The 225,617-nt window shown below is 40.4% G+C and overlaps 1 protein-coding gene across 1 annotated transcript; it reads left to right on the forward strand.

Annotated features, from left to right (window-relative positions):
- The first annotated feature begins 70,513 nt into the window (after positions 1–70,513).
- LOC100344458 (cytosolic beta-glucosidase) lies at positions 70,514–194,028 on the forward strand. Its single transcript, XM_002709257.6, has 5 exons — positions 70,514–70,657; positions 112,706–112,933; positions 125,110–125,906; positions 126,937–127,060; positions 192,354–194,028. The coding sequence occupies exons 1-5, from the start codon at positions 70,600–70,602 to the stop codon at positions 192,554–192,556; spliced, it is 1,410 nt and encodes a 469-aa protein (XP_002709303.2). The 5' UTR covers positions 70,514–70,599; the 3' UTR covers positions 192,557–194,028.
- Positions 194,029–225,617: the final 31,589 nt, after the last annotated feature.

Here is a 225,617-nt window from a genome sequence, read left to right on the forward strand (position 1 = left end):
TAAAGCTCAGTAGACTGTAGCCCAGTTTCTGTAAATAGAAATGTTAAACTGGCATAGACTCAGAAAATCACCATTGTAGATGCTGATGGGAAATCCAGAAGAGGAGACAAAATTTGGTACCTAGAAAATAAGCCAGCAGTTAACAGGTAGTAGATCAACACAGAAGTTGGTCTGCATTTACTTTTTTTTTTTTTTTTTTGACAGGCAGAGTTGGTGAGAGAGAGAGAGAGAGAGAGAGAGACAGAGACAGAGAGAAAGGTCTTTATTTTCCATTGGTTCACCCCGCAAATGGCCTCTATGGCCGGTGCGCTGCGCCGATCTGAAGCCAGGAGCCAGGTGCTTCCTCCTGGTCTCCCATGCGGGTGCAGGGCCCAAGCACTTGGGCCATCCTCCACTGCCTTCCTGGGCCACAGCATAGAGCTGGACTGGAAGAGGAGCAACCGGGACAGAATGTGGCACCCCGACCGGGACTAGAACCCAGGTGCTGGCGTCACATGTGTCGCATGTGGAGGATTAGCCAAGTGAGCCGTGGTGCCAGCCTGCATTTTTTTCATAATAAGTGAGTGACCAAATAAGAAAATAAAATATTTTATTTTTTAGTGTTACTGAAATTAAATTAATGATTTAATGATTAACAATTAAATGAGGGGCCGACGCTGTAGCATAGCAGGTAAAGCCTCTGCGTGCTGTGTCAGCATCCCATATGGTCGACGGTTCAAGTCCCAGCTGTTCTACTTCTGATTCAGCTCTTTGCTATCTCCTGGAAATGCAGTGGAAGATGGTCCAAGTCCTTGGGCCCCTGCACCCACGTGCGAGACCCGGAAGAAGCTCCTGGCTCCTGGCTTTGGATCAGCACAGCTCCTGCCATTGCAGCCATCTGGGGAGTGCATGTGCGGATGGAGAACCTCTCTCTCTCTCTCTCTCTCTCTTTCTGCCTCTGCCTCTCTGTAACTCTACCTTTCAAATAAATAATCTTTAAAAAAAAAAACAATTAAATGAATAGGCATTTGAGTGCCACTATGTACCAGGGACTGACACCAGTATGAACAGGGTGAACACAGTGCAGTTCCTGGCCTTGAAAACCTCAGGAATTAGACCAGCTGACAGTAAACAACTGCAAAGCCTACGAACAAGTGAAAAGGTCCCAGCTACTTGCTAGTTATCAAGAGTAGGCAGAACTCCAGTCCTGGAAGTACTGGAGTATTGGGATATTTTCCATGTGAGGACTTGGGTGCAAAGACTGAACCTGATCTACATAGTGAATATAGCAGATGGGCATAAAGATGAGGGTGCCGAGTTCTGTAGTTAGGAACTAAAGGTCCTTCGACCTTTCAGTATTTGTTCAGACTCACCTGAGTAGAAAAAAGATTAAGAACTTGAGAGCTAATTTGTTATTGAAGGATGAATCATGACTAGAGAAATGACATATATATACTGATGAGTAGAAGTAAGTAATAAAAGGGTATCACATTGGTAGTCAAATTGATTAAATCAATAAATTGAATCAAATAAGCCTGTGGTTCTCAAATTTAATATGCACGGTAATGTTAAGGTAAAGTTGGCCTCTATATCTCAGAGGTTATATGATTAGAAACCCACAGAGACTAGGGCTAGGCAACTAATACAAATTAGGATACCGACTAATGGGGAATGAATTGTGTCTCCACCAAAGTCATATTTGGAAGCCCTGACTGTTTAAATCTGGGGTCATAAGGAGGTAATCAAGGTTAGAAGAAATCAAAGAATGGGATGGTGGATCTTATAAGAAGAGAAAGCTCTCTCCCTCTCTCTCCCTTCCTGCCCCATCTCCATGAGCAAACACTGATGTAAGACCAGTGAGGACTCAGTGAGAAATTTAACGTCTACACATTAGGAAGAGAGCCCCCTCGATAAACCAAATTTGCCAGAACATTAATTACAGATTTTTACCTCCCAAAATGTAAAGTGATGCAAATGGCCCACATCAAAATTGGAATTACTATGTGATTCAGCAATTCCATTTCTGTGTATGTAGCCAAAAGAATTGAAAGCAGGATCTCAAAGATACATGTGCACACCCATGTTCAGAGCAACATTATTCCTGGCAATCAAAATGTGGAAACTGCCCCGGTTTCCTTCAGCAACTGAATAGGTAAAGAAAATAGGGAATATTCATTCATACAGTGGAATATTATTTGACCTGAAGCAGATGGGAAATTCTGACACATGCTATCACATGGAAAATTCTTGAGGACATCGTGCTAAGTGATATAAGCCAGCCACAGAAAGACAAATGCTGTATGATTCCACTTATGTGATCAATCTACAGTAGACAAAATTCATAGAGAAAAAAAGTAGAAAGGTGGCTGTCAGTAGCTGAAGAATAGGAATAGGGAGTTGTTTAATGGGTTCTAGTTCCTGAGATGATAAGAGTCTAAAATGGATGTGGTGATGGTTGTCCAACCATGGGAATACACAGTAACAGTGATCTGTATACTTGAAATGGTTAAGATGGTAGGGGCAGGCATTGTGGGTAAGCAGATAAAGCCACTGCTTGGAATGTCTGCACCCAGTATCAGAGTGCCTAGCATGGAGTCCCACCTCTGCTTGGGATGCAGCTTGCCTGCTAAAGCACCTGGAAGGCAGCAGGTGATGGCACAAATATTTGGGTTCCTGCCACCTTTGTTGGAGACCTGGATGGTGTTGCTGGCTCCTAGCTTGAGCAAGGCCCAGTACTGGCTATTGCAGGCATTGGGAAATGAACCAGGAGATTCTCTCTCTTTCTCTGTCTCTCTCTGTCTCTCTTTCTCTCTCTGTGTGTCTCTCTTCCCTTCTCTCTCTCTGTCACTCTTTCAATCAACTGAATAAATAATTTTTATGAAAACTCAGAAAAACTGTTAAGATGATACATTTTATGTTTTTATAACAAAAGTATAAATATTATATGAGATAACACCGTATGAATTGAACACTTTGGTAAGCTAGAATAGCCTAAGAGTTTTCAATTTACAGTTTTAGGCATTTAGAACTATCTGAAATAACCAGCGTGGGGCCAATAGTAATAGATAGTAATGGTCTTATGGTCTTAGCAGTAATGAATAAATTCAGCACTATAATATTTAAAAAGATTTTTGACTATTACTCAGGCAGCAAGATAGTGAAAATTACTTCCCATAAAGGATCAATTTTGTGATTTTACATAGGCTTAGATTTTTCTAAACTTTGATATGGCAATTGATAGCATGATTGATTAAATTGGCAAGGGAAAGTAGTATGCCATCAAAGAAAGATCTTACTTATTTACCAAAGTGAGAAAAAAAATTCATTTTTAAAACTTTGCCCAAATTGGAGATTTGTAGATTTCACAAAACTGAATTGACTATGTAAAAACACAGAGGTTTTTATTACCAAAAGATAAATAGGAGAAGTAATTATTTGATTGAGCTAATCATTTTTATTGTATATATTATTGTATTTACATGGATGATATACAGAGCTTCTCATACTAAGTATGAAAGGATAACTTGGTGGTGAAATAAAACTCTTGTACAGGGGCTGGTGCTGTGGCGCAGTGGGTTAATGCCCTGGCCTGAAGTGCTAGCATCCCATATGGGCGCCCATCCTAGCCCCAGCTGCTCCTCTTCTGATCCAGCTCTCTGCTACGACCTGGGATAGCAGTAGAAGATGGCCTAAGTCCTTGAGCCCCTACACCCATGTGGGAGACCTGGAAGAAGCTCCTGGCTCCTGGCTTTGGATCGGTGCAGCTCTGGCCATTGCGGTCAATTGGGGAGTGAACCAGTGGATGGAAGACCTCTCTTTCTGCCTCTCCTCTCTCTATGTAACTCTGACTTTCAAATAAATAAATAAAAAAAACCTCTTGTACATAAGAATTTTGAGGCCGAGCTGAGTTTCTTCACTACTAGGAGAGACTAGTAGCCTAATAATATGGTAGGGGACACTTTTCTCTTTATTGGCAATCTCCAAGAAAAGGAGAATAGATAAAAGTCTCTACTTTTACAGTTTTCCAGTACAGCTGTTCAAATGCCAATGCACTCAAAGTAAAAGTGCTAGGACTTAAACCAAACTGTCCATTCAGTAAGTACATACAGAGTCAGGTGAACTGAGGGAATTTGAGAGAATCTAGAACACATTAATTTGCTCGCAAATGCTTACTGGAATATAGTCTAAAGTCAAAAGCAACTACCTAAACATTTGAACTTTGGTAGCCTTTTTTTGGATTATATTTTAAGCTGTTATTTCAGAACTGCTTTTCCTATGTTGTTGGTAAATAAATACTTAACTTATTTCATTGTAAGTCAATATTTTTAGTGTAAGAAAAAGGAAATGTAATTACGAATCAGGAGTTTAACTGGGGATGCTGCACCATTAGGAGGGAATTGGAAAGAAAGGGGTGGACATTTGGTGCAGCGGTCAAGATGCTGCTTGGGACTATTCCCTCTCATATCGAATGGAGTGCTGGGTTCAAGGCCAGGCTCTGCTCCAGATTATGGTGTTATGCTAATGTGCACTGTGGGAGGCAGCAGGGCTGAAGGGCTTGCATCCTTGTCATCAATGTGGGAGACTGAAACTGGTTTCTAGCCTTGGCCTGGCCCAGTCCCAGTTGTGGGCATTTGGGGAGTGAACCAAGGGACAGGAGACATCTGTCTGTCTCTCTCCTACTGTTTCTCTGCTTTTCAACTGAAGAAAATAAATATATCATTTTACAAGAAGAGAATTGGAAAGCTTAACATGAATTCGTGCCATTCCACAGGTTAAGGTGTATGTGGTATTTTTGGCCCTGTTCACTGACATGGCACAGGCCCAAGAGCAAGGTTGTTCTGTCATGCACTTGAGTATTCAGGACTACCGAGCCAACCTCTTGGAAAGTGACTGATTCCATACAGAGGCTTAAGGCAGGAAGTGAGCCTGGAGCATCTGGTTGTGCTAGGACTCAAGGAAGCTTTTGAAGATTAATGGTACTATGTCAAAAGACCACAGGAAACAATTTAGGGTGTACCTGAGATAATTTGAGTGCCAAAAGGAGGATAATGGCTCTGGTCAATTGACACACTGTAAAACTGGAAAGCGATTAGTTTATAATGATATACACAAAAGAATAGCTAACCTAAGTGTCCAGTCTTGTTATTCAATCATGTTAGTGTTATTGACTAATTTCATTATTAAGAGCACGGAAATAAATATTGTAAATGCTTCAGCTCAATGCATTTTCTCACTCAGAGGGATGAGAAGATTATGCCATAAGTTGTAACTGCCAATTACACATGAAATATTCAAATCAAATCATGTATCTATTTATGCCTGTCAGTATGTATTAATGTTATTTATAGTATATGATATTTCATATAATAGTATCTAACATTAGTTACATATTCACATATTAGTTGTATTTTACATTATTTAAGTAATATATGGGTGTTAGTATTTTAAAGAGTTTTATAATTTTAAGAATGGAAAAAATTCGAATGATCAGACTAAAAGTATTTAAATGTATATTTCTTAGAAACTATTAAGTGTGAAGGTCTCTAGGCATTTATACAACTTTAAGCTTATCAACTTGAGTGAAATAACTCTTACTAGGTGGAATCATCATTTCATATTGGCCAGTAACCTGAATCCATAGGCATTAGCTAACCAGTCCTCTTGGAGTTGTGAAATCATTGACATACCCAACAAAAACTGGGTTTTTCAGGCCGTATCAGAGCAACTCACAGCCTCCTCTGGGTGTAACTCTCAAGAATGTCTATGAGCAGATAGTCATTGGTTGCCCTACGTGAATTAGCTTTAGAATTAAGTCTAGAAATGTTTAATAAAATCAGAACCATAGAATGAGTATTTGTCTGTTGCGATGGAAGCTGTACATCCCTGACGTTTTATTTGCTAATGACACATGGAGTATGTGGCCTAATGGAGTGACTGTTATGCTTACAGACTGCACCTATCGAACTCTCACCATGAAACTCTTCCTCCGTCTCTTGCCTGCATCACTGTTTTTGTCTTTACCATGCACATTTTCCTCTTAGCTGCTGGTTACATAGATCACCATGAAGTCCTTTCCCTTATCTGCCACCATTCAAGCCCCTTCTGCCCATTCTCTGTCCACATTTAAATAAAATTCCCTGCTTGAAATGTTTTAGACTGCCAACTTTCTTTCTTACTTTTTTTTTTTTTTTTTTTTTTTGACAGGCAGAGTAGACAGTGAGAGAGACAGAGAAAGGTCTTCCTTTGCCGTTGGTTCACCCCCCAATGGCTGCTGCGGCCAGCGCACTGCAGCCGGCGCATCGCACTGATCCAATGGCAGGAGCCAGGTACTTATCCTGGTCTCCCATGGGGTGCAGGGCCCAAGCACCTGGGCCATCCTCCACTGCACTCCCGGGCCACAGCAGAGAGTTGGACTGAAAGAGGAGCAACTGGGACAGAATCCGGCACCCCAACTGGGACTAGAACCCGGTGTGCCTGCGCCGCAGGCAGAGGATTAGCCTAGTGAGCCGCAGCGCTGGCCTAGACTGCCAAGTTTCAACCTCTCAGGCCACAGATCACCATGAAGCTGGGTGGTGGCTCAAACTGCTTAGAGGCAGGGTGATTGGCCTAGTGATTAAACCTTTAGTTAGGAGGCCCACATCAAGCACCTTTGAATAATTCTTTTTTTTTTTTAAGATTTATTTATTTATTTGAAAAACTGAGTTACCAAGGCCTAGGCAGAGAAAGAGAAAGAGAGAGAGAGAGAGAGAGAGAGGTTTTTCCTTCTGCTGATTCACTCCCAAAATGGAAGCAGTGGCTGGAGCTGGGCCAATCTGAAGCCAGGGACCAGGAACTTTTTCTGGGTCCCCCACGCAGGTGCAAGGGTCCAAGGACTTGGACTATTTTGTACTGCTTTCCCAGGCCATAGCAGAGAGCTGGATCAGAAGTGGAGTGGCCAGGACATGAACTGGCTCTCGTATGGGATGCTGGCACTGCAGGTGGAGGTTTTACCTGGTATGCCACAGTGCTGGCCCCTGAATAATTGTTTCAGTATCAAGGACTTTGGGGTCTCTGTTTTGGAGCAAAGTATTCCTGACTGCTTTCTTCACCGTGGGTAGCCCTGGGCATTGCATCATGCACCTGTAGGGCTGTGACAAGTCAAGGATGAGTTTTCCAGGCTCTAGTGAATTCTCTCACTTTGCAGGCTGCTTCAGGCTTCCCGCTGCCTGGGTGCCCACCTCCCTTCCATCTCTGGTCAGAACAGTACAACTCCCCAGTCAGCCTTGGCTGCTCATGGCATGACTTTTAAAAGTCTGTTATTTTGAATTTTCTGTTGTTAGTGGAAAGATCGGTGTTATGAGATTCTCTGAAGTTGAACCAGACTCCTCTCCTGTAAGAAGCCCAATTCAGTTAGAATGTACTTTTAAGTTTTTAAATTCATTGCTGTATTTGGTTTGCCCTCATTTTTGGTTGGGGCTTCTGCACCAGCATTCCTCTGTGGCATTTGTCTATAGCTTTCCTTTCTTATATTATCATTTTCCCATATTTGTGTCCAAGTTACATTAACCCCAAAATGGGACTAGGGAGTTGGTCCCACTTTCTGTATTCTTTCATAGAATTTGGGTAGCCTTGAAATTAAACCATGATCCATTATGACTGCAAATTGAGAGTGCTTCTTTGTGGAGACATGTAGCTATTTATGGGTTCATGATCATTTAGGTTTCTCTTTTGTTTTGAGCCTGCTCTGGTAATTCAGTATTTTCTGAGTTTGTCCTCCAACTTAAGTGTTAGAATTTATTGGCCAAGAGCCTGTAAAACATTGTGATTTTTCACATCGTGTTCCATTTCAAATTTCTAGTGTTGCTTAGTTTTTCTTTCTCTTTTATCTTTAAAAGAGATCACTCTTTGCACTGGTTTGTTATTTTTATGAATATTTTCATATAACTTATCATTGGCTGTGTTAAATGTACCATTATATGTTTATTTTCTGTTTTAATAATTTCTTTTCCTATTGTTATTATTTTCTTCTTTTTATCCTTTTGGATTTAGTATAGTTATTTTTTAACTTTCTTATTTTGAATGGTTAAAACTTAGTTTTTAAGTTCTCTATTGTATTAAATATACATACATTTCAGGCTGTAAGTTGCCTCTCTAGACCCTTCTTGTAGCCATATACCAGAATATTCGTATTTTTATTTTTATTTTATATTTATAAAAAATATTTATATTTATATTATAGTATTTTTATTTTATTCAGTTTTAAGTGTTTATTATTTTCAATTATAATTTATGTTTGTTTTTATAGGCCTCATACATTTTTTTTGGTTACTGATGTGTATTTTTGTCAAAGAATATAGTCCGTAAAATACTGATGATTAAAAAATGTGTGGCTATTTGCTTTATAGTCCAGTACATGGTGTATTAAAAAAAAAAAAAACGTATTTCCATCTAGTTGATGGAGAATGAGAAAGGGGGGGAGAGAGAGAGAGAGAGAGAGGTCTTTCATCTACTGCCTCACTCTACAAATGCCCACAACAACCAAGGCCAAAGCCAGAAGCTCAGAAGCCTATCCCGGTCTCCCACATGGATGCAGGGGCCCCAGTACTTGAGCCATCATCTGTTATCTCCCAGGATGTATTAGCAGGAGGCTGGAATTAGCAGCAGAGCTGGGAATCAAACCAGGTACTCTGGTAGGGAATGGGGGCATCTCTACTGGGCTAAATACCCTCCCCTACTGTAGTACTGTTTATGTATCACATAGATTAAGCCTGCGAATTGTGCTGCTTAAATATCTTCTATCTCTAAAGGTTTCTTTTGCCCGCTTTAGCTGTCAGATGTTGAGGGGAGGGTGTTACAATTCCTCATCATCAGTTAGTCATGCAGTTGTAAATCTTTTTCTTAAAGGTTTTAGAAATCTTTACATTTTGAAAAATATAATAGTAATACATAATAATTATAAAAAGTACAGTTATATTTATAAATATTTAAGCATATACAATAGTTGAGAGTACATAGACCCTATATTTCCACATAATCATGCTAGCAATTTGATGAATAATTTGTGTAGAATGTGTTTTCAGGTGTATTGGATGTGCATTCTTCATATTTTTATTGTTGTTTTAAACTGGGAAACTGGTTGGAACTACATTTTAAAAGGAACAGCTATTCCTACCACTTCATAGAGGAAATATCATCCGAAGGTCCTCTGGAATGAGGTGTTATGTAGATGTCAGGCAAATTCTCCCAACACTTTGACGATTAGACAGATTTAACCTTAACTTACCTACATGTATTTGTGGAAAACCCCACTCTCTTATTCTACACCTGCTTCCCTGTCCACGTAACTTATGTTCTCCTGGCTGCTCCTTCCTTTGAATCTGTGCCGTCTCTGATTCACAGTCAGTGCTGACATCAGCTTCCTCCAAAACAGTAACACAATAATAACCATCCCCTCATACCATTCATGAATGCAGGAGGCGAAACAGAGGCTTGGGAGCGGTGTAGGCAGCAGAGCAGTGAAGGACAGAGGGAAGAAGTTTTCTTGGTTGGGAAGTGAAGGTGTGAAATGGAACATTAGATTGCATGACTAGGGCAGTCCCTCAGCCTCCCTATCCCAGTCCTCAACCTCTTGCTTAGAATACCTTATCATGCTAGCCCGCTGTTCACCCCTTAGTTCTCTGCCCCCATGTTATTCTCCATTGCCTTTCTCACTCAAATGATCAAATCTTTCCTCTCATTGCATGCACAATAGGGTAACATTCATCTCATGTAAAGCTTGGACTTGGTCTAATATTCATCCCTTTGGTTTTTACCATTACAAGATTTTTTTCCCCCAAAGATAGTTTATTCAAAGAGGAGTCCCGTGACTCATACTTAGCAAGTGCATCGGTTTCCACTTCAATATGGAACGGTATACCCAGGAGCAGAATTGCTAGATCATGTGGTAATTTTGTTTTTAATTTTTTCAGGGACCTCAGTCCTGTTTTCAGTGGTTGCTGCATCACCCCACCGACAGTATGCAGGTCTCTGATTGCTCTGAGTCCTCGCCAACACTTGCTGCTTTCAGTTCTTTTGCCAGTGGCCTTCCTCGTGGGTTTGAGGTGCTGTTTCATTGTGGTTTTGATTTGCCCCCAAGACACATTTTGCATTTGGGTTGGAAGGTATAAAAAAAAGCAGAAGTCATAATATTTTTATATTCTGAATACTGGGTGCAGGTAGGATTGCCAATAAAACACAAAATGAAATAATTCTTCAATTTAAGTATGTGCCAATCATGTATCAGACACATTTATATTATAAAGATATGTTAGCAATATTTGGGACACGCATAAAAAATCTACCATTTGTTATTTATGTGAAATCAAATATTCATGGGCCACTGTGTATTGTTATTCGCTAAGTCTGGCAGAACTAAGTGCACAGTGCCGGGTACTGCTGTGGCTGTGCACCCTGCAGTAGATATGCTGATTCAGCCTGGTGCCCAAGGTGCAGGCAGATTTGTAGCGCCTCCAGTAACTGTTGCATCTTTCAGCTTCAAAAGTCCTTCAGCTTCTCCATCGCTTGGGCCTAGTGTGTGTTTTAGTCTATGATTGAAGGAATGAATTTAGGCAGTAGGGCACCCCTGTCATTCCTGCTGGAAGCCTGGAGATAGTGAGAGACCAACGTGGATTTGAGAGTTCTCAGCCTTGCAGGTTCCAGTTTATTCTTCGTGTTCATTTCTTCCAGTGTGTTGGCTCTGCTGGTTTCCAGCTACAGCAGAACAACAACCTCACCTCAGTGATCCAACCAGCTTGCCCAACTGTCCAAGACTAAATCCCTATGATAAGTAGTATATAATGTCTTCATTCATGATCACATGATATGTAATGTATGCTATAACATATAATATATACAATTGACACATTAAGATATGTCTACATATAATATCCTCATGTGTTTTATTTTATTTTGTAAAGATTTATTTATTTGAGAGACAGTGACCGAGAGACAGGGATTTACATATATAGATATATAGAGAGAAATCTTCTACCTACTGGTTTACTCCCCAGATGGCCACAATAGCTATGTCTGGGCCAGGCTGAATTCAGCAACCATGAATTTTATCTGGATCCTCCACATGGATGGCAGGTGCACAAGCACTTTGACCATCTTCTGCTGACTTCCCAGATGCATTAGCAGGAAGCTGGATCAGAAGTGGAGCAGCTGGGACTTCAACTGGCAGTGTGGTGTGGAGTGCCACTATTGCAACTGATGGCTTAACCTGCTGTGCCACAATGCCAGCCCCAATCATATATTTTTAACAAGTATATATATACATAGTCTCTTGCCCCACTAATTCTTTTTCTCTGAACAAATCCTGGAAGATACTGGCTGAAGTGTTTGTATTCTTTTTAGAAGAGGGCACTGGGTCTTACAGATGTTAAGTCACTTCTCCAAGGTTACCTAATAGCAAGCAGCAGAAGAAGCAATATTTGATCCTGATCTATCTACCTCCAAAAGCCATGGTCAGATTAATCTGTCTCGGGGAATACAACAGGGGACTCACACATATGTGGAATCTTAATTGATAGATGAGTGTCACATTCAAAACAAGCAAGGTAATTAATCTAATTCAGCACTAGTGATTAGGTCTCATTAATACTATATTTAGTAAGTGAGCATCTAATTTCTTTTAAGAGACATAGATGAATTAGAGGAATTTTTAGAAAACCAACCAACCTGAGAGGGTTCTAGGAAGAGAAAATGTTAATGAAATAATGCAGGCAATGAAGTATATAGCCAAGAATAGGAGTTCCAGTTGGAGTGTCAGGAATAAAGTACAGTTTGCAGAGCTGGGCAGAGGAAGATTTAAAAGCTTCGGGCACCCCCAAAAGATATTTAAGAGGAACAAATCGGTTACACATTGTCTGCTATTCTAGCAAACTGTAAAATGTGCATACAGTTTCCCAAGTACCAGTTAAATATTAAGTTTCTGAAATTATTTCAAGTACGTGAAATTCTCTAGTCCAAAGACCTGGCCCCTACTGCTTCCTCCCACACTTCAATTCTAGAATGCACTTCGTCTATTTCTCATTTTGACATCTTTGAAATGAAGATGTATCTTTTAAACATTTTTCATTCTTTTTCTTAGTAGTCTCTAAAATAATGGTACCTATTATAATGTACCATTGGGAAAATATGATTTTGTATTTTTGAGTAAATTAGCTAATCTCTCTGTCCCTTAGTTTCCTTTTCTCTAAAATGGGATGATTATAATGGTGCTCAAGTAAGACCTTTGTGAGGAGTGAATGAAATAACTATATGATGTGCTTAGAGCAGGGAAACAGCTAACTATTGACTCAAGGATGTGGCATCACAGGACACACTGTAAATGAGAGGAACCATGGATTATTTTAATGTGGTGGCTCTGCTGGACTGAGCTGGGCACTTATTTCTCTGTGATCTGCTAAAGGTCGGTTGGGAGGCTCTGCTCATCATAGCTGAACTCTGCCAAACTGGAGCTGTGACTAGGATAACTCTGCTTTAAACGTTCTTTCACCTTGGACAAGTTAGCCTAGGCTTGTGCTCATGGTGGCAGCAGAGTGTCAAGAGCAAGGCTGGAGACTAGGCTCAGAGCTGGCAAACACTCTACCTATAGCACCCCACTGGGCACAGCATGCCACACAGATTCATAGGGTTTTGTTGTAAAGCAGGGAGAGTTGTAAAGGGCATGGATACAGGGTTAGGGGTTGGAATATTAGTCATTCTTATAACCAATGTGTTAGAAACAGGGCCTGGCCTCTAGTAAGTCTCAATAAATCTTTCCTGTCATTGTCATCATCACTATTAATGAAACCCTTGGAATCATAAAGTGAGTCTAACTGGTTAGTCCAACTTGGTTGGAGGAGAGAGAGCCTGGGTTTACTGTGAGCCTTGGGTGTGCTGAATATAGCCTGAACCAGATATGCGCATCAGAGTCTTAGAAGCATCACAACTTGAATGCATAAGACAGGAAGATATCTGAGCCCAACTACGCTCATCGTCTTACCTTATTGGGGGAGAAAAATGAGGTCCAAGGAGGAATGACTTGTTCAAAGTTGTATAGCAGAAGGATATGGATGCCCAATTCCCACACCAGTTGTCTATCCACCATAAAATGCTTCATCCTTTCTGAGTATGGCTGTGAGGGGAAACAAGGTCCTCTTTCCTTTTTTTTTTTTAAAGATTTTATTTATTTATTTGAGAGGTAGAGTTACAGACAGTGAGAGGGAAAGACATAGAGAGGTCTTCCACCTGCTAGTTCACTCCCCAGATAGCCACAACAGTCAGAGCTATGCCGATCCGAAGCCAGGAGCCAGGTGCTTTCTCCTGGTTTCCCATGCGGGTACAGGGGCCCAAGGTCTTGGGTCTTCTTCTACTGCTTTCCCAGGCCAGTAGAGAGCTGGATTGGAAGAGGGGCAGCCAGGACTAGAACTGGTGCCCATATGGGATGGTGGTGCCACAGATGGAGGATTAACTTACTAAGCCACGGTGCCAGCCCGGTCCTCTTTCCTTTTAAGTCTATGGCTAAATAAAATCTCAGATAAACATAAAATTTAATCAAACAGGCTCTGAAATATATAATCATACATATATGTTTATGCCATTTATTTTTTTATTCCATTTAAAAAATTTGGAGAAGAGAGAAAGAGATAGAGATCTTCCAACCACTGGTTCACTCCCCAAATGACTGCAAAAGCCAGAGCTGGACCAAGCACATCTTAACTGCTATGCCAAATGCCAGTCCCCATTGTGCCACTTTGAACAAAGCTTTTGGTCAGCTGGAACTTATTAGCTTTTTTAAAAATTATGTCTGAGTATTGTATAATGTCAAAATAATTCTTGATTCATGATAGCCATTTTTTGTATTATTTCATATGTGCATGTAATAAATACATATTTAATGGACTTCTGTAAGAATGGGCAACACATGAAATCCAGATGCCCTCTATAAGGATCAGGCAAGGATAATCTTCTGTTGGTTTAGAGTTACAGATAATGAAAATGAATTACTAGGTATTGCAATATGTACTAAACTTGATTTATTAATTTAAAGAACAAAGTATATAAGTAAACCAGTAGAAATATTGGACATCAGTGTCAATCTGAAAATAATTTCAATTAAAAATAAATTCACCTGAAATTCACAAATCAAGGATAGTATTAAAATATTCATCAAAATACATTGATTGTTTTGTCTACAAAACACAAATCTCACATACCATATTTTGTACTTACGTTTGTATGACCTTGCATGAGCTAAGTGCTCATGTATATTCAAGTATACATTTATTACAATACAATGGAGAGCATTCTGGATATAGTCTCCAGGGAGTTGCACATGAATTTGGCCATTAAGTAACCCTAGGTCTCATATAACTTACTTGAATACAGGAGTGTTATATTTTAAGAATTCCTGTGTAGGAAATATGTAGTTAAGAGATAAATAGAAGTTTCTTGCCTTTACAAAAGGATTTTTTACCTTAATTCTTTTTAAAACTGTGATAGAACTTGTGTAAAATAAAATTTACCATCTTAACCAATTTTAAGTGCACTGTCCAATGCTGTTAGGTTCACTCCCATTACTGTGCTACTGGCACATTTAGCCATGTTTAGCCACAAAACTCTTCTCATTTTGCAAACCTGAAACTACATCCCTTAAACACTAAATAACTCCCACTCTCTATCCTTAAATGTTAACTAACTCTCCACTGCCCCTCTCCACTTCTGCCCTGGCAACCACCATGCTACTTTCTGTCTCTATGAATTTGACTACTCTAGGCATTTTATACAGGTGAATCATAAAGTAGTTCTCCCCCCTTTTTTTTAAAATTTTTTGACAGGCAGAGTGGACAGTGAGAGAGAGAGAGAGAAAGGTCTTCCTTTTGCCGTTGGTTCACCCTCCAATGGCCATCGCGGCCACCGCGCTGCGGCCGGCGCACCGCGCTGATCCGATGGCAGGAGCCAGGTACTTATCCTGGTCTCCCATGGGGTGCAGGGCCCAAGCACTTGGGCCATCCTCCACTGCACTCCCTGGCCACAGCACAGAGCTGGCCTGGAAGAGGGTCAACTGGGACAGAATCCGGCGCCCCGACTGGGACTAGAACCTGGTGTGCCGGTGCCGCAAGGCGGAGGATTAGCCAAGTAGCTGCGGCGCCGGCCTAGTTCTCTTTTTTTTTTAAACTTTTATTTAGTAAATATAAATTTCCAAAGTACAGTTTATGGATTACAATGGCTTTCCCCACCATAACTTCTCTCTCACCCGCACCCCTCCCATCTCCCGCTCCCTCTCCCTCTCCCATTCCATTCACATCAAGATTCATTTTCAATTATCTTTATATACAGAAGATCAATTTAGAATATATTAAGTAAAGATTTCATCAGTTTGCACCCACACAGAACATAAAGTGTAAAGTACTGTTTAAGTACTAGTTACAACATTACTTCACATTGGACAACACATTAAGGACAGAAATCCCACATGAGGAGTAAGTACACAGTGACTCCTGTTGTTGACTTGACAATTTGACACTCTTGTTTATGGCGTCAGTAATCTCCCTAGGCTCTTGTTATGAGTTGCCAAGGCTATGGAAGCCTTTTGAGTTCACCGACTCTGATCATAGTTAGACAAGTTCAAGTCAAAGTGGAGTTCTCTCCTCCCTTCAGAGAAAGGTCCCACCTTCTCTGATGGCCCATTCTTTCTACTGGGATCTCACTCGCAGAGATCTTTCATTTAGGTCCTCTTATTTATTTATTTATTTTTTTGCCAGAGTGTCTTGGCTTTCCATGCCTGAAATGTTCTCATGGGCTGATTAGCTGGATCCAAATGCCTTAAGGGCTGATTCTGAGCCAGAGTGCTGTTTAGGATATCTGCCATTCTATGAGTCTGCTGTGTATCCTGCTTCCCATGTTGGATTGTTCTCTCCCTTTTTGATTCTATCAGTTGATGTTAGCAGACACCAGTCTTGTTTGTGTGATCCCTTTGACTCTTAGACCTATCAGTGTGATCAATTGTGAACTGAAATTGATCATTTTGACTAGTGAGATGGCATTAGTACATGCAACCTTGATGGGATTGTATTGGAATCCCCTGGCACATTTCTAACTCCATCATTTGGGGCAAGTCCGAGTGAGCATGTCCCAAATTGTACATCTCCTCCCTCTCTTATTCCCACTCTTATATTTAACAGGGATCACTTTTCAGTTAAATTTAATCACCTAAGAATAATTGTGTGTTAATTACAGAGTTAAACCAATAGTATTAACTAGAATAAAAAAAAGTAATAAAATGGATAAAGTATTACATTGTACATCAACAGTCAGGACAAGGGCTGATCAAGTCATTGTTTCTCATAGTGTCCCTTTCACTTCAACAGGTTTCCTTTTTTGTGCTTGGTTAGTTATCACCAATCAGGGAGAACATATGATATTTGTCCCTTTGGGACTGGCTTAATTCACTCAGCATAATGTTTTCCAGATTCCTCCATCCTGTTGCAAATGACCAGGTTTCATTGTTTTTGACTGCTGTATAGTATTCTATAGAGTACATGTCCCATAATTTCTTTATCCAGTCTACTGATGGGCATTTGGGTTGGTTCCAGGTCTTAGCTATTGTGACTTGAGCTGCAATAAACATTAGGGTGCAGACAGCTTGTTTTTTTTTTTGCCAATTTAATTTCCGTTGGGTAAATTCCAAGGAGTGGGATGGCTGGGTTGTATGGTAGGGTTATATTCAGGTTTCTGAGGAATCTCCAGACTGACTTCCATAGTGGCTTCACCAGTTTGCAGTCCCACCAACAGTGGGTTAGTGTCCCTTTTTCCCCACATCCTTGCCAGCATCTATTGTTGGTAGATTTCTGAATGTGAGCCATTCTAACCGGGGTGAGGTGAAACCTCATTGTGGTTTTGATTTGCATTTCCCTGATTGCTAGTGATTTTGAATATTTTTTCATGTGCCTGTTGACCATTTGGATTTCCTCTTTTGAAAAATGTCTATTGAGGTCCTTGGTCCATCTCTTAAGTGGGTTGTTTGTTTTGATGTTGTGGAGTTTCTTGATCTCTTTGTAGATTTTGGCTATTAACCCTTTACCTGTAACATAGTTTGCGAATATTGTTTTCCCATTCTGTCAGTTGCCTCTTCACTCTCCTGACTGTTTCTTTTGCAGTACAGAAACTTCTCAATCTGATGCAATCCCAAATGTTAATTTTGGCTTTGACTGCCTGTGCTTCTGGGGTGTTTTCCAAGAAGTCATTGCCGGTACCTATATCTTGTAGGGTTTCTCCAATGTACTCTAATAATTTGATGGTGTCAGGTCATAGATTTAAGTCTTTAATCCATGTTGAGTGAATTTTTGTGTAAGGTGAAAGGCAGGGGTCTTGCTTCATGCTTCTGCACGTGGAAATCCAGTTTTCCCAGCACCATTTATTGAATAGACTGTCCTTACTCCAGGGATTGGTTTTGGTTCCTTGATCAAATATAAGTTGGCTGTAGATGTTTGGATTGATTTCTGGTGTTTCAATTCTGTTCCATTGGTCTATCCATCTGTTTCTGTACCAGTACCATGCTGTTTTGATTACAACTGCCCTGTAGTATGTCCTGAAATCTGGTATTGTGATGCCTCCGGCTTTGATTTTGTTGTACAAGATTGCTTTAGCTATTCGAGGTATCCTGTGTCTCCATATTAATTTCAGCATCATTTTTTCCAGGTCTGAGAAGAATGTCTTTGGTATTTTGATTGGTATTGCATTGAATCTGTAAATTGCTTTTGGGAGAATGGACATTTTGATATATTGATTCTTCCAATACATGAGCATGGAAGATTTTTCCATTTCTTGGTATCCTCTTCTATTTCTTTCTTTAAGGTTTTGTAATTTTCATCGTAGAGATCCTTAACGTCCTTGGTTAAGTTTATTCCAAGGTATTTGATTATTTTTGTAGCTATTGTGAATGGGATTGATCTTAGAAGTTCTTCCTCAGCTGTGGCATTGCTTGTGTATACAAAGGCTGTTGATTTTTGTGCATTGATTTTATATCCTGCCACTTTGCCAAACTCTTCTATGAGTTCCAATAGTCTCTTAGTCGAGTTCTTTGGGTTCCCTAAGTAAAGAATCATATCATCTGCAAAGAGGGATAGTTTGAGTTCTTCTTTCCCAATTCGTCTCCCTTTAAATTCTTTTTCTTGCCTAAAAGCTCTGGCTAGAACTTCCAGAACTATATTGAATAGCAGTGGTGAGAGGGGTCATCCTTATCTGGTACCAGATCTCAGTGGAAATGCTTCCAGCTTTTCCCCATTCAATAGGATGCTGGCTGTGGGTTTTTCATAAATTGCTTTGATTGTATTGAGGAATGTTCCTTCCAAACCCAGTTTTCTTAGAGTTTTCATCATGAAAGGGTGTTGTATTTTATCAAATGCTTTCTCTGAATCTACTGAGATAATCATATGATTTTTCTTCTGCAGTCTGTTAATGTGGTGTATCACATTGATTGTTTTGCGAACATTGAACCATCCCTGCATATCAGGGACTCTGAGTCTGCTGTGTATCCCACTTCCCATGTTGGATTGTTCTCTCCCTTTTTCATTCTATCAGTTATTATTAGCAGACACTAGTCTTGTTTGTGTGATCCCTTTGACTCTTAGACCTATCAATAGTTCTCTTTTTTAAAAATTTTATTTATTTGAAATTCAGAATTACATTGAGAGAGAAGGAGAGGCAGAGACAGAGAGACAGAGAGACAGAGAGACAGAGAGAGAGAGAGAGAGAGAGAGAAAGAAAAAAGGTCTTCCATTTGCTGGTTTACTTCCCAATTGGTCGCATTGGCTGGAGCCAGGAGCTTCTTACAGGTGCAGGGGCCCAAGGACTTGGACTATCTTCTACTACCTTACCAGACCATAGCAGAGAGCTGGATCAGGAGTGGACCAGCCAGGATTCAAACTAGCACCCACATGGGATGCCTACTGGGGCTATCTTCTACTGATTCATCAGGCCATAGCAGAGAGTAGATGATGACTTCAGGAGATGGGTTCCTGCCACCCACTTAGAACCATGAGAGACCTGGATTGAATTCTCAGGTATTGGCTTTGACTTGATGCAACCCTGGCCAATATGGGTATTTTGGGGAATTTTTTGGGGGGAGTGATATGGGAGTTCTCTGTCTCCAATAACTAGAAGATATAATTTTAAGAACTTTCAAAAATCAAATATAACCATCTATTTAGTGGTAGAACTTCAGTATGTCCATAATTGTGCTCAAAGATCATGTGTTCTGCTATAAATCCTGTTAGTTTCTAAGAGAGTGTATTCTGGCCTATTAGTCCTGGAACAAATGACTTTATCAGAATTTCTTTATCAGGAAACTACAGACAAAATAATATCTTACCCAGAGGACTGTGGTGAGATTAGTTAAGAAAACCTATATAAAGTGCTAAAGCATGCACAGTTTGAAAGAGAAGAATGTGGAAGTTATGGCCATGGCCCCAGTAGCCATATTGTTCAGATTGAAATTCCAGACAAAGGATTTACCACTTAATCTCTCTTAGGAATTTGTGAGGATTAAATGAGTTAATCTGTGTAAAATGCAAAACAATGACTCAGAAAAAGTGTCCAGTAACAAAGCTACTAGTATTCAGCATGGCTGGCCCTGTAATCCACTCTCAGGATGTTTTTGGACTTTCTTTATTAGAACCTAAAATTCCATTGTCATCTACATACCACTTATTAGGTTCCAGAAAGTGTTATAACCTGCCCAGCCCAGTGAAAATATAGAATTAAGGAATAAAATAAAAGAACGTTTAGCTTCCTCACATATTCATTTCTCTTTGTTTAGTCCATTATCTGCAATTGAAAGTGTTTTCCTCACAAGTCTCTCGATCTCAAACTTGCGCTTTTGCATTTGGTAAATGTCTGTAATTTCTGATCTTTGCATCATTTCATTATACTTTTTCCTATTTAATTTATTTGTTGTCTTTATGACATTAGTTCATTTCATAAAGCCCTCCCCAGAGTTTTATTAGTTGATGATTTCTTTGTTTTTGATAGTTGCTTTTTCATCCTTGGAAAAAGTTTCCTACACTATTAATGGGAGTCTCAATTGATCTGCTAACCTTCCTAGATGCCTAGAAACACGTTTTTTTTGTGGAAGGATAGTGATTATAGAACCTTTCTCAATTTTGTCAGTCAGACACCTTGAAGAAATCAATTAGTAGGCAAATTATTAACTAATTGAGCATTTAGAGTGTTCTTACTTTTGAAAAATCAATTAGGCCTTTGCCCTTAGTTTTCAAGCATTGCTTCGTTATTAATTGTCTTAAACAGCAGTTCATCAGCAATAGATTCGGACCAGCTGACAGTTGTTTTTTGTTTATATTCTGCATTTAATTGATTAATACAATGAGCTGAAAACCTTTAACAGCATTGATCATGTCATGGAATGCTGAGTAATTGGCTGGCAAAATGCGATTTTTTAAAATTAATGATTCAATGGTTCAAAGGTTCAATTTAGCAGCAGATTGCAGTCAGCAAAAAAAGAGGATTTTTAGTATTTCTTCAACATGGGTGATCTGAATGATAGTTTTACCTCACTCTTGAAACCAATATTATTTTTTTGTCTTCATTAGTGATAATTTCTTGTTCTTTATAAAGCACAAGAGGTCACATTAATTATTTTAATGACAGCATTTTATTGCCACTGGGTAAATGTGGTTTTCGATTGAAATTTCAGACATTTTTGTTGTCAAATTCTCAGAGCTACAAAAGAAAGATAAACTTACAGGATATAATTCTGTACTTTATATGATCTCCAAGTGGGGGTAGAGGTTGATGGTGAAATGTGGTTGAAAAAGGGCTCAAGAGTCTTCCAAGAAGTCTTTCCTGACCTGAGTCTTTGCTAGCTCTTGGTCCATTTTTCTGTCTCCAAGACTCTCAAGATACAGCTTTGTTCCTGCAGTTGTCATAAGATTGAGTCTATTTGCATGACTGCCTCAACAGTGGACCGAGGCTCTCAGAAACCATGGACTCACTTAAGTCCTTTAGTATCTTTAGGAAGACACCTGTTTTTGGAATAGACTTGATGCAAAATAAACATTGGTTTGGACAAATAAAATGAACACACACACACGCAGACATACTATATTCTTTCAGGGAAGTATATTTTGGTTATATATATATAATTAATTATCATAATTATAACATCATCTATATAAATTTGTCTATATCTGTGTCTTTCTTTCTCTCTTTCAACCTTCCTATCTAATCTATCATTCCTTGACATTTAAAAACACTTTCTTGTGGCCAGCCTTGTGGCTTAGCAGGTAAAGCTGCTGCCTGTAACTCTGGCATCCCATATTTGTGTTGGTTTGAGTCCCCACTGCTCCACTTCTGACCCAGCTCCTTGCTAATGCGCCTGGGAAACCAGCAGAAGATGGAGATCCAGAAAAGCTCCTAGCTCTTGGCTTCTGTCCAATCCAGGCCTGGTCATTGTGGCCATTTGGGGAGTGAACAAGCAAATGGAAGATGCTCTCTCTCTCTCTCTGTCTCTTTCCTTCATTCCTTGCAAATCTGCTTTTCAAATAAATAAAATAAATCTTTGAAAGAAAAAAAAGAACAAGTGAAAAGTTTCTTGATTTCCAAGATGTCTGACAATTCTTATGCAACTTCTCTATATTTATTTCTCTGATCTCAGAACTTACCCAGATCTTAGCTCATCTGCTGATAGCTTTTCACCTGAGTCATTTGCTTTTTTTTTTTTTAAGATTTTATTTATTTATTTGAGAGGTAGAGTTACAGACAGTGAGAGGGAGAGACAGAGAGAAAGGTCTTCCTTCCGTTGGTTCACTCTCCAGATGGCCACAATGGCTGGAGCTACGCTGATCTGAAGCCAGGAGCCAGGTGCTTCCTACTGGTGTCCCATGCAGGTGCAGGGTCCCAAGGACTTGGGCCATCATCCACTGCTTCCCCAGGCCATAGCAGAGAGCTGGATTGGAAGTGGAGCAGCCAGGACTAGAACTGGTGCCCAATCTGTATGTCTTTGAACATTTTCTGAGCTAAAATTTTAAGTCAATGTTCGCCAAAGTGCATTTGATAGGGAAAATCCATTAAGATATTATTCACAAAGAGATGGTCAATTGTCAAATAAATTTGATGAAACTCAGCAAATTCTTCCTATTTTGGAATGCACAATGACATTGAATCCCAACCTTGTAGATCCCAAATATTTTGACCTTGAAACTCTTTTTTTGTGGACTATTTTCACCAGCATTTCTAGAAGCTAATGGTCTATAGAATATACTTTGAGAAACACTACTCTAAACCATTAGTTGGTCAGAGATGTGATCTTGGTTGTGTCTCACAGATGGGAAAATGTTAGGATAATCAAGTCCTCACTGACTGCTAACAGGCATTCTACTCCATTTGTGTGGCAACTGCAATTGTGTACTTTTTGTTAGTAATAGTTGTCCCTTGTAAAAATAGGTATGTACAAAAAGGCAAAGGTCTTTATGGTTGTTTTGTTTAAAGAATTCTAGGCTCAATAAAGTGTAAGGTTAACCAAAATCAAGCAGACTTTTTCCTAACTTCTCAGGGCCTTCTAATGACCAATAGTGCATAACTTGACTTTCCAGTGGGTTACAGAATGTTGCATGCACTCTGGATCTTTATCCTGTCTGGGCATTTTGGGAATTAGTTTTTGTTTTTTGGAGTTCACTATGGATACTGAAGAGACATCTGAAGGCCAAATGATTGCCAAGTGAGTGCTGCCCAGTGTCCCTCACGGGTTAGCTTGGATCTGCCCCCAGGAGGTCAAAGTCACTGAGGGTTTCACCATCTGAGACATTTCATACCCACTTCTCAGCATTGCACAACTTGTCAAAGCTGTCTTCATCTAAGAACTGAGCTGTGGCTCAGGGTACAAGGATGCAGATGGATCAGAATGGAAAATAATAAAAAAGAAAGTTAATATGCATTTGGAAAACAATTGCTCAGGCAAACCAACACACACAGATAATGGATTCTGTCCGAAGCTTCATTTTCCAAACTAGAGAACAATAATACGTGTATTAACCCAGGTTAATGTCTAAGCAGATTCCTGGCAGCCTGTGATTAGATAAAGGAGCTCATGCATCCTGAATGCAATTTGGGTTGTTGAAATTAAACACTATAACAAAGGGACAAAAGCACATTTAAGTTCAAGGAATTAATACCTTCAAATTTTCTTCTTAGTTTTTAAATTCTAAGTAACTGAGGAGTTTAAACATAATTTAGTTTTCTTTTCAAAATGCTTAAGCCTGAGTTTTAACTTAATCATTGAGTGTTCAGGAGGCTATGGTAAAGATGTTTATTTTTACAAACAGAATTGAAGAATCTTGAAAGAAATTTCAATTACATAACTTTCGTATACTCATTAATTCATGGTTAAGAGGAAATGTTGGTTAAAAACTATTATTTTAGATACAGTGGCTGCTGATAAAAAACAAGGAGTTTCTTTAAAAAAACAATTTGAAAAGAGATAATGATATTTCATCTTTAAAGTAAAGGAACTTGATTTCAAAATGTAAGGATACTTCAAAATATTCATAGAAACATGGGATTAAAAGATAGTGTGCATTTTCTACAAATGTTTTGAAGTACTCTCAAACATTTAATGTATAAACATCTGAGTAAATTATTTTGGAATAGAAAAAAAGCGTTTTCTTTAATTAGAAATTTAAAAGCAAATGAACAGTAAAATTTAAGGGAGTTATGGGAAAATGATTAATATATTATTAAGATAACATTTCATATTATAGACATGGGAGTATTGTATGAGATTTTAAATTAATATTGTTTTTGGTTGACAGATCATAATTGTATACATTTATGGAGCCCAATGTGATGCTTTAAAACATACATTTACACACACACATATACACACATAATATGGAATAATCATATCTATCTATTTAGCATATCAGCTTATGTATTTTTTTTTGGTACTAAGACATTTGGAACTTACTCTGTTAGTTATTTTGAAATACACATTATTATTGACTATAGTCATCTTTCCATACATAGAGCTCAAATATCCTTCTTCTGTCTAGTTGAAGCTTTGTACTCTTTTGATCAACAATTCCCCATCCTTTCCCATGCTCTCTACAGCCTCTGCTAACCATCATTATATTTTCTACTTCTGTGAGTAGAAGGTTTTTTAGATTCTACATATAAGTGAAGTCAATTCCTTTGGATTTGTATCCAGAGTGGGATTGCTGGATCTGATGATTGTTCTACTTTTAGTTTTTTGAGGACTCTTCTATCTGGCCCTTCTGGTTGATAGTTCTACCAACAGTTTCCTCTTCTCCACAATCTCACCAACACTTGTTATCCTTCAGCTTTTTGACAAAAGCTATACTAAAAAGTGTGAAGTGATGTTTTGCTGTGGTTTTAATTTGCTCTTCCCTAGACATTAGAGATGCTGAGTGTTTTTTCATGTACATACCTATTGGCCATTTGTTTCCTTTCTTCTATTTAGAATAATTTTTGATTATTCATTTTATTTAGTTGAGAGATAGCTGGGGCTGGGCAAGATGAAGCTAGGAGTTGGGAACTCACTATGAGTCTCCCAAAGTGTGCCAGGGGCCCGCTTCTAACCTGCTGTTTTCCACAAAGATGGGAAACAAATACAGGCACTCCAGTAGGGAATGTAGGTGTCCTAGTTGGCATATTAACCCCTTTCCCAGATGTGTGCCCCTGTATGTCTTCTTTTGTGAAATATCTGTCTAGGTCCTTTGCCCATTTTCTAATCAAGTTATTTGTTTTCTTGCTATTGAGTTGTTATATATGAGTTCATTATATATTTTGGGTAGTGAGTCCCTTACAAAGTGTATGGTTTGCAAATATTTTCTCCCATTTTGTGTTTATTAATTGTTAAGGTGTAAGTTTGAAAAGAGAAAGGTATCTATAGTATGAAATGGTAAACAAAATGTTTTTGAGATCTTACTTAGGAATATGAAGTGTCATTTGCTGAACACCCAGTGTGCATCAGGCATTAAGTAAATATTTTATAAGAATTATGATATTTAGATTTATCATTGCCTAGAAAGTAGTAAATTATCCTCATTTTTTCATAGCACAGGAAATAGATTTAGAGTTTATCACTGTTAATGACTGGTTCTCATCCACTTTGCAATAAAATGATTGTAGTATCATTATATCATATCTTATGTTTCTTTTTACCATCAAAGAGTGAATCCAACTGCCGCATTTAATTCTTTTCATGGGAGAGTTTTCCTTGACGTTGATGTCTTTCAAGAGCTTTGGTTTTTCATTTCTTAAAAGAAATACTTTTCACTTTGAATTCCTTTCTGTACATCATCAAACACAGCTGGATAAATTAAGACTTTTCAAAAATCTTGTGGAATTTTAATAATGATCATCATAACAATGCTTTCTGTCTTTTACTTAATACAGACTGAGTAAATGAAAAAGTTAGATAGTGTTTTGTGTGTAAGAGTGCTGTTAAGAACATTGCCTTCCAGCAACAGAAGTTGCTACCCAAAGGGTAAAGGGACCAGAAATATTTGCTTCTGGCTGTGATGGTAATAGGCACATGGGGCAGAGTAAGTATATCTTGCTTTCTTATGATTTATTTATTTATTTGAAAGGGAAAGTTACAGACAGAGAGAGGGAGAAGCAGAGAGAGCAGACTTGCATCTATTGACTCACTCCCTAGATGGCCACAACAGCTGGAGCTGGGTATATCATAAGCCAGGAGCCTGGAGCTTCTTCCGGTTCTTCCATGTGGGTGCAGGGGCCCAAGCACCTAGGCCATCTTATACTGCTTTCCCAGACCATTAGCAGAGAGCTGGATTGGTAGGGGAGCAGCTGGGACATGAACTGGTGCCCATGTGGAATGCCAGCGCCATAGTTGGAGACTTAACCACAGCACCAACCCCCGTATATCTTGCTTTCTCTTTCACATTCTTAAATAAGTAAGCAAACAAGCAAAAAATAAGAAGAAAGAAAAGTAAAAGAGAAACGAAGTCAAGGATAAAAAGCAGAAAATCTTTACAAAATTGTGTTTAACGTATTATGTTCTAATATGACTGATTTTTGGAGTTATGTTTTCCCATGGAAGAAATCTTGTGTATGTGTGTTTGTGTGCACATAAGTATGGAACTAAGTTTGTAAGGGATCTGGAAACAATTCTAGATGTCCTCTTTAAAACTCATGTCTTATTTTTGTGTTTATGCAAGTGAGGTTTAAAAATACAAAAGCCACTCAATTAAGATCTATGGTTTTCACAGAAACTGGAGCATAATTCTATCTCACATTTACTCATATTTTTATAAAACATATGGCCATTTCTAAAACCTCTGGGTGTAATAACGTGTTTTAAAATACCAGCACAATTATCAGGCTAAAAAAGAACACTAACTAGGCATTTTCCCCTAAGAAAACCATTTTATACACCTACTCAGAATCACATATTAAGCCAGGAATTCAATATTCCAAATATATAAAGAAATGAGTTATCATTTCTTTGGGAGTCATAACTTTGGATTTTAGGCTTCTATCTATTTAATATTTCAAACATGGCACTGCATTTATATAATTTTTGGGTAGGTATTGAATATATAAGCTTTGATGATAAATAGGCTTCCTTTCATTTTGTTGAAATCAACACAGAATTGCATATTTATTTTAATATGTGTTAGGTTTTTTGCATACAAATGAAGCATTACTAAACAATTCCAACTGTGTTTTTTAAAAAATCAGCACACTTCAGTGTTTCCCCAATTCTCTGAGTCTGAGGACATAAATAATCATTTTAATTCTCTGGTAGACACTGGATTACCTAGTAAATTATATCAAGGCTGAGAAAGCTCATTTTTTTAAACTCACATATTCCTTTTATATGAAGAATCTAGGACATGAATTACCTCAAAATGGTATTTAAATTTTTGACTAAAATTAACTGTAGCACTTAAAATAATTCTTACTATTTTAAGGAAAAAACTCTGGAGGCCTTTTGAAAAAATAGATTATATTGAAGAAGAGAGAGGCAAGGAGAAGGAGAGAGATAATTAATAGGATATACTAGAGATGAATAACTAAATGAAAACACACAGATCTGCCAGAGCCCAAAGCAGTCAGAATAATATTAATCAAATCTTACTGACTCTTAATTGGAATAATGAGAAAACATTCTTAGCCTGCTTGATCATGTTGGCATTTTAATTAAACTTTCTTGGATCCCAAAGAAAACAATAGTTTTTTTTGTTAGAACTCTTCTTCTTCAAATGTTACCAAAAATACTTTTGAAGGCAGTAACCAAGTAGTATAATTGGGGTCTTTATGTGTGGTAACAAGGCAGAACAGGTTGCCATAGATGCAAAACTTTGGATTTTCAAGAAGGTCTATAACTCTGCAGTTACGAGAAGCCCAAACAATGAAATGTGGATTTAATTAGAACAAACTCCCTACATTTTCAGAGATAATGCTATGGTTATTCTTCTATAGCATGTACCTAATAGAACAGTTCTGGTCTAGTGGAATAAAGATTTTCAATAAATAAATAGCTTTTAATATATACTTATATAGCTTTCTATGTGCCAAAGGCAATGCCCTCAGTGCTTGAGAAAGATGAACTCATTTCATCTTCATAACCACCTTCTAAAATAGGTACCATTGTTATTGCTGCTTTAATGATGATGACATGGAAGTGTGAAGAAGTTAAATAATTTGTCCCAGACTCTATAGTGGACTAGCTGCAGAGTGAGGGTTTGAACTGGGTGAACTGGCTTCAGAGTCTGGGCATTCAACTCCTGTACCGGCACTCCTAACACTTTTCTGCTTTTTGCATGCTCAGCAATCTGATTTGGTGATGTATGTGTATATCATTTCATTTCATCCTCATAATAGCTCTTCAAAGTATTGTTGTTGTAATTCTACAGACTAGGAAAACGTGGCACAAGGGAAATTGAATAACTTGACCATGTTTCAACTATAGGAGGAAGGAGGCAAACCTCTTTCTGCCCTAAAGTGTATGCTCTTCCCAACTTCTCAGTATACCAGAGTAGTTTGTAAGGAATTAAGCATTTTACTTACTGTCATACTTTTTTTTTAATAAAATTAAATTATTGTATCAGACAGATTGAGATTATTCTCATTGTGAAAGCTCATTCAGTCCTGTATCAAACATTTATTGAATAACTAGTAGCTACATATCTGTGTTTCATGGGGGAACCTTATGTAACCTGGGAGACACAGCACAGATGTATACAGGTAAAGTTAGATATTTAAGTAATTACTCATTATGAATGAGGAGAACATAACTAATCATGATGTTGTCATGCCATGATATACCCTAAGGTCCTAACCTCGTATTCTCTTGCTAGTTATGCTAGCACAGTGGACAAAATTCTTTCTTTGGCAAGTTAGCAATAGCTTCATCATAGAAGAAAGTGGTGCATGACCAGAGGAACACCTTGCTAGGGCCTTCCCAGGCTTTAGAACAGGCCTGGGCAAGTGACGGGTGGTGAAGGAAGCTTCATTAGCTTCATTAGCCGAGGTTGAAATAAACCTGGCAGACACGTATGCTGTTCTAGGTAATGGATATCCCTCAAGAAATGGTGCATTTGCCAACCTAAATCAACATTCAGCCAGCAGAATGGATATTTGGGTACAGTGGAGTAGGAACGTAAGTAGGAAGGAGAAAAATCTCTGGTCTTCGTTTTCAGCCAGATTATACCAATCTGGAAAAATTGGGGAAATCCATTATGATTCACATTTAAAATTAGGGAATAAATATATTAAATATAAGTATTTAAATATAAATACATAAATCAGTGTTACATTATTTGCTTCCCACCCAACCTTGACACCCTCTTACAAAGAACATTGGTAGGCACAAATCCTATCTAAGAATCTGTTGTAGACCAAGATACAAGGAAAAGCAGATTTCCAAGCTTATCCTGAGGCTTTATAGAGTTAAAAATGTTGAGCAAGGGAAGATGGAAATCATTTCAAAGCTCCCAATTTCTTGTGCTTGGAAGAACCCTGAGTTTGGGTTGCACATAGATAGTTGCACAGACTCCCTGGGCAGGGATTCTTGCAGGAGAGAAGCAGGTCTCTCCGTTAATTTTTCTCCCCTTATGTGTTCAGAGCCTGAGGCACATGAACAAGTGCAGACCCAAAGACAATTTATCTCATTATTTGAAAGTTATAAATAAAATTATGAGTTATTAATTAAGATATATAACTATTTCCTACCATCAAAAAACATGCCTTCTTAATGATAAAATGGGAAAATATGTGTAAAGCTATGAATTGCAGGTGACTGAAAGTTGGAAAAATCTATCAGTGATGACTGATTTTATAATTTGCACAAGTGGCTGGATGTTCTGGTAATGGATCAAATATTTATATTTTATAAAAATCACCATAAATAACAAAATCACTATATTGTTGTTACCAAAATTTCACTGAATTTATGTTCTCTTGGCAGTATTGAGGTATAGGAGACCACAAACCTACCTCAGAGAAGTTAAATATTTCAGGTTTTTCCAGCTACATGATCTCTGCCACAGCTCCTCAATTCTGCCATTTTAGTGCTAAAATAGTCACAGAAAATATGTTAACAAATGGGTGTGAATGTGTTCTAGTAAACCGTTATTGACACATGCTATACTTTGTCAACCCTAATCTAAAGGATTTAAGAATTAATATTTCATCAAAAATGCAAAGTAAAACAAAAACTAAAAGAAAAAATGGTAGTTTTTCGATGTATACATAGTTATCCTATTAAAATATTAAATCATCCATTAAAATTTTAAGAAGCCAATTTATATTCATTACATTGGAATAACTAGAGCTTTAACTTAATTTTTGAAATTTTAATTAAATTTCATCAAATACATATGTTTGTTTTCAATTCTGGCATTCAATGTCCATCTAGTTGTTAATCTGAAGAATTGGTAATTCCCTTCATGCATACTACATCTTAACCTTGTACCTATGCAAAGTTAAGTGTATCGTAATTGTTTAGTATTTCAGAATGACCTCTAACCACCATTTATAATTCAAGGGTTTATCTCCAAAATAAGACATGAATGACAAAGAGAAGTAAGGAAATAGATACATGGCATAAATTATATTTCATGAGATAAGAATCTATTGATTCATGCCATGGGTTAATTAACTTGTATTTTCATATTTTCTCCTGCTGAATTCCTTTTACTCAAATGATCTGCTTACTCTGAATCCCTATCTGTTTCCAACATTGGCAGCAGCACAACTCACGTGTCTATGACATTGAATACAACTGCTTTTTATTGAGGTGGTATATGCCAAGGAAGCACATAAGTGTTTCTCTGAGGGCTGAGACGGGTTAGTGACGAAGGTCATGTTTAATGATATAGAAGAATGAAGGTGATCTGAAGTTTTGGGGAAGACAGTTTGGGAAAAGGAAGCAACTTGTCTCACTTCTGTTGTGTCTGCTGCTTTCAGCCTTAGCTCTCTTTTTTAGTTCTTCCAGACAACATTTCAGAAATTAATAAGCAGGAAGAATTCTGACATTGATCATTTTGCTCCTCTTCCTGAGACCTCTGGTCCATTTCTCTGCCAATCTGCACACACCCCATGCACCTTGCCCTATGCATATTCAGCTACGGTAGTGCTGAGGGTTCCAATGTATTGGATTGGAACCATTAAACCCTGGTAAGATAGCTGTGAATGCTGTCTCGGATGGCAACATCTCCCAAACAATGATCTTCACTCTTTTTTTTGCTCTTCATGCGTCTTAGGCCAGCTCTCAGCATGTGCATGTTGGAAATAGGCCTGCCACTCCTCTGCATCCTAATTTGTCGTTGTTAATGCATAAGCAGCATGGCAGGCATTCTTTACCACTGAGCAGAATTATAAAACTTTGTCAAGGGGAAAAAGGGGGGAGGGAGGATCTCCCATCACAGAGCAGAAGAGGCGAAGGCAAAACTTGCCTGGCAAAGCTAATAGCATGTTATTGCTTAGCTAAACATCTTAAATATTCAGGAAAAATGAACACGTGCATGCAGGCTCCCACATGAACAAGAGGAAATTCCTTTCTTCATTAACTATGTTTCCCTACTTTTATCTTTCATTTCACTCCAGATTTCTTTATCTGTATAGCTGTACTTTCCAGCAACCAATTAATATTTCCTCTGATAAATGTTCCTTTTAAGGGTAATCTATCTTTGATGTGAAACCCAACATTTTTCTTGTAACTTCTAACAGAATTGGAGATGCATACAACTAAAGTGCTGAAGAGAGAAATATGTTACCTTCCCAGATCCTGAAACATCAGATCCAAGCAGTTGAATTGAAGTAGTTGTAAATTTTCCTGTCTTATTCACTGTAGTACTCTCCTGAAGCTAATTAGGATTTTAATGTAGGTCCATGCTGGGTACAATAAAAGGGCCGAGGTTTGAAATTCACACTCATGCATGATTTTACCTACAAGTAAAATTGAAGCAGGTTGTGGGGGTAAGTATGGGATATTTTACACCTAGAATTCAAAATAACCTGTGGGTGTTTTTTGTTAATTTTTTGACAGGCAGAGTTAGATAGTGAGAGAGAGAGACAGAGAGAAAGGTCTTCCTTCCATTGGTTCACTCCCCTAATGGCCGCTAGGGCCAGCACTGCACCCATCTGAAGCCAGGAGCCAGGTGCTTCCTCCCGGTCACCCATGCTGGTGCAAAGACCCAAGGACTTGGGCCATCCTCCACTGCCCTCCCAGGCCACAGCAGAGATGGGGACTAGAACCTGGGGTGACAGTGCTGCAGGCGGAGGATTAGCCTAGTGAGCCATGGTGCCAGCCAATAACCTGTGGTTTTAAAGTTTGAGAAGTGAGCTTGGTGTTACCATATTTCAGATTCCCATTCGGAAAAGAATCGTTAAAATAATTTCCAAACTAATTGTGAGAGATTTTATGTTCTTTTCTTTTTGAAAGTGTATCTATTATTTTGCCTTTTTTTTTTTTTTAACAAAGCATATACTGACAGCTAGTACACTTGGCTGTAGGCTGAAGATGTAGACTGCAGTGCATACCTTAGTTCTATGTGGCTAATTCTGAGAACCATATTGGGTTTCATCATCAGAGATAGTGATTCTAGCTAGTCTGTTACTTTATAGATTACAGAGCATAGTGGTGCTCAGTATTTCATAAAGGTATATCTTCACTATGTTGTAAAAGCATATGGTCAGGGCCAGCCCTGTGGCGTAGCGGATAAAGCCTCTGCCTGCAGTGCCAGCATCCCATATGGGCAATGGTTCAAGACCCGGCTGCTCTACTTCCAATCCAGCTCTCTGCTATGGCCTGGGAAAGCAGTAGAAGATGACCCCATGTGGGAGACCCAGAAGCTCCTGGTTCCTGGCTTTGGATCGAAACAGCTCCAGCCGTTGCAGCTAACCAGGGAGTGAACCAATGGGTGGAAGACCTCTCATTCTCTCTGCCTCTCCTTCTCTCTCTGTGTAACTCTGACTTTCAAATAAATAAATAAATCTTTTTTAAAAAGCCTATGGTCTTACTTGCTTTAGCTTTCCAATTTTCACCTACACCTCTGAAACTTTGAAAACTGTGACGATCAACACATTTGCCTTCCTCTGGGGCAATCTGAACATGTTCTAGTGATCTGGGCATATGTGTTCAGTTCTTCCAGGACACATGTGATCATTAGCATTTCAATAGCAACTTCTGACATTCATGTACAAATATTTCCAAAGGATTCAAGGACATAGTTTCTACAATACTGACTTGAATAAGTGAGTCTTGTGTTTGACTTGGCAGCTGTGAGGCTGTTCACATCAGTTTTTTTTTTTTTTTAAAGATTTACTTATTTATCTGAAAGGTAGAGTTACAGAGAGGCAGAGACAGAGAGAGAGACAGAAGAAAGACAGAGAGACAGAGAGACAGAGAGAGAGAGAGAGAGAGATCTTCCAGAGAGAGAGAGAGGTTCACTCCCCAAATGGCTGCAATGGCAAACTGAGCCAATCCAAAGCCAGGAGCCAGGAGCTTCTTCCGGGTCTCCCACTTGGATGCAAGGGCCCAAGGACTTGGACCATCTTCTACTGCTTTCGCAGGCCATAGCAGAGAGCTGGATTAGAAGTGTAACAGCCAGGACTCGAACCGGCATCCTTATGGGTTTCTTCTCCCTCTGCGCCACAACACTGGCCTCTGTTAATACCCTTTTAAAGCTTGGTTCAGGTGTTTGCATCTTTGCAGGCAAAACAGAAAAAGCCTAAGCCTTCTTGTCACCTCTTTTACTCCTTTGACTTTCCCTTCAATGGGCCCAAATTAAATTCTGTTTTTACAACTTTAATGATACAGGCATTCGGGGCACAATGAAAAATAAAGGCCTTATTACTTCATAATATGTTTGGAATTGTGCATAATTATATTTAGTTGATTAGTCAGCTATAGTCATCACAGGACCACAGAGTGACTGAAATTAGAAATGGAAAAGTCCCATTGGGAATCATTGTCTTCCTTCTGTCAAGGCAAGATTGTTCTCTAAAATGCAGTGTGTGTGTGTTTGTATGTGTGTGTGTGTGCTTGTTACAAATCTCTCTTAGTTACAAAAACACACAATTTTATATTCTTACTTAGATAGAAATAATAGAATGTTGAGGAAAAATAGACACCAATCATCACAACAGTGCCGGTGGCAAGGACATAAGTACTAGCATTCAAAACACAGCAGTTGTGTGCCCAACACTACACTTACCTTTTCTCCAATATAAGCATCACTCCAATTCTATCCAATCAGATATTAGGGTCCCCCTTTTATCCATGAGGAACTGTCATTTAAACAAAGGTAAATGGTTTGCCCAGTGTACTACAGCTGCAGGTAGTAGAGCCCAGAGTCGAACTGTGGTCTTCCTCCCACAGTGGACATGATGGACATGAAGTGCCCTTGGCTAGAATAGCTGCTGGACAGTTCCACAGTCTAATGCAGGACAGAGAGTGAGATGGGAGAGTGAGCCAAGACTTGCTCCTTGACCAAACTTGAGTCAGGCTCCTCCGGGTCCACTTCCTGAGTAGGTCCAGACCTTGGGTTCTACGTTTGGCTTGATGAGTCCAGTTTTTGCTGAGTTGGTTTCTTTTAGGAACGTTTACACCACTGCCTCATCAGCAGGCTCCTTGGCTGTGAATCTCTGTTTGTTTTTATTGTATTCGGAGTTTCTCATGCTGCAAACCTCACTATAGCCATCTATTTTGCCTAAAGTTTGCCTTATCATCTTTAAAAGTGTTGGCATAATTTTTTATTTAACACACCTATGGCTCTTCAGGGCTTGGATCCCAAGACAGAAACTGCACTCAATTGGGCCCAATGTTGTGGTTTCACAAGGGAGGTATTGGTAAGTTCAATTTTTAGGAGCAGTGTCCGTAAGTGGATCTTGACGTCATGAAAATGAGACTTGAAACCATCAATGTAATTCTTGCCACAGAGTCAAAACTGGAGGACTGAGGTGTCATGACTGTCCCAGGTGTGTGGAGAGGAAAGCCCTGGCAGATGGCGTGAAGTGCCCTCACCCTACTCATAGATGCGGGTGGACCCAGGTCACCCAGGCTGCAGAGGGCTTCAGCCCAGCCTTAGGAGCAGCCATTCTGGGGAGTGGGAAAGCTCCAGGTGGGCTCTGATTAGAGACTGTTGGATTGGGGGAGTATCAGGTGGGCTAACCAAAAGCATGGAATCCTGTAAGATTGGTTGGTGGTATGCACTTGGCTTTTTTCTGCTTGGTAATAAGTTGGAGGTAGGGACAAAAATTAGGGAAACTGTCAATTATTAATCAACTCAGGACATTTGGGGCTGATTGTTGAAGTTTTGTTTAGATTTCTGAATTTTCACTGAAGACGGTGATCTGGCTTCCTGTAAACCTGGCTTACCACTGGCTGACTTCCTTGACTAATTATTGTAGATGGGATTTGGTTTCTGGGCAGATTGCTGGGGGTGATGGGACAGAGTTCTACTGCTATAGCTAGTGCAGTCTTGTATGTGTAATTGTCTGTGGGGAAGACAAGGCTGGCTGCTTGCAGGCGTGTAGATGGATATTGAATATGTGGGCTCGGGTATCTACACATATTAGCATGAAGCCCTTTTATATGAGAAGAAACAAGAAGTGGAAAGAAAATGGAGAATGTCATAGCTGAGAGTTGGGAACGGGGGGAGGGAGCAATCCCATAGGAATACATCCTACACAGAATTCTAAGAAGTCTTAAACTTCTAAATTTGCATCTGACTTTTCAGCTGTTGCAAAGGAATATATTTTTAAAGTGAAAGGGCAGAACATGCCTTATCTTATTTAAGAATTTGCGAAGCTCACTTACATTTTCTGCTATCTAACCATATTATGGGTGACCCTGCATTTGCCAGTGTAGGGAGCTGGCCTGTGCATGAGTCCCAGGTCTTAATTAAAAATCAACACATTGGGATGGCCTCTACATTTATCAGCATCTGTTCTCAAGTATACCTGAGCACCATTGTCCCTAATCAAAATTGTCCTTTCACATCAGAGCCAGCTACACATTTGTGAGATCTTGCACAACATTGTAATGTACCTCCTCCTAACTGGTCTTGTTGAAAAAATTGGAAAAAAGTCTTAAAGATGCTTAAATATAAACTTCTTTCCTTCTACATGTTCTTTTGAAATTTTATGATGTACTTACCATTTCGTGTCAACCTAAGTAAAAAATTAAAATTTTAAATTACTAGCATACATTTTACCATTTGTCTTTATATTTGGTGATGCCAATTTAAAATGCAAATAAAAGAGCTTTTAATTCATAGGAAGAGTTGCCAAAATTACATAATTTGTAACAATGGGAGGAAGCACATAATTGATCCCATGAGATAATTCTGACTGAGAATTCAGTGTATGAGCCCCATAAGTCACTCACACAGACTTTTAAAATTAACTTTAGGAGACTTTGCAGGAAGCAGGAAATCCCACAGGAAAAGATAATACTAAAATTAGGAAAATTGGGCCATCTGCTAGTATACTTTTTTTACCCATGGGATGGTGAACACTAAGGTAATTTGAGATAACTATAAAATTAAACAATGGAATAATAATCACTTCCTGCGTTTCTTTGTAGATTCATGACCAAAGTGTGTGTGACAGACACCATAATTCAGTCTTGTTCACTTTTTAATTAGGCCTGGCAAGTTCTCTAATTTTAATTGCTTTATCAAGGTGCAATTTACATACAATAAAATTCACTGATCATGACTGTAAATTCAATGAATTTTAGTTAACTTACAGAGTTGAGCCACCAACATCACAACCTGGTTTTTAACCTTTTTCACCAGCTCACATAGTTCCCTTGCATTTAGTTGCAGGCAATCACCATCCCTGCTCTAGCCCCAGGTGGTCATTGATCTGCTTTCTGTCTCTGTGAATTTCCTTTTCTGGAAATTTTATGTAGATAGCACAATATGTTCAGTCCTTAATGCCTGACTTATTTCACTAAGCAGAGTATTTCTGAGGTTATCCCACGTTGCAATATGTAAAAGTAATTCATTCCTTTTCATTACTGACTTGTATTGAATTGTGTGGATAGCTCACATTTTGTTTTCTATTCAGCAGTTGATGTATGTTTGGGTTGTTTCCAGTTTGTGAATATTATGAATAATGCTGCTATTAGAGTCATTCACATCTCTGGATAGGCCTAAGTTTTCATTTCTCTCAAGTAAATACCTCAGAATAGAATTACTGGGTTGCATGATAAGTTTTGTTTTAAGGAGATTGCCATAATGTTTTCCAAAGTTTCAACCTGTACTCTCGTTAGCAAAGTTAAGAGTTCCATTTTCCCACGTCCTGGCCAATGTGTTTTATGGTCAATCTTTTGGATTCTAGCTGCTCTAGTGTCTGTGTGGTAATATCTGATTGTGGTTCTAATTTGCTTTCCCTGATAATTACTGATGCCAGATTTTTTTTCTTTTTTAAAAGATTTATTTATTTGAAAGGCAGAGTTACAGAGGGGGAGGAGAAATAGGATGAGAGAGAGAGAGAGAGAGAGAGAGAGAGAGATCTTCCATACGCTGGTTCACTCCCTAAATGGCTGCAATGGCCAGAGCTGAGTCAATCCAAAGCCAGGAGCTTTTTCTGGATCTGTACCCTACATGGGTGCAGTGGTCCAAGCACTTGGGCCATCTTCCACTGCTTTCCCAGGACATCAACAGAAACCTGGATCATAAGAGGAGTAGTCAGGGTACAAATTGGTGGCCATATGGGATGCTGGCAGTGCAGGCAGAGGCTAACGTACTATACCACAGTGTTAGCTCCTAATTTATTGACTTTCTATGTTAAAGATTTTGCTTTCAGTGTTATATCTAAAAAATATTCATTTAATCCAAGGTCACAAGCATTATCTTGTATGTTTTTTAACTACAAGCTTTATATTTTTAGAGTAGACATTTAGATTTGTGATATATTTTGAGTTAATTTTTATAGATGGTGTGAGATGTGACTGAAGCATTATGTTCTTGGCCTACAACAATCCAATTGGCACTTTCTTTTACCCTTTGATTGGCCTTGACAGCCAAAAATCAATTAACCGTGAATGTGAAGGTCTAACTCTTTCTATATTACATTTAGTCTCTTATGTTCTACATCAAGAATTCTGATCTCAAGTTCACAAGGAATGACAGAGCGTCAAGTAACTGCACATGCTGACCCTATGTTACACACAGGAGTTTCAGAGTAGCACAACCAATATTACCAACACCAATGTAATTTTCCATTGTAGGGGAGAAGAAGTATCTTTTCCTTAGTCATCACAAAGCTTATGGTTGACACCTGTAGAACAAAAGGCAGATTAACAAGAGAAAAGCATATGTACTTTACTTAACCTAAGTTTTATATGGCATGAGAAATAAATACAACCAAGGAAAAACAAAGTATTTTAACTGGTGGTTGTGCAGAAGTGACTGGAGGACAAAGAGCAAGCTCTAATGGGAGGATCTGAGCAAGACCTGTTCAGATTCTTCTTGGCCACCAGCTACAGGACGGGACTCTGTGAACCAAAGGGTCTTAAAATGTTCTTTGAGGGGAGATAGGTCAGAGAAAGGGCAGAAAGCGGAAAAAGGTGAGAGAAAGAGAAGTTCCGAAGACACAGTTTTGCTTATGCTGTTTTCTCAATTTCCTTTAGCTTACTATACCTAATATGCCAAGGTACTATACTTTGGCATAATATCTCCTGTATTCATTGGCATTTTTTAAGGTTTGTTAATTTATTTATTTGAGTGTGAGTGGGAGAGAGATCTTCCATTGGCTGGTTTACTCCTCAATGCTGGTGGTGCTGGACTAGACCAAAACCAGGAGCTAGGAATTCCATCTGGATCGCTCACATGGGTAGCAGGGACCAAAGAACTTGGGTCCTCATCTGAAGCCTTCTGATGTACATCAGCAGGACACTAAATCAGAAGCAGAGGGTTTGTGACTAAATGGTTTCCCAGGTATTGGCTTAGCCCACTGTGCCAGAATGCTTGCCTCACCATTTATTTTTAAATGCAGTACACTGAACAGGAGATTTGAAGCTCTGGGCATGAGTGGAGTGATGTGGCCGAACCATTTTGTTGAGGAACCCCGAAATGCTATTATCTATTGATCTGTTTTCAGTTTTCTCCTAAAGGAATTTTCCTGCCTTCAAACAGTGGACTGTTCTGGAAACCTAGGAGGGAAAGAGACTGAAATGTAAATACATTTCCATGTAACCTCCCTTCATGCTGCACCTCCTACTTAACTAACCCTCATATCCTTGAAGTCCTGCGTCTGTCTCTGAAATGTCTGTGTAGAAGGAGCAGCCAATCTTTGACTAATTCCTCTGTTTAAAGGGCCCAATAGAAGATATGATAGTGCCAGATTGAGCCACTTCTCTCGAATGCACATGCTCACATCTTGCCAATACTGTGTTTGGTAACATTGTATTGTTGGCTTGTTGATGGCCGTGGTAGGAGTGTTTATACCATGGAAATTGGAAAATGGGATTCTGTTTGGGGTGGGGTGGTGTGGGGTAGGAAGCTGGTTACTAGCACAGTATTGGATCGTACTTCTTGGAAGAAACATTTTCAACAAATCCTGCAGCTTTCAGCCCCACCTGCAAAATCATTTTTAGGTTTTGAAAGTCCAAAAACTAAATCATCTTGCGTCTGAGCTGACTCCCACTAGCAGCTTTGGTTTTGTTTTCCTTTCTTTTGCTGAATCTGTTACTACTTGGTTTTCATCTTCTCAAAATGTGTTGCTACTCTCTCGTTTCTCATTCTCTTTGACCTGTCATTTTATCCCTATCTTGTAAATTTTACAGCATATTAGAAAGGAGCATGAATTGAATACAGAGTAAACGAGTATTCACTATACTATATTTAATTTTAAGTATGCTTCAGTTTTGGAAAGTTTTCTTGGACTCTCCATATACATGAAAATACATATAAGTGCTATACCCTCAGCTCTAATTTGTAGATACTAAAACTGAGTTTAAAATAGTCTTTTTGTGTCTTCTGAAACAAACTATCAGAAATAATGCAGTGAAATGGGATTGTTTCATTTAAAAGTATGAAACATAACACGTTGACTTATAGGAGGTAATGTAAGATGCTAAATGTTTACCTTTGGGAGCGAGATTTCTATTTTTATTTTTGTTTCTCTAGTTTTTCTAATGTATCTGAAATACTTCTTCAAATCTAAGATAAGAAAATAATGAAAATAGGAAAAAATAGATTGAGTAAAACTCATGTATCCATATATATCTGCACACACATCCAAAAGAGATGACCGTTTAATGATAGAATTGTTTCACAATTCCTGAAAGCTTAGTAAACTGAGGAAACAGATGGAAGATTAGAGCATAACTTAGTACTCATGTCTAATCCTAAGGCACATTGTGCATTTACGCTGTATCCTTTATTCTTCAAGCTTACATAAGGTCTTCAAAAAGGACATAGAAAAGGCATATCATGAAAAAGCTATGCATGGATTTTAACAATTTTTTTACATCCTAATCAACTCAATGTTTGATTCCATTTTCCCATGAACTTTCTTGAAGTATACCTGGGGTTTCTAAAAGTAGCATATTATTATGGGAATCATGTTGGGAAGTGTCAAGTTGCAAACTGTTGTCACTTTCAGTTTGGAATTTCTCCATGTAAACTGAGGAAGACCCTGCCCCGTCTCAGCAAGTGAAGCGTCCAATGGATACTGAGTGTGCACATGTGTACAGCAACACCAATGTTTTCCTTTTGTCATTTGAACTCCTGGAGGGGCAATATCGCTTTCCTGTGTTCTGGGAAAAAATACGGACTTTTGAAATTTAGAGTCTTGCTTCTCACTTTGAAGGAAAATTAGAGAGAAAAATAAAAAGGACTCTGTCATTTGCTGCAGATTCCTGTTTCCTACCACTTGTCTCTCCTGGGGAATGCCATTTCCATTGTAGTAGGTTTGCCTCCCTGAGTATTGCCCACTGGCTACAGCTCAGCCAGTGTCCAACTCGGTGGCATTCTCTTTAGTTGTTACTATTAGCAGCACCAAATTTGAGTAGAGTTGGTCTGAACAGAGAGTGAGTGACCATACTCCTCACTGGCAGCTTTCGAATTCTGCCAAAGATACAAAACCCAGACATAAAAAACAGGTAGGATTTGCAGAGGTCAGAGAATGCAAGTTAGCTGCTCTCAGAGCATTCGTCTCTGAGATACTTCCAGAGGACCTGGTACCAACATCCTTTCTTGGCTACTCTTCAGGCCAAATGCTAGACCATAACCACTGCACAGCTAGAGAAGAAAGAGAAGGATGTTTAGAAGAATCTGGACACTCTGCCAATGACTGCTCAAACAAGGAGTCTGACATATGGAATATTGTTTATTACAAGTTCTAAATCTCTTCTTTAAGTAAGAAGAGGTTGGGATGTTTACTTTGGTTTCATTGAATCTCCAGGGAGGAAAAAAAATTAATTCATGAGATCTCAAACAACAGGACTAGGCTAAATTCCACGTGCTAAGATAAGCATCTAAGCCCTTAATGCCCAACAAGAGAATGCAGGGAGACTCTTGCGATTAAATGGAAGACCTCCAGGCTCTCAGCTGAAACATGAAGCTCATTAGGATCACAGCTAACATGCATGTGCTTGGCTTGACCAGACTGGCAAGGCACACTTGTGTTGTGATTGCTGTCATAAAAGGCATCAATATAAAGGCTTTGTGCTGTGCCAGTGAGCAGCTGTCTGCTGCCATTTTGATATCTGAGGAGCCCCTTTAACGGCTTCCAAATCTTAATCTTTCTTTTGCTTCCGAGCTTTTAATATTTTTCTCAAAAGCCAATCTTAATCGACCTTCTTAATCAGGCTAAATTCTCTTCTTTGAAATTACTTCCCTTTGACAATATCTTAACAGTAACTAAGGCATCCATGCAGAAAATTAGAATTGCGTGTCCTGCTCACCTCCCATCCTCATCCCCCCTCAGGAAGCTGGAATGCGGAGTGGATGCTGCTGGCCGGAGCCCAAAAGGTTTGAGAGAAGCGAGGGGATGTTTGTAGAAAGAAGAGCCTTATTACAGTTATTACAGCATTCTTGGAATCCGTCTCCTCCTCCCTTTCCTCCTTTTTTTCCTTCTCCTCCATATTGTTCTGAAATATTTAGTAAGAAGGTATGAGGCAAGAGGCTCTGTGAAAAGCATTAGAAAGAGATAGACTCAAACATATGAAGTCAATACACTGCTTCTGTTCTAAAAATTAACCTAAACAGATCTTAGACCTGCTAATACATAGAATTTAAAAATTCAGTACTCAGAGTCAGAAAAATTAAGGTTTTTTTTTTTTTAAAAGATTTATTGATTTATTTGAAAGAGTTACAGGGAGGGTCAGAGAGAGAGAGAGAGAGAGGTCTTCCATTCACTGGTTCACTCCCCAAATGGCTGCAATGGCTAGGACTGGGCCAGACGGAAGCCAGGAGCCAGGAGCTTTATCTAAGTCTTCCACGTGGGTGCAGGGGCCCAAGCACTTGGGCCATTCTCTGCCACTTTACCAGGTGCATTAGCAGGGAGTTGGATTGGAAGTGGAACAGCTAGAACTTGAACCAGTGCCCTTATGGGATGCTGGCACTGCAGGCAACAGCTTTACCTGCAATGTCACAGCGCTGGCTACAAAACTGAGTTCTAATCATGCTGTTTTACCTCCTGGCAAATTATATGCCTTTTCTACATCTCTATTTTCTCACCTATAAGATGGGTTATAGGTAATACTTTTCTTAATATGACTATCGTTGGAGGATTAAATGACATGGAACAATGTTTGTACATATTAAATACTTAAAAATGTTGGCTACTTTTAGAGAAGATAGAATGAAAAAACAAATCATTTGAGTAGAATGGAAATTAGCATTGTACCAGTGAAAATAATGAAAATGAAATGGCTACAAAGAATCAATTGTTTGAGAAAATTTTAACAAAGGCGCATAGTAGCACAAGTCTTATGAAATGGGTAACTCTCACAGTTCATGAAATTCAAAGCTAATTAAATGTCCTCAAAGCTTTTCCAGTGAGTGTCAAAAACAACAATACAATGCTTCATTTCCCTTTTGTTGACACCAAAACTCCCTGTCACCTTTCACGTTGCCTCCCTGAAGTGAGTGAACGGACGTCAGGATGAAGTGGATGATGGGGAAGATGTTAGAACCTGCAGAAAGGCAACCCTGTTAGGCTGTCAGAAGCATTCATGAGATAAGCAAGAAGCTGTCAGGGGGTTCCCCCACTGAAAATGATTTTTTGCAAGTCTGAGTGCTGTGATTGTATATACCACACAGCAATGCAGGAAACACTGCAGAATCCAAGATGTGGTGCAAAATGGAAAATAGACCAGGATAAGAGTATGCTGTGTTTTCACCCTTAAGCCAAGAACTGACCGCCTTGCATTCTACTCCATAACACCCCTTTCTTCCTTATTCAATGGAAAATATTTGCTCTGTATACTATATTCTCTCTGAAGCAAGAGAGCGGAACTCATATTTCATCATCTCTCCCTGGAGCCCAACTAGTGGCTTTACAGGACCTGGGACTCTCAGAGTGTAATTAATCGAAAGCTCTTGTTTTGTAAATGCTGAAGTCATACCCGTTAGTGGATTGCAGGGTCTGAGAAGGATATTTAGGAAAAAGAATTTCTGGAAGACCTTAAAACCCAGCATTCTCTGTTGTGATCCACAGGAAGCTGCTGATAGACTAGCTCACCGCACAAAAATAAACTGAATTATTGGTTCAGCTATATTTTCTAGCACATTTCAAAAAAAGATGGAGGGGTCAGGCTTATTTAAAAAATGGAGGGGGCAGCAGGTTTAGTTGCCTCTTGGCTGTGTTAGCATTCCATGTTGGAGTGCTGGATTGAGACCTGCTGCATAGCTTCTAGTCTAGTTTTCTGCTGACAGTGGATGGTGGCTCAATACTTGTGTCCCTGCCCCCCATGTGGGAGACCAGGATGGAGTAACTTTTGTTCCTAGCTTTGGCCTGGCCCAGACCTGGTTGTTGGGGCCATTTGTGGAATGAGCTAGCATATGAAAGATATCTTTTCCTCTTTCTCTCTGTCTCTCTCTCTCTCCCACCATCTCTCTCTTTTTTTCCTTTCAAATAAATACATGAAAAATCTGTTTTATTTCTTTTTAAAATATGGAATTTCTTTTAACTGGATCCTGTGGTTCAACTCACAAGGATTTGGAGTAGTGATGAATTCAAATTAAAAATGTATCTTTCTATCTATCTATCTATCTATCTATATATGATATATAATAATACATTATCACTTTAAATGTTCCCTGTGAAAAAAGTTGGTACCATCTCCATTTTATAAAGAAATCAATGCGTATCTTGTCCCCTAATACTTTTTCTAAAATTTTATTTAAGTTATACAAGTTTCATGTATTTTATATACACAGATTTAGGAACACAGTGACACTTCCTACCCAAGCTTCCCTCCCACCCATGCTCTCACACTTCTTCCTCCTCGCTCTCTTATTCCCACTCTTAATTCTTACAAAGATCTATTTTCAGTTTACTTTATACTCACAAGATTAATCCCACACTAAGTAAAGAGTACAACAAATAGTATGAAGAAAAGAACATTATTCCTCAACAATGGAGACAAGGGCTGTAAATAATCATCAAATCTCAAAATGTCAGTTTTACTCCAATGCATCACATTTTAGGTAGCACCCTAATACTTGCAGGTAATAAGTGACAGAGCCTGGAATTGAATTCACCAGAATTTACTGTCATTTTCAAGAGTAATAATTGTTGAGTTGTTGCAAGCAGTAGCTTAATCTGCTCCACCACAATGCAGGCACCTGAAAGAAAAACTTTAGGAAAAATAAATTTAACAGGGTTTGTTTGAGCATTAATGTTTCATGATTAGGGAGCACTCAAAGCTGGGAAAAGTTGAGAGCTCTTCTTTAGCAGTGAGCCTTTAGAGACTAAGATGGTTGCCAAGTAAAGAAATTACCTGGGTGTCTATCCTATTTGCATATGAGCTGATAGATCTCTAGTTAGATGTTGGTTAGCACTTTCTGATTGGTTAAGCTTTATTTTCTTTTTTATTTATTTATTTATTTTTTTGACAGGCAGAGTGGACAGTGAGAGAGAGAGACAGAGAGAAAGGTCTTCCTTTTGCCGTTGGTTCACCCTCCAATGGCCGCCACGGCTGGCGCGCTGCGGCCTGCACACCGCACTGATCCGAAAGCAGGAGCCAGGTACTTCTCCTGGTCTCCCATGCAGGTGCAGGGCCCAAGCACTTGGGCCATCCTCCACTGCACTCCCTGGCCACAGCAGAGAGCTGGCCTGGAAGAGGGGCAACCAGGACAGAATCTGGCACCCCGATTTGGACTAGAACCAGAGGTGCCGGCGCCGCAAGGCGGAGGATTAGCCTAGTGAGCCGCTGTGCCGGCATTGCTTTATTTTCATTTTCCTGTTTACCTTTAATTAGACTTTGATTTGTGTACCTAGAAATCTAAGGCTTTGCTGTTCTCAGTCTAATGACCTCCCATTACGTATTTTCCCAGTTAGTGTAAATGCATAATAAGTGGCATTTCCAAGGCAAAAGAATTCTTTCTGGACTTGACTTCATATTCATAACAGTACTGTATAATAGTTGTGACTATGCAAATCTATACAGTTATTTATTTGAAAGTAATAATTCAAATTTACAGGTTTCCCAGTGGCTGTCAAGATGATCTTTGTAATGTTCCAACCCTTCTATGAGCACCCTCCAGCCAGCCTAGAATGGTGCTTATTTACAGCAAGTAACATGCAATAAATTCTGGGACCAATTCGCACTGTTCTCAGAGACTGTTGGCGATTGTCTCCATTTCCTCATTTATAAAATCAGGCAGGAAGAAACATCTCCGAGAAACTTTATGATCTTAAATAAGAACAACCAGCGTCCTTCTTTGCTTTGCTTTTTCTTTGTGTCTTGTGTTCAGAACGCCTATCCTCCCACTGACGTGTTACTTGCCATGGCTGTCAGATCCAGCTTGTTGAGCCAGTTTCCTGGGGGTGATTTACAAATCGTTAACAGCTCCTAAGTTGTGAGGTCTTAAGGTGTGGGCTTGTCCACCAACAGAAAATTAACTTTCGCTCATGGAGTACAACTGAGCTCTTAGTGAATGATGGTCTACCTAATTTGGGGTTTTAAAGTGTTGAAGAAAAGCATTCAGAGGAGAAAGAGGAAGACCAAGATTCTTCAAAAATGAACATGAAAAGATTTTGCAGGGGTGCTGAAAGCTGGGGAAAGCATCATCACTCTCCCCTTCCCTCCCCTCTTGTCCCCTTCCCTCCCTTTCCCGTGCCTTCCCTCCCCTCCCCTGCCATCCCGTAATCACACTACATTTTCCGTTTTACATTTGCCATGATAGAAAGCACATCTTCCTTTGCTTATCACAGTCTAATTAACCAAAGCTAGTTGCTAATCTTGTGGCTGATCAAAATGATTGTTCACGCGGATGGGACCTAAGAATTTCAGAAGCATATGTTGGAAAAATAGATGGTCAGAAAGGCAGACGCGGATAAGAGAGGAATTCACCACCAGCAGGTGGCGAATCTGCCAAGTTTCCTATCAAAGACTGCACTTAAGTGACCACCACCAGCAGGTGGCGAATCTGCCAAGTTTCCTATCAAAGAAGACTGCACTTAAGTGACATTACACCTACCCCTGAAACCTGTTTGACAACCCCTCCAAATCCACTTTTCCCTTTAAAAATCCTCCTGCTGACTTACTAAATTAGGAAGAGCACATTTGGAACTAGAGTCTGCTCTTTCCCACTTGAATCAGCAGGTTTCTTTGTATCAACTCTAGTCAGTGGCATATTGAACACCTTGCACGTAAGTTTAACTGTTAATACTCCTTTCCTTCTTGCTTTTCTTCTGGCTAGAAATCCTAGCTGTATCCAGTTCTCTTTAATCCTTGCTCACCACCACTTTCCTAACTTATTCAGAGTCTTACATGGGAATACAAGCTCAGATTCTTTATAGATGTCAAGTTCCTTAAGACAGAGCCTAGGTACTAAAGAGCTTTAAATTCATGCCTGAAAAGAAACTGCAAGCCTGTGTTATACCAAGGAAGTGGTATCTTGGAGACAGTTTCTGTTAGCAGTCTAGGACATCAGAAGTCAAAGCCCCAAAGAAAGATGATTTCAGCAATGGTAGGAATCCCAAAGAAAGGGAGGGTGATATTCTCGAGTTTTTCTCTGCAGTGACTGTCACACAGGAAAACACGTGTCCCCACATTCCAAATGAATTTCCTTTTGTTACAGGGAAATTGCAATGACAAAGGCAACCTCAGTTCTTGTCTCATGTACAAGAAGAATTTCCACGCGGACAGGGCAGTGAGCAAAGCAAGATTTATTAAAGTCAGAAACCTCCTGCCACAGTCAGGAGGGGAGCTCCAAGGGAGGAAAACCCGAGGGAAACTTGTTATAGTGGAGTCTTTTAAGCACAATTCCAGGGAGGAGCCGAATAACAGCTAACAGTTGATCAGAAGCAGCACAAAACCCAGCAGAAGGCAGGAATTGTAATGCTGCCTAGCCTGCTCATGATAAAAACAAACAAACAAACAAACAAACAGCCATAAGAAGGGCGGGATACTAAAGATAGAGTTAGAAACGTGCCAGGGGATTCCAATTCAATCCCATCAAGGTTGCATGTACCAATGCCATCTCACTAGTCCAAGTGATCAATTTCAGTTCATAATTGATCACACTGATAGGATTAAGAGTCAAAGGGATCACACAAACAAGACTAGTGTCTGCTAATACTAATTGATAGAATTAAAAAGAAGAGAAGATCCAAGATGGGAAGCAGGATACACAGCAGACTCATAGAATGGCAGATGTCCTAAACAGCACTCTGGTCTCAGAATCAGCCCTTAAGGCATTCGGATATAGCTGAAGAGCCCATGAGAGTATTTCAGGCATGGAAAGCCAAGACACTCTGGCCAAAAAAAAAAAAAATGACCTAAATGAAAGATCTCTGTGAGATCCCAGTAGAAAGAACGGGCCATCAAAGAAGGAGGTACCTTTCTCTGAAGGGAGGAGAGAACTTCCACTTTGACTATGGCCTTGCCTAAATAAGATTAGAGTTGGTGAATTCAAGAGGCTTCCATACCCTTGGCAACTCATGACAAGAGCCTTGGGTGATTACTGATGCCATAAACAAGAGTGTCAAATTGTTCAGTCAACAACAAGAGTCACTGTGCACTTACTCCCCATGTAGGATCTCTGTCCTTAATGTGTTGTACTATGTGAATTAACGGTATAACTAGTACTCAAACAGTACTTTACACTTTGTGTTTCTGTGGGGTGCAAACTGTTGAAATCTTTACTTAGTATATACTAAATCGAGCTTCTGTATATAAAGATAATTGAAAATGAATCTTGATGTGAATCGGATGGGAGAGGGAGCGAGAGATGAGATGGTTGCACGTGGCAAGGAGGTTATGGGGGGAAAAAGCTGCTATAATCCAAAACTTGTACTTTGGAAATTTATATTTATTAGATAAAAGTTAAAAAAAGTAAAGAAGGGCGGGAAAGGTAACTTTCTATTCTCATGATAAAACTAGAAACTCAGAGGGGCAAGATAGGTATTTTATCTTGCTAAAAGTAGCTTCTGGGAGGAAGCAAGCATCTTGTCCCCCTTTTCTCATTCCAGCAGGGACCAACCTACCTGCCTATCAGCCCATTTAATGCCTCAGACTTTCACCCACTGATTTGATCTCTTTCCGTCTTTCTGTGTCTCCTCCTCTCTGTCTACAACTCTGTCTCACAAATAAATAAATATTTTTTAAAAATATTAGAAAAATAATCACGATTTGGGGCACAGCCAGTATATTTTGTTGTTAAATATATCCCCACTCCCCAGTAGCTTTGAATTCAGCAAGATACTTAGCCTTGACGACCCTTCATTTCTAAATCTTCGAAAAGAGTAAGACTTCCCGGCCTTCGAGTTGGCTGTGAAGAGGAACTAAGTCTGTGTGGCAAAGTGAATATGATAACCTGGGGTCCACACTAGTGTCCTTTCCCTCCCCATGCCCGCCATTGAATTGTGCACAGGGTGAGCAAACAGATTGATAATACACAATAGTCTATTTCAGAAAGCTAAAAGAAACGACTGTGAATGCTGTCAACACAGAGAACACTAAGTATTTGAGCAGCTAGAAATGCTTACCCCGATTTTGAAGTTACACAATGTGCACATGTATTGAAACATTACATGATACTCCATAAATATGTACAGCTTGACGTGTCAATTAGAAAATAAGTAAATAAGAAAAAACCTTGTCCTAGGCCTGCACATTGTGAATCCACATCTCATTCATACTGTCGACATTTACTGAGAGAATGAGAGAATGACACATCTGTAAGTCTGCTTGTTGTTCTGGTTGTTCATTCTATTTCTCAAATCATCCGTGCCTTCTCTGTGAATTAGGTGTTGGTGAAGAGAGAAAGGAGTGGGAAGGTAAATGGTCAGTACTCAGCTTAGCAAGGCCAGCTTTCTCTCTTATTATTAACTGGCCTTGCAGTACAGGTCTCTAGAATCAGGCTGTGTACTGAGTGTGAGGTCCAAATGTAGTGGTAAACCAAGTGCTGGCTCTGTTTGGTCTCCAAAGGAGAAGCTGGACATTCTCTCATTCTCTTGTTTGTTGTTGAGTGTCAGAGCATGACCCCCCCCCCCCCAAAAGGATGATATCTTGGCAAACTGAGTGCTTTAGGCTAAAAAAGATTAGAGGGGCTGGCGCTGAGGCATAGCGGGTAAAGCCGGCCTGCAGTGCTGGCATCCCATATGGGCACTGGTTCAGGTCCCAGATGCTCCACTTTTGATCCAGCTCTCTGCTATGGCCTGGGAAAGCAGTAGAAAATGGGCCAAGTCCTTGGGCCCCTGCACCCACATGGGAGACCTGAAAGAAGCTCCTGGCTCCTGGCTCCTGGCTTCAGATCAGCACAGCTCTGGCCATTGCAGCCATTTGGGGAGTGAACCATTGGTTGGAAGATCTCTCTCTCTCTCATTCTCTCTCTCTCTCTCTCTCTCTGCCTCTTCTTCTCTGTAGCTCTGCCTTTCAAATAAATAAGTAAATCTAAAAAAAAAAAAAGGAAACTGAACAGACAGGAGTTGCTGGGATCCCACACTTATGTGTTGCCATGCTGTCAAACACAAGCTATATTCAAAACATGTTACTATAATTACATAATTAGCCCAGGTAGAGTGTTTGTCTCCTTGTCATGGAGTCATTGTCATTATGGGGAGTAAATTTTTAGTATTTTGGGACCCGATGTTGTGGCTCAGCAGGCAAAGCTGCTACTTGGAAGGCCAGCACACCAAAGTGGAGTGTCCATTCAAGTCCCAGCTGCTCTGCTCCCCACCCAGCTTCCTGCTAATGTGCCTGGGGAGGCAGCAGAGGATGGCCTATGTGCTTGGGCCCCTGATGCCCATGTCAGAACTCCAAGATGGAGCTCTTATCTCCCGGCTTCAGCCTGGCCCAGTCCCAGATGTTGTAAGCATTTAGGGAATGAACCGGCAGATGGATGACCTCTCTCTCTCCCCACTTCTCTCTTCCACTCTGCCTTTCAAATAAATAAGTACATAAATAAATATTTTTAAAAACATATTTTGGCAGGGTTTTTTTAAAGTATACTGTTAATATGCCAGAATTCTGCTTTTATGTTGATCCTAGCAAGGAATATTTTCCCAAAGTAAGCTGATCACATGAAGTCTCCCCCTTGGTTTGGAGACCGAGCTTACTCTTTCTTTCTGCCTTTTTTTCAAGAACTATTTATTTATTTGAAATGTGGAGTTATAGAGAGAGAAGGAGAGACAGAAATCTTCCATCCACTGGTTTGTTCTCCAAATGGCTGCAGCAGCCAGGGCTGCAAGACCAGGGGCCAGAAGCTGGTCCAGGAACCCAGGGGCCCAAGTATTTAGGCCATCCTATACTACTTTCCCAGGTGCATTAGCAGGGAGCTGGATCAGACTGCCAGGACTCCAATCAGTGCTCCTATGGGATGCAGGCCTTGCAGGTGGCAGCTTAATGCACTGTACCACAACCTCGGCCTCTGGGTTAGTATTTCTAGTCAACGTGCTACCAGTTTTTCAGGATGTGCATGTTATCATGGGTTCCTTTATTCTGGTGGTTGCTAAACCCAGGGCCAAAAATGTATCAATGTGTATGTCCAGTTTTGTTTCTCCCTTAGCCATTTTTACTTCTGTACCAGAGACAGAGAGAGAAAGAGTAGATGGGGTGATTTTGCTTATGAAAGCCATGGGAAAAAAAGACTTGGCTAGGAATGGAATTCTGTGATGCTTTTGGTTACTGTTGGATATATTAGGGGTCTTCAAAAAACTCATGGAAATGCATATTATGAGAAAACTATGCATTGGTTTCACAATTCTTGGCACCAAAATAAACTTATTTTAATTCCATCTTTCTAAGAACTTTTTGAAGAACTGTTGAACCTATGGAAACTGGAACTCCCAGTGAAGATAAGTGTGTGGCTGATGGAAGGAATACAGAATTCTCTGATGTCCTAGCAAGGTACCATATCAGACAAGATGTGGGGGAAGCTCTTTTGGTGTGTGGGTTCTGAAGTAGAGATGTGTTCTGCCTTCTAGAATAATAATGAGTTGCATCTTCTCAGGGAATGAAAATGCTACGTAGGGGGAAACTTGGACTGGAGTTTTGGCTTTGCTGACTAGCCACAGAGCTTATCCCGTCAGTTCTCTGGCTCCAGGCTTCCTTTACGAATGTTGAGCCGCACTAAATGACTCTTACTATTGCTTCCATCTGTAAAGACTCTCTGGCCCCTGCTGAGGATGCCTCTCCAGAACCCATGAATAAGGCCTCTTCATTTCTATGTTTTATGATTCTGAGTGAAGGGCTGGCTTCCCCTTGACCACTGTAGAGAGGGGGGAGAGAGTTCCGGAAAGGGCTGTGAGTTGTTCACTGCTACAGCAAATGGCACAAAGAGCTGCTGTACTTCATGCAGTTCTGCTTCCAAAAAAAAAAAAAAAAATAGATGTGCTGAAGTGGACAAAGAAAGACAGGGCAGGAGAAGGGCAAGGGCCCTGGAATGCTAGCTTTATTTAGCTTCAAATGATTAGCAGCCAGCTGTGACATTATTGCTCAAGGCGTCTATGTTGCCATTCAAAGCAGTTGTTGCAAGTGCTCAGGAGAGAACAGTAGGCCTGTGTGGCTCTGTGTTTCCTCTCCCTGCTGGCTGGGTGGAGAGGAATGCACATAGAACTTGCTTTGAAGAACACTCATGGTTAGAATCAAGGGTCTGTGGGTGTTCTGTAAAGTTTATGTACCCCTCATGTAGCCTCATTTTCAAAAAAATACTTTGCCCCTTCTGGATAGATAATGTTACCCCATTGTAGAACACTGGGAAAAACAACACAAATGTCAATGAAGATAAATGTTGTCATGACCTCGACACCAGGATGGAAATGTGTCTTGTAAGAAATACGTCAGTGGGAAACCGACAGAGATTGGGTGGTAGGAAATACAGATACAGAGATGGAGACCTGGAAGAGCAACCTTTGCTGCACCAACAGAGCCTTGGTACCACACTACCCCTCCTTGGGGCTCAGCTAACCATTTCAAAAGAGTGAAAGCATTGTTGACATTCAAAATCTGAAGTATGGGCTTGGGATAAGGCAATTCTGTTCTGTGTGTATGAGAGAAGTAAAATCACAGTGCACACCAGGAAAATAATTTTGGAAACTCTGTTGATTGTGAAGCTGAGGCTGAGCCAGCTGTAGTTAAAGATACAAAGGAAATATTGTTCACTTCCCAAAAATGATTTCCCAAATGTAAAGCCAGGCCAACCACAGCAGGTGACTTCAGAGCTGTGGAAACACTTAACCACATAGGAATAAATCTTATGAACACATTTTTTAAAAATGCAAAGTGTAACCTTTAAAATAAAATCCATGGCTGTCACATTTAGAGTGAAAGCCTGAAAAGTAAGGTTTGTCTCTACCAACCCCAAAAGCCAGGGGCCTGCGGTTTTATTGGATTTCTCATCCCAAGAAAATATTTACACTTGGAGGAGATGATGCGTTTTTAACTATAAAAGCCACACATAGCATATTTGTGGGGAATATTGCAAATAAAAATGTTTTTCTCCTTAGACTAAATAAAAATGGACACTTCTAAATGCATCAAAAATGGGTAAAATAATAGTAGTTCTTTCCAATGTGTGAAACTTTTCTTCTTTTGGGCAATTGCCAAGATTGGAGAATGATCCTTGGAGTATCTGGCTTCTTACTGCCACAAAATCCCAGTCACTGGAGCTTTGGAAGCCTAGATCTATACACAGGAGAACAAGACAAAGGACACCCCAGAGAGAGCAAGAAACAAAATTAGCAGGGACATATTTGCAGAGGCCAGAGGTAAAATGAAATAAGTTAGTATAGCAGGGAAATAAAGATAATTTGGGAGAGTGAGGAGCATTATTTTACAGCAATTTAAGCTTCTGCCTGTAACACCTGGTCCAGCCCCAGCTATTGGGGCCATTTGGGGAGTGAACCAGCAGATGGAAAAATCTCTCTCTATCTCTTCCTCTCACTGTCTCTGTAACTCTCTGCTTTTCAAATAAATAAATAAACTTTTTAAAATTGTGCAAAATATAATTTGGGAGATTTATCAGTGTATGCCATTTAATGGTTGTCAATACAATTACTGAAAGAAAAAAAAAGATTGATTTTTGTATTCAGTTGATCTAGGGAAATAGAAAACAATCCAAACTAAATATGTGTTAGGCATCACATCATGGAATAGTCCTTATTGTTAGCTGAAGTATTGAGGCTTCTAAATAACAGAGGTAAAAATAAAACAAAATTTGCATTCAAGCTCAGGAAAGTGATCCAGAAATGGATATGAAAACATAGGCCAGTATTTTGTCCTTCCAAAATTAATGTCCAAATGCACCCAATAGAAGGGGCTTGGTTTCATCCCTAATGTGCTCTCTCTCAGAGAGGGTGCTTGGCCCAGTGGTTCAGATGCCACTTGGGATGCCTGGTTCCCATATGGAAAGCCTAGCTTCTACTCCAACTCTGCTCCTGATTCCAGCTCCCAACGAATGCACATCCTGGGAGGCAGCTGGTGATGGCTCAAGTGCCTGGACCTCTGCCACCCACCTGCAAGACCTGGACTGAGTTCCTGGTGTTAGGGGAGTGAACCAGCAAATGGAGCTCTCTCTCTCTCACTCTCTCTCTTTTGCTCTGCCTCTTAAATAAGTAAAAGTAGGAAAAAAGGTTAGTGGAACATGTAATTCAAAAGTAAATTTATCACATTTCCTCTTTCTTCTCTCATTTTTATGGTTTCTGCTCACCTCTCTAAAGAATATAAGGAGAACCTCATGACAGCTCCACATAAAGAACATGTCCACCGTACTGGAGGGCTGAACTTGAACCACATGAAGAGGCGTGGTTCCTTTATCTTTGGTGTCATGGTTTGAATGTGCTTCTCAAAGCTTCTGTGTTGAGCTGTGGGGCCCTGAAGTGGTGATCAGGCCATGAGGGTCACCCTCTTGGATGGATGAATGCTATCACGGTTATCTCTGGAGTGGGTTCTTTATACAAAGGCTGAGATCTGCCCCTGCCTCCTTCCTCTGTTGCATTTGCGTTTCCTCTCCCTCTGCCATAGGGATGACCCATCACCAAGGCCCTCAACTGATGCTCTCAGACTTTCCAGCGTCTAGAACTGGGAGCATAATAAATTCTGTTTATAAATTACCCACTCTCAGGTCTTGTGTTACAGTAGCAGAAATGGACTAAGACGTTCACCTCATAGAATTCTGTGTGGTCCTGAGAATTCCACTGACATAGGACAGATCAACAGGAGAAAAGCATATAAACGTTTATATGTGTGTGGGAACCCCAATAGGACAATGAAGACTCAAAGAAGTCACAAGACTCCAGTGTGTATACAGTAGATTCAACAAAGAGTGGCAGTTAGGGAAAAGTAATCAGAACACATGGGAAGGTGAAGGAAATTCAAATTAATGAGCTCTGATGGTACAGATTTTTCTCTACCTTGACTCTCAGTCTTTTGTGACAAGGATATTTCTTCTCTCCTTACACAGGAAAGGCATTTTGTCCAAGGAGTTTTCTCCTCTCTATGATGATAATGTCTCTTTTCACTGGGACAAGAGGGGCAAACTGTCCCTTCTCTTTCTACTGGCTTGTGTGTGTGTGTGTGTGTGTGTGTTTAAGATTTATGCATGTATTGGAAAAGCAGAGCAAGAAAGAGAAAGGGAGAGACAGAGTGAGAGATCTTGTATCTACCAGTACAATCCTCAAATGACCACAACAGCTGGTGTTGGACCAGGCCAAAGCCAGGAGCCAGGAACTCCATCCTGGTCTCCCACGTGAGTGTCGGGGACTCAATCACTTGGAACATCTTCCGCTGCATTGCCAGGTGCATTAGCAGGGAGCTGGATTGAAAACAGCAGCTAGTACTCAAACTGGTACTCTGATAAGTGATGCTGGCCCTCTCTGCACCACATTGTTGGCCCCATGTTTCTGCTGTTTTTAAAGTGCCTATTGCTAAAGTGGCATATTCTGTCATACTTTAGTGGAAAATATTGCTTAGAATATGGAAATAGGTTACAGATTTAGTATCCGTTGTTGTTGTTGCTTGGGTTGTGATAGGGTTCAGGATATCGCCCCTAAATATTGCACCTTGCTGTATTTAAGAGAACGGCTGAAACAGCAAGGCCACTCTCACCTTCCCCTCATTCTTCCCTGAATTAGGACATAAAACCTAGAAAGTATTTCCTTACCTTTTTCTGAAGCACATCCTGAGATTCTCACTCAGTTGTTCCTCCTGTACCCAGAGGAAAGGAACATCCTTGACTCTGGAGATACAGAGACAAGGAAGAACCTGAACATGTGGTCTGTGCTTCCTCCCCACTGGTTTACCATTAGATCATGCTCTGTTGCCAATTAGCTTATTTTATATATATTGTTAAAATATTTATTTGAAAGGCAGAGAAACACACACACACACACAGAAGGAGATATATAGAGAGAGCTTCTATCCACTGGTTCACTCGCCAACTGCACACAACAGCCAGGGCTGGGCCAGGCTGAAGCCAGGATCCCAGGACTCAATTCTGATCTCTCTTGTGGGTTGCAATGATTTCAGTCACTTGGGTTATCTCCTGATGCACTAGCAGGAAGCTGGACAAGAAGTGTGATATGAAATACAGGTGTCCCAATTGACACTGTAGCCGTTGGGGCAAATGTCCACCCCAATTAATTTATATCTTGAGTTCTGAGGAAAAATACCCCATTCCAACCCAGGTTACACTGTCTTGACAGCCTTCTGATAGTCAAGTTGCTACCTTGAATACATACATGGTAGTGTCTTTCTCATGATTGCTTTTGCTGATGTGGGAGTTGCCAGGTCTGGCATTGTTCTCAATTCTTCATGTGTGTTGTCTCATATAATCCTGACAGCCATCACGTGAAGTAGGAATGGGGAACGCTTTCACTTAGAGCAGTCAAGCAAAGCATTCAAGTGCACATGGTCTGTCGCTCCCCCTCTTCGCGGAGGAATGACACAGGACCCTGCGCTGTTCTTTTGTCTGCTCGGCCCTCCCCGGGTTTGCTGCTGGTTCTTCCTGGGTTGGCTGCCAACCCTTCCACCTCCGTGGAGGGGCGGCTCCCCCTGCCACTTTCCCCACTTCCGCAGGGGAGCGGCACACCGCCGGCCGGCTCTCTCTCGGGGGCTGCTCAGATGTTCCTTCAGATAGATGTTCCTGGTGCATGTTGTCTCTCTCCTCCTTTATAGTCCTCTTCCGCCAATCCCAACTCTGCTACCCAGATGCCGAGTACGCTGCTCTCCTCCAATCAGGAGCAGGATCAGCTCCTGCAGGTTATTGGTCGAACTGGAGGCAGCTGTGTAAAAGTTGTTTACTCCTCTCCCAGCGCCATATTGTGGGAGAGCAGATGCATAGAATAAGTCTTAATTCCAGTAACTTAGTCTAGTCTGAGTTGCTCCCCACAATGGTCCAGAAAGATTCAAGCTGTGCCTCCTGCCTGGCCTGTTGGTTGATCCCCAAGCCTATGCCTCTACTCTTTGCTATGTGAAAAAAAGAGGTGTCACTGTTCTTTGAAAATACTTCTCAATATTCTAATCACATCTCCAATAAAACAACCAAAGGCAAAGCTGGTCAACACTTTCAACACTTCTGTACTATTACAGTACATGCTAAAACAGAGGGAGAAATTATTATTTGGGTAAGGGTTTAGGAAAGGATAAAAATTGGAACTGATGTTGTTGTGCAGTGGGTTAAGCCCCTGCATAAGACACCAGCATCCCATGACAGAGTGCATGTTGAAGTCCCAGCCACTCTGCTTCTGAGTCAACTTCCTGCTAACATGCCTGGGAAATACTTGAGCCCTGCCACCCATGACTGAGACCTGAATGGAGTTCTAGATCCTGCCTTGGGCTTGGCTGAACCCTGGTCATTGGGGTCATTTGCTGAGAGATGTGCTGTATAGAAGATCTCTTTTTTTTTCTCTCTCTCCCCCTTTCTCTCCATCATTCTGCCTTTCAAATAAATAAAAGTAAATCTTAAAAATAGGGGCTGGCATTATGGACAATGGGTTAAGCCACTTCTTGTGATGCAGATGTCCCGTATTTGAGTGCAGATTTGAATCCTTGCTGCTCTACTTCTATTCCAGCTCCCTGCTAATTCACCTGGGAATATAGCAGACGATGGCTCAAGTACTCAGATCTCTGCCAATCATGTGGGAGACCGAGGTAAGAGTTTCCAGCTCCTGGCTTCAACCTGGTCCAGCCCTGTCTATATCGGCCATTTGGGAAGTGAATTAGCGGATGGAAAAGTCGCTCTCTTTCGCTTTCTGTCTCCCCCTGTCACTCTGCCTTTCAAAAAAAATACATAAATCTTTGTCATAAAAAGGGTGAAAATGAAGGCCTGAGACAGAGCTTCCCAGATTGAAAACCCCTCAAGACCACTTCTTTGATTTTGCCATAACTTTATAATGTTTGCAATACTGACTTTAGATTGACTCCCATTTTAAAATTTAATCATGTATTTATAAAGGAAAATATCATAGTGGTGAATGGAAAACTAGTAGATTTGTTGGAAGTTGCAAGAGGAACCATGCTGTGGATGTGGGCGGAGGGCATACAAATTCAGATCACTCAGGTTCTGTGGAAACCAAGGGGCTAGAACTTCTAGAACAAGGGACAAAGTCAAGGAACAATCAATCTTTTATTTTATTCCTTAATTATTTCCAGGTCAATTTTTAGAAGCTGGTGTTTGTTTTCTATCAGGGTTATTTTCATTTTGCTTAACAGCCTGTGGAATAGCAGCTTCAGGCCACTCAGTGGTGGTTCCTGCCCGCTGTAGGGCCTGCGCCGTGGGGGCTGCTGACAGGTCTCCAGGGCTAGACTGAGTACTCCCATCTTTAGTAAGTATCTGCGGAGTAGGCAAGGAGAGCACTTGCATCTTCAGTCCAGTCTGTGACCTTGGGCTGAATAGCAATGAGCCCAGAAGCTAGAGCTGTCCATTGACCCTGAACTTCCTCCTTGATCTCAGCCTTGTCAGCAGCATCCTTGTGCTCCTTTTCAATCTCTGCAGATGCAGATGCTCAAAGGAATTAGAGATGAGTCCTGACCTCCTATGGGAGTTCCTGGGAGACAGTGCTATCCATATGGAGAAATTTCTGGGCCAGCATCCATCCCCTCCCCTGTGCATGAACTCTCCTGCTGTTGTGTGGGATGGCGATGTCCACGTATCATGGAAGAGAGTCTGTGTCACACAGAACAATGGCAGGAAGGCGCAGATATGAGACAATGGCAGCTGGTGCAATAGGGGTCACCAACATTCCTTATAAGAGTGCCTGGTTTTGAGTCCTGCTTAAAAAAGATCCACAAAATTGTTGGGGGAATTGATATAGAACTCCAAAACTGAGCCTACTTGCCCAACATACAGAATGCCAATTACTGATACCAGGGTGGTGGGAGAAAGTACAGGTTTACTGCGAGGCTCAGAGCAAGGAATCCAGAAGGTATTCATTCATTCTTGTTCTGTCTAAAGGATTAGGATGAAAGATTCTTAGTTGAGGTTGAAAGGTGTTTATTTGGGGCTGGTGCCATGGCTCAATGGGTTAAGCCTCCATCTACAGTTCCTACATCCAATATGAGTGTTGGTTCAAGTCTCTACTCCTGCACTTATGATCTAGCTCCCTGCCAATGTGCCTGGGAAAGCAGAAGAAGATGGTCCAAGTACTTGAGACCCTGCCATCCATGTGGGCAGCCTGGAAGAAACTCGTGGCTCCTGGCTTCAGCCTAGCCTAGCCTTGGCATTGTGGCCATCCAGGGAGTGACCAGTGGATTGAAGATCTCTCTCTCCCTGTCTTCGTAACTCTGACTTCCAAATAGGTAAATCTTAAAAAGAAAGAATGAAAGATTTTTGTCCAATTTGTCTTCAACTCCATGGTTGGTCCTCCTTTAGTGGTTCCCGGAAGACAGTACCATGCATGTGCAGAACTTTGTGGGCCAGCATCCATCCATTCAGATCCAACACTTGGGCTCCATTGTTGGATGCTGGTTGGTTTGTAGTACTGTGACCCTCCTTTGATTGTTATTTTGGGAATTTTGATGCTGGCAAAATGGGCTCCTGTCAGTCAGGCACTCATTACTTCCTGCTCAGGGCCTGAGGTTCTCAGAAAGAAACCGCTCAAGGGAAGACTAGACATCAAGATGTTATTTATGTGAGATAAGGGATCTCACAAGTCTTGTGTTCAGGGATCCTATAGAATCAGTCACATCACTCCTTCAATTCATTGAGCTAATTTTAGTAAGAGGTTGATTTTCAATCCAAGCAGGACACAGAAATTTTGAGCTAAGGGAGGGAGGCTGGGAGCCATGGAAGTCCAAGACCTGATGGCATCTAGCATCTTGCCTCAGAGGAACTGTGTAGGGGACAGTTTCAATCCCGGCTCCACTTCCTGTTCCAGCTTCCTGTAAATGTACACCCTGAGAAGCAGCAGGTGATGCTGGATTCCAGCCACACATGTGGGAGACCTAGATAGAGTTCTTGGCTGCTGGCTTTGCTTGGTGCAATCTGGCTACTGAGAACATCTGTGGAGTGTCCAGTGCATGGGAGATCTTTCTATGTCTACTCCTATCTCTCTGCATTTGGATAATAGTAGTAGCAGTGGGGCCAGCACTGTGGCGCAGCAGGTTAACGCCCTGGCCTGAAGCACCAACATCCCATATGGGCACCTGTTTGAGACCCGGCTGCTCCACTTCTGATCTAGCTCTCTGTTATGGCTGGGAAAGCAGTAGAAGATGGCCCAAGTCTTTGGGCTCCTACACCTGCATGGGAGACACAGAAGACACTCCTGGCTCCTGGTTTCGGATTGGTGCAGCTACGGCCATTGTGGCCAACTGGGGAGTGAACCATCAGATGGAAGACCTGTCTCTCTCTCTCTCCCTCTCCCTCTCCCTCTCCCTCTCCTCTCTCTGTGTAACTCTGACTTTCAAATAAATGAACAGATAGATAGATAGATAGATAAATCTTTTTTAAAAAAATAGGGCCAGGGCTGTGGCTCACTTGGTTAATCCTCTGCCTGCGGTGCCGGCATCCCATATGGGTGCCGGGTTCTAGTCCTGGCTGCTCCTCTTCCAGTCCATCTCTCTGCTGTGGCCCAGGAAAGCAGTAGAAGATGCTGCACCCCCATGGGAGACCAGGAGGAAGTACCTGGCTCCTGGCTTCAGATCGGTGCAGCACTGACTGTGGCAGCCACTTTGGGAGTGAACCAACCGAAGGAAGACCTTTCTCTCTCTCTCTCTCACTGTCTATAACTCTACCTGTCAAATAAATAAAAAAAAAATTTAAAAAGTAATAAAAGAATAATAGTAGTAGCAGTAATAATAATACACGTCTGTGAGAGGCTGGTGGTACCGGTCAGCCCTAGAGTCACTAACCATCAGAAAACAGCTCTCTGAAGGCTGCCTGAATCTGGTGAACAAAGCTTTCAGGTTTGAAGGGCCAGTAAGGATGTGTTATGGCTAGAGAGCTTGTTTAGGTCTGTGTGAGCTAGAAGTCACTGACAGGTTCCCTATTTAATTCTTTGCTCCTGCTTGTCAATCAACATGCCCCCTTTCTTGGATGAACCTGCTTCAGCTAGAACTTAGGGGGGATACCATGAAAATAGGGATATGAAGCTTCACATGGAACTTAGGGTGGTGCATAAAATCCCCAGGTTGCTTCACACCTGTGAGGCACCACCTACTGTCTCACAAGAGGACAACAACTGGGGCGGAGGGGTCTCTCTCTTGTCAGTGAGTAGAGTTTCTGCACAGGTGTCCTTTCCTCCTCCCTTCCCCACCTCTCATCCCTTGGAGCAATGCTCTGGCCCATCACCCACTCATAATGGGTATTTCTTTGTGTGGGGCAACCCAAGCTCATACTTGCATGTATGTTCACTTTCTCACCTTTTGAATACATTTTCTTACCACTTTGTGAACCTTAAATATGTCTGCATTTAGAATACTTGTCTTTGTGCAAGACAGAGCCTAGAGGAAGAATAATACACCTGTGCCTACATCAATAGGAGTGAGTCTGTTACCAAAAGCTCAGTCCTTGTCAATGGTATCAAATTAAAATAATGAGGACAAGGTTGGAGGATAAAGAAAAGAGAATATTTACTTTATTGAAAGATGAGGAGGCAGCATAATAACGTTTCCAGAATTACTGTTCTGCTGAATGAGGGTGCTTTAAGGTTGGTAAAGAGGCTACAGGGAAGGGGGGATCAAGGATAAGGGAAACAAAGACTAGGGACAGCTGCTTTTTGTCACCTAGCCAGGAGAAAAAGGGCTGGTTGGAGTCACAGTGGTTATTTGGCCCGGATACATATTCAGCTTGTGTCCAAGTTCCTATTTGCACAGTAATGCTGTTCTCTTCCGGGAGCTTTTATGATGGCCAAGGGGGTTTCAGTCAGCCTAGGGGCTGCCAGTAGGTGATGGTTTCGTTATGCCCTGGGCCTAGAGTTCCCCTGCCCAGATCTAGAATTCCCTAAATGGAACCTCTCGAAACAAGATGAGACATCCAAGTGTTATCTGTTGGAGAAGCAAAGGACTTCATGAGACTGGTGATTAGAACCTTGTAGGGCTGGTTCTCCTACTTCCTCCATTCAGTGACTTAATTTTAGTACTATGAAAAGGCAAGGCACAGAGACTTTAAACTCAGGGAGGGAGCCTAGGAGACTGGACTTGATGGTGTATAGCATCTGCATTCAAGGCACTGTTTAGGGGCTCAGTTTCAGCTCCAGTGGGAGCAGCCAGTGTCAGCAGCACTTCTCTGCCAGTGTTCCCAGTGTTCCCAGAGGGTGTGACACTGACATTAGCAAGGGTTTCAGTGGGTCCTCCTCAGATTTGTGATGTAGACACCATCACTTCCTTCCATGGGGAAGTCAAGGCTGGTGTCTAAGTGGTTCTGGCTACAGGAAATTTGAAGACATCCTCCTCCTTCATTTGCAGGACATCAAGGGCTCTGAACATTGTGTAAGTTTCCCCTCAAGGCATGCCCGGCAGCAGGAACAACACTGTATGGACCTCTCCCCGGGTGCCCAGAAAGCAATGTGGTTTAGAAGCACACAGATATGGAACTGGGGTGTCCATTTTGAACTCTGCAGGCTTGAGAATATTTATGTTGACTTTGAATAGAGAAGAGGCCTAAGGCTGAAGGTGAACTGACAGCCTTGGGATACCTCCAGACCTTAGCATCCTCAGTGTTTGGAGGTGGTGGGAAGCAGGAGGAGGACAGGGGTATCCAGCCTTTGATTCAGGATCCCAAGGACGGGGCCAACTTTGTGGTATAGCAGGTTAAGCTGCTGCTTCCAACACCAGCATCCTCTATGAGCACTGGTTTGAGTCCCGGCTGATCTGTTTCCACTCCAGCTCCCTGCTGATGCACCTGGGAAAGCAGTGGAAGATGGCCCAAGAGCTTGAGGCCCTGTCACTCATGTGGGAGACCCTGATGGAATTTCTGGTTCCTTGCTTCTGCTTGGCACAGCCCAGCTGTTGCATTTGGGGAGTGAACCAGTGATTAGAAGTTCTCCCTGTCTGTCTCTTTCTCTTTCTCTTCCTTTCATACAAATAAAATAAGTGATAAAAAGAAAATAATCCCAAAGAAAAACTTGGCTACAGTCTCCTAGATCTTCATAGGCTCCAAGTTGTGCCTGTTTTCCAATCTAGTTGATCTCAAATAATTGTATTGTCATTGACATTGTTCTTTTTCTCTCTGATACTACATTGCATTGCGTGTCATTCTGCTCTTTGATGTTTCCTTTCCGCACTGTGAACCTCCAGTACACTGCTTTATTTGCCATGGGAAGAAAGCTCTTTGGAAGTTCCAAACTCAATCCCTGCAGCAAGATTAATAATCAAAGATACTCGCCGGTGTGCACACACGCGTGGGACTTAGGTGGATTAGCTGCAGCCCTCTCCTGAGGCATGTGGCACACCTGTGCATTGCCATGGCTTCGAAATAAAACCAGCTCAAAGTGTGCAGCAAGGGCTTTGAACTTGCCTGCGCTCTTCCTGGTATTTACCAGGGCTGGGACTCAGAGACAGCGCCTCCTTAAATTCTGCCCTCCTGGCACCTGAATTGCCTCAGTGTAATCCCAGCTCTGTTCAACACTTCTCCAAATACCCTGTAGGAGTACCAGTGGAGTTAGATCGCATTAGAGGATGGGCAGTTTAAAATCGAGGACCTGAGTTTCTAACTCCAAGTTTGTGGGAAGAGCCTGGCTGAGGAGTCTGAATCCTATTGTTGGGGTAGACAGAGGCCCTGGCAGCTGGGGTCTGAATAACATCCTGAAATGAGCTCTGCTGTGCTCCACACCACAGCTGTGCACATTTGTTGGAAAGCTCCCAAAAGGAATTGCAAGGGTTTTGCCTCTACTGACTGCCCTTTATTCTCAGAGCAATAAGCTCACAGTTGAGCTTCGAGTGGTATTGAGTGGTTTTTGTGATTACTTGTATGCCATTATTAGTATCAGCCTGTCAACACCTTGAAGGCAGAGCACATTTTTTGTTTGTTTTGAAAATTACTCAACAATAAATCCTTAATTCTATAGCAATATGGCTTTTTGAAATGGTGAGTGATACACGGCTGTTGTTTTCTGTTTCTTTCATGCTAAATCTTATGGGGTGTACAGCCTTCATTCAATAAATGCAAATAGTGTAATTGAATCCCACGTGAGCCTGCCATTAATTATCTCACATATATCTTCATTTCCAGGCTGGTGATCTGGGCCAGCATTCAAGACAGCAAAGAATAATACCCAGCGAAGGTTCTGAAATCCTTTTATTTGGTGGGGATTTATGATACAAAGGCACACAAGCAGGAACCATGCACAGATACACATGTTCAATTTCATGTATCATATCTACAGCTGCATGAAACCACATGGGTGGATAGGTGTAACTCATGCACTTATGAGTGGGTCTCACACACACACACACACAGAGTATTTCAGTTTTTTAGCTGCCAAGTCAATAGGAAACCCAACTCAAAAAGGCCTAGGCCACACAAGGAATTGGCTGGTTTGCAAGGGTTATTTCCTTCCACCTTGCTTCTGTATCACAGGGCTGATGCTTTTCACACCTCCGAAATGGCTGCTAAACACTTGCTCATCGAGGTGCAGCAGGAGGAGCCGACCCTTGGGACACCTGGGAAAGAGGGTAAAAGTTTCTTTTTTAGACACCCCAACAAACTTTTTCTCACTTATCATTGTTTGAGCTGATCAGGCCCATGTGTGATCCAATGTCTGTAGTCAATGAATGAGATATGAAGACATCCTTGCACTGACCCCTGGAGCTGATGAGTTGATTGGGTGGAGCCCAGTGTCAGATTTTCTCGAAGAGTTTAGGCTGCGTAGGGCAAGGCATATCTCCATAGGAAAATCAGATTCTGTTACCAGAGGTGGGCAGTCCGGATGAATAAATATCCTGGACCCCTAGTTCTCACACATGCACGCATGTGCACCACACAATACACACACACGCACCACACACACACATCATGTGTTGTCAGAATTTTCAAAGATTCCCTTTATTACTGATAGACTTTCTTCACCTCACACTTTGTCAGTTCCTATTGATTAAGCAACAGCGTTATTCAAACTAATTCATTTTTGCCTTTTCATGCATGAGAAGCTGGTATTATCACAGTGAGTTTACATAATTGCAGCATAAAGCAATAAAACTGATGTTGTAGATTGCCTGGAAGACCTCATAGGAAGTAAATATATGATTGCAATTAGAATTATTGAGATGTTCAGCTAACTGATGACTTGCTGGAGTGAGGGGCCCTGTTTGGGAAGGACTTTTGTAAAATGTGGGTTCCTAGGCCAGCATCTGACTTTGTTGGCCAAGGCAGAGACCAAGATGAACAACCCCATGTGCGTGTTGGTCTTCAGGATGCCTTGCCCATCTGAGCTTCCTCCCTTGGCTCTCCTGCTTCCTTTCTTCTCCAGTGCTGTGCTATCACTGAAGAGGAGCCCCTGTTGGAAGAGAGCACTTCGAAGCTGTTACAGGAAACGGTGAGGGCGAGGGCCATCTTGGATCTTGTCTCATGTAGAAGAATTTCCCCGTGGACTGGATGGTGAGCAAAGCTTAAGTCTGAAACCTGCTGCAACAGTCAGGAGAGGGGCTCCAAGGGAGGAAGACCAGAGAAGCCTGGCAGGGTGGGGTCTTTTATGCATAATTTGGGGGAGCGAAATAACAGCTAACAATTAGCGGGTGGGGAGAAAATCATGGGGGCCAGAACTGTAATCCTGTGTAGCCTGCTCAAGATAAAACAAAAAACACATCAGAAGGATGGGACTGGAAATTTCCTCTTGTTATGCTCATGATAGAAGCTCAGAAGGTTGGGGTCAGTAATTTTATCTTGCTAATGGCAGCTTCTTGGGAGAAGTAAGCATTTTGTCCACACTAAATAGACTCTGCCCCTTTTACCATTCCAACAAAGGCCAGGCCTCGCTTCATATTAGCCCATCTAGCTCCTCACAAAGTCATTATATTGCTTCTCAGGACCACTTCCCTTCTTTCCCCCCCAGACCCGCAACTGCCCTCTGCCCCAGTCTAGTTATTATTCCAAGAAGTTCCATTCTTATTCACTGCAGTCTTAAGTGGCTTCCTTGAGAGGCTGGTCGTGAGTGGGCAGTGCTCCATGGGAACCAAGTTCCTCCCATCTAGGAATTCCTAGGGCTTTGGAGCTTTGTGGTGCAGTCTATCTACCTAACCAGTGGATCAAAGAATTAAGAGAAACATTGTGATTGTGTAGGCAAATGTTAGTGACTCCACCTGGAAGGGGTGCACAGTCCCCTGCCCATAGTCCCTACTAGCCGAACAGAGTTCTGTGGCCACACCTATTTGCAAGGGACCTGACAAGTATATTTAACAGCAGACCCAGATGGAAAAGGAGATAGAACTGGCTATAACACCCAGACATCTTTGCTACAGACAGAAAATGCTCATTTAGAACTTTACTTTTCCCTGAATACAGGTCGTGGGCACATTCTGAATGCCAGAATTTTTGAATCTCAGCAGAGTCTGACTAATGAGGCTTAGTATTTTTTAAAGGTCTTGGCGTTAACAAAGAAGCAGGCTTCTGCAAGGTGTTTTGTTTTGTTTTGGTTTACTCCTAGAGGGCACTTAGCACTCCCAGGACTTCTGGAAACCGAATGCTTAGAGAAAAGGACCTCAATGCAAGTAACTAACGTTGGCCTCCAGCTTGGGAAGCACACAGTGCCTGCCTCTCATGAACAGCAGGGTTGGTCTTGCTTTTCTGCAGCAGTCCCTTGGGAAGGTGGCAGGACTCAAAGAGGTTATTGTGTGATGTGTTGAACGTAGCTGGATATCCTCAGATGTACACTCTTGCAGGAGGATCCCCCTATCTAAACAGCAGAATCAGTGGACTTGAAGGGACTTGACAGTTCACAGAGTGAATATTTGGCTTTAACCCATGTGGCCCCAAACTGAGGGGGTGGAGAACAGAGACATCAGGCAATTAAAACACTTTTGGTCTTACAGGACCTCAGTTTTCTTTCTTTTCTTCTGCAAGAATTCTAATGTTTTCACAGGCCCCTGAAAAACCTCCAAGCTTTAGTCATTGCCAATATTGTTGTTTAAAATTAATTTTTAAAAATTCAAAAATTGTATTTATTTTCACTTTATTTGAAAGGCAGAGAGACAGAGACAGAAAGATCTTCCATCTTCTGGTTTGCCCTTGAATACCCACAACAGCCAGGACTGAACCAGTCTGGAGCCAGGAGTTCAGAACTCAATCCACTGAGAATGATGTGGATCAGACATAGAGTAGGTGGGACTTGAGCTGGGAGTCACAGGTGGTAACTTAACTATTGTGCCAAACACCTGCTCCAGGACCTCGTTTTTCTTTTTTTCTTTTCTCTTTTTTAAAGGTTTTATTTGTTTACTTGAGAGGTAGAGTTACAGACAGTGAGAGGGAGAGACCGAGAGATAGGACTTTCTTCCATTGGTTCATTCCCCAAATGGCCACAATGGCCAGAGCTGTGCTGATCCAAGGCCAGGAGCCAGGAGCTTCCTTTCTGGTCTTCCGTGCAGGTGCAGGGACCCAGGGACTTGGGCCATCCTCTACTGCTTCTCCAGGCCACAACAGGAGCTGGATCGGAAGTGGAGCAGCTGGGACTAGAACCGGTGCCCATATGGGATTCTGGCGCCAGAAGCAGAGGATTAACCTGCTGTGCCACAGCGCCAGCCCCAAGGACATCTTTTTTTTAATGGCCCAAAACTGGGGTGGAGGGGACCCAAATAATGACAAATTAAATTCCCAGCCTGTCTTGATGGGACTGTGAACTTAGAATTTTGTTTGTATAAAGAAAATAAAGAAATGTAGTGATGAGTTCTCTGAAAGGTGAGAAGGACACAGAGGGGCTCTGGGTAGTGGGGGAAAGCAACAGGACAGGGTAGAGAGAACACCAAGAGAGCTGTCGTCTGCAGGTCCTGGTGACCCATCTGGGGTCCACGAGGCTTTGTAATAATACTCAGACACCATTTGCTGCTTTCACTCCCATCTTTCGCTCTTCTATGAGTGGACAGTGGGGTTTTCCAGAGGTAGCAAGCCCACTAGGAAGCAGATATGAGTATCCAGCTGTCTCCTATTACAGCAGGTGTGAAAGAGATTTGTGGACATGTAAAACAAGGGGCCAGCATTGTGGTTTGGCAGGTTAAAGCACCACCTGTGATGCCAGCATCCCACATCAGGGCAGTGATTTGAGTCCTGACTGTTCCACTTCCGATCCAGCTCCCTGCTAATGCAGCTGGCAATGTAGCAGAGAATGGCCCAAGTTCCTGGGACTGTGGCACCCATGAGGGAGACCCAGATGGAGTTCCTGGCTCCTGACTTCAGCCTGGCCCAGTCCAGGCCCATTACGGCCATTCAGGGCGTAAACCAGTGGGTGAAAGTTCTTCCCCTCACCCCATCACACTTTTAAATAAATAAATGAGTCTTTTATTTTTTTATTTTTCACAGGCAGAGTGGACAGTGAGAGAGAGAGACAGAGAGAAAGGTCTTCCTTTGCCGTTGGTTCACCCTCCAATGGCCACCACGGCCAGTGCGCTGTGGCCGGCACACCGCGCTGACCCAAAGCCAGGAGCCGGGTGCTTCCTCCTGGTCTCCCATGGGGTGCAGGACCCAAGCACTTGGGCCATCCTCCACTGCACTCCCGGGCCACAGCAGAGAGCTGGCCTGGAAGAGGGGCAACCGGGACAGAATCTGGCGCCCCGACCGGGACTAGAACCGCAAGGCGGAGGATTAGCCTAGTGAGCTGCGGCTCCAGCCATGAATGGGTCTTAAAAAGTAAAACAATACCACTCTTCTCAGTTGATATTTGTCTTTTATTCAGCGGTTAATAGGTTATAAAATAGATTATTAAATGTTTATAAAATAGGCTAGCATGCTGTTTATTGCAGTCTTAAATGAAGCCAAAAATATAGATTGTGTAAAAAAGTTCAGATTTATATTCTAAAGCATAAATGGTAATAGAGACCACCTAAGTTATAGAAAAACAAATCTACTTGGTAGCCTCACTTATGTTGCAGAATATAAAGAGGTCGTTGACGCCCCGAAACCTGAGAATGATCTATTAGCATCTGATCAGAGAACAATTAAATTCTGCTCTTTGGGAAAAAATGACTTCAGAAAACATGGATCCCTGAGAAGTTGGATTGTCCCTTCTGGAGAAGTCTTTGGAAGAGCACAGGTGTTAGCGAGCAGAAAATGATTGGTGGGATAACTCAATTTTAACATCAAGCCACACAGCTGCTTGTAAACCTAAAAAATTGCAATACTGCCATCTAGTGTTGCATAGTGAAAACATTTCCCTTTTTTACCCTTTACTATTTATGATTACTTCAAAATTGAATGACTGTCCATCTAAATTTAATAGTTTCACCTGCGTTTTTGATATTATTTCAGGAAGCAGGTACTTTTGATGTCTGAAATGTTTTCTCTTATTTCCTTCTATAGGTAGCCTCTTTTTTCAGGGTTAAGATAACAGGAGAGAGTAGGATTTCAATCTGTGTCTCCTAAACTGTGTGTTCCTGTTAGGACACAGTGTAGGAGGATATAGTGCAGTCTTGGGGAGCTCAATAAAGCATCTTCCTCACTTTGATTATGCCTAACTCCTTTCTCCATGGGCACTTTTAAAAAAAAATAAACTTTCTGTTTTGGGTACTATGAGATGCCTAGAATAGTTGCAGAGGCACAGAGCGTTCCCATAGACCCTTCACGCAGTTTTTCCAGTTGTCCACATTGTGCAGTACTGTTCTGCGTTGCCCCTCGGTGCCTGTGGGACCTGGCAGAATCGATGGGAAGTCTCAGGATAGGGTGTGTGACTGTGGAACTGCAGAACTCAAAGTGTGGGGAGCGGCCAGGGCAGGCTGGCCAAGAGAGCAGAATTTACATACAGAAGGCTAGTGCCTGGATCCTCACTAACTTCTCCAAGGCTTTGGAATTCCGAGAGAAGGTCATTTCCATCATAAAACGCTGGAGTAAACACACCTCATGTGAAGCATGAGGTTAGACTCAAGGCAATCCCAGAACTGCAGCATTTCAGGCCCCTTTAACAGAGAGGTGTTCAAGGATTTGCTTCCTGGGAAGAGTGGGGGGACAGAGGGAGCCAAGCAAGGTGAGAGTGAAGAGAGGCGAAGTCAGCTCTCAGAAGATTGTAGAAGACATGGCGGACCACAGCTCTGTGTGGCCTCATATTGCGCAGAGCAGAATGGAGCTGGGAAGAGAGCTGTCAGAACAGCTCAGAGACTCACGCTTCTGTTGGAGTGTTTTGTGGTGAATTAGTGTGGGTGTAGAGAAGATTAAGTAGCTATAAAGAGTGGATGGTTAATCGTAGAGAAAATAAAACACTGCATGTTAGCATGGTGTCCAACATGGCTCAACTTTGAACCACATAATCAAAGTAATGTAGAGATTGAGTTTATTTAAACAGAGAAGCCATGATGATGTTGGGTGGATTGAGGCAGGTAAGGAAAGGAGAAGAGAGAGAGAGCACAATTAGATTGTCCACCCCTATACTCAGAAGTCAAAAGTTACTGAAATTGAAAACTAATTTATGTAGCAAAATCAGCCCATTATTATAAAACATGGGGATAAATATCAGAATAAGCAATTGAAATGGTAATCTCTAAGGGTAGGCGTCAGATATTGGGAATAATTAACCAAGAGAACGTGCTAGTAGGATTATATAACCTTGTAAAAGTCCACGTGTTGCAGGAACAGGGAAAAGATCAACTTAGCACCCAAGCTGACTAAGCAACTCTGTTAATCAAAGTGCAGTGGGAAACAAAGTGCAATTGTTCACCTTGTACAAAGTGTGGATTCTTATCAAGGCTGTGGCCAGTCAAGTGGGATCCTTTAATCTGGCTCCTATCTCGTTTGCATATATATATCTGCCACCTGAGAGATCACTTATTGTCCGCACAATTGCCTGGCTCTTCTTGCTGAAGGGCACGGGGCTGTGTTAGCTGAGGGTTCCAACTTGGCAGCTTCTGAAACCATGGCTTTTCCTGCAGGCTTTGGATGGGGGGCTGCCACTGCAGCTTATCAAGTGGAAGGTAGGAGAAGTGCCCTCCCCTTCGCCAGGGCTGGACTGGGTCCCTTCTGGTGGGTGCTGGGTGCCTGGGGAAGACGGTAGTGGGAGGAGGCTGACCACAAGAAGGGAAGGGACTGGAGAGCTCAGGACACCATCCATGACATGGTCCACCTTTCAGACAGGACCAGCCCATGTTCCCATGTCTGTTTCCTTGAGCATGGGGGTAGTGGAGGGTGGAGGTGAGGCTCAGGCTATTGCTGAATTTTCCAGCAGTCTAACGCTACGGGAGACATCAGTTTACACTGGAGCAACTGCTTGTTTGTAATTGGTTTCTTGGGCACATTTTACCCAGCTCCCCTCAAAGGGAGAGCAGCTTCTCCTAGTGGCTGAAAAAAATATTGGGTGAAATGATTCAAGGAGCCCTTCATTACCAGAGGAAAGTGCCCTGTTCTTTTCCTAGCAGGCATGGAGACAAATCTCATAAAGGTCTCCCCACATGCAGGGGCAGCCGTGCAGTGAAGGGGAGCAGTATCTGATAGTAAAGAGCACCCAGGATGACGTGGAGGCTGGGCCCTGGGCCTTGGCCTCCCCCGGGGGGCCTCCATTGTTCTCCTCAGTCTCAGTTTTGTCATATGTAAAATGGGAAGATTGGATTTAGTTTTCTAAAAGTAAATTATTAAGGATTTAGGGATTGTTAGTAGGTTACCATGGAGGAAAATATTTGGTTAAATAAGTGGTGAAACCTGGGGTTAAACAAAGCTAAGTGAGATCCTTGTAGTAGATTCCTAGGGCTGCTGTAACCACTTATCACCAACTAAGAGGCTTAAACAATAGAAAGGTACCCTCTTACAGTTCTGGAGGCGGGAACTAGCCATTCAAAAATAGAATTAACTGAAATAAATTTATCCTGGGTTGGGGCAGGCCCTTAATCCTATGTGACTGGTGTCCTGATTAGAAGGGAATCTGAGCACGGATAGATACATAAAAGGAGAATGTCCCATGGCAGGCAGAGATTGGAGGGATGCACCTTAAGCCAATGAACTCCAAAGACTAATGGCCAGCATCAGAGGTGAGGAAGAGGCAAGGCAGGACTTCAACTAGAGTCTTGGTGGGATCAGGGCTCTGCTGACCCCTTGAGTTTGGATTTATGGCCTGTGATAGAACTTTATGTTGTTTAGGCCATCTATGGTATGGTACTTTCTTACTGCTCTACTGGAAATCTAATACACCAACCAAAACGAATTAACCAATCAATGAAATAATTCTTATAGTACGTGTTAGAATGACAGTAAAGGATCAGTGAAAGTGGCCACTCCAGGTTGGATGACCTAGGGGGATCCATGTGAATTAGTGTCTGTTCATCCAAGACTTAAGAGATGTGAAGGAGAGAGAGCCATTTGAAGATGGGCTCTTTTTCTAGAAAGGGAGACAGTACAGCTTAATCTTGGAGCAACCCATGCTGCTTAGTATTCCCAGCTTCTGTGAATATTTGCCGGGCCTGAATAAATGTGAATGAGGGGCTGCTGTTACAGCAATTGCAGTGACTGCCCTGTGGAAGATACCTCCTGGGGAGGACCCCGCAATATTGTTTTGTTCTACAAGGCTCTTTTAAAAGAATGTTTGAGAACATCTTGGTTAGCAAGGATTCCATGCTACTTTCTCCCTACAGGGTATCTTCTTTCACCTCCCAGACATTTTCATTAGGTTAGGGTGGGTGATTGAGTGGGCTGGCCATCTAGGAGGGAAAATAAAACAGCTGATCCTTATTCATTTTGTTCTCGAAGGGCAGGTAGGCAGCTCATACAGGTGGCAGAACATGGGCGTTGGGTGCACAGAACCACGCTCTGAAAGTGGCAGAGTGGTGATCATGAAGCTGGGCTCTGGAGCCAGGCTCTTTAGACTTGAACTTTGTTTCTGCTTTCACTCGCCTGGTGGCTTTGGGCAATGCACTCAACTTTTCTGTGTCTCCTGTTATAAGAAAAACTTTGGAACAATTGAGTTTAGCAGTGGAGCAAGGAAAGGATTCTTGAATTGAGCTTCTCTCTGAAGCAGGGAAGAGAGCTCTGTTCAGGCAGTATTTATAGACAGAAAAAGGACATGACACACAGAAATAGCCCAATTGGTTACAACTCGGAGTTTATCTTGTTGGGAAATGTCTTATCAGTGTGCAGCCTGTGATTGGCGAAAAGCTTTCCTACTTGAGCTGAGACTCAGTTACCTGCTAGAAAAATAGCCTCTCAATTTGCAGTGTGTTTAGATATTAGGTTATAATTTATTATATACAGAGTGCTTTAGGCAAAATTTAATATTTCTCAACCATAAGATGGGAATAATGATGGTATCTACTGTATCACATAGCTATGAGGCATAAATTAGATGACACTTAGTGTGGTATTCATATTTGAGAGATCACAAAATGATTACTGAGAATGACTCACTATAGAACTTTTCAGTTAACTTAGAATAAATATGCAGCCCGTTGTGCAAGACAGCACAGTGGGTGTCAGTTACCAACTTCCAGTCTCTGCTTTCCTAGGACCTGGAGCAACCAAACTGATCCAGGCTGATCTCCTCTCTTCAGGCAGTCTCAAAGTTGCTGCAGTTCTTCTGTTTGCCATTAGCCAGCTTGTCCCATGCTCTTCTGCACTGCGACAAATTTGGCTTTGCAGTGCTAAGACCTTTGTCTGTTCTTTAACCTGTGATTGTGCTATTAACTCTCCTAGCAGCTTCTAGGGTAGGGAACTCAATCCAACATGCTTTGCTAAGAGTCATCAGCCTGTTGTCTATCAGCTCAGAGTGGCTTTTCTATGTTTCTTTGTTGTCTAGCCTGGGAGCCCCTCCTAACCTTTTTTGTTGGGTTTGGATCCTACTCAATCACTTATGTTCAAAGTGACTTTGAGTATGTAACTTATTTATATCTCACTTTCCTTACTTGCAGAAAAGGGAAGTGGTCACACTCACTGTACATTTGTTCTAGGGACTAAAGAGCTTAGCATATGTAACTGGAGCACAAAGTGGTCTGGCACACAGTACTTCCTGAATACTACAATATCAATACTAGTACCAGCATGGTTTGAGTGTGTCCCTCACAACTTCGTGTGTTGGAAGCTGAGTCCCCAGTGTGGTAGTTAGAGAGGTGATAGAAGCTTTAGGAGGTGTGGCCTGGTCCAAGGGCATTGGGTCATTTTGGGGTGTTCCTCTTAAAGGAATTAATAGAGCTTTGAAAAGACCCTGGAGTTCCCATGGGAAGATTGTTCTGAAGGAGCCACACTGGTTCCTCCTTGCTCTCTGGTTTCCTGTCTTGCCATGTCACCTCTCCCTCTGACATGTACTCCTGCTCTGATGTGATCACCAGAACCAGCAGTGCCATGCTGTCAAACCTCCAACACTGAACTGATGGAAACTTCTTTCTTTATGAAGTAGCCAGCCTCAGGTATTGTGTTCCAGCCACTGTAAAGGGAGTGATTCAGACATCAATGCCATTGTTTTTCTTTCTCTTGGATGCATGCTGTCCTTGATAAGGAGAGTAACATCATCTGCTCCATTCAGTGGGAATTGTTCTTTGTTACTCTGATTGCAAATTAGAATCTACTCTTTCCTTGCTCAATTTTGACCAGTTCTACCACAGCAGCAGCTGGGAGAGTTAATGCTTAACCAACCTTTCGACTGTTGCCTCCATTATGGACACAGCAAATCAACATGTGTCTTTGTCAAACCAGTATGACCTGAGATTTAAAAGCTGAGGCCAAGCTGTCACATTTGATTTTTGAGACTCTTTGAACTTCTGTGCTTCCATGGCCTCTGAAAGTCTATAGAATTTTATAACTCATAGGTATTCTGATTTGTATTTGTAAATAAAATCTAACATTTCAGTGTTTTCTTGTAAAACACTGCTCTGTGTCTCTTGCTGCTGATTTTGAAAACACAGTTGTCTAAGTATGCTCTTCTTTGTTTTCAGATATTCACTTGAGAATTCTGAATAAAAACTAGCGTTCCCTCCCCTCTCTCCCACAGAAAAGTAGAGAGATTCTGGCTCTGTTATGTGAGATGGAGGGCATCGTCTGGGTCTTTGCAGGTCAGGTCAACTGAAAGCCACAGGGATCACACATTCTGGTCACTAAGCCTCTTGAAATATTGGATTAGTTCATTTTCTGTCGCTATAACAAAGTACCCAAGGATGGTGTGTGTGTGTGTGTGTGTGTATGTATAATGTATATATTATATATACATTATATGTGTGTATATATATATATATATATAAAGATGTATTCAGCTCACAATTTTGGAGTCAGTGTCAGTATCCAAGATCTGGTGGCCCCATTGGTCTGGTGCCTGTGAGAGCCTATTGACGGGAGTCATGGCAGGAGCACATGCAAGAGGGGTTAGGAGGAGAGACAAGAACCAGTGAGTATAGAGAGACAAGCTTGCTCCTTCATAATAACTCTTTTTTCACGGGAACTAACTGGGGTTCCAGGAGAACTATCTTAATCCCATCTGTGAGCAGTGCTTCCAGACACATAATCACCTTGCAGTAAGCCCCGCCTCCTAAAGATTCTACTACCTTAACACCATCACCACACAGGAGACAAAACTTTCAACACATGAAGTCTTAGAGGACTAACCACATTCAAACCAGAGCATCTTGATTATTTGGTTGTATATATTTTTAAGAAGATTCATTTTACTTATTTGAAAAACAGTGGCATAGACAGAAGGAGAGAGAGACAGAGATCTTCCATCTGCTGGTTCATTCTCCAAATGGCTGCAAGAGCCAGAGCTGGTCCAGTCCAAAGCCAAGAGCTAGGAATTCCATCAGGGTCTTGCACATGGGTGACAGGGGCTCAGGTACTTAAGCAATCTTCTGCTCTTTTCTCAGACACATTAGCAGGGAGCTAGTTTAAAAGTGGAACAGCTGAGATTTGAACCAGTACTCTACTAGGATGCCTGCAATGCAGAAGCCGACTTAACCTGCTGTGCTAAAATGCTGGTCCCTTGGTTACACGTTTGATCAAATGCCTACTTTTCTCTAGTTTTTAAAAAAAATCTGATTTGTATTTAACAAATTTTATTTTTATATATGTGATAGAATGATAGGAGGGGTGGATGAAGAGAGAGAGAGATCTATCTTTCATCTGCTATTTTACTTCCCAAATGCCTGCAGTAGTCAGGGCTGGGTCAGGAGCCTGGAACTCCATCCAGGTCTCCCATGTGGATGAAAGGAACTCAAGTTCTTGAGCTGTCGTTGGCTGCCTGCTGGGAAATGTAGAGAGGAAGCTGATCAGAAGCAGAAGAGCCAGGAATAAAACTGGCGCTCCTGTATGGAACGTGGGTGTCCCAAACGGCAGCCTCATTGTGCCTTACTGCCCTCCCCCTTCTTCCTCCTCTTATTTATGTCCTTTCTTCCTCTCCTCTGGATACTTCACTGTTTATGGTTTTAAAGAAGAGTTTAATGTTTATTATACAAGAGTAGGCTGTGTGGTGCCTTGAGCCTTTTAGAGGAAAGCACAGTATAAATCTAATAAATAAATAATAAATAAGTGGTATAAGCAGGAAGAAAATTATGTGTTTTAGGTGAGTTGTAAAGAACATTGTAAAACCTATAAAATATATTTGTTGGACTAAGAGGCAGGGAAGAAAATGCAATCATCATGCGTACAGAATATTTTTAAGTAGTGAAAAATTCTCATGATTTTTAACCCTTTGTGAGTCTGACTTTATCCTCTGTTTTCTTTCACAGGAGGAATTTCAGAGGCATTTTGTTTACTTTCTTGGTAGGCCATAGAGGAGCTACAAAAATGGCATTTAGGACCCAGGTCTACAGCTCTTACGGGCTTGTAACTCCCAATACTTTCAAGGCTGAATGTTTCCTGTAAAAATCCCACAAATCCTAAGCGAAGTCTACGCTACTCCCTTAATACTTCCTAGTGGGGTCTGTATTTGTGGACGTTAAGGAGACAAAGGGGAAGCTTTATGAGTGCCACTGTGAGCCCTTGATGTTGCACTAGATACCAATATAGTATGTGATTTTGATTTAACTTTGTCTTTATGTTGGCAGAAACTAAGGGTCATCTCTGACTTTGGCCATTTTTTTGTCGCCTTGGCATGTCAAAGGTGGAATCATATAGTTAGCAAATCTGTGGTTATTTTTGCCCTACAAACATGAGAGAATGAACAAGGCAGCTATAGTAGCTAGTTTTAGGTCAAGTTTATGGCAACTCTCTACAGGCTATTTCTTCTCTGGCTCTTTCTGAAAGCTCAGCTGTCAATATCAACCTGAGCTAGCAGGATGTTGCATGTATCTGCTATGGATGTCAGCACAGAGGCTGTATTTCTGCAGACCACTTCCTGTCTGCTTTCTCCACTCAGCCTATTTTAGCTGTGTATCTTGGTCCCTCTTTTCTGGTTTCCCTGCACCCTTGGATTAAACATCCTAGATTGGAACTTTCTCTCTTGAAAGCCCTTCATAGTTTTCTAGAACTGGGCTGTCTGCTCGTATCTAGAAAGAAGAAAGCGAAACAGGCTTAAAGCATGGTCATTTATCTCTTGGTGTGTAAGGAAAAAGGAAGAAGAAAAAAGAAGAAAAAATTTACCTGTGAGACCTATCATAGCTTAAACATTAGTATGACAGAAAGCACTCTAATATCTTTCCCTCCATTTCAAATTTGATACTCATAAAAATCTCAAATATGCATTTTTACCATGAAGTTAGTGAAGTAGGCATCATTGAAAAAATACAGGCTTAGGAGTGATATTCAAATTCTCATCAAGGAAAGCACTATCCACACTCACCAGTCAGATGTCAACTGTAAATAGTAGACATAGACTAGACCAGGACCTGCAATGGCCGATCAGAGTGGATGCCCTTAGCAACCACTGGGGCCATGTCTCCATTGCTGATCGACTTTCAGCCTTGAGCTTAGCAGTGGGAAACAACTAGACCATATAAACGTCTGGTTGTGGACTACTAGAGCAGTATTTTTAGAATTACTTCTCTAAGTCTTACATTTCTCACCTGCAAAATTTTCAGTGCTGTTCTCTTTCTCATGCTCTTTCTAAAAAAAATTTATTGGATGAATGTTAGAGACCTTACTTTTATTTATTTATTTTTTTTTACTTATTTGACAGGTAGAGTTACACAGTGAGAGAGAGAGAGAGAGACAGAAAGGGCTTCCTTCCGTTGGTTCACCCCCTAAATGGCTGCTATGGTCGGCGCTGCGCCGATCCAAAGCCAGGAGACAGGAGCTTCCTTCTGGTCTCCCACGCGGGTGCAGGCACCCAAGTACTTGGGCCATCCTCCACTGCCCTCCTGGGCCACAGCAAAGAGCTGGACTGGAAGAAGAGCAACCGGAACTAGAACTCAGTGCCCATATGGGATTCCGGCGCCACAGGCGGAGGATTAGCCAAGTGAGCCAGGGAGCCGGTCCTGGAGACCTTACTTTTATATTTTGTGCTTTTTTGGTTCTGGGTTGATTTCCTCAACCTTTTCTCCTGAATTGCTATACTTCATCTGTGTTGAAAACACAGGTTTATTTTATTTATTTTAAAGGCAGAGTTACAGAGAGAGAGAGAGACAGAGAGGGGCAGAAGCAGAGAGAGAGAGAGGGAAGGAGAGAGGGAGACAGAGGGAGAATCTTCCAGCCACTGGTTCACTTTCCAAATGGCCAAATAGCCAGGAGCCCAGAGCTTCTTCCAGATCTCATGTGGATGGCAGGGGCCCAAACACTTGGACCATCTTCCACTGCTTTCCTTGGCTCATAAGCAGGGAGTTGGAGTAGGAGCAGGGCAGCTGGGACTCCACCTGGTACCCAGAGGGATGCTGGCATTGCAGGTGGCAGCTTATCCACTGCACCTGATGCTAGCCCCATAGGCCTTTTAACAACAAGGAAATACTATCATTTGTGATGACACGGATGGTAGTAGAAAGCATTATGCTAAGTGAAACAAGTCAGGCACGGAAACAAATCATCCTGGTTCTCTTTTTTTTTTTTTTTTTTTTTTTTTTTTTTTTTGACAGGCAGAGTTAGACAGTGAGAGAGACAGAGAGAAAGGTTTTCCTTCCGTTGGTTCACTCCCCAAGTGGCCACTACAGCTGGCGCGTTGTGCCGATCTGAAGCCAGGAGCCAGGTGCTTCTCCTGGTCTCCCATGCAGGTGCAGTGCCCAAGGACCTGGGCCATCCTCCACTGCACTCCCGGGCCACAGCAGAGAGCTGGACTGGAAGAGGGGCAACCGGGACAGAATCTGGCACCCCGACCGGGACTAGAACCCGGGGTGCTGGCACCACAGGTGGAGGATTAGCCTAGTGAGCCGTGGCACTGGCCCTTGGTTCTCACTTGTAAGAGAGCCATGATCACTGCTATGGTCTCGTGATTCATGTCCTGGAGGCTCAGTCCCCAGTGTAATGGTGTTGGGAGCTGGTGAAGACTGCAAGAGGTGAACCCTCCTGGGAGGTGATTTGGTCACTGGGGGCTGGGACCAGCCTCAGGAGGAATTAGGGCTCACGTCTTGGGAGTAGATTGGGTGTCCAGGGACCAGATTGGTGAGCCCAAGAGAAGGTGTTACAAGGTGGGCTTGGCTTTGTCAGGCTGGCTCTTTTGCTTCCTCTCTTGTCCTGTGATCTGTCTTACATGTGCTTCCACCTTTTGACACCATCTGCCATGTTTTGAATTATCCAAAGGCCTTTACTGGAGACCAGCCAAATGGAACTGCTCAATATTAGACCTTAGGTCTCCAAAGCTGTGTGCTAAATAAAGTTTTCTTTGTGACTTACTTTCTTTTGCTATGTGAAGACACAGCAAGATGGTGGTTGCTGATAATCGAGGAAGGAGCCCTCACCAGAATCTGACCTTTTGACACCCTAATCCCAGATTTCCAGCCTCCAGAACTGTGAGAAATCAATGTCTGTTGTTTACAAGCCACCTGTTTTATGGTCTTTTGTTATAGCCACTGGAACAGGCTAGGAGAATGAGTAACTGTGGAATTAATGGAATTTCATATAGTGTAAAAAGACGAAGTACAGGATCCAGACTGTGTGAGAAAAGTCATAGTGGAGAGGTCTCTTGGGATCCAGAGACACCACATAGCTAGGCTTCTGCTTCTGGTGTCAGCAGCTCCAGGCCATTTGCATTTTTCACAATTTCTTTTCTCCATCTACTTAAAAATATTTTTCATTTTCTATATATTTCAGAGGGAAAGAGAGAATTCCTGCCTTTTGGTTCCCTCTCCAATTATCTACAATAGCTGTGGAAAATCTCTTTGTCTCTCCCTCTCTGTGTAGCTCTGCCTTTCAAATAAATAAATAGAATTTTTTTCCTGTCTTCTATCATTTATATAAAGTGAACAAATTCCATGTATTTCATATATTCAGTTTTCAGAACATAATGATACTTCCATCCCACCCTCCCTCCCTTCCTTATTCCCACCTCCCCCCCACCCAACTGTCTTATTTTTCTTTCAATTTTTGGAATGACATACTTTCAATTTACTTGATAATTATAAGCATGACCCTCCACTAAATAAAGAACTCATCAAGTAGTAAGTAGAAAAACACTGTTCCTCAGGAGTGTTCACAAGGGCTATAAACCATTACTAAATCAAAATGTCAATTTCGCTCATGTCCATTACATGTTTTTGGTACTCTGTATATTACCACAAATCAGGGAAAATATATGATATTTGTCTTTTTGGGACTGGCTGAAATCTTAAATAAAGACCATTTGCTTTTTTTGGATGACTGTGTGCCAACATCATACTGGGGAATTCAAAGCGGCAATGGTGCTGTTGCTTTCTGGGCCTTCCCATGTGGTGTGGGTTGCTTTGCAGCTGAAGTCACACTGGTGCACGAAGCTAAGTGATTCGTTACTCAATACTGGGAGCCAGACATTTGACCTGGTGGGAAGGAGCCAGTTGGGCCACCTGCATCCGCCATCAGACTACCTGGGTTTGAGTGCTGGCTCTGCTCCCACTTTCTTCTTCCTACCAGTTCAGACCCTCAGGTTCCTGCCACTCATGTGGGAGACCTGGATTGCATTCCTGGCTTCTGCTTTTAGCGCAGCCATGTTTATTATGGACTTATCTGGGGAGTGAACCAGTAGATAGGAACCCTCTGTCTCTCAAATTAAAAATTAAAAAAAAAAATCAGCTATCACAGAAAAGCCAAGCCAGAAACACAGAACTCGTGGCAGATGCTTCTTCTTTCTCCTTCCTTTATTTAAGCAATTAGCTTTTTCCTTCTCTCTCCTCCTACAGCTCTCGTCTCCACCACTTGTCATTGTCTCCTTTCCTTTTGTTCTGGAACTTCTCATCTATGTCTTTTCTTCTTTAAGCCTCCTTCCTTCTACTCATGCTCCTCCAGTCGCTCCTGCACCTTGCTGCTAGGTGGCCTTTTCCGCTCTGACCACAGTCTTCCTCTGCCTGAGAGAGAGAGTAAGAGCTGAGAAATAGACCTGGCTTTGAGCTCTGATGTCACCACTTTCCAGTCTGGTGATCTTGGCAGCAATCTCAGCACATTGTAGGCCTTGGTTCCTTCATTTGTAGGATGGGAACAGTAACAGTGCTCTTCTCAGGGTTGTTGTAAGTATTAAAAATGCTTACGCATAGCAAACGCTGGGAATAGTGCATAGCAAACCGTAAATGTTCAGTGAAGTCTCACAATTATTTAAAAGATTTTCATATCTTCTTACCACCTACAGGATGATTTCTGGACCTCTCATGCGACAGGAAAATTTGTAATTTCATGTCTAATTGCATTTCCAGTTCCATCTACTGCTTTTTTCTCAATTTGTGTCTTATTCCTTGACCAAAAGGAAGCACATGTACTTCTTTAATTCTATGGTTTTCAGGTCTGTCTCTGCACATGCTGTTCTCTTTGCTTAAATGCACACCTGACTATGGACACAAACAGAGAGCAGCAGAGGACAAAGATGCCGGCTTCCTAATGTCCAGGATGGGGCTGCTTCTACTCAAGCTCACTGCCTCTTTGATCTTTTTTTTTTTTTTTAATATTTATTTGTTTACCTGAAAGTCAGAGTTATAAAGAGAGAAGGAGAGGCAGAGAGAGAGAGTGATCTTCCATCCACTGATTCACTCCCTAGATGGCCGCAATGGCCGGAACGGTGCTGATCCGAAGCCAGGAGCCAGGAGCTTCTTCCAGGTCTTCCACGGGGGTGCAAGTGCCCAAGGACTTGGGACATCTTGTACTGCTTTCGCAGGCCATAGCAGAGAGCTGGATCGGAAGTGGAGCAGCTGAGACTCGAAGTGGTATCCATATGTGATGCCGGCACTGCAGGCGGCGGCTTCACCCGCTACACCACAGTGCCGGCCCCCGCTTTGATCTTTAATCTCTATGCTATTCTTCCAAGTGTGTTGCTGTGCATTTGGTAGTGGTAGTGAGGGGCTGAGTGTTCATGGTGCAAAGGGAATCCTCCCCCACCAAGAAAGTGTCCAGCACATGTGAACAATCGATTCTGGTAGTAAGTACTTGAAATGGCGTGGATCATATGCCTCTTTACCTGGGAAATGTTTGAAGTAACTCCCTTGTCTACAGATGACAAATTCCATGAGAAGTGTTGCTACAAAGTTGTTGCTTTCTGTCTGCATTTTTGAAGGTGTGAGTGGTTTCCATGGGCAGCAGCACATTGCTGTTGTTTTCCTGTTACTATACTGGGTGACCCTTTTTCTTGGGGTGCCCTAAACAAGCTGAACAGATCTATTTTGGTTTTAGATCTTTTTCAAGGTGTCTGCTCTTCCTTTCATTAGTGTGGATAATCAGAGTTTGATTGTAAAGTATGCCCAGGCCAAATACAAGGGCTTTTAAAATTGTCTGCTGTTTTAGATTATCCAGGCCACTGATCCCTCTTTCTTAGCATGGATAATTGAGAGTGGACTGGGCTGAAGAATGCTAAGCAGAACCAATTGACAAAATAAATGAGATTTAAAAAATCCTTTACATTTTAATAATAGAATAAAAGTTGATTTTATTTTAATCTGAAAGAACTTTTTAAAATTTTGAATCTGTAAATATATTTCATTTTAAATTGCAACAAGAAAATATTTCCTATGATGCACCCATTTAAAATGTATCTAATGTATATCAGTTACAATGTGCGCTTAAAAGAGTTAGGGGAAAATTGAAAATAGAGAGGAGGTCAGAGAGTTTCAGATTCAATGTCAAATCTTACAACCCCATTTATGTTCCAACTAGATGACAAAGAGGCGGTGGGAGCCACTTGGGATTCTGAGAATCTCTCTCGTACAAGTGGAGACTACAGTATTTTGTTCTTAATGAACACTAATCCTTGAGAGAAGGGTGTTTTTGAATGAATACTAACAGGATCCTGATTCCTGGGAATGTCTGACCTCATTCACTTCTCATTCTTGCCCTTTCATTTTCCCCGTGCCCCCTAGGCCGGCAGAAATGTACTTGCCTACCTCTCGATGGAGAATTTAGAGGACATTTTCCCAAAGGAACAATTGTGTAAATAGTGGGGTAGGGTAGGAGTCACTGCATAGCTTTCAGGTAGGCACTGAGATAAATAGATTTCAGGGTCAGCCTGGGAATTTGGAGTATCATGCAAGAGATGATGGTGGGTTTCTGGGCAGGTGACACACAAGCAATGTTTTTGAAACATTACCCAGTTTTACATTGGGAATTGTCAAGATAAGGCTTAATGTCTCCCACAACACTTAGGAATAATCATTTAAATATAGGCTTTGAGACTTGGGGAAAAAAGTGTATTATTTACTCTAAAGAAAATAATCTTCCTTGGAGTCATTGTAGTCCATCCTACAGATGCATACTTGGGGATCTTTGAAAAAGCAACCTTTTCTCTTGATGGTCCATTACTTTGTGCATCTTAGAAGCTATTACCCAGGATTAGATTGCAGGCACAGGGTAGAGAGGCCCATCAGCTGTTCAATAACAGAGTGTGGGGCACCAAGCTCTTTCACAGGATGAACTATTACCAAGAGGCTTTGTTCGTCACCTCTTATTGTTTGAGTGAAGAGCAGGATATGGTGATGGAACTGATTGGGATTACAGTGTGTTCTTTCATGGCCCATTGTGCCGAGAACTTGGCAAATGTGGGAAAATGATGAAGAGATAACGGAGGGGTTCTCAGGATGTTATACAGCTGAAGGCAGATATCTTTAGAGAATACTGTTTGTTCTCTCACCACAGCTCAAATAAAGACCACACACCATCCTACCAAATCTCTGATAAGGTTGGCTTTGTTGATGACTGATGACTGATTTTTAGAGAAATTTTTCAAGAAGATCCAGAAAAGTCCCTATCTTGTATTTAGAGACCTGGATTTTCTAGCAGAGCATGAATAATTAAATTAAATTGAATGAATATTTATTTGAATTACTGCTGAGTACCAATTTCTTTATTCCAATTAGCATTGATCAACCATGGGTTTTATAGCCTGGGGCTATGAAGGTGAATAAAATGATCACTTATAACCAGTAGTCTATGGGGGACAGAAGCATATACCTGAATATGATATGAGTTGACAAATCCAACAGCCAAGAAAACAAAATCTTGTAGGAGCAAAGGTGGGAGGAGAGGAGATGCAAGAATAAAGGCTATGTAGGAGATTAGTTGAGGAATCTAAGTTGGGTTTTTGGGAAAAATGCTTTTGTTTTGTTTTCAGGGAAAGACACAAGAAAGGGTATATAAGCCAACCACATATTTTGAGTGAAGGGACAAAAGTATGACAACTTATGTTATAATTGTAGAATGAGGTAGTCATGTCAAATTAAGGAGGCAAATGATATAGGATTCTAAGACAGTTATCCCTTCTTATTCATGGAAGACTGATTCCAAGACTTCCCAGGGGTATTCAAGACTTATATATAAAATTAATTTCCCACATTTGCATATAACCCCACACAGTCTCTTGTATATGTTATCTTTAGATTTACTTATATTACCTAACACTATTAAATACTTACTGTACTATATTGTTTAGGGAATAACATCCAGAAAGGAAAAAGTATGTAGATGTTTAGTATATATAAACATAATTTAAAAAATTTAATCTGTGGTTGGTTTAACCCTTAGATGCAGAGCTCATGGATACAGAAGGCCAACTATACTTTAGAATGTATTAGAATCACTTGGCATTTTTGTTAAAATGTAGATTTGAGATCTCATATGTGACTCTATGATGATAATATTTATAGGGGGGTGCAGAAGTTGAGTTCTTGCAAATACCCCAGCAGCTAGCTTATGCTTTGATAGAGCCTGCCTTAAGCTATTGCTTTGTGATGATAGGTTGGATGGCAGGTTCTGAATCTAGAAAGGTGAAATATGTCCATAAACATAGAGTACAAGGATAAGTATCTGGTCTTTGGATCATGTGCATTAGATATGCGGTAACTTTAAAATATTCTTAAATAAAGGGAATAATACAATCAGGTCTAGATGTTAGAGTTTGGACTGTGGTATGGAGAATGACTAGAAGGAAAGACATATGGAATCTAGGGACCAGTTGTGAGGTTATAGCAGTTGATGAAGCAGATGACGATGAAGAGCTTAATTGGGGTGGGAGAGACAGCCTGGGGAAAACAACTAGAGGGATATCATTGAGGGGATACCAAAAGGACATATTTATGAATGCAATGTATGACCTGAAGGAAACAAGAAGAAGAGTCAGGAGACTCTTGTGATTGTAGTTTAGGTGGCCAGCTGCCTGGCTAGCAATGCTAAGAACAGAAGTAAAGCATCCTAGTGAAGGAGAAGCCTTGGGGACTCTGGGGCAGAAGCATAACAGGTTCATTCTGGGTATGAGATTCGCATGGGATATTTACAGGAGATGTCTGGGAGGCAGCAGAAAATGCAGATCTGCATTTCAGGCCGGATTGGCTTAAAGTCACCAGTGTAGAGCTGATGACTAACATCAGAATGGAAAGAGGGTGCTAGTGTATGGTGCTGAGGGAAACAAGAAGAGTGAAGATTAGTGAGGTTGCATGTCTGGATTAAGTTCAGTTTTCTAGAAGAGTTCAAAAGAATCAGAAGGAGCCCATATGGAACTGACATTCTTACTGAACTTTGGGATGAGTAGTAAAATTTCAGAAAGCTGGGTTTTTCAGTGGTTTTTACATGTATTTTAATGCAGCAGAAATCAGGTTTTCAAGGAAATCTCATACTGGTTTCTAATAAATAAAAGCTACAGAGAGAGCTTTTCTGAATGGAAGAGAAGGCAGGGAGAATCTGTGCTTATCCACTCAGCATCCCATTCTTCATTGCTTCTTCTCCATTCTTTGTTCCTTTTCAGGAGACATAATTTTTGAAACACTTACATACTTTCATAATTGTATAGGGTCTGGAGAGATTGACATAATCAATACTGCACAGCTCATTAGTGACAGAGGGGAATGTGTGGATGTGACAAAGCTCCACAAGAAACACAGCACAAGCATGGAACTTACAGCATCGTGAATGGGGTAGATAATATGAAGTTTCAAAGGATGGAGGTGATACTTGGAAGAGTTATTATATTTGGGAAAGGAGTTCCCCATGTGGAAGATTTTGATGAGTTAAGAAAATGCTTAGAGGTTTAGTTTCTAAACCATTTAAAAAATTGGAGGTAAAGGTTTTTACTGAGTTGGGGAGAGAAAGTAGAGCATTCCAATGTTTACAAAGTTGAGACCTTTGTTAAATGTTTTGCCATACAATTACTGCTCAGAACCCATCTAAACTCCAATAGCAGGGGAAGGTTCATAGTGGAATTGCTGAGTCAGAGTGGAGCGCGAGTAGCTGTCTTTTGCAGGTACTAGGGGCTTGGATACATAGCATGTTTGAGGGGTGGTGTTTGGTATTGTGTCAAAGTATCATTGCATATGTTAGAACGCATATTTCTTTAGGAGGTCTCTTTTGAGGGTTGCTGATGAAACACCCCACTTTGTGCCGCCAATTGGCAGATGGTAGAAATCATTTGTAGCTACTCCAATAATGTTTAACATGAAGAGCCCAGAAAACTCAGCAATCCGGGAGTTGCCTTGAGACACTGGCAGAAATCTGCCAAGACTGAAGACTGACCCAGCAGTTCCTGGGGGACCTTAAAGAAAAAGAAAGTCAGTTCATTTCTGAATCAAAAGAACCTCAAATTATTCCAAATGGCATTGCTGCCATCAAAGTTCTATTCTTGAATCAGAAAACTGCTACAAGTTCCAAGCAAATGTTCTTAGAAAGATGCTTATCGGGCATAAATCTTTTTAAGTGCATTTCATTGTACCAGTTGTTTCACTTAGAAAAGCCTATCGGTTTGTTATTAAGTAGTCTATTTAATAGTGTCAATAAATCTTAAAATTGGAGCCTGGGTATTGTTATTTTAGGTGTTTTAATGGTTCTATTGTCTAGTTATTTGGCATTGACTCATTTGCTTGACCTTTGTTTGTTTTAATGGCCTGGAAAAATCCTTCCAAAAGTATACAGATTGGATGAAGTGCCCTTTCAAATATGTGACACAAATCTGGAAAGTACTTCATTAGAATATATTAACTAGCAGGATTTGAATGATTGGATCAAGTCCACACAACCAATGTGAATTGGATAACTGCAAGTTTTAGAGTAATTAAACAGTTCAATGAAAAATTCTATTTCCTGCAAAAAATGGCTTTTTACATTTATTAGATTGAATTAATTACTATATAATAGATATATAGAAAAAGACCTGGAAGACTATTATGTGAAATATAGAGAAGTAATAGTGGTTATTGTTGTCAGTGCTTCTATTTGCTACTTGGATAGGAAAATAAAAAATTCAAATCCAATAAGGATGTGTTTTGTTTTTGTTACTTAACCTCTTTAAGACATATCTCTAAGGTGAGTAACATCTACCTTTTGGAGTTTATTGGCAATATAATATGGAATAATTTAGGCAACCTCTTAGCACAGAGCCTCACATTTGAAAAACTCAATGATAATTCTCACTATCATAATTTCCTTCACAACCATCAATATCACCATCACTATCATCATTATCATCATTATCATCATCACTTTTATCATCATTGCCAACTGGAGGTGTGTTAGTTGGATCTTCTATTGAGCATGAAGAAAGCTTGTTGGAGGAAATCCCAAGATAGAAAATGGGGAGGGAGCCAGAGGGGCTGGACTGTATATCTGACAAATGAAGACAGAAGGAAAGAAAGCAACTTTGAATGAGCCATTCGGACTTCAGTTCAGAAAGAAGTTGAACAAGGTCTTCTGGGGGTCCTTGATCCAAGTCACCTGTCAGAAGTGTCCTGCATCTTCCAGGAAAAGGTCTGTCTTTGTAGCCCTGCCACACTCAGCTCTGGCTTGGAACAGCCCAGCGAAGTGTGGCCTTTGCGGAAACTCTGATGGACCTTCAGGGCTCCTGGCTGTGATCCTCCATCCAGTCTACTCCCTGAGGTTGGGGGTTTGTGCAACATGGGTTTACGATGGTCACAGACAGAACTGTGGGTGGCGTGATAAGTCTTCCCATTGCACTTGGTATTTTATTAATTATCTATATTCAATGTACATAATTTAACATTTGGGGAAAGAGGTAAAATAAAATAAGGTATTTCTTATTGCTTTTGTATCACGGACTGTGAAACTTGTCCAAATCTCACTGGAATTGCCCAATTTTTCCTTTTGCTTGGATATTGTCGTATGGTTTTGCTGTTACTTCAATTGGTCCTTTCCATGAAAAGTTTTCTTTTTGCTCCAACTTTAATTTCTATTTAGAGACCTGATTTGATTAGAGTGTGAAAGTTTAAGTGTTTGTAACAGAATTCAATTAAAATAGGTCATTCTTGGGGCTCAGAAAATGGTAACTGGCCTTGGGCAAATTGGAACAAAAGTTATAAAATTCAATTGGATGCATCACAACATTTAACATCTTTAAGGAAGACATTTTGCCTAATAGATTCAATTTAGAAATATTTAGTGTAGGTCATCCGCTTAAGCACCTAAAAATGTGTTTGTTTGTTTGTTTCTCCCTTTAGTTATAACTAGGATCAGGACACCTGGACTCTGATCTACAAAATAAACAATTTGTGTTGGGACCTTGAAGAAAGTCAATTAGTTTCTGTGACTTTACCAGTAGGTTAAAAAGGAGATTATAATATTGGTGAATAATGTGCTTAGCGATGTTTGCATAAAAGATGCTTTGTCATTGTAAAGTATTATTGAATATTTATGGTCTACCACACTGAGCCAAATGGCCCAGAGGAAAAAACAGTCAGATTTATGTAAACCTTGTTCAGTGTCCCAGATACTTCAGGATGGGTGCTCTCTATATGAATGAATAAATAAATGGTCTAAATGTTATTTTAAATTTTGAAGGTACATCAATATTATCTGGGGTGTTAGCCAATGTGCCTGACCTATGACATTGAAATGTAATATCTGCCTCTGGGTAACTATTTCAATCTCATAAATATTTTTTCAAGTCAGAGGCATTGATAGCAAGTAATGTTTTCTTAGAGTTTTGTGCCTGCAAACAAAGGTAAATTATATCTTTACCTAAAACCTACAGGAAATGATTGTCTCTCATTTACCGGGTGGCTTTGAGAATTTCCAGGCTAAACTGCATATCTTATACACCTTTTTCCCCTCTCTCTCTTTTTAAAAATATTTTTCATAGTTTTCTATCAGTTTATTTTGTAAACCTGAGCTTCAGAGAAATAGTAATAAATAAATTAGCCATGAACACTGTTCAAGGATTTAATGGATCTACCTGGGCCATGCAATGCAGATGTCTTGGAATGTAAACAGGTGATTGGGGATGAGGCACAGAAGCAATTTGTTTGGATTGGGTCACTGCTTAATCCAAATGGGTTCAGCAAAAGAATTCATGAAATGTGACAGTGGGCTGTGACATTTGAGATTCCCCCATCTCTTCTCATTAACTATTTCAAAGGTAACAAAAACAAACAGGATATGCAGATCGCAAGAGGCCCCTTCTGTCCACCACACACCTATCTGTGGGGAATGGATGGCTCTGGTCCCCTCGGACAATGGGATATGACAATTATATTTCAAGTTGGGCTATTAATTTCTCTCATGCATTGATTCTGGGCAGCAGGTTTCCAAAAGATGAAAAGTATGCCAGAGTTCCCTTATAAACATAGTCTGTCTGTAAATGCATTTGGATTTATGGCACAGATCTAAATAAATTACAAGTCAAATGAGATATTTGAACACATTGAAATCACCTGAAGAAAAGCTTGCCACCCTGACAAGGATAGAACAAACAACAATAACAATTGCCTGTTTTTTTCTTTTAACAGCTGCTATTTGCCAGTCACTATGCCAGACATTTTATATACATTCTTGCAAAAATTTTGCAAGGTGGATATAATTATTCCCTTTCTACAGAGAACACAGACTCAAAGAAGCTAAGTTGTCCCAGATGAATTAATGTGTGGGAGTGGTAGAATTTTTTCCTAATTATTGGAGAAAAAAAAAAAAATCACCTCACATTCTTGCTTCAGCAAGTCTGGAATTCTGGCCTCATTAGGTGGTGGGTTCAGAATTCTTCAGGATGCTAATATCTGGATGTGACCCGTCTCTCTTCAGTTCTTCTCACTTGTTGGGAAATGGGAATTAGGATTTTACCACCAGAGTTAGGCCTCCTATCCAGAGCATTGTAGTGCTCCATGAATAGTTGTTGAAATGATAAAAGAATGATCCAGCTGCCTTAGAAGCCTGTGAGTTTCCTTAGACATAAAAGTGGACCAAGAACACACTTTCATGAATTCTAAATTTATATAGGCATTCTAGAAAACATGCATCAAAATGGAATTATTTAAAATAAGACGCTCATATTTAACTGACAACTAGAATCAGTCTACCTACCCAATTCAAGAAATAGATTCTGGAAGTCAGTTTTTGGGTTTAATTTGTATTGTGCAAAGAAAATCTGTGTTTTTGACTGATAAGCAAGCAGTGGGAATTGAGCTAGTGCTTATAAAAGTCTATAGTTGATTGGCTTTTGGAATCATGCCAGGAAAATTCCCAGGAGTTGAGATTTCTCTGGGAGGGGGTATTTCATGTTTCATATGAGGCCACTAAGAAGTGATGGATCAATAGCACTTTGTAATTTCCATGTAGCCTAGAAATGCAAGGGTTAAAGGACTTAGGTACTTCTTTGGATGTAGGGCACATTTTGCATTTTAAATATTGCCGTTTGATCCCTTGTCCCATGGTTATGTAATAAGAGAATATTATTTAAGGGAAACAGAAAAAAGGGCCTCTGAGAAAAAATGTCGCTGCCCTTGTGGACAGCTTTTCTGGTGCATTTTGTCCAAGAGCCATTCCTCCTGCCTAGAGGCAGTGGGACAGGATGGACACATTTTTCAAGGTGCTGAGAGGTCAGTGGGATGACTGAAGAGAAGCAGCTGAGGAGACACAGGGATATGTGGGCCCAGTTCACTGGGCACAGCAGCAGGCCTGGTGGTCACAGGCCTGGAGAGCCCCTGCAGCCAGGGCATTGGCTGGTCCAGAGAGGGAGACCAGTACTGTGATCCTTGGAGAGTGCAGGTTCCTCAGATGATGTGTTTCTTTGGGATTTTTCCTAAGAGGAGGCAGCCATGAGAAGGCACAGCAGGTACAAAAGATGCTTATAATGACTGCAATTATACAGCTTTCCAAGGAGTTGGTTTTGAGTGCATCAACTCCATGTATTCAATGAATGTTCTCAACAACTCTGCTAAGTAGGAAGATGGCTATTATTCTCATTTTATTGATGATGAAATGGAGGCACACACAAGTTGGTGAAAAGTCGTGGTGATAGTAAGCCATAGAAACAAGTTAATTATAGAAAATATTAATGAACAGACTATAAAGTAATGATTAAAATAGGCCTTGGGGTGAGCATCTGACATAGCAGATAAGATGCCCACATCTGATTTCAGAGTCTCCAGGTTCAAGTCCTGGCTCTGTCACTCTAGCTTCCTGCTAATGCACACCCTGGGAGGCAGTAGGTGATGGCACCTCAAGGAATTGGGTGTCTGCCTCCCATGCTAGAGACCTGGATTGAGTTGTGGGCTCCTGATTTTGAGCCTGGTCAGCCCAGGCTGTTGCAGGCATTTGTTATTGAAACAGTGGATGCAAGATCTCTGTGTTTTCTCTCTCTTTCCTTCTCTCTCCCTGTCTGCCTTTCAAGTAAATAAGTTTAAAAAGACTTTTACAAAGATAAGGCTTTTCTGGTTACACAGAGCTTACAATTTTAGTTCCAGGAATTGCTAGCTCTTAAGGCCTTCTCCAAATTCTTGACTTAAGGAAACTTAAGATTCCTCATATCTAAATGGAAGGTGTTAAAAGCAGTAGTGTAGGCACATAAAGTGCCCAGCAGAGTGCCTACCCCATTATCAGGGCTCAGTACTTGATAGCTGCTGGTTTTACGATTTTTTTCAGCTGTACCATTCCTTTCTTCCAGTTGGGGCTCAGATGAGCACAGTGGGGATGGAAGCCAAGGCCAGAGCAGAGTAATGCCAAGCTTGCATGATGGCAAGAGCGGAGTTTTTTCTCATAAAGACAGAGGAAAGCATCTTTCACCAGATCCTATGATCCAATGCGTGCATGGCTGCACGTGGGGAGTTAACTAAGAGAGGAAAGAATAATTGCAGTAGAACAGCAGAAGCAAAAGCAGGTAAGACTGAAGCAAGAGAAGAGGGAGTGTGAGAAGACTTTGTGGCTGAAGAGATTAGGCTCTGTAGAAAATAATCATGGCAAGTGCAGGGTTGGATTCCAGTGGGTCAAGTCCCAGAAGCACGGTTGAAGTTTCTCCTCCCCCTGCTTCCTCCAATAAGGGTTTATTACCTCCCTGAATTGCCACATCAGAAGTTAAATTATAATCCCATTCTTTTATAGATAACACCTGTGCATACGACAAGTAGGGGTCTCAGGGAACTCTCATGGAGACAACTTTGATGTTGTTGCCCATGGTAGCTCCTTTCTCCCCATTTAGAAGAAAACAGCAGAGGGATCTATTTTACTGGCAGCCTCAAGTCCTGTTGTGCACTGAATATTTTCTATTTGCTTGCCCAGATGCATTCTCTCCTTTTACCTGTCCTGGGCCCTGGGAAGCCAACCTGTGGGAATGGCATCAATGGATTCTCTTGTCCTTTATCTTCTCTTGGCCTTGATCAAGGGGGAAAGCATTAGCAAGAGCTGCGAGGGTAGAGTGGGAGGAGGGAGACACCAGTTACTCTCCCAGTTTCCTTCCTGCTGTGTGGCCAGGGGATTGCCCACATCCCTCTGCTAAAGGCCTGCTCTCCTGCCAAGTGGTCCTCAGCGAACTGCTACTCCCTGTGGGTTTTGGAAACCAGTTCTGTCCCTGGGCCCTTCATGTGCAGTAATTGCTTCCCGCTGCTGCAAACCCTGAAGTACCACCATCCTTTGTTGCTTTACCCAAACCCTGCTCACACTGCTTTAAGTAGTCTTTTTATGAAACTCTCCTAAATTACCCGAGTTTGAGTGCCATCTGCTTCCTGCTGGGACCCTGGCTGATACATATGGGCACTTCAGGTTGCAAAACAGTCTCATTTTGGTATTTAGAAAATCAAACCATGAGATAGTTAAAATTTGAAATCGGCTTTAGGGTTAAATTTTCCTTGGCTCTACTGTAGGAGGCTGAGGCCATCTTTCTTTCCCTGCTTCTTTATTCTGGTGTTGATCATGGCTTCAGACCTGTTGACGTCAAAGTAACAGCAACAGCAAATTCTTTGAGGAGCTTCACACTCTGATTTTGGCAGGTTCTTTTTCTGCTGGCCATCTTTTGTGCCCCTTGGCTTGGGAGGATCCTAGTGTCTCAGCTGCAGGTGATGCTGTGTCCTGCAGCTCATCACTTCCACTGTCCCCAGGAATCCAGACATTTACCTTCAGTCTGGTAAAGTCTACAGGGGGCTGAACAATGGCTCTGAGTCCTAACCCCTAATACGTGTGAATGTGACCTTATTTGGAAATAGGATTTTTACAGATTAAAGTAAGTTAAGGATTTTGAAATGAAATCATCCTCGATTTAGGTTGGGCCCTAAATCCCACGATAAATGTCCTTGTAACAGACACAGAAGGTGAAGACACAAAGGGGAAGGACAGGTGACTATGGAGTCAGGGAACAGAGTGATGGATCTACAAGAGAAGGGACGTTAAGAATTGCTGGCAGCCAACAGCAGCTAGGAGAGAGGCCTGAAATGAATTCTTACAAAAGAACCAACCCTCCCAACACCTTGATTAAGGACCTTTGGATGGTAGGACCGTCTGAGAATAAATTTCTGTTTTAAGCTATGGAGTTTGTTGTAATTTGTTACAGCATCCCCAGAAAGCTAATACAAAATCCACCTGCCCTAAACATCCTTGGCCAGGTGCTATAACAGCACCACACCTGCTCCCGCACCTCTGCCCTCTTGTGTCCATGGGAAACACAAGTGTGTCATTTTTTCAGTGTCTGGTGGGGGGGTTGGGGGTGGGGGAATGGGGGGTTGGGGGGTTGGTTTTCTCACCCAGCTATAGCTTTGTTTGGCTTTTTTCCCCTTTCTTTTCCTTTGCTTCTTTCCTCTTCTTTTTCTCTTGGGTTCTAGATTCACTTAGTAGAAGACAAGACCCTGATTTCTCATATCCCTTTGGCTGCAGGGGACACATCATACCTCTGAGTTGCTCACATGAGTGCTGTGTTAGACTGCTGGGCTGCCGGGGGACGGGACCACAGACTGGCAACTGCAGCTTATTTTCTCACCTTCCTGGAGGCTGGAAGTCCAAGCTTGAGGTGTTGGCAGCTTTGTTTTCTCCTGAGGCCTCACTGTGTGGCTTGCCAACGGCTGCCTTCTCACTGTCCTTAGATACTCTTTTGTCTTTGCAGGCATCTCTGGTATCTCTTCCTCTACTTGTACGGACACCTATCTTATTCTTTTACAGCCTCATTCCAAAAGCCCCTGTTTAGCTTAATTACTTCTTCAGAAGTACCTTATGTGAATGTAGTCGCATTCCAAGAACTGGGGGGTAGGGCTGCAGTATGTGAATTTTGAAATCAGAGAATGCTGTCTGCAACAAGTGTCTTCCAGGTGGGTAATCATCTTCCAGCTTCTTCGAGGCATGGGGGACTCAAACCACACAGCCAGTTCTCTCCTTCAAGGAGAGTGTGTCTGGAAAATTCTCATTAATCCCCACTCCGCTGGCATACTGACACCCTTGATGGGGATGAGAGTGAGGGGTTGTGACCTTGGTCTTGGGATGATGATTTGAGTATGATTTGGTCTGCACCCAAAACTCTATTTTTATCTTGTTGCTGTTGTTGATGTTGCATTTTGTCATCTACTACATGTATCATATTAGTAGTATATATTAATATACTGTATATATTAGTATATGAGTAGTAAGTTATATATATATGTACTTCCACATTATTTAGTGTTTCTTAGAATTAGTCACTTTAGTGTTGTTTTTATTTAATTTCAATCCAATTTTCAAAATCTCAGTTTCATACCCCATTTAAAAACTGTTATGTAGAGGTTTACCAAGGAGTGAAGGAATGAAAATAAAAGAAAGAATGGGCAAAGTTATTCAGTCATTGGGTCTTTTTGACTCTTCCAGGCTACTAGTTACTTAAATAATCTCAGAATGCAATACATATTTATGTCAACTTGATCAATTTTGCTGACAGATTTTTTAAAAGAAGAAATTTCTCAACACATTTTGCATCTAACTCTGTGTATAGAAGAGGTGGGGTGTGTGTGTGTGTGTGTGTGTGTGTGTATGTGTGTGTCCTGGGCAGCTTGAAGGGAAAAGTCAGGTCTTAAATGAATAGATAATCCATCAAGGGATGGCTTCCCCAATGTGGGAGAAGAGTTTGGACGGCTGTGTTTCAGGAAGGAGCTATGTAGAATTGTCTAATTTCACAGATGTTCACCTGAACCTGGAAGAAATAAGCTTAGTGACAAAACGGAATTGAGCTCTGTGCATCTGTGAAGTTCCACAGTGACACAAAAGCAACCTTGACTGGGCTTGAGTCTTTCAGCCTGGAAACGTGATTTACCTCTCAAGACTGGAGGTGCAGGTCTCAGGAGAACTGGACAACTTTATTTCTTAGCCGAGAGGTCTTGAGAGAAAGTCGATTGTCTGGGGCCACTCCTGAAGTGAAGATCCTTGTGCTGCTGGGTTGATGGTTGCTGTTGCTGCACGGATGCAATGGTCCAGCGGAAACAACTATTTTCTGTGCAGAGATTTCTAAAGAATTTCACATTAGATGCTTCAATTTAGAAACATCTATTTTAAGGAATTCAGCTACATTGGAGATGCTTATGTTCAAGTGTTTGCTTTCCTTAATGTTACTGACACATTTTTCGTTAAATATAATTCTGCTTTTATTTTCTGTTTAGGATTTAGTTAGAATAAAAGCAATTCCAAGTGGATAGACTGGAGGAGATAATGGAGAGGCTTCTTTTTTCACTACTTCCCACGGTTTCTTCCCTCCTCCTCTGTTGCCTTCCTGACTTGTTTTGTCTTTTATGTTTAGTTGTCAGGCAATATATCTCACATGAATTCTTGTAGTTGTGACTATTTCAAGGATGCTTGAAAATAACTTTTTGAGGGCCAGTGCTGTGGTGCAGGTGGTTAAGTTGCCTCACTTCTGATCCAGCTCCCTGCTAATGCACCTGGGAAAGCAGAAGAAGCTCCTGGTTCCTGTCTTCTGCCTCACCAAGCTCTGCCCATTGTGGTCATCTTGGAGTGAACCAGTGGATGGAAGATCTCTTTCTCTCCCTTTCTCTGTGCATCTCAGACTTCCAAATAAATAGATAAATCTTTAAAAAATATTTTTTGGTTGTTATTGAGTAAAAATGTCTGCCTCTTGTTCTTTCTTATGTGATTGTGAATTGTGAATTGTATATTTGTCTACATATATAGACATATGTATATTTACCATAGAGAATATGCTTATAGTCTATGCTCATCAAATTTTCTTTTTCTTTGTTGCTGAGAGAATCTCTCACTGTGTTAGTAGAATTTTCAATATGTCCCTATACTTATATGAGTGTTTTATATTTAACCTCCATTGTTAGATGCATAAAATTTCATGATTGTAGCATAATTTTGGTGGACTATGAATTTGAGGAATATGGAAATATTACTATTTGTTCCATTTGATGCTTTTATTTTCTATTCATTTTGAAACACTATCAGTATTGCTAGGTCTGCTTTATTTTTGTTAGTACTTGTATGGTAAATATTTTTCCTCAACCTTCACTTTTGTTCAAACAGGATTATTTGATGATATATAACTTTTATTACTGATATGTCTCAACTTTCTCCACCCTATTATTCAATGTTATAATTCACTTCAGTTTTTTTCTCCCTCTGTTTTCTGCTTTTTCTTCCTTTGGCCCATCTAGTGCAGTGTTTCCCAGTGGAGGCATGGCACTCTCCTGTTTTCATTGGCTACTCTGCTCTTCGCAGCTCTTGCTGTTGGTACTGCTGCTCAACACCCACATCATCCCAGGAACTAGGACAACCAGGAACACACTTGCATGTTTCTCCGTGCCTCCTAGGGATCTCATCCTGATGGAACTGCAAATCAGTGCTCACTCACTTGGCATCTAAGTCTAAGATTTCTCTCCTTTGATGGTTATCTTTATTTTTCTAACTTAATTTTTAGTGCTATCTTTGTGGAGTATATTCATCATTTAACAACTGAAATAGTATACTGTAAGTTATTCTGCCCAGTAAAAAATGAAAGTCCTTTATATCACTTCTTTCAACTTACTCATGTTCCTCTAGGTCAAAACTTTTGAATCTTTTCACTCTCTTTTTCTTACAGTTATTTCTATGTTGCTAAGTGACATGCATTAATGGCTATTATTTGATTTTCTAGTTAAACATTTGACATACGGACTTCCTTTCTATTAGGTAAGATGAGTTTTTTGAACCCATTTATCCCATGATACTCACAAAGCAAACTTCCTCATCTCCAATTTCCTAGTTTTGTTATGGAACAAATTTTGTTTAAGTTGTTACTCAGTTTTTATATCATTTTAATGTAAATATTCTTCTAAATTGAGCCTCAAATGTGCTATGATTCCATTTTTTGGTGTAGTTTTTGTTTCTCTTGGGAATTAATAACTCTCTTTGCTGTTGTTGTTGGCTTTCTTTTTGGGGATCTTTCATGAATTCATTCCTACACTATCTGCCAGAAATGTAAATTGCCTCTCAATAAATTCAAATACATCAGACACTTCCTCATTTCTTTCTTCCTCTTCTTCTTTTGGAGACATCCTGTCTAGAATCTTCCATGTTACTGTGACATGATAGTGAGATGTGGTTCCACGTGTATGCTGAGTTTGCTTGTGACTCTGCAACCACAGTCATTGGTGGATTAGCATAGGGCACAGCATGCTGCTTTCAGCTCAAGGGATCTTAGCCCATTGCAATCTCAAACTTTTCCACAGAGCAGTTATGTCTAATATACTTAATGAGCTTCAGCTGTAAAAATAAACAAGCAATTTCTTCTGAAAGCACACAAGCTCATAAATTAGGTTGGCAGTTAGTTGGACTTTTAGCCACATTTTATCTTTCAGATAAAGACTTTGCAATAACTTTCAAGCTGGATGATAATTTCTGCCTGTCTCAACAAAGCAGTGAGGCAGTAAACATCAACATTTCTATTTTATGTCAAATACACCATGCAGAAAGCATTTTCCTGGGCATATACTATTTCTATGCATCATTCTGGCTATTGAAGAGACACAGATAAGTCAGGACAACATGGACCCTGCCTCAGCAGAACTCAAAGTGAAAAAGGTCAAAGATGTACTTTAAAAAATGACTAGTTGGCCGGCACCGCGGCTCAATAGGCTAATCCTCCGCCTAGCGGCGCCAGCACCCCGGGTTCTAGTCCTGGTCGGGGCGCCGGATTCTGTCCCGATTGCCCCTCTTCCAGGCCAGCTCTCTGCTGTGGCTAGGGAGTGCAGTGGAGGATGGCCCAAGTGCTTGGGCCCTGCACCCCATGGGAGACCAGGAGGAGCACCTGGCTCCTGCCATCGGATCAGCGCGATGCGCCGGTCGCGGTGGCCATTGGAGGGTGAACCAAAGGCAAAAGGAAGACCTTTCTCTCTGTCTCTCTCTCTCTCGCTGTCCACTCTGCCTGTCCAAAAAAAAAAAAAACAAAAAAACAAAAAAACAAAAAAACAAAAAAACAAAACAAAAATGTCTAGCACTCCAAAAGTTTTCAAGAAGTTCTTGGAAAATGAAAATAGGGAAATTTATTTTAGTGGAAAAATATTTGAAATTCATGACTACAGGGTTTTCAAAAATTTCATGAAAACGGATGCTAGAAAAATTATGTGTGAATTTAAAATTTTCTTGCATCAACATAAACGGACCTTTTAAACCATTTTCCATGAAGTTTTGAGGTACCTCCATAGGGGTAATCTATGCAGTGATTAGAGGTTGTTGTGAGTGTGGTGGAGTGAAGGTGATGTGGTTGTATCATCATTTGCCTTTTAATGGGAAAATAAGCAGGTAGGCGCATACATATACCTCCCCTGTATTTATTTATTTTTTACTTGAATGTGATTTCCTTTGTGCAGAGGAATGAGGACCTTCCAAAGGGCATTGCCATGATAATAGTGAAAGTGATGTGGTGTCATTTGCCATGATACCTGTAAAATTAGGAAACCAAGAGCCCCACAGACCAAGTCATACAAGACAGGCCACTGATGCTTAATTAGAGACACATATGGAATATTCTTATTTTTTAAAGTGTTGTCTGTATGTATACTGTAGAATCAACAGTAGGCAACTGAGAAGGAAAACAAGAAAGCAACAACTGGCCATGTTTTGTGTAGATTTTTTTTAAAACATTTAATAAATATAAATTTCCAAAGTACAGCTTTTGTATTACAGTGGCTTTTCCCCCCCATAACCTCCCTCCCACCCGCAACTCTCCCATCTCCTGCTCCCTCTCTCATTCCATTCACATCAAGGTTCATTTTCAATTATCTTTATATACAGAAGATCAATTTAATATAAAGTAAAGATTTCAACAGTTTGCACTCACACAAACACAAAATGTAAAGTACTGTTTGAGTACTAGTTATAGCGTTAATTCACATTGTACAACACATTAAGGACAGAGACCCTACATGGGGAGTAAGTGCACAGTGACTCCTGTTGTTGATTTAACAATTGACACTCTTGTTTATGGTGTCAGTAATCATCCTAGGCTCTTGTCATGAGTTGCCAAGGCTATGGAAGCCTTTTGAGTTCGCCAACTCTAATCTTATTTAGGCAAGGCCATAGTCAAATTGGAAGTTCTCTCCTCCCTTCAGAGAAAGGTACCTCTTTCCGCTGGGATCTCACTCGCAGAGATCTTTCATTTAGTTTTTTTTTTTTTTTGCCAGAGTGTCTTGACTTTCCCTGTCTGAAATACTCTCATGGGCTTCTTATTTTTTGAAGTGCTGTCTATATGTACACTGTAGAATCAGCAGTAAGCCATTGAGAAGGAAAACAACAACTGGCCATGTTTTGTGTAGATATTTTTAATACTCATTGCATTGAACCTTGAATGGTGTATCATGTTTTGATATTCAAAGTTATCAGCTATGTGATCTTGGAACAGTTACTCCATCTTCACATGCCTTACTTTTCTTTTATTCTTTTTTGGAATAACAGAAGTACATCTTCTAAGGGTTGTTATGAAAAAATATGGTTGTTGTAGCAAGCTGTTGGGATATGATTGACTGGCAGTTAATGCTCAATAAAGAGCCTTTACTATGAATAATAGGATGCATTTTAAAATCAGTTTTTGTTAGATTGTCTTCCTACTCCTCCGCCCAGGAGAATCCACTAAAATAAGTTTTTCACTCAACAATTCCTTGTTTTTCTTTGTGATTTTGCCACATGAGAAAATATGGCTGAATTATTTCTTAGTTTTATATATTTTAGAATTATATAAATGGACATATATCATGTATGTTTTTTGCAACTTGATTTACCTTCTCTGTAATATATTTGAGAGATTTAAGCATATTGATCTGTGTTGATGTGCTTTATTCATTCCTACTCCTGCATAGTCCGTACTTGTGTGAATATTCTGTAGTTTGTTTATGCTCTGAATAAAAGAGGTTTTGTTGTTTCCAGTGGTTTTCTTTTTCTTTCCTTTTCTTCCTTCTTCTTTTACACTCTTTCAGTTATGGCTACCTATGTCTCCTGATCCACATCTGTAGAAACAGGGCATATAGTGGTATGTGAACCACTGGTGTTCAGTATATTCTGTTTCTTCAGTATGACTGTGTTTCCACACTGCTCTCTAGCCAGTGCTATGTCTGTATTCCTGCTGAGCAACCATTTCTCCAATGCTTGATGTTGCCCAGCTTTTAAATTTGTGCCAAGTCTATGGGTGTAGAATGGCATCTCATGTGGATTTGCATTTCTCAAATTTTTAATGATCTCTTACTTTTAAAAAGCATTTACTACCCTTTTGTGATGGAATTGTTCATATCTTTGTATATTTTTCTAAATTCTAATTGGTCTTTTTAATGGAAAATCCAAATATAATTGTATATTTATGAATTTCATACAATTTATCAGTTTTGAATTTTGTATTTCAAAACGGTTATTAAGTACAGACATTTAAAATTGTTATATCCTCCTGATACATTGATACCTCTATATTAAAAAATGAATTTCTTTAGATGATATTCTTGCCCTGAAATATACATTGATATTAATATAGTTACTCCAGAGTTGATTAATGATTGATAACCTGGTAAATCTTTTCAAACTATAATTTCTAATCTTTTTGTGAATTTCTATTTATGGTGAGTTTCTTGCAGAGTCTTTCATTTTTATCCAGTCTGATGATCTCTTAACTGACTCATTTACATTTAATATTATCAGTATTGTTAGGTTTAAATCTACAACTTGCTATTTGTTTTCTACTTGTCCCATCTATATATTGTTCTTTTTCCTCTTTGCTGTTTCAGATAAACTTTTTAGTGATTAGATTGCCTATTATTTGGTGGCTTATTAGATATTACGTTTCATTTTTATTATTTCTGTGTTTCTTTTCCTTTCAAATTTTTAGTATATTTCTTCTAGCCTGTCACTGTCAAGTGATAGCATCTCACTTCATGTATAATCTAAGAGTCGTAAAACAGTAAGCTTGCATTTCACCCTCCCAGACTTTATGCTAGCGTTGTCTTACACTTTTTTTGTCATCCACTTTAAAGCTACATGTGGTATAACACCTACTCCACATTTCCATTATTTTATTTAAACAATAGGTCACCTATTAAAGGTATTTTAATAATAAGAAAAATCATATTTCTCCCATCAAGTTACCATTTCTGCTTCTCTTCATCCTTTTGTGCAGAGCTATATGAGGCATTGCATCTCGTATCCATTTCCTTCTGCATACAGAATGTGCTTTTAGTTCCTTGTAGTGAGGGCTTGCTGGTGATAAAGTCTTTCATCTTTTGTGTGTAAAAAGTATTTACTCTTAACTTTTAGATGATAATTTTACAGGGTATAGAATTACAGTTGATAGATTTTTCTTTTCTTTAGTTTAAGGATGTTACTGTATTGTCTTCTTAATTGCAGCATTTCTGTGTTCGTATTATTGTTTAACTATGCTTTATACGAGTATGTGTTTTTCCTCTGATAGCTTTCAAAATACTTCTCTTCATCACTGGCTTTAATTATGAGGTGCTTTCACAGTTTTCTTCAAGTATCTTGCATGTTTGGGATTCATTGATCTTGGATAGAAGAGTTTACAGTTTTAAAAAATAGTAACTCAAAAATTTAAATGTGATTAATTTTTTGGCCCTTTATTTCTCACTTTGGAATTCTGATTATATGTCTATTTGTCTGACTGAAGAAGTTGTCTCAGAGCTAATTTCTTTTACCCCATGTTTCATTTTGGTGAGTTTCTAGTGCTATCTCTTCAAGCACCCCAGTTTTTCCCTCTACAATATTTAACTTGCAATTAACCCCATTTAGTGTATTACTCATGTTAGGTATTCTAGTATTTATCTGTACATGTTCAAATTAGTTTTTGTAATATCTTCCATGTTTTCCTAAGATATTCGATCTTTCCTCCAGCTTATTGAACATAGAGAATACAGGTATAAAAAGTGCTTAAAAGTGGATTTCTAATGCTAATACCTAGGTCATTTTGGGGCTGATTTCAATTATTTGATATTTTTGAATTGTATTTTGCTACTTATTTGAACATCTGGAAAATTTTAATCAGATGTGAAATTGTTAATTTTACCTTTTTGGAATGGAATACTTTTGTATTCCTAAAAGTGTTCTTGAACTTTGTTCTGGAAAGTTGATGAGTTGCATAGAAAGAGTTTGATGCATTTAGTTTTCTTTTTAAATTTTGCTAGGCAGGACCAGAGCCTAGAGCTATTATTCCTCACTAGAGGCAAATCCATTCGATTTACTAAACTCAATTCCCCATTAATCATGAGATTTTTTTTGCATTTTCATCAAAATATATTCTAAATTTTATATTAGACTCTCCAAGGAAGACATAAAGTGGTTATCCTTATGCCTATACAGACTTGAAATTCATTTTTTAAATTTTTTATTTAGTAAATATAAATTTTCAAAGTACAGTTAATGGATTACAATGGCCCCCCATAATTTCCCTCCCACTCAAATCCCTCCCATCTCCCACTCCCTCTCCCATTCCATTCACATCAAGATTCATTTTCTTTTTTTTTAAGATTCATTTTCAATTATCTTTATATACAGAAGATCAATTCAGTATATATTAAGTAAAGATTTCATCAGTTTGCACCCACACAGAAACACAAAGTGTAAAATACTGTTCAATACTAGTTATAACATTACTTCACATTGGACAACACACTAAGGACAGATCCCAGTGAGAAGTAAGTACACAGTGATTCCTGTTGTTGACTTAACAATTTGACACTCTTGTTTATGGCGTCAGTTATATCCCTAGGCTCTAGTCATGAGTTGCCAAGGCTATGGAAGCCTTTTGAGTTCGCCAACTTCGATCTTATTCTGACAGGGTCATAGTCAAAGTGGAAGTTCTCTCCTCCCTTTAGAGAAAGGTACCTCCTTCTTTGATGGCCCCGTTCTTTCCATTGGGATCTCACTCGCAAAGATCTTCCATTTAGGTTGTCTTTTTTTTTTTTGATGAAGTGTCTTGGCTTTCCATGCCTAAAATACTGTCATGGGCTCTTCAGCCATATCCGAATGCCTTAAGGGCTGATTCTGAGGCCAGAGTGCTATTTAGGACATCTGCCATTCTATGAGTCTGCTGTATCCCGCTTCCCATGATGGATCATTCTCTCCCTTTTTGATTCTATCAGTTAGTATTAGCAAACACTAGACTTGTTTGTGTGCTCCCTTTGACTCTTAGACCTATCAGTGTGATCAATTGTGAACTGAAATTGATCACTTAGACTAGTGAGATGGCATTGGTACATGCCACCTTGATGGGATTGTATTGGAATCCCCTGGCATGATTCTAACTCCACCATTTGGGGCAAGTCTGATTGAGCATGTCCCACATTGTACATCTCCTCCCTATCTTATTCCCACTCTTATATTTAACAGGGATCACTTTTCAGTTAAATTTAAACACCTAAGAATAATTGTGTGTTAATCACAGAGTTCAACCAATAGTACCAGAACAAAACAAAGAGAAAATACTAAAGTGGATAAAGTATTACATTGTACATCAACAGTCAGCACAAGAGCTGATCAAGTCACTGTTTCTCATAGTGTCCATTTCACTTCAACAGGTTTCCCCTTTGGTGCTCAGTTAGTTGTCGCCGATCAGGGAGAACATATGATATTTGTCCCTTTAAGACTGGCTTATTTCACTCAGCATGATGTTTTCCAGATTCCTCCATCTTGTTGCAAATGACTGGATTTCATTGTTTTTGACTGCTGTATAGTATTCTATAGAGTACATGTCCCATAATTTCTTTATCCAGTCTAGTGTTGATGGGCATTTGGGTTGGTTCCAGGTCTTAGCTATTGTGAATTGAGCTGCAATAAACATTAATGTGCAGACAACTTGTTTGTTTGCCAACTTCATTTCCTTTGGGTAAATTCCAAGGAGTGGGATGGCTGGGTTGAATGGTAGGGTTATCTTCAGGTTTCTGAGGAATCTCCAGACTGACTTCCATAGTGGCTTAACCAATTTGCATACCCACCAACAGTGGGTTAGTGTCCCTTTTTCCCCACATCCTCACCAGCATCTGTTGTTGGTAGATTTCTGAATGTGAGCCATTCTAACCGGGGTGAGGTGAAACCTCATTGTGGTTTTGATTTGCATTTCCCTGATTGCTAGTGATCTTGAACATTTTTTCATGTTTCTGTTGGCCATTTGGATTTCCTCTTTTGAAAAATGTCTATTGAGGTCCTTGGCCCATCTCTTAAGTGGGTTGTTTGTGTTGATGTTGTGGAGTTTCTTGATTTCTTTGTACATTCTGGCTATTAACCCTTTATCTGTTGCATAGTTTGCAAATATTTTTTCCCATTCTGTTGGTTGCCTCTTCACTCTGCTGACTGTTTGTTTTGCAGTACAGAAACTTCTCAATCTGATGCAATCCCAAATGTTAATTTTGGCTTTGACTGCCTGTGCTTCTGGGGTCTTTTCCAGAAACTCTTTGCCTGTGCCAATATCTTGAAGGGTTTCTCCAATGTTCTCTAATAACGTGATTGTGTTGGGTCGTAGATTTAAGTCTTTAATCCATGTTGAGTGGATTTTTGTGTAAGATGAAAGGTAGGGGTCTTGCTTCATGCTTCTGCATGTGGAAATCCAGTTTTCCCAGCACCATTTATTGAATAGACTGTCCTTACTCCAGGGATTGGTTTTGGATCCTTGATCAAATATAAGTTGGCTGTAGATGTTTGAATTGATTTCTGGTGTTTCTATTCTGTTCCATTGGTCTATCCATCTGTTTCTGTACCAGTACCATGCTGTTTTGATAACAACTGCCCTGTAGTATGTCCTGAAATGTGGTATTGTGATGCCTCTGGCTTTGTTTTTGTTATACAAGATTGCTTTAGCTATTCAAGGTCTCCTGTGTCTCCATATGAATTTCAGCATCATGTTTACCAGGTCTGAGAAGAATGTCTTTGGTATTTTGAATCATGAGATTTTTTTAAAGAAAGCAGGGATGGATATATTTATATTCACCTAAGGTAGATTACAAAATGAGCAAAGAAGGGAATAGTATTATGTAAGACATAGTCAGTGAAGATAACATTAATAAATATCTATCTACTGCATAATATGACACCATTTTTAAAAATGTATTTATCAATTAAATTTTATATTTTCCTATAAAAGTTCATATATTTCATTATGTACTTTCAGGCATTTTTCTGTTGCTATAGTAATGTTGATTTTATAATTATTACTGTCTGGAGAATGCATGGTTTTTAATATTCACTTGTAACAAACAATTATTCAATTATATAAATTATACTTATTGACAGTTTTGTAATTTGTACTTAGGTAATGATGTTTTTAGCAATTTATTTATTTACGTAAGTTGGATAAATTTCATGTATTTCATACCTAAAGACGTAGGGGCATAGTGAAACTTTCCAACCTACTGTTCCTCCTGCTAATGCTCCCACCCTGCCTCTTCCTTCTTTTCTTATTTCTTTTAATTTTTACAATGACATACTTTCAGTTTATTTTATAATTGTAAGATTAATATTCCACTAAGTGAAGAATTCAGTAACAAGTAAGAAAAAAACCCATTCAACAACAGTAGATATAAGAACTGTAAATAATAGCAAATTCTTGAAAGTTCAATTTTGCAAATATACATTATGTTTCTTGCACTGTATTAATTACCATAGATCAAGGAAAACCTATGGTGTTTGTCTTTTTGGGACTAGCTTTTTTCACTGGGTATAATGGTTCCTAGTTATATCCTTTTTTTTTTTTTTTTTGCAAAAGACAGGATTCCATTCTTTTTAATGGGTGAGTAATATTCTGTAATATATATATATATATATATATAATATATATATATATATACCATAATTTTTTTTATTCAGTCATTGGTTGATGAGCATGTGCATTGATTCTATATATTAGCTATTGTGAATTGAGCTGCAATAAACATGGGGGTACAAATAACTGATATGATGATTTCATTTCCTTTGGGTAAATTCCCAGGAGTCCAATGGCCAAGTCATATGGTAGATCTATTTTTAGACTTCTAAGGAATCTCCATACTATCTTTCATCATGGCTGTACTAGTTTGTATTCCCACCAACAGTGGATTAAGGAACTTTTCTTCTCCACATCCTTGCCAGCATTTATTGTTTTTTGATTTCTGTATGAGAGCCATTCCAACTGGGGTAAGGTAAAATCTCACTCTGGTTTTGATTTGAATTTTCCTGTTGGCTATTGATCCTGAATATTTTTTCATGTATCTGTTGGTCATTTAGATTTCATCCTTTGAAAAATGCCTGTTCAAGTCCTTTGTCCATTTCTTAACTGGATTTTTTGTTTTATTTTTGTTGAGTTTCTTTACCTCTTTATAGATTCTGATATTGACCCTTTATCAGTTTCATAATTTGCACATATTTTCTCCCATTCTGTCAGTTGCCACTTCACTTGGTTGAGTATTTCCTTGGCAGTGCAGAAGCTTCTTGTCTTGATGTAATCTCTATATAGGCAATTGTACTTTGGTTAGTGATAGCTTTTTTCTCCTCTCTTAGGCCTTATACTGTTTGTTTATTTAGTTATTATTTCTATGCACCAGCAACTCTTATTTCCTTTTTTTCCAAATAAAAACCATAATAAGACATCACACAACTAACATGATGACTGCTATCAAAAACAAAAGAAAGAACCAGAAGATAAATGTTGACATGAATGTAAGAAAATAGCAACATTTGTACCCTCCTCATGAAAGAAAAAAAGTGGGGCAGCTGCTGTGGAAAACAGTAGGGGGTTCCTCAAAGAGTTAAAAGTAGAATTATCATATGATCCAGCAATTCCATTCTTGGGCATATACCCCAAATACTGAAAGCATGATCTTAAAGAGATATTTGTACATAAGGTAACTAGCAGCATTATTGAGAATAATCTAGGGGTAACCAAATGTCTGTGATGAATGAATATACAAACAAAATATGATATAGACTACAATGGCATACCATTCAGCTTTAGACAAAAAAGAAATTCTGAGACATGCTGCAGCATGGATGAAACTTGTTATGCTAAATGAATTAAATGAGTCCCTCAAAGACAAATGCTGTACAATTCTGCTTATATGAATTTCATGGAGTGCTCAGATTCATAAGGATAGAAGGTAGAATTGTGGCTGCCACGAGTTAGATGGAGGAAGGATGAGAAATCATTGCTTAATTCTTACAGTTCTGATTTTTGAGATGAAAATAATTCTGGCAATAGATGGTGGTGTTGGTTATATGACAGTGTGAAAGTACTTACCATCACAGAACTGAACACTCACAGGTGGTTAATATGGTAAGTTTTATGGTGTGCATATGTTACCACAATTATAAAGGTATTTTTATCAGTTAAACATGCACACTGGAATGTTCACAGATTGAATGAGGAAGCTTGAATAGATTCAACTGAAACAAGATTGGTAAATATTGAAAACTGCTCTGGCTGAGTGACAAGTGTATTGGCTTCATTGTACTATTCTACTTCTGTGTATGTTGAAAATCCCACAGCATATTTTAAAAAGCATATTTTAAAAAATATAAACATAAAAACATATTTTAAAAAATGAGAAGTGGTAGATAATGGTTCCACTGACGTGTCAGTTCAACTGGCCTTAAGGGTGCCCAGATCATTGGTAAGCCATTGTTTCTAGGTGTGTCTGGGAAGGTGTTGCTGGCAGAGTTTAGCATTTGAATTGGTGGTCTGAGGAAAGTAGACCACATTCACCAATGTGGTAGGCATCAGCCAACCCATTGAGAGCCTGAAGACATCAAGAGTGAGGAGAAGCAAACTTGCTGTATTTGAGCAGTGCCCTGCATCTTCTTTGCCCTTGGATATTGCTGCTCCTGGTTTCTCAGGCCTTCAGACTCGATCTGAGTTACACCACCAGCTTACTTGCTTTCTTACTTTTCCAGCTAATGGATGGCAGGTGGGACTCTCAGGCCTTTGCAATTGTATGAGCCGATTCCTATAATAAACATACAGAGTAGTGTGGACATCAGTTGACCATTTAGTCACTCAGAGTCATTGTTCCTAAGAACAGCACAGTTCAGTGAAAGCACTTAGACTCTATGATCTGCCAGATCTGGCTATGAGTCTTGGCACTGTTCCATGCTAACCGCATGGCCTTAGGCAAGTTACCATCAATGGTGTGGAGAAGCCAGCTTGTTCTGGTTCATGAGGGCCTACTGTTAAGTTTTTGGCAATTTTATGAGCTTACTCTTAAATTAGCTATTGTTAAAAACTAATAATACAAAGTTATAAGTAAATAGTTTATATTGAAAGCGAAGTCAAATACTCAAAATAATTACTTTCTTATTATTTTGCTACTCCTAACTATTATCTATGCCCCTGAAGTTATTTAGAGTTCTTGTGTCTGGTGGGAGAAGTACTATGGAGGGGTATTCTGCTGATCATCTTTCCCCAACTCTGCTCTCTGTGGTAGGAACTACATTATTGCCTAAATTAATGTGAAGGGGGTATTTACACCAAAGAAACTGGCATGTGCTACAAGTCATGATTCTTTTTTTTTTTTTTTTGACAGGCAAAGTGGACAGAGAGAGAGAGAGAGAGAAAGGTCTTTCTTTGCCGTTGGTTCACCCTCCAATGGCCGCCGCGGCCAGCATGCTGGGGCCAGCGCACCATGCTGATCCGATGGCAGAAGCCAGGTACTTATCCTGGTCTCCCATGGGATGCAGGGTCCAAGTACTTGGGCCATCCTCCACTGCACTCCCAGGCCACAGCAGAGAGCTGGCCTGGAAGAGGGGCAACCAGGACAGAATCCGGCGGCCTGACCGGGACTAGAACCCGGTGTGCTGGCACCGCAAGGCGGAGGATTAGCCTAGTGAGCCGTGGCGCCGGCTTGATTTTATTTTTTTATTTATTTTTTAATTTATTCTAAAAGCTAAGTGACAGAGAGGAGAGAAGAGAAAGGGGAGAGAGAAGAGAGATTTTCCATCTGCTGCTTCAACCCCAAAATGGCCACAACATCCAGGTGTGGGCCAGGCTGAAGGCAGGAGCAAGAACTCCATCCTAGTCTCCTACACAGGTGGCCGGGCCCAAGCATTTGGGTTATCACCTGTGCCTTCCCAGGTTCATTAGCAGGAAGTTGTACCAGAAATGGGGCTGCTAATACTTGACCCAGAGCTTCAATTGGAATACTGACATCACAGGCATCAGTTATAATTTAATTTATTGTTTTGTTGCTTGTCTAGAGCTAGGAAAGTGATAGAAGAAATGTTAGTACGACATAAAATTATGTCATATCTTTAGTTGCTACAGATGCACAAAGACTGCGGAAACATTTTTGTAATATTTAAAAGCTGTTTCCCAATTCAGCAAAGTAAAGTTTTGGTATATCTTTGTTTTCCTTTCATTTTGCCTGTTGATTTAAATAAGAATAACAGCTGACAGTCATATAAGAAATACACACATTTGTTAGATTGTAGTTGTAGGTCAGTTGCTGATAAAACAGTTTGGAAAACATCATGAAGACCATCTGTGAGAATCAGTTGGTTACATAGAATTGGCAGTGAAGAGTGTTGCATATTTTATTATTGATAACTTGTGCATTATATTCCTTTACATCATTAAAATTTATAATAAATACACATTTTTACACATGAGAGGACTTAAAGGCTTATGGAAAATGGAATTAAAATATAAGTTTATTTTGATTCAAAAACATTCTGATGCATAGTTTCTTTGTATTACACATTTTCCATAAACTTTTTGAAGATCCCTTCAAATAGCAAATTAAATATTTGCTGGCATATGACTGCTTAAACTCTCTGAGATTAAGCTTCTTCATTTATCAAATCAATTATTAAAAACTAGTATCATATTTGAAAAGTTATATTTTATTATTTATTTCTATTTCTTTTTTAAAAGTTTTATTTTATTTATCTGAAAGCCAGGGTTACACAGAGAGAGAAGGCACAGAGAGAGAGCGAGAGTTATCTTCCGTCTGCTGGCTCACTCCCCAAATGGCCTCAGTGCCCAGGGCTGGACCAAGAGCCCAGATATTCTTCTGGGTCTCCCATGTGGGTAGCAGAGGCCAAAGCAGTTGGGCCATCTTCCGCTGCTTTCCCAGGCCTTCAGCAGGGAGCTTGATAGGCAGTGGAACGGCTAGGACTCTAACTGGCACACATGTGGGATGCTGGTGTTGCAGGCGGCAGCTTAGCCTGTTATGCCACAATGCCAGCCTATATTTATATGTATTTCTAAGATTAAATATCCATATTCTTTTGCCCCTGTTCCTCTAAACCCCGTATGTAGACATTACTTGCTAGTCATTGGAGTGTGTAAGACAACTTGCCTCCATGCAGCCACGTGGTTCCAGGATACATTTCAATATGCATGGCTTGTTTGTATAGATGTTTGATACATGACCTTGATATCAATAGTTATTTTTTTTTTCTTGTCAGAGTTCCTCCTTGGGCAGCTTCTGTCTCCTAGGACGCCCTCCTATCTCTTCCTATGACCCATGCTGTTCTTTTGTTGGACCAGAGATTTACCTAATCTTCTGAGTACCAGGCAGGAAACTGGAATAGTAGTCACTCAAGGATGGCCTCAAAGAACTTCCTGTAATTGACTTTATCTATTCTGCTGTAGCATAACATTTGTTGAATTAATGAAGGTATGAATGAATGAATTTTGATACGAATGTCATTTCAACAATGGTGAAGGGGCCGGCACTGTGTAGCAGTGGGTTAACGCCCTGGCCTGAAGCTCCAGCATCCCATATGGGCTCTGGTTCTAGTCCTGGATGCTCCACTTCTGATTCAGCTCTCTGGTATGGCCTGAGAGAGGAGTAAGAAGATGGCCCAAGTCCTTGGGCCCTTGCACCCACGTGTGAGACCTGGAAGAAGCTCCTGGCTCCTGGCTTCAAATTGGTGCAGCTCTGGCTGTTGCGGCCAATTGGGTAGTGAGCCTTTGGATGGGGGACTGCCTCACCCCCCTGCTTCTCCTCTCTCTATGTAACTCTGACTTCCAAATAAGTAAATAAAAATTTTAAAAAATGGTGAATACCAGCCTCTCTCCACAATTAATTAACTGGACCACCAAAGTCTTTGTTGTGGAGTAACAGGAAAATAAGGTTTAGCTAAGGTTAAAATTGTTAGGAAAAGAGGTGCAGAATAGAGAGGAGGTAGTGTACAAATTTGCAGCCAGACAGAATTTATTCAAAGAAATAAATTTGCAGAGGTGGGCAATCAACTGCCAGCATGGACACGATGGAACAGGTGGCCCCTGGGGACCTGGCCTTTTTATATCTGAGGAGGGCTAGGAATGGGGGTGAAGGTAGGGGGCAGCAGGCTAAGGGGAGGGAATTCCTGGAACTGGTCTGTCAGATGTTCCAGCAACTGGTCTCTCAGGTGGCCATGGAGGGTGGGGTATGAAGACAATAGGGTGTAAGACCCAATTGAGATTCAAGGGCAAGGAATGCATTCCCGTGTTTATCCATCTTTTGGACAATGAGCTAGAATCACTGAGGCTTATGTCTTTGTTCCATTAAAAGTATCAAATCCCTGTCACACATAAGCACAAGGCTTGTTGTTAGTCATGGCCATGGGGACAGGGTGTACTAGACTCAGACTTACACAAGCTAGGGCCTGCCTCTGTTTACGTGCTGGGAGGTCTTCAGATACTGAACCATGAAAACCTACTATGCTGCTGCACTATGCCATAATTTTCATTTGCCACTAGTCAGCTTTAGGGATCAAGGACAGCTAAGCACACATAACCTGTACATGCATCTTATTTGAAAAGCACATTTTAAAGTTATAAATATGGCACATTGAGGTTCATGAGGTATGATCTTTTGGTGACAAATATTTACATTCCACATATGCCTCTTGATGTCAAGAGTGTAGCCATTTCCTTTTCTCTGTTTTCTCAGGGGGCTGGGATGCAGATGAAAAAGGCCCTTGTGCCTGGGACACATTCACCCATCAAGGAGGAGAGAGAGTTTTCAAGAACCAGACTGGCGATGTAGCTTGTAGCAGCTACACTCTGTGGGAGGAAGATTTGAAATGTATCAAACAGCTTGGACTGACTCATTACCGCTTCTCTCTTTCCTGGTCACGTCTGTTACCTGATGGGACGACAGGTTTCATCAACCAGAAAGGCAAGTATTTCTTAAAAATAGAAGGTTGCAGCTTTAATTCAAGGTTATTGCTGCAGTCTGGCATAATTAATCCAGGATGCTATTCTGCAGTGTAGCTTTGAAATTGCAAGTTTTTAGAGTGATTATAGGATGGATTTTTTTGAAATGGGCTTGCATTAGCTTTTTCAGTCATCGTTTGGTTTTCATGATGGTGATCTCTATTGGGTTGTGGGGGTAGCGGGACAATATGGAGATTGGCATAATTGTTTCTGGGTGCTAGCCTGAAGGTGATGTATTAAACTATTTTCAGTTGTGTAACCCTGTGATGAGTTCTGGAAATCCCTGAAGAACTTGAGATGAATCTGAGCATTTCAGTCAGAACTGAATTAGTGGAGCTAATTCTCTATCACAGGGGTTATCATCGAGTCCCCTGGAGTCCACTTACTTAAGATTAAGTACCAGTTCCATCGTTTTCCCTCTGTATCAACATCTCTTGGGCAGGAATGCTATGATAATATCTATTTCGAGAATTTTGGAAGATTAAATTAAGTATTTATAATATGCTTAACAGAATAACTGATAGATCATAAACATTCAGTAACTATTAGTTATAATATTTTTATTTCTTTTTTAAAGGATTTATTTATTTGTTTATTTGAAAGGCAGAGCAACTCAGAAGGAAAGATGGAGAGAGATTTTCCATCCACTGGTTCACTTCCCATATGGCCACAACAGCCAGGGCTGGGCCAGGCCAAAACCAGGAGCCAGGAACTCCATCCAGGCCGCCCATGTGGATGGCAGGAATCCAAATATTTGGGCTGTGATTTTCTGCCTTCTCAGTATATTAGCAGGAATCCAAATTGGAAATTTTGAGTACCTGGGACTTGAACCAGATACCCCTCGACAGGATATGAGTATCTCAAGGAGTGCCTTAACCTACTGTGCCATAATGCATGCCCCTGGCTATTATGCCTTGTAATGTAAAGGACCATCCACCAGCCTATTCAATGCCTGTTATTTATAGGGCACTTTAAACACACTTTCTCTAATCCTTACCATCAATAAGGAAGGTATAATGATCATATTTTCCTTAGGCGTATGTCCACATCCACATATTTGGTAAATGGTTGATCTGGAATTTAAACCTAAGGTCCATCTAGCGCATTCCACATAGCAAGGTTGGAAAACTATGACCTGGGGGCCAAATCTGGCCTGCCACCTGTTTTTGTAAATAAAGTTTTATTGGAGCACAGCCATGCCTGTTCATTACACAGCATCTATGGTTGCTTCCCCCACTATTATGGCAGAAGTGAGGAGCTGGGGTACAGACCATATGGCCTACAAAGCTTAAAATATTTGCTATTTGGCCCTTCACAGGAAGTTTGTCAATCTCTACACTACAACATATGGCTTCTTAAAAATAACCTTTATTACTACTTTGAGGAAAGGCTTTACATTACATACAGGATCAGGGCTGGGTGAGGCTAGTGGGGTGCCTAGGATGTAAAATTGAAGGAGTGTCTCTTTAAAATAGGATGGGCACTTATAAGACCTGAAGGTGAGGGCACCTGTTACCTCCCCTTCTCCTTGTTCCAAGAACCTTCATTGATACCAATGGGTTCTTTTGGAGAAAGTTACATGATTCCCCATATGTACCAACCCATGGAAATAATTCTTTGTGGCTTTTTGCACTTGCAATGATCATCTCTCTTCAGGTGGGATGATCTGTGCTTTGTGGAAGGGAGTTACAGTGGCATTACAAGTCATGGCCCTCCACCCATAGAGACAGGGCCACCTTAGCAGATCTATTGCTGAGGACATTAGCCCTGTATGGATTGCTCTTGGCTGCACGCCACTTCTTTCTTTCCATTTGTCATTTTATTTTTCACTTTAAATAGGAGGTAATTTGTTGTCCAGTTTAAAATAGAGCTCTTCTAACCTAACATCCAAATTCTCCCTTCTATCTGGCAATAGCATCCTCCAAAGCCTAAACACTGAAAAAAAATCTTTGAGTTCTTTTTTGATAGCAATACAAAATTGATTGTCAGTTATGATCCATTGAACAAATGTGTTTTAACTCCTTCCCTCCTAACCATCTCTCAGCTGCTGCCCTAGGTTAAGTGTTTACCATTCTTACCAAGGACTTTTTGATTTTTCCTTGATAGATCTACCTACTTCCCTCTCTTTCTCTGTCCTTCTGTTGTTCCTATAAATTGGCACCACACCAATTTTCTAAAGCTTGCCCCAAATTATATTGGTTTGGACTATCTCCTGCTAACACCAAAGAAAGATAAAAAAATAGTCATTCTAAGCCTCCGTGTAGTCACCATTTCTTCATATGCAATTCCTAATTCTATTTGACTTCATTTGAATTCACCTCCGAGGCTCTACAGGCTGCAGTTCTCCCATTCGTTTGACCCATGCATTTTCTCCATGCAATCTCCTAAGTATATAACCTACTGTTTATTAAACATGCTATATATATATATATATTTTCACTTGTGTGGGAATATGCTTAAGCCCTTCTTCCTGCCTGTAATGGTCTTTCCTAACACTCAGCTACGATTGGCGAGAGCCTAGCTTCTTATTCAGGCCCAGCATGAATGATGACCCATTTTTAATGCCTTTCTCTTTTCTAATCCAGAAACAATCTTTTTTCTTTCTTTTCATATTCTCATAACACTTTGCAAAGCTCTCTGGGCATTTTTCACCTTCCTTTTTGTTTCTCTTATGATAGTTCCTGTTATGTGGCGAGCACCTTGACTTTAATTCAATTCAAACAAAATGTTCTGTGCTAAGTAGTTGTAACACAGGCATAAGAGAATCTCCTAAAATGCTCTCAGCATAATGGTCAGATAATTCTGTCTAGTTCATCCCTAAAAACTAGTCGAATGCCTTCAGGATAAGATGCAGTAAATACTTGCTGAATTTAATTGAATTAAGTCCATAACAATTGTCAAAAATCACCTTAAAAATAGTAATGGTTGCCTTTTATAGAACATGTAGTATCTGCAGCTCACTGTGCCAAGAGTTGCTTTGCTTTTGTTGGCTTAGTACTCACAACAGCCCTACAAATAAGGGTCCCCTCTAAATAGGGGGAGTAATAATAACAGAGTATAAGCCTGAGATAAATTTGCTGATAACAAAGTTATAGCAGAGTTCAACTTAAATCTCTCTCACCTAACAAACCTAATAAATCATCTAGAACTCATTTGCAGTCTCACCAACCATCATGAATGCCCTGTGCTGCAATATCTTTGTTGGTAACATGAAGTGGAGCCCCCACATCACTGTAACTCTTTCCAAACGTTCTAGGAGTTTAAAGTTTTCCCTGAAATTCCATTTGGATGGGAAACAAAAACAAAATACCCACTTATAATATAGGTCCATAATCCCTTATCTGAAATTTTAAAACCAAAGGCCTTATTCTGACTTCTTACAACACTAAAGGGTTAGGAAAAATTGACCTGAATTGATGTCACTTTAAAAAACTATCTTTATTCTACTTGGTGAGAATAGTTATATATTTTACTGCAGAATTATTAAGAGATACTGGTACAGATCCATTGGAATTGATCCCTCAGGTATGGTCTATGTTCTGTGTTTAAATTTTTTTAAACCCCTAAACTAAACCCCTAAGCTCTGAACATGTTTTCCTCTCAGATTTTCATATAAAGGATTATGGACATGTACTGATGGGTCAATATACCGTGCTTCTAAAACCCAGCTTAAGATGTAAAAAAGAGTTCATGGGAGCAAACTGCAGATCAGCAATCCATGAGCAAGGAAGCAAGAAACCTGGAAGGTGGAGGTGGTGGCCCTGGGGTGATTGGAGCCACCTGAAAGACGTGGGGAAATCGCTCTTGCAAATCTCATGAGGTGACCCTGGGTCTGTTGCACTGAGCTGCCTGTGTTTTGTCCCTGCTTTTGTAAAGCCTTAGATGATTAATCTGACAGGCTTTTCCCTGGACACCGGGGCACTCCAGGTTCTTCCATTCGGTGGAATTTCAATAAGCAGTTGTTCACTCTTGTGCAGTGATCTGTTGAAGCAATTGGAACTGTTTTAACTCAGAAAGGCCATCATTTGTTTTTTTCCTTTTAAACATTTTCTCAAAGAGCATGTAAAGAATTAGAAAACTCTCATCACTGTCTTTTCCAAGGAACCCCTTTTGTGTGTGTTTGACTCCCATTTTAAAACCAGGTTGCAGGACATTTGAAAAACTGTAAGATTCTATGTCCCCACATGGGGAGAATATTTTGCAAAGTGGCATTGTTAGACAGCTTTTGTCTTTCAAATGGAAAATTTCTAAGCTTTAGCAAGAAGGGATTGAGCTGGAAATCAAAATCACCTATTGCTGCGTTTCTCAAATATTCAAATGCATTTTTTTATCTGTTATGAGAGTAAATTTCAGGTGATTACTAGGAAATTGAAGTATTGGAAATTAAAACAAGGAATATTTACACAGAATGGCTTCTTCAAATATGGGATGGGTGTTTGGTCCAGTGGTTAAGACCCTGCTCAGGATGCCCACCACTTATAGTCGAGTACCTGGGTTCAGGGCCCAGTTCTGCATCCAATTCCAGCCTCCTGCTACTGCATACACTTGGAAGTAGCACGTTATGGCCTACCTATTTGAACCCTTGTCACTCACATGGGAGACACAGATTGAATTCTAGGCTTCTGGTTTTGGTCTGGCTTAACCTTGGCTATTGTGGGCATTTGGGGTATGAATCAATCTGTGGAAGATCTTGGCAGTTTATCTCTGTCTCTGTGTCTCTTTGCATCTCAAATTAAAAAAAAGAGACAAGTACTAAAAACCCTATAAAAATAAATGAAAATTTGAGTGCAGTTAGCAAACAAGCATTAACCTTCTATTCTATTTTGGGAAACACAGTAAACTGAAAAATGGCTCCCCAAGCATGTCCCTGTTCTAATTCTTAGAAATTGTGATTCTATCAGCTTACAGGGTCAAAGGGATTTTACGTATGTGGTTAAATTAGGGGTTTTGAGATGAAGAGATTATCCTGCTTTGTCTTGGTGGTCCCTGTATCATCACATGGGTCCTTATATGAGGGAGGCTGGAGGATCAGAGTCAGAGAGAAAGGATGTAAGGGCCCAAGCAGAGGTCAGAGAGAAGGCAGGAGGATGTAGGTAAAGGAAGGGGCCATGAGCAAAGGAATGCAGGAGGCTTCCATCACCTGGCAAAAGCGAGGAAGTGGATTCTACTTGAGAACCTCCAGAAGGAAAGTAGGGCTGATAGCCTCTTGATTTTTAGTCCACTGAGAGTCCTTTGAACCTCTGACTCCCATGACTATAAGATAGTAAATTTCTGTTGGTTTCTGCCAATAGATTTGTGACAATTTGTTACAACCACAATAAGAAACTAATACAGGCATTTTGAAAGACAACCTATGGCCATGTGGCTCTAGAGAGGAATGAACCCAAGAGAGTGATCATGTCCATGACACTTAGCAAACACTTGATCAAAAGGAATTATATTCTTTGATGGAGGAGGATTCTTGTTTGCTTATTACTATTATTTACTGAATATTTCATACCTGTAAGTTTCAGCCATATCCTCTTCTGAGGGAATTTGTCTGTTTCTTTATTCTGTATCCTCTCCTCTCTTGGCCACAACTGACAGGACAAAGGAAAGTCTTCCTTCCCTGTGATATATAATTGGGGTGACCTCACTGCAAAAGATGAGCTTTCCCAGTTGTTTTCCTCCCACAAGGACCATTGCAACTGACATTCTGTGAGGCAGGGTTGCTTGGTGGTTGGCACTGGGGCATGGAGGTAGCTTTGGTAGATGGAAAGGATAGTATAAACCATGGAAAATTGGGTATATGAAGAAAACTGGTTCTTAAAGAAGGGGAAAGGCATGAAATAGAAGTGTTGAGAAGAGCTGGGAGAGGAGAGATCCATTTTTCCTAAGAAGCAAAGATTTTTCACAGCTCTCGCTTGATTTGCAGCTGCAGTTATTTTCTAGAATTAAGTATAGATATCACTCTGTTATTTCAGAAGATGCCAGTGTTCCCCACATCTATCACCCAACTGCCCCCAATGCCACCTTCCGATTTGTGTTAGCCTGGATTGGTTTCTTGTTCATTTGTTTTTCCCATATACAGAATGCCTTTAACTCAAACATACTTCATATTTTTAAAGGTCAAATAAGCAGAAATGGGCTTAATTAAAATAGAGAAGTGGGGCAGGCATTTGGCCTGGAGATTATGACTTGGGTTTGATCTCTGCCTCTGGCTCCTGATTCCAACTACTTGTTAATGGGGACTCTGGGAGATAGCAGGATGGCTCAAGTAGTTGGGTTCCTGCCACTCACATGGGAGACATGGGTTGTGTTCCCTGCTCCCAGCTCCCAGCTTCTGCCCCAGCCCTACCCCAGCCCAGCCTCAGGCATTTGCAGAGGAACCAGAAGATGTGAGCTCTCTGTCCTTTCAAATAAAAGAACGAAGACTATGAAGACTGCTATAGAAATGTCAGTCCTTAAAGGAAGCAATCCTGTCCTAAATACCCAGCAGGATAGAAGGATCCAAATGACCTTTTATGTTTCAAAATGTCTGCACTGGTAACAGATGACCATTTACAAATATACATGTATTTAAAGAATTAGTTTCCACTGAATTGTACTTGTCTGATAAACAAAGCTAAATAAAGCTTGGACGATTTGTTCTCATTTAGTGCTGACAGAACTCATAAAGCAGCACCACTGACCTTCCCCTTGAACAGACAAGGAAACTCAGGTGTAGAGAGGCCCTGTGATATATACAGGATCCTCGGAATGAGCTGCTGGAGAGTGGCAATCTGCTTTTAAATATCCACTCCATTCCACGTGGAAAAGTCTCATTACAGCATCTAATAAACTGTACAAACCAGAAGCAAAGTACTCAGTTCTGGGAAATTAAATATTAGTTATGCAATGCTCTGTTGCCGACCATGCTGATGAATGAGAAAAAAAATTACTTATCTTCAGTTCAACTGATGATTATCATGTTATTTGAACTACATTAGTGAGTCCTCCAAAGAATGTGTGAACAAGTTGAATGAATGAATGAATGACTATAAATAAATAAAGCTGATACTCTGATCAGGTCTGAGGAAGTTATTGCAAAGGACAGTATACACAGCTATGAGTTTCTGGTTTGATTTAGAAACATCAGCAAATGTGGGAAGTGGTCCAGCATGTCATGGTGGAAATAGCTCTTTATTTTTACTGAGACAGACTGGGATTAAATCTTGGTACCATTTGCCAATATTGAAGCTTTCTGATTCTCAGTTTTCTCTAATGTTTATTGGGAATAAAATGCCCATTTCTTGTGCGTAGTGCTAGGATTAAGCAAAACGTGTGGTATCTGGTAATACGGTACCAGATTTCAATAAATTAAGCTAGTATTTTTGTGTTTAAATTCAATGCAAATGTTGGCTATGAAAACCTTCACACATTATCAATGTTAAAATTATTCCATCACAGTAGGTGTTTGGTACAGCAGTTTAAACCACTGACTATGATACCAACATCCCATGTTGGAAGACAGGTTCAAGTCCTGGCTGTTCCACTTCTGGTTCAGCTTCCTGATAATGTGCCTGGGAAAGTAGAGGAAGGTGGCCCAAGTATTTGGACTCCTTCCACTTATGTGGTAGACCCAAATGGAGTTCCTGGCTCCTGGATTTGACCTGGCCAAATGCTGGCTGTTTCATCCTTTTTGGGAAATTTAACAACAGTTGGAAGATCTCTGTCTCTCTTCCCACCACCCCTTTAAATAAATAAAATAAATCTTATAAGATTATTCTACTCATACCATCTTTAGATATTCCATGTAAAAATGAAGAAATGTGGGCATTTAGGGGGATGAGATGTTAGAATTCTCTTTCATTGAGAAAGAAAAAGACATTTTGATAAGCATTTTCCTTCTATTTGCTATTATAAATGATCCAATCTTAGCTGCTTAAATCAACAAAACTTTTTACGTTAGGGTTCTGTAAGTCAGAAGTCTGACATAGATCTCCTCAAGGTGTCTGTGAGCTACCATTCTTTCTGAAAGATATATAGCAAAATCTGTTTCTTGTATGATTCAGATTGTTGGAAGAATTCCTGTCTTTTAAAGACAGCAGTGGTGGGTTGAATCCTTTGCTTGCTGCCATTCCCTCCCTTTCTTCTTCTCTTGTTACATCTTTTCTAACCTCTTTTCTTTCTTTCTTTTAAACTTCTAATTACTCATATGGGTACTCATATTGGGCCTAGAGAAATCTTCCAATCTCAAGATACTTGCCTTAATGACATCTGTGAGGTCCCTTTTGCTGTGTAAGGAAACAGATTCACCCATCCCCCAACTGGAGCATAGACATCTACAGGAGAGAGAGAGAGGAGTTATTCTGCCTACCAGGTGAGAAGTAGCATACAAATATGACTTCCAAATGTGGAGCTGGTGTTCCTGATTCATATTATGGTCTAGTTTGCAAAATAAATAAAATGTTTTGATAAAGTTAAAAAACATGATGCTCGATTTGGCTCCTGCTTACCCTGCTTACCTCTTCACATCCTTAGTCCTCCTCTCATGAGCAATAAATTACCATTATACTGAATTTTCACTTCCTTGAAACCTCTTCTACGAGAAGAAATAGATAAATAATGGCCAGGTCATATAATGTATGATAAAACTCTGACTTACATAATAAGCCCAGGAAGTCAAAACACAACCTTTGCAAGCAATCAGTCCAAAATAGTCGAAATGTGGCCTACAATTGCCAGCTTCTCCATAGCTATCTCCTATACCCCATGCCTCCAACTCAGGACAAACCAGAGAAAGCCAGCTGTGCTCCTCAAAGCAGCTGAGTAGGCTGTCTCCCTTCTAGTTAGCCTGCCTCCAGCTGCCTTGTGCCAGCAGCCTCTAATCAGAGCATACCTGAAGTCACATTTTGGCGCTATAAATCCTTTCCTCTTCTCTGACTACCTTTGCAGTATCTCTCAAATACATGTGATGGTGACTGAGTTCCTTACTGTAGCAAATTCTAAATAGGCATCCTGTTTTTTTTTTTTTTTTCATTTGGGGGTTCTTAATTTTCATGCTGCTTTTGGTCTTTTGTGCATTCATTTTCCCTTTTTGAATTCCTGGGTTACTCTTTCCTCCTTGCATTCTATGGATAACTTATGTTTATCTTTTAACTATTAGCTTAGATGTTCACTAATAATAAGAACAGTAAAGATATTTTTTTGCTAGATTGATAGCTAGCCTGTACTGAACCCTTCCTAAATGCCAAGAGCTATTCTAAGCATGCTCCATTTATCAATTCATTAAACTCTCACAACAATTCATTGAAGGCGGTTTCTAGAATTATCCACATTTCACAGATGGGGAAAGATAATTCAGAAGGCTCAAGTAAAATTCCCAAGGTCATAGAGTTAGAAGTGGGGGATGCTGGGGTGGAATTTAGGTAGCCTTCTGTCATAGTTCAGTGATAAAATCATTATGCTCCGTTAGTTTCAGAATTTGTTTTCAAACACTCTGGGTTTTGCATAGACTCGGTATTCTATCATTATTGGTAGTACCATATTTTTATTGTTTATGAATTTACCTGTAGCCTGTCCTAATAAGCTTCATGAAGACAAAGATACTGTTTATCAGGGCAGGTGTTTGGTAGAGCAGGTAACCTCTTGGGAAGTCCACATCCCATATTGGAATTCCTGGGTTTGAGTCCTGGATCTGTTTCTGATCCATCTCCTGCCAGTGCATACCCTGGGGGGCAGCAGGTGAACACTTGAGTAATGGGGTCTTTGCCATTTATACAGGAGACTAGGATTGAGTTTCTGGCCCTGACTGCCCCACCACCCCTGGTTCTTGTGGGCACTGGGGAATGAACCAGTGGGTAGAAAAATCTATGAAAAGATTGTATTTTTCTTGCTTATGTTTGTATATTCTTCTTAGTAGTTTCTCTATCAATGTGTATTTAATGAATGAACAAAAGACTGATTGAATGAGGTACATGCAAAAGTCTTAATATTATCTTTTTTTTTAAGCAGCATTTATTTTAGAGGCAGGGAAGATAAAAGAGGGGGGGAGAGAGGAAGAAAGAGCGCACACGCGGGAAAGCACTCTCATCTTCTAGTTCTTACTCCAAATGCCTGCAATGGCCAGGACCTGACTGGCTCAAGCTGGGAGGTTGGAACTCAACCCAGGTCTCCTAAGTTGGTGGCAGGAATCCAGTTTCTTGAATCAGCACTGCTGCCTCCTTGGGTCTACATTGGTCAGAAGCTGGATTCCGGAGCAGAAGCTAGAAACTGTGCCCAGGTTCTTCAATATGGGACACTGGCTTTCTGACCAGCATCTTAACTGCTAAGAAATGCCTGCATCTGCTATTTCTTGAATGGGAGGTTGCTAAGTTAAGGAGGGGGACCTTTACTCCAGGCATCGTTCAATGTTAATACAATTGTCCATACGGTTTTATAACCTTTTTCCAAGAAACAGCCTCTTAAAACAAGATAGGATGTCTCTTTTAAAGTTTAGGTTTCCTCCATATATTTTTTCTTTTTGAAATCAGGATTGAGTTTATTTTTTTAAACTTTTATTTAATGAATATAAATTTCCAAAGTACAGCTTATGGATTACAATGGCTTTCCCCCCCCCCATAACTTCCCTCCCACCTGCAACCCTCCCCTTTCCCACTCCCTCTCCCCTTCCATTCACATCAAGATTCATTTTCAATTCTCTTTATATACAGAAGATCAGTTTAGCATACATTAAGTAAAGATTTCAACAGTTTGCACCCACATAGAAGCACAAAGTGAAAATACTGCTTGAGTACTAGTTATAGCATTAAATCACAATGTACAGGACATTAAGGACAGAGATCCTACACGAGGAGTAAGTGCACAGTGACTCCTGTTGTTGACTTAACAAATTGTTAAGTCCTCCATATATTTAACAATAAAACTATGTGAAGCACTAATACCAGCCTCTCTGCAAAAAGTCTTCTCCAAGTTAAGAGTCACTCTTAGGCTAAACCCAGTATCTTCTTAGCATTGACTTGTGATGCAGAATCATCTTCAACCTAGTTACATTCTTCTGAAGTCTCACAATCCTAAAAGCTTTCCCTTACACACGTGCAGTTCTAGAAGAATCAGCTGAGAGTCAAGGATGATTTTCATTCGTGTGGACTAGGTCAGAAATTTAGAGCAACCCACTCCCTCCAGTTCTCTCAATATCCCTACTCTGGATTTCTGAACTTGGATCCCATGTTCATTCTGGGGTAGATGCCAAGTTCTTGTTTACAGGTCTTCTTTCTTGGCCTATGGGCATAACAAGTCTGAAAAAAACAATAAGAAAGTCATCTTGATCAATTCCTTTACCATCTAGGTGATACTATTGCTGTCCTTTGATTGAGTCAACAAATATTGATTATCTAATAAATGTCTGACACTCTTCCAGTATTTGGGGATCTAGAAATGTACTGGACATAAGATCCTGCTATCGTAGGGCTGGTATTTTAGGGAAGTGGATAGATAAAAATGAAGATCAAAAATAAAATAATTTCAAAATAAGGGTGAATATAACACAGTGTTAGGTGATGGTGACTTGGACATCTGGACCCCTTTTATATGATTTTCTTATCATGTTACCTCTCACTCTTACTTCTTGATCAGCCAGTCTTCTTTGGAATTCTGGTTCTGCCAAGCCTTTTATTGATTATATCTAGGAAGTGATATACTTTATTTTGAATAAAAATCATTTAGGAAACTACTTGTGTTTTTCTGCTTTTAAGAATGTATTGTTGCCGGCGCCACGGCTCACTAGGCTAATCCCCTGCCTTGAGGCGCCAGCACACCGGGTTCTAGTCCCGGTCGGGGCGCCGGATTCTGGGATTCTGTCCTGGTTGCCCCTCTTCCAGGCCAGCTCTCTGCTGTGGCCCAGGAGTGCAGTGGAGGATGGCCCAGGTCCTTGGGCCCTGCACCCGCATGGGAGACCAGGAGAAGCACCTGGCTCCTGGCTTCAGATCAGCGCGATGCGCCGGCTGCAGCAGCCATTGGAGGGTGAACCAACGGCAAAAGGAAGACCTTTCTCTCTGTCTCTCTCTCTCACTGTCCACTCTGCCTGTCAAAAAAAAAAAAAAAAAAAAAGATAAAAAAAAGAATGTATTGTCAATAGGCTGGAAATAACTTTCTTTTTCATATTATTTTTTCTTTTAGGAGTTGATTATTACAACAAGATCATTGACGACTTGTTAAAAAATGGGATTACACCCATAGTGACACTTTTCCACTTTGATATGCCTCAGGCTTTAGAAGACCAAGGAGGTTGGTTGTCAGAGGCAACCATTGAAATCTTCGACAGATATGCTCGGTTTTGCTTCAGTACCTTTGGGGACCGAGTCAAGCATTGGATTACCCTGAATGAGCCTAATATTTTTGCCCTGATGGCCTATGACCTAGGTTTTTTCCCCCCTGGGGTACCCCACAATGGGACTGGAGGTTATCAGGCAGTGCATAATTTGATTAAGGCTCATGCCAGATCCTGGCACACTTATGATTCCTTATTCCGAAAAGAGCAAAAGGGTGTGGTGTCCCTATCACTTTTTGCTGCCTGGTTGGAACCAGCAGATTCCAACTCAGTGTCTGACCAAGAAGCTACCAAAAGAGCCCTTGCTTTCGAGGTGGGCTTATTTGCTAAACCCATATTCATCGATGGTGATTATCCCGAGGTTGTCAAGTCCCAGATAGCCTCTATGAGTAAAAAGCAAGGGTACCCATCATCCAGGCTCCCTGAATTTACTGAAGAAGAGAAGAAAATGATCAAAGGGACTGCTGATTTCTTTGCTGTGCAATATTATACAACCCGCTTAGTAAAGCACCAGGAGAACAAGAAAGGAGAACTATCCTTCCTCCAGGACGTGGAGATTGACTATTTTGCAGATCCATCTTGGAAAGGTGTGGATTGGGTCTACGTGGTACCATGGGGCCTACGCAAACTACTGAAACACATTAAGGTAAATGCATGGGTGGAGTGCAAATACACCCAGTTATGTGAAGGTGACAAAGTGTGCATAGGGGCTTTTAGAAAGAGGGGTTTTAGGTATCAGCATGTACATAGTTGGCCTGGAAAATCCAGGTTAAGACTTGAGTTAGTGAGGGGTAATCAGTTGTTAAAGGGCTTCAAAAGTGGTAGTCAGAGTTAGGACTTACTGTTAAAATCAGATGTAAGTAGAAGAGTAACTTGGGCCTGTGTATAAGGCTAGTGTCATTATTGCAGTTACACAAAGGCATTTCAAGGAAAAAGGTGGTAAGACTCTTCTGGGTCTCAGCTAGCCTGTATGGCGTTCAGCAGAATTAAAAATTTTTAAAAGTTATTTATTTGAGAGACAGAGTTACAGAGAGGGAGAGACAAAGAGAGAGGTCTTCTTTCCACTGATTCACTTTTCAAATGGCTGCAGCAGTCAGAGCTGGGCTGATCTGAAGCCAGAAGTTATCTCTGAGTTTCCCACATAGGCTCAGAGGCCCAAATACACAGACCATCTTCTACTGCTTTCCCAGGCCATTAGCAGAGAGCTGGATTGGAAGTGGAACAGCCCAGACATGAACTGGTGCCCACATGGGATGCTGGCTCCACAGGTGGAGGCTTAATCTACTACACCATAGAACCGGACCCTGAAGTTAAAGTTTCAAGTTATCATTTCTCTGGACTCTCCTGTGGGGGAGAGAATGTAACTGTCTTCAAGACCAAGGGGTTAAAGAGCAGTGACAGTTGGCAGATGCTGATGGAAGAAAGATATTTCTGTCTTCTCATTATAATAAGAGTCATTTGACTGTCTTCATGGACATTTGCACAGTTTTGCTTTTCCATTGTTAGTCATAAAAGGTCAGTGCATGGAAAATTAAGTTAATAGGGTCAGTGCAATTTGATGGAAACTAGTTTTGGGGTTGTAGCTTAGAGAAGATAGAGGGTAATGCACCTGATTTTATGAGCTCTTTTTTCTTTAAACATCTGTTTGGAATAAAACTTCTGCTCTTTTGTTCTAGGATACGTATAATAACCCTGTAATTTACATCACTGAGAATGGATTCCCCCAGCGTGACCCCCCATCTCTTGATGACACTCAGCGCTGGGAGTGTTTCAGACAGACATTGCAGGAGCTGTGCAAAGGTACCATTTGAAATGATGAAAGATCAATTGTGCAAACTTAATATAATTTTCTCATGTGCCTATTTGCATTCAGCAAAGACCAATGATTTTGAAAGCTGAAATTCATGTAAATCAGTGTAAAGTCATGTAATTAGGACAGGGGAGAAAAAGTGTTCAGGAAGGAGGAAGGCGAGGATTTTGGCCCGGGTTCAACCTCCTGAAATTGACTCAAGAAAAAAGCAACTGTCTTCAGTATTCTGACTCCAGGGTGAAGGTGACACAGATAGAAGGAGTGGAGGCTGTTGGGAGAGAACATGAGTTATTACAAAAAGATTAGCCCTGATCAACTATAGCATGCTTATTTGCATATTTTAATGTCCTATCTACCAAGAAACAAATTGAAAGGACTTTTAAAGGACCCGAATTTCACCATTCGTACAATCAACGTCAAAATGGCATGGGTCCTCTGTCAATGTTTGTTTCATTTAAGCTTTGCTGAACAGCCCAGTGAGAAGTCATTTTCCTTTTTTTCTGTCGTACAGAACATGTGAATTGTGTTTCCTGACACTATTACTGTTATGATAACTCTCTTCCCTTCCTGGAATTCTTTTTATACTGAAAATAAATGTGAAGGAATCATCCCTAAGTGGTAACACGCATTTCTGGACCAGTTTGCACACCCCTTGCTTTAGCCAGCTCTTAGAACATTGTTGCTTACTAAATTTAATTTCACCTCTCTATAAACCAATCATACAGTGACAGCAAAATCCAATGCAAAATGAGGTTTTCAATTTCCTCTTTCTTTTTTGCTTTTACAGTGATAGTGACACTTATCTCTTATCATTCAAATCGAAAGGTTCTTTCCAAAATTATGCAGTATTAAACTGGAAGCAGTCAGAAGGAATTCTGGAAAGTGAACAAAATGGTCTCTTCTTGAAACTTGAGACACACCGACTGAATTCTTCACTTAGGCCTGATAGAGAACAATTGGATGCCTATAGCTTGACCCAAGCAAAATAATTCTTCTGCATTACACACCGAGTGGGTTCTTCTGGTAGGGATTCACCTTCTGATTAGAGAGACCTCTGGGTTTCTGATTCCCCTGCGTTTTCCCCTATGCATGAATCCTGTTCATCGGCAGTCCGTGGATGTTCTCAGGCTCTGTCTTGAAGGACAGGGAGGCTAATTACCATCAGGCAGATTTATGGATGGATTCAGGGAGTACAAATGACTCGTCTAAAATTGTTCTGTGTATTTTGGGGAAAAAAAGAGAAAAATAGAAATTGGCTTTTTTTTCATTCCCAGCTTGGTGCTCTTCAGTGCTAATCACACGAGGGCATTTTCTTGCTTTTGGAAATAGTTTCTACTACAGATGCTCCTTGACTTACAATGGGGGTAATGTCCCAATAAATCTATCCTAAACAGAAAATATCATAAGTTAAAAATGCCTTAAATCCTCCTAACTTACTGAATATCACAGCATATGACATAGTCTGCTGTGGAGTGTGAGTTGTGGGTCCATGGCTCACTGGGAGCCATGGCTGTTGCTGCCAGTATCATGACAGGGTGTATGACCACAAATTCCTAGCCCAGGAAAAGACCAAAATTCAACATTTGAAGTAGAGCTTCTGGAATGTGTATCACTTTTGCACTGTCATAAAGTTAAAAATTATAAGTTGGATCATTGTACATTGTGGAATCATGTGTACTTTAGTTCCTTAAATTTTTTTAGCATTTATTTATTTGAAAGGTAGAGTTATAGGGCTAGGGGAAGAGAGGGTGAGATAGAGACAGAGAAAGAGACACAGAGAGAGAGAGATCCTCCATCTGCTGGTTCACTCCCCAAATGACTGCAACAGTTGGGGCTGGGCCAGGCGGAAGCCAGGAGCCAGGAGCTTTTTCCAGGTCTCCCATGTACGTGCAGGGGCCCAAGCACTTGGGCCAAACCCTGCGGCCTTTCCAGATGCAGTATCAGGGAGCTGTATGGGAAGTGGAACAGCTGAGATCAAACCAGTGCCCATATGGGATAGTAGCATTGCAGGCAGCAGTTTAACCTGTTCTGCCACAGCACTGGCCCCCTAAAATTCTAGTTTCCAATTTGTTGAATTTATATTGAATCTTTCAAGTACTCAGTGGAAAAAGTATTACACATTTAAAACATTGTTTATGGTATTTGTCTACTTCTGAACTTTAGCAATAGACTATATTCATTATAATGAGCACATACTACTACTTTTGTTTTGCTTTTTAAACAAATGTAACCATTTAAAATGTGTAGACATATACACCCTGACCAAAATTCTATACATAAATGTGTTTATTCTGAATTGGAATGCAGTGATAGCTCCTTTTCATCTATTGTGGTAATAGAACCTACTTATTTCTTCTGTGGTGAAATTCTCTTTTCTAGTAACCAATTCACTTTCATCTATGAAATACCCATCTTCTTCTATCTGCATGCCTACCACAGACAGAGACAAGCAAGTAGGATGAAACACTGTTCCTTGCTGATAATTGATTGGCCCAGATGTAGGCATATGGCATGAGCTGGGTCAATTCTTCCTTGAGATTGAGAACTTGGATCAGTCAGTGTGTCTCTTAGTCTGGGTGGCGGGGAATGCAGCTGTGTAGGCCACTGATGACTTGGTTCTACTGTATAAACTTAGGAGCAGTGAGAACGGAGACAAGAACGAACAGAGGGAAATGGAGACCTTCTAGATGGCACTTGTCTGCTTCCAGGTTTCTCTCATGGGGCCAGCATTGTGGCGTACAGGGTTGGGCCCCTGCCTGCGACACCAGCATCACACATAGATGCTGGTTTGTGTCCCACTCCACTTTTGATTCAGTGCCCTCACTGCTAACGGCCTCACATCTAGCTGCATCTGTATTCTTGGGAGACATTACTTTTACTTACAATAAAGTGCTCCTGTGCTTATCCTTATTCTGATTGGGATTTTATCGCTTGGAACAGAAAGTTTTTTAATTGATACTGTCATCTCATTTTATTCTCAAAACCATGGTAGGAAATCATTACTCCTATTGAGTTCCAAGGATATGAAGTCATTTACTCGAGTACAAAGTTACTAAACAATGTTTTCCAAAACAAGGCAGAATATATTTATCATCATTTTTATCACTTATTTTGGTGTTAGCTGTATGTGACCTGTAAGTTCAGGACTTTCGGAGTCAAAGTGCTTGTTTGATCTTTTACACAGAAGCTTTTCTTTATGTTTAGTGTTCTGGGCTTGTGTGTTGTCTTTGAGAGCGCCTCATGCCGACTCTGGAAGAGCCGACGGGTTCTCTGACGTTAGGCGAAGCTCAGACACCTTGTATCCCACTTCTCATCAGAAGAGTAGAGCTGAACTCACTAACCAATTTCCTGATGCTCCTCTAAGTAGCCCTGATGGTGCTGGCTGGCAAGAACTTCAGTAGTAAGAAACACCTTGTGAGCGATTAAAAATCATACCAGCCAAGGAAGACAACTGTGGAAACACTGCAGGTGTGAGCTCACCACAGCCCACGGAGTCAGATGGATGATGGCTTTGTGATCCCCACAAACAAAGTCGTCTTCCAACATCACACGTGTAGACAGGCACATAATGACACTATAGTTGGATCAATGATGGCTGCCTGGAAGTCTTACTGGTCTCTTCAGGTAAAATCCCACAGTAATTAATTGAGCAGTAAAAAGTAAGCTAATGTTTCTGTTTCCTTTTGGGAAAGGAGAAAAAAAAAAGAGGAAAAGTGTCATTTTGAGAAAGAAGAGAGAAGTCCGCTAGTGTGCCTTTTTAATCATTGCATTGTTTAATTGTATTTAAACCCCCTTAGATGAGTTATATTTTAATTAAGGTATATAGATGTGAGAGTAAAGCAACACCAGAAATGTGAAAAAAAAACAATTCTGGTTGCATTTAAGCTCTTCAAATTATTCAGTAGGGGTCATTGGCTTACTGCACAACCTCTTTAAGCCTTGGTTTGTTTGTCTGTGAAAATGGGGATAGTTCTTTCCTGGGCTGGGTTGTTTTAGATTCCATTGAATCAGTTATTATATAAACACCCCCTAATGATTGCCTGGTACATAGTAGGGCTTTTAACAAATGGTAACATTTATTGTTATTATTACAAACTATACATTCTTAAAATATGCCTATCCCCTCCAGGTTAATCTGCTTATTTAAAAAAATGCCATTCCCAGTCTTGCTATTTTTCTATTCTTTCCCCACTCTCTAAAGTATAGCAGAATATTTCCCCATTTCTGAATTTCCCTATCATTGTTTTTGAGGACCCTGCATGGGTGCTGTAATACTGGCCTGGTGGCTGTTTCCAGTCTGCATCTCTGGAGGAGAAGCAGCAACTCCAATCAGTGTTTCCATCCGAGAGGTTAGCAGATTAGGTGAAAAATCAAATTGTTGACAGCAGCAACAGCTGTCAAGGAGCGAGGAATTGCTCTGCCACATGAATCTTTGTAAAAATTTAGGATTCAGTGGTGATCAGACTGATAAGATTTTTTCATGTGGTATGAGTCTTCATTATATTCCTAACGTTTATACCAGCCCTTGACACTCCAGAGCCAGTGGCTCAGTTTGTATTCACCTGTAAACAAATGGCTACCTCTATCATAAGGGTTCTTATGGTGGTGAAGAAGTGTGTGGGGCCGGGGAGGTGGCTCCCCATTGGCAGTGCTCCACCCAGGGCCCAGATTCTCCTGAAAGGGGCTTCCAGCCTGTGCTCAACCTATTCTCTGTGGGTCTGCTTTAGTTTGGTGCACGCTCTTTCTTCAGCCTGAGATTCCCTGCCCTTTTCCTTCTTCCTGGCCCAGTCCTGTTGTTTGGAGTACATGATTGCCCTTGGAGTCGGACGTGGATTTGAAACCTTGCTTTCTCACTTAAGAGCTCAATAGCTTTGGGAAAATCCTTCAATAGGCATGGTTCAGTCATGCATTCTCTAAAATGGGGATAATAAGAACATTTGTCCTTTAAAGGGTGGTAAAAAGTGAACTAGCCAAACAGTTCGGTGCGTTATAAAGGATTCTGTGAATGATGGCTAACTTTGGGGGGTATCAAGAATTTCTTGAGGGCTGAAACTTCGTTTTTTTCATAATTACTTTTTCAACCACAAGTACCCTACCTATTACAAATTAGAGTTCTACATGTGCTTGTTGAATTTGGCTGTCTCTATCAGAGAAGGGTTGATCCATAGATAATGGGAAACAAATGATTAAATGATTGGGAGCTGTATTTTCTTTCCCTAAAGAAATATACTCCACACAGAAAAAAAAAAATGAAGCAGCAGCCTTCTGGAAAGTTTCTTAGGCTGCCCAACTTTCTAGTGAGATCCATGCCTGAGTTGGCACAGCGGTAGATGATTGCAGAGAAGGATTGTTAATGACCAGCTTTAGGCTTTTAATGACAAAACCCCTCAGCAAGATGTCATCGAAGTTATTGAAGACTTCACTGGAAGTGTTGAAGCTGATACATTGTAACAAGAAGGTTATAAATCTTGCAGCTTGGATGTACCACCAAGACAAGATGCTGAGTGCAGAATCACCCTGCTGTTGTCTGTCAGCATTGCCCTCCCCCTTCCTGTGGAGAGCCAGTAAAGGAGAAATACATCCATTTCCCAAACTAGTGAAGACCTGGCAGCCACCTGCCTATGCCAATTTCAGATCACAGAGGCCCATTTAACTGGACAAAATGTGTTAAGCACCTGTGCTTTTCTAAATGTGCATGGAGAATCCCTGTGAATTAAGGAAAGATCTCAAAAATTAATACACTGACCTTTGAGAAACTCTAGCCAATTAAAAATCCATTGGAAGCTCAGAAGAGAGACTCAAAGACTTGTGTGTGGATTCCCACTCCACAAATATTATTTTATTGCTTCTCAAAGGAGACCTTTGTCACCTTGGCCCTAGGAAGCAGTTCATCTCTGGGCTCACAGAGGGTCCACGTGACATATGCTTGTTTGGCTTTGGGTGTAGCTGGCCTTGGATGTTGGACTGACTTGGTATTGCTAGCAAGGCTGCTACCAGCTGCACTGGCTCCTGCTACCAAAAGAGGAGCCAGGTCAGACCAGAGAAGGAAGAAGGAGAGTCCAAGGCTGTGCACAGGAACTGTGAGGGTGCTAGCTCTTTTTTTTTTTTTCTTTGTTTTTACATTGACAAGTAAAAGTTGTGTCTACTTATTGTGTACATTCTGGGGTAGCTAAATTGAGATAACATTCATTATCATACCATTTTATTTGTGGGGAAAACACTTAAGATCTACTCTTATAGCTGTTTTCAAGAATATATAAATATACACATATATTTATTAACTATAGTCACCACGCTGAACAATAGAGCTCTTGAACTTGTTTCATGTAAGCGCGCTTTTGTATCCTTTGATCCACATCTCTATGACCCCTGGTAACGCTTGTTCTGCTTTCTACTTCCATAACATCAAGTTTTTAGATTCCACATATAAGCAAGATCATGCAACAGTTGTCTTTCTGTGCCTTATTTATTTCACTTAACAGAATGTCCTTCAGAGCCCCCCCCCCCATGTTGTTGCAGATGACAGTATTGTCTTCCTTTGTAAGACTGAGTAGTATCCCATTGTGTATATATGCAATGTTTTCCTTATTCGTTCATTTGTTGATAGACACTTGGGTTGTTTCTATATCTAAATATTATGATTAATGCTGCAGTGAACATAGGAATGCACTCATCTCTTCAACATAGTAATTTATCTAATTTTCATTGAATATGTGCTCTCACTAGTGGGATTTCATATGGTAATTCTATTTGTGGAATTTCAAAAGTCATAAAGAAAATAATTTCCAGTATTTGTGTTTGACGAACCATACACTTAAAGCACACATAAGTTCAGCTGCAGATTATGGAGCTAACCGTAGTAGAAAAAAGCAAGATGACCTCCCTCTCTTTTTTTTTTTCTCACTTCCACTCCATAGCAAACTTACCTTTTGCCCTTCATTTCCTCTCGAAGCATGGAGAATAGAAAGCGTGTAAGTAGAAAATTTTCAGGGTTCAGTGAAGAGGTTGGGAGAAGAGTTCTATGTTGTTCTGGGCCTTTGGGTAAGTGACCATTAGGACTTTGAGTGTGAAGTTCCTCACCTCTGAAATGGGACTACTATTAGCAACCATCACTCTACCCTTAACTTCTAGGAAATCAATGTTTTTATTTTCTACATATAAATATATGATATTTGTCTTTCTAATCTGGTTTATTTCACTTAAAACAATGACCGTTAGCTCCATCCATGTTGTTTCAAGGTATAAGAGTTTGTCCCCCCCTTTTTTTTCCAGCATACATGTATTCTTGCTGAGCTACTTGCCCACATTGTCTCAGGGAGGCACACATTGACAAGATTAGAAACATAGGACTTTTGGAAGACCTATCCTCTTGGGAACACAGGAACCCGGTGCACCCGCATCATGGGAATAGATTTCATGGAGTTGCCCATGTGAGAAGCAACTCAATCACACATTCAAGAATTGGATTTTGTGCTGATTGGAAGCCATTCTCTCTTCTCTCTGTCTTAGCTTTCTAATACCTATGCAGTGTTCCAACTGAGGGACATCCTCTTGAGCTTCTTTTTAGAGTTTCACCTCTCAGAGAGATAATTTCTCAAGGTTTCCCACCAACCCAAGCCCTGTAGATGTAAGAAACACTATAAATCCATTTTCTATTAATTCAAATGATTCTATACTGACTCTCCATTTTCATAACAATCTTTTTGTTTTACTTTGTGATATAGCAGGAAACTGAAGCTCAGTTTTATGATTCTAAAAGAGACATATAACATAAACAATATAAAGTATAATTTATATGAACAAAATATTTTCAATATGAGAGTAGACTGAGTAGAAACTAAAGGGGGAAAATAGAGAAGGGATTTAATAATGATTTTTGAAAATGGTCCTAGAAGAGAGCCCTATTGGAATACACAGATGACTACTGGAATGAGGAAAGGTGATTTATCTACTTCCCCCCAGGGTATAGATGAAGTGGTCCTTAAACATCTGTCTAGCTTAGCTCTTATAGCCTGATCTCCAAAATAATCTGATTTCCGCATGGCTTCTTATCATGAGTGAAAGGGCACTGCTTTGGATTGAGGCCAATAGATTTCATCCTAAAGTGTCTGGCAAGAGTTTCCTGGATAAAAGAATTAAAAAGGATTCTGCTGGACCCCTGAGGGCTCATGGAAAGAATGGAAAGAAATGGATTGCTAGCCATTCTTGCTCAACAAAGCTAATATGCATTTTCCAGTGCTTGGAAAGAGATTTTCCACATTAAACATTAATACATTGACATTATGTTTTGTAAATGAAGATCTTGTGAGTTCATCAGTGGGGATTAACTCAGAGTAAAAAAAAGAAATGAGTTTCTGGACTTGTAGTGCTGCCATACCCTAAGTGGTATTGGTCTCACCATCCTGTGGCCTTCCTCTCCATCTCTTGTTTTACATTTTCATAACTTCAGCACTGCCCATGTTGCTCAATTGCTCTATAATGATGTAAATATTGCTTCTGCCAACTTTCACGGACTCACAATTTTGTGAATTACTGGTTAACTACATTCTGTCTTGTTTTTGCAGTAGCGAGTCTGATACCATGTAGAAGAAAGCCAGCAATATTATGTACATAAACATTAAAAATTGGTGCTATAACTGCTTTATGGTATTCCTGCTTTACTACAGGCTTGTCACAATTAAGTACTCGTTGAACAAGACAGTTAAATAGATTGAACTTGAGAGACACTTTGATTCTTGAAGAGGATACCCATTATAATCCCTGAATGGAAGGAAGAAAACCATTTTCCTGAGAAAATGGAAGTTATTAAAAGATATAAGCACACATAGGCCAAAACAGTACATGTAAAGATTTTATTCACCGTTTTTGAAAGACAAAATTCTGGCTAGAGTGAAATGTTGGAGTTTTGAGCTGTGTCCTTGGTATTCAGTAAGTGCTCAGTAAATGTTTAATGATTAATATGGTGATTTGTGTCTGGGTCAGCAGGAAAACTGAATTACTTCTGGGAATTTCAATAAAATATTAGATTTATAGCACCATTGTACTTTTTTATTTTTAAAGAAGTGGTGGATTGCTTTTGTTGGTGTAAGAAAAATTCTTAAGCATTATCATTACACATGGGTTTTTATTCTTTAGATATTAAATTTGTGCTTAACATGATAATAATTTGATAGAATTTCTGTTATGATTGCTTCTAACTTCTTTGTGCCTCAGTTTCTTCATTTGGAAAACATGAACAGGTTGAACTAATTGATATTTGGGATCTGGACAGCTGTAGAATTTCGTGACCCTTTAAATATTCTTTCTAGAGAGGTGTGTCATGGATCACATTTTATTAGAACACTTGATAATTACTTAAGCTCTAAAATTAAGTCTAAAGAATTATAATTAATGGCCTTAAAAAAACTCTCTAGGTTCTTCTTATTCAGCTATTTAATTTGAATTTTAACAGCTTTGTTATATGAACATAAAATTAGATCTTGCATGTCACCGCGCTGTTTCTGTTGATATTGATTTATGTTCCAGGTAACCTTTTTTTGACCTTCAGTCTGTGTGTTTTCTAGTCAGTCATTAAAAATTAGTCTCCCCTCACTTTTCTTCCTTTGAGAAAGCTATCCTTGGAGTTCCTACAGTTAGAAGGGCACCTCAGAGTCAAGTTTAATGTAGTTACTGTTGAGACATAAAACCTCAGAAAGGAAGTTGGGAGAACGAATCAGTGGCAAGTATTTGTGTAAAATCCCCAGTGGGACAACCCCATCGCAGTTGCAATCACCAGTAGCAAAAATCACCTTTCAAAAAAAACAGTCATGGTGAGCACCACCTAATATATCAAGTTGTAAGACAGGTAAGTATGATTTTCCAAACTTCACCATAAATGCATAATCTAATTCAGTTAACAGTACAGTAATTTTAACTTTACTTAAATTTACTTTGCACATCACACCTTTACCTCTGAGTAAGATCCTGAATTAGGAGGGGTGAAGTTGCAGCATTTTCAGAACTCCCCCTGCCACAATTCTGTGTAGCAACCTCATAGGGGAAAGTCTGGTGGATTTCTTTCCTTTTTCCTTTTTAAGTTCTGATTTCTGAGCACAGAGTTCATTCCAATCAGGGCTGCTTTTATCCCAACATACTGTTTAGGTAGTATTTTCTTCAATACGATGAAAGCATCAGCTTGATGCTACAGATGAAAATAGTCTCTGTAGCACTAGAAAGTGATTCTTCAGACTTACCTGCAGTGCTGTGTGCAGAGCTGGGGAAGGGTCACCCAGGCCCTTGGACAGGCTGCTCATCCTCAGCACTGGCTTTGGGTGCGAATGAGACGAGCTAATGAAACAGTGTCTTGCACCATCCTCCAGTTCCTCCTCGTCTTCCTTCTTGTTTGTGAAAGTCCAGTGTGGGGATCATTTTTTTGCTTTAGCGGTAAATGAAAGCATGATGATGGAAGGAAGAAAAGGCATTTGAACCCTGGAGAATTCTAACTGGTGCTGGTGAGAGAGATGGGGAGCAGGAACCCAGAAGGGTTTCAGGTGAGGAGTAGTGCCCTGAGGACGAAACAGTGGGTAATGGAAGTAGTATGGGAGGGGGAACGGATGGCACCTGCTGCTGAAATGGTCCCTTTTCTCTTCCTAACAGATTTCAGTTCAGCCCAGAATCTTCAATGCTTGTAAGGATGGTGCCCTTTTATGAGTTATATTCAAAAAAATGTTTTACAGTTAAAAGTGCATGGAATAATGAAAAAATTAGCTCTTCACAAAAAGATGAGTGAATGAGTCTGTGTTTTCAGTGTACACTGAATGAATAGGTTATTTTTCATGTGGCTGAAGTCATATTGCCTTAGTTTCTTGAAAGCATTTTTCTTCTAAATATGTTCAGAATATGTTGCCAATCCTTTGAATGAGAAGCTGGCCAGTTTTTTAAAAACAACCTTCGAAAATATTTTTTGGCCAGAGTTTGTTGCCCTCGTGGATATATATATGATAGCAAAGTCAAGGCTGGTGTGGGAAGACACTTCATTACTCCTAGGAAAACAAAGACCCTTGATTGTATACATTTAGTAACAAAAGTCAGAAAATGTTATGAATGCTCTTACATTAAGAATATTTGCTGATTTGATATAGGGAAAGAGAATATTCTTTACAGATAAATGTGTATTCAAGACCTGGCCCGGACATCCTTTCAGGTATGACTCTTGGCCAGGTTGATCTACCTCTATGGATATCAGTTCATCATCTCTGAAAATTTATTTTTGCTAAGGCTTAATGATATACTTCGTATCCTAGAAAAATGCTTAGCACATAAATCCTCTAAATGATAACTACTGTGGTGAATTCTTTGTTACCCAGCATCTATTAACCAGGATTTTAGAAAAACTGTGACTTCCTGCACAGTCATCAAGCACTGATAATTTATGCTTCTCTTGATGACCCTGAAATGCATTCTGAATAATTAGAGAAAGATTAAATTATAATCAGTTTAGTTTCAGTGTTAAGTGTATTTTAATTTATTCTCATTCCTTAAAATTTGTAATCTTTCTGCATGTGGTAACAATTAACAGAAACTATTTGATTAGCTGGAGCACTACACTTCCTGACTATCTGCCTAATAAAGTGTTTATTGTGTATTGTTGGAACCTAGACTTCTGCCCTGTAGATAAAGTGGGCGTCTGTTGCAGGATTCCCTTCACATATGTCTTACACCAATTCCATGAGCCAACGTGTCGACTCATTGCTTGGTGGACGTTCTAGAATTAGTCTTTACATAATCTGGACCAGCAGTCTTATGGCCTATTCAAGGTGCTCTTTGCATGCTATTTTGATCATAAGATACTAGTCTTGGTTTTCCCTTCTTATTTGGTGCAGATGAGTAACGAAAACTTCCAGCCCTGGGGTTGGCCGTTCTCGTTCTTTTTTTTGACAGGCAGAGTGGACAATGAGAGAGAGAGACAGAGAGGAAAGTCTTCCTTTGCCGTTGGTTCACCCTCCAATGGCCGCCGCGGCTGGTGTGCTGTGGCTGGCGCACCGTGCTGATCCAATGGAGCCAGGTGCTTCTCCTGGTCTCCCATGGGGTGCAGGGCCCAAGCACTTGGGCCATCCTCCACTGCCTTCCCGGGACACAGCAGAGAGCTGGCCTGGAAGAGGGGCAACCAGGACAGAATCCCGCGCCCTGACCAGGACTAGAACCTGGTGTGCCAGCGCCTCAAGGTGGAGGATTAGCCTAGTGAGCCCCGGCACTGGCAGCCGTTCTTTTCTTATGGATTTCTAGAGACAAATGTCTCAACCGACATTAGTAATCAATCTAGCTTGGTGTTCCCTCAACCTTCACTTTTACTCAAACATGTTTTAGCCTTGTTTTCACAATGGTTTTTAGGCTGTGCTACCTTCCTGATGGAAACTGCACTTTGTAGTCTCTTCGTTTTTTTTTTTGTTGTTGTTGTTCTTTTCACTTTCACATTTTCCCCACTTGTCTCCCACATCGTGTCAATGCCATATGCTGTTTTAAAAGATGGCTTGACATCCGATTTGTATTTAAAAGCAAGTCTTTTCAAAAATTTATCAATACTGTCACCTTGTAGTCCCCTAGTAGTGATATTCGTTGATCTCATTTTGTCTCCTTCATCCTTCATTCTGCCTTCCTTTTTTTTTTTAAGATTTGTTTATTTATCTGAAAGTCAGAGTCACACAGAGAGAGACAGAGAGGCAGAGGGAGAGAGAGAGAGAGAGAGAGGGAGGGAGGGAGGGAGGGAGAGAGGGAGAGGTCTTCCATCTGCTGGTTCACTCCCCAAATGGCTGCAGTGGCTGGAGCTGTGCTGATCCGAAGCCAGGAGCCAGGAGCTTCTTCCAGGTCTCCCACGTGGATGCAGGGGTCTAAGCACTTGGGCCATCTTCTACTGCTTTCCAAGGCTATAGCAGAGAGCTGGATAGGAAGTGGAGCAGCCGGGATTCGAACACCTCCCATAAAGGATGCTGGTACTGCAGGCAGCGACTTTACCTGCTGTGCCACAGCACCAGCCCATTCTGGCTTCACATCTCTGCCCTTCTCTGAGATCCCTCTTTGCAAGCTGCCAATCCTCTCTTGTGGCATGCCCTTAACATCCCAGGTAACATCCCCAGCACTTACTCAGGGTCTTAAGAGAGACTTCTTGTTTTCTGCAAAGGGGGAGCAAGGCCAAAGAGCGAAATAACTGGCCAAGATTTAATTTGCATTCCAAGCCAAAGCAACTCTTGGCCCTGGTATGAGAAGCAGGGCTGGGCAGGACGCTCCTGTATGTGGAAGGCTTCTTTGGTGATGGCAGCTTGGGTACTGCATGGGAGCCCCTTGCCTAGTCGGGAAGCAACAATCAGCATCCTACTCGAAATTTGTCATTTCTCAGAGACTGAGCTCACTGGTTAGCTGAAGAGGAGTGGTTCAGTAAGTTGCCTATCATCGAGTATAATTTCTCCCCAAAGTGATTTTTCTCATCATGTTGACATCTACTAAAAGTCACTAGCTTGATGGTATAGCTGTCTCTGTTATTCCAGCTACTGCAAACTTGTATCTATTCAACTACTACAAGAGTGCTTCATATTTGACAATCTGTATTTACATTACAGGGCTATTTTGAATCTCCTGGGCACCTTGATTCTGAACTTTGATAAGTTTGAATGGTTGATTGCAATGCTTCATTGAATAGGCTTTTAAAACAAAATGTGACATTTTCATAAGTATAGCATATGGTTACCTGGCAGAACAAATGAATTTGTTAATATAAAACGTTGGAATTTAAGAGATTCATGAAATTAAAGTTAAAATTTGTACAGTAGGTTTCTCTTCCTGGTACATAATTAGTCACAGAAATGCATATTAAATATGTATTTTGGGTATTAGTTGCAGGGTATTTATATAGTATCTCTTATTCTTTAACTTTTGGCATTTCTAATGCTGAATTCTCTTGTAAATATGTGTAAATACATTCCACCTCAGTAATTTTATACTTTCCTTTTAAAAAAAAATTTCATAGCGCCTATGACCATCTTTTTTTAAGATTTTATTTATTTATTTGAAAGAATTAAAGTAAAGCAGAGGCAGAGAGACAGAAAGAGAGACAGAGAGAGAAGAGAGGTTTTCTATCTGTTGGTTCACTCCCCAAATGGCTGTAATGGCCATAGGTGGGCCAGTCTGAAGCCAGGAGCCTGGAGCTTCTTCCAGTCTCCCATACAGGTGCAGTGGCCCAAGCACTTGGGACATCTTCCAATTCTTTCCCAGGCCATTAGCAGAGAGCTGGATATGAAGTGGAGCAGCCAGGACTAGAACCAAGGCCCACACAGGATGCTGGCACTGCAGGTGGCAGCTTTGCTCTCTATGCCACAGCACTGGCCCTATACTTTCCTTTTACCTAAAGGAGATTTTTCTTTTAAAGAATCTTTGATGTTTCTATTTTAAAAATTATTTTGATACTCTATTTTGTTTTGGTACTCTAATTATTTTGGTATTCTATTTTAAAAATTATTTCACAAGTACTGTGAAAGCTTTGTTACTCAGATTAATGGAAGACAGGACAGTTAAGAAATGCCAGTTTAAAGTTGGTAGAGGTATTAATTTCTGTCAGTTATTGAAGATGGTCCATTTCATTACATTCATGCTTTTGATACAAAGGAATACCAGCTAGTAAGCCAGGAGCATGGAAGGAAGAGGAAAGACACAAATGTTCTAGCCAGAGTGGCCAGCACGAAGCTTGAAGACTGCTTCATAGCCTGTTGGTATACAGGCCAAGAAAGATTCACACTTTGTTAAATCAGAAGCTTTCAGATTGTACTTGGAGAAGCCTTGTGTGTCATGGAGGTGACTCTGGGGACTCTGTTAGCCTGTACAGAGGGAGGGTGGGAAGGCAGGGCTCCAGGGCACCTCAGCCTTATTGGTTGTATATATTAGGAATCCATAAAAATTTTCATTTGAAAAGAGGACTGTTTCTAAAAAAAGAAAAATTGGAGAACCACTGAATAATAGGGATCTCATTATCAGAGGGGGAAGAAACACAGTGAAACACATTGGGGAAATGAAACTGAGCTCACTTTCTCTTTCACTTAAAAAAACCCCAGTTTTCAAATATACAAAATATTCCAAGCATTTGTATAACTGTGCCCCAGATTTGACAAATGTTAATATTTCCCCACATATATTTTACAAAAGAACCAAAGTATTACTTAAAATGTTATTTTATAAATTTGTTGAAATATAGAATTAAAAATAAATTTATATTGGTACAAAAAAGTTGAAATATGGGCATACTTTTTCATGACATGCATTTTAGTGAACCTTTTGAAATCCCCTTGATTCCAATAGTGCGCTAGATGCATATTTTCCTACATATTTTACATGTATATCCATAATTTATTTGTATATTATTTTCTCCATTTTACTGTTTACATCAATGGTATCTTATGACACATATCTGTTTTCAACATTCTGTCCTTTGAGATTTATCTGTGTGGTTACTTTTATCTCTAATTTGTTCTTTTCAATGGAGCAACAATATTCTTTTTTTTTTCAATTTCAATTTATTTGAAAAACAGAGTTACACAGAGAGAGGGAGAGAGAGGGAGAGAGAGAGAGAGAGATCTTCCATCTGCTGGTTCACTCCCCCGATGCCTGCATCAGTTGGGCAGAAGACAGGAGCCTGGAACTCAATCCTGGTCTCCCACAAAGCTCCAAAGCACTTGGGCCATCGCATACTGTTTTTCCTGGCTCATCAGTAGGGAGTTGAATGGAAAGCAGAGGGGATAGGACTTGAACCAGCATTCCAATATGGGGTGCTAGAGTTGCAAGCAGAAGCTTAATCCTCTGTGCCACAATGGTTTCGGAGTGACAGTATTCTGATGTATGAACAGGTCATATTTATTGATTCATTCTGCTTGTGAATATTAGGGGTCTTCGCATTTTTTTGCATTTACAATGATGCTTGAGCAGCTCATATGCTTAACAGTATTTCTCAGATGAGAGTTTATAAATGAGCCCTACTGTTAACCCATATGGTGTCTTTGTAACATTGGAATGAGGTTCTCTCTCCTCAAAACACTTGACATTTTCCCAAAAATGGTTGCAAAGTCTGCAGGAGTCTGTGATGACTTGCTATCAAGAGTTTTACTAGAATTGCACAAAGCAAAAGTTGCATTATCAAGCACATCAGTATTAAACGTAGGGGATGCTATGAGAATACACAGAGTTTTGGTGAATTAGCTTAACAAATGAGAGACTAAACAAAGTAGTTGTGCTTAGTCTTCACATGAGATTTTTCTAGCTAAGGGCAGGGCCTGGGGAAATTGTGCCTTCCTCAGAAGATTCTCCATGTTACAAATGGAGAACATAGGAGGATTAAAAAGGCTTTTGGATTTTGTCCAGTTCTCAGGATCAGTGGCAGGGTCCAATGATATTGCATGTACACGTTATCTATTAGTTTCCCTCCTTTCTAGGATATTGCCCTCAAATTCCCACTGTGTAGACATGTGTAGGCTGCAGGCTACGACCAGTCTTCATAATATGCTACCAAGAAAGGGAAGGTGTTTGGGGAAGGCATATATACCCTTCCTCTGGGAGAAGAAGTTTCAATTGTTCCCAGCAGTGCAACTCCCACAAGATCAAGTGCTACAAATCCCGATTCACTTAGATGTGTTCATCTAAATTCCTTTGGTCCTTACTAGGTAGTTTGCCAAGGGAGGTAAATAACTCCATAGCATGTGAGACAATGTCTTCTCTTCACTGAATGGAAAATTGATAGAGGAAAAATTCTATCTTCCTTTGGAAAATTTGAAAGCATATTATTTGCTCTGCCAAGGCTTTGTTAATTAGATGTTGCACAAAACATTCTAGTAAGAATTTGTAAAGTCTCTTTCTTCTTGACCCTGCCCAACGCAATACTTTAATTAATGATTTGAATGAGATTGAGGGAATGCCTTCCAAATTTGCGTTTGACAAACTTTACAGATGTCAAAAAGCTTAGGAGGGAGAGATAAAACATGCTTGCTACTGCTTTTATTATATTTTGTGCATTTTCATCAAATAGATCTTAGCTTGAATGCTACTGCCTCATACAAGTCTTCCCAGAGGATCTAAGTATGGCTACCATTTCCATTCAATTTCTACCCATCTTCTTTATCTGAAATTAAATGTGTTAAGTGTTTACTGGCTCTGTGATCTACTTCTGTCTATTATAAACTCTAGGAAGAAAGAGATATTGCTACCCAATCATTTCTGGCATCCCTGGACATAGAAGCCTTCCTAGCACATGGTGGGAACTTCACATACTTATATTGATTCAATGAAAACAGTGGGATCATTGAAGACTATTGGGCAAGAATGTGTCATGATCAGATTCTGAGTTTAGAAATTTAGAAGGAGGCAAGACTAGAAGCATGGTAGAAATTGTTGAATATACACTATGGAAGCAAACCATAAACCATTGCCTAAATTAAGATGTGATTATATCATTCTCAGTAGGTATTGAGAATATTGTTTTCCATCTTGGGCACCATTGATAAACATTAATATTCACATTTGAAATTATACTTAGAAGACAGTATCTAGGATCACCTTGTTTAGGAAAACTGTTTTTGTTCAAATGATTCTGGAACTATCAGCAGACTATAAAGACTCATTTTGTGTTGTTGTTTAGGGCAGAACTCAGGCCTGTGGGGGCTCATTACATGAAGACAGGTATAGTTTAACACAAGACAAAGCATTCTAACAATTAAAGGAGCTGAGTAAGGGAATGAGTGTCCTCGGGAGATCATTAGATACTTGTCAATAGATGGTGTGGAAGCAGATGCCAGACACCCATCTGTCAAAGATGCTGCTCAGAGGATATCTACCACATGTGGGTGGGTCATTCCACAAGTGCATGCAATCACCTAATATTTATTGAGTGCCCATGGTGTGCTTGTTCCTATGGGGATCCAGAAATATATAAGGCACAGCTGCTGTCTGGTCATGATCACTTCCAATCTTAAATTCTGTGAATCTCAGGGAGTTTAAGCCAAAACCTTGATGAAATTCTCATAAATTCCGTATTAGAGCAATCTGCAGTAATGATCTAATGGTAATACTTAACCTTCCACCCAACAGGGAGAATTTGGTGCACATCGCCCACTTCATCACCAAGTTCCCCTTTTTGTCTCCTGATTTAAGCTTTGGTTGGGCTTTTGTGGCATGAAAGAGTACAGTACATAAAAAGTTAGTTTCTTTTCTTTTGTTCATTTTTCTTTGGGTCTTGAAAGTTAATATGACTTCTGAGCTCAAGATAATGTGTGTTGGCTTTATTTAGTCAAACTCTGTCAAGGTAAATATTTTTGCATTTGAATTGAATCTCAGTAATTCCCATTGATGACTAAAGCATGAATTATAAAGTAGAGACTTTGTGGAATTATAAGTAAGCACACTTAATTCTTTAAAGTCAAGTCTTCCCCAATCAATCACAAACTGTTTGACTTGGAAGGCTTCTTCAGTGCAAGAGAGAACATTAATAAATAAATATCTGGATGGAAGAGTTTTAGAGGTAAATCTGGATACCACATTGTGAACCTAGCATTTTGGTTTGAATTCTGTGGCCTGCATCAAAGATATGACCTTGACGGCTGCATGGATAAGTCCTCTTTGTCTTTCCCATGCTTCAGTAGCAAGAGTGTTAGAATCGCACAAATGCATGTAATGCTTGCCACAGCTCACTGATCCAAATGCTATTGAGGTGACCTGAAGAATTAATGTGCTTCCTTAGACTACTTAACATAACATTGGGAGACTGCTTGACCCCACATAGGCAACTGTCCCAAACTGTAATGTTTGTTTTCATGATTAGATTGATAAATACACAAAATACTTGGATAATTTTTAAAAATATTTCTGTGCTATGTAGTCTGATGGCATAGTTATTTCCTCTATTGGCTGAAGTGTCTTTGTATCTATATTTCATTTGTTGGCTCTGAAATTAATCCGACTTAAACTTATGCTCTTTATTTTTTTATTTTTTATTTTTTTTTATTTAATGAGCATAAATTTCCAAAGTACAGCTTATGGACCACAATAGCCTCCTCCCCAACGTATCTTCCCTCCCATCCATAACGCTCCCCTCTCCCACTCCCTCTCCCCTTCCCCTTCACATCACGATTAATTTTCAATTATCTTTATATACAGAAGATCAATTTAGCTAGCGTATGTTAAGTAAAGATTTCCACATTTTGCTCAAACTTATGCTCTTTAAATAAATATAGTTCAGGTTATTTTGTTCTTAGGAAAGAATGTAGTGCAGAGTGAGTCTTTGATGGAAACAGCTTTCCCAAGCTGCTGCTTTGCAGTTACAAAGAGTGATATCTAGCACGGCCAAGAGTGTCCATGTAGTATGCATGCAAGTAAATAAACAGGATCTTAACTGAAAAGACGATAAATATTGCAAGTTAAAAATATTATAGTGGAAGTTTGTACCTTCTGGCTGGGGAGAAAACATTATCTTGATATTGTTCTTTTTTATGTTCTATTTTCTGTACCATGTAGAACAAAGCTTTGGAGCACTGCTTCTTAATCTTGGCTCACATTGGAATCGCCTAGGGAGACTTAAGAAATATTGACACCTTGTTCCATCCCCCACTGATTCTAATTTAAACATCTAGGGTGCTTCCTGGGCATTGGGGATTTTATGAGCTTCCTTGGAGATTCTAATGTACAGTAATGCTGATAATCACTATTTTAAGGGGTTTAATGATCTAATATTAAAGAGAAATCTAAAAACTTTGTTATTATACATAGAGGATTGTTTTCATGAAACCTGGATTGCCTATGGATCTGATAGTTAAAACAACAGAAAACCCCAAACACTTTGTTTCTGTGAGATACTTCACCTTAGTGTTCTCATTCATGTCGAGTCATTGTGAAATGGTAGATGATCTTGCTGAAAAAGCTTTTGAGGAAGAGTATTTTTTTAAACAGATATAATGTTTTCAGACCCCTTCTGAAATAATGGCTAAGCCACCGTCATCAGCCCATATTGAAGGGCCGAGTGCAAGTCTTGATTCACCTGCATCCTATCCAGCATTGCTGTTAATACATCTAGAGAGACGGCAGATGACGCCCTAAGTGCTTAGGTTCCGGCTGTCCATCTGGGAACCTGGACAGAGTTCTAGGCCCTAGCTGTTGCAGGCACTTGGGGTAAGAATCAGCAAATGAGGAAGCTATCTATCTTTTTATTGCTCACCTTTAAATTAGACAAAAATAAAATAAACAAACACTATAAAACTCCTCAGGAAGGGGTAAAATATTTAACATAAGAGAAAGGACATTGAAGACATAAAGGATAGATTCAGAAAATCCAACACTGTGTATGTAGAACTATATTCCTTCTTCTCCCACTCCTCTTCTTCTTTGTGTTCATCTAATTAAGGATTTGCTCCATTTTTTCCAGACATTAGTGTTATGGATAAGTCTGTAGATAGGCTGACTTTTGTTTCTTTGTTGGTGATTAAACATCTATTTGATTATCCCTGAAATACATTTAGATGATTTTTGTCTTTTCATTAACATACACTTTCAGAAAATTGTTTGCAACAATAGTTTCAGGAAAAGTTTAGTCTATTTTTTTAACTTTTACTTAATGAATATAAATTTCTAAAGTACAGCTTATGGATTACAATGGCTTCCCCCCCATAATGTGCCTCCCACCTGCAACCCTCCCATTTCCCATTTCCCACTCTCTGTCCCCTTCCATTTACATCAAGATTCATTTTCAATTCTCTTTATATACAGAAGATCAGTTTAGCATATATTAAGTAAAGATTTCAACAGTTTGCACCCACATAGAAACACAGAGTGAAAAATACTGTTTGAGTACTAGTTATAGCATTAAATCACAATGTACAGCACATTAAGGACAGAAATCCTACATGAGGAGTAAGTGCACAGTGACTCCTGTTGTTGACTTAACAAATTGACACTCTTATTTATGGCATCAGTAATCTCCCTATGCTCCAGTCATGAGTTGCCAAGGCTATGGAAGCCTTTTGAGTCTAGTCTATTTTTTTAAAGATTTATTTATTTACTTGAAAGTCAGAGTTACACAGAGAGAGGAGAGGCAGATAAAGAAAGAAAGGTCTTCCATCCGATGGTTCACTCACCAATTGGCTGCAATGGCTGGAGCTGCATGTATCCGAAGCCAGGAGCCAGGAGCTTCTTCCAGATCTCCCATGTGGGTGCAGGGGTCCAAGCACTTGGGTCATCTTCTACTGCTTTCCCAGGCCATAGCAGAGAGCTGGATCAAAAGAGGAGCAGCTGGGACTAGAACCAGCACCCATATGGGATGCCAGCGCTTCAGGCCAGTGCATTAACCCACTGAGCCACAATGCCGGCCCCTTATTCTAATCTATTTTTATTAATTAGATCTGCTCATCTGTTCCAGAACCTCAGAATCTATTTTTTTAACAAATAAAATATTAGATTTTCTTAATCTGTTCTCTATGTATTTTGTTTTCATTTTACATTTAAACTTTTTTCTCTTATGGGAAGATTTGGACAGATTTCCATCCAGACCTTCTACTTTTCTAATTTAATTTTCAGCTATGCCCAATTTTCTGATTTCTCTCAATGTTGCGATTCTTGATTCAGCCATTTATGTGTTCTTCGTATTCTTTCCTGGCCTTATGATTACTTACTTTAGTCTCATAATTGCCACAAATGCTCACACATTTTTGAGATGAAAAAGTGAAATTTTCCAAAATGTGTACTTTTATTCCAGTAAGTCTCTTTGGAGTGAAGCATTTTCTGTATTTTTAGGAATGATTCTTTTTTTTTTTTTTAAATGAAAGCAGTCACTTTTCGAGGGTCTAATTGGTTTTCTTTTGGGAGGAAATCAGCCTGAGATCTTGCTGTTTGGTGGCGTCCATCTTCCACATCGGTGTTGTTTACTTCCTGCCCACACAGATCCATCTCCCTTCTTTTTTCTTTTTTTTTTAATTTTTATTTATTTATTTTTTATTTTTTTAAACTTTTATTTAATGCATATAAATTTCCAAAGTACGACTTATGGATTACAATGGCTTCCCCCCCATACCGTCCCTCCCACCCACAACCCTCTCCTTTCCCACTCCCTCTCCCCTTCCATTCACATCAAGATTCATTTTTGATTATCTTAATATACAGAAGATCAGCTTAGTATACATCAAGTATGGATTTTAACAGTTTGCTCCCACACAGAAACATAAAGTGAAAAATAATAGATGATTTTTTTTTAATGATGATGAAATCAGAGCAGACCTATTGTCATGTTTAATCCCAGTGAGAGTCAAGTTGGGAATTGATAATTTCTTTCTTTTCTTTTTTTTTTTTTTTTTTTTTTTTTTACAGAGGATCAGTTTAGTATGCATTAAGTAAGGATTTCAACAGTTTGCACCCCCATAGAAACACAAAGTGAAATATATTGTTTGAGTACTCGTTATAGCATTAAATCTCAATGTACAGCACATTAAGGATAGAGATCCTACATGAGGAGTAAGTGCACAGTGACTCCTGTTGTTGACTTTACCAATTGACACTCCTGTCTATGGCATCAGTAATCTCCCTATGCTCCAGTCATGAGTTTCCAAGGCTATGGAAGCCCTCTGAGTTCTCCGACTCTTCTCTTGTTTAGACAAGGTCATAGTCAAAGTGGAGGTTCTCTCCTCCCTTCAGAGAAAGGTACCTCCTTCTTTGATGACCTGTTCTTTCCACTGGGATCTCACTCGCAGAGATCTTTTGCCAGAGCGTCTTGGCTTTCCATGCCTGAAATACTCTCGTGAGCTTTTCAGCCAGCTCTGAATGCCTTTAGGGCTGATTCTGAGGCCAGAGTGCTATTTAGGACATCTGCCATTCTATGAGTCTGCTGAGTATCTCACTTCCCATGTTGGATCACTCTCCCCTTTATTTACTCCATCGGTTAGTGTTAGCAGGTACTAGACTTGTATATGTGCTCCCTTTGACCCCCAGTTCCTCCACCATGACCAACTGTGAACTGAAACTGATCACCTGGAACAGTGAGATGGCATTGGTACATGCCACCTCGATGGGATTGAATTGGAATCCCTGGTATGCTTCCAACTCCACCACTTGGGGCCAGTCAGCCTGAGCATGTCCCAAATTATACATCTCTTCCCTCTCCCATTCCCACTACCATGTTCAACAGGGATCACATTTCAGTTAATTTTCAACACTTAAGAATAACTGTGCATCAATTACAGATCTAAACCAGTCATATTAAGTAGAACAGATAAAAAAACTACTAAGAGGGATAATGTATTAAGTTGTTCATTAACAGTCAGGGCTATGCTGATCAAGCCACCGTTTCCCATAGTGTCCACCTCACTCCAACAGGTTTCCCTCTTGGTGTTCAGTCAGTCGTCACCGATCAGGGAGAACATATGGTATTTCTCCCTTTGGGACTGGCTTATTTCACTCAGCATGATGTGTTCCAGATTCCTCCATTTTGTTGCAAATGACTGGATTACATTGTTTCTTACTGCGGTATAGTATTCTAAAGAGTACATATCCCATAATTTCTTTATCCAGTCTATCGTTGATGGGCATTTAGGTTGGTTCCAGGTCTTAGCTATTGTGAATTGAGCTGCAATAAACATTAGGGTGCAGACCTCTTTTTTGTTTGCCAATTTAAATTCCTTTGGGTAAATTCCAAGGAGTGGGATGGCTGGGTCGAACGGTAGGGTTATCTTCAGGTTTCTGAGGAATCTCCAGACTGACTTCCATAGTGGATTGACCAGTTTGCATTCCCACCAACAGTGGGTTAGTGTCCCTTTTTCCCCACATCCTCGCCAGCATCTGTTGTTGGTAGATTTCTGCATGTGAGCCATTCTAACCGGGGTGAGGTGAAACCTCATTGTGGTTTTGATTTGCATTTCCCTGATTGCCAATGACCTTGAACATTTTTTCATGTGCCTGTTGGCCATTTGGATTTCCTCTTTTGAAAAATGTCTATTGAGGTCCTTGGCCCATCTCTTAAGTGGGTTGTTGGTTTTGTTTTTGTGGAGTTTCTTGATCTCTTTGTATATTCTGATTATTAACCCTTTATCTGTTGCATAGTTTGCAAATATTTTCTCCCATTCTGTCGGTTGTCTCTTCACTCTCCTGACTGTTTCTTTTGCAGTACAGAAACTTCTCAATTTGATGCAATCCCAATAGTTGATTTTGGCTTTGACTGCCTGTGCCTCCCGGGTCTTTTCCAGAAATTCTTTGCCTATGCCAATATCTTGAAGGGTTTCTCCAATGTTCTCTAGTAACTTGATGGTGTCAGGTCATAGATTTAGGTCTTTAATCCATGTTGAGTGGATTTTTGTGTAAGGTGAAAGGTAGGGGTCTTGCTTCATGATTCTGCACGTGGAAATCCAATTTTCCCAGCACCAATACAAGGACTTGTATGCCAGCAAACAGGGAAACCTATCAGAAATGGATAGATTCCTGGACACATGCAACCTGCCTAAATTGAACCAGGAAGACATCGAAAACCTAAACAGACCCATAACTGAGACAGAAATTGAAACAGTAATAAAGGCCCTCCCAACAAAGAAAAGCCCAGGACCAGATGGATTCACTGCTGAATTCTACCAGACATTTAAAGAAGAACTAACTCCAATTCTTCTCAAACTATTCAGAACAATCGAAGAAGAGGGAGTTCTCCCAAATTCTTTCTATGAAGCCAGCATCACCTTAATTCCTAAGCCGGAAAAAGATGCAGCATTGAAAGAGAATTACAGACCAATATCCCTGATGAACATAGATGCAAAAATCCTCAATAAAATTCTCGCCAATAGAATGCAACAACACATCAGAAAGATCATCCACCCAGACCAAGTGGGATTTATCACTGGTATGCAGGGATGGTTTAATGTGCGCAAGACAATCAATGTGATACACCACATTAACAGACTGCAGAAGAAAAACCATATGATTATCTCAATAGATGCCGAGAAAGCATTTGATAAAATACAACACCCGTTCATGATGAAAACTCTAAGCAAACTGGGTTTGGAAGGAACATTCCTCAATACAATCAAAGCAATCTATGAAAAACCCACAGCCAACATCCTATTGAATGGGGAAAAGTTGGAAGCATTTCCACTGAGATCTGGAACCAGACAGGGATGCCCACTCTCACCACTGCTATTCAATATAGTTCTGGAGGTTCTAGCCAGAGCTATTAGGCAAGAAAAAGAAATTAAAGGGATACAAATTGGGAAGGAAGAACTCAAACTATCCCTCTTTGCAGATGACATGATTCTGTATTTAGGGGACCCAAAGAACTCTACTGAGACTATTGGAACTCATAGAAGAGTTTGGCAAAGTAGCAGGGTATAAAATCAATGCACAAAAATCAACAGCCTTTGTATACACAGACAATGCCATGGCTGAGGAAGAACTTCTAAGATCAATCCCATTCACAATAGCTACAAAAACAATCAAATACCTTGGAATAAACTTAACCAAAGACGTTAAAGATCTCTACGATGAAAATTACAAAACCTTAAAGAAAGAAATACAAGAGGATACCAAGAAATGGAAAAATCTTCCATGCTCATGGATTGGAAGAATCAATATCATCAAAATGTCCATTCTCCCAAAAGCAATTTACAGATTCAATGCAATACCAATCAAGATACCGAAGACCTTCTTCTCAGATCTGGAAAAAATGGTGCTGAAATTTATATGGAGGCACAAGAGACCTCGAATAGCTATAGCAATCTTGTACAACAAAAACAAAGCTGGAGGCATCACAATACCAGATTTCAGGACATACTACAGGGCAGTTGTAATCAAAACAGCATGGTACTGGTACAGAAACAGATGGATAGACCAATGGAACAGAATTGAAACACCAGAAATCAACCCAAACATCTACAGCCAACTTATATTTGATCAAGGATCTAAAACTAATTCCTGGAGCAAGGACAGTCTATTCAATAAATGGTGCTGGGAAAATTGGATTTCCACGTGCAGAATCATGAAGCAAGACCCCTTCTTTTTTCAATCTGATGACATCTACCCTCTCCTCTCTCCAGCAGACAAACTAGAAACCTTAAGTTATTGATAATAAGAATAAATATTTTAGGATTCCCATAGTTAATATAATTTTACTTGTTGTATATTTTGAAATGTTCTATAGAAATATGGAAATTGGGAAAATTAAATTCTTATGCTCACACTGACAGCTTATTTAAAATCATGATAAATCTTTGGAGAATACATTATTATTTAGCTTTGGTTTATATACTTAGGATATTTTTCTAGAAGGGAAATTACTCAGTCAAAATATGTACTTTTAAAACTATTTAGATATCTAGTTTTTCAAGTTGCTTTCTAGAAACTTTTTTTATTAACTCTTATTAGTATAATAATTTTGACAAACCTTCACCAAAATTGAGTTCTTTTTAAAGCACACACATGCACTCACATATATTTTGCTACTCTGATATGATAAAAATTTTACATGCATCTGTTTTTGTTGTTTTTATTTATATTCAATATAATTACAAAGAAGACTACTTATCAGTGATTTGAATTTGTTTTGTGAGGTATCTGTTCATGTCCTTTGGCCATTTTATTGTGAGTTTTGTGATTAGTAAGTGCTTCAAGAAAACAATAGGTATTATAATCAATACCTATTGTTTCCTCCAGAAGCCCTCAGGAAACTTTGTAGTAGCAATGATGATTCTAACATTTGGGGCAAAGTCTTTAATGTTTTTAAACATGGAAGCCATTCATTACCATCGTAGATATTGTTTTACATAGTTTTGAATCCTATAGTCAGACTTTAAAATGTTGTATAATTGATACTATGTTAGAGCATCCCAAAGAGTGTGATGTGAGGGACAGGAGCTTTGAGTTCTGTCTTCTGCACTATGACATTCTTATAGTTTTATGAAGCTCAGGTTAGAAACCAGAGTTTAGAGTGAAGGACCCCAAAAGTGGTGCCCTTTTGTGACGACCCCAGAAACACAGACTCCAGACCAGGCGATGCAAAAAGCAAGAGGCAGTTTTATTTCATTTGCGCAAATGGGCCCTCTGCTGCCACAAGCAGCGAGAAAGAGAGGAGCCCCGAGCAGTTATCTCACACAGCTTTTAAGGGGCAAAACCACAAAATTAACATACCATAGGGTGGCGTGAGCTCATTGGGCAACTACAAAGGGAGGGGGTCGTTGAGGAGGAGAACCGGGTGGCTACGTGCCCTGCGTGCCTTGCCTTTCTTTGTTAAGCTTGGACAAGGGGAGGGGGTCGTTGAGCGGTGAGGAAGTATAGTCAGTGGAAAAGTACTGGGTCGAAGTTTCTGTTTTTTTATCTTATCAAGGCCACCTTTAGGGCGGCTCTCAACGGTTCTCGGCCGCTCCCTTCAAGAGCTTCTCCAAGATTTTATACTCTGGCTCACCCAACATTTTGGTATCATTTCACCATAATTTATTTGCCTATAACATTTGTCAGTCAAGTGACATGTATCTATAGCTGCCTAGGACTGCGATGGATCCCTTATAGAATCTGTAATTAATTCAGTGATGATAATGAAGGGAAACGCTGCTTGTTACACTGTCATTAAAATGCAAGTTTTTAAAATGACTCCTTAAACATAGGCCAAATCTCGCTTTAATCTTATAGGCATATCCTGAATCCAAGATAAACATAAATCTGTTGTGTTATCCTTTTCTGTCTGTGCTTGATCTACGGGGTCTCTCTGGGGCAAAGTAGATTCATGATTTTTACAACTGTGTCAAATTGAAGGTATAGTGGTACAAACTAGGATTTGGAGCAATAAAGACTGAAAATTAAGGATTTTGTTAGCATTCAAGGTATGCTGTTAGTTGTCCCCAAACGTTTTAGTCAACAATTCATTTATCTCAATATTAAAGATGTAGAATTATTCACCTGGGGAAAATGGCAGTTTTCCAAAGTCCACTTTTATTTCCCTCATTTATTTTATGATGATGCCCTTATTTCCTTGATATGCCCTTCCTTTTCCCCATTTACCCTTTTGTGTTCACTGCTATTCTTTTACTCCTAATGCTCTTTCTGCTTCAAAATAGGCAAACTGTAAAGCCTGAGGCTCAATTCAGCTTGGTTTGGAATAGCTTTGTATAAATAAGAGAATTGTGTTATACGCTATTCAATCTTAAGGAATAAAAATGATTCTCACTTTAGTGAAAAGAAGCATCACCATGTTTTAAAATTATGGGCTTTTAGAGCTGGAAGGAGCCATGGAAATCACCAAGTCCGTCCTTCCTGTTTTATGGATTAAAAGTGATCCTGCAATCATTCTGGCATGGGTAAAGTGCTGCTGGCATTCTTTGGCTTGCTTCACATCTCCCACCTGCCTTATGTCAGAGCATTTTATCCCTGAAATGCAATATTTGTTCACTATTTGGTGAAGGGAGGATATTGATTGAGATTATAATGATGCTTTGAAGTTTAATTCACATGACAATAATTGTGTCTACAAAAAATGTTATAGAGACATGGTTTCTTGTTCTAATGATAACTTTGGTCATCTTTCTTAGGGCAGCATTGTGATGCAGTGTAAAGAATGTACACTTAAATCAAGAATGCTGGTTTCTGTTTTTTTTTTTTTTTTTTTTTTTTACTAAAAAAATGACCATAAACAAGTCATTACACTTCTCAGAGACTCTGTCATCACCTGTGAAATGGGAGCTCATGAAAATTCTGTGTGGTGTTTTGAATTTTGGCTACTATACTATGTGTGAAGAAGTCACAATATCTCAACATACAAAGGCCACTTTCTTTTTTAAAATATTTAGTTTTGTTTATTTGAAAGACAGAGATACACAGAGATGCAGAGACAAAGAGAAAGAGAGAGGTCTTCCATCCACTGGTTCACTCCCAAAATGGCTGCAACGGCAGGAGCTGAACCGATCTGAAGGCAGGAGCCTCTTCTGGGTCTCCCATATGGATACAGGGGCCCAAGCACTTGGGCCATCTTCCACTGCTTTCCCAGACCATAGCAGAGAGCTGGATCAGGAGTGGAGTTGCTGGAACTTGAACCAGTGCTCATATGGGATGCCGGCACTGCAAGCCAGGGCTTCAACCCATTGCGCCACAGTGCCGGCAAAGGCCACTTCGATATACCTAATCAAAGAGGAGACATCTCCTTTGCAGAGAAGTTGACCTTGATGATCTGCTTCGCTGATGTGGTTTTGGGGTGGGATTCATCTATCCTGTAGGCCATATAAGGCCCACAAAGTTAATTGGTTTGACTCTGCTAAGGCAATCATGGGTAGGACTTGAAATTCAATAAGCCTATAGCTGTAATTTTTTTAAAAGATGTATTTATTTATTTGAAAGGCAGAGTTACAGAGAGGCAGAGGCGGAGGGAGGGAGGGAGAGAGAGAGGGAGAGAGAGAGAGTGAGAGAGAAAGAGAAAGTCTTCCATCCACTGGTTCACCCTCAAATGGCCACAACAGCCAGAGCTAGACTGATCCAAAGCCAGAAGCCAGTAGCTTCTTCCAGATCTCCCTCATGGGTACAGGGGCCCAAACACTGGGGCCATCTTCTGTTGCTTTCCCAGGTCATGGCAAAGAGCTGAAGCAAACTGACTCCCATATGGAATGCTGGCACGGCAGGTTTGCGGCTTTACCTGCTATGCCACAGCACTGGCCCCCCAAAGCCATAATTTTTAAGTTGATAACTTAGTATTGTGCTTGGCATAAAGAAGGTTCCCCGCCCCTAAAAGGGAATGAGCATAGGATGGTATCTGGAGAGTCCAGCTGGGTGTTTGGGCAATGCTTTTTGGATGGCACTATCATAGCTCTAGCCTTGCTCCTCAGATTTGTTTGCTCAGAAACCAAAATGCTGTCATCATTCCTACACTATGTAAGTTTGTCATGGAGTAGACTCGTACTTAGCAACTTGTAAGATACTGATATATTAACCAAAATGTCAATTTATTAATGTATGATTTGAAATACAAATTTCAAAGTTGTAGGCTATTGATGTACATTAGGTGATATATTCTGTTTCTGGAGAATAGCTGCAAGTGAAGCCGAAAGAAAACTTAAAAAGTGGCTGGATCATTGTGGCAGGGCAGCAACTAACTGCACTGTAACCTAGTAGCCTGCTGCACTCAGCTCTGGTAGAATGGTGATTTCTTCTGGGGAACACAAATATTTTACTATATGCCCAGGGCATGCAATATTTGGATATACTGGAAACACATTGACAAACTGCCCAATTTCTGGTTTTCATGACTGCATCCCATGCTTAGGTGTAGCCACATCTTCGCTTTGGCCACATTCCAACTTTTCCTGCACTGGGAGAACACTGGCTGCTTAAGAGGACTCCTGCCCTTTTCTGCTCTCCCTACTTTCACATGTGTGATACTTTTCTAGCTCACTGAGTTCTGGCCCTGCCTTTTGTTCCCTCTGTGTTCTGTCCACCTCGTATTGCATGATTCTCTCTATATTTTGGCAGTAACAAAGAGAATTTTTTTCCAGGATCTTTATTCTCATGGCATGAGATTTCTCCAGGCCTAAATGCTGGGGGAGGGGACAGAGAAATTAGATGGAAGGGATGGAGGGAAGTGTGAGGGGAGTGGCTACTTCCAAAGCCAGATAATTTGTCTTTGCTTTGTCCTTGCTGGACTAAGCCCTGGAGGAGGGCTGTTTTGTGTTTAGTTTCACTCCCAGTGATGTGGGATTCTCTTTTTGCAGATCTTGAGTATTTTTCCCCTCAGGGAAAACTGGATTCCCCAGAGTATAATGAATTATCTATTTGGCTAATTAGCTAGGACATAACAAAATTCCCAGGAGAATCACTTCATCTGAGGATTGCTGTAATGTATGCTTGTTTTCACAGAGTCTCTCTCTGCTCATTTTGTAGCCTGTCATCCTATAGCTTGTGGCTTACAGAGAAGACAAAGTTGTCAGGTAGGCAAAAATCTCTTGCTCTTCTCTCTACCTCTCTGTCTTACTCCCCTTGGTGTACTTGTACCTCCTGGTGCTCATGGGTGACCTAGAGCATTCTGTCCTTGCAGCTGTCTGCTGTACCAGGTGTCCACTTCAGGAGATGAGGTGGCCTTGCTCCCAGAACCAACTGTGACTTATATTCTCTGAGCATTCTTCTCAGATGTCACAATTGGCAGTCACGGGCTGCACCAAGGTCTTGGTAAGGGATTCAAAGCTTCAAGTGGCTTTGTGCCTCACCTTATTCTAGTGCGCATCTGTTTCCTCTTTTAATAGTATTTTGATTTTCCTTTGATTAGGTTACTCTGCCCCCATGTCTTCTACCTACATTGGTAAGAATGAAGCTCCACCCTCAGCTCCAGAGAAGAGTCCTAAATATCTCAAGTCAATCATAGAATTCCATTCCTGAGACATTCTGATTGGAGCATGGAAGAGGTTGTAGCCCCTGCAGAAATAATGAGATGCAAGAAGACATTTGTTGGTGTTTCTACAAAGATGCGTTTCCTTTCTTCCGTGAGAGCTAATACAAAACATCCTGGGTCTTCCTCCTGTGGCATAGAAAAGGGAGATCTAAAACTCCGGCAACTGTGTTTCATCCACAGAGGGAGAATCTGGAGCTTTGGGGAGCGCTAAGAGAATCCTGAAACTGAGGAAGATAATATACAAGTCTGAACAGACAGAGAGGGGAAAACTGGACTCATGTGTAGATTATCCAAGCTGCTGGACCAAACCTTACCTTGAGCCAGGATGACATTAGACTTTTAGTTACCAAGTCTGTCAATTTTCTGCAGGTCTAGATGTCTGATGTTTTCAAATGAGAGTGTTGAAGAAGATATTCAGAGGTAACTTTAGAAGATTTAGTGGAATAAAGCTTAAGAATTCATTTTTAATGATGACATTGGATGGATATTATAGCAGACTATATAGTATCCTTAAGTTATGATATGTGAGCCACATGTAAGTTTGGCTTTGACCTCAAGGAATGAATTGTCTACAGTGCATCTCCATAGAACTCTACACACAAATATACACTTGAACTCTACTAATTTCTGTCTGAGAGAAGGTCATGAATTATAGTACAGACCTGCCTCTGAACTTACCTGAGAGTCACTTTTGTGATTATAATAGTCTTATTATCCAGGCTGTTAATAATAGCACCAAGTAGTGGAGATATCATGGATTATGGAGGGAAGATTCTAACTCTTTTGCCTATGTGTTACCTAATCTCTCTTAAAAAAAAGTCCCCACGTTTGTATAAAGGGAACTATGCAATTAAACTGTATTATTCACAATAACCAAGATATGGAATCAGCCCAATTGTCTATCAGAAGATGACAGGTTTGGGCTGTGCCTGACACCTTGAGTTTAGGAAGTGACATTTGCTTTTAGCCTTTAAAACAGCCAAGAGACAGTCTAATTGAGCAGTTAAGGAATGGACTTCCACTGCCTGGATGTAAACTGAGATACCTCTACTGGCTTAGGAAACAAGGAAAAAGTAATTAAATGTTTTGCTCCTCAGTTTTCTCATCTGTAAATTGTGGATAAGCATAGCCCTTACTCATGGAGATTAGGAAGGAAGACCAGGAGAGGAAACCAGAGATGGTGGGAGAAGATGTCAAGGCAGAAATGGAACTGAGAAACTGGTGGCAACATGTATTTCTTTTAATCAGGGGATTGATTGTAATTGGGGATGGATTGTATGAGATGAGAGTGGAAGCAGTGCAGACATCGAGGGAAGAACATCCAGGCACAGGGAGGAATCAGAACAAAATCCCTGAGTTAGTATCTGGGCTGGCATGACACAGAGTCTGCAAGGAGTGCTATGGATGAGAGGAGTAAGGGCACAGAGAGGGAACCTGTGGAAACAGATCCCACAGGGCAGGGTAGGCCTTTAAAGGCAATACATTCTGCCTGGACTAAAGTAGGAGACTTTGGAGCATCAGGGACTGATGAGTGTATTAAGGAAATCTCTCATTATTCCATTGGGAAGTGATTTGGAGTGTGTGTGACATCATCAGGCTGCCATTATAAAATACAGCCAACTGGTGGTTTAAACACTAGACATTGACTATGTTGGTTGTGCAGGCTAGAAGTGTATTATGAGAGCCATCAGGATACATTTTTGCTGGTGGCTCTCTCTCCGAGTTGCAGATAGCCATCTTCTGTCTATGTCCTCAAGGGCCATCTTTTCTGTGTACATACAACCTGGTGTCCTTTCTCTTCTCATAAGGACACTAGTCCTATTGAATAAAAACCCCACTCTTATAACCTCATTTTACCTAATTACCTCCTTAAAGACCCTACCTCCAATGGCCCAAGTGCTTGGGTCCCTGCACCCGCATGGGAGACTGGGAGGAAACACCCAGCTTCTGGCTTCAGATGGGTGCAGCACTGGCCGTGGTGGCCATTAGCGGAGTGAACCAACGGAAGGAAGACCTTTCTCTCTCTCTCTCTCTCTCTCTCTCTCTCCCTCTCTCTCTCTCTCACTGTCTAAATCTGCCTGTCCAAAAAAAAAAAAAAAAAAGACCCTACCTCCAAATACAGTCACACTGGAGGTTAAGGCTTCCAAATATGAATTTTGGGTTCACATAGTTTGTCCATAACAGATTGTATAAGGTTAACTTTTTGTATCAACTTGGCTAGGGTGTGGTGCCCAGATGTGTGATCACAGTCAAGTCTAGATGCTGCTGTGACTAAAATCCAAACCAGCTATTAAATATTTGAGCAAAGACGGTTACTCTTCATAATGTGCCTTATCCAATCAGTTGAAGACCTTAAGAGAAAAAGACTAATGTCTCCCAAGGAAGAATGCATTCTGCTTCCAGGCGGCCCTTGACTTGAGCTGCAACACTGACTCTTCCCTGGGTCTATAGCCTGCTTTGCAGATTTCAGACCTTCCCATCTCCATAATCATGTGAGTTCATTCCCTCTCTCCCTCCCTCCAATTATCCCTCCCTCCCTCCCTCTCCTTCTCCCTCTCATGTTCCTTTTCCCTCTGTGTGTGTGTGTGTGTGTGTGTTTCCCTCTCAGCATGCACGCACACACACACACACGTACATTGGTTTGGTTCTGTTTCTCTGGAGTATCCTGATGCAGGTAGCAAGGATAATTGTAAGTGTAATTATAGTATGTTTAGTAGTCTAGATTACTATGATAGTTTGAGTGAATCAACTTTGCTTTACCAGAACAAAATACCTGATAAGAAATTTATAGAGAAAAGAGGTTTATTTAGCTTATAGATATGGAGGTTAAAGGGCATAGTGCAGACACCAGCTACCCTCTTGAAGGGCTTCTGGTGGCTGGCATTGCCCTGGCAGGAGCACAGCAGGAATGAGAGAATATAAGAAGACAGGATGCCAAAGAGTTCCTGGGAACTAACTAGAGTCCCTACTTCTTAAAGTTCCTACTGCCTCAACACCAACTCACTGAAAACCAAGACCGCAACACATGAAAGCCCAGGGGACAGGCTTCATCCAGACCATGGCATACACAATACTGTATTGTAGGATTCTAATATTACAATATGCATTCTGTGCTATAGCATGGGTTCTCCACATCTGCTATAGAAGATATTTTATCCAAATCCCAACACAAGAGAAACAAAATGGCCCATTTTTCTGAGGATGGCGCCTTTAGGCTTATATTATGTTTTGGATTTGATCCCTTCTTCAAAGTTTTGAAAGCATAAATATTCAGCAGTCTGTGCTTCTGGCTGACTGAGAACCATACATTGCACTCACGTTTGATGCATGTCACATACATATATAAATAGTGGAGCAAAGCCTATTTAGAAAGTACGCTCTAGTGGCTCTCAGAGTAAGAGCTGCTGGGGAAGCGTCCTTGGTCAACTACCTGCTGTCTGTTTGGGGTGGGTAGAGGATCTATAGTTACTAGATTCCCAGGGTTCATCATTCATCCTCTCTCTAACCCCTGTATTCATGGTCAGCTTATTCTTCCAACTTTCAAAAGCCTCAGAGCTTAAATCGTTTTGAGGAAGGAGAGAGAATTCCTAGAAGTGAGGTTTTGGAAAACCTCTTTAAGATTGCATTTCCTCATCTTAAAAATGAGGATTATATAGAGGCAGAATGCATATTTGTGATTCTCAGAGGCTGGGTAGAATGGAGAATGAAGAGTACTTACTTAATGGATATGAGATTTTCCTTTGTGGTGACAAAAACAATTGGGAACTAGATAGAGGTGGTGGTTGCGCAATATTATAAATGTACAAAATTCTTGTTCATGTTAAAAATACTTAGTTTTGTGTTGTATGATTTGTATTGCAATAGGAATAAACAGGGATAATACTAGAGAGTACCTAATAGAGTTCCAAAGAGATTTACAGCTATTCACTATTTAGCAAGTGCCTAATACTTAGCACATGGTAACCAATCAAAGAATATCAGACTCCTCTTCTTCCTTCTCTTTTTCTCCATCTTCCTTGTTGCTATGGTTGTCATTGTCCCAGCTATTCTAGAAACAACCTTTCTCAGATAAAAATGGATCTTCTGTCACTGGGAAGGAATTCTGGGAGATGGGGTTAGAAGATGAGGTAGGGCTACTATGTGCTGACTCCAGAGACCAGATTATATGCTGTAGTTAGCAAAGAGACACTCAACATGCTTGAACTGGGGAGCTCAGGGAATCAGATAGTGCTTGACCCAAGGAGCCTGGGAGCCTCCTATACATTGACTGGCAGAGAAGAGGGTGGAAGAGGGGCTACAGTTAGCAGGTGACTCCACAGGGTCTTTAGATTTAATTTTCTTACTTCCTCTTCGATCACCTTGGATTTGGCTGGCTACATAGCAAACACTTAATAAATACTTGTAGATTAGTTATTTTACACTTGTTTAATGCCTTCCTTTGAAGTACTTGCAGTTGAGATGACTTCCACAAATCACATAATACGAGATAAAATACCCCATATATCTGTCAGTTTTCTCTAAGACTGTTTTCTAAGTATTATATGTGCTCAGTTCATGGACTGGGCGTTCGGTTGCTGGAAAAATAGAAATCACCCCATTAGTCATGCCTCTGCAAATTTCACATTTTATATTCCAAGTTTTGTGGTGGGTGATATTTAAAGCTTTATTTTTCTGCTCGCTATTGTATCACAACTGTATATTGCTTGTGGATATTTTGTGATCTCAGATCTAAGGAAAATGATGGTGTTCTATTTGTTATCACTTTGAGCGAAACACAAAAAGACCTTAAAGTGAGAAACATAGCTTAATTAGCACATTGGTGATTTATATTACCCAGTGTGAAATCTCTACTGCTACCAAAGAAGGGATCAAAACAAAAGGCGACTTTCGTATTTTTCAATTTTTTTGTCTTATTCAGAATTCACACCCTTATTTCCATGTCTCTAATCTGCACAACTGAAAATGTAACAGCATTGTCTCAAAGTTCTAGTATTTCACAAGGCAAAAGAACAGAGAGGCTTATTGAATCATCTCCTGGGACAAGTGTCCTCTGTACCATTTTATGCAAGGTTTATTCCTTGATTTATGTAATACAAAAGCTCTAAACATCTTAGTTTTAGAACTTAAATGAACTGCTGATGTTTTCTAATCATACCTTGACATATGTTGACTGAGAAAATCCTAATGAAAAACACCAAGAAGACTTTCTCTGATTTAAATTTTGCTTAACACACTGTCTACAGGTAGGATAAAATATTTGGATATCTCTATATTCAACGGAATAATTACTCAACCTACAGACCATGTGCATCAGGTACATCTCTTTCAGTTACAAAGAATTTGGTAGAAATTGATTTAAGTAGCTCAAACCGCTGAAAAGCCTAAGGATTGTTTTTCAAATTAGCAGGACTCCAAGTCCCAAAAGTGTCCCATTTCTTCTCCATGTTTTGCTTCTGCTCTTCTGTGGATTTTCTTCCTGGCTCTTGTAGTCGATAGCAGATAAAGCCTTACTTCCTGCAGGTACAAAACCAGAGGAAAAATAACAACTTCCTCCTACCTCACTAGTTAATGCTTGGCTTAGCTCTGATTATGTAACTTGAGTTAGTAGTCCATCTTTGGAACAATTATCATGACTTTAGTTTTGCAAAATAGTGATTAGGTTCAGAAGAGAGAGTGAGTACTGCCTGAACACCGTGCTCTGAATGTGAGTAGTCAGGATTTCTTCAGAAGAAAATTGGAGTGGTTGGTAAGAGGTAGATGCAGGCAGGCAGAACCAACAGATGCCCAAAAGAAGTTCATGAGTGGGTTCCAGGAACACATTGGGGTAACAAGAGGATGAGTTGTTGGAACTATTAGGAAGGACCCTCCCCAAAGTATCACAAATCCATAGATAAGGAACACTGCTGATATTTCAATCTTTTAAAAACAGTATTTATGTAAGTGACCTAATTTCGTGTATTTCATATGTACAGATTTAGGAGCTCAGTGAGACTTCCCACCTGCCCCCATTCCTGCCCATGCTCCCATCCTCCTTCCTCCTTCCTTTCTTATTTTTCCTTTTATTTTTACAATGACATGCTTTCAGTTTATTTTATAATCATAAGATTAACCACCCACTATCAATAGTATATGCAAGGGCTTGCAAACAACAATCACATCTGTAAAGGTGGATTTCACTCATATACATTACAATTTTTACACTCTATTAGTTACCACTGGTCAGGGAAAACATGATATTTGTCTTTTTGGGACTGGTTTATTTCACTAAACATAGTGGTTTCCAGCTACATCCATTTTGTTGCAAAAGACAGGATTTCATTCTTTTTCATGTCCTAATAGTACTCCATAGTGTACATATACCACATTTTCTTCAGGGAGAAATCTCAAAGACATGTCCATGGAGTCATAATTAAAATCATAGAGGCAGGTTAACACCATTCTAATACTCTTCTAACAGACATATTTCTTGGGTTACCTCTAAGAGCAATTAGAAAATTATCAAATTTTGAAAGTGATTTTTTTAATCTAATTTAAAGGAATATTTTGAAAAGCCTAAGAGCAAGTGACTACTTTACATATGGGATCTTCAAAACATCATAGTAAATGCATATATGAAAAAGGCAATTCATGGACTTCAAAAATTTTTGCACTCAGATAAACTTGTCTTTTAATTTCATTTTCATGAATTTTTGAAATATTTTCATGAGTGAATGTGTGTATATTGATACACATATAAATGTATGTGTATATGGGGAAACTGCCCATGAAAACTCTGTTGATTGTTTTGAATTTAATTATTCTTTTAAAAATACTTTATTTATTTGAAAGGCAGAGTGACCGAGAGGGAGAAGCAGAAAGAGAGATCGTCGATCCCCTAGTTCCCTCCTCAAATGGCCACAATGGCTGGGACTGAGCCAGACTGAAGCCAGAAGACAGAAACTCCATTTGAGTCTCCCATGTAGGTGGCCTGGGTCCAAGCACTTGGGCCATCTTCCACTGTTTTCCAAGGTGTGTTAGCAGGGAGCTGAATTGGAAGTGGAGTAACTGAACCTTGAACCTGTACTCTGTTATGGAATGTTGCTGTTGCAGGCAGTGGCTTAGCCCACTATGCCATGACACCAACCCTTGAAATTAATCCTCTTAAAAAGATAATATATATTTTCTGTATTTAATCAGAATATCTCATGCTGCCATTTTGCTAGAGTAATACACTATTTAAGCCATATGCATGGAAATCATATTTGCAAATACTTGAGTTTTCACTAGAATTACATTATTACCACACACACACACACACACACACACACAACAGTTTTAATGGGCTTCTTCCAGGCTTTCTCTGAGCCATTTGGCCTGCTTACTTTAACTGACTGGCTGTGTTCTTTGTGACATATTTCCAAATGGCTGCTTCTTATGAGTGCAAATGGGAGGATGCTTTCACACGTGCCCTACGCAGTCTCCTGGCCCAGGATGACTGGGTTAGTCTCGACTTCCTTCTGCCCCTGAGCAGGCCATACATCCCCCGACTCCTTACTTCAGTCCCTTCACTCACTTCCTTTGGGAAGTGCTTAAATCCATCTATCTACTGACATTTCATTACCATTCCATACATCCTTGCTATGATAAATCGTGGGAGTACAGCGTGTCCTACACTGCTACCCCTCTTGCTTCCGACATCCTACTCTTGCCATTTGTCCTAAACCTCAGCAGCATTAAGAAACCTGAGGGTCCTATTGCTCAAACCTTCAGATAAGAAATGATCACCAGTCCCCGACTTTGCAAAGATGAGAGAGGACATCTGGGTCCCATTCATGTTATAAGAACTAGTGTGGAAAATTCCAAGAAGGGATACTTCCTGCTCCACACACTACAGTAAGATGACCCACCTTCCCACCTGACTAGTTTGGATAGAGGAGTGGTTGTGATCACAGTGGTGGGTGATGAACTGAGGTCCTGAAAGAAGCAAGTTCTGCTGTGGGGCTGCCTTTGACTACCAGCAATTCTCCACATATAGGTAGTAGGATGATCAGTATCTTCTTGGTCTTATTCTTATGACGGCTGCAAAGATAGGAAGCCTCCTTGCTTCTAACTGCACCCTGGTAAACTAATAAGCTCTAAATCAGATGGAGGGGGCAGGCCTACACAGTTTCATACATAAGCTTTATAAGAATTCTCTCTCTCTCCCTGCCAAATTTTCTCTTTAAAATCTCACCCATTTGTCAGTCTTTCCCCAAATGTGATAGTTTGAAAGGCGTTTCTCCTCACACAGTGCTGCAAATGTCAATTTGTGTCTACAAGTACATTCCAATTTCTGGGCCAGGTTCTGGGAGTTCAAATAAGAGCAACCATAGAGACCATCTATTGGGCTTTCTGCCGGATCTTTAAGCAGGGTTATATATGCATTATTGCTAATTAAAGCAACACTGAAGGATGGATGTTAATTTTCCCATTTGGTAGATATAGAAATGGAAACAGAGAAGGTTAATAAGCTTCTGACGATTTTACTGTCAACAAATTTGGAGTCAGAAGCCATGTCTGATGCTGAAGTTCACTGTATTTACTATAATAGTTCTTAAATAATGGAATAAAGGCACAGTTCTTGCTTTCAAGGAGATCATCATCATCTAGTGGATGTATTAGTAAGTACCTAACTGACAACAACATAAGCCTGACTGTGACATTATAATCGTAGAAGTGCTTTACAGAGGAAATGAAAGACTAAGAGACTCTGGTTCAGTTGCCAAAGGTAATTTCTCAGAGGAAGTCTCAAACAGTAGTGTTTACCCTATCGTTGGTTTCCTGCATGAAGAGCCTGAGAGTGGCATTCAGTACATGTGCTAGGTAGGCCAAGTGTGAGGGTACAGCTACAAAAGGATGGTTGCTTCTCTTAAAGCCCCACTTAGGAGTGGTCCTAAAAGAAGTCATGGGGAGATAAGAAGGCCCTTATGATTGGAAGATCTTTGAGTGGTGCACCCACTGTGTGTGGAAAGAGAGTGACCTGAATGAACTGTCTATACAGGCTTGTGAGCAGTGACAAAGGAATCTGATTTGTGAAGAATCTGGAAAGAGAAAACTTGGCTTCTACTGGTAGTTGAGGGGCTCCCTTCTTATTGGAATACCCCAGTCTTCTCTGTACAAGGAGACTCTCTAAGTGTAGTTTCAGACTTAACTTCCATTTCCTGTTAGTATTTCAAGAGTCAAGATGCAACTTTGGTATTCTAATCCCTGGATAACACCATTGGTAAGTCAAGGCCAGATGGCCACCATTTTTTTCTTCCTACTGCTCCAATTCTGTTTCTGTAACTTAGATATCACAATTTTGGACTCAGATTTGGCATGTTTTGGCCCATGTCCTGAGAACACCCACTATGACCACCAGATTTCCTATAAAATTTCTTATTTCACTTCCTGTGTGTATGTGTGTGTGTGTGTGTGTGTGTGTGTGTGTGTTGTATGTTTTTATGAGTGTGAGGGGGCATGGGTATAGCTGTATGAGTGTCTGGATCTCCTTTGGAACTAACAATGCAATACGTGTTTAAGAGTTTGCATTTTGGGATTCATTGTCATAGTGTGTAGAATCCTTTGAACACTTACATTTTATAACCTTGCCTCATTCTTTCTTGAAATCATCTATTGCACCTTTGCTTCCATCACTTCAATTAAACAACCAGTACAAGAACACCAATGACCTCTAATGGCCCAACAGAGTGACAAAGTCCCAAGTCTTCATCTTATTTTTGTATTAGCAGCAATTGATACAATTTTCTTTTCTCCCTTGAAATGCTTTCTTCCTTGAGCCTCCAAGGCACTATTAGGTCTCTTAGTTACCCTCCTACTTCTCTGGGAGCTTCTTCTCAGCCTCTTTGTAGTCTCCTCATTTTTCTGAACTCTAAACACTGACATACATCAGACCTCACTTCTCAAAAATCTGTTCTGTCCACACTCACTCCCTAGATGCTCTCATTCAGTCTTCTAACTGTAGATACCTCTCTATAAACTGATGATTCCCATTTATATAACTCCACTGTAAACTCTTCCCTGAACTTCAAATTTGTACAGTCAATTTCCTATCCAATATCTCTACTTGGATTCCTAACAGACATTTCAAATGTTAATTTGGTCCCAAGAAATCTGAAGAATTATCTCACAGTCCTTCCTGCCTCCATAAAACAATGCTTCTGGTTGCTCAGACTAAGAATTGCGGGTCATCACTAACTACGTAATTCTATAGAACTGCATGTCACTTCCTCCAAAACACATCCAGAATCCCTCCTAGCTCCATGGCTACTGGACATAAAGACATTGCAACATCCCTTGCTTGGACTAATATAATGGCCTCCAAAGTAACCTTTCTGCTTTCTAGGCTTCTATTCTTCACGTGTCACCAAATCACATCCTATTACTTCTCTTTTTAAAATGCTCTGTAGCATTCGACCTCACTCAGAACAAGTGCCTTCTGTGGCCTGCCAGACCCCTTCCTTGGCCAGGCCCTCTCCCCCTCTCCTGCCTCTTGACAACCTTCCTTTGTGGATGCAAACCTAGCCTGGCTTTCCTCCTCCCTGTGAATGACAGCAGTGCTTCCCTCCAGGAGCCTTTGCATTCACTGTTCCCTCTGCCATACAAACTTCAAAAAAGTTTGTGGGAAAGTGGAATTAAATGATACATTTATTGTGGAACAAAATTTTTGAAATCCATGCAGAATTTTTTACAATATTCATTTGCTATAAACTTTTGAAGATACTTTGTATGCCTGAGTTTCAAAACTTTGTAAAAGAGATTTTATTTCTTTAAAAGGCAGAGTGACAGAGACAAGGAGAGGGAGGGGGAATGAGAGACATACATACACATGGTGGTGCGGGGTGGGGGAGAGAGAGAGAGAGAGAGAGAGAGAGAGAGATCTTTCATCTGATTAATCACTTCCCAAATGGTTCAAAAACCAGGGGTAGGCCAGGCCAAAGGAAGGAGCCAGGAAACGCATCTAGCTCTCCTACATGGGTGTCAGGGGCCCAGGTACTTGAACCATTTTCCAATACCTTCCCAGGTGCATTAGTAGAAAGCTGGACTGGAGGGGCTGGCACTGTGGCAAAGAAGGCTAAGCGTCCAGCTGCAGTGCTGGCATCCCTTATGGGTGCCTGTTCAAGTCCCGGCTGCTCTTCTTCTGATCCAACTCTCTGCTATGGCCAGGGAAAGCATAGATGACTCAAGTGCTTGGTCCCCCTGCTCCCACTTGGGAGAGGAAGTTCCTAGCTCTTGGCTTTTGGTCAGAGCAGCTCTGGCCATTGGGGCCATTTGGGGAGTGAACCAGCAGATGGAAAACCTCTCTGTCTTTCCCTCTGTCTGTAACTCTGCCTCTCAAATAAATAAATAAAATATTAAAAAAAAAAGAAAGATAGAAAGCAAGCAAGCAAGCTGGACTAGAAGCAGAGCAGGGACTTAACCAGGCACTCTGATACAGGATGTAGATATACCAAACGGCGTCTTAATTGCTATACCACAACATCTGCCGCATGACACAATAGTTGTGTTTCCATTTTCTTAAGGAGCAAGCAGGGCTCTTCACAAATACTGAGAGGGCTCCCTGGGCATTTGGCACACACATTTATTTCTTCTCTGCCAGTGAGGCTGTTTCTCCAGTCCACATTTTTACCCCCACACTCACATGGCAGAAGCTACAAAATCAGACTGGGTGATTGCAAGTTCTCTTTTTGCTTTGTAGCATGTGCCCTATGCATTCCTTTTCCTCCCATTCCTCTCCGTGCACACTTCTCTGCCGGTCTCATCTGTATTGTTCACCTGCTCAATAACTTGCAGATGAGACTATTGTGGTACATGATTTGGAAGACTGATCTTGACTATGTCTTTCAAATGTGAGTTAATGGCGGCTGCAGAGGCTGCTAATTTAGGAATATGAATCCTCTGGTATGGATGATGCACTTATTGTTCAGACGAAGGCTCTACTTGAGGCTATCAGTTTCCATCTGCAGAGCTGTGTGCAGTTTTGGGCTTCGACGGCCATTAAAAATGGCTTCTCTCCCCTTAGTCAAGGAGATTTGCTGAGGTGATTTTGCAATTAGTCTCTGAAGCTGAAGCTGTTGACAGGAAACAAGGGGACAGGGCTTTTGCTAGAAACATTGTTCACCAGATCATTTTCAGACTCTGATTCTTGGCATAGGATTTTAGTCCCACTTTTGCTGAAAATCAATACATTTAAATCGGCTTGGGTCCAGTAGGATTATTTGTGGATACACACACACACACACACACACACTTATTGGTTTATTTTTGTTTTGTTTTTTTTTTTCTTTAATTCCTGTAATGTGGAAGAAAAAAAATGCTTGAAGACTATTCTGACAGAATGTTTGTATTGAGTAGATTTCTAGTAAAACAAAAGAAAATGAAATGGAAGCCTTAACTTGGAGGGAGAAAGTTTATTTAGGAATGGTATTAACCTGTCTTGAACATGATAAATATCATACTTTTCAAAGCTTTGTTATAGAATTGATTTTTTTCCATATGTTTCTGGTGGTTTAATTTGATTGGCATAGCCAAGTATTGCTATATGATATGGGAGAACTTATTTTTTAATGCACAGGGCTGCAGGTGTAAATTTTATTTGTGTTAATAATGCTGAATAAACTGCATTAATGTATCGGGTTTATTTCTGGCTATGGTGCTACTACATAATTTGATTGTCCAGTTTTCAGACATGGATTTAAATCTTTATGCAGCAGGGAATTAACTAGTCATGTTGCATTTGCTTCTGTTGGTGAGATCAGGAAAATGACCAACATAAAGAGGAGCTTCTTACCTCTTATAAAGTACAGAAATATCTCCATGGAGAAGTAGGTATTACATAGTGAAATGCCCGCGTCCGAGTTCCACTTCCACTTCTGATTCCATCTTCTGCTAACGTGCATCTTGGAAGGCAGCAGGCGATGGCTCTGGACTTGGGTCCCTGCCACCCACATGAGATACTTGAGTTCTTGCCTACTTGCCATAGTTCTGGCCTAGTCCTGTGGCTGAGAGCATTTTGGGAGTAAACCACTGGGTGGAAGATCTCTCTTTGTCTATCACTGTCTCTTTCTGCCTTTCAAGTAAATGAAATTAAATAAAATTAAAGAAAAATCTCCATAGAGATTTGATAATAAAGAGTGATTTAACCTTTTCCTCGTGTATGAGTGAATGATAGGTCTAAAGGGATAGAATTCTGATTTTTTCCATTTAACTGCTATCTATATATATATATGTATGTGTGTGTGTATATATATATATATATGCTTAAGAACATAAATACATTTAAAATTTATTCTTTAAAAATCAACCTATTTTTAGTCTTAAAGATAAAATTCAATAACTATTGAGTTTTTAATCAAATAATAAGGTTATTTTCAATATTTACCTTGGCAACTATAATTTTCAGTGATCATCTAGTAATCAAAGCCATGTAGTTACAATAGTAATATTGTTTCAGTAATACTAACTGTATAGTATTCGTGTATTCTAAAATAGCATAAACTTTTGTTGACAATAAAATTATTTGATGCACGTTGCACAGCTTTTGTGACCATTACACGGAGTTGAAGTAAAACTTCATTTTACTTTTTGTAGTTGGTTCTACTTCTTAGGTGCACTGTCACCCAGTTCTCATAGAGTTAACACCATGAAGGCTTTCATACTTGTATACTTTAGCAATGTTATGAAGTACTTATGAAGCAAACCGCCTATGGCTCATAAATAATGAGCTCTTGTCCAGGCTGATTTTACTACTATATTTTGTTCTGTGCATTTGTTAATGGTTTAGATGTATGTGTCACCACAAAATTTGTATGTTGGAAACTGAGACTTAATGTGATAGCTTTAGGAGGTGAGACCTTTAGGAATGGATTAAGCCACAGGGTACAGCCCTCATGAGCAGAGTCAGTGACCTATAAAAGGGCTGGAGGGAATGGGTAGGCCCTTTTCTGAGGTTGCAAACAAGACACAGCTCTCCAGATACTGAATGTCAGTCCCTGCTCATGAGACTTCCAAACCTGGTTTTTAAAAAAATTACCTCGGCTTGGATATTTCATTATAGCAGCACAGATGTACCAAGATAAGGCGTGACTGTGTCTTTGTCTAATCTGACACCAAAGCATGACTAGAGCTTGAAATGGTTGCAGTTGTCCAATCTCAGGGAATTGCGCGTTTGTGGTTGGTGCCATTTACTCAAACAATATTCAACTGAGTTGATTTTTTTAATCAGGAATAACAGAAATTTACTCAAATAATCAAGAAATAGCTAGTGTTTGGATGGTTCTGGGGGAGCATGAAGTTGCATGAAACCCACCTTCAGGGAGAATGAAATCATATTGATGTGATAATTACATCGAAGGCTTATCCAGTGCTTAGGTAGATGAAAAGTTGCTGTCATGATGTTAACCATCATCTTTATTATTTTGTTACTATTTTGCATTAGATTATGTTGTGGAAGAAAATGGGATTTGGAGAGTTCAAGCTCCTTTCTTTCCTTCACTACTTTTAGAAACTGAGCAAGTTGCCTTCTAGGCTGGGTGTTCTCAACCCAGATGAGATGAACACTCATCTCTTACGGTTGCTTAAAGAAATAATGGAATCATTAATATCTGTGAATTTCTTTTTTAAATTGAAAAGCTTTATGTTCATTATCATTGTTCATTCCCCAGACCTGGATTTTCTATTGAATTCTCTTTCTTATTAACCTAATTGACACACTGATAAGACTGGAGTTGCTTAAGCTCTTCTTCCCAGTTATAGGGCTCTTAAGATTTGATAATATCTCTGGTTATGTGGTCCCTTCCTCTTATCTCATTGAATTTGCCTTAATGTAAGGCTTTCACAGCCTCCAAACTGGCTTATGGCCTCCAGTCTTTTCTTTTGATAGAGAGGTTGTTCCTAGCACAAATTCAATCTTCTAATTCCCTTATTTAAAACTCCCTAATAGTTTCACACTGCCGGTGACACAACATTGCAGTTTCTTAGCATGGCAAGCAAAGGAATTCATGACGTAGTTTTTATGTACTTCCCAGGGTCACTCTTAGCCTTTTGCCTTTCTCAAGGCCGTGCATCCCACCAAGTTAGAGAGACTCTCAGAATGTGTCCGTGTTGGTTACCTTCATGTGTCAACCTGTCTAGACCACAGGGTGTCTAGACATTTTGGAAATGTTACCCTGGATGAGATTAATGTTTGACTTGTGGACTGAATAAGGCAGGTGACCTCCCCAAGCAGATTGGCCTCATCCAATCTGTTGAAAGCATGGATAAAACACAGAAGTGGGGTAAAGGAGAATTTTCTCTTTCTGCTGCCCTGTCTCTGGGTGATAATATTTGTCTTCGCCTGCCTTAAAGCTCAGACAGAAACTATATCTTTGTTTTTTTCCAGTTTGCCAATTGCAGATCTGGGGATCTCCCAACCCCTAAACGACGTGAGCTGACTCCTTAAAACAAATCTTTTTGTTTCTTTCTATTCGACTTTTTTCAAATTGTATTTTTATTTTTTATTTGAGAGAGGTAGTTTTACATATGCATGCACATACACACACAGAATTTACATCTGCTGGTTCATACACCAAATGCCTGAAAGAGCCAGGGCTGTGCCAGGCTGAAGCCAGGAGCCTGGAACCCCATCTGGGTCTCAAATGGGTGGCAGGAACCCAAGTACTTGAGCCATGATCTCCTGCCTCCAGAATCTGAGTTGTGAGAAGCTGGAGTCTCTCTTTGTGTCTCTTTAATATAGATCTCATGGTGCTGTTTTATTGGAGAACTATGAAGAATGCAATGCTCTTGGCTCTTTCTTTTTTTTTTTTTAATTTATTTGACAGGTAGAATTATAGACAGTGAGAGAGAGAGAGAGAGAGAGAGAGAGAGAAAGGTCTTCCTTCCATTGGTTCACTCCCAAAATGGCCGCCATGACCGGTGCTGCGCAGATCTGAAGCCAGGAGCCAGGTGCTTCCTCCTGGTCTCCCATGCGGGTGCAGGGGCCCAAGCACTTGGGCCATCCTCCACTGCCTTCCCGGGCCACTGCAGAGAGCTGGACTGGAAGAAGAGCAGCCGGGACTGGACCTGGTGCCCATGTGGGATTCTGGTGCCGCAGGCGGAGGATTAACCTAGTGAGCCACAGCGCTGGCCCCTGGGCTCGCTCTTGTTCATTATGACCATTTCCTCCTCATCTTCTTTCTATCTTTGAGGTTACTCCATCATCATCTACTCCAAAGGAGCCTTCAGTGCATCCCCGCTGCCCCAGTCACCATCCTCACTGCATTAAGATTTCTTCCTCTTTGCTCTCAGGGCATGCACCATGAGCTCTATCACACTCTATCACAGATGTTACTTCGTGTGTGTGTTCCTTTAACAGAAATCCTTAAGGTCTGGGATCCCATCATTGTTGCTTCTGTATTCCCAGTGGCTGGGAACAGAAACAGGATATGTTGATTGACTGAAAGAATAAATATTATATTAATGAAAATAAGGTGAGATAATTATTCTTCAAGAATTCTCTCCAAATTCCTAATCTTCTGTACTGTGCAAGAGGAGACTGTATTTGAAATCTTTTACCAAATTCCTGGCTTTTTGCAAATGACACAGCATTTTTATGCCACATTTTTTCTCAACTTATTAAGTGGCAATAATAACGTCTACCTTTTAGGATTGTTGGAAAAGAGCAAAAGAAATATACATATAAAACTCTCGAAACCATGCTTAGCACCCTGTAACATCAAGTAAATGTGAATTTGCGTTGTCTTATTCTCTTTGACATGGAGCTAATCCCCATCCTTCATTTACCAAAGTTGCCCTCAGATCAATGAAAGGTTGAAGGGAGAGGAGGTCTGCATAGCTTTCCTTCCCCCATTGACATAGCTCATGACAGAGTGGATCTATTAAAAGCCAAACAAAGCCCATACTTGTAAGTTAAATGAATGAAGTTTAAAGATTTGCTGAGTCTTGGCATGAGCTGGAGCTAAACTTTGTTGAATGCATCCTACCTTTGTTGGATGGTTTTCTCTTCCCTGCGGTTTGCACAGTAAAATGTAAGGTTTTCAGTTCCCTTGCCCTGTGCACGTCCTCTCATCTTTCCATATGCACGGCATTGATGGCATCATCAGTAACTCTAGCAAGCAGCAGTCACTTCTTTTATTCGTCTCCATGTGTACCATGTAATTTCATCATTAAAATCTTTATTTCATTTATTATATTCTTCATTTTGAAGGCCAAGTATGATATAATCCCTCTGTCATACATTTCAAACACTCTTTGGATGTTGAACCAGGGGGTCAAGGTGAATAAGACAGCATCTTAGCTGGCAAGACTGACCCACTCTGTCATCGTGCATAGTGGCTGGACTGAGACATCTTATATAAAATCTGTTCCCTAAATCCTAAGATTTAAAAACTGTGCACTATTTTTAGGTAGAGAGAATAGAAGGTTGCAAATTTTACATAGCCCCTCAGTTAGGAAACAACCCTGAAAATATTCTCGGACCAAAATGATCAACCATTTCCAATGAGTCATTTCATCAAGTGTTCAGTCTCGGACACACCTGCCTTGTTGTGGCACAAGCTGATGAGAGACAGAGATAGAAACAGGACTTGGGGCTTCAAAGTGACTCACAATGCCCAGAGCCTTGGGAGAAGTCAGAAAATTAACTGAAGAACACACAAAGGGATTTGGAAGAGGTCATAGAAAAGTGGAAATAAAAGGTAGTTTGTTTTTGTGTAAAATGTGTTGAAATCCATAATATGCAGTTTTTATGAGCTTTTGGGTGACTCCTCACAGCTCTATATCTGATATGGTTCTTTCCCAACTTGCTGATAAGCTCTCATGTGCCTTAGAAGTTTCTATTTTATTTTACAGATTTATTTATTTTATTTGAAAGTCACAGTTACACAGAGAGAGGAGAGGAAGAGGAAGAGAGAGAGAGAGAGAGGTATCTTCCATTCGCTGGTTCATTCCACAGATGGCTGCAACTGCTGGAGTTGCGCCTTTTTGAACCCAGGAGCCAGGATCTTCTTCTGGGTCTCCCACATGGGTGCAGAGGCCCAAGGGCTTGGGCCATTTTCAGCTGCTTTCTCAGGCCATAGCAGAGAGCTGGATAGGAAGTATAGCAGCCGGTTCTTGAACTGGCTCCATATGGAATGCTGGCACCGCAGATGGTGGCTTCACTGGCTACGCCATGGCACTGGCCGCAGAAGTTTCTATTTAAACACCTGTTCCCCTGGAAAGTTGTCTCTGACCTTCCTGGAAGGATTGTGTCATCCACTCCTTTGCCAGTCCAGTGTCTCACAGCCCATGGCCCTCGGCATTCCCAACCCAGCTCAGTTTGGGTCCCTCTTCCCCATGATTCTGTTAACTCCTGAGGACAGAAATTTCACTATTCGCCTCTCAATCACCACATGTAGTCTGGGGTCTGGCACGTAATAGCTTCTCAGTGGATATTTGTTGAGTGACTGATGAACAAACTGATTCTCAAATATTGGCCAACAAAACGAGTCTTGGGCTCATTTGTGCAATAACACTGCTCCCATCTACTTTGCCCTGACTTTGCTGATGAAAGAAGTCCAGCCTAAATTCATGCCAACCACTCTCCTGTCATTGTAGAGCTCTATGATTGAATTGCTTCTTTTCTTTTCAGGCAGACTGGGGGTGGGAGGGTTTCTGTGCCAGAATTTTGGTGTTCCCAAGGTGTAAAAGGAGAGAGATTTCATGGCCCTCATTCTGAGATCTATAAAAGTTTTATTTTCTGAGTAAGTATTGATCACAACTTACAAAATACTGCAAACTCATATAATTAAAATGAATGAGGCCAGTCATTGGTGGACAGTGCATGGCTAAGTATAAGAGAAGACAAATTCTTCAGGTGCCTGCGATTTTATAATTGTATTTGCTTGGGAAGCTTATTAAAGCCTTGCAGGTGCGATGTTTCATCACAGAGTAGTGAACCTTTGAAAGATATGCATAATAAACAGAGTTTGAAATATGTTTTTATTCCAGGCCATATGGTCCTGTCTGGAGCTTTCCTGGATCTTTGGGTCAGTTCATTGTTGAAAGATGGGCTTGCAAGGACCCACCTCTCGGAGCAGCTGTCAGAGCCCTATCAGAATGAATCTGCGTTTGCATGATTATCTATTTTATGTGGCCCTCTGAAATGAACCCAGCCTTGCTCAGAAGCTGAAATGTGCTGAGCAAAGTCTCTCCCCTGAACAGCTTGTGGCCGCATCACCAGGCAGTGTCCTTCCTTGTCCTTAAAAAGCAGACGAGCGAGACTTGTGCATGCGGCCAGGACAGGCAGTCTGGGTGAGGCATGCCCACCTGGGCTTGAACTTGGTGCCAGGGAAATATGAAAACTTTCACAGTAGCGTTTTAAAGAGGTGTCATTGTTCTTCTTAATGCTCTGTTAATTGCTTTGCTGTATCTCCCAACTCCTGGCCATTACGGTAGCTCTTCTTCATGAGCACTGAAGTGTCTGCAGCAGAATGTGGGGAAGTTCAAGCCAACCCTTGCCGGCTTTCCCTTTATTGTTACTAGAAAGTGGCATTGACTCCTCTGACAATGGCTTTGTAGAGGAACTAACAGAATATATGCAGCACTTATCGTGTATAGGAAAACCAGTTACTGACTTAGTCCTGGAGTTAAAGGATCACAACGCAGTATTCTGGTCCCTACTGTTATGAAACCAGCACTATACAGATCAGGTTGGAGGAAGATTAAGTCCTACATCTCTTTTTGCTTATTTGGAAAAAAGTGGAACATGGGGTTGAATTTTGTCATTTTTGTCAAGAAAATAATCTTACTCTCTGGTGAACTGTCTGTTCTTACATTGCTGATACTATGTGCAATTTCTTATCGATTTATGGACATGTGTTCATTAAGCAGATGTCCCTCCTCAGCCTCTGTGCTGAGACTGGGGAATGCAAGATGCAGGTGCTTGCTGCCCTCAGGGAGCTGAACATCTTGAGTGGAAGACAGACACTGAACAGATGACCAGGTCCATGTATTTCATCTGTTACAGCAGGAAGTCATGGGTATTGAGTGAACCCCTATACTAGGGGAACCCATATGTGGTCCTTGCTCCCCTACTTCTCTTAACTTAAAATAACTTAGATGTAAGGTCTATGTCAGACTTACTTTTCCAATATGAGAACCATCCTGACTAGAACAATAACTTTCATACAGTAGTACACACTTAATATAATAAGTGTGGATTTAAGGGAGGAATAGAAGAAAGAAATTAAGAAAGTGTTAAGATTAGTCCATTAAGTTAGGGTTTAGTTTGGCAAATTACAGCTTGAGAGCCTTAAATCAATTTTTAAAGTAAATTGCATATTTTTTCTTTTATCCTTACATTCAGGATTGCCTTTATTTTAATATACCCATGGCAGTTTTCTCCACTCCTAGACCAATGGGACCAGAATTTAGCCTTTAACCTGAGCATAAAAATATATGACTCTGATATTTCTATCTGGGGCACCAGTACTTCCTTTGAGGGCTATTCTTAGGTGACTGTGGTGGGGAGAGATAGGCTATTTCTATACGCAGGTAGATTAATATTTTTACAGACAAAAAGGATATCTATTTCAAAATGTACATCTCAATCTAGAGATAAGTTCATACAATGGAAGATGTTTTCTATTTTTAAATTTTTTATTTTAACTTTTAATTAGTTTTTAACAGATTCAATGTGATTTGTAGATAAATTTCTAAGAATATAATGATATTTCCTTCATTCTTCCCTCCCTCTCTTTCCTCCTCACCATCTTTCCTTCTCTCTTTCTCTCTTTTTCTTTTTCTTTTTTTGTTTTAGTTTTTGTGATAATATATTTTAAGAAAGCATTACAGTTAAAAGGATTAATACTTCACTAAATACAAAGTTTATTTACAAGTAAAAAGCAAAAAGATGCTAGTTTAATAGGAATATAGACAAAGGCTATAAACAGTAATTGAATGGAAAAATGACCATTTCACCCATTTACAGGAAATTTTAAAGTAATCACAGATCATTAAAACTATAGTAATATAACATACTTAACCTTTGGTTTGACAAAGTTATAAAGCAAAGTTTTAAAAAATTACTTTTGCACCAATACTGATACAGACATTTCTTTCTCTCTTGTTTGTTCTAAAATTTTAGCTCCCACATATAACAGAGAACATGTGGTATTTGTCTTTCTGGGTCTGGCTTATTTCACTCAACATCATGTCCTCCAATTGTGTCCATTTTTCTGGAAATGGTAGAATTTCATTCTGTTTGTAGCTGAATAATATTCTATTGTGTACATACATCGCATTTTCTTTATCCATTCATTTGATGATGGATACTTTGGTTCCAAATTTTGGCTCTTGTGAACAGTGCTGCTATAAACATAGTGGTGCAAGTATCTCTGTGATACATTGTGTTCAAGTCTTTTGGATATACACCCGGTAGTGGGAATGCTGAATCATATGGCAAGTCTATTTCCAGATTCTTAAGAAAACTCGACACTGTTTTCCACAGTGGCTGCAGTGATTTACATTCTCACCAACAGTGTATAAGTGTTCCCCTTTGTCCACATCCTTACCGGCATTTGTTGCTCTCTGTGTTTTGGATTTTAGCTATTCTGATAGTGGTGAGGTGATATCTCATTGTGGTTTTAATTTGCATTTTCCTGATGGCTAGTGATGTTGAGCACTTTTTCATTTATGAGTAGCCATTTGTATTTCTTCTTTTGAGAACTGAGAAGACATTTTTACCAGGAGCTCTACTTTGATAACCTAAGAGACTCCAGGGACAAAGAAGTCACCCTTCATGTTTAATGCTGTGCCTCAGGAGAAGGCAATGAGCATCGAGAGCTTTCAGAGATAACAGATCAAGGGAAAGCCCTCAAGAGAACTGCCCAGAGATGCAGCTAATGGCCACCTGGGATTCCCTGGAGAAACATGAGAAACCAGAAGTCAAAGTGTGGCAGCAGCCACTGAAATAGTTGAAAATGCCTCAGCGTGGGAAGCCAGTGGGAAGTGATGGGAAATTGTCCTGAATGGGACAGTTTGAAACTGGAAATAAGGCTGATTATGAGACACTATAGTTAGCAATGTTGCAACAAAGATTCAGATGCTGGGTGGAGACTTGCGATAAATAGCCATTGAAGTCTTGGTTGTTCAGTCTGGAGATGCTGTGATTCCAAAACCCACATGGAAATAGTGATATCAGAGCCTTACTAAGATAATGTTAAGGGTCCAGTGCTGTGTTGTAATAGGCTAAACCTCTGCAGGGCACCAGCATCCCATATGGGTGCTGGTTCATGTCCCAGCTGCTCCTTTTCCAATCCTGCTAGCTCCCTGCTTCTGGTCTGGAAAGGCAGTGGAAGATGGTCCAAGTGCTTGGGCCCCTGCACCCACATGGGAGACCCAGAAGGAGTTCCTAGCTCCTGACTTTGGATCAGCCCAGCGCTGGCCATTGCAGCCATCTGGGGAGTGAACCAGAGAATGGAAGACCTCTTCTCTCTCGTCTCTGTCTGTAACTCTGCCTCTCAAGTAAATAAGTAAAATCTTAAAAAAAAAAAAAGATCATGTTAAGATGACTCATCTAAACTTCCTTCCTCCCACTCTCTCATGTCTCTTTCCCTCTACTCTACGGTAGGTATTATTCTCAGGGTTGGGGCATATTGACGAGAATAGACAAGTCTGCGCCTCCCTATTTTTTTTTTTCTCTTGACATTCTCAGTCTAATAGGAAAGATGTACAATAACCAATAAATACATAGGTATTTTTCTTTAATAATACATACCACAAAGAGAGTAGTATAAGATGATGTGAGGGAGAATAGGGTGTTTGATAATAAATTTTTTAATTGGGACATAAGAAAAGACCTCTTAATGGAGCAACTAAGACCAAAAAGGCAGCATAGAGCTATAAGATGATAACTAAGAGAAATGATCCAGGTAGATGGAGAAGTTAATTTAAAGACATAAACTCAGCAAATTTTAAGAAGAAAAAGATTTCTAGTTTTCACGGCAAGAGGACAGGAAAATGTAGGAGATTAGGCAGGGGTCTAATCATGTAGGGCCTCAGGCATCACAGGAGTGTTGTTCTTGGAGAACTCATGTTTTAGGGGCTTCTCCTACCTCCACCCACTTTGTGCTGTCCACATGGACTGGCTGTGTGCTTTCCATAGCAGCTTTGACTCCTGAGTGTCATGTACGATGCTTGTATTCTTGGTTTCCAATCTTTCCATGGAAAGGTCATGAGCCTTGGAGTCATATGTCCTTAGGCTCCATTCTCCAGTTGTTTTTCGTAGGAAGGATGACTTTTGTGAAGTTATATCCACAGAAAGTAGTCCCTGTGACTTTATCATGTTAAGGCTATGGGACATTTCTGGCATTTCTGGCTCTTTTTCTCAGTGATCTTATCTTTAAATTTTAAAATTAGCTTATCTTTAAATTTTGGAATGTTGTCAGGCTTGTTTTCTTATTCTTTAAATTCTATCCCACAGCCATGATTTCAATGGTCATTTCTACATGTTGACTCTGGAACTTGCATGTCTATCTCAGGCTATACTTAGAGCTCTGTATCATCTATCCAGCTACTTTTTCAATTCTCTGGAGGTCATAAAAGGCACTGCAAAGTCATCATAACCAAGGTTTGATTTATTAACTTTCCTGCTACTCCTCTGACACATGTCTATGTCTAGTATTTCCCAGCTCAGAGATTGACAACATTATCCATTAAATTGTGCTGATTTTGTTTGCTTATCTCCTTCACTACTGATAGGCCAGTGAATTGTTAAGTCTTGTTGATTTTATTTGAGTATCTGTTAAATTCATCTGTTTTTCTCCTTCACTATGCCACCCAGACCAGGCTTTCACTGGGTTCTTTGTGATTACAGAAATCGCTCTCAAATAATCTCTCTCTTTAATTCGTATACTCAAATCTATTCTTCACAGAGGTTATGGTAGTCTCTTAAACAAGTAAATTAGCTTAGGTCCGTTCCCTAGCTAAAATTTTTCAATGGTTTTTCATTGCTATTGGGATAAAATTAAAATTTTTGTAAGGAGCTGCATTTCTTAGATGCTGTCCTATGAGTTTCCCCACTACTTTTGTGATCCCATTGAGGTGTCTTCTTTATGTTCTTTCTACATGGTGTGGCTCCCATATCTGAGCTTTTGTATGTGCTCTGTTACTGTTTCTTGCATTGCTCTTGTCTTCTTTATCATGTGCCTTGGACATCTTTCATTCTTTCTGGCTGCCTAGCATTTGTTGAATATACTCATTCCATAGGAGGAATGTCCAAAATTTGGAGTTCTGTTTCACCAGCATAAAGGTTGAGATTCCCTGGCTTTCTCTGAACATGTGATTCATTAATTAGACCCATCCATCTGAGTACTGAATTGACAGGTGAATAGCACAGTGAAGTCATGACTCATTGTGCTGATGAGGATGGCAACAGAGACTCCCACTGTTATTTTAAAAAATATTTATTTGAAAGAGACAGACACAGAGAGATTTCCTCTATGTGCATTTGGTTCACTCTCCAAATGACCCCAACATCCAGGGCTGAAGCAGGCTGAATCCAGGTGGCTGGAACTCTATCTGAGTCTCCCACATGGGTAACATGCTGCTTTCCTGTGTACATTAGCAAGGGGCTAGATCAGAGGTAGAGCAGGTGGGGCTAGGAACGGTGCTCATGTGAAATGCTATTGTTGGCCGGCGCCATGGCTCACTAGGCTAATCCTCCGCCTTGCGGCGCTGGCACACCAGGTTCTAGTCCCAGTCAGGGCACCGAATTCTGTCCCGGTTTCCCCTCTTCCAGGCAAGCTCTCTGCTGTGGCCAGGGAGTGCAGTGGAGGATGGCCCAAGTACTTGGGCCCTGCACCCCATGGGAGACCAGGAGAAGTACTTGGCTCCTGCCATTGGATCAGTGCGGTGCACCGGCTGCAGCGTGCCGGCCGGGTTGGCCATTGGAAGGTGAACCAACGACAAAGGAAGACCTTTCTCTCTGTCTCTCTCACTGTCCACTCTGCCTGTCAAAAAAAAAAATGCTATTGTAGGCAGAGGCTTAACATACTGCGCCACAATGCCACATCCACTTTTTGAGAATGACATTGGTTGTGCAGTCTAGTTTCCGGTACAGAAAAAGTCAGGGTGTTGGTGACTGCTGACATTGCAAGAAAGTTGGATTTTGGCAGCAGTGTGAAGTATAGGACAGTGATCATTGATCATTAGCAGCCGAGGCACTTTATTCAGACAACCAGTTCTGTGGTGTGCTTTTGTGTACCTGCTTTTGGTATACTGTTCCTGAAAGCTTCATTTCAGCTTATTTCCTCAGACCAACACTTTATATATGTCATTGGTCCAGGTCAGCTTTTGTTACTTAAAAGTAAGAAAAAACCCTGGCTGACAGGGGCAGGAGCCCCACTTCATCCTTGGGCCCTAGGTTACTGTTCATTGCAGAATACTCTTCTATTAGCCTACTTGTCCCACTTTTGCTGATTAAGAGAGATTTTCCATGATGGTATGTGGTCAAGACTCAGTGGATTGTAGTAGCTTGGCATCAGCCTTGCTGAGTTTCTATCTCTACTTACTGATGAATGAATTTTTCCAGGGTCAATCCCCTTATCTGTAAAATGGGGCCAATGATAATATTTGTCTAACTCACAGACTGATTATAAAGATTAAATGAGTTAATGCCCACATGAAACTCAGGGAGTAGTACCCAAGTGCCCAGGAAATCTTGGCTGATATATTGTTCTTCCTCATGGTTCCTACTTCCTTGCTTTCATTCCATTTTTCGCAGACTGTAATTCAGTGCCCAGAGGCTGATGATTTGACTAAAATTTGCCTTCCACCTAGGCTGTAACCTCAGTAAAAGAGGGGCTGCTTATTTGGTTCATCATTATGTACCCAGTTCCTAGCACAGTGTATATTTATTTAACAAACACATGGTGGATATTGTGGTAGGATTACAGGGACTTTGAGACATGCCTTCCCTACCTCCCAGCACACAAAAAGCAGGGATACTGCAGCAGTACACGATGTTCCTGGCAGTGGCTCTGTTTTCACTGATTATTTCCATGACCCACAGCTGACCCATTCCCACAGCTCGCAACTGGGTCCCAGATGCAGCACTCTCCCCCGTGCCCTGATTTCTCTGGTTCTCAGCACTGAGCATTTAGTGCCGACTCCACACCCTCTGAAAGCTGTCTGGAGCCAGATGGGAGGACAAGATAGAACAGATTTCGTTTATTGGCCTCCCCGATTCTGAGAGAAATCCCCACAACAATAGCAATGACAAAGTCGCGAATATTGAGTGTTTACTCTAAATGAGGCATTATTCATAGAGCTTTGCATGCATTTGTTTAATGTTCACCATAATCCTACAAAGAAGATTCAGCAGCACTCATTTTACAGAGGAGAAAATTGAGTCCTAGAGGGAAAGGAAAGAAGGGAAAGAAAGAGGGAGGACACAGGGGAAGGAAGGCAACTTTGAGGGTAGAAGAGAGCTTTCCTTACTGAGAAGAATTTTAATTCCCATAGGAACTTCTCTACTGGAGCAGAAGTAACTGTAAAAGTAATATTGATGGAGAAATTATAGAAGATGGCATGGACGTGTACCTATTGTTGAGCAGCTTTCCACTTGAGATATTTTCATATGTTCCCTTTCAATGGCTGGCTACTTACAGCCTCCCTTCACACCCCTAAAGTCCTTTGGAAGTAGTAAAAATGGTACACGTAATTAAGAAACCTTTGAAGTTCATTTGTGGCTAATTGGGACTTTCCTATAAAATATTTAAAGATGAGATCTTTGGTTGTCAAAGACTCTTTTCAGCGTCATAGTTTTTGCCACCAGGAGTCCCTGTCTGCAGTGGTGCCGCCTGTGTTGGGATGATTCGGACAGCTTCACAGATTAGCTGGAGTTGGGGGGCTTATTGTGCATTTTCTATGTTTAGATCCTCCTGATGTTGTTTTATTTTGCTTTTCCAAAGAGAGGGGGAAAACAGCCGGTGCGCCAGTTCTCATGTGGGAACTGCAAGGCAACTGAGGGTGTCCTCCAAGTGGGATGTTCCTGTGCATTCCAACCCAACGCACAGAAGCACATTTCCAAAGTTAGCGTGGGGGCAATTGCCAGGAAATCGGCTTCAAACTGTGTCCCCGCAAGGCTTTCTCTCTCCTGCTTCAACAGACTCTGAGAGACTCATCAGCCCCCAGCAACATCAGGTGGGTGGTTTGGGATTTGGAACCCGGTTGGCGACCACTGTAAAAGAGCATGGTGCATTAGTTTCCTGCAGCTGCTGTAACAAATTACCAGAAACCTGGTGACTTAAAACAACAGAAAGGTGCTCCTTCACAGGGACGGAGGCCAGGAGTCCAAAATTAGAGTGTTAGCAGGATTGGCTGCTTCTGGAAGCTCCAAGGGAGAATTTGCTCCACGCGGATCTACTGGTGTCTGGTGGTTGCTGAGAAGACTTGCTGTTCCTTGGCTTGTAGATGACACATCACTCCAAGCTCTGTCACTTTCTTCTCTGTGTGTCCTCTGCTTTCTCTTCTAAAGACAGCTTTTGGGATTTAGGACTCACCATTATCTTTGGTCATGTCAAGATCTTTAACTGTACTACATTTGTGAAGACTAATATATGTGACCCAATAAAATCACATTCACAGGTTTTGAAAAGACGTATCTTTTGGGAGGCTACTATTGAACCCATTCCACATGATGAATTGAGAGGATTTCTTCTGATCCACTGGGGATGAGGCTAGACTTCAACTAAGCAGAGGGCTGACGGGCATTGTGGAAGTCCCGAGCACACAGCTGCCCCATGGTATCTCAGTGGTTGTCCACTTCCGGAACTGGCATGGGCTGGACTAGATAGAGCTGCATCTCTTAGCACAGAGCTCCTCATCTACAACTATTAGGGACAGGGGTTGAGGGTGATCCCAACTTTTATAATCCTCTGAGGATGGAAACTATGTGTAAAACATTGTGGTATCTCAGAGTCTATCGTAGGCTTCTGAGTCTTGAACTTGATTAGGGATGAAATCACTAGGGAGTTTAAGTAGACAGTCTCAGGTCCTGACCTGCTTTAGTTTGTTTGGACTACCATAACAAAATACCACAGCCTGTTTGGCTGAAGCAGCAGAATTGATTTTTTCATAGTTCTGAAGGCTGACAGTCTAAGATCAAGGTGTCAGGTGATTTGACTTCCCTGTGCCCTTCCTCATTGACCTGCAAATGATTGCCTTCTTGCTGCATCCCCACATAGCCTTTTGTCTATCCACAAGTATTCCTGATCTATCTCTTTTTTTAAAATATGTATTTGTTCATTTGAAAAGCAGAGTTATAGAGAGGCAGAGGCAGAGAGATAGAGGTCTTCCATCCGTTGGTTCACTTCCCAGATGGCTGCAACAGCCAGAACTGCACTGGTCCAAAACCAGGAGCCAGGAGCTTCTTCCCGGTCTCCCACATGGGTACAGGGGCCCAAGGACTTGTGCGATCTTCTACCGCTTTCCCAGGCCATAGCAGAGAAGTGGATTGGAAGTGGAGCAGCTGGACTTGAACCAGTGCTCTTATGGGATACCAGCACCACAGGCAGTGGCTTTACCTATTGTGCCACAGTGCCAGCCCCCTCTTCATTTTTCTTTCTCTCTTCTCGTAAGTATAGTTTTACCTTGAATTCTGCATTTCTCTATGCAGGGGCCAGATAGGAAAGCAATGGAAACCCAGCATGGACCGGACATTATACTGAGGTCCATGCCATCTCATTTAATCTTTCCTATAGCCCTGGAAGTTGATACGAGTGTCTCTATGGTGTCTCCATAGTTCACATCTGTGTAGAAAGGAGAGGCTGCTTTCAGCTAGCAACTGGTGCAACTGTATTGAAATCCAAGCCTGTAGTGATTCCTTTTACAAATATGTCACATTAATATTTGGAGGTTCCTGGGCCGTGAAGACATTTTTTCTGTGTTTGGGTATATGTGATTGTCTACTGAGACTACATCTTGAAATATTTGCAATAATAATTGGAGGTAATTTCTTTGAAAAAGAATTTGAATGTGCATCTTGATGCCAGGCAGTTGAGTGACCACCAGTCTGGGAACACTTGAGTCCAAGATCTGCACTTGACATTTGTTGAACCACCAAGTGATTCAAGACTTTCCAATGACTGGTTTGTTTCTGGCTCACTTTCCCCATTATCTTAAAGGCTTAGTCTATTGCAGGCCTTACTCTTCCTCTGCCCAAGGTCTCTTACTAGACTTGCCATGTGGTGTGGCTATTGGTTTTCACACCCCAGATGTGCTTCCATGGTTGACAGTGTTTATCATCCATATCCGATTGCTAAGACTGGAAAATTCCATAGGGGTTTAAGTGCCATGTCAACCAAGACCGATTCCAAAGTTGAGATCTGACATCACAATTCTCTAAATAGTCAGCTTTCTGTTGTTTTGAAGATTTATTTAAATAATGTATGTAGCACTTTATATACTTATTTTTCATTAAAGGAGCTTGCTCAAACAAAGGAACTGATTGTTACCTAAATACAGAAATACCGAGGCCTATATTTTTTCCTCTCTCTCATTCTGGGGGTTTTATCTCCCTTGTTTTTATTCTATAAGGCTGCTGCCTTTCGCACTGTCCTGAGCCTTTCCACTGATTCCTGTCTTGGCAGCATGGCTGTGTGGATTCATGGTTTGATAACTTGGGAGTTTTGCCTCATTTGTGGATGTCCTATGAAAGTCCTACACAATCCTGGAAGCAGAGGCTACCTGTATTTAGGAATTGTAGAAAAGAATTCCCACTGGTATTGGGTTCCCAGCTTCCTTGCATGTGACAAACACATGCAGTGTTATATAAGCCAGGAAATTGTGAGAAGATTCTGCCTGGCATCATGAAATATTGAGTTTCTAAAATATGTGTTGTAAAGAATTTGATTCACCTCAGTTGGGGCGTGGTCCTTGTTCTCAACTCCTGGGAGTAGCTTTGTATTAATGCCCCCAGTAGAAACTCTGGACTTTGACACTCAGGTGCATCACCCATGTCATTGCCACGAGGGTAATAAGTTCCAATTTCTAGGGCTCTGACCCTGTCCGAGGCACCTCTTTCTTTAGCTGATGTCCCTCTCTGTCTTTGCCTATGAGAAGCCATCACTATGGGTCTAGTAGCTTTCAGTGAGTCTTTCATGAAATTTTGTGAAGCTTGGCATGCTGTTAGGAACCTCTTGAACTTGCAGTTGGTATAAGAAGTGAGAGTGGTCTTGCAGTTGAGGTTGTACCTTCAGTTCTTTGAGTTTGTGTGCATCTGTGTGTATGTTTTGAATACAACACTAGCGTGCACTTTTGACAATTAAAACGCCTGACCACAGCTATAACATCCCAGCATGGCTTAGCTATTTTTCTCCTTGTATCTTTACATCCAGCCCACTGGCTGTGAAGCCCTTTCCACTGGCCTTGTGATCCATAATCTAACTCTGACTCTTGAATAGATGTCATTTTATCCTAGCATGCTTTGTCCCCATCCAAAGCTTCTGTTGGTCTGTATTTAATTGGCCTATGATTCTGGTTCAAGAAAGAAAGTGAAGTCACAAAAGTTTTTTTTCCTGCCAGACTTGGGACCTTATCAATCATGGTGACAAGAAATGTGATGGTGTCTCTTTACATTCTTGAGGAGATTGGAAGAGGAGAGGCATGCAGGTTCCAGTGTGGTTTTGTAATTTTTCCCAGCAGTGGCACTGTGTGGAGGATTCCAGCAGGCTAGTTGCTCAGCCCTAACTAGGTAATTCTCTACTTGAATGTTCCTGCAATGAAAATGCATAGACATCCACCAGTGTCTCTCGGGCAGTCCAGTGCTTGCTGTGGAACTCCTGGGAGTTAACAAAGAAATTGCCAAGATTTCCTTTTGGTTCCTTTCCAAGCAGGCAGGGTACTGTTTTTGTTCCTTAGTTTTACACATGAATCCATCCATTTATGTGTGATCAGTGGGACTGTGTTTGTTTTCAGTGACTATCTGACTTGATACCTGGCAGATTTTCTTGATGGGCAGTAATTCTGCAAATGAGAAAGAAAACAACCAGATTCTCAAGTACACCCAGATGGACTCACAAGGCAAAGGAAATGGTTGTTTTGGCCTGATACTTGGCTTTGACTGTTTTTAGATATATAGCCTCCTCAACTTAAGTTAGATTTATTAAAAGTTAGAAGAACAGCATTTTCCAGGTTCTACTTGACAGATAGAGGAAGAAACACACATGCAAACGTGGATGGGTAGGAAAAGCAAAAGTAGTTTGTACGTGTTTGTATTCCTGCAAAGCTGAATGTGCTTCAATGCCATATTTTCTATTTTCCAACAATATTTTACTGAAAATGAGCCAATCCAGCATCTCTGAATTCTTCCCTCAAGGCCATTTATAAGGCACTGTCTAAGCAAAGCACCAGGCAAACATGTGAAGAGCAATGCCTCAATTAACTTGTCAGGGACATTTTTCTATGGAATATCTGCTGCCAAAAAACAATTTGTGGACCAGCGTTGTGGTGCAGTGGGTTAGGCTGGCACCGGCAATTCCAGCATCCCATATCAGCTTCTGGTTACAGTCAGCAGCTGCTCTGTTTCCGATCTAACTCCTTGCTAATGTGTTTGCGATGGCCCAAGTACCAGTCTTCTGACTTCAGACATCTCAGCCTGGGCTGCCTCGGACATTTGAGAGGTGAACCAACAGCTGGAGGAACTCTGTCCCTCCCCCTCTCTCTGTAATTCTTTCAAATAAATGAATAATAAATCTTTTAAAAATTCCAAGATTTGGAGACTTGCACATGTGTAGTAGAGTATGAATATGGCATTTTTAAGATACAGAAAAATACAAATTGACAGTAAAGAAAAATTAAACAGCAGCCAGTGCTGTGGTATAGCAGGTAAAGCTGTCCCCTGCAACCTCAGCATATACCACGTTGACATGGGTTTGTATCATGGCTACTCCACTTCTAATCTAACTCCATGCTAATGGCTTGGGAAAATTAGTAGAAGATGGCCCAAGTACTTGGGCTCCTGCACTCACATGAGAGACTTGAATGAAGCTCCTGACTCCTGGCTTTGGCTTGGCTCAGCTCCGGCCATTGTGGCAATCTGGGAAATGAACCAGCAGATGGAAGATATCTCTCTCTCCCTCTCCCTCCCTCCCTCCCTTTCCCTTTCCCTTTCTCCCTCTCCCTCTCTTTCCCTCTCTGTATCTATAACTCTGACTTTCAAATAAATAAATGTTTTCAAAATAAAAGAAAAATTGAAGTGTGGATATTGATTGGCTGAATATTTAGCTACAGGAGCCATTTTGATTGAAAGCAATTCCCAGTACAACTAAACTCTGATTTCCTACATGAATGTTCATTTTTACCCCACTTACTTAGGATATGTCCTACTTGAAAAGCAAACCTGTATTTTCTTCATTTCTGTGCTGATAAATAAGTATTAGTCTCTCTCATAGATGGGGTTTACTTATTATAGTTTTAAAAAAGAAATGCTCAATGTGAAGATTCACACAACCTCAGAGATTTGCATAACTTGAAATACTAATAAAAGTGAGCTCAATTCCTGGACTAAAATGATGGAAAACAGTGTACAACTCTATAGAATTTTTGACACTTTGGTGTTTCAACCCTCAGGTCCAAGGATGGGCTCTGGGGCATCCACAGAAAAAATTATATCCAATATTTTATTTATTTTTTTAACTTTTATTTAATAAATATAAATTCCAAAGTATAACTTTTAGGTCATTGTGGCTTTTCTTCCCTCTAACCTCCCTCCCACCCGCAACCATCCCATCTCCACTCCCTCTCCCATCCCTTTCACATCAAGATTCATTTTCCATTTTTTAGGGGGAGATGACCCTTGCTTTGGTTCTTTAAGTGCTTAGGCATCCCTCTGAGTTTTGACGTGGGGCAGAATGAATGTGCTAATTCATCCTTAATGTGATAGAATTAAGAGGTAGAGCCTCATGAGTGAGATTTGTGCCCTCCTAAGAAGAGACACAAAGGAGCTACCTGGCTCCATCTTCTATGTGAGACACAGTGAGAAAATTGTCATCTATGACCAAGGATGCATTCCCTCTCACAATACGGCTTTGCTGCCATTTTGACCTTAGACGCCCCTGCTGTCAGAATTATAAGACGTAAGCGTCTGTTGTTGATAAGTACCCTGGCTGTGAAGTTCTGCTGTGGCGACCGAAGCTGACTCAGTTGGGACGCCACTGTGCTTTTGTGCCTGCTCAGTCTAGGATACAGGCAGGGCCGCAGCTTTGTGCTGATCCTTTTCATGGAGTTCTGTTTGCAGACTTGTGATACAGGGCTCAGTCTGGCCATGGGCATACAAGGTAAGCCCTGGGCCTTCCCCAGCGATGCTATTGCCACTCTTCCAAGTTACCAAGGGATTTTTCCAGACAATGTCTTCCCTGAATATACTCCTAGTTACTAGAGAGGACCTTGCATGCTCATGTATGTGTGTGTGTGTGTCTGAGAAGTGGTAGTTACTTAAAAAAATGGACATCAAGTAAAAGAATGAGTACAACAAATATCAAAATGAGTGAATAACCACACAATTAGAATAATATGCAACTTCTTAAAAAATATAGCCCCTGTTTGGTTCAAGCAAAAAACTAGAAAAAGGGATTCTTTTAGAACTAGTAAGTGGAAACTGTGTGTTTATGATATACAGTATGATCTTTGATTTATGTATACTGTAAGGGAGCTACATTAAGCTGCTTAACATAGGCATTACCTCACATATTGTTTTGCTGTGAAGGAGAGAGAGGGAGCAGATCCGTTCCCACTGTGACCACCTGCTGAATAGGAAAAGGAGATCCAACTGTACAGCAGTGATTTTATCTGTATTCTCAGGAAACCTTCCCAGAAGTGATAACTTTCCTTCTCTGTTCTGAAAATTCCAGCTATCCAAGTTGACAAAGTCAATCTGCAAGTATATTGCGCCTGGTCTCTCCTGGATAACTTCGAATGGAACAACGGATACAGCAGCCGGTTTGGCCTCTTCCATGTTGATTTTGAAGACCCGGATAGACCTCGAGTCCCTTACACATCAGCCAAGGAGTATGCCAAGGTCATTCGAAACAATGGCCTGGAAGAAAAACCATAGAAAGGATGACTGCATGACACCACCGGGAGGGGTCGCTGCCTTTGAACGGAGTCCTACTTCGGTGAAGAACACTCGGCAGCCTCCACTTGCCTCTGGGAGCTTGGCAGCAACTCGTGGATGCAAACCTGTGATTATGAAATCTGAATGCTATTGAAATCGATGTTTCTATTAAAAAAATCAGACTTGGAAATTTTAACTTTAATTCTTAGACATTTTTCTAGGATAGAAACCACAAAATTTGTGAAGATACTCATAATTCTCTATTGTAACACCAGACCCCTTATTACAGGAATATTTGTTTATGAGTCTGCGTCTCATCACATAAGCTATCTCAGTTGATAAAGTATCACATTATCTATCATTTTTCTACCGCTGGATCAAACATAAAAAGTCAAAGTTAAAGATCAGCTGTGTGATTTAGTTATGTGTTCTTTTCAACAAAAGAAATTCATTGATAACCTATTTAATGAAATATGGTTGTTCATATGTTTGGCCTGTATTTACCTGTGGTTGAGCAGGTACATTTTATTCTCAGCTAATGAACTTTTTAAAAATAATAAAATCAATTAGACTTAGAATGATGAAGAAAGTGTTTGAGTGTTGATGTTCATCAAAAACCAGATTTCAATAAGAAACAGGGTGTGGTCTCTATGTTTGTGTATTTTCTTAATTTTTAGGCCCTTAAATATATTGGAGGTAAACACATGAATTGGATGACCAATATGATTGTATATCAAGATGAGACAGGAATTCATTGCCTTTGTGATTGAAATGCCTGTGCCATTTGTGGAGCTCACTGGAATTGGAAATTCTGCCATGGTTCTGCAGTAGGAGTCAGTAGAAGACAGAGGGCACACTCCAGATTCCATATCTCCAGCTAACTTTTCAATATGTGGACTTGGGACCTTTACATCCCTATTTCAGTAGTGTTTACTTAAACCCCAACTATGCATCAGGCTTGTAGTTAAGAGGTTAAGAATTCTGCCCATTTTACAAACTGAGAAACTGAAGCCCTACTGATGTACCTCTTTCTCAAGTCACATCAGTGCTCATTAACTGCTCCTGGCACTTCTTTGAGATCAGCCTTATTGCTTGTCCAGCCCACTGCAGGTTAGGGAGCTATTAAAGTCCTGATGAGAGGGAAAAGTAAGCAGGGGTGTGGAGTCGCCTTGGGCAGGAGGACATGGGAAGGAGGTTGTCTGTATTCTTACTATGGTTCTCCTAGGATGCTTTGGCATTCTTGTGAGGCTTTTGGCCATGAGCAGACGCTATGTCATTTTTTCTTTTACAAGCTACGGTCAATTTCTGGATCGTTTTCATGTTCATAATCAGGGAATTATTTACAGCAAAGAACACACTCTCAGTAACTTTGGACAAAGTGAGAAAGAAATGGTTGTAGTAGTTCAATAAATGTGGATGCACTTGGGAAAATTATATTAAGATTAAAATGGTATGCACAGGAAATTCCATTACATCTTTGCCACTGGTTTGTTATTTTTATTGTTCAATGAGACATTATCTCACAATTTGTGTTCATTTAAGAAGCACATTTCCAAATCTTATTTCATTCCTCTCCTATCCAGCCTGTCTTTTTCATTTTTATCATGTATCTTATTTACAATTTATGTGCCCTCTTGTATTATCTTGCAAGACAGCTGAGCTTTCCTTTTAATTAGGATGTTGCTTTGAATATTATTTTTCCTACAGGGCATCTTTACAAGTTTTACAACAATACAAATGAGTACTGTATTTTCGTTACCAAAACTAGAAAATTAATATTCATGTTGTAAATAAAACAATCTGTCACGTTTGGTCTACCAGGTGAAATAAACGTTCTAGCTGCTAGCGCCTGAGCTTCCCACAGTGCTCCGGTCTTCAGCAGTTTTCGGCTGCTTTTAAAGGCCAACTCAGAGATGGCCCAGAGAGGGCTCACACAAACGGTGCCTCCCTAATTAGTCCCGCAAATTTGTGTCGATACAAGGTGAAGGTGAAGGAAAAGAGGAAAGTGCCACAGCCCAAACCATAACAACCCCATGCTGTATTTCAATTAATGTTATTTTTAATTGCTTATATAAGCATTTAAGAACAAGATTGATTAGCTTTTTCCTGTCAAGGAGACCTAACTTGAATTCTTTCAATAGATAAACAGAAGTTGTTCATTGTACTTAAAAAATCCACAGATACCCTATTTAGATGTCTTGGAGGTCATCTGAGGCTTGTGGTGCACGTTTGTGTCTGTCCTATCTAACCGGAAACTTAAATTTCACAAAGATGGATTGGATCTTCTTGTATTTGTTGCTCTACTCCTTCCTTATTTTTTTTTCAGAGCATGAACACATGTTATTTATAACTTTTTAAGAGAAGGGTATGGGGGGAGTGGTGCTATGGCGTAGCAGGTAAAGCCACCTGCAGTGCTGGCATCCCATATAGGCACGGGTTCAAGCCTTGGCTGCTTCACTTCCAGTCCAGCTCTCTGCTGTGGCCTGGGAAAGCAGTAGAAGATGGCCCAGGTCCTTGGGCCCCTGCATCCATGTGGGAGACCCAGAAGAAGCTCCTGGCTCCTGGCTTTGGGTTGGTGCAGCTCCGGCTGTTGCAGCTGTTTGGGAGTGAACCAGCAGATGGAAGACCTCTCTCTCTGCCTCTGTCTCTCTGCAACTCCGCCTTTCAAATAAATAAATAAATCTTTTTTTTAAATGTATGGGTTTTCTGGGGGATAGTTTTTATTTTACGGGAAGTCTTTCCTTAATTGTTAAAAACACACAAAATCTGACAACAGGCCATTTCCCTTTCTGATGTGTAGCACTTTCGTTTTATAACTCCTGAGAATACCAGGAGGAATTGTCCACCTAAGCCCTTTACTGAACATGAAGGCACAAGTTCTCATTAAGAAACCTGTAAACTAGGAAGCTAACAACCTTGGAATTGGCAATGGAGTGCCAGTCAATGTTTCATGTTCTGGGAATTTGTGTTTGGCCTGTAGATTTTAATTATTTTTATGAACCAGGGAACAATGAATACATTTGTAATATATTGAAAAATTCCCTAACACTCACTCACCAAAATGTAGATTTATATGATAATCCTTAAACACCGATTCTATTACTCAGTGCTGGGGAGAAAGAGAATAGAATACTGACTGTTATTACTCAGAAAGCAGCATATAAATCAAAGCTGATGGAATTAATACTGTTTAATTACCAGCAAGACACCTCACCTGAGGACACATATTCATCACCGATCACAATATTTAAGGCTCTAGTTGTCCTGGGAGGCATACAGTACACAGCACAAAGCATGAGGAGCCTGAAGAATGAGAGTGGATGAAATTTTGACAGATATTTTATGGTGGGTTTTAGAAATACAGGTATGGCAGCAGGAATGGAGAAAAAAACCCTATCAACTGCAGCAGCAGGTGAGATGGGAGGTGAGGTGCAAGTGCCAGGTAGGGGCATAGGGAGGATCCGTCCCCACTTGTGAAGAAGTCGGGGAGTATTTCCCGGAGAGAGCAGGCAGAGCTAATTGTCCCTGGCTTTCCTAATGTCTGAATGTGCCACCTGACCTGAGTGACTTTCCTGAGTGACTATTGGTATCAGTCAAACACAGTGTCATTTTCAGGAGGGGGCTCCCAAGCCAACTGACCTTGACTTCAATCTGGGTTCCAATGTTTACTCACCAAGTGACATTAAGCAACTTATTGAAGACCCTAGTGCCTCACTTTCCTCTTCTGTGAAATGGGGACACTTTCCTCATAAGCTGACGGATGTATTTATAAGTTTCTGTAACATAGTGAGAGCACAGTTAGGGAAAGCCATTATTTGTAACTCTCAACCGACCGATCCACACCGAGCCTCTAGCAAGTCATCAGTTACACTTTGGATTTTCTTGCTCTGATGCTACTTCTGGTGCCCATAGGTTTCTGTCTCTGAGCTAAGCTAGGATTCTCTGAGTTGCCTTGTCTGCCTCTCCCATTGCAATCGGAGGTTTGCCCTGTGACTTCAGTTGAGGTATTATAGATGAATTTTCTTCTTTACAACATTTTCCCATGTTTTCCACACTTAGTTAATGTTTTATTATTAGGGAAACATTTTTAAAGACAAACCTCAACATTTAAAATGATTCAGTGGCTGTTTGGATAACATAGAAGGCTGTGAAAGCAATGGCTCTTTAAGGGAGCAGTGTAATAATTGGTAGAAATTTTCCAGTTTACACATTATGGTATCTAGGTTGGACATGACAACAAAAATGGCTTAAGTTGATTATGTCAATTTTGAGGTATTTTTAAATAAATAGCATCCTCTAGTCTGCAATCCCTAATTTTGACCAAAATTTCCCAAACTTTTTTTTCTTGACAGGCAGAGTTAGAGAGAGAGAGAGAGAGAGAGAGAGAGAGAGAGAGAAAGGTCTTCCTTCTGTTGGTTCACCCCCCAGATGGCTGCTACAGCTGGTGCGCTGTGGCTGGCGTGCTGCACTGTGCCGTGCTGATCCAAAGCCAAGAGCCAGGTTCTTCCTCCTGGTCTCCCACACGGGTGCAGGGCCCAAGCACTTGGGCCATCCTCCACTGCCTTCCCAGGCCACAGCAGAGAGCTGGACTGGAAGAGGAGCAACCGGGACTAGAACCCGGGGTGCCAGTGCCACAGGCAGAGGATTAGCCAAGTGAGCTGTGGTGCCGGCCCAAACCCTTCTTGCTCTCACCCCTAACCACTGATAACCACCTTTTTACCCTCTTCTTCTATGAATCCAGCTTGTACAGAGGCCATTCATAAATGAGGTTTTGCAGTATTTGTGTATCTGGCTTACTTCACTTAACCTGATACCCTCCAGGCTCATCTATATTGTCCTAAATGACAGAATTTTGTTCTTTTTAAAGACTGAATGGTATTCTAAAGTTGGTTTCATATCTCGGCTTTTATGAATAATGCCATGGTGAACATTGGAGAGCAGTCATGTCTTTGAGCTACTAATTCCATTTCCTTTACATAAATGCCCAGAAGTGGAATTTCTGGATCATATGGTAGTTCTAGCTTCAATTTTTGAGGAACTCTATAGCATTTTCCATAACAATTGTACTGATTTACACTCCCATCATCAGTATGCAAGGGCTCTTTTTCCTTCATAGCCTCATCAGCACTTATCTTTAATCTTTTTGGTAATGGCCATCCTAACGGGTTTAAGGTTATACACACAGAATTCAAAATATTTATTCTTTATTTCAAGGGGTGGGGAGAGAGAGAGAGAGAGAAACTGCCATTCACTGGTTCACTCCCAGTCTCCAAATGTCCATGATAGGGCTGGGCCAGAGCCAAAGTTTGGAGTTGGGAACGTGGTCTAGGTCTCCTATGTGGGTGGCAGGAACCAAATCATTCTAGTCACTAATGCAGCCTCCCAAGGTGCACATTAGCAGGAAGGTGAAGTCAGGAGTGGGAGCTGTGAATCAAACCCAGGTGTTGTGACCTAGGCTGTGTGTGACCACTGGACACGTGATGTTTGGAATGATTTTGTTTGTTTGCCCTTCTAAATGATGGATAACTTAAGATCTTAATCATCTTTACATTTCCAGCACCTGACATGCATGACTAAATAGTTAAAAATTGTGTGTTAAACCCTCAAAGCAATAGACATTAAGAAGTCAGATTCTTATTTGCAATAGAAACTTAAGATATCGATTTATTCATGTTCATCCTATGTAAAGGTCTCGTATGTTAATGGAGGCAAGAGGAGATAAGTACCTTGTGCAAACTGTAGAGCTTATAAGTGGCAGAGGCCGTGTTGAAGGCCATATGGTCTGTTGGGAGGCTTCATCCTCTTTCCTAGTGAGGCTGTGGTAGAATCAGGCCTGCCTCCCAGGGCTTCTGAGCTCCCATCACTTCCCAAGAGATACTCTAACATGCAGGTTTGTGGCACCACAGCCTTTCCGCAGAAGATGCTCTGTGTCTCTAAAAGCCCCTCACCAGCTCGACATTTCACAGAGTAGAACACATGTAACTCCTTCTTTGCTAAGACTGTCATTGCCCCCACCAAACATGACTTCCCTTGCTTCTACACTTACCCAGGCCGTTTTGTGTTTGGATCCTATCTTCTAATAAGCTTGCTACACCTCGTGGCAATAATATTGACCAAACCACAATTCATCCCCTGATTCAAGTTTTGCTGTCTCAGTCACCAGTTGAACAGATGTGATAGGTAAGCATGTGGATAGTGTCAAACAGCCCAGGGTTTGATTGCAACCCCACATTTTATGGAGCATATGACCTGCAGCAACTTAGATCTTTGATTTTTTTTTTTTATTTTCCCCAATGGTAAAGTGAAATTAAAATAAAACTATTTTATAGGAGTGCAATGAGAACTAAATGTGATGATGTATATAAAGTAATTTAGAACATTGTACAGTAAGTGGTAATTGTAATACCCGTTAAGGTAGCTATTATTTTATATTCATATTAGTGTAAAGATTCTAAAATTGGGAAAATAATTTCAGATAGTCAATTCTCACTACATGCATCACCTACCAGCTTATTTCTTCCATTTGAAAGAAAGCAATAATTTCTTTTTTAAAAAAATTGCATTATAAGGATTTAGTTATTTATTTGAAAGGCGGAGATACAGAGAGACGAAGAGAGAGGGACAGAGAGAGAAGGCAAGACCCTCCATCCGTTGGTTCACTCCTGAAATGGCTTCAATGACCAGAGCTAGGCTGAGCTGAAGCCAGAGCTTCTTCTGGGCCTCCCATGTGGGTGCAGAGGCCTGAGTAACTGGGCCAGCTTCCACTTCCACTGGAAAGCAATGATTTCAATGAGGACTATCCACTGGCAGCTCCCAAGAAAGCTTGGGATCCCTCCTGCAGTGAGGGCTCCATCTTCCTAGGGCAAGCATTCTAGCCTAGTGCTAAATGCCTTTGTGACTTCCTGCTGCACCTTACCTGGCAGATAGAAGGCTGCCTCCTAGAAGAGTGACAAGCTTGCAAAGCTGCTGCCCATTGAGTGATGATTTCAGAACTGTCCTGCATCAAATATAATTCTGCGGTGGGCTCTGTGGGTTCAGGTTTCATGTTGTGCAGAACGGAAAACATTTTATTTATCCCTGTGTGGCAGTGAAGAAGGCTGTTGGAGAAATCATCCTGTTTGTCATTCTCCTGCAAATCTCTCCTTTTCTCCCTCCCTCCCTCCCTGTAAACTACAATACACAGTTCTTGTTGCTTTAATAGACTGTGAATTGATTTGCATGTAAGCTGGAGCTGGTGGAAGGTTTGGCTGAGAATGAACATTTTTTTCTCCTTCTGTTTCATTTCTTTACAGTAGAGTGCACCCCTGCACACCCTCCCCATTCTCTACCTTCTGATCGTGCTGTCTGCTATAATTCTGCCCCATGGCAAACTTCTCCTTATTGACTCTAAATTACGTTTAATCCTGTTAGGATCACTTTTTTATTAAAAGGCATGCGTTGTGATGGCATTGATGGGAATCCAGACACTGAGATGCCCAGCCAGAGGAAAATAAACTCCTAGAGCTTTCTAGTGCTTATCGTTTTCATGCTGGGCCCCGCTGTGTAGCCTTTTGAAGTATGCAGAGGATAGGGGTGCTTGGTGCAGATAATGGTGGGCTCCTGGGTCGGGTGGGGAGCTCTGCCTCAAGAAAATAATCTTTTGGGCCCAGTGGACTTGAGCAGAGGTAGTATAATTCTATTAGTGACAAAGGCCTTGCAGGGGAAATTGCCTGTGTTAAAATCTATGCACAAATTAAAATAACAGGGCTAAGGGGAAAATATCTCTATGAAAGGCTTTAGGACTCTAGTGGATAATAATATCCTTGTCCCATTAGGACCTTGGGACCTAAAGATACTGGATTTTTTTATTATTATTTTTTTGGTGCATGTGGGGCTTCTTTTCTCAACTTTATCCTATGCAAGAAATCTGCTTTCGGGGGCTTATTTGATGAATTTGGATGCTATGCCAAAGCACACTATTGTTGCTTATCAAGGAAATGTGGGAAATAAGGTCCGCATATCATTGCTGTGTGCTGACACCTCATAAGATTGATGTCATCTAAAAGCTCCATTTTGGCTAAATGTATTGACTGTGTAAATTCTTTGTAATTTGCATGAGATTTTTGTGGCAACAAGTCCTGTTAATATTGCTGTTTTGATATTGCCTTTAAATTTATTTAAATGTGTAGCTCAGTCTAGAATAGATTCTTTAGAAAGGGGAAAATGACGAAAAAGCTGTCAACACAAATGATGCTCATTTTCTAGGGTGACAAAATTCAGAAGTCCCAAGGACTGTAACTGCTGCATACCTAATGCCACACACTGCAGCCTTGCCTGCAAGGTAGGCCTTCCTCATTTATTGAATAGGCAGAAGCTGCAGGTTAAAGCTTATGCTACATTTCCCTAATTCCATGACAAAGACAACATGAGAAATAGACTGTCAGGTATTTGAAAATTGTACTGTGTAGGTAAATAAGGACACAGTTCATAATTCAGTAAAGGATAATAGCAATGTTTATTATACAATTAAATTGTAATGAAACAGGTGCTTCTTTGAGCTCTAGCAATGGACTAGGCAGTTTAGTACCAGCATATCCCAATCCCTCCCCATAGCTTAATTAAGATAGTGATCAACTGGTATCATTTCCTCTTGCTCCTCCTCCCTTCCTTGACTTTTGTTCTCTGCTTTTCTCCCCCACATGACTTTATATTCAATTCTTATTCTCTTCCTCTCTCCATCCACTCATTTGTCCTTGACCCCCTCATTCACTTTCTTATTCTTCCATCAGACATTTAGGAAGAACACATCTTGTCTCAGACACTGTGCTGGCACAGGGTGTACACTGTGACCAAGACAGATATAGCTTTGGTCCTCGTGAAACTTATAGGTTATGTGCAAACAGTGCCTTTTTTGTTTTTTTTTTTTTTAAAGATTTTTATTTATTTATTTGAAAGTCGGAGTTACACAGAGAGAGGATAGGCAGAGAGAGAGAGAGAGAGAGAGAGATCTTCCATCCGATGGTTCACTCCCAATTGGCAGCAACGGCCAGAGCTGCGCTGATCTGAAGCCAGGAGCTAGGAGCCTCCTCCGGGTCTCCCACGTGGGTGCAGGGGCTAAGGACCTGGGCCATCCTCCACCACCCTCCCAGGCCACAGCAGAGGGCGGGATCGGAAGTGGAGCAGCCGGGTCTCGAACCAGCACCCATATGGGATGCCGGTGCCTCAGGCCAGGTCATTAACCCGCTGCGTCACAGTGCCAGCTGCACAAATAGTGCCTTTTTAAACCACGAGAAAACCAAGTTCATGTTTCAGGCACCAGCAAATGAGGAGCCATTCCCCTTTTCCCTCTTATAAATTAAAGAATATCAGTGAGATGGATGAATAGAAGCTCCTGGTTCTCTTCTCCTTACCAGCACCATATACCCCCCAAAATAACAGTACATTATATGCAAGCAATTACATTTAAACCAAAATAATTAAAGAAGGGGACCAGAGAGCAGAGCTGCTACTATGTCCCACCTAGGTTCAAGCTCCCACTCCGTGCAGCTGCTGAACACTTCCTTTAGGGCTGAGCTTAAATCATGCTCTGAGTCCAGGGACCCAGAGCATTAAATTTTCAGAATGATTGTGCCCTGGGTGCCACAGCTAAGAGAGGACCCAACCTGTCCAGGACCTCAGGTCCCTTGCACATGGAAGTAATCATACCTACAATGCCCAGCTGGGGCTCCTAGCCATGGCAAACAGAGCCATTTTGCTGGTCACACCTCATCCCCAAGGAATCAGAGGCTCCGCTGATCTTTGTAAGTCATTCTTTCTGGGGCTGAAGATATAGAGTGCCTTTTGTCGCTGGGACAAAAGTTGTGTCACCTGACGTGCTGGGATGAATAGTCACACTTTCCTGCCTACCTGGACCTGAAGTAGCCCCCTACTGTCTGAGCTGTTGAGACAGCCCTCATCTGAGGAGCAGAGCTGTTCTTTGGCTGGTGCCTACCTCACTGGGCCCACACCAAAGCAGCATCTTGCCCTTCCTGGGTCCTTGCTGCTGCTGCAACTGTCCTCACAGAATCTGGACTGCCTCTGTGTCCTGTCATCTAGGAGTCCAGAGTTGCCCCTGTGTTGCACCTCATGCTCCTCTGCCTGAGTTGTCACTGTGTCTTATTGGCTTGGAGTTCCAAACGGAAGCTGTAGCTTTGTCCTTTGGGTCTGAACCTCTAGAGAGTAGTCTCTTGCCTGGAGCTTTGCCAGTGCTGTGCCCTGTCCTGCACAATTACTTTCCAGCCCTCTGAGCCAAGCTACTGGGGTATGCCTCAGAACAACAAGATCCTAGCTTGGTGGGAAAACTGCATCCATTCTTACTGTGCAGAGTAGACTTGCACCTCAAGCCTCAGATCATATAGTAGCTTTGCGAGATCTTGAACCCAAGAACTTGGCCCACGACTTTGAACTGGGTGCTTCAAGCACTTTGCCCTGGATACCAGGGTCTTTGTGGCTGCTTATGAACTGTCAGCCACAACCAAAAAAAAAAAAAAAAATTGGCTCAGTTCACTACTGTGAGGGAAACAGGAATAGGAGGATCTCGAAAACCCTTGCTCTAATAACTTGTGAAACCAGCATTGCTGCCATAAACTCATGTATCCTGGACTACTGAGGCACTTGCAGTCATCACAACTGAAGAAACTTCATGGAGACTATACCATTGCATTCACATGCAATCAGAACCAAAATACTGCACAACTGGTACCCTTAATCCATCTTCAGGTGAAAATATTTCCCTTTGAGAGCCACTCTGCAAAGCTGTGAATAGAAAGCTGTACCACTAAGTGTTTAGACATCAAGGCAGGGATAAAAGAAACATAAAAAAGCAAGTAATATGACAATGTAAAAAGAACAAATAATTCTCTAGTATCTGATCTCAAAGAAAAATTTTGAATTGCCTAAAAAGAAACCAAAAATAATGATCTTGGCTGGCGCCACGGCTCAATAGGCTAATCCTCCGCCTTGCGGCGCTGGCACACCGGGTTCTAGTCCCAGTCGGGGCGCCGGATTCTGTCCCGGTTGCCCCTCTTCCAGGCCAGCTCTCTGCTATAGCCCGGAAGTGCAGTGGAGGATGGCCCAAGTGCTTGGGCCCTGCACCCGCATGCGAGACCAGGAGAAGCACCTGGCTCCTGGCTTTGGATCAGCACGATGCACCGGCCACGGCGGCCATTGTGGGGTGAACCAACGGCAAAAGGAAGACCTTTCTCTGTCTCTCTCTCTCACTGTCCACTCTGCCTGTCAAAAAAATAATGATCTTAAGGAAAATCATTGAGATCAAAGAGAATATAATGGATTATTCAATGAAATCAGGAAAAATAATTCATGATCTAAATGAGAAATTCAGCAGGTATCATGAAAAAGTGACACACAGAAGTTCTGGAGCTGACAAATTCAATCATTGAAATAAAAAATATATTTTTAAAATTTTTAAATTTTAATTTTTAATGTTTTTAACAAATTCAATGTGATTTATAGACACAATTCTTTTATTCACATATTTGTTGGTCATTTGTATTTCTTTTTTTGAGAACTATCAGTTGAGGTTCTTTACCCACTTTTCAGATGGATTGGTTTTTTTGTTGTAGTTTTTTTTAAGTTGCTAATATATTAGGGATATTAATCTTTTGTCATATAGGTGGTGTGAAAATATTTTTTCCCAGTCTGTTGGATGTCTCTTCACTCTATTGATCATTTCCTTTGCTGTGCCGAAGCTTCTGAGTTTGATATTGTTCCGTTTGTTTAGTTTTGCTTTTCCTGCCTGTGCTTTGGGGGTCTTGTCCAAGAAGTCATTCCCTACATTACTGTCCTGGAATGTTTCCCCTACATTTTCTTCCAGCAACGTCATAGTCTCAGGTCCTAAATTTAGGTCTTTGGTCCATGTTGAGTTGATTTTTGTATATGGTGAGTGGTATTGATCTAATTTCATTCTTCTACGTATATACATCCAGTTTTGTCAGCATCATTTGTTGAAGAGATTATACTTACTCTGCTATATGGTCTGAGCACTTTTATAAAAACTCAGTTGGATATATGTATATGGATTAATTTCAGACCTCTGTATTCTGTTCTATTGATCTACTTGTCAGTTTTTATGCCAGTTCCAAACTGTTTTAACTACTATAGTTTTGTAATATGCTTTTAAATCAGGTATTATGATGCCTCCAGCTTGGTTTTTTTGCTCAGTATCACTCTGGCTATTTAGGGTCTTTGTGATTCCACATGAATGTTAGGATTGTTTTTTCCAACTCTGTAAAGAATGCCATTGGTATTTTGATAGCGATTATATTGAATTTGTAAATAGCTTTAAATAGTACATTTTGATGATATTTATTCTTCAAATCCATGAGCAAGAAATATCTTTCTATTTTTGTGTGTCCTTGATGTTTTCCTTCATCAGTGGTTGATAGTTATCATTGTAGAGACCTTTCACTTCTTTGGTTAAATTTATTCCTAGATATTTGATTTTTTGGGGGCTATTGTGAATGGTATTTCTTTCTTGATTTCTCTTTCTGTGATTTCATCATTAGCATACAAAAAAGCTACTGTTTTTGTATGTTTATTTTGTAACCTGCAACCTTACTGAATTGTTTTATCAATTCTAACAACTTTTTTGTGGAGTGTTTAGGTTTTTCCACGTACAGCATCATGTCATCTACAAACATGAACAATCTGACTTCTTCTTTTCCAATTTTGATGCCCTTCACTTCTTTCTCCTCCCTAGTCACTATTGCTAAAACTGCCTGTACTGTATTGACTAAGAGTGGTGAAAGTGGACATCCTTGTCTTATTCCAGAGGGGAAATGCTTTCAGTTTTTTTCTTGTTCAGAATGATATTGATGGTTGTCTTATGATATATAGGCTTTAAAATTTTGAGGAATGTTCTGTTTATACCTAATTTGAGGAGGGTTTTTAATCATGAATGGGCATTGAATCTGATCAAATACTTTATCTCTCTTTTTTTTTTTTTTTTTATTTGACAGGTAGAGTTATAGACAGTGAGAGAGAGAGAGACAGAGAGAAAGGTCTTCCTTCCTTCTGTTGATTCACCCCCAAATGGCTGCTAAAGTCGGTGCTGTGCCAATCCGAAGCCAGGAGCCAGGTGTTTCTTCCTGGTCTCCCACGCGGGTGTAAGGGCTCAAGCACTTGGGCCATCCTCCACTGCCCTCCCAGGCCACAGCAGCGAGCCAGATTGGAAGAGGAGTAACCGGAACTAGAACTCGGCACCCATATGGGATGCTGGTGCCACAGGTGGAGGATTAACCAAGTGAGCCACGGTGCCAGCCCCATCTCTTTATCTCTTAAGATGACTATATGTTTTTTGTTCTTTATTCGATTGATATTATTTATGATGTTTATTGATTTGCAAATATTAAACCACCTTTGCATTTCTGGGAAAAACCCCACTTGATTGCAATATATGATCTTTTTTATGTGTTTTTGGATTTGATTTGCTAGTATTTTATTGAGAATCCTTGCATCTATGTTCATTAAGGATACAGGTCTGTAGTTTTCTTTTTGTGTCATGTCTTTGATTTTTGTATCAAAGTAATGCTGGCCTCATAAAAAGAGTCTAGCAGAGTACCATTCTGTTCAATATTTTGAAATAGGTTGAATAGCATTGGAGTTACCTCCTCTTTGAATGTTTGTAGAATTCAGTAATAAAGACATCAGGCCCTGGATTTTCCTTGACAGAAGACTTTTGATTACTGCTTCAATCTCATTGCTTTTTATGGGTCTGTTTAGATTGTCTATATCTTCTTGATTTAATCTTTATAGCTTATATGATTCCATTTCTTTGAGGCTTCCAGTTTATTAGCATGTAGTTCTTCATAGTAATTTTTCATCTCAAATTTTATTTATTTTTCTTTGTTATACTGACTAGAGGTTAAAAAATACAATTTGGAGTCAATAGCAGACTAGACCAAGCAGATAAAAGAATATAGGAGCTTAAAGATAGGTCCTTTGAAATGACTCAGTAAGGGAGGGGGAAGAAAAAAAAATGAAACAGAATGAGGGTAGAATACAGAACTAAGGGACACCACTGAAAAAATATTTGCTTTATATAAATCTTATAAAGAAAATTGATAAAATGATTGGAGTAAGTCCTTGCATATTAATAAAAACCTTTAATGTAAATGGATTAATTTTTACAGCAAAAGACACAGAGTGGTTGACAAAGTAAAATATAGTATCCAACTCCATTCTGTATATAAGAAACTCACTTAAGCTTTAAGGGAGAGGGATAGTTCATGTAAATTACAGTAAAAAGATAGCAGGATGGTTATACTTATATCTGATAAAGTAGGCTTCAGATCAGAAACTTCAACCAGAGACAAGAAAGTCATTATTTAATGATAAAGGTGTCAGTTCGTCAAGAGGATGTAACCACTGCAAATATATATGAATGTACATTAAACATTAGAGCACATAGATATAAAAAGCAAATATTATTGTACAGAAAGGCAGAAATTACAATACAATATAAATGCGGGACATTAATTCCCACTTTCAACCACAGATAAATCAACTAGATAAAAGTTAACAAGGAAATGCTGGACTTAATTGTACTTTTGACCAAAAATCTAGCAGATGTACAAAAGTTTCCATCCAACAGCAGAAGAATACACATTTTTCTTCACCACACATGGACTCTTTCCAGTATATACCATATTTAGGCCACAAAGCAAATCTTAACAAATTTAAGAAGATTAAAATCCTATTTAGTATCAATTCAGACCACAATGGTATGAAACTAGAAATATGTAATAGGAGTAATCTTGGAAAATTCACAAATATGTGGAAATTAAACAGCCATGTTCCTTAATAAAGAGTGGGTCAAAATAGGAATCAAAAGGAAAATTAAAAAAAATTCATGAGAAAAACAATATAAGTATAATATCAAAACCTGTGGAAAGCAGCAACAGCACTTCTGAAAGTAAGGTTTTTTTTCAACTTTTATTTAATAAATATAAATTTTCAAAGTACAATTTTTGAATTATAGTGGCTTTCCCCCCATAACCTCCCTCCCACCCACAATCATCCCCTCTCCCACACCCTCTCCCATCCCATTCTTCATCAAGATTCATTTTCAATTATCTTTATATACAGAAGGTCAACTTAGTGTATACTAAGTAAAGATTTCAACCGACTGCACCCACACAGACACACAAAGTATAAAGTACTGTTTGAGTAGTAGTTTTACTGTTAATTCACATAGTACAACACATTAAGGACAGAGGTCCTACATGGGAAGCAGGTGCACAGTGACTCCCGTTGTTGATTTAACAATTGACACCCTTATTTATGACGTCAGTAATCACCCGAGGCTCTTGTCATGAGCTGTCAAGGCTATGGAAGCCTGTTGAGTTCACCAACTCCGATCTTATTTAGACAATGCTGTAGTCAGTGTGGAAGTTCTCTCCTCCCTTCAGAGAAAGGTACCTCCTGCTTTGATGGCTGGCACTTTCCCCTGGGATCTCACTCACAGAGATCTTTCATTTAGATAATTTTTTTTTGCCACAGTGTCTTGGCTTTCCATGCCTGAGAAACTCTCATGGACTTTTTAGCCAGATCTGAATACCTTAAGGGCTGATTCTGAGGCCAGAGTGCTGTTTAGGACATCTGCCATTCTATGAGTCTGCTGTGTATCCTGCATCCCATGTAGGATCATTTTCTCCTTTTTAATTCTATGAATTATTATTTGCAGGCACTGGTCTTATTTATGTAGTCCCTAAAAGGTAAATTTATAGCAGCAAATGGCTATCTTACAAAAAATAAGGATCCCAAATAGTCTAACAGTACACTTCAAGAAAACACAAAAAGACCAAACTCAAAATTAGCAAAAGGAAGGGAATGTTAAAAATCAGGACAGAAATAAGTCAAATAGTTAACAGAGAACTATAAAAAGAATCAATAAAACTAAGGGCTGATTTTCACTAAAATAAGCAAAACTGACATACCCTTAGATAATCTAATAAAAATGACTGAATAAATAGAATCAAAAATAAAAGTAAAAACTTGCATAGGACACCTCAGAATAAAGGTGATAATAAGGGACTATACCAGCCAATTAGGTGCAATCATATTGGATAATCTAGCAGAAGCTACTAATATTGGTTCAGGAATAGAAAAACTGAACACATGGCCGGCGCCGCGGCTCACTAAGCTAATCCTCCGCCTTGCGGCGCCGGCACACCAGGTTCTATTCCCGGTCGGGGCACCAGATTCTGTCCCGGTTGCCCCTCTTCCAGGCCAGCTCTCTGCTGTGGCCAGGGAGTGCAGTGGAGGATGGCCCAAGTCCTTGGGCCCTGCACCCTATGGGAGACCAGGATAAGTATCTGGGCCAGCCGCGGCGGCCATTGGAGGGTGAACCAACGGCAAAAAGGAAGACTTTTCTCTCTGTCTCTCTCTCTCACTGTCCACTCTGCCTGTCAAAAAAAAAAAAAAAAAAGAAAAGAAAAGAAAAGAAAATAGAAAAACTGAACACAACAATACAAAATAATCAAAGTCCTCCCAATAAAATAGAGCCAAGGACTAGATGGCTTTCAGCTAAATCCTCCCAAACATTCAAAGAATAAATACTTTTTGAAGTTTCCTGAAACAGAAACCTAGAGAAAATACTTATAAGCACACATTATGAAGCCAACATCACTTTGATACCAAAACCAGAAAAAAATGACAAGAAAAAAATCACACACCAATTTCTGGTGAACATTGATGAATAAATTCTCAAAAATATTAGCAAACTGAACCCAATATTCCATCTAAAAGATTACACATATGATCAAATGGGATTTATTTCTGGTTTGAAATGTTTGTTCAACATATGCAAATATCAATGTGCTACATCATAGTAACAGAATGAAAGATAAAAAAATACATAACACGTGCATGCATTGTGATATAGTTAACTGACCACTTGGGGGCCAGGAGCCCACATCAGAGTTTGGATTAAATCCCAGCTATTCCATTTGAGTTCCAATTTGCTGCTAGTGCACTCTGGGACACAACAAATGATGGTTTAAGGGTATGGGTCACTGCCACCCATGTAATAGGTCCAGAAAGATTTCTAGGGTCCTGGTTTGGCCTGGCCCAGGCCTGGCTATAAGAGCTTTTTGGAAGTGAATCAGCAGATGAAAGATTTCTCTCTCTCTCTCTCTCTGTCTCTGTCTCTATTTCTTATTCAGCCTTTGAAGTAGATGAAAATAATTAAGCAATACAAATACATAGACACCTCTATTGGTGTTAAAAAAGCAATAAACAGCAGACTCATAGAATGGCAGATGTCCTAAATAGCACTCTGGCCTCAGAATCAGCCCTAAAGGCATTCGGATCTGGCTGAAAAGCCCATGAGAGTATTTCAGGCATGGAAAGCCAAGACACTCTGGCAAAAGATCTCTGCGAGTGAGATCCCAGTGGAAAGAACAGGTCTTCAAAGAAGGAGGTACCTTTCTCTGAAGGGAGGAGAGAACCTCCGCTTTGACTATGAGCTTGTCTAAACAAGATAAGAATCGGAGAACTCAGAGGGCTTCCATAGCCTTGGAAACTCATGACTGGAGCATAGGGAGACTACTGATGCCATAGACAGGAGTGTCAATTGGTAAAGTCAACAACAGGAGTCACTGTGCACTTACTCCTCATGTAGGATCTCTATCCTTATTGTGCTGTACATTGAGATTTAATGCTATAACGAGTACTCAAACAATATATTTCACTTTGTGTTTCTATGGGGGTGCAAACTGTTGAAATCTTTACCTAATGTATACTAAACTGATCCTCTGTAAAAAAAAAAAAAAAAAAAAAAAAAAAAAAACAAATTATCAACTCCCAACTTGACTCTCACTGGGATTAAACATGACAATAGGTCTGATCTGATTTCATCATCATTTTAAAAAAAAATCATCTATTATTTTTCACTTTATGTTTTTGTGTGAGAGCAAACTGCTGAAATCCTTACTTAATGTATACTAAGCTGATCTTCTGTATATTAAGATAATCAAAAATGAATCTTGATGTGAATGGAAGGGGAGAGGGAGTGGGAAAGGGGAGGGTAGTGGGTGGGAGGGACGGTATGTGGGGGAAGCCATTGTAATCCATAAATCGTACTTTGGAAATTTATATTCATTAAATAAAAGTTAAAAAAAAATTTGTTAAGTCAAAAAAAAAAAAAGCAATAAACAAAGTCCAGCTTTTTTTTTTTTTGATAAAATTCTCCGTGGTTTAGGTATAAAAGGAAAGTTTTTCAACATAATAAAGATCATTTATTAAAAAAATCTACATCTAATCTTATAATCAATGTGGGAAAACTGAAAGCTTTTTCAATAAGGTCTGGCATAAAGCAAGGATGCCCACACTCACCACTTCTATTTCACATAGCACTGGAAGACTAGCAAAAGCAACAAGATAAGAAAAAGAAATAACACTCATTGAATAAAAGGGAAGGTACAAACTTATCTCTACTTGCAAATGACTTGACCCTCTATGTTAAAACACTCTCAAGATTTCATATAAACAAACTTTCAAAACTTATAAATGAATTCAGCAAAGTTACAGGACACAAAATCAACACACAAAAAGCTGTAGCGTTTCAATACAGAAATCTACCTATGTGAAAAAGAAATCAAGACAATAATCAAATTTATGATAGCATCAAAAATAAAATACCTAGGAATGAATGTTACCACCAGTGAACAATCTCTACACAGAAAACTATGAAGCACTGGAGAGAAATTTAAGAAAATACAGGTAAATGGAAAGATAGATGTCTCTTACTTGTGTATCAAAAGCATTAATATCTATAATATCTATACTAAAAGTAGCATGCAGCTTCAATAGAATAGCTATAAAAACTTTAATGACACTTTTAAAAAAAGATTTATTTATTCATTTGAAAGGCAGAGTTGCAGAGAGGCAGAGACAGAGGCAAAGAGAGAGGTCTTCCATCCGCTGTTTCACTTCCCAGATGGCTGCAACAGCTGGAGCTGTACCTATCCAAAGTCAGGAGCCAGGAGCTTCTTCCAGGTCTCCCACATGAGTACAGGGGCCCAAAGACTTGGACCATCTTCTGCCGCTTTCCCAGGCCATAGCAGAGACCTGGATCAGAAGTAGAGCAGCGGAGACTTAAACAGGTGTCCATATGGGATGCTGGCACTGCAGGTGGTGGCTTTACTCCCTATGCCAAAGCACTGGCCCCAACACTTTTCACATATTTATAAAAAAAATCCTAAAAGTCTTATAGAGGCAGAAAAAGACCCCAAGAGTGAAGCAATTCTGAGAAATAAAAAGTTGGAGGTGTCATATTTCCTGATTCAAAAGTATATTTCAAAGTTACAGTAATCAAAGCAGTATTATACTGGCATTAAAATGGACACAAAGGCCACTGGAACAGAATAGAGAGCTTAGAAATTAAAAAAAAATTATGGTCACTTAATTTTTGATAAGGACACCAAGAGGAAAAAATAGGAAAAGGATAGTATCTTCAACAAATGGGGCTAGGACAGCTGGATTTCTGTATTCAAAAGAATAAAATTGTACCTTAACCACACATAAAAATGAATTCAAAATGGATAAAAGTATAATTGTAAGAATAGAAATCAAGAAACTCAACAAAGAGGATATAGGAGAAAAGCTCATGAGCATTGGCATTGACAATATTTTTTTTTTTTTTTTGGCTCAGGCCACAAAAGCAAAAAACAAAACTAAACAAATAGGACTATGTCGAGTGAAAAAAAGTTCTGCACAGCAGACGAAAGAGTCAACCAGATGAAAAGTCATCCTACAGATAGGAGAGAAACATTTGCAAACGTACATTTGATATGGGGTTAATATCCAATATTTGAAGAAAACTCATTCCACTCATAAGTGGAAAAACAAATAACCTCATTGAAAAAACCGACAAAAGACCTGAATAGCTAATTCTCCAATAACGACATGAAATGACCAACAGATATGTGAAAAAGAGCCCAGTATCATTATTCATGAGGGAAATGTAAACCAAAACCACATGAGATACCATCTCATACCGGTTAAAGTGGCTATTACCAGCTAGTCAAAATGTAGGTAGTGTTGGTAAAACTGTGAAGAGAAGTGAACTCTTGTACATTATTGGTGGAAATACAGATTGGTAAATCTATTATGGAAAACAGTATAGAGGTTTCTAAAAAAATAAGAAATAAACTATCATATGACCAAGAAATCTTATTTTTTTTTTTGACAGGCAGAGTGGACAGTGAGAGAGAGACAGAGAGAAAGGTCTTCCTTTTGCCATTGGTTCACCCTCCAATGGCCGCCGTGGCTGCGCGCTGCGGCCAGTGCACCGTGCTGATCTGATGGCAGAAGCCAGGTACTCATCCTGGTCTCCCATGGGGTGCAGGGCCCAAGCACTTGGGCCATCCTCCACTGCCTTCCAGGGCCACAGCAGAGAGCTGGCCTGGAAGAGGGGCAACCGGGACAGAATCCGGCACCCCGACCGAGACTAGAACCTGGTGTGCCGGCGCCGCAAGGCGGAGGATTAGCCTATGGAGCCGTGGTGCCAGCCAAGAAATCCTATTTCTGATTATACTCATATATCAAGAATAATTTAAATGACCCCAGACTCAATAGTATTTAAAACAGTTAGAATGTAAAAACAACCAAAGTGTCTGTCAATGGCCAAATAGATCAATAAATTGTGATATATACATATATATATATAAAATAGAATATTATTCAGCCCCAAAAATGACAATATCATGACATTTGCCACAAAATGGATGAACTTGGAGAAAATGAGGCTTAGTGAAATAAACCAGATAAATAAAGAAAAGTACTGCACATGATCTCATGTATAGTGGAATATAAAAATAAACGTCAAATATGCAGAAATAGAGAACAAAACAGTGGTTATGATGGAAGGGTGGTATACATGCGAGAAAATACAGGTGAATAATGCAATGAATATGATGTAGCAGATATGTATGAAGAACAAGTCTCAAGATCATGAGGACTATAGGTATTAAAATTATACTGTATGTGGGATTCATGCTAAATTTGCAGGTATTGCCTGCTGTTGCCTCCAAAACAAAAACTAAGCAACTATTTGAAATAATATATATGTTGATTTACTTAACCCTAGTAAACCTAGTTTCTGTTATGTGTCAACTTTATTAGAGCATGGGATGCCCATATATTTGGTTAAATATGTTATCATGATGTGTCTGTGAGGATGCTTTGAAATGAGATTAGCATTTGAATTTGTAAGCTGAATCAAGGAAACTGCACTCCCCAATTTGAGTGGGCATCATCCAATCTGTTGAAAACCTATATAGAATAAAAGGTTGGTAAGAGGTAATGATTGCCCTTTGCTTGACTGTCTTCAAGTTGAGACACTGTTCTCTGCAATGTGACTCAGACTTAAATTTGCACAGTTTGCTTCCAGCATGGACTGCAACTGCACTACGAGCTTTCTTAGATCTGAACTCCTTATTCTCTGTAGTCACATGAGTCAGTTCCTTCTAAGGTGTGTGTGTAGTGGGGTGGGGAGACAGGATGAGGGCATGACATGGGTATAAATACACTCCTGTTGGTTCTGTTTCTCTGAAGAACACTGACCAGTACAATAACCTTTTAGCTGTCTTTCTCTGTATCCTATAACATCATATTGTATACCATAATTATACACAGTTATTTGAACAGATAAAAACTAAGGCATTTGCTCTTAGAAGCAGAGCATTAAAACAGTCATGATGAGTGAAATAAAAATGCTACTGCATTTCTTAAGCTTATCTTAAAGATTTTTTTTAATTTCAAAATCCATCTGGTATTGAAGAAGACACCATTATTTTCTCAGAGCATAGAGCCCCTAAAGTCGTAATAGAGAACATGTGGGGAACAAGTAATTAGGTAGTGACATCGAACAAGTAATTAGAAATGAGGTGAGCACTGTAAAGAAGAAATACAGTGCTACACAGCATAAGACATGGGGACCCTAACTTGCCTTCTCTTTTCTGTATGAAATCCAAGACACACACACACACACATATATATATAAAACTATAGTGGAAGAAAGCTGTTGAAAGAGTTGGTGTTTACAATGCCTGGGGTGCATGAGGAAGTGGGGAGGTACTCACTTTGGCTTCCACAAACTAGACAAAAGCACCATCCTGTGTAGACAGAGAAGGAATTGAAAGTACTCAAGGGGCTGGTGCCATGGCTCACTTGGTTAATCCTCCGCCTACGGCGCCAGCATCCCATATGGGCACCGGGTTCTAGTCTCGGTTACTCCTCTTCCAGTCCAGATCTCTGCTGTGGCCCCGGGAAGGCAGTGGAGGATGGTCCAAGTGCTTGGGCCCCTGCCCCTACATGGGAGACTAGGAGGAAGTACCTGGCTCCTGGCTTCGGATTGGCACAGAGCCAGCCATAGCAGCCATTTGGGGAGTGAACCAATGGAAGAAAGACCTTTCTCTCTTTCTCTCTCACTGTCTAACTCTGTCAAAAAAAGAAAAAAAAAGTACACAAGAAAAGGCATGGATAGGAAAACATTTTTTTTACCGTAACAAATAATCTTTATTTCAAGAAGCACAAATAATTGCCTTTATCTTCAAATGCTAGAAATATGGGAAAGAGAATCTACAAGTAATCACTGGGAAATCCACATTACATGGGTAGTTTTTTTTTTTTTTGTTTATATTTTTTTTAACTTTTATTTAATGCATATAAATTTCCAAAGTACGACTTATGGATTACAATGGCTTTCCCCCCATACCGTCCCTCCCACCCACAACCCTCCCCTTTCCCACTCCCTCTCCCCTTCCATTCACATCAAGATTCATTTTCGATTATCTTAATATACAGAAGATCAGCTTAGTATACATTAAGTATGGATTTCAACAGTTTGCTCCCACACAGAAACATAAAGTGAAAAATAATAGATGATTTTTTAAAATGATGATGAAATCAGAGCAGACCTATTGTCATGTTTAATCCCAGTGAGAGTCAAGTTGGGAATTGATAATTTCTTTCTTTTTTTTTTTTTTACAGAGGATCAGTTTAGTATGCATTAAGTAAGGATTTCAACAGTTTGCACCCACATAGAAACACAAAGTGAAATATATTGTTTGAGTACTCGTTATAGCATTAAATCTCAATGCACAGCACATTAAGGATAGAGATCCTACATGAGGAGTAAGTGCACAGTGACTCCTGTTGCTGACTTTACCAATTGACACTCCTGTCTATGGCATCAGCAATCCCCCTATGCTCCAGTCATGAGTTTCCAAGGCTATGGAAGCCCTCTGAGTTCTCCGACTTTTGTCTTTCATGATGTTAAAGATTGTGGAGGCTTGATATATGGACTGTTTCTGGGTTTGATTTGTGGCAGTATAGGTAGGGATCTTTCGGATGGGCCTTATGGACTTTGAAATAAAATTGTGTGTCAATCATGGTATAGTCTAGGTTAGTGTGTTTAGCATATGCTGTGTTACTTCACTTTTTGTAGACATCAGTTTTCTGGAGGGCTTGTTTTTGACTCAGGAGTTCTGATGTGGGCTCTGGGGATTCACTTTTCTTTGAGAGGACTTGGTATATGCTAGTAAGTGAACTGCTCTTAATGAAGAGGTGTACAAAGATATTGGCCTAAGAATCAGAAGACTTGATTGGAGCTTCCAGATCCACTGTTTGAATACTTTGACAATCTTAATCGTGTCATTGAAGTTCTCCAAATGCTTGCCCTCAGATGAAGAACACATGTTCCTATGACATTGGCAGAGGATGAAGCTAAACAATGTATCTGAAAGCAATTCATAAGCTGAAAAAAATCCCTGAAATTAAAATCTTTCTCTTAGCTGCCATCATGGCCACCTATCTCTAGATGTATCTAATGCATAATTGGCTGAAGACAGAGGAATGTGTCCCAGAGGCTTGCTAGAGTGAATTTCTGTTCCCCAACAGAAAAGCTTGCAGGAAGAATGCAGCAAGGACAGTTGAAAGGCTACAGATCAGACATCAGCAAAAATTTATTTGTGAGCAAGTCTTTGGAGCATTTGAGAGTTCCTATCATTTGTTACATTTGGCAATCTGCCAATATTTTTTGGAAATTAGGGCTTCCAGTTTTCTTAGTCTGATGCAAAATTTGGTGAATGGATTTAGCTTTAGGGCCAAGTGTGGTTAAGCCTCCTTCAAGAGTGATAGGGTGTCAAAAATAAATGACATGGATTAAGTATTAAATGCTATTGTATATATAGTTATATGTATAGTTATAAATGTATAAATATATTTATAAATTTATTTCTATATGCATTTATACATATTTTTATGAAATGTATAAATTTATATATTAATATATATTTTTATATATATATAAAACTCAAGCAATAAGATGTTTGGGCTGTGTAAAGCAATTTATTCCTGTTGAGCTTTAAACTCTCTATTGTCCTTTTTATTGTCTGACATATTTACTCATTACACTGTTCTTTTTATTCAAATTTATTAAAGTTTTAAAAAACCCTATTATCCTTAAGCTGAAAACATTTCCATCCCTATTAGCTAAAAAATGAGGTTTCATATTTTATTATCAACTACCAAATGTGTTTCATCTTTAGTTATAGCTGAGCCCTGCTGAAGGTAAGATGTCCCAGGAGAAATAGGTGACTCAGCCTGGTGAAAATTTGAACGTTGATGTATCCTTGAAGCAAATCTATGAGATGTACTGGAAGAGGAGCAAAATTGAGAATACCTTCAAGAAATCCTTTATTTGGCCATTAGACTGTTCATAGAACTTAGCACTTTCAAGTGCTGATAGAAAATCATTGAGAAAGGTCCCTTCTGTCCTGCAATGGCAAAGACAACATCTTGCACATCAGTTGTTCTGGACGTGGTTTTTCTGAGCCCTAGGTCTATGCTATGCAGCTTGCTATATTGACTTTAAGGTTTTACTTGAAATATGGTGTTCTTTCAAGCTTTGCAGGTACATGTTTACTTATATTTTAATAATTATTGCTGGAACATTTCCCATAGGAAGTTGAATTGTTGTTCTATAGCATTTCCAAGGCAAAATAATAGATGGAGTAAAAAACATATTAAAAATAGTTCGGAACTGAAGGACTAAGAAGAGATCCTTGAAGGCCAACCTCAGCTCTCAGAGGAATGACCCATTAGCACTCAGAACATGTAAGTCCAAGTTAGTGGGTTGCGTTGAAGAGTCAGGAAGACAGGGTTGCTTTTTTCCAGTTCTCTGATCAGTAATAAATAACCTTGCAGAGCCTCAGCTTCTTCCTTTAAAAAATTATCTTTAAAATATTTCTTTCCTTATGTAGGCCTAGCAAATATGATCTGAGAGGATATCAATTAATCCCAGCTAGAGAAGAAAGTCTTTCTCCATCTATTCAAAAATGCTATCTTGAATACTGACTGTGTGATGTACTCTGGAGATATCTGCCTCCAATATGTTACTCTGTCTCATGGTGATTAGCCACATGCTCACCATGTGGTTAACACTTACATGTACTTGCTGAATCAGTTGTATGAAAATTTCTCATTCTCTTCCTTTTCGAAAATGGTACCGTGTGAGTCAATTCCCTTATTCATTCCTCATACCCATTTAAAATAGGTACAACATTTAATTTGGAAACTCTTATTAAAAACACGGGATGATAAAATTTCTTCCCTGGTCTTCCACTTCATATAACTTCCTGGGGACATACTTGATTAAAACTTGACACAAGGAAAGTTTTATTTTATACAGGTTGTAATATATGCAAAGAACCATGACTCTGTTACTATCATAGTTTGTATTCTTGATATTTGGATCTAATTTTTGATTTGGGGTATTTTCCCCCAATGAAATGTTATGCATTATAATGTAGCAGCTAATAAGATCTGATACAGTGACTTTAAATTGAATTTCATTAAAAAAATAAGAGCATAAAATGTCTTCCTAATAGTCTTAATTAGCGAAAATGGAAGATCATAGTATTTCTATATTAATGCACTAACTTAGATAATTGGGGTAATATGAAATACATGGTGAGAGAAATAAGAAGTCTGAAAACCAAAGGAAAAATAAGCTACCACTTTCCAGTTTCCAGTGTTTTTGTTTCTGGACCTGGAAGGCTCACCAGGTGTGAGGCATAACGTCTTGAAGTAATTATTCTCTTTCATGTGTACAAGTCGGTATTGTCCTGCTGCAGCCCTTGTTTGGTGGTGACTGCTTCTCTGGAAAAGGCATTGTTCTGATTCTTACTGCTTCATAACAACTGCCACTTGTCCTCCTGATTAGGGCATTGTATGAAAACAGTGCATTCATGGCAGGGTTCTTACTAATCTCTCTCCTTTCATCCAGCGCCTACCAGTTTCTCAGAGAGCTCTGCCCTTGCATTTTTAATTGAATGCTCCCAAAAGTTGATATTCATGTATTCTGCTTGCCTGAAATTTCAGTTCATACCTCTCTCTGACGGTCTTATCTTTCTCTTTTATATTTCAGTCTGGTCCGGGAGAGAAATTAAGCTCGATTCCCTAATTGGGAGCCACATGGGGCAATGCATGATGATAACTGTATCAGAACTCAATAGCTACCCAGGACTCTGAAACAGAAGGGCGCCATTTTGTAAAACCAGAGAAAATGCTACTGGGCATTTTGCAGAATTTTCAATCAGGATAGAATGGACACTAATTGCTTCTCCCACAGCTGTTAACATTTCTCTTCTGTAGCCCAACTCTCAAGACAGGAACAAACTCTTTAAGACATCTGAAAATCTTCTCCAAACTTAAGTAGAGCCTTCCTAGAGGACATTTGTGATAGTTGCCCCTTAATTAACATAAATGAAGAGTTAACAGTTCTGAACAAATATAATATTTTGGATTCCATTGAGAGTATATATTTCTGATTATCTTAAGAGGATATAGCGATCAGGTAAATAAAATTGTCCTATGTTTACAATTTTTAGTTGTGTTATGGTGTTATATATTGCTTTAGAATAGCGTTCCTCAAAGTACCTGTGGGCACAATACAAGTGTGTACAAACCAATTCAGTGGGAGCAAGTTGTTAACTCTTTTGTATTTTTCTTAATTTAAAAAATTAAAAAAAATACATAATGAACTGATACAACTCAATAGTGAAAAATATCTGATTTAAAAAAATAGGTAAAAGACTTGAATTTTTTTTTTTTTTGACAGGCAGAGTGGATAGTGAGAGAGAGAGACAGAGAGAAAGGTCTTCCTTTTGCCGTTGGTTCACCCTCCAATGGCCGCCGCGGCCGGCGCGCTGCGGCCGGCACACCGCGCTGATCCGATGGCAGGAGCCAGGTGCTTCTCCTGGTCTCCTATGGGGTGCAGGGCCCAAGCACTGGGGCCATCCTCCACTGCACTCCCTGGCCACAGCAGAGAGCTGGCCTGGAAGAGGGGCAACCGGGACAGAATCCGGTGCCCCGACCGGGACTAGAACCCGGTGTGCCGGTGCCGCTAGGTGGAGGATTAGCCGGCCTTGAATTGTTTTCTAAAAATGACATATAAATGACCAATAGGTGTATGACAAAATGGTCAAACGAGCACTGCAAATTAAAAACACAATAAGATATCACATTTTCAACAGTCATTTAGGTTGTTTCTACATTTTGGCTATTGGAATAATCCCACAATAAATATGGGAGTGCACGCATCTTTTGTAGCTACTAATTTGGTTTCCTTTATGTATACACCCAGAAGTAGAATCACTGAATAAAAAGGTGGTTCAATTTTTTGAAGAACCTCCACACTGTTTTTCATAACGACTATACCATTTTATATTCCCAACAACAACGTGAAAGGTTTTCATTTTTCCCACGTCCTGCAACACTTTTCTCTAGTCTTTTCACTAGCAGCCATCCTAACGGGGCTGTTGGTCAGGGCTGTGTTTGCACTGGAAGCTGAACTGGGAGAGGATCTTTTTCAAACTCACTCACCTGGTTGTTGACAGGACTCAATTCCTTACAGTCTATTGGACTGAAGACCTCTGTTTCTGAGTGCCAGCTGGAGGTCTTTCTCCTTTCCTTGCTTTATTATAGCACAACTCAGAATAGGGCAAGTGCTTTCCTTCAGAGGAGGTCAGTGAGAGAGGATGAGAAAACATTCAACTCAGAAGCCAAAATCTTTTTATAGCCCAGTCTTCTTTTTAAAGAATAATTTATTTTTCAGATGCTTATGACAGATTATTTTAAATATTTTATGTATTTATTTGAGAGGTTTTATAGACAGTGAGAGGGAGAGACAGAAAACAAGGTCTTCCATCCATTGGTTCACTCCCCAAATAGTCACAATGGCCAGAGCTGAGTTGATCCAAAGCCAGGAGCCAAGAGCTTCTTCCAGGTCTCCCACACAGTACAGGGGCCCAAGGGCTTGGGCCATCCTCCTCTGCTTTTCCAGGCCACAGCAGAGAGCTGGATCAGAAGAGGAGCACCTGGGACTAGATACGCCTACCCATAAGGGATGCCAGCACTGCAGGAGGAGGATTGACATATTGTGCCACAGCTAAGCTCCTGAAGCCCAGTCTTAGAAGAGGTATTCCAACACTTTTAAGTGTTATCTTCTTTTATTCAGTAGAATTGAACACAAATAAGTATGTTAAATAGGATAGAACAGAATAAAATAGAATTGAGTAGAATAGGAAAGTCATTTAACCTAGCCCATGCTCAATGGAAGTAGATTATACAAAGACAGGACAACTAGGGTGCAGGAATCTGGTGGCAGTATTTTTGAAGCTGTTTCCTACAGAGCCTATGAGCATAAAAATTTTTGAAATCCATGAAGAGTTTATTTCATGATACACATTTTCTGTGAAATGTGTATTTTTCTTGAAGATCCCTTATGCATTAGGACAGGCCCCTTGTTAGTCATAGAAAGATAAAGATGATTGAGTTTGCATTCTCAAAAAGTATACTAATGTTTTCTAGGCTCTGAACTTCAGCACTGTGATTTTCACAAAGGAGGTACTTAAGAAAGATTTATTGAGTGAATGAAGATTGAAGAACAGAGCCCTTTGATCCATTTGGGATTATGGACACCAAGGGACAACTTTCTCTCTCTCTCTCTCTCGCTCTCTCTCTCTTTGTATATATTTCTGGATGAAAAGTAACAATTCAATCAGTTATCCCAGTGTTGCCATAAATCTTGATACATGTTCCTGAGCAATCCAACCAAGTTTATCACCATTATAAATTAAGAAGATTAAACTAAATTTGTGCCTCTGAAATTCAGATTTATATTAGAGACTGCCACTTTAAAAATAAACCCTGTGGATCTGAGTTGATGTCTTCCCACTAGATGGTTTGATATGACTCTGGCTTTCATCTTTGTATAATAGAGTATTATCTGGTTACAACACATAATTCAATTAACATTATGCTTTAAATTTCTCCCTCCTTTGTTGAAATGCTTGAATTTATTCCTCTTTTATCCTTGCCTCTCCTTTTTCAATCTTGGAAACTACTGTCATTAATCTGTATCTTTTGAGGTTATCATCTCACTTTAGCTAGGAACCATTTCATTCTTATCAGCATCCACAGTGTATTATAGGGCCTGTTCTCTTTATACTGAGTATTGTCATCAACATTCCACCCTTATATATTTTTAATCTCAGCCAAGAATGTTGTATCATCTTCATTTCAGGTCAGATAAAATAAATGTTCCATTGGATATGTAAATGATCCTGGAAGCCAGATGAATTTAGAAGGTTCTGCATTCGGTGTTGAAAAAAGACCTTGATCCTTAAATCAGACAATATGGAAACAAATGGGATGTTTCACACTGGCATATTTTTAGATGGTATTTTGTTTTTGCTTCCCATAAAGGAAAAAAAAATGACTTCTGCGACTTAGGGTTTGTTCTGGAATATGAAGTCTTTTTGTTCTTTACACACAAGCAGGCTCCGGAGCACTGAGGGAAGCTGCCATTCCTGCCCCTCTTGGCAGCAACCTGGAAATAGAGGGGCCCCCAGAGCAGCCTGGGCAACGCACGTCCAGAGAGCTTTAGCTGGAATGACTCTAAGTGACATCTGGTCCAATCCTCTGGTGTCTGAAGTTGGGGAAACTGAGTATGAAGGAGGCTGAAGTGTGAAGGAGCTGTGTAATCTTAACACGGGGTCTCCTGGCTCCCACTACAGGATGCGCTCTACCTCAGCACTCGTGGTACCTGCTCTTCTTCAAGTTCTGCTGAATAGGTAAGTGAGGACTTTAGGAACGAGCCACACTGCTTAGGGACAGATGTCCATTGGGATCCACCGGGGATTTCAAAGCAAAGCAGACCTTAAAATCATGAAATATTTAGAATCTTGAATTACAAGCAAGAAAGCATGGTAAAGATGAAGCTGTGAGCGTAGGAATTATTGATGCCAGGGCCCCTCAGGGTGTTGAAATTACTGGTTGCGTGTAGACATAATAGAGTCTGCCGAGAGAGAAAGCGTAAATGAGATAGAATGTTTTGAAAGTTTTAGGTCCCTTGGTGCCCCTGCTCAGAGGTCTAATCTAGCCTCATTTTAATTGCATTCCAGAACGGTGTTTAAGATGTATTGGAAATTTTAAAGAAAAACAGGTGGTTTCTATTTAGAGATATCAGAATGGTACCTTCTTTGTGGAGTCTTTACATTTATTATTAAGGATGTGAGAGAAAATTCAGGTAACTACTGGGATGTGAACCAAAAGGTATGTAGATCAGCAACAAGAGAAATATAAAGAAACCCATTCTGGCTTCAAGAACCAAATTGAAACCAAAAACCTCGGATTACAATAAGTGCAGTAACTTTCATTCTGACTAGGTGTCCGTGAAAATGATGGTTTCACATGTCTGAGAATTACAAGAATTCACCACCTGCCAGCTCTGGCAACTTGGCTTGCGTCTGTTTCTTCCCTCACTCCTGTGTCCCTCCAGTTTTGAATCCACTGGCTCGTATTGCCCTGCGACATCTAGCTGTTCAACTTTCACATTGTGGGAGCAGATTCGTCTGTATTTTAAGTGGTAGGCCTTCCTCACAGCCAACCCCTGTATCCAGCTGGCTATCAACAACCTTAGTGTAAGTACAAGTGACCGAACAGAACCCACACTAAATGCGCTGCCAGTTTCCCCATTCACAAAGAAAGTTCATCAGCTGAGGAAGTCTAGAACCCAGGACCCCACCCGCTACTCCTTTGACCTTCTCCCCTGCTTACTTGGCTGGTGCTTTGGCTTTTGCTGGGTTTTCCCGTAGCACGTTCCTTTGGGCACCCAGTGGAGAGCCTGGGACGTTTAAAACTTCTCATCATACTCGCTATGTGGCAGCTTACCAATAAATTCCCAGAGCTTTGGGGGTATAGTTGAAGGGAGGCTTTTTAGTTTGGAGTTTCAGTTTTTCACCCTGCCTGGTTGCCCTTCTCCTAGGCGAACTGTGGACGCTCTTTGGGTATGATTGCAGTCCTCTGATTTATTTTCCCCTTGCCTGTATCACTGTGTTTCTCTGTGTAGCATGCCCTTCTGCTGCTTCTCTGCCTGGCTAATTCTTTCTGGGTTCAGATTGGGATACAGTTGAAAACTGGTATATCCCTCACCAATTTTCCAGTTTGCAACAGTCCCTGAAACAAATTGAATGCAGCACCATGTACCTACAAAATTACCTTAAAGTGCTGCAAATGATTACATTAAAATATCACCCTTTAGCCCTAAGAAGAGACTGTACAAATATTCAAAAGAGATTGCTTGTGATTAGCAGGCAATACAGTGCAAGCCAGCTCTTGTTTTTTAAATGTTATGCCCAGAAGAGATCTTTGAAATTTTATAAACAGATGGATTCTTTTTGCTTGATTCACTAATGTTTTACAATTAACTAATTAACAGGTTTATTGCCAAAATTAGCAATAAAAAAGTGTTCAGGAGCTCCGACCAAGGCAGTCTTTTGCAATTACATAGATACCAAAACAATCTGCATGATAGTTTGAGGCTAAACATTGCTCAAATCAGAATTTCACCTGCTGTTTTCAAATAAAAGTTGACAAATACGAAAATGAACCCTGTAAATTTCCACGCTCCTTTCATATACAGGAGCCCGTGCCTTAATTAATAATAATTACAGGTAACACAAACTGGAGTTAGAAGGCCTACATGTACTCAGATTGCTTTCAAGTATGCAAAATCGCTTAGCAAACACAGTTCCAAAGGACTAGCAGAAACCATTTTTATGTAAAGTCCATCTGCTGTTTTTTGGCTGGAGGACCTTAAATGACCTATTCAACTGCATTTCCTATCTTTCCCTACCCTGAGCCAGGTCAGTCCTCTGGCTTGCATGTCATCATTTGAGGGCTATTCTGATACTGACCCCCATGCCTCGCCAATACCTCGAAAGCCTCTGCTGCACAGGTAGTCCCCTGAACACGCCACACTGTGTGCTGAGTTGGCAGGGACTACATCCTGCCTGGAGTGCCCAGCAAGCTCCTTCTGGATTTAGGCTGAGCGTTTTCCTCTTTGGTGACTAACTCCTAGGAGTGGGGAGGGACACTGTCCATTTTTTTTTTTCTGAAATGCAAATAACCTCAGGTGAATAAATTTTTTGCTATTTTTCTTTATATTTCTAGACTCAATGGATACTAGCTGAGGGGGTGGTGGGGAGAGAAGCTTCTGTTTATTTCTGTACCCTGGATTCAGCCTGTTCCCACTGTCTGGAACCCTTGAGTTTACATTTCTTCATTTACTTTTCAGAATCCTTGGAAGTTTTAGTTTATACCAAATCACTTCCTCCTATGTTTTTCTGAGCCTTGTTTCAGACCTTTATTTTTTCCTGGCATGAAAAACCTACTTCAACAATTAGGATATAAGCTTCCTAAGCTAGAAGTTGTCAAAATGGAGCCTTAGTCCTTGGAAGAGCTTAAAGACCTAAGACCTGACACCTTTCCCAGTGTGGGGCTCCTCCGGCCACAGCCCCAGCACTTTGTAAATTCCTCTGAAGCTTCCTTGGTGCTAGCCCTTGGTAAACACGCTGTGTATGGTTTATCAATTAAATGTGCCTGTGCTTGACAAGATTTAATCTATTCTTATGACTTTATTGGTTTATTAAATTGATTACATTTGTATTTAATC

This window comes from Oryctolagus cuniculus, chromosome 2 (assembly GCF_051225735.1).
Source record: "Oryctolagus cuniculus isolate XC-2025 breed Fujian yellow rabbit chromosome 2, ASM5122573v1, whole genome shotgun sequence".
Lineage (NCBI taxonomy): Eukaryota > Metazoa > Chordata > Mammalia > Lagomorpha > Leporidae > Oryctolagus > Oryctolagus cuniculus.

What these genes read in the sequence shown, in the direction of transcription:
- LOC100344458 (XM_002709257.6), top strand. Translation starts at nt 70,600, where the DNA reads ATGGCTTTTCCTGCAGGCTTTGGATGGGGGGCTGCCACTGCAGCTTAT. An exon ending in TGCAGCTTATCAAGTGGAAG is followed by an intron (nt 70,658 to 112,705) that starts GTAGGAGAAGTG and finishes CTGTTTTCTCAG; the next exon opens with GGGGCTGGGATGCAGATGAA. An exon ending in AACTACTGAAACACATTAAG is followed by an intron (nt 125,907 to 126,936) that starts GTAAATGCATGG and finishes CTTTTGTTCTAG; the next exon opens with GATACGTATAATAACCCTGT.